Source organism: Clinocottus analis, unplaced genomic scaffold, assembly GCF_023055335.1.
Source record: "Clinocottus analis isolate CAN_PGR_092001 unplaced genomic scaffold, fCliAna1.0.p SCAF_16, whole genome shotgun sequence".
Taxonomy (NCBI): domain Eukaryota; kingdom Metazoa; phylum Chordata; class Actinopteri; order Perciformes; family Cottidae; genus Clinocottus; species Clinocottus analis.
Window position 1 is genome coordinate 13134478 of NW_027175887.1, and position 285517 is coordinate 13419994.

General features: G+C 44.9%; 15 protein-coding genes and 1 long non-coding RNA gene across 24 annotated transcripts in view; 5 read left to right on the plus strand and 11 right to left on the minus strand.

The window, feature by feature from the left end:
* Positions 1-2291: 2291 nt before the first annotated feature.
* Positions 2292-24669, minus strand: LOC137786826 (Na(+)/H(+) exchange regulatory cofactor NHE-RF1-like). 2 transcript variants are annotated; one of them, XM_068578935.1, is made up of 6 exons: positions 23718-24668; positions 9960-10133; positions 8074-8227; positions 5900-5943; positions 3816-3923; positions 2292-3708 (listed from the first exon to the last, which is right to left on the minus strand). In XM_068578935.1, the coding sequence occupies exons 1-6, from the start codon at positions 24270-24272 to the stop codon at positions 3571-3573; spliced, it is 1173 nt and encodes a 390-aa protein (XP_068435036.1). In that variant the 5' UTR covers positions 24273-24668; the 3' UTR covers positions 2292-3570. The 2 variants fall into 2 exon arrangements, with proteins under 2 accessions (XP_068435036.1, XP_068435037.1); XM_068578936.1 differs by lacking the exon at positions 9960-10133 and having other exon boundaries at positions 23718-24669.
* A 1237-nt stretch (positions 24670-25906) lies between these two features.
* On the minus strand, positions 25907-37357 carry LOC137786910 (ras-related protein Rab-37-like). The gene is made up of 9 exons (XM_068579052.1): positions 36425-37357; positions 35389-35499; positions 33366-33407; positions 31869-31935; positions 31648-31700; positions 31187-31252; positions 30364-30420; positions 30202-30278; positions 25907-28211 (listed from the first exon to the last, which is right to left on the minus strand). The coding sequence occupies exons 1-9, from the start codon at positions 36533-36535 to the stop codon at positions 28106-28108; spliced, it is 690 nt and encodes a 229-aa protein (XP_068435153.1). The 5' UTR covers positions 36536-37357; the 3' UTR covers positions 25907-28105.
* Positions 37358-43617: 6260 nt separating this feature from the next.
* Positions 43618-57686, minus strand: xylt2 (xylosyltransferase II). The gene is made up of 11 exons (XM_068578958.1): positions 57464-57686; positions 52770-53313; positions 51993-52168; positions 50260-50462; positions 49590-49670; positions 48851-49067; positions 48280-48456; positions 47899-48155; positions 47565-47760; positions 46915-47248; positions 43618-46344 (listed from the first exon to the last, which is right to left on the minus strand). The coding sequence occupies exons 1-11, from the start codon at positions 57593-57595 to the stop codon at positions 46022-46024; spliced, it is 2640 nt and encodes an 879-aa protein (XP_068435059.1). The 5' UTR covers positions 57596-57686; the 3' UTR covers positions 43618-46021.
* Positions 57687-58641: 955 nt separating this feature from the next.
* Positions 58642-65065, plus strand: si:ch73-364h19.1 (uncharacterized). 2 transcript variants are annotated; one of them, XM_068579069.1, is made up of 5 exons: positions 58642-59029; positions 59529-59638; positions 61825-61917; positions 62080-62253; positions 63649-65065. In XM_068579069.1, the coding sequence occupies exons 1-5, from the start codon at positions 58879-58881 to the stop codon at positions 63817-63819; spliced, it is 699 nt and encodes a 232-aa protein (XP_068435170.1). In that variant the 5' UTR covers positions 58642-58878; the 3' UTR covers positions 63820-65065. The 2 variants fall into 2 exon arrangements, with proteins under 2 accessions (XP_068435170.1, XP_068435171.1); XM_068579070.1 differs by having other exon boundaries at positions 62083-62253.
* Positions 65066-66446: 1381 nt separating this feature from the next.
* On the plus strand, positions 66447-71919 carry si:ch211-120g10.1 (butyrophilin subfamily 3 member A3). The gene is made up of 10 exons (XM_068577841.1): positions 66447-66611; positions 68143-68225; positions 68619-68717; positions 69303-69404; positions 69513-69647; positions 69824-69961; positions 70056-70107; positions 70196-70222; positions 70887-70913; positions 71000-71919. Exons 2-10 carry the CDS (start codon positions 68166-68168, stop codon positions 71557-71559), a joined length of 1200 nt encoding a protein of 399 aa, XP_068433942.1. The 5' UTR covers positions 66447-66611; positions 68143-68165; the 3' UTR covers positions 71560-71919.
* A 968-nt stretch (positions 71920-72887) lies between these two features.
* On the plus strand, positions 72888-85070 carry recql5 (RecQ helicase-like 5). The gene is made up of 19 exons (XM_068578752.1): positions 72888-73037; positions 73225-73346; positions 73451-73972; positions 74518-74614; positions 74714-74825; positions 74912-75074; positions 75168-75262; positions 79657-79875; positions 79958-80060; positions 81083-81119; positions 81200-81258; positions 81591-81661; positions 81766-81856; positions 81935-82099; positions 82208-82839; positions 82918-82963; positions 83060-83272; positions 83363-83435; positions 83522-85070. The coding sequence occupies exons 1-19, from the start codon at positions 72938-72940 to the stop codon at positions 83644-83646; spliced, it is 3045 nt and encodes a 1014-aa protein (XP_068434853.1). The 5' UTR covers positions 72888-72937; the 3' UTR covers positions 83647-85070.
* Positions 75300-78841, minus strand: LOC137786701 (uncharacterized). The gene is made up of 4 exons (XR_011077593.1): positions 78790-78841; positions 78408-78664; positions 76741-76859; positions 75300-76648 (listed from the first exon to the last, which is right to left on the minus strand). It is a non-coding gene; the product is annotated as an uncharacterized lncRNA (long non-coding RNA).
* A 595-nt stretch (positions 85071-85665) lies between the features above and the next one.
* cdr2l (cerebellar degeneration-related protein 2-like) lies at positions 85666-91668 on the plus strand. Its single transcript, XM_068579604.1, has 5 exons — positions 85666-85843; positions 88153-88265; positions 88692-88840; positions 89162-89326; positions 89994-91668. The coding sequence occupies exons 1-5, from the start codon at positions 85765-85767 to the stop codon at positions 90931-90933; spliced, it is 1446 nt and encodes a 481-aa protein (XP_068435705.1). The 5' UTR covers positions 85666-85764; the 3' UTR covers positions 90934-91668.
* Positions 91669-91976: 308 nt separating this feature from the next.
* arhgdia (Rho GDP dissociation inhibitor (GDI) alpha) lies at positions 91977-102294 on the minus strand. Its single transcript, XM_068579555.1, has 6 exons — positions 102189-102294; positions 95221-95413; positions 94484-94567; positions 93932-94008; positions 93747-93810; positions 91977-93403 (listed from the first exon to the last, which is right to left on the minus strand). The coding sequence occupies exons 2-6, from the start codon at positions 95408-95410 to the stop codon at positions 93201-93203; spliced, it is 618 nt and encodes a 205-aa protein (XP_068435656.1). The 5' UTR covers positions 95411-95413; positions 102189-102294; the 3' UTR covers positions 91977-93200.
* Positions 102295-103437: 1143 nt separating this feature from the next.
* alyref (Aly/REF export factor) lies at positions 103438-106502 on the minus strand. The gene is made up of 6 exons (XM_068579386.1): positions 106141-106502; positions 104623-104781; positions 104356-104503; positions 104118-104181; positions 103854-104040; positions 103438-103745 (listed from the first exon to the last, which is right to left on the minus strand). The coding sequence occupies exons 1-6, from the start codon at positions 106375-106377 to the stop codon at positions 103731-103733; spliced, it is 810 nt and encodes a 269-aa protein (XP_068435487.1). The 5' UTR covers positions 106378-106502; the 3' UTR covers positions 103438-103730.
* A 490-nt stretch (positions 106503-106992) lies between these two features.
* mcrip1 (MAPK regulated corepressor interacting protein 1) lies at positions 106993-110507 on the minus strand. 2 transcript variants are annotated; one of them, XM_068578904.1, is made up of 5 exons: positions 110399-110507; positions 109582-109675; positions 109269-109387; positions 107851-107955; positions 106993-107745 (listed from the first exon to the last, which is right to left on the minus strand). In XM_068578904.1, exons 2-5 carry the CDS (start codon positions 109587-109589, stop codon positions 107681-107683), a joined length of 297 nt encoding a protein of 98 aa, XP_068435005.1. In that variant the 5' UTR covers positions 109590-109675; positions 110399-110507; the 3' UTR covers positions 106993-107680. The 2 variants fall into 2 exon arrangements, with proteins under 2 accessions (XP_068435005.1, XP_068435006.1); XM_068578905.1 differs by having other exon boundaries at positions 109582-109622; positions 110399-110490.
* Positions 110508-110982: 475 nt separating this feature from the next.
* ppp1r27a (protein phosphatase 1, regulatory subunit 27a) lies at positions 110983-113351 on the minus strand. Its single transcript, XM_068577808.1, has 3 exons — positions 112577-113351; positions 112302-112452; positions 110983-111680 (listed from the first exon to the last, which is right to left on the minus strand). The coding sequence occupies exons 1-3, from the start codon at positions 113016-113018 to the stop codon at positions 111560-111562; spliced, it is 714 nt and encodes a 237-aa protein (XP_068433909.1). The 5' UTR covers positions 113019-113351; the 3' UTR covers positions 110983-111559.
* A 9539-nt stretch (positions 113352-122890) lies between these two features.
* pecam1a (platelet and endothelial cell adhesion molecule 1a) lies at positions 122891-130649 on the minus strand. 6 transcript variants are annotated; one of them, XM_068579397.1, is made up of 15 exons: positions 130546-130649; positions 130416-130439; positions 128600-128893; positions 127730-128026; positions 127380-127640; positions 126987-127271; positions 126554-126850; positions 126196-126471; positions 125560-125698; positions 125347-125414; positions 125154-125207; positions 124682-124774; positions 124538-124585; positions 123940-123962; positions 122891-123281 (listed from the first exon to the last, which is right to left on the minus strand). In XM_068579397.1, exons 1-15 carry the CDS (start codon positions 130601-130603, stop codon positions 123099-123101), a joined length of 2400 nt encoding a protein of 799 aa, XP_068435498.1. In that variant the 5' UTR covers positions 130604-130649; the 3' UTR covers positions 122891-123098. The 6 variants fall into 6 exon arrangements, 5 of the variants coding, with proteins under 5 accessions (XP_068435498.1, XP_068435497.1, XP_068435496.1 ...); XM_068579396.1 differs by having other exon boundaries at positions 122891-123284; XM_068579395.1 differs by having other exon boundaries at positions 122891-123302.
* A 78135-nt stretch (positions 130650-208784) lies between these two features.
* On the plus strand, positions 208785-213235 carry nptx1l (neuronal pentraxin 1 like). The gene is made up of 5 exons (XM_068579563.1): positions 208785-209366; positions 209734-209941; positions 210633-210877; positions 211006-211185; positions 211601-213235. The coding sequence occupies exons 1-5, from the start codon at positions 208923-208925 to the stop codon at positions 211820-211822; spliced, it is 1299 nt and encodes a 432-aa protein (XP_068435664.1). The 5' UTR covers positions 208785-208922; the 3' UTR covers positions 211823-213235.
* Positions 213236-244105: 30870 nt separating this feature from the next.
* Positions 244106-254298, minus strand: LOC137786960 (SEC14-like protein 1). Its single transcript, XM_068579111.1, has 16 exons — positions 254137-254298; positions 253690-253779; positions 249952-250101; positions 249660-249791; positions 249025-249153; positions 248651-248864; positions 247954-248063; positions 247505-247694; positions 247086-247174; positions 246921-246991; positions 246644-246815; positions 245728-245862; positions 245473-245607; positions 245020-245271; positions 244679-244857; positions 244106-244411 (listed from the first exon to the last, which is right to left on the minus strand). The coding sequence occupies exons 2-16, from the start codon at positions 253750-253752 to the stop codon at positions 244306-244308; spliced, it is 2127 nt and encodes a 708-aa protein (XP_068435212.1). The 5' UTR covers positions 253753-253779; positions 254137-254298; the 3' UTR covers positions 244106-244305.
* Positions 254299-271392: 17094 nt separating this feature from the next.
* The window catches only part of LOC137786691 (alpha-1,6-mannosylglycoprotein 6-beta-N-acetylglucosaminyltransferase B-like), a 49820-nt gene continuing 35695 nt past the window's right edge, over positions 271393-285517 (minus strand). The window contains exons 10-17 of the mRNA XM_068578743.1: positions 284548-284681; positions 283531-283667; positions 280134-280289; positions 279877-280023; positions 279624-279740; positions 277084-277158; positions 272831-273096; positions 271393-272120 (exon numbers count right to left, since the gene is read on the minus strand). Coding sequence (XP_068434844.1) covers positions 271922-272120; positions 272831-273096; positions 277084-277158; positions 279624-279740; positions 279877-280023; positions 280134-280289; positions 283531-283667; positions 284548-284681 — 1231 coding nt within the window. The 3' untranslated portion in view covers positions 271393-271921. The remainder of the gene's footprint in view (positions 272121-272830; positions 273097-277083; positions 277159-279623; positions 279741-279876; positions 280024-280133; positions 280290-283530; positions 283668-284547; positions 284682-285517) is intronic.

The window sequence follows — 285517 nt, forward strand, 5'->3', positions numbered from 1 at the left end:
CTCAGAGCACGTGATGTCATCGCGAGAGCACAAAGCAGCTTGAGACTATTGTGAAAAAAAAAAATGTATTCTACCATTAATTCTACGATTTTCACTCTACAGGCATTATTTATAGATCGAAATGTAGAAAATCTTGTGTTTTGTCGTAGACGTAGGTCGATGGAATCCACAGATTCACACATTTGACTGAAGCCGCCTGAACGTGAGAGGAAGTGCACGTCCCTGCTTTATAGAGCGCCATGTTCGTTCTGTTTCAAAAAGATCTCCCACAGACAATCGTACCTGATTTCTACATTGCCAATAAAGACACATTTTTTTTTACAGTATCTGTTTATCAAGTCATCTGTCCTCTCAAGGAATAACATCGAAGCAATAGGAGCTACGGATATCTGAGTTTAAGATAGTCCGATAGGTGTTCCTCAGCTTCAACTCCACATTAAGCCAAAGGGACTGTCCCTTTGAATTTATCACAACCTTGGAGGTTGGCAGCACACAGCTGATTGATATGACCTCACTAGTGTAGTTTTTCACACAGACACACACACAAGCAGGCAGACAGATACACACAGCTAGAGTGGAGAGCCAATTGCCGGAGTGAGAGGAAGCAACAGTGACTTGTTAAAACAATAATCTTAATTTTCTGCTCCATTTGACTAAATCGGAGCACAATTTTCCCTCATAAAGCAAATCAGAGCACTTTCTAAACCTCACAAACATTGAAGAACATGGAAATGTTCAGAAAAGTCACCTGATTCCGATATTTTCGCGACCTTAAAAAGGTAAAAAGCTCTCACTAGAGCTCACGGTTGGTTTGTCTCTTCTGGGCGACGAGGCCCACCTCTCTACAGCGTGTAGACATGAATCCTAAGCTAACGAGGACACACCAATTCTTAGTTAAAGCTGATTATACACTAATGAAATTATATATGAATGATATAATTCCACGTCTGCTAATGCAATCCCCAAAATGCTCCACGCTGGCCCTTTAATTCAATGATGGATGTCAGTTATTATTAACTCTCTCACCTTTGAACATCAGCCATACCGCTATAATCATAATCACAAGCATCTCTTAAGAGCCAATTATAACAACCATCATCATTATCTTTCCATGCCGAGTCACCATTTAGCCCTCATGTCGGTCAATGTCGTCAGGTTCAATTATGATAATTACCCCGCGGAGACGCAGAGTGTGACAGAGAGCCGTGATGGGGATGGCGTGGCCAGAAGGAGCGAGCAGGAGCAGAAAGGTCGAGGCCATTAGGAGGAGACAGCTGCTGGAGACGGAGTGCCGTGTTGGAGGGCAGACAATCAACCGCAGGCATGAGTCCGGTGAAAAAAAAAGAGACAGCCTGAAGGCATAAAATGTGACGGTTACACAAAATGTGTCAGTAAATTAATGGTCTGAATGCGTGGTTCAAACTACTTTAGTTAAAGGAGCTGTGTGAGGAGACGAATACAATATGAAATATTCAACATATTTTACTTTAATGGGGTCAGATTTGTGAAATGAGAACTTAATTAAATTGAGGTCTCCAATTATTGCTGGTTCCCGAGAGAACAAATTCAGCTTTAAACTCAAAGAATTTATTGTTGATTTTGGTCCTTCACTTTTAAAAAAAAAACAACCTTCAAAGAGCAGAAAATAGTGTTGTTGCCGAAACTGCAGCTGTGTTGTTTTCTATGCATCTTTGATCCTGGATTACTTTTGTTGTACTTTGACGGATGAGTCAAAAGGTCAACGTTGAGACTTTAAACCTGCAATAATGAAAATATTTGGCCACTTGGGGGCAGCGGAAAACAAGCCGTGAACACAACATTATGCGATTCTCTGGTTTCAGAAGTCATGTGATCTGTTGCTGACACATATTGAACCAGCTTTAATCTGCACAAACATGCAGACTTGTGGCTCTGGGCTTTTTTGTAAATGTTTGGATTAATGAAAGACAAAACGGTCCTGAAGCGATGTTATAACTGGAAATACACGATGCTGTGTGGTCATTAATAATTGATAAAAGAAGTTATGATATAAAAACATCAGGGTAAGATGAACTGTGTAGAACCGCGTTCATATGGATCATTCAGATTATCACCTTTTGAATTATTGAGTTAAAGTCGTTTATCTTTTCCGCATCAACCCTTTAGCGGGACGTCAAACAAACAAACACACACGCACACACACACACACACACACACACACACACACACACACGCATGTTGGCCTACGTTTCTGTAGAACACCAGAGATTTTGTATATTTCCTCACATAACTGAATAAAAAACAATCTCGTGTTGTGATGACGGATTTATTTCAGTAAAGAAATCGCTTACTTCTTACACAAGCTACAAAAAAAATAATTAAATCATTCATTTTGAAAAATCATCAGCATTCTCATTACAAACGACATGAACAAAAGCGTAAAATCTAGTGAAGCATGGACGTTCTTCTAGAAATACATCATCTCAAAGTTACATCATTATGGTTTTTTTAAGACATTGATAGAAATGTGTAAAAATCTAATTTCTCACGAGAGCAATAAAAATATTCCAGACGCTCAAAATGTGAACTGAACGTTCACAGAAGACATGACGGCAAAGAGAGGACGCTATAAGTTACTCAGAATAAACGGTAGTTCACATTTGATGAAAGAGGATATTGTGTATTCAGACATTTCACTATGGAGTAGAATTCATGTCAAAAACGTAAAATATGCACTACGTATTATATATACTGTATACATATAGATATATCTATGTGTATGGATATATACATACAGACAATATAAGAGAATTCTCTTTAAAACACAGTTCTTTCCAGTTTAAAGTTATCAGTTCATGTTAGGAATTCATATTTTATGAGGGAAGAAATTATGTTTACCTTTTTTTTTTTTTTTAATATATCACAAAAAAGGGTGTTAACATGTAAAATGTATTCTACTCAAATGAAACCTCTACTGTTCAGTCAGATGTCAACCCTACAAACTAACGAGGAGGTAAACTATCTTCATGAAAAACTGATTGTCGGGCTGCTTTAACTCCTGCTGATGTTTTAAAAGTTAGTAAAAACTTTTAAAAGACGGATAAGCAGACGGAGGAAGAGGAAGAAGAGGAAGAGGAGGTGGAGGAGGAAGAGGACGGTCATGACACAAAACATAACAATCAACTCCTCGTTGTGTTCACAGGCACCAGACTCTGGCCAGCAGGGACTGTCAGGGTCTACACACGCACACGCACGCGCACACGCACACGCACACACACACACACACACAGACACACACACACACACACACACACACACACACACTATGGTCCAGTTCTCTTTCATTGGCATTTGCATCTCTCATTGTTAGTATCACATTAAACATATTATTATATATATATTGAATATCTGGATTATATAATAGCATGAAGAGTAATAAGAAGAAGAATACTATATTTTACAGAACGCCTTGATTTGTCTGATGCCAAAAAGTTATAATCTGCTCTTTTAATGTCATGATGATGCAAAACAAATGTCTTTCTCTTTGTAAGAATCTCTATAAAATCTGTGTGTGAGTTGGGCGGAGTCGCCCTATAGGTTACTGAAGAGTTCATTTTTCTTGGTCCAGTCCATGGCCGGGGCTCTCTTGTTGGAGCGCTTCTGGTGGGCGAGCTCTTTGACCTGCTGCAGGGACAAGTTGAGCGCTGGGATGACGTCCGCGACAAAACCCTGAATGGATGCAACAAAACAGGGGGAAAGTAGATGTAAGACATTCGGTCCACTTCACATTAATCGTGAGAGGTGGTCGTGCTTTCGGGATATTTCCTGGGACGTACCTCAGGTGGGGTGTTCGTGGTCGTGAGCGAGGTGTTGGACGAGGCGTTGGAAGGAGAAGGGCTCACTGACAGCGTCGAGTCCCTCTCTTTGGCCCCTCGACCATTCACCTGGGAACACAAACACTCATCATCAACATCATTACCAACAAATCAGACGTTTATGGATATTATCGACATTTACATTTCAACAAGTGTGACTTGGAAACTGTTTCTCTTTTGTGTGGTGCAGTACCCGTCCTCGCCACAGGGAGGCAACCTTGTATTTGAGTTGTTTTCTTCTGCTGAGTGTAAGTTCATTAGAAGCAACTGAGGAGTCTTTAACATTTCTGCTAATTTTGTGATGAACAAGGGAATCTTTTGACTTTCCTTGGATTATATTCGGGGGGAAGGCAACACTTTAAATGTAGTTTTGTAAGAGTTGTGAGATTTGAGAAACTCTTCCTGCTTCTCTTCCTGGTTGAATTCCAGTGTATTTCCTGCCCTCCGTGTTTTGCAGCAGTTTGAATGAGCAGCAAAGCTTACAGGATGAGGCATTTACGTGTCTGCAGCCTCAGTATAATTATCAGCATGTCACACATTTTTGACCCACTCCAACCCCTTTAAAGACGCCGTCTTTTACCTCACAGACTACTTGTCCCTGACCTCTGACCCCACCCCTCCCTCTCCGACCTGCAACCCTATAACAAGTGTCTGTTATGCAACAATACGAGGAACAATTAACTTCACTGCAGCACTTCTGGTCCCTGAGTAACGGGAAGCCCGGCCCAGGCTTCCCTTCGCGAGCGGAAAGGCAGCCATGGGTCAGCACAGGAGCTTCTTTCAGTTTGTGTTCTGCGGTCTTCACACAAGTGTCTATCTTATCGACACTGATTCACGCACTAAGTCTAGTGTGTCCACCTGGGAACAAGACACTCTGGTAACCCGAGAGGTCGTCAAAAAAGCATTCTTGTGGGCTTAGAAAAGCAACCACACGCACAGAGTTTGGGTTTAATGGAATAGATACACGCTAAAAGCAAAAGTTTTTGACATTTTAGTAGAGTGCTTATTCTCTTTATGGTGGAGAATTGAATGAGACGGGTGTTATCACCTGTATATCTGCACTGTAAATAAGCTACTTAGCTTAGCTTAGCATTAAGACTGGAAACTGGGTAAAATCAGTTTTTTGTGCGGCTGTTTAAATTTAACAAAATCTCCTCTAAAATTCACTAATTAACTGAGAATAGGTTGTTTGTGGTACCGGCAAAAAAAACAAAGTACACAAAGAACAGTTTATGTTTTTAGAGACGGCGTTATGAACAACCAATTATTTTGTTTTGCCCCAAACAGCTACAGACGTTAGCTGTGACGTTAAGCTAGAAACGGATGACGGTGTGTTGTGTCGGCTATTTCCCTCTGCTCGTTCTGTTTTTATTTTCGCTCTTTATCTCGTCCCCATATGTTTCTGAATCATGACAATGAAGCTCCTGGATCGAGGTCAAAAGGTTTTTATATCGAGCAGACGCAGCCTGGCGTTAGTTCACATCATCTAACAGCGAGTTGAGCTACTGCTGAATTTTGCATTTTGTTCTGTCTGAACACACCGTTAAAGTTTTTTTTTTTCAATCCGTCCTTTCAAATAATTCAAAGTCAATGGCGTAGCTGGGTGGGGTTTACCGTCCAGAGAACGCCAGAACGTTTAGACAATCACAGGAAAGTCCGTTCAGGACACGTCTCTGTGATGAATAACTAACTTCAGCGGCGCCTCGGTTCTCTGATGTGGCAAAACCAAAATGCTGCGTGTCACTTTGAAGCCCTGACCGGCCTGCCGGACTGTCACAGAGCCGCAGATTATTCAAAGCACATCTGTTACTGTCAGGAAGGAGCGGCTCCATCGGGGAGGATGGGAAGGGGCCACAGTGGCAGACCGACAGCTCTTCGCACACTTCAAAGCTCAAATCCCACTTTTAGCTTCGCTCTAAAGTAAATCTCCAAAAAACCAGATGATAGCATTCAATCGTCATTCTGTCATTATATATATATATATATATATATATATATATATATATATATATATATATATATATATTTGCTGGTGTGAACTTTACCTTCTCATCCGTTCCTCCATTGATGACCGGCTCAGGCAGCGGACCTGCAGACATGAAAACGACACAAGAATCAGTCATCGCACTCCAAAAAACCCCACAACTTTTCTCCCGTCTGTCAGAGCTAACGCCGCTTCATGAGACCTGCACCGTCAGCCTCCGCGCCGCCAGGTCAAGAGTCTCTCTGCAGCTCACCTTTCATCCCACCAACACTTACTCTGTTACACGGGGCAGGTATGAGCTGATCATCTATTATTCACACAGGGTTCATCCGCTGTGAGGTGCTGCTCATCCTGGTCCTCTATGGCCCCCCCAACAGACCTTCTACATATCCTCTTTAAAATAGACCGCCGTGTCGCCATGTTGGAAATCAACCCTCCCTTTTGAGAGGCAGACGCGGTCACAGATGTCATACCTTCCATCCCTCTGATCCTCTGCCCGCGCGCCGTTATCGCTAATGATGGCGCTTCAGCGTTAATCTGAGATTGGAGTCCTGCTCGTTTTGTGACTCTGTGACGGGAGCCTCTCCGAGTCCCAATGCAGCTCTGGCTCCGGGGCTGAGAGGCCACTTGGAGCGAGCGCCTTGGAAACCAGACAAAGCTGCCAGCCGGCCGAGTGGAGAGTCGCTGGAGGCAGCAGGTGAAGTGCAGGCAGTTACCTGGGAAACACCTCACTGGGCGTCGCTATTTTTAATTCTGGACTGAAACGCCGGAGGGTTTAAGAGTCCAGGAAACACTCGTCCTCTCGTTCTGCCTCTTCATGAGGGTCATCGCACCAAAGTACACAGCACAGGGCAAAAGTCCCCGCCGTGCTTCAATATGTATCTAATGTATTACTCATCCACTGGGAACATTCATGAACCATTAACACACATAGAAAGTGAAATAAATCCATCTCCTCGGTCCAGAAAGCAGAGGGCGGCATCCTGAGCCCTCGCTCACAGTCGGTTGCCATGCCAACAGCTGGCAGCAGCATGTTTACACAGGGGGTCTCATGATGCACACACACACTTATGCACACACACACACACACACTTATGCACACACACACACACACTTATGCACACACACACACTTATGCACACACACGCACACACGCTTATGCACACACACACACGCACACACTCATGCACACTCTCTTACTCACATGCACGCACACACACACACACACACACACATACACACACACACTCTCTCTTACTCACTCACACACACTCACACACACATTCAGAGTCACACTGTCAGACTTACACACACACGCACACACACACACACTCCCTAACTTACAGTCACACACACACACACACACACACACACACACACGCACACACACACACACACACACACACACCGCCTGCCTGAGGGTCGGTGCTCGAACACAGAAACCCGTCACACACTGTACTGCGGCTCCCCCTGGGGGCCGTGGCAGGTACAGCAGGACCCGTGTCGAGTCGAGGTGCCTTTGAGCAAGGCACCGACTCTCCTTCTGCCCCTGGGATTGACCACATGTGACCTTTTAGTGGAGAAGAAGGTCACGAAAGGATTTAATCCCTTAAATCAGTCGTGTGTTCATTTATTGCCCTTTGAAATCGCAGTTTGACAAACCGGCCCGGACAAAGCTTCTCTTATTGGAACTTTTCTGGAGCTGTCGGCCGGATCCCGAGGCCTCGCAGGACAAGCTCCATCTGCTGATGAAGGCCACAGGATGCAGTCGAAAGATCCAGAAAACAAAAACAAAAACAAAAAAGTGTATTTTTGTTTGGAGTGTTGCAATGTGATTATTAAACTTCTGCGAGGAGAGAGATCTGCATTCAAGCCTTCACATCACACAAACAACACTGTCACCGTGTGACATCCCACTCTGATCTGTCTGATCGGATCTATTTGTGTCTGAAAGATTAACTTTCTCCTCAGGGCATCAACATGAGGGGGGGGCAGGAAGTGGCTCAGCGTCTCCGTCTCTTGGCAGAGAGAGAAAGAAAAGGAAGAAAAAAAAGCCACACAAGATAGAGCGAGACACAGAGGGACAGAAAGAATCAAAGGAGGAGAGAAGAGCCGACTTCTAATCTGTGGGAGAAGAGCGTGATGAACCTGGAGCGCCGCATCGCTCCGCCCTGCGGCTCAGCTCTCGCCGCCGCTTGGCGGTGTGGACGTTGTTGTGTGTGCGTGTCCTCTCACCAGAGAGGTGGTCCGGGCCGGGCGCCACTCGGCACCTCTTGAAGAAGGCGTCCGTGTCGGGGTCCACCACCAGCAGGCGGGCCTCTCTCCCGCCGGCTTTAATGGCGGCCACCACGTCTGAATGCGTCTTCCCTTCTACCGACAGACCGTTCACCTGAGGAGAGACACGTTTTTTTTAAAATATTTCTTTGGATAGAAATCCTTCAAACTTAAACAAAAAAAAAAATTGTTGTTCCTTTTTGTCTTTGTTCCCACAGACAAGTGAACAAACTGTTTTATCACTGTCAAGGATTTCTTTCTCAATATTATCACTTTGTCTGCCAGAGGCTCCGGGGCAGGAAATCCTGTGTGTCCACACACACACACGCACACACACACACACACACACACACACACACACACACACACACACACACACACACACACACACATTCCTTCAACTTACAAAACAGTCCCTCCAATGCTCAATAACAAAAATCCTGATTTATTTTCTTTGAATTTGTTCCTTAAATCCACTGCGCATCCTGCCGCTACTCGCCGGTGTGACACTTGAACGAGTACAGGAACGTGTCAGGGGGCTCAGTCCCACGTCAGCTGAGCGTTCTGGGATTAAATCACCATGGGAAAGCATGTGAGAAATGTCTCAGAGGGCGTATGTGTGTGTGTGTGTGTGTCTGTGTGTGTTTAGGTCACAGGGTGGACCTGCACGTCTAAGCCAGCCCCACAGAGGAAGCTGGACAATAGCTGCTTGGCCAGTAACAGCAGAAACAATGGCTGTCCGCTCCCCACAAAGCGCCGCTCCTCAGTGGGTGGTGAGGCCGTCTGGGGCCCTCTGGGGGACTGGAGACCACTCGCAAGACTCTCACACAGACCCCTCTAATCCCTCTGTCCTCCTTCTCCTCTGAATCTTCCTTCTCCTTTCCCTCTAGTTAGGAAGTGAAGGGCAGTGAACATGCCGCCGCTTTAATTTGGTGAGAATAAAGTGCGCCAGTGAATGAGTCACGTTGAGTCATGAGTGAGTCGTGTTGCTTGTGCTTCTTCTGTCTAAATATTAAGTGAAAGTACTGTTTGGTTGTATGATGTTACAAGCACAAGGTTTTATGGTTGAAATATATTTTAGAGCAAAGGTTCACAAACGTTTCCATGTCACGGTTCCCCAAAGAGCAGAAAGTTCATGACGGGGCTGTGAAGAGATCTGGATGCAGCATCGGAGCATCGGATCATTCTCATGAAAAGAAGTTTGGCTTCTGTGCCTGAAAGTCAGAGGAATTTAACAGGATCTGTGTGTGTGTGTCTGTGTTTTTGTGGTGGATGTAAAAATCAATCAGATTTGTTTTCTGTTTTAAAATAAAGCTTTTTGTACAGATGCACTTTTTTTTTATCTTCCATCTAAAATAGGTATGACATGTCCTATGACATAATCTATATTTTAAGACCTGATATTGTGCATCATCCATTAATGGCAAATATGCATCTCCAAAGAGTGTACATGTGTAAAAGGCAGCATTTGGGTACATTTTCACACTATTTAATCAATTAATTAGTGGAGCACTAGAAACAAATAATAAAATAATACTTTATGAGGTCAACAGGCTTCCCATCTCATAACTTTTTAATATGGCGGTGATGTCTGACTACACATTACACCCGTAAGTGTAAAGTGTAGTATTTTTGTGCAACTCTCTTTCGTTACTTCCTATAAAGATGACTCTGTTAAGGACACATTATTAAGGTAACTTACTTTAATCTGCCATGAACTTACATTAACGTGTCTCGAGTTTCTGAACAAGAAAATCTTGTAGAACGATAATAAAAATGTCTCATTGCCCCGTACGGCGTTCCTGCCCTGCGTGGGGTCACAGTGTTCGGCCTCAGCCCTAAAGTACCTGTACTATCCTGTCCTTGGACAGCAGGCCGGCCCTCTCTGCTGGAGAGTCTTCATCCACCGCTCTGATGTACTGGCCCGGCCGCGCCCGCTCGCTGTGCAGGTTGAAGCCATATCCGCTCGGCCCTCGCTGGATCACACAGAGACGAGGCCGCGGCCCAGTGCACAACACCTCCTGGGAGAGACCAGAGGAGAGGAAACAGAGGCCGCGTGCGTTAATACACCGGTGAGCGACACGCACCCACAGAGCAGAGCAGCAGCTTATTTAAAAAGCATAAATACCTCCACCGTGGGTTCAGGAAGAACAAGAGGCACAAAGATTACGGAGAGCTCCAGTGAGTCGTTAACCATGAATATAAAGCCGAGGTTGAACATACAGGTGGCCGCTGCTGTGTTGTGAAGTGTGTTTTTAACAATCTTAGTGCAAACTGAAGCCGCCGTTGGACTCCACGTGACTCCAGACGTAGGAAGGAAGAGGGCCTTGGAGGCAGGCGATTGGAGGCCCGCTGGGAAGGTTTGCGGGGAATTTGGGGAGGGGGGAGGCGCTGCTCTGGCCTTGAGGAAGGGACCGGCCCGCTCCCCGCTCGCTCCGGGCTCCGAGCAGGACAATGGGCGCCGGGCGCTGACCCCTGACCGCCGCCCCTCGCCCCGTCCCGTCCCACTCAGGGATGGCAGGAAGAAGTAAGAGCCATTTTGTCATCCAGGAAAAAACTCCGGCTCCACACTCCAGAACCTCCCTTCCGCTGAGTGGAAGGAGCCGGTTCTTTATTTAGAAAAGGGGTCTTTAATGGCTCGGCCATCAAAATAGGTCAAAATAAGAAATGATGGAAACGCAGCGCTGGTCAGGATAATCTCTGTCAGTGTGACCACATCTGACCTGACACTCCCTCCACATCAGAGCGGCCGTGAGCGCACGCCTTCTGTCAACTGTACACGCCAAGACAATGAAGTCCCAACTATAAATAAGTCTGACTCAATGTCTACAGAAAACTCTGGCAGAAGGTAGATTGATGAAAGACACTTTATAAATGAACTGCGGACATTATTACAACCGTCTCGACGTTTTCTCTTGTGTACAACTTGGCACGAGCGACGAGTGATTGTCACTTCTCTGCGTTATGTAAGACAATCGTTCCGAGCTAACGCCCAAAACCACCGGCCGCCAAGAATGAGCCGCTCTCTTTTTTGGGCTCAGTAAAACACCTTGAGAAGAAAAACATGCTTCGTAAACTTTGCGGCGGCTCCGAAAGAGAGTAAGTGGTGCTTTTGGGAACTGAGAACCTTCATCAAAAGTCATGTGATGTGACAACAGCGAGCGGCACACGCCACTCTCTCTGCAGCTTGTTTTGGCCTCATGTGTTCACTCTGCATCAGGGTTGGGTTGAACTTTCCCTCACAGGCTGCATTTTACTGAGAACGTGCAGCCTTCAAAGGACGGTTAGACATTTTGAGAACATTTTCTTGCCAAGAGTGAGATCAGAAGATGAGTCCATCAAACCTCTGTGCCTTTACTACAGGCTTTCCCATCACGTGTGAATGTCCGCAACAAAAACATCATGGGTAATACGACACACACAAACACACACACACACACGCTACACGCGACAAGAGTAACGAGACGGCCAGGCCCATTGTTGCTCGTACTTTGGGAAGATTGGATGGTAGAGGGTGAAAGGAAAAGAGCGCTGACAAAAGCTGGGTCGAGGTCAACTTGGATTTGTGGCGCGTCAGCGTCGGTTTCGAGCGCCATGTCACCTGCCTCCATTGAAACGCAAGCACAAAGTGTCCGTGCCCGTCACGAGCCTGCTGAGCGACATGTGCTGCTGATAAGAGCCCTGCAGCTTCATCATAATGGTCACTGATTAGACAGACATCTTTAGACATCTTCCTTTATGGCCCTTTAAATGTGAACGATGCAATCCAAAGTACAGACCGAACACTTTAGTTTAGCTTAATGATGTTTGTTTCTTATTACTGACCTTCGCTCTCGTGGAAGCCTACCATGACCCGTCTTCTACAACAGCGTGGAAGCAAACAACGGGATTCACGCGAGCCCTTCGAGAGCTCTCGACCCGTGCCACAGTGGAGCGCTCTCGGCGATCCACAATTATGTGTTGGACAAATGAAAGCAGATGAAACGCTGAGTGGCGTCAGCACACATCGGTTGCTCTGGCTGGCGCTGGGCGTCCATGTGCAGGAGGGGAGAGAGAGAGAGAGAGAGAGAGAGAGAGAGAGAGAGAGAGGCTCTGGCGGCGGCAACAGAGGAGAGTTTGTGTCGGAGCGAAGTGGAGGGACGAAGAATCTCCACGCGGATCAGAAATCTGTGGAATCTGCTGAACGCACACAAGCCAGGGCCACTTGTCAAAATGTGTGCTTGTGTGCGTGCGTTTCGTTTTGTTAACGACAGCGACAATGAGATGTCTCCGTGACGTTACGGTAGAAATCTGATGAACTCAGCTGAACATCGGGGAAACAGGCGCGGAGCGTTCAGGGGACGTTCTGTCGCCGAGATATCGTAAACCTCCTCCACGTGCTCTCATACTGTACAGCTCTTATCCGCTGTTGAATGACACACAAATCTGTGTCCTTTTACACATATTTCTCTCATACAGGCTAAGCTTCGGCCTGAGTTTGATTTGAATACTTCCTCTCGGGTTCTTTATTTTCTTTAGAGCGCTTCCTGTACCCTAACACATCTGCACAAACATGGAAAACGCAGATTAATTCATCTGCTTCTTGTGCTGCTTCCTCAGACTTAGTGTGGTTGTTGTTAACCCACAACAAGACTATAAAAGTCCTCATGTGATGTAATGGCTGACCGTCCACCTGGAAACATTTAGGGCATCATCATTAAAAGTCATGTTCACGCTTCAGGATCACAGAAATAATGTGTCTCCAAATAACGATAAAAGGTTTTCCGTCCATCCGTCAATATTTCGGCCTGTTTGCAGCACTTTAAAGATCAAAGACTTGTCATTTTCCGTTGTGTGAAATGTTGCTCTCGGCGCTCAAAAACAGCGTTTTGAGGTTGAACTCTCTCTCGGTGACACAAACTTTCCTTTGAGGAGGGAAGTGTTGAACAGGAACTGTTGACACATCTTCTCTCAATATGCTTCCCTCTGAGCCGACTCAACTTCCTGACATTCAAATACAAAACACACCCCGACATATATGCACAAACGTGCACCGCGTCCCGAGGGCAGAGAGTGAAGTAAGTGTGTTTGACGTCTAATAAAAGAAACGAGCCGCTCTGAAATACTGGTTCGCATGACTGCGAGGCGAATCTGACACAGATTAGCTGTTTCCTCCTGAGTCCAGCAGCGCCTGAGAGGAGCGGACGTGGTCACCATGATGTCACCCATCGGTTGGTGGACTGTCCTTTTAGTTCAGGAGCCTTGAGTTTTCGGCATTACGACGGTCGTAGTCACAACCGATTGCTGAATCAGACATTTACAGGAGACCATAATGATCCAAATAACTTCCATGAACTGTGGAAAGAGCCTGTCAATTACAAGGTGTCCCTGAAGTATACTCTGCTTTATGGCCTTGTTGACTCTAAATGGGAGCGTTGGTTATGAAGAAGACTTGAAACCTGCCACCTAGACCATAATCTTAAGTTTACAATCAATAAATCAAGTGAGAAATCGAGGCATTTTCTCATTTTTGCAAAACAACGTTTTCACCTCACCGACGTCTATGTTTTGTTTTTCTCTCCAGCGACACAGATTGTGATGTATTGCGTCGACGTTCATGTATACTTTGTCATAATGACACCATTGTTTCCTTGGATGATGTATTGTAATACGACTGCCGGCCTTAAAACACACGCATATCATTTCTGTAAACTGTTTGTTTTGAGCGGCTCATCGGCTGAGTTTTACAGCTGAGTTAATGCGACGTTGCTTAGCGTCCAGCGCAAACAGATGCAAACATCGAGGCGACTTTTAACGCGGGCTCGGACGCAAGCAAAGTTAAGTAACACTGGACAGCCCGAATGAAGGGAAATCTGTTCCTGTCATATAGAAAGTAGAATTGCGTCACATCTGAGACAAACGGCTGCCGTCATTGAGATCCACTCGGCCGACGTGTGAGTGTAGTTTCTATCGGCGCCGCTCGGGCTTTGAAAGGCTTTGGGGACTACAAATAAGCAGTCTCCTTGAATACCAATCACTCCAAAACAAAACAAGGGCCCGTGTTAATATTCTCAAAACGCGCTTCAGGGCCGTCTCACAACTCTCACTGCATCTGCTGCTCCGGCACAAAGTTTATCTGCGAGCGGTTGAGGGCTTACAGGCTGCCCGAGCAGACGTTGATGTGAACCTGTTTCAGACTCGTTTCTGGTTTTCCTCAGGAAGCTGCGATAGTTTATAGATAAGAGGCCGAGGCAAAGGTCAACCTGCAGGCCTGGTGAGGTGTGCAGGCCCCGTCCGGCACGTTTGGGGAGCTCTCATTGCTCCGAGTCTTAAAGGATTAAAAAAAAAAAAAAAAAAAAATGGAAATCTTTGCTCCCTGAAATGCAACAGCGAATATTTTAAATACAAATACAAGGTGTTTTTTTTACTCTTTTCTATCATGCACAATATTGTTTATGTTGTCGTGAATGAAAGACAAACCTCATACGTCAAGTATCAATCGATGAGATCACTTTGTATGTCAAGCTTGTGATATCTTCTTATTGATGTGAACCTTGTGCATCTTCAGTGTCTGAATATTTGCATTTGCACCAAGTTTCATTGCAATCCCTTCAATAAATTTCACTCGACCACGCCAGCATCCATGGCGTGCTACAGACATATCAAATGTCAGCATTTACATGCATACAGCCTCACAGGGAGCACAGAGTCCTCAATCCTTCCTGCCTTTGAGGAATCCACAGGTAAGTGAGTGCCTGACAGGCCAGATTGACTGATTTGCATCTTCTAAACCCTCTCAGGGAGTTATAAAAGGCAGCCTCCACATCATCCATCCATCATGTTTATCACCCTCCGACTCAGCCGCCGCAGATTTGCATCTGTCGGTCTCTCCTGCTGATTCTGCTCGACAGAGGAGCGACTGAGCCTCTGGCATGGAGCGAGTGAGCAGTGTGTGAAGGAGTGTGTGTGTGTGTGTGTGTGTGTGTGTGTATGATGCCAGAGGCTGCAGCTCTGCCACTTGCTTCATATTTTCCTCATGCTTAGCCAGCGGACTGATGTGTAACTACTGTACAAAAGCAGAACACATGTAGGACATCTGTGACTGTAGGCTTGCCGGTTCTCTGACTGCACTGCTCTTTTTGTTTCACATCGAGTAAAAAAAGGGGGGAGAAGAGAGGAAAATGTCACATGATACAAATGTGCTGTAATTACGTGTCACTTCACTGATGTAATTTAGCCGCCTGTCCGGCGTCTGCTAAACTCACGAGTCCTGCTGGAAGCTGTCACACTCAGCTGCTCTGTGCGTATGTGTCCTCTCAATCAGCCCCACTTTCATCTTTACCGATCGCCCTTTCCCCCCGATGCTTACTCCCCCCCCCCCCCCCCCCCCCGCATGTCGCTCTTATAAACGACCTCCCCCAAGACGTCAGCCTCTTTGATCAGCGTATATAATGAACCGCTGCAGTGACACGCCGCCTGGCACCGTGGTTCCTCTGTGACGGGACAAATCTTTGGCCTCCCGGCTCCCTGTGATTGTCACGTGACGGGTTTTTGTTTTTTTTACGACGCAGATAAACGGCCTCGAGGACAGACTCCTTAACGGTTTGATGTGAACCTGGTTCCCGTTTTTTTTTTTTTTTAAAAACACCAAAAGTTTTGAGCTCCTGAGTGAGCGGAGCGCACCACTCTCCCGGTCAGGACGGGGGTGTTGGATTTCAAGCTGGCCCGTCGAGCCAGCTGCGAGGCAGGCGGAGGGGGGAACAAAGCACCCTACTGTCCCCTCTGCCGTTAGTGGATGGGACAAACCCGCTCCACAAAAGACACCAAAGAAAGGTTCTGCTGAGGGTTCCCCTTACAATAGACTCTTTAGGGGAAAGAAAATGGAAATGTACCGTCAGTCATCGCAGCAGGGGTGCAAGCACTGATAAGACCGCATGGAGAGGCCGCGCTGTCGCTTTAAGAGCGTTGAGAATACAGCAAGCGGGGCCTTCATCTTTAGTTTGTCCACTCTGCAGCCTTTAAATAACATTAAAAAAAAGTCACTATTGTATTAGATCAGCTCGATGCAGACTGACAGTTCAGTCCTCTCACAGTCAACAAGTTTTATCTCCTCGGCCAGTCTTCCTGTCCCCGACCCTCCACCCTCCACCCTCCACCCTCGCAGACCTGAATGCAGCGTCGGCTCAGCAGCCTCGAACACACGTTTCTGTTTCTGAAAGGCATTTAGAGAAAGAGGGGAAGGCAAGATACAGAATGTAGATGTTGAGATATCTGAGAGCCCGCATTGTTACAGTCGAGCAGAAGTGACAACACGATGTGGTCACACGCAGCCGTACGTTTTCTCCTGTGACACGCGAGCAAACGGTAAACAACAGAGGTGCATTGCACAACCGGCGCTTCAGTCAGGGGCTGAATTTGTGTCTAATCGTAGATGTTACACTCTTTTAATTCAATAATGAGCCGTGAGGAAAAAGACACATTCCTCTTCTTCTGTGTGTTTTGACTTCAGTTCGATATTTTATCCGGCTGAAATGAAGGTGAAGGCGTAAGCGGGGGCTCGTGATTGAATGTTGGCTCTCAAAAAAGAGCCATGCCCTTTAATCAAAACGTGCCTTGTGGGTGTGCGGCATTATTGAGGCTGCTGTTAGTGGAAAAATGTCTATCTAATCTCTTTTCTTGTGTGATGGATTCTCCTGATGGGACTGTTGAAGGCAGTCGTTATTCTTTCCCGTGCTCTGAAAAGGAAAAACGATGAGTAGAAAAAGGCAAAAGGCAATAGAAAAACAATACTAACAACATGGCCGCAGCTCTGTGAGGCCTCGTCTGAGGCTTTATAAAATAACAAGGTGAAGCTCCGGCCGGCACCATCTTGCCAGTAAAATGCAAAAAAGGGGCCAGAGGTTGATTGTCGGTGGAGCAGAAGCAGCCCGGGTGATACAGCAGAGCTGACAGCTAGCAGCTAGCAGCTATCGACCTGAGACGACGTCACCTACCTGTCACTCAAAGCGGACGCAGTCTCGATGACGCCCCTTTAAGCCTCAATATCATTGAAGCGGCTGAGTTATACGACCTACAGTCATGAACGCCGACATGATGATGTTAAGCAGACACGTAGGTTTGTTATCCAGGTTCAGCATCCCACTTTAACGTGTTAGCATGCTAACATTTTGGAACCTATTTCCTATATTTCCTTAGTTTAAGTAAATATGGACACCCGCAATGTACATTCATTTGCTCTGTCTTGTTTTTTTATGGCATCTTGTACAGCGGGAAGGTGGGCGGTGGACGGCGAGGGGTGAGTCTATTTCAGGGCGAGCAGCCAGTCACTCCCCCCCCCCCCCCCGCACCCTCACTGACCCTCCGGCAGGGCGCGGCCCTCCGGCTCATTGTCCGGCCGGGGTGGTGAACCTTCAGCAGAATGGAGTGGGAACTGGAATGTGGCATTGTGGAGTCTGCATCCAGAATCCCATGAGACCCAATCACCAGAAACCCCACTCCACTCCACCCCTCACACACACACACACACACACACACGCACACACAGGGTGCAGGTTCCACCCCTGACCTGAGCCACAGGGGCCTCGGCTGCAGGAACGGGACAGTGGGGCTGTTGTGTGGACCGACGTCACCGAGCGCGCTACGAGACAACATATCATTGACGACGTGTCGCTCCCCTAATCAATAGAGCAATGTCCCGTTCTCCTGCGACGTTACTGGATCCTTCCTTGACTCAGGACGTTACGGTTGTGCCTTCCTACCGTGTATGACATTTAAAAAATTGTACTCGTGAACTCGCCCCGGTGGCCTCGGAGGGTTTAAGACCATGAAATGCCACCGTCTCCGTCCTCACCACTGTCCGCTTGTTTCCTGTCATCGCTCCTCTGTCCGCTGATAAAAAGGCCAAACGCTGCCTCCAAATAGCTACAAAAAGGTCCAATACAACAAGACCAAACACACTAATGGCGGTATGTTTTCATTGCAGAAACAGAAACACCGCTGAGACTTTCGTTCTCTTGGGTAAATATTGTGTCATGAGTTGCTCTGAGAATCCAGCCCATAAAACACACAAAAACAGCAGATACTGTGTGCTGGTGATCCTTAAAACACAGCTTTCAAAAGTATTAAATATGGGAGTGTGGTTGAGAATGTGGTTTTGGTATATGCATCTTTATCGTCACCCTATGATACACAGTTATAGCGCATGTATCTATAATCAGCTGCTGATAGATAAACATTATCAATGCTTTGTTTCTGTTTGTCAGTATGGCTCATGAGGGATGGGCCATGTTGATAACATATTTGGTTACAGTATTTGCATTTTTACATTATGATACCCTTAATACTGCAGTCCTGGTGGTTGATGAGCAAAAAGTCTACATGCATCTCCTTTCTATTGTCTCGTGGTATCTATCATGCTATCACCTCGTGCTTACGTGTGACATAACACAGTTGAGATGGGGCCTCTGCGTTATCATAAACAAATAGGGGACACTTGTAAAATAAACAAATCTCTGAGTTGAAACACAATGAAGCCCCGGAGCCTCAAACCTTCTCACACACACACACACACACACGCAGATACATTAACCTGAAGACAAACACACAAACACGCAAACCAGGACCGCGTGCGGCTTGTCCGAATGAATCATGGAGTATATCTGAGCAGACAAACGCGATGACGCGGCTCCTTCACTCAAACGCAGCCTGAACAATACCTGGCTTTGTCACAATGGCTTCAATGATACGCAAACCAACAAACACAGCTGGAGACACTGTTTACCTTCATGATTCAGTGTCTGCTGCTGGACCCGCGCGCTGTTCAACCAGTGTTGCATTTTTATTTATTGTGTATCCTGTTTGCATTGCAGGCGTAGAGCCGATACTTCTGCTCACACACTCAGAGAGACGAGTGGGATGTCGAACCTTGAAGCCGGAGTTTAACTTTCCAGCTTCGAGCTGCTGGTGGGAAGAAGAAGTCATTTGGATGAATTGGCAACCCCTTCTTGGCCTTTGGTTGCCACTGATGGCACACGATGTACAAAAAATACAGCAAACAGCAAAACAAGCACCTCTAAATGAATATATTTCGTAATATTTGTTACATTATTTGCTGTTAGACTCACAGAAGCAGACAAAGCTGAATGGCCGTTGGTGAGTTTACTCGCGTGTGCACAGGCCTCCGCTTTAGAGCCAATGGGGAAGCAAATTAGGATGTTTGACCGCAGAGTTAAAGCTTCAACGAAGCCCGTCAACGTCACAAACTAATGTGAAAACTGATTGGAAGCAGATTATCAATCCGAATGAGAGCCAAAAGGCACACATTGGTGCATTGACGTGTCTACATTTCACATGCGTGAACAGTAATTACTCACAATAAGAGGCCCAGCAGACACTTTTAAAGGTTAGTGTTGCGCCCGGAGCAGACACAGACGGGTCGAGAAGGGAGGGGGGGGGTTGTCTTCCACCAACAACAATGACAGGAAACCAGCTCAAACGTCCTGGGGTCTGTGCACAGGCCGAGAGTCCCACAGACAGCAGCAGGCAGCCGGAAGCGCCGCGCTGGCCGCCCCGCCTCAAACAGCTTCTATAGGTGTGGCCATTTGTGCCTCTGATGCGTGACAAACAAATGATCATCGAAAGCTGACGTGTACTCTTTTAACCGAACATTGTAACCTCGGGCGGTTCCTGAAGGCGCTACGTCAGATGTGATGTGGACAGTAAAGTCTGAAAACCCAGAAGGTCACATGGACGTGAGGTTACAGAGACAAAGGATGAAAGCTGAATAATCGCTTCCAAAAAGGTCCGCCGCTGTTTGAAAAGCCGGTTTAGAAAGACCATTGCCGACACATGGCCCTGAAGGCACCACAAATATAGACTGAATCCGCCCACACACCAGATTCAGCCTGATTTGTTTAGGGAAAACATGTTGGTGCACAGTTAAAGGACCAAGTATGTAAAGCCAGAATACAAAGCCAAGCATGTGTGGCGAAAGCAGGGAAGGCTTCACACTCTTTAATCAGGTTTTATATGAACGTGCAGATTAGAGGCTCAGATTAGAGGAGGGAAGTGACAACCAGCACAAGGACACAAAGACGCCTACGTGTCTGACTCCAATGTCCTTTCTGCAGATGCAATGTTACACACTTTCACACTCCTCCAGGATCTCATCAGGTTCATCCGACAGCAGCGCGCTTCCTCTCCTGTCATTAGTGTTTATAGACCAGAGTTACGTAAGAAGCCGGCGGCCAGTCAGGAAGACTCTCGAAAAACACTTCTCACCTTCACACTCTCTCTTGAATCTGAGTGAATCACTGAAGAAACGGCGGTGAGCCGCCTGGTGAAAAAATCACCGCTCCTGAGAAGATATATTTTCATAAATTTGACTGCAAAATGCTTCTTCACAGATAAATCGCTCATTTTATAGAGTTAACTCTTTAAATACAGTTGAAATATGTTGATTTTGTGTTGTTATGTCATCTTTAAGTGGACATCTTTGGGTTTTGGGACTGTTGATAGGACACATTAAGACATTTTAAGATTTCTAGTCTAACAACAGCAGGGCCGGTGCACATAGTAATGTGATCTTTCATTCCTCAAATTGTTTCTAACCATAAGAGGATCCGCTCATAACGTGCTCCCAATGTCAGTGGAGGACATAATTCCCATTGTTCATTCAGAAAGATACATGCCACAGTTTAATGCACTGCATAAGAATGGACGTCAGCCAACTTGTTTCCACAGGATTTCTGGGTAAGCGGATGGATCTAGATCTCTGTAATGCGAGCTCAGAGCGGCCACTGTTACTTCAACAATAGCAGAGTAAAGATTTTACTGCCTGGTAAACAAAACAACGACCTTTGGACCAGCAATGTGTTTTGGAGTTTTTGTGTGTGTGTGTGTGTGTGTGTGTGTGTGTGTGTTTTTGTTCGGCGATGACGACAGTGGCTGTTATGTTCTTCCCGGGACGCGCTTCATGTTTTGACCCTTCGTCACATTTTTTCACACCGCCCCGGCGCTGTGTCACTTTCGCCTACCTCCATCCTCACACGACACATACTCTGCACATGCGTTACACACACACACGCACACACACACACACACATAACATCACTGTAACCGTGGCAACCGTGCATAGGGTGGGAGGAGGGCAATTTTGGTTCCCAGAGGAAGCGTCGCTCTTCGAACCCTCTTTTGTGTCGCTTCAAACACTGCGGCCAGACGGGCGGAGTGCGGACGTCAGTGTGACTGTGTGTGTGTGTGTGTGTGCGTGTGTCGTCTTCTTCCCCGCAGCTGTACATTTGTGTGTATGAGTGTGTGTGTGTGTGTGTGAGTGTGTGTGATTGTGTGTGTGTGTCATTGGCCGGGCCACAGGGCTCGGGCACAGGAATGCCGGGCAGGATGTTGGGAGAAAATTCCAGAAAGAGAGTTGAGGCACCACCACCCCCCCGCCCTCCTTCCTCATCCCACACACACACACACACACACACACACACGCTGAGGTGGCTCCGACTGTAACATGGAGACACAGCACACTCCAAACGACATCCCTCGAGTCCAATTTACACACTGGCACACTCACACCACCGTGTCCTCCGTCCCCAGGTAACGTCTGCAGCTGTGAAATCTTGGTTTTAGTGCGTCTTCGCGCTACTTCCCTCTGTGTTGCATGCACTGTACTAACACAGCTCCACGAAGCCGTCTGTGGAGATCATCGAGAGCAAACACAGGAACAATCGCCAGATATTCTTTTGACCGGGTTGATCCAGCAGAGCTCCAGAGAAACAGGACTCCAGGAGGCCCCTGTTTACACTGTTATTATATATAAATATGCCGTATATAAAGAAATATGATGTAAGGAAGCAGTGAGTGGCCACCTATGAGTAATGACAATGTGGCTTTCCAGGCTGTGCTTGAGGAGAGTTTTCCGAACAGGAAACAGGACGATCAGCATCGGTTTTCCTTGTTAGCGCCGCTGAGTACAAACCGCCCCAACATTATTGTTCCAGCTATTAAAATGTAAATATTTGAGGATGCTGATATTTTAAGGCCTAACCAAACTATTTGTAACTTCATTAACAATAACACAAATGTATATAGAACCCTTTAATCAATTAGGGCAAAAAACTGTAACTGCAACAAATTAACTGTTGGAAGAATATTAATTCTTCTTTTAGTTTGTTTTATAAAAAATACTTATACATGCGAGTTCCAGATTTTCAGATGAAAAGTTAGGGTCCGTCATTTAAAATGTAATATCTTAACATTGAATCAAGACATCAAAGAGAGGCGACATTGGGTACTGTGATTTAATCATGTTTAATCCAACAAATGAAAACTTATCTTTGATGAAAACTTTTGGTTTCCGTCCCAACTTTTAAAAGATGCGGTAAACATTTTGGGAAAGATGCTTATCGGCGGTATTTTCTTTTCTTTTTTATTTAGCAGATAGTTATTTGAGATGTAAAACAGATCCATTAATACCAACTGAGACCAATATGCAAGTTGTATCCTCATATCACATTAACCAAAATACGACAGCTAGATTACGACAGATGTCACTTCCGTAATTCTCCCAAAGTGATTTAAAGAGTCATCATCTTTTTGACCTCTCTGACCTTCCTCATCTCGAGAGATCCTCAAAACCGAACACCCTGGTTATGATTCCACGAGAGAAAAAGCCTAATAATGTCATTACTGTATTAATAACCACACAGGTTATGCTATCTGCCATCAGAGCTGCACACTGTGGCCCTTCTCCCCCCCTCGCCTCCACCTACAGGAGAGAAACTACGGAGCAGGAGAGCTGGACACGGACAGAAACGCCTCGGGGGTAAACATCCTGGATGCAGCAGCGAGGGGCACAGATGTTCCAGACTAGAGGGGGACCTCTTCTCCTCCTCGAGTGCTTTTTAATGAACCACTACTGAGTTCACAGACAAACAAGGGCGCACGCACGCACGCACACACACACACAACCACACACACACACACACACACACACTCACACACACACACACACGCACACAACAAGTGGCCACTGCAGAGTGAGAATGAGCCCACAATGTTCACCAGCTAAAATGAATTTAGCTTGTGAAAAAAGGACTGTTTCCTGTTTGTTGTGTCGCTGTGCAGTGTCACATATGTGTTATGGTGGTTCTCTCTTTTTTTTTGTTGAAAGGCTCAGTGTCATTGATGCTGACTTAATGCTTAACCTTGTGGCGTAACAGACGACAACATTTTTCTGCAAGTGACTGCAGAAAAATGAGGGACATTATTTGAGAGGAGAAAGTTGAGCAACAGACTGGAGGGCGAGGGGGGGGGGGGGGGGGGGGGGGGTTAGAGGAGGGGTTCAGAGTTTAGTTTGGATCCCAAAGCTGAACCCAGGTGTTGTTGGTCCTCTCACCCACAGGAAACGTCCAGCCAGCTGACCTTGCACCCACATGCTGCCAGGCTGTGGGTGCTGCTGGTATCTGTGTTTTTGACACAGAGCACCTATTCTCTCCGTCAGTGATGCGTTCAGGGGCTTTTAATTGAAGTAATGTGTGTGCACTTTACATTTTAAAGTGTAGCACAGCAACAACAGTGCTGTTTTTATTTATTTTTTATTTTTTAAAACTTTGACTCACCTTCTCAGAGTTGATGCTCAGCTTCTTCTCGACGTGCACGTGGATTTCCCCCCCGTTCCTCTCCGGGACCGGCGTGGACTCCCTGGGTGTCCCGTCCTCCTGCAGCTCATCCCCGTTTACGGTCCCGTCCGCGTCCCGGTCCTCCCGTTGCTCCACCACCACCACCACCTTCTCCTCTTCCTCCTCCTCCTCCTCCTCCTCGTCGAAAGGTAACGGGATACCGTCGGTGACGTACTCCTTCAGACACTTCATGTTGTGTTTCTTCAGCAGCTGCTCGGTGTCCGGGTCCACCACCACGAGCACCAGCCGGCCCACGGTGGCTCGTATCCGGGACACGACCTGCTGGTGGCTCTCGTTCTCCACGTCCTCCCCGTTCACAAACACCAGGCGGTCTCCGGCGTGGAGCCCGGACGTCTCCGCCGGGCTGTCGGGCTCCACCAGCCGGATGAACTGGCCCGTCTTACCCTTCTCCCCGTGGAGGTGGAAGCCGTAGCCGTTGTCCCCCTTCTCCAGCGTGCACAGCCGCGGGCGCGGATGCTGGCTCTTGCTCGGCATGGTTCAACGTCTTGTTTAAAGTGGGAATGACGACACGACCAGTTCAGGATGCTGATGGGGAGTGGTGTGTGTGTGTGTGTGTGTGTGTGTGTGTGTGCGCGCGCGCGCGTGTATGTGTGTATGTATGTGTGAGAGAATGAGTGGTACCCCTTCAAGTTAAAAAAAACAAAAACTAAAAAAAACGCCCTCTTGGGGAGATTAGTCCGTGGGAAACGGTGCTGCTGTTTGTCCCACTCTCTGGTCCACTTCCACTCGCAGAGTCAGAGTCAGAGTCGGTCCTCACACTTAATAAATCCCCACTGAGACTCCTGCTATCAGACAGTTGAGGTCCTGACCCGAGGACTGATCCCGGGCTGCTGAGACTCTCTGCTCCCTCTCGGTGGGCGACAAAAGTAGAAAAGCCACTCAGGAAGAGGGAGGTGCGTTCAGGGACCGGCCCAGCTGGCAGGCTCGTGCAAAGCAGGGTGGACCTGGAGTGAACACAGAGCGAGGCTCTCCAGGAAAATAAAGATGATGATCAAAGGACCAGATAGTGCTGCCCCGACCCTCTTTTACGTGTGTTAAAAACTTTATTGACACCTATTTTCTTTTCATAGTTTTACTTTTAGTTAAAAAAAAAAAAAATAGTTTTCTTTAATGGATCATAGTTTTGTTCACCATATTTTAGATAGATAGATAGATAGATAGATAGATAGATAGATAGATAATATAAGCGTTTAGTTAATCCCTAAGTGAGCAACACTTTTCAATTTTTTTACTTACTGCTCTAAAAACGCCCCTTTTCTACTGTCTTTTCACTTTACAACCTTTCCTTAGAACCAGATTTTCACACTTGTGTGCTGCCTTCCTGTGTTTTCATTTAGCACAGTTAATAATATAATGCAGACTGTATTTATTCTCTTTAATTCCTGCTATTAAAAGCAATACATAATATAATTTATGGAGAATGTTCCACATGAATAATAAAGTATCAATCCATCGACCAGTTAATATTGGTTTTGCCAAAGGCACATACAGTATATTACATTATGTCAGTGATTATGTCGTGACTTTCACATTTGATTTATGTAATTTTCCCCGTGGCGTATAAAACAGATTTAATCTGAGTAATATTGTTTTAAATAGAGTACGCAACTGCAATTATAAAGGGCGTGAGCTGTGATAAGTAATATGTAAGCTTGATATATGGCCTTCAGACATGCCCGTCTACAGATAAGATGCAGTTTTAATGATGTTTTGCAGCCAGTCAGCCCAGAGCCCTCTGGGCCTTCAGAGATATGACTGACACGCTTGTAAAAATAGCGCCCGGCAGGAGGCTCCTGAAGTAAAAACCTCGGGGAGGATTTGACTTTTCAGCTGAGGACGCTTCCAGACCTGATAAGAGGGCAGAGACAGCATCGCTCAGCACAACCTGGGAATTTAATGCCACCGCAGCGTCAGCCTGAAAACTGCAGCATGTTTAAGGGCTGCCGTAAGTTAAGTTGATGGGAAGTCGGTTTTTTTTTCCTTCGCTCCTGGATGTGTCAGTGTGACTCGTGTGTAAGTGGGAGCGCTGCATTCGGGTGGACAGCCCAGGACAGTTAATTAGGACTTTTCTCCATACGACGTCCACTAACTTCACCTGACAGATTCTAAAATACAGAATCCACACGCGCTGAGCGCGTCTAATTGATAAAATCCTTGTTTTTAAAGTGCAACATATGAGAGAATAAACAGTGTAGCTGCTGCCACACAGTGGCTCATTAACCTCAGCACATCCTGTGACTTACAGTGCTTCCCTCCAAAAGCCCAACACACACTCACACAACAAACAGACAAGACTGACTTCAATAAAACAACACCACAAACATTACAAAATATACTTTTTTTTTTATATGAGTAATATGATAACAAAGCACTTTTTCATGGCACTTTGTGATCACCGTGACGCCTCAGAAGAGGGACAAATGGGACATCGAGCAGACATTCATGATGAGCATTGTACAAAGAAACGAGTTACACGAACACGCGTGAACAAATAAAGCTTTCGGAACAGTCTAAACAACAACATCCATCGTGAAAGGGGACACAACACTGTTTGATAATGCATGTGTGCATGTGTGTGTGTGTGTGAATGGTAAAAGGAAACTGGCATGCTGAGGAATCTCGAACCAAAGATGTGAGGATAATTATCTCTTTGTGTGAAGCCAGCAGTGGGACGATTCTCCAGCACATTTACATGTTCAGGACTTTGAATGAAGTCTGGCCGGCCCTGAATTGAATGTACAGACATACACACAGTGGGCGAGCGCCCTCAAAAAGTTGTCTTTATTCTATCTAACAGCAGTACAGATGGGAACAGACGGGATCATTTAGCTACAATCTGACTGTGAGACTGAAGTCCACTTCTCAAACACGCTGAGTCAGCGAATAATAATGATGAAGACTGTAAGGCCGAAAGGGATTCAGTTCATAGTCTGGTAAAACAGGGATGGACACAAACTAAGAGCTGCAGGGCAAAAATGCTATATCCACACCAACAGTCCTACTCATTGTTTAAACTGCAAACTAGAGGATGGGAAAGGTGACAGTTCTGAGATTAAATATGGACTTTGTTTTCAGTGTTTTTGGCTGGACCGAACAAAGGTCAAAGAGGTGAGCTGACTTTGGACACCATCGGGTTACTGATGCTCTGTTGGACAGCAACCAAACACAGTTTCATTACAAACAGGAAGTCAAGCTGAACTACAAACTAAAACACCTGCCACGTGCTCTTCACATATCACAAAGACTCTCGTTGGCATAACATGTTACAGCCCTGCCTCCTAAAATCTACGCCTCCAAACATTGAAACGTTGTGAAGTATGTTTCCAGGGAGATGTATTTTGTCGCAAATTACGTTTAGACGTATTTTGGTTCAATGTGTGAGTAATTTTGAGCCAACCATGATGTATTACGAGAGCGAACACACTGCAAGTAAAGATGATAATTTCAGCACGTACAAGGATTACTTCAACACTCAATGTCTACTGGGACTGCAGTCGACAATTAAAAAGGATGATGAAATGGGACAAGTTTGCTGTTAGCGAGCTAATGTTAGCGATGTGTTAGCAAGTTAATGTAATTAGCTAAGGCACGAGCAAACATAACACTGCATGACTCTCTGAGGCAAGTTGAATACTGTCAAAATACTTACGCTTAACTTATACAAATATTGTTAGCCCAAAAGGTCTTTTATTACAAATGTTGGCCCCTGCAAGACACGCTGACGTGAGCCGGATCTGTTTCAGTGGCAGTGAACACGACAGATGGGCCCGCTGAAAACTGAGCTGTTGTTGAATGTTTAGATATTTTCAAGAAGAATTTAACGGCGCAGTAAACCTTTAGTGCAACGCGTCTGACCGGGCAGACGCCTCCTCCCCCGAAATAAAACACTCGGATTAACACAAATCACAAGGGCCCCGTGTTTTTCATCCCCAACCAATAATTAGACGTTGGCAGCGATGCAGAATAAAAAATGATGAGCGTGTTTTCGGTTTGTCCCTGCAAATGGATATTGCATTTTCAGATTTGCAACTCCTGACTTGTAGTTTGATACAACTGTCACCACAAAGACCACAGACATTTCTACACATGACATTTAAATTCACATTTCAGATTAGGGATGGCGGCCAATCCAGATTCACTTTCCATTCAAGCTAAAACCTCAGCGGTGAAGACGAGGTCGTCTGCTCCTCAGGTTTTGTTGCTGGGATTAGCTTTTCGTAAGAGAGCAGACTCTTTTATTTCTTTTTCTTTTACCTCCCTCGCTCTCTTTCTCTGTGTGTCTCTCACTGCCTGGTGATCAGGATCAGCTACATGTTGCCACAGCAGCCAGACTTGTGCTTCTGAGACTCGATGTAGTCGTGTATCTGGAACTTGGGCTCATTCTGCTGCTGTGTCGCTCTGTGCTTCAGCTCCCTGACAGAGAGAGAGAGACACACACACACACAGGAAGTTGGAGACGGAGGGGGTGGATGTGTGGGATGGAGCACACAGGGTGAGCAAATCAAGAAAATGAGAAGGGAAGAGAAAAAATAAGAAGAAGAAGAAGAAAAAAAAGAGCAAGCCAGCGAGGGAGAGAAACATCTATCTGTACTGAGTTTTAATCAAAATGCCTTTGGCATGAGTCATTTAAATCTAACGTGCACTTAAAATACATATAAAGAAAGCAAATCACACAGTACTTTCTTCCACATCTCTGGGAACTTGCTGCGCAATCAGTCAGTTTTAGACTAAAAAACAATCCTGTTCATATTTCTGGCCTTCAACACTAAAGGTTTGTGCACAAGGAAGTGAATCAAAAGCAGAAATTACACAGTCCCCATCTGAGATCCACAGGAAACAATCCCATTATAAGCAGTCAACAGGAACAACGAATACATTAGCTCGGAAAAAAAAAAAAAACAGCATGGGAAAAAAAAGGTGTAAAGATTAGTTGAAGGAACCAGAGGGAAGCGTTAATGCTAAGTCAAAGGAAAGTATAAAAATACTCAGAGAAGACCAGAGTGAGTCTGCTGAGAGATGTCGGCTGTATGCATGAAGCGGATTAAAAAACAAACCTTTTATGTGAAACCTCAGAAGCATGACCCAAGCTAAACTGGGAATGATTTTCATTTTGTTTGGGCTTTTTTTTTTTACTACAAGAAGATGCGTTTTTTGTTGTAGAAGCATTAATTTCACACTTTAGAGGACTATTTAAAAGAAGACAAAGCCTCTGAAGCGTGACATATTTGTTTTGAAGAATACTCTTAGATGACCCTGGAAATGAGAAAAGTGCAAATAACTCCTTTGTATTATCCCCAAGTGTGTGTTTCTCTCTCTCTGTCTTCTTAATTCAGTCGTTTTCTCTCATTCATGTGGTTGGGTGGAGAGAAAAGTCTGCTTGACTACTGTTGCTTCCAGCATATTGGAACCACAACATGAACACAAACTTCTATGATTTAGGAGTCAGAATAAAAACACTGGACAGATTAACCAATCGAGTCTCTGTAAATAAAAACATCTCGACGACATAACTTGTATTTCATGGAATATCAGAATGAAATGACCTTTAAGGTCAAAAGTCCCCAGTCCCTGTTGTCTAAAATGTCTTGATATAAGGCAGCGTCTCTTAAATAGAACACACAAAATCTAATTTTATAATTCAAGTCAATGAATGAAGGCATCTTATCATAAACCCCTTAAGGGACCAGTGTGTAGGATTAAAAAGGATATTTCAGGCAGCACCCTCCCGGTTTGACACGTGAAGCCAATGCGGAAATACTTTAACCTTGCATTCCTCCTCGTGGCCTTCAGGGGGCGACTCCTCTAGCTACAGAAATAAGTCTGATTGTGTAAAAGTCTATGAGAAAATGACTTTACGTCTCACATTTATTACCTCGGTAAACATTGTAAACATGAGTTTATAGTCTAGTTTTCAAGTCTTCTTGAATACAGCATTTTGTTCATTTAGTAAATTATCATAAAGTAGGGTATGATTTAGGCCGTGGCTTCCCTGTGATTAACAAGTCGCTACCCCGGCGATGTCCAGTCTGAGAGTTCCAGTGTTTTCGTCTTATGAAGCACGTTTACAGTTAATTAAAGTTAATTAGAACATTTTTGCCACATAAGAATGTCTCTTCAGTATTTGGTAGTACTTAGCTCCACCCTCTCATGTCTCAACTAGTTTGCAAAAAACAAGATGGCGATGGCCAAAACGGCAAACTCAAGACCTAAAAATGGGAGACCTCAAAGCAAAGGTGCCCGTCAGGGTGACTACGTCCACTACTTATGTCCAGTCTTTGGGGGTAATGGATGGAAACTAAGAGCTTAAAGAAATCCGCTAATGGTTCTCTGAGCTACACCTTTCACATTGTAATTTCAGCCACTTCTGGTATAAAATATTAATCAGTGCAGCTCTAACTCTTACTTTGCTATAGCGAGAAAGGCCAGCTCCACATTGACTCCTGTCTTCGCACTGCTCTCCATAAATGGCACACCATATTCCTGCAATGGAAAAAAAAAAACATCAGAGGAGCCAGTGGAGAGTGTGTTGTAGAGAACATGACCGCATGGCGCCGTCATACATTACCTTCGCCAGCTTCTCTCCGTCCTCCGTCTTCACCACCCTCTCTGCAGCCATGTCTGCCTGCAAGACAGCAGCAGGGGAGAAACAACATGTCATCATATAGAGGAGGTGAAGGGTCAGAGATTCCCTGTGCCATTAGCTTCAGCGATGCGCCCTTGTGTCAGACTGCACATCCTCTTATCTGCCGCTAACTGCGGAGCCGGAGCCCCTTCAGACTGATGAGATGTCAGAAAATCAACCTCCAGCAGAAGAGCAGCACTCCCACAGACTGATGCCGCCAGTCCTGCTGCTCTCGCAGCAAACGATCTGAGCGGCCGCCGTGTGACATCTCCGACCCTGGAGAAGAGTGAGTCCTCTCTGAGCCGCCAGAGGGAGCTTAGAAATATATCAGCAGCGACTGCAAACTCATCACCAGCAGCATTGTAGATGAAATGGCTCCATGCGAGGGAGGCTTGGAGCTAGTGGTAAGTCACTTTTGTGGCAGGTTGTGATTGTCGTCCTTCCCAGTCACAATGATCTAATAACATTGGGTGACGGGGGCGGGGGAGGGTAAATCGAGTGTGTTGAACTTTATTTTCACGTAGGGAAATTCAAGGCGTAAATCACTGAAGACACACAAACGCAGCGGAGACAGCGTTTCACTTTGTACGCGTTAAGTGAGAGTTCGTATGTGCTGCTCAGAGGAGACGCTTACTGGCTTTCAAGCATCCTCGTGTCTGCCTGAGTGCGATAAGAGTGTTAAACGTGCGCTAAAAGAACAGCTATCCTCTTTATTTAATTTTTTTTTTTTTTTTAATGCAACGCAAAAATGGGAAGCTTTGCTCACCTTGTTGCCGAGCAACATGATGACCACATCCTTCTGGGCATACTCGTGTATTTCAGTCAGCCAAGCCTTTGAAAGTATAACAGACAGATACAGGAGCGGGGAAGAAAGAGGGATTGGTGTTTAAACAAAACAAATACCACCACTTAAAGTCTGCATTCTCACTCTCCTCCTGAGCTGTGTATCATTACCGTCCTCCAATCAATCCTGAGCCCGAGTCACTCTTATCCTTGAACACTTTTATTGCTTTTCATTACTGAAACTGGGGACTGTGTAGCGAAGCGAACGATAACATCATGTAATTTCCAAAGAGGGCTATGAGAAAAGGCTGGAGGTCCTCACAGTATTTTGCATGTAAACAGACAGAGTGAAGCGCTCAGCTCGAGAGGGAGAGAAAATGAAGAGCGAGAGAGAGAGAGAGAGAGAGAGAGAGGAGGGAGGGAAAAGTAATTTGATAGTCTCACCCTGGTATTGTCAAACGACAGCTTGCTGGTGATATCATAAAGCAGGAGTAACGCTGCAAAAGGAAACAGAACACCTTTATTCTTATGCAACGCACACATCAACACCTACTCACACTTTCTATGCACACTAATGAAAAGAAAAGTGCACATGGGTTCCACCCTTTCCCACACATGAAGACACACAGCGCACGACGAAGTGCAATATGAAAAGCAAAGGTTACCCTGGGCATCTCTGTAGTAGGCGTGCGTTACACTGCGGAATCTCTCTTGGCCAGCTGTGTCCCAGATCTGCGTAACAAACCACATAATTACACAACAACGTGGGAAAAGTGAACATCCTGAACTTGCAGCAAATTCTCCACAACCAATGACTTAGGCAGAAACAGACCGTACCGACCCACAAGGTCAAAATCCACTCACTATATATTTAGTCCAAAAGTAGTTCAGACCAGAATCTGACTTTCTTTTTTAACAGAGTTTGAAAAAACTATAACTTAAATTTAAAACGGCAAGGTAGAAAAATGTAGCCCGTTCAAGCTGGTCAGATAAGTTAGCCACAGCCAGCCGCTAAAGCTACTTTTAGTTTTGTACCCTCTGGTTGTTTACTGTTAATTAAATATGAACTAACATCTTTTTTAGTTTGTTCACCATATACAAGGACATACGTTATACGTGAATAAGGTAGCAAGTGTAGCCGGTCGTAGAGAATATAAACAGCTAGTGATGCTAAAAGTTAGGCTGACTAGCCTAGCTTAACAAAGTAGCAATAACGGTACGGTTTGTCCGGGATTGTCCCGTTCACAGGGCGTTTGCTATGATTATATCATAGTATACTTATTTAATCATGTTTTTTTTGTGTCTAATAGTATTACTAAACAGTTTCTAAATAAACGTCTATGTTTTGGTGGATTTTGGGAGACACAGCATATTTTTTTTGTCTACTGTCCGTATTGTGTTGAGCGGTAGGATCTAACTGCCAATGCAGCTTTTGACTCTCGTGAAGTTCACTTGTTGGTGTGGTTATGCTTTAATCCCGTATTTAAATGTATTTACTCTATGATATGAAGTTAATGGAAAGCGGAAGAAAAAGAAACGTTCTTATTGCCGTGACTGTTTTCCTCAAATTCCTTTGAGTTGGCTAAAGGCAGAGTGCAGTCTTCAGGTCCTATCAAATTAGTTTAAAAAGACATAAAATGACGATATTACATTAATCAATCTGCTCTATTGTTCATCCAGTCAGCCTAAAACAAACAACAGTTTTCTCTCACTTCAGCTTCATTTCTACCATATAGACTTAAACACATTGTGCTAATCCATTTTGGAAATAATAACAGGATTTCATCATGTTCAAGGACCCAGCAAGAAAAGAAAATCTAATGATTTACTCGAGATGGCAGGAGAATCTAATTTCGGCATCCCCCCACTCAGTGTTGAACGAGCAGGTTATGATGATAGACGCGTATGCGCCTCAGAGTAACAGCCTGCTGCTGGCACACTGCCGCCGCTCAGCCTTCTACATTATCATCGACTTGGATTGGCAACGCAAACAATGTCAGGGGAGTGTAAAGCATATTCAGGTCAAGTATTATTTTAGAATTACTGTTCAGATTATTTTTGATGCTTTACATAATTTACCAGATGAGGCTTTAAATGGGTCAATAGCTGCCAGACGGATGAGGTGATTTGTGAGTCTGGGGGAAAAAGGTGCACGTTCTCACCTGGAGTTTGACTTTCAGGTTGTCGATATCCACCACTTTATTCTGCAAACATGAGAGGAGCTGTGAGAGACTGACAGCCCGCCATGGGCTTTACAGACTGCAGTGCCGTGAAAAAGGCCCATAAATGAATGACGATCATCTCAGCGGAGTAAAAAAAAAAAAAGATAAGACACTCATGTGGTAAAAGAAACAAGACAACTAAAAGTGGCTTTGAATGCTGGCAGAGAAAGTAATTTGCAACACCCACTCAACAACAAGGTCCTGAGATTAGACTTAATTACACAACAGTGAGGAAGACGACTGACAGCATAACAACTGACTCCCCCGTTAATTTCCTGCGGCCCCCTGGGGGGGAGGGGGGGGGTCTGATTTCCTGGGAAGAAAACAATTGACTTAAAATAGTTGAGGCACCCCGCTAAAAAAAAGCTAAGTGTTGTGATCGATGACTGCGTGGAAACAATGGTTAAGATAGCATGCGGTATTTTGTCATCCGTGCGCCAACATGCAATAACAAAACACCGGTTTCACCATGCTCCGCTTCATCTGGGAGGGAGGGCGAGGAAGGAGGTTGTGTTACCACGACCTGCTACGGCAACAAGCCAGGTCACAACCGCATCTCAACCTCGCACAGCCAGAAAGACAAAAACAAAAGAGAGAAAGGAGGAAGTGCGACTACTAAATGTTCTGCAGCACTTCCTCAACCACTTCATCAGCGCTCAGCGGTGACAGGTCATCACAAACAGCTCCCCATGGGGAAAATGCTACGCGCTGACGAAAAAAGAAAAACCCTCGGCTGCTTGTGCGAGGCGAGCGCTGCCACCTGCTGAATCCTCTGCCTTGGCAGTATGGACATGGTTCAACCCCTGCATTAGTTGCCATGGGTTTCCATTTTTCCCTCTCAATTATGACGTGAGAGCCTGCATGCTGAGTAACTGCTACAAGGAAGCGTGCCGAAAATAGCCCGGCCATGTTACAAGCTGCCACAACAGCCTGCCTCCCCATCCATGCACAGAGGACAACCTCAGCATATTGACTCAACGGCTCCTCTCACACGACTCTGCTCCCGAAGCAGCTTTCAAAACACAGGACACGAAACGCTCCCTCCCTCCACGAAGAGACGATCTTCTGAATGAATAGAGTGACACCGAGTCCGCCGGTTCTTTTTTTCTTTTACAGCGCAAACCAGCGTCTGTTCCCTTGGTAAAGCTTTTCATGAATGGGTAGCGGCCGCAGGACTTGTTGCTTTCGCTTGAGTAGCGCCGAGATGTAATGCGGATGCTTCTGAATAGACAAGGTCCACATCGCTCCGGCCTGACATCCATTACGCCCCATAATGTCTTCCCCACCATCAAAGAAGACAGTGCATCACTCAGTCTAATGCAGCACACTTTCCTCCTCAAACCACCCTACTTGACTTGCCATTAGTGTGAGTGTTTTGCCTTGATTGGAGGGGAACTGGGGGTCGAGCTTATTTGCATGTTCATCCCTGCAGAGGGAGAAGTAGAAATCTGCAAGAAAATTCAGCAAAGCGCTGAATTTCAGTGCTGAATTTCACTGCTTGCGTTTGTGTGTGTTTGTTCGTGTATATATGTGTGCATATGTGACTGGGTAGCAGCTCGTCTGTCAGCACTCTGAGATTCCTCCAGGACCGAGTGGAGCTGCAGCCAATCTTTTCCAGGAGACAGAGACGTGGGCAGGCATCTGCCAAGACATTTACGCAGCCGTCCACAGAGCCTCGCAGCCCAAGTGGTCTGTGAACTTGACTGATTGGCGAGAGGATTTGTACATTTGGTGCTATCGTCGCAGGATGACGGAGTGTACCGCGAGGAAATAAGGTGATAATTGGGCCGCAGCGACTCAAACAAGTGGATCCCTTGTTGCCTTAATAAATATCATTAGGTTATTTTTCCAGGTGCTGAATGTGCCCCCTCCTCCCCCGTGGTAGTAACAAGAAAACATAGCATAAAAGGCAGAAATGATACACATTTTAATGAGGCGTTCTGTCCAGCAGCATCTCTCTCACCCTAAAGTCTATTCCAACGGTGGCTATAAAGTTGCCTCCCAGAAATGCCCCATCTTTAAAACGCACCAAGACGCACGTCTTCCCCACGGACGAGTCTCCCAGCAGCATCACCTGGAGCAAACCCCCCCACCAGAGAAGAGGGACAAAGGTTACAGCTGGCCAAAAACAACAACAACAAGTGTGACAGCTTAAACATGGCGGTATGATAAACAAATACAAAGCCCCCCCTGAAGAGGAAATGAAAGCGGAGGAGATTAATTTGCAACTGAGCGAGAAGAAATGTTTCACAAGCGGTATCATGATGCTTGAGTCAGGTGATCATGTTGTGCAAATGGTTTTTGGCCCGATTGTCAGTTCCCATCATAAGGGAAATGGAGGGTTTGTGATTCACCGTGCGTCTGAGCTGCCAATAACATGCCACGCTCTGGAGAGACGACTCAAGATGCTGGAGCCAACTCTCGGATTTCAACTCGGGTTGTTTTTAGCGTGCATCCAAAACTAAATCAATATAATTACAACAGGATGTGTGACTATACAATCCATCCAGCACACTGATGCCAAGCCGTACAAACACACAATGTTCCTAGAACTGCACAATTAAGCTTGAATGGAACTTTTCTTTTTGTCCCTCGGTCTTTATTGAACAGTAAATTACTCGTTAATTGTTAGTAAGTTGCCTCTGCTTTTATACATATTGTATGGGAGGGAGCAACAAGTACACCCTCAGCCAATATTTGCGCATATCATAAGGGCGGACAAAGCAACCTCGACTTGTTAGTAATCTAACCATCCGGTCGATGACTTGGTGTCAGTGAACGAGGCCTTTAAGAGCAGATGCATGAAGACAGACGCACTAATCCAGTGGCAGTTAAAGGTTTCCCTCATTATGCATAACGTGGAGAGCCAACATGATGCTGCTGCGGGTTTCTGTGTCCACCCCACAGTACGTTTAGACACCTGTTAGCGCCACGAAGAACAACAAACAAACAAAGAAACAAAGAAACAAAAACAAAAAAATCAAAACGGAAATACACACCTTGAACGCAACGTCATAATACTCGTTAACAGAAGCGCATCTCTCCAACACATATTTGGACGTGCCGTTTTTTGCCTGCTTGTCCGTCAACGACGTCTTTCTCGCGGACATCGCGACGCCGGGGGAAGAGGGAGCCGAGCGTCAGTTGTTCTCCGAGATGTGTCCAAGAAAGACGCGCACGGTGTCTGCGAGCTGTCCGCCGCTCAGTCCCGGTGTCCGCCAGCCTCCAGCCCCTCTGCAAACATTACTGCCTGTGGCCGCGGAATGATCACCAGGCGGAGGACAAGAATGAAGTAGAAGCAGAAGAAGCAGAAGAAGCAGCAGAAGAAGACAAATCACACCTCGCTATCGCGCTGTGAAAAGACGGAAGCGACGCTGTCAAAACTTGACAAACAATCCGCGCGTCTGCAGCCACCAGGCAGGGAGGCGGTGACGAGCAGGCGGAAACGTTCCTCTGCGTCCTGGCGTGGGCAGATGGTTAACTGAGCGCGTGAGGACGTCGGGAGGCTATACCAGCGCGGTTGTTTGCTTGTGAGTGAAAACATCCGTCATGCGTTTGCGGACTGACTCGGTCCCCTAATAACAGCTGTGCAGGGGTCAAGCGCGCCGACGGCTGACTCATCCGCCACAGGTGGCGCTCGATCCGGGAGCGGGTCAGAGAGGAGAGCGGAGACCCGGCAGGAGCACTGGCTGATCTGGGACCTGGTGGTGGAAACACCCCTGATGCATAAGCTCCTGCAGATACAAACTGTTCTCGGTGCGTAAAATGGCGCACAAACCTTGAACCATGTATGCATTGATGAACCATTTCCTTTTAAAATATCATTTCTGTTTCTCCATCAACCCATTGGCTTCTCGCCTCACGTGGTCAAACAGTCCAAAGTCTCTTCTTGTCAATCACACAGATGACTCTAAAAATATCCCATCAAATTAGCATGTCACACATGTCAAAGATGGTTTCGCTGAGCCCGAACACGAGCGCAGTCCCGCAGTGTTTGTCTCCACCCAGTGTTCAAGCCAAGTGCCGCTCCTCGGTGAGGTGACGGCAGGACTCGCGATGGACGGCCAGAGATCCTTCATGTTACGTAACTGACGTGCGACCCATCGTCCGGACACATGGAGGAGTCTCTCTGCGTCAGGGGACGCTGCAGGCAGCATCTCACCCCTCACACACGTGCACAGGAAGATGAAACCTTCCTTTGGATGAAGCTGATTGGGTGGTTGGATTAATTATGCAAAGTCTTAAGTTCTTATATCTGCCTGTTCGACTGGAACTCACTGCCTTATGAATAGTGGGATTATTAAGGAATCAGTGCATCTGAGAAAGCTTTAAATGGAGGTGAAAGGTCATAATAAAACTACATATATGCCTATATATGCGCGCGTGTGTGTGTGTGTGTGTGTGTGTGTGTGTGTGTGTGTGTGTGTGTGTGTGTGTGTTTCAAACAAAAAAGCACTTTATTTTGACCACCTGCATGAAGCTCTTTCTAAGTAAACAGAAAGATGATGTGAGTCTGTCTTACCCTACTTTAAATCCAGATGCATGCAGCTGCAGCAGAGTGACTTCTTTAGTTTCCCCCGGAGGCCTTTTTGAAGCTTGAATCACACACTAACCTCATGCTAATGCAAAATGGCAAAGCCAATTTTATACGTTTATACTTCTGCCTTCGTCTCCGTGCCGCTCTAATGGCAATGACGCGAAGCCAAAGTTATCACAGCCGAAGAATCATACATTAAATGAGCCCAACATCTTTCCTATTCACCCCCCCCCCCCCAACGCCCTCCCCCACCAACACACACACACACACACACACACACACCACAAAGCATAACATCATAAAACAGCTTTATTAAAACAGCAGCAAACAACCTGCCGCCATGACTTCCATTAGCAGTGCTGTGTCTTCACACTGACTTACTCATAGCAGTGGCATCATTAACCACAATAACACACACACACACACACACACACACACTTAATGCATGCAGTGAGAAGATGCATCGTCCCACACTGGAGGACACCACTGATTCATGCTGCACTTCACTGGCAGCCACAAAACGGAGAAGATTAGCTTCACTGTCACGTCACCGACTTCAGTACAAACAGCCCATCGCAGTGACATGTCCTTCTCATCAACTCGGGTGAAGTCAACAGCGTGAGGGGAGGGTGAGGAGGGGGTGGGCGGGGGGTGAGGGGATGGAGGGACATGCGAGAGAGGGAGGGTGCGTGGTGGAGGACAGGACGCGTGGACTCACTGTGAAACCAATGCCGACGGTGGCGGTGAAGGACCCCGGGAGGAACTTGCCCTGGTCGAACTGAACCAGCAGAGAGGTCTTGCCCACTCCGCTGTCTCCCACAAGGACCGTCTGCGGGGAGAGAGAGAGATGCGACATTATGTTTCCTCTGCTGCGTCCTCGCTTATCGCCCCAGGCCACAACTGTGTGTGTGCGTGTGTGTGTGTGTGTGTGTGTGTGTGTGTGGGCGGGTGCAAACAGTGTAGGTTACTGTACATGTTCATGTGTTGCTCAGCGCATGGCTCGGTGTCCTGTAATGCAATGTGACGGCTTGATGTGCAGTGGTTATCTGGGAAGTTACTGGAGGGCGTGTGTGTGTGTGTGTGTGTGTGTGTGTGTGTGTGTGGGCCTGAACTGGTGTCACTATGGCAGAGACAGCTGCTCACATCTCAGGGTGATGTTCTGCTTTTGTTCCTGCACCCACGAGGTGAACACCAACCACATGAATCCCTTTTTTTCCCTGACATCTTTTAAACACGTCCCATATCCACCAGCAGTACATTAAGTCGAGTACTATCCTACGCTGGGAACCAACGGATTAAACCGAGACCAAGTCATGACCAAGAGCACACACGTGCGAGTCCCACGCTGCAGAACAGACGTCAGATTAAATGTGGAACGTGCAAACCAAATGAAAACACCCACAGAAAACAAATGAGGATTCCTCTCCATCTCCTCTTTTATTGCCATATATATATATATATATATATATATATATATATATATATATATATATATATATATATATTCCCTCTATGTCTGTATTCATAACTGCACATGAGAAAGTATTGCAGAGGTGAAGTTCATGTGTCTGGATTTTCCAACCACCGTAACGTTGTGGAAAAATGAATCAGAACATATACAGTGATTTCCCGGGTCTTAAACTAAAACCCAGAATCCTCTTTCTCTTCCTCTGAGACCTTTCAGAAGTGCCTTTGAGCCTGAGACCGATCTGGAGTAGCACAGCAACAAACTACTGTCTACTGTGCCTAATTATATGACCGTCTGTACTTACACTCACTGTGATGATGCCGGACTTGTGTCTGTGTACTTAAACCACAGCACTGGACGTCGGCATCGATCGGCCTTGTCTCCATGGTTATCATGTCGTTTGGGGCAGCTGGGGGGCGTCCGGCCTGCAGGTACTCGGTTGCAGATGCTCGCCTCTTTTGTTGACATTTATCCTCCTTCTCCTCCTCCTCCTCCTCCTCCCCTTCCTCCTCCTTATCTGACGGTTCAAAGAGCCCACATGCTGCTCGGCGCTCTGCAGCTCGCAGAACGTTCCCTTTAATCAGTGACATCCACAAGTTCCGCACATCTGACTTTGCTCTCGCCGGTAGAAGCACAACATCGTGCCAGTTTGAGCGAGAAGTACAGAATGAAAATCAGAGACTATCCGGCGCTTGAGAGTGGAGGCTTGCAGAGCCCTCGTGGAAGACGCGGCCGTGGAAAACGCTGAAGCGAAGCGACTGTTTTCATGGTGAAAATACAGAGAAAAGCTCCGGAAATGCAACAAAAAGCAGAAGAGCTTTTCAAACAGCAGACAAATAGAATAGGATATTCCTTTTGTCACTTTTGAAAAACAGGCAACGAGATAAATTCTGCTTTTTCTCACTGAGTACGAGCATACCTCACATTTAAATACACTTTACACTTACATTTCACTTGTCTACATACTGTTATCTGTTGTGCACTTTATTTAAATTGTACACGTTATTCTATTGTACATTGTGCATGTTGTAAATGTCATGCTCCTGTTTCTCACACTGTGTTTACTGTTTAATGTTATGCAACGCCTGCCAAGACAAACGTGTACGTGAAAACATACGTGGCGTGAAACGGTTCCCATTCTGAAGTTCTCTCTCAAGTACAAGCGACGCGGACCGGCGGCGAGCTGCCGCGTCATCCTGACTCACGCTGCGTCGGCGCCGCGTTCAGCCGGCCGTGAAATCAACATATTACTATTTCATGTCGTCTTCATCAAGTTTTCATGCCGGCATGTAAAAGGTTTCTCAGGGCAAACGCTGCTGGAGAACAGAGCAGCAGCGAGGGGCAGTTTATCTGCAGGAAGCACATGTGGGGAATGGATGTATGGGAACAGAAGAAGAGGGAGGCGGGAGGGGGAAGAGATGCTGACGAGGTCTCCTTGGCAACACAAGATCTCTCAGAGTTGTTTGGGTTCATCGAGCCCCAGAGATGTTGCGTAATGACATCGTTACGCAGTGAAAGTGCCGAGTGGAGGCCCGGCTGTCTCACAGGCCGCATGCAGGAGGCCAATGAATCCAGTGGATGCTCATTTAGTCACAAGTATCTCATCTCAGGGATAATAACCATAATAATAACTTTATTTATATAGCACCTTTCAAAACAAAGTTCACTAAGTGCTCCACAGAGAAGCAAAGCAGAGTTATACATAACTTTAAATACCGATAAACAGAAAAGGACAATACCATAAAGGCAATGAATGTATAAAAAAAAACAATCAAATAACCAAAAACAGCAAATGGAAAAGAAAACAGATATATAAATAAAATAATATCAAATTACTTAGTTGTGTTTAGGGGTTGTACATGGAGATTATATACTATTGTAGTCAGGATTTTTATGTTTAATTCAATACCTAACATGATTTATTTTTTTTATTTATACCATGTTTTTTTTCTTAACTTTGTGACCTGATATAAAAGGGTCCCCATTTTTGGATGAAAGTTGATTTTAAATCTTTTTTTTTTTTTACCAGTATTTAACATTTCTGGTACTTTTTCTGATTCCTACTTTTAAAAGTCTGTGCCACCGTTTCTGACCCTCATTCCAATACTGCTTTTATTTTTTTTTAAATTTCTTTGCGAATGTAAATTCCTCTTGAATAACTAATAGTTTAAATAAGAGCATGCTTGTCTTTAAGTGCGGTGGATTCTCCCTGAGACGGAGAGGGAACAGGGAGTTTTCCTTACTTTCATGTTCCCCAACCATTCAGCAGATGTCTTTAAATGCCGATAACTTTACATTCAGCCTCCACATTAAGAACAATTACTGAACTAAAGAGAAAACCTCATTGTGTGCGAAGTCCCTTCTTATCTGACAAGGAGCAGTTCTGAGAAGATTTGGGGTTATACCTTTTTGCATATTACAGTGTAAACTCAAAGAAAGTAAGTTAAGTTTTAAAGTTTATTGAATGTTTTATGAACTGAGATCCAATTGGCCCGTTGGAGCCTGCAGAGAGTTGAGCCATCTGTCTTTAGCATGCTGTAGTTCCTGGCAGGCTGTGACTCGGCAAAACAACAAATGTGACCAGAAAAGTGCCGACTGAGCAGGCAGGAGTTTGTTTGTAGTCTCACACACACACACACACACACATACACATACAACGCTCTGTTTGTTTTCCACATATTGAACACTCGAGTTATTGAGGATCCGGAAGCTCATGAAGGAATCAGATCATCCAAATAGCTGCAGTTTTAAAGCAGTAAAAGGAATCTCAAAGACGGTAGAAACGTATTTGACGTAATGCGACACTACGGTGGCAATGTGAGCGACAGAAAAAAATATTTATGCTCTTTTTATTTGTGTTTTTCATTGCAATCATAATCTAGAAAACTAGAAATCAGGAATGAGCTCATACCAGCTTTACACCATGTTAGATAGGATACATCAGAGTGTGTGTGTGTGTGTGTGTGTGTGTGTGTGTGTGTGTGTGTGTGCGCGTGCGTACAAGTGTATCAGTGCATCCAGATGGAGTCGGTCACTGATTTGCTGCTTGCGATCATACAGAGGATTATATCTTACTCATGAATACCAATGATTTACTCTTTTCATCTGAAAGGTTACAGAGTGAAGCTGCAGAGGAGGATTTTATCCATGAGGGAGCTTCCAGAGAAACATATTTTAACTAACTTACAAACAAATCCCATGTGGAAAAGAAATACTTTTGAAAAAGCAAAAAATATCTATAGAAATGAAAAAAAAGGTACAAAAAAAAAGTTTGATGATAATAAGTAATCATATTTTGGGGTTCCGGTTTCATTTCTACGTTTTTCACAATTCATAATGTCTTTTTTAGTGTATTAAATATCACTATATACTGTATACTACTGTGCTGGAGTATGGTATCCATACACCTTTCATGAAGGATACTTTTATTAAGTTTAATGTTACAGCTCTCCTGAAGACCATTTTTTGAGAAGTTTGCTGTTAGAAGGGTTTTTATTTATGTGCAGAGGCAGCACACGTAATTACTGGACTTACAAAAAATTGAGACTATTGCTAGAAAAAACACCTTAATTGACACTAGTCTGGTTCAATTTTAATTTATACTCATGAAGTGAAGAATCACCTTGTGCGTCAGCTCTTCGTTGTAGGTGAAGGTGGTGGGAGTCTGTCCGTCCTCCGTGTCCACAGCAGAGGACTCGTACGCGCTGTCCGGGGAAGCCAGCCTCTCCTCCTGCCGCCGCCGCCGCCGCGAGTCACCGGCGTCTTCCATCACGACTGAAGCCTGAACGAGCTTCTGCAAACAAACTAAAAACCGTTCACGTTCCCTCTCCCTCAGCTCTGACCGCCGTTCATCACCTCCGGCCCTCCTCCTCTGCAGGATTATGTCCCAAATAAAGACACAAACCGGACTACATATTGATGAGAGCGTCACTGAGGTGTAGTTTACAGTATTTATGAAGTAAGAAACCATGTTGCTACGAGGAAGTGACAACAAGGAAGCGTTCAGCACCCTGGAGAGTGCCTCCTCTTCTGTAAACATGTCCTACTTCCTTCATTTAAAGAGGAAAAGCTTCTGAATATTCTGGAAATGGAGGCTTAATGTAGAAATATAAGAATTACCATTCAAATAGCAGTAGATTTAGTCAAAGATGAGATGTGTGGGAAGAGGAAAAAAAACACAAAACAGCTTTACGAAACCCTTAAAGTGTTCTTTATTGAGTCATCAGCCAGGATGCCGATGAGCTGTCCCAGAGGCAAACAGTGACAGGCGGAGGTTGTCTCCTCAGATCAGAGCTCAGCGTGACTCACCAAACGGACCGCTGCTGGTTATCACACCAGCCCGGACCTCAAGAGACCTGAACCGCCCTAAAATAACACATGGTCTGCTTCAAACGACACTGAGCAGGTGGGACTGTCAAATACAACATTATTAGACAGCAGTTATTAATAGTTATTGACAGAGCACTGGAGATGAACGGACAACACTCACACTTCCTCTCAAACTGTATAGAAAAATAACATCTGATCCGCCGACTCTTGTGTCAATACAACTGGGGCTTCACTGAAGCAACTGTACGGAGCAAAGTAAACAAGGTCACTTGAAAACTCAAATGATGGCCGACTATTATTTAAGAACATTTAAAATTAGGTTTAAAAAGAAGCCAACTGGGACGCAGACGGGTCATTCATTGCACGTCTCTGGAAGCTGTGATCCTGTCGTAAACAATTCATCTTTTCACTAAGTGAAGGCAGCTGAGATTCTCTTGATCACACACAAATAAAAAACACAAACATACAGTGTACAGTTTAACATGTTGGTTGGTGGAATTAAATTGAAATGCACCAGAGGAAACAAAAATGAGAATAATTCAGAGCACACGTACAACACTGCACATGAAGGGTACACAGAAAGTACAGCGTGTTGTGTCCCACCAAGTTTGCACTTTAAAAGTCTTGATTCTAAAAGAAAAGTTTGACATTTTTGGGAAATACACTTATTCGCCGTCTTGTGGAGTTAACGAGAAGACCGACAGCAAAATGATGGAACCAGCGAGCCGGCTCGAAGAGAAACCAAACTTATAAACACCGGATATGTTCTCTTTGTATAAAAAAAGTATAAAAACAACAAATCAAATTGTTATGGGGTCGGCGCATTAAGCCAAGAAATAGTCCACATCAGCTGTAAAACAGAAATTTGCCTTTTTTTACACTTTTTTTCCTGGTTTACAAACAGCTCAGCTTCAGATACTTCAGCTTCTGGTCGACTGATTTAGTCGCCTTCGGAAACCCGGCTCGCCGTTTCCCGGCTTCACGCTTGTCAAGTTACCCGGCTGCTGCCACCGCCTCGTATTTACAAAACACAAGAGGAGTATCAATCTTCTCATTTAACTCTGGACAAGAAAGCAACTAAAACTATTCCTTTAAAGTGTTATCTCTTGCAGTTGGCTTTAAATAAAAAGAATTCTGGAAGCCAAAAAAAAAAAAAAAAGCTCAACAATTAATTCCAGGAGATTTGACTCGGACAGTTCGATCTTGACCTCAAAGACAGCAGCTGACAAAACAACCTCAACTCAACATCTACCAATGCACGTGTCCTGAAGGTTTCCAATATTAACGGCCTTCATCAGGAGTGTGTTCATGTTTTCAGATGAGATGTTTCGTCGTGCGTTTCAAGGTCATTCTGAATGTAACCCGGCTATCTGCCGCCTTGCAGCTGTCTTCCTCTGACCAGAATACTATTTGTATTGTTGCACTAATGGACATCAAAGACAACGTTAACACTTTACCGCCAGTTCAGAAAACCAACAGACAAAAACAAATACATTAATAAACACAAGTTCAACGATATGTCACAGTAAACCCAACTAAAATTGACAAACTCTCTCTACACTCTCGTATCTGTTCGGTACCAAAGTATTTGGCGAGGTGTCTGTGCAGGTTTATATAGTATCCTGTAAAAAATGAAAGTGACGCGACCGTATCTATGACCCTTTAACTTCTGCTCCTCACACTGTGACCTCTGTTTAACATCATCGTCTGACAGTAAAGTGCACTTCATCCGTCGGCTTCCATAATAACAATGCTTCAAAATAAGCACAATAAAATCATTCTGAGGCTCCACTCTCCCTTGAAATGAAGAAGAGCCTGTCATTGAGTTTTGACAACTGCCTCCCGCTTCTTTAAAAAGCGGGAAGAAATTGAAAACCGTGCGCCCGAACAGAGTTCAAACATGCACAGAGGTTCTTGCTTCCTCCCCGCCCCCAGACACCGACCATGACTGGCAACCAGTGTGCCAGGAAAATAAAAATACATCCTCGTTCGGCAAACAATGACACGAGTCTTTTCGCTTGCAGACATCTATGTGCAAATTTCCAGCAGTCGCATCCTCCTCTCTTAAGTCTGTAACACCACTTCACTGAGAATGTCTCGACTCCTCAGTGCAGGAAGATCTGTTTGTTTATGTGCCCTTGAGCTCTGAGATGTCATCCGGTTGACACTGGTTCTCTTGAGGCTCTCCAGTGCAGCTCCAGCTCTCTCTCAAGTCTTCCTGTGTGTATGTGTTGAAGTCTACAGTGGCTCCTCTCTCGGAGGCTACCTGATCCGCCCATCGCTTTTGACCGGGCCCAGTTCCGACTTGGGGTCCGGCGACAGGGAGCTCCAGGAGGTCTTGGAGCACGGCCCCACGGCCGGGCAGGAGGACGACTCTGTGGCGCAAAGACCGCCCGTGACCCAGAAGCTCCCGACGCTGCCGTCCACCCAGGCTTCGAGGGGCCGACCGACGAGCTGGGCTTTACGCTGGGCCTCCTGCAGGGCCGGCTCCTGGGGAGGCAGCTTCAGCACGGAGCTCAGCTGCTGGAAGCTCTGCTCCAGGTACAGGTTCCCTGGAGGGCCCGCATGCAGCCAGCTGTCCTCGTCTGGAGCCGACATTCACACACACAAAGAGAAGTTGAAAAGGGGGGGAAATAAGTTTTTAAAGAACGAGACTTTCCAACTAAACTTTAAATCTTCAACTAGTGCAGTGATTCTACACTGCATCTTATCAAACAATCCCATGAAAAGACCAAAGCCTGTCGTTTATTTCTCTTTACATATAAAGCTCTGGTGTACTTAAAACCCACATGTTGAGGATCAATACCGTCAACACAGACAGCGCAGCTTATTGTGGGTCAATTCCACATAAACTACTCTGCAGCCGGAAATACTTAGAACATAATCCAGACACACACTACTGCATCTGTGATCATACTGCATTATGGACGCTTGGAGCTGTGAACGGAGGTCCTTTACCGAATTTTTAGACATATCTGTCAAGATGTATGTCTTCAGTTGGATTAAATGGGCAATCACACACAAAAGACGGACAAAAAAGTTGAGTAGTAGCACTATATCATGGGAATTGTTGACAATAAGAAGATATAGAATATCGCTGCTTCATCCTGTAGACTCAAATAATGACGATTACATGATCCGTGTCCATGTCTCACCTTTGCGTAGCGGCTCTTTGTCTTTGAAGGTTAACGGCATGACAAGGAAGCGAACTTCTGCCACGCGCTCCCACTGTTTTAACACCCGCACTGTCCAGGTGCCGGGCCGCAGGGGGCGCTGCAGCGACGGTTTGTACTGCGTGTACTCGGCATCCACATCCACGGAAATGTCATAAGACGCTGCCACTACCAGAGCCGGGTCGATCCAAACGATGGTGGCCGTGAGGTTGGGCCCGCGGGCCCACTTCTGGACCGCCAGCGGTTCGTGCAAAGGGCCGATCACGCCGCCGAAGTTGCGAAAGATTCTCTCTTTCGGATCCCAGTCTGTGCCGATCTGGGAGGAAGACAAAAGGAATCGTAGAGTCCTGAAGTAGCAAAGGATGATGTGACACAACGCGGCGATATAATGCCTCCTACGTCTTTGACTTCCATGTTTTATTGGAGGACAAAATTAATATATTTTTAAAAAGCTAATTAAGCTTCAAAGTTCAGTTTTGGTCAGATTAAGCCCTGATGAAAGCCAATTGTTCTATATCGGGAAAGAAAATCTTCCTGTGAAGCAGTTTTCTTAAGGTACGTTGATATTAAAGGTTTGCACAATGATGATGATGAAGAATCCTCATCGTCTTTAGACAAGAAGAGTTTCTTACTTCCAGGTTCTTGAGCCTTTCAAACTCCTTCAGGTTTGTCTCCAGCACCAGCATGGCCTGAGGCACCGCCCACATCTCCAGCGTCTCCCTGACCTTCGAACCCGCAGCCTGGACTTCCTGACGCACCAGATATCCTTGGAAACGGTCGTCATAAAAGTACACGTGTACCAATAGAGGGTAGCCAACTGGTTCGAACCTGCAGTAAGTGGAAAGAAAATGTATCAAAAATCACACATAAGAGATTATTATATTCAGCAAAGAAATAGATTGTTTTATCATTTACAGATCGGTCAAAAAAAAAAAAAAAAACTGTTAGTAAATTGTGTCTACGGACCTGCAGGCCTCCACGTTGCTCTGAGTAGTTGCCAGATTCTTGAGGCCAAGACGAACGAAAGCAGTGTAAGCGGTGAGCGCCGCGTCACTGAGCGAGCCCACGCCATCCAACTGGTCAAACAGACTTTCCCAGTACGCCTTAATGGCAACGATGCCCGGAGCGTACTGGCCATACAGGTGAGTGTCCAGGATGTCGATGGCCTCCTGGTTCACCGACGACTCAAACTTGCGTGCAAAGAATGTCGGACGGGTCAATTGCTGTGGAAAAAAACAATGAATAACATTTAAAAAAAGTATTTTAAACACGAACGACTGGGAAACTATGAACAAGGTTTAAAACAAAAATAAAAAATGTTTTTTCTGGCACTGCCCCCCCCCTCACCTGGATCCGGATGAGGTCTTGTGGTTTGAAATCATTGGGAGAGCAGCCACACCAGTCCACGATGTGCTTGTACTGGCATTTACAGCCCAGCTTACGGTTCCAGTTGGTGACGCGCAGGTTGTTGTCCACCAGGGTGTCGCACATGTGACTGTTACCGAGCACCGTGTGGAAGAAGGACTAGGGAGAAGCAGCGGAGAAGACACTCGTTATGCTGTGCAGTGCACCGAAGGCTGTGTTGTGCGAGAGTGAAGATACAGTAAACGGTCAAAGACGAGGATGAACAGTTTGTGTGCACTGGCTCTATAAAATGCAAAAGGTCACGCCTCTATGGCCCTGAACAACAGGGAACAAACCCCTGCACCTCCTGAGACTTTAAACCACACATTGAGATAAACTCACATGAACCGTTCTCTCGTCTGGCATGCTGCGCCCGAGAGCTTAAAGTATTACATTATCTCCGCTGCTGGGCTCTTCTGACTTGGCAGGGGAGGACAGGCCTGAGACACGCTTGTATATCCAACTGTCTGTCTCAACTACGGGAGATAAACCGACCGCCGGAGGCTGTACTTACCTCAGCGGGGAGCAGAGCGTAGGAATAGAACTGCTTCAGCCCCGACACCAGGTCATCCTGGGAGTTGATGACGTATTCCACGAAGCGGCGGGTGAGCGCAAACCAATCGGAGCCACCTGAGACCTCCAGGCCTTCGGGGATGCTGCGCTCGCCGAGACGCCACATGTGGTTGTCGCACTCGTGGAAGAGACGGTCGAGGCCCTGCTTCTTAATGAACCTTCAACAGAGACAGAGCACGATTCAGATACGGCGACGTTGTGGTGCTGAAACAAATCATCTCTGTCTGAAGAGTCAAATCACTACATTTCATTCAGCTGACGCTTTTATCCAAAGGCACTTACAATGAGTGCATTCAACCGTGAGTACAAGCTCAGAGCAACAAGTATCAAGAAAGTACAATTTCTTCCAGAAAGCCTAACTACAAAGTGCTATCAGTAAGAGACATGAAGGTACTACTTTCTATATTCAAGGTAAAGTTGAAAAGATGCGTTTTTATGTTGTTTCGGGAGATGTAGAGGCTTTCTGCTGTCCTGGTGTCAATGGGGAGCTTATTCCACCATTGCTTTCTTAATTAGTCTCGTTGGCTGCTGCCGACTCCCTGAAATATCTCTGCAGGCTCGCTATGTAGTGACAATTTGTGTCCAAAAATCGGATTCAAGCCAACAAGAACTTCCGGCAAATGTTGCTTTGTTTTTTTTTTATTTTTAGCCGGTCCGTTTCTTACACCTGGCAAACTCACCGGGCGTTCTCTCTCCCGTGGGACTTCAGGAAGTTCTTGTCCCTTTGCTGCGACAGGAACGTCACCAGTTCATCGTTGGTCCTGCAGGAAGACGGTGAGAATATGGTGAGAATTGAAAGAAAGAGCAGTTCGGTGAAGAAAGTAATAAAAAAAGAAAAAAAAGAAGAGAGTTCAATAAGGTTCTTTGGAAAATTCAACGCTGACTCTGGTATGGCGCCATCTGATAATACCCATGAGAGAGATGAGCTGCTTTAGACAGGATTTCTGTTGACGGAGAATTGTCTGTGTGCGTCCAACTAATCAAAGCAGCCACAGAAATCCAGCAAAAACTGATCAGCGAGAAAGATTACTATTTACTGCCAGCGCTGCGAGTCGGTGGAGACGGCAATCCATTTCATGCGGCTTCCACACTATTCTTTTCATGTGGCTGCTGCTAATTTTACAGTCAGGCGGTCAACAAAGGAATCAATCTCAACGCTCTATTGAAACATTAAACCACCAGTGAAAACGGGGCAATGATGAAATAATCAACACATGCTGGAAATGCTGTCATAGCTCTGATGCGCAACACCAGTATTTACACTGGGAAAAAAACGGTATTTAACACTTGGATGGAGATGGAGGAACCAAACAAAGAGGAAATGCATCACGGTGACGTTAATCTGCTGACCTGGTGGGGAAATCTGTGGCGCTGAGATTGATGAAAAAATCCCACTTCCAGTCCAGCATGGAGAGAAGGTCCTGCATGCTGCGTAGATAAGCCTTCAGGAGGCTGGCGCCACCCCAGATGGTGACCATCCGCCAGGGCGTGGCTCGGATGTTCGGGTACTGCTGGGCAATCTGCAGGACCTCGCGGTGCAAGTACCCGGACCGCTGGAGGGTTTCAAAAGCGAAAAAAAAAAAGGTTTCAAACCGGTAAATTAGTAATAATGGAGTTTCTGCATCGCAAGGGTAACGTGGTTCCCACAGATCTGCAGCTGCCGCTGAGCCCAGACAGCCACACAACGCTGGCTCGTGTTGAAAGAGAATTTGATCGCAGCAGAACAACAGCCACATGGTGCTTTGCATTGTGGGTCACCGCAATGATAGAGAAAAAAAAGAGAGAGCTTTTTTTGCCTTCTTTTTTTTTTCTCTGTTCTTCTCAGAGTGGCAATAGGTAAACAGAACTGAGATGAACTCAGCTTAAAGGATACTACTCTGTCAAACGTCAGGCAGGGGTGAAACTTGAGGGATTAAAGGACGAGATGGAGGAAGTCAAAGAGCCAAGCAGCTGTCAAACTTTATTCGGACATTCAAAGTGATGAGAGATGTAGCTACGAGTCTGATGATCGCAGGACGCCAAAGATCTGGAGGTCCACAACATCTTTTGTTCAATTTCCCTTTAATTAGATTAATTACCAACTCATTAACAAGCAGCCTGTTTGCAAATGAACACGGCTAATAAAAAGGTCCTGAAGCGATAAATGGGCAGTTTAACAGAAAAAGACACTTTGTTCAGGGCCATGAAGTCCAATTGTTTTGTTTAGTGAAGCACAAACGGAGTGCTACCGACTCCGTCCTGAGTAAAATAAACTGTGGACAAGTTTTAATTTGAGCCGGGACTTCTTCAGACATAACAAGCGCCTGTGGTAATCCTGGTGGTTGTCATTACGGAGAAAACAGCAACAGAAAGTCCGAAACTCACAGTCCTCCCGTGTAAACATCACACAGTGCAGAGGAGCTGGGAGACTGACTCGGGTACCACCTGACCTGTTTCACAGAAGAGGCTTTGGCCTCGGTGATAAATAGAGAGTCTGAGACGGTGTCTGTCAGTCCCAGCGACTAACTATTCATCACTGCCTCCAGTGAGCCACTCTGCCGTCCTTTGGCAGCAGAACAGAGCGACTCCCCGGGAATCAACAACCTTTCCAGGCAACACAGGTGCACTGACAGCGCAGAAGCCGGCGCCTGTCGGCACTGAACACACCTGAGGTCTGTGCCTCAGTATCGCCAGTCAGCCGTACATTTGTCTTCCTGTCTTCGAGCTGCACACGATAGCAGACTTTTCCTGCGCTAAATCCAGCCCCTAAGAATAACCACACGTCACTCTATCCGGGCTAATCCCCTTTACCACACCGAGAGACCCACGGGGTATATTTAACCTTCATAATGCAAGAAGACCTAACCGGTAAAAGCATTTGTCAGCTCAGTGAAGCTAGAACCGAGCAGAAAGCCAAGTACGCTATTCAATGTTCAGCATGGCCATAAATAAACAATAAGCTCGTATCACCAGCAGAACCGTCTTCAGGTTTAAAGTAGAAGAATAAATTCTCTCCTACGTGGATATTTCTATCACGCAGGATTGCGATGCCATGTACATGCTATAGAGATGGTTTGGTGGCCGAGGCACCTTTCAGGGCTTACCTTGTCCACGTGGATGTAGTAGTAGTGGTCACGGTGATATATGGCTTTGATGAGGCGCTTGAGTTGCCGCACGGCTCGGCCGTGGACCATCAGAACGAAAGCCACTCGGACGGGGGTCTCTGCTTTGGACAGGCTGTTGTCCAGCTCGCCAAACGCCTGCACCTGATTTGATATACCTGGTCAAAGAGGACAGACGCATACAAGACTGAATCAGTAGGGAAGAGTAGAGTTTTAAAGAATTAAAACTCGTAGGCTGGGTGTTAATAAAGACACCGTTCGATGGATAGAAAGTGATTTTAGCACGTTATATCATAGTTAATGTGTGAAATGTATAGGATTGCCTTGTCAACTTCTTCTTTTAGATTTATAGACAACAAATCTTCCCAAACACATGAACAGGAACTGTGTTCGCAAACGATTAACTGTTCGTGATGTCTAACCCGTACTTGGTGTTCAAAAGAAGCGGTGGGCGATCCTGGAACAAATCCTATTGACTTCAAACTGTTCTGTTCTCAAGTATGGAAACCACAAGATCTCTAAATGAACTAATTGTAAATATAATTGTATAAATGAAGCTAATTGTAATGAAGGATTTATAGAAAGAGGCGGTACGATAATATAAAGGACTGAGAAAACAAACCCCATCACAAATATAACGAACATTCAAGAACATTTGTTAATGAGAACTGTTTCAATTGGAAATCTGTCCGTGGGGAAAAATGACACATAAATGTTCAGCGGTCTCGTGACCACGCTTTTCTGTGCACGTGTTCTCACCGAGCTGTGGGCAGAACTGAGGGAGCGCATCTGGCATGAGCTTCCCGGCCTGATGCTGACACACGATGTTGGCGATCTCCTGTCTACACTGCTGCGACCCGGCGCGATGGAGGGCAGAGAGTGCGTCCTTGCCTCCGATGTCACATTTGGGCGCAAAGTCACTGCTGGGGCCCTGGTGCGCCCCGTCCACGCTGCCCGGCTCCCCCAGTACGGCGGCAGCCGGCAACTTGGCCGCCCCGTCGGCTCCCCCTCGGGTCTCGCTGAAGTTACGGCTGCTGGACAGGTCGTGGAGGACAACGCCGTCCAGTCCCGCTCCCGCCATGCCCCGCTCCTGGGGAGACTTCAGCCGGACGCCCGACTTTTCCCCTTTGCGACTGGTCCCTCTCCTCAGCGCGCTGGCTGCCGTGCCCCCCGTCCTCTCCGACCTGCCGCTCCATCTGCCTCTGTTCCTCCCCGACAAAGAGTTTTGTTTCTCCCAAACCGAGGCGTCTCTTTTGAGGTCCTGGCTGTTGTGGTCAGGCAGCTTAGACCGTCGTGTTTTCCTCTGGGGAGGGAGAGAGAGAGGGGAGATCGCAGGAAAGAGAAAGGGCGGAAGGGGGTCATGTTAAATCCAGAGTTATTACTCCGAACATCTTGGACAAATATTAGTGGGAGGAGACGTCGATTCACAATCCAGGAATAACAAGCAGTAAACTGAGACCACCACTAAGACAACGGATGAAAAAGCCCCAGAGGGAAGGATGTGTTTACTTGTATTGTCTTTTTTTCATTTCTCTGATCTCGGTTATTTTTAGCTCAGCCTCTGCCTTTTTGTGAAGCTAATCTGCGAAAAGCACAGTTTTGGATAGACACGCACACACACACATAGACTCAAAGACACATAATGAATCCAGTGATTCACTGTGGAGACCTCACCCAACCTTTGTCTGCACCCTCTGGCAGAAAAAAAATGCAGGAAGAATGCATACAAATGTCGTCACGTCTTGCAGACACGAACACGGAAACAGAGCATGAAACCTCAGACATTAAGGAGGTTGAACAGGGAGTCTATTCGGACAGCTTCTTTGTTTTTACTGCATGTGTACGCATGTTTGTGCAAAAAACATTAATGCACTTATATCAGAGGGGTAAATACTGGGAATATAGCACTCTACCAGAGGAAAACATCTTGTAAAACTCATTCTGCAGAAGGTCAAACATGTGACGTGAAATATTACTTCTTAAAGTTAAACAAGCTCTCATTTCAACGGATATGAAGTCAGATTCATTGTCACTGAAGACATATTACGCCCATGCTCTTTGCTTGAGGCTCAAACAGGATTTGACCCAGCTCGGTATCATTATTTTAGGTTTTTATAATTAATAAATCTTCATTTCATCATGGCTGCATCATTTTTCTATGAGATGTTCATCTCAAAATCTTCCTCGGAGACTTTCTAAACTCTAAAATATCAAGACATGATCTTCTTTCAGTATAGCCGCTTTAGTAAAAATTGTTAAAATGTCCTATAACTGGAAGTCTTGACAGGAACTAACATCCCCAAAGGAGGCATAAGGTTTAGAGAGCATTTGGCAAACAGTTCTGTTTTAGTGAAAACCAGCAATAAGGGAAAGATCAATTCAGAGGCATGTGTTGTGTTCCTACAATAGAATATAAGTTCAAACTATCATTTGTAAACATTTCAGTTCGGTGTCAGTGAGGCACTGTAAGAATGTAAGGACTCAGTCTGATACATTACAACCATCATTATATGGGTGTAATCCTTCAGTTTCAATATCCAAAGCATACAATTCCAATTCAAGTGTATGGAGAGAATAAGCCTCACTGGAGCACAAATAACACCTTCAAGAGGCTGGCTTTGAAGAAGAAAAAAAACAAGAAAAAAAAAACTGGACTTTAGCCATTTTTAAATCTTCTCGCCAAACAGCATCACAGCTTTGGCACACCAGATTACTGGATTCCACAAAAGGCCCTTCGAAATGTGCGGTGGGAGAAGAGGAAGAAGAACAGCGAGTGGGCCAAGAGCTTCCCGCCTCTGTCAGACGATATGGCAGAACGCGGCATGCCGAGCCTCCAGTCCGGAGACGATGGGAACAGGAGAGGGACTGGTGCTGCAATACGGTGCCAACCAACACAGCAGAGGCTGCTGCTGATAGCCAACTGCACTCTCAAACCATTACAGTACGAAGCATTGTGAAGCCTAGTCACATACCAGCCCAAGTTGCTGTGCAAGCCTCGTTCAGTAAGTTTACATGCACTTGAGGAACCTGGTTATTGTCAGCTTTCAGCAGAACCCTGCTGTGGTCCAGACGTCTCCTAAACCAGGAAGTTGGTTTCCTGCTTCATGCTAAAGAAACACATAAATGAGGGTAACATTTTTGGTTCTCAGCACCAAAGTCCCAAAATTGATTTCACATTCCCTCCAACAATGTCGGTGCATTTTCTTTCTGTGGTGGCTCATCGCCGATGTATTAATATGAAAACAATACCGTGAACATCATCTGCCGGCCGACACTGACGGATATTTCCGTCCTCCGGAGTAAAAATGTTCTCACGCAGAAGACGAGCGCGCAGCATGGGGCTAAGGTTTCAATTTTCCTTATCACTCGTTTTTCACAGCTTTTAATTAACACCACCGTGTCAAAAAATGTATTGATTCAAAGGCCTCTTTACTTTCCAATTAAAGTGGAGTGAAACCATATCGGCGTCGCCATCTGCTGAAGCGGAAAGCAGCAGCCAGCGCTGGGCTCTGTGGGAGAGCACAGGCAAGCAGAGGGTGACACGAGGATGGCAGTCCTCTTCTTCCTCTTCTGTCCTCAGTTCTTTCCCTCCTTTAGGGGCTTTAAATATATAAACGAACGTGGCGGTGTTCACACATGCACAGCCAGCCACCGATTAGAGCAGATGCGAGTTAGCGCAGAGGCCACAGAGGGCGGAGGAATCCAGCCACTCTCGTTCATGAGTCTCCCTGACTGAACATGAACCGTTCGGCTGCAGAGGGAAGATGAACATGCATTCTTCAGCATGAAATTTGATTCTGCATTTTTTTTTTTTCCCCAACAGCCAAACGCAGTGCGCTGACATGTGCATCGACGTCTGCCAACATAGTTTCATATCAGGTTGACGTGTGCACCGAGCAGCAGTGTCACATTACTGAAGTCAGAGTTCACGAAGACCCGAACAAGACCTGGTTTCTACTTTAAAATTGTTCAATTACGAGAGACATAGTGTGGAAACTGTCTTTCAGTTTGAGCTGAAGCGCTGGACAGCAAACCGAGTGCAGTTGTGATAGGATTTTGTGTGTGTATATAAGACGCTTGCTTTACAGTCAGAGGTCATCTCAAGTTAACCACAGACCTCGACAGATATTTCTCTGCATCTCTGCTGAAGCGTGTTGAAGCCTGAATGCACCTGATGAGGGAGCAGAAAGCCCAGAGGCTCATAATGCAAACACAGGTGACTTTTTCGATTTTGCGAATCCAAATTGAATATTGCTTCTGCAATGTGATGAAGGTCACGTCACACACTGTGTCACAATGTCACGTTTAAGTGAGTCCAAAGGAAATGGATTACTTCATCATATTGAATGAATAACCGTCAGGCACATACTAAGAGTTAGTTGATTGGTTTTAGGCTCAGGGCGCTGACAGCACTAACCATGATCTTTGTGTCAAACATCTTTTCTCTATTGAAGCATTACATCTGCTGCCAGCATCACCCTGCAGGCGCTGATCTGCACTTGGTCCATGTTGGGGGGGATATTGTACACACTTGTTATATGTCGTGATCGGGTTTCAGCACCGTTCCCAACTCAGGTTTCAGCTTGCATTCCGATAATGCTCAGCGTTGGTGTGCCTCAAAAGAAAAAATACGACTCCTGTACGAGCACAGTCCCATCTGTTAACAAACCCCCTTCACCTTCTTTAGTGGGAGACCGGGACCCGGGCGCTGCCTAGCGGCGGATCGCTCCAGGTGTGCGAAGGGACACACAGAGATAAGCTTCCCACGGTGGATTCTGCTCATGTTAAATGAATGGTTTCAGTGGCACTTGGCTCAACTTTCACCTTTATGCCTGGGCTGTGTGTGCTCCCTCTGCAAGATCCAGAGCTTAGTGAAGGTCACAGAGAAAGAGCAGCCCGCCCCACAGAGAAGCCTTCCTCTGGTGGGTCCAAACACAAACAGTGGAGCAGATGTTTGGAAATCTCAGCTCTGAGCCGTGCACAGTTTATAGTGGAGTTTATGAATCATAACTTCCACTTGTTCCTAAGGAAAAGGTTGTTTCACTCCATAGACGCCCTGTTACTCTCAGATGTGTAACACTGGTACTGTGTCTCCCCGTCTTATGACGCTAAAATAAACGTGACGTCAGTGACTGTCCCCAAAAAGTGAAGTTAACAACCATTTAACGAGTTCTATCAAATAACGGTAGTTGTATAGTTGTAAAGTAAACGGTACTAGTCTGGTGTCGTGGTCGGAGGCAGGCAGACAGGCAGACAGACAAGCAGGCAGGAAGACAGACAGGAAGACAGACAGGGCTGGTCCGGTTGTAACGTTACCGAAATGTTTCGGAGCGTCGCTAGCATCGGCTCGCGCTCCCGTATCACAACACTCAGCGAGCCGCGCGCTAACTTAGCGGTTAGCTCCACGGAAGAACACCGCCGCGTCACCGACGGTCGCGCGGACCGAGACTCACCTCTGCCTCGCCCTCCTCCAGACTCCGCAGGCTCCACACCACCAGCCCCTGGATCAGGAGGATAGTGAGCGCGGCGGCAATCGCTAGTTTGTATCGCCGGAGCAGCTTCTGTACTCGGTCGCTGGCCACCATTTTTTCGACTCCGGTTGACGAGGCGCGCGTGCCCGACGCATTCTGAACTGCGCGCGCTCGCGACGGAGCTCGCCATCCTCAGGTTGCTGAGAAGTTTGTAGCCTGTGTTTAAGGTTGTTTTTTTTAGGATTTAGCTTTTTTTCTTCTTGAGACACGACATGCATATTCACATATTTGAGTGATATAAACAGTAATGAAATCAATAAAGAAGAAAATGATCCACAATTGCAATATTGTATTACTGTATATATGTGTGACTGACCATACTTCTAACTATATCAACTATATTTCCAACCCTCATTTTGATGGAGCAGCCAACAGCTTCTCACCAGGCATATATATATATATATATATATATATATATATATATATATATATATATATATATATATATATATATATATATATATATATATATATATATATGTATTTATCATATCATATTGATCAAGTTCACAAAGGCTGCATGGATCAAAGTCAATATGTTAAAAAAAAACACTCAAGAGATTCATGCCCCCTGAAAAAGGATTTCATCTGCATTGAAAGCACGGACTGCATGAAGTGGGCCAGATAATCCTTAATAAATCCAGCTTGGTCACATGAGTGACCAATATATTTAATCTATTTGTGTATCCTAATTTAAAGTTATTGGTTTATAACGTTGATCTTCATCCTTCTTTTTTTATTTCAGTATTTTCTTTCTTCACTGTCATCATTTTTTTTTTTTAAATCAGTGCCTCCTGCGCAATCATTTGTCACAATTATTATAATATATACAAGTGAGAAAAGAAGTGTCCCCTCCATGAATAGTAACACCACATTTAGTCTCTTTGTCTGTTTAGAAATCATCTCGGGACGGGACCCCTGGCGTCTCCAAGGGAACTGGACTCCAGCTCAGGCATCCGGTGTGTTAATCTGGTCTGGATGCCAAGAAGCAGGCAGAGGAAGCCGCTGTTTTACTTTCTAAACATCCTTCTGACTGTTTGTGATCGGCTCGTGAGACGTGTGATGCGTTGCTGTGTTTTCCGGGAGCCGTCGTGATCAAATCTGGTGGCCGCTCGCGCGCGGAGCCAGAGCGACGTCACGCGGTGGGGAGAAGGGGCGTCGGTGCGCCCTTCACGCGCTTCACGAGCTTCACGCGCTTCACGCACGCTGTGCCATGTTTACCGAGGGGAGAGTTGCATCCCCTCTCGCGCATGTAGTCTGTCACACGCGCTGTCCGGGACCGAGCAGACGATGAAGAGGAGCTCGCAGAGCCGCTCTCCGGTTCCTTCTCTGGGAAGATGAGAGCCTTCGTGTTGAGCCTGATGAGTTCAGGAGGATTTCTCAATGGGACTTTAACAGTTTACACAGAAGAAATGTCCACAACTGCAAGTCCGACCATCCCCTCCTCACAGCTGACCTCGGATCAGCTCACAGTGGTCGCTGCATCCTGTAAGTTAAGTCTTAAAAATATTATGAAGTGGGCATATTTTGTGAGACAATGTATCTGTCTCTGGAAAGTGATTTTAAATTGTGTGCTTCCTGGATATTTGAACTTCATCTCGCCATGTTGCAGCATTGTGATAAGGGTTACTGGATCATTTCCTTGTGTAGATAACAGCTAATTTGATACATATATGGCTCTGTACTATAATTAATTACATATTTATTAGTCTATTATTTTCCAGCTGTCGTTTTTTATAGACAGCTCGAGCCAAAGAAGTGACATTATACTTTTAAGTTTTCAAACAGCAGAGACAGACTATCAGTCAAAACTCAAAGTGTTTCAGGTCGCAACATTTAACCAAATTCACAGATTGGAAGTGCTAATAAAAAGGACAAAACTGTTCTTTTAACAAGTTGTTTTCCCAGCCCGAAAACCAACAAAACAAAGTCTAATTTGTTTAACGGTGATGAACAAACACGTCCTTCTCTCCTGCTTTTCAAACAGTTTCCTCTCTGGTGTTCTTTGTGATTATTGTGGTGCTGCTGTCCATCATTTATCGGAAGGATCTTCAGTGCTGCAAACCTCGCTCCTATCAGGGGCCACATGCAGATATGGTGAGAAAAACTACTAAAACGGGGGAAAGTGCTCTTTTATTTTTTATTTTTGTTTTAAATTGGCTTGTTTGCTCAGTTTCTGATCTTGAGGTCACACTAAAGAGAGAGAGAGAGAGAGAGAGAGAGAGAGAGACTCAAAGACACTCAGTGTCGCACCAATGCAAAGTGTCAGATTCAATTTGCATGGCTGTGGGAAAAGCACTACAATAAACCTGATATGATCATTGTCAGGCGGTGGATTTGCCTCAGTTGAGTTAGCGGCCCTCCAGAAATATCTGCCACAGTAACTCTAATGGAATCGGACAGAATTAGCACTTACCCGCATATCGACACTACTCCAGCACCAGCGTAATCAAATCACTGCAAATCAGATTTAGTTGCTCACGTCGGCATAGCAGGTGATGTGAAACAACCTAATCTCTGAAGGTTTTTAAGGGAGTTTGCGGCATTCAATGTCATTGCAAATCTATTTTTTGACACCTCAAACATCCCAAATCTCTCAATCTAAAGAGAAGGAAGTGTCTGAATGAAACCGTGGAGGCATGGCTCAGTGTGAGGTGAAAGGGAAACGTAAACACTGAGGTAACTTTTCCTCGGAGGCCCATTCTCTCTGCTTCCTCTTTCTGACTTGTTTCTCACCTCCGAGAGTCCCGGGGGGGAAGTTTGCGTGTTATCTTTGGGCTGCAGAGACGCCCCTCATGCCTCCCTCTTCAACCGACAGGAAGCTCTGCCCAGTTGTGGATTTTAACAGAGTAGTCGTGTTGTCCCAATTGAGGAACTAACTGGTTTCACTGGTACACTGTGGCCCTAGTTACATGTACACAACGTAGCTGATAAAAAGCAGCCTTAACTTACGGTCAGTTCAAAATACACTTGACAGGCAGAGTCTTTGTTTAGAGTTAATATCATTTGCTGTGGGATAATGAATACACTCAAGAGTCAATCATATCCTGAAACTGAAAAAGGCTTTGTGTTGTTTTTATTAAAAGGAGACATAAAGTGAATGTTCGTCGTTCTGACAATGAGACACACACACACACACACACAACCACACACACACAAACACTTTCATTGTGCCCCTGTGGGACATTTCATGTCTTCAACTTCATCGTCACATACCTTTCCCTGCTTCAGTTTGCAGCATGAATAGTGGGCCGACCCCACTGTGGGTGTTGGGGACACAAGGGGGACAATGGATCTCCTTTAGGTTGCGGCGGTGGAAAAGGCACACATGCCGCTGGGGTCCTCCCCCGACTCCAACACTGATTTTACACGGTTGTGCTTTTTCACACTGGCTGAATAAATGGCAGGAGACAAAAGGACAAGTCTCCTTTTTTTTCTCTTCCTTGAGGACTTTTTTTTTTTGCTTCTTAAAAGTACAAACCAGTGAGGGGAAAGTGACCTTTGACATCACTTTTTTTTTGGGGTCCACTCCCTCTCTGAAACGAGGGGAGGATTATGGCAAAGGTCGTTAGTTTGTGTCACTCTAAGTGTGAGTGATGTCATTGTTTATATTGACTGGCCTGGGAAAATGATGAATTTGATGTTTCAATACTACTTTTTAGACTTGTGTTGCTTCTTAGTCAGAGGAAAGCTCCTCCGTGATACTATTAAAAGCGGTCCCACCGCCTCTCATCCTCACGCTGGATTTAAATCCAACTCAGGCGACAAATTGACTTTTGTTGTAATGCCGGCCCGAATGACATACGAGGCCATAATGTGCATTGGAGTGTGCTCGTTAGGAGGTACCTGCTGCAGTTACAAGGGGAAGAGAGACGCGCTGAAAAGACCACACGGTGTGGTTTGTTGCCGAGGGACCCCGATGCCACAGTGGGACATCACTTTGTTCTGCACACAAAAGAGACTCATTTAGACTCCAGGCAATTACAGAGTTTCTCCTTGCCGTCTTTTTTCTTCTTCAGGGTTGCACTTCATACAGTGAGACCCTGACAAGTCTCGTTTTAGAATGGGTGGGACTGGGAGGAGGCACGGAAATGGGAGGGTGGTCTTCGTATTGATTAGATAATTTATGACGTCGCTAAACCAGGCAGTGTCTACAGTGATTAAATTTGGCATGAACATGCTGAAAGCAGTGGGGTTTTTTTTTGACTAATTGCAGCAGGACAACTCTTAATGCTTTGCTTTCTGAGACACACTTGTTCCAGTTGTGACTGCTTGTTTTACAGGATGCCCTTCCTCAGTACTACAGCAGCAGGCAGACACTGGTGGGATCTCCCTGTCTGGAGCCGACTCAGATCCAGGGCGACAACAACACTCAGGTGAGCGAGCCAGCCGCTCGAAGCATCCCTCGTCCCTCCTGTGTTCACTGTCAACATCACTGGGGACAAACTGGGGCTTTAAAGTGGTACTTGAGAGCTTCTGTTTCCCGTCCGTCATGAGTGTCCCTCTTGTGTTTGGGCCTGTGTGTGTGTGTGTCTCAGCAGGCGGGTCAGCTGTTCTACGTGGGCCTGCCCTCCAGCTACAGCCTGCCCTCAATGGAGGCCCCCCTGCCGAGGCTCCCCTCCTACGAGAGCGTCCGAAAGAAGGACCGCCAGAGGCAGATCCACATGATGATCGCGGACCGCTTCGGCCTCAATGGACCCATTGTGACCGAGGTCAGCTAAATTAGGCAATCGGGACTGTGTCCCGGCGCTTGATACAGTCCCAAATGAGTTGACAATGAAGTCTGTTCAGGTGCTGTTGTTAAGCCTGGGAACAGGGACGATTTTTGAACTCCTATTACAGTTTTGAGGAACGCTAAATCTCATATAAACTGATTTTATTATGGAGGCCCCTCGCGTGCAGCCTCACAATGAACGAAGATAATGAGAAGCAGGCTCTTTCTATTATGACCACGCTGTCATACAATATTGTAACAAGAGCTTGTTCATAGATTAGAAGGCATTCAGAGTGCAGTAAACAGGATTCACTATCGGCTCATCTCAAGCTCGCTGCCGAATTGTGCTGCCGGCCGCGTTTCAAGGTTTTACCGAGTTGATCTTTCGCTGAGCTTTTGACTCCGGCAACGCTTGAGCAAACAAGGTAATGAGTACGATGCACATCAAACACAATTAAAGCCTGCATCCCGAGTGCAAACAGTGCACGAGAATGCAGCTCTGTGCTCCTGTCTTCTGCTTTTTTTTCTACTTTGACCTTTCCTTTTTTTCCTTAATTAAACAATCCTTAGCATGGCTGCCCATCTTTCACACACAAACACACACACACACACACACAAACACACACACAAACACACACACACATGCACAGATACGCAAACAAAGAAGGCACACACACGGTACTTTCCAGACAGCCCATCACCAGTCACTGAAAAGTATCCCTCCCCCTAACTAAAGTTGAACTGATAGCCCTTTAATATCGGTCCCTGTCTGTCCTGCGGACATGGTAGTAAAAATTATCAGCCTGATGTGTGTGTGTGTGTGTGTTTGTGTGTCACACAGAGGGCAGGGTTGTGGGGTTGCTCCTGTTGCCTGAGGGTCCCCAAGCAATTAAAAGATAAGAAGACCCAGTCGGTTAAAGGGAATCAGCCAGATGTGATCAGAAAGATAATGCACTGCACACAAAAAAAGTTCCAGGCGACTGACGTGGAGATTAATCGGGAGAGTAAATATCAACATGATCCACTTATTTTCAAGGATGGATATCAGACCTCAGGGTGTTTTCTAACACTTTCATCCTGCAGGAAAAACATTGTCTGTCTCCCCTGGATAATTTTGCAGTTATCACCTTTAGTGGTTACACTGTTTCTGGCTTGTGTAGATTATGTTAAGTTCATTCTGTCTTTGTCTGTAAATCACAGTAATAGTCTCAAATGGATAAGTAGCAAGGACAGTGTCCTCTAGCACAGTACAGATACCATGGCTTAATATTCAACTTTCACTGTGTTTGAACATCATTGATGTCCTGCTTCCCCGCTCAGGTGTACCAAACAAAGTGGTGTACTTTCAAACTCTTTCTCTAAAATTCATATTGTTCTTACTCATTTCCGACAGCCTCCTCCAACATATGAAGAGAGCATCCGCCACTCTGTGGATCTGCCGTACAACATCCTCTCATCCGGTCTGGACGCCTCCCCTCCTCACAGTATCTACACCAGCTCGAGGCCCGACACGCCGCCGCCTCCTATCAACTGTGACGCCAACAGCAATGTTCTACTTGTGTGACTGATTACTGCGCCAGCTTCCCAGTGATGAATGTGAAAGACATGTGAAAGCTTTAGAGGAAGTTACCAAAAAACAACAACACAAGACTTGTTCAAGACTGGATCCTTCACACGAGCTGATTCAGATACCTCAAGACTATAAGACAAGCGTTTTATGTTGAGAGACGGAGGACGAAGGAGCAACCAAAGAGGAGCTTCGGGAGAGGGCAGCTTTGGCTCGGCACATTTGAATGTTGAAAACACTTTCACACTGTCATGCTGAGAATCACTGGACATTGATGATTTCTGAGGTGGCTGGTACACCTTGAAGAAGAAAGTCGTGGACTACAACACACTAAATGAGAACCATTATTTACTTAGTTGATTTTACTGTCAGCGAACCCCTGTCTTCTCTTGTATTGTGCTGTTCCTGAGCCAGAGACTCATTGTCAGGTTTGTAATGTGGTCAGACACCTATTTGTTTCTGTGCCCTGCCGAGGCCGAGCCACACTGCCACGAAGCCCCTGGTGCAGCCTGTGAGAGGGAAGAAAAGCTGCTGATGAGAGTGCCTTCATGAACTTATAATAAGACAGATGGGTTCGGGTTTTTTCACAACTTTTTTTTCGTTGTTCTTTTAAGGCAGATGGGACTCTTGATGATTTCTCTCTTATTTATAGCTCATAGACATATTGATTTGTCCTGTTCTCCAGAAGGCTTGGAGCAGCAGAGGGAAGAGGAGGTTACCAAATGAAAACAACAACAAGTTCCTTGTAGGGGAAGCACCGATCCGGCTTTTTCAATCCCGACACCAACACTTTGGCTTCGGGTGTCATTCGATACCGAGTACGGATCTGATGCCAGCGTTTGATGAACACCTTGTATGTCTCACTGTGTGGAAGAAGTGGCTTGTAAATGTAAGGCAACATTAGGCTTTAGTTAAACATTGTTTTCCTAACTTGAAGCAGAATGTAACCAACAAATACATACATGTACTGAATTGGTATTAATTATAACGATGCTGTTTAATACCAGATGGTGCCAGAGAACAAGCTATTTGAGTATCGGACTGATATCAGCATCAGTGCATCTTTAGTTCCTTATTGACGCCTGCCTAGTTTTTCTTTATCACAGCGTATGTTTTTGCTACATGCACACACGCCAAATGTTTGTCCTGCACATTATCATGTTGTATTTATTGAAGAAAAAAAAGTGACTCCACGTTATTATTTCTGAAAGCAAATGTAATAAATCCTTTCTTTTTTTTGTTAGTTGATGCCAGACTATTCTTACACAGCAATCGCACATTATGAATATTTAATAAGAATATAAATATCTATAATTACAAACGGCTGCAGAGCCAAACACAGTGAGGCTGTCCTTCGCCAGTGCAGTTATATTTTCATGACTATGTGCTCGGCGTGACGGAAAGGAAACTTTTACTTTGCTTTCATTATTCCTAAATTAATCTGCAGAGAATTGCCTGCTCCTTGATTCACCCGGATTTTAATTGAAGCTCCGTGAATGTTTTTTTTTTTTTTTCACATTTTCCTTCAGCTCACAAGCTGCTAATAAGATTCAAAAACAAACTGCAGTAATTCAATAATGAAAGTGCATATTATCAGAAATATGTCTCATTAATAGAAAGGATCAGGAAATAAAAGAAACGTTTGAGAGTTGAACCCTGTAAAAAATCAAGAATGTGTATTTTGTTCTCAGTAAATCCAGAAAGGCCGGTTGTGGTCAGTATGTTCTGACGTCAATATATATTTATATCAACATTGGATCATATGACCGTGTTTAATGTTAACAGGCATTTCAGTGAAACTCAGTCGAGGTCAGAATAGTGTCACCAGTCATTCCCTTAAGCTGAAAAAGACAAAGCGACCTCTGTTTGTGAAACTCTAAAGTCACACTAATTAGACAAGAGTCTCAAAGTAGCCTATAAATTGTGTCTTTAAAAAAAAAACTCTGGTCAAATGATTCTTTATTTTGACTCAAAATCTCAAGACTTCTGATTGTTTCAATCTTAATCGGTATTGATATTTATGATATCTAGTCTATGGTCATTAGGTCAGAGCGGGACAGTAATCTAAGTGCACAGCATCGTGAACATGTATCAGGTTTGCATTTAAAATACCATCAATTCTCCCAGCAATTATTGGTAGTATTCTTATCAATTACGCAATTAAAGTAGAAATAAAACAGTGTTATATTCTACAAGCTAAAGTCCTGCATTGAAATTATTACTTTGAAATATTATCAACTAAATGTACTAAAGGTATTAAAAGCTAAAGTAGTTAGTATGTATGGTGCAGAATGTTATAATACTTTATTACAGTAATATTGTTACTTATGAATGAACATGTAAGAAGCATTTTAATATTGTATCTGACAGATTAAACTCATTTTAACACCTTTTTAAGCTGTTAGGCCGGTCATACTATTTATTGGACCATGTTGACTAAAATGCAATGGAGTACCTCAAGATTAAAAAATAAGTAGGCAATAGTAATAATATGACATATAACCGCGAAAAAAAACACGTTTTATCTAACCGCAAACCTACGTCAGTAGCAGCGTCATCAACGTTCACCTCAGAAACATGGCGGCGCGCTTTGTCCGCCGGAGAACCTCGTTCGTCACTGACGGAGAAACCCGAAGCTGCCCGAGCAGCCGAATGCCAGTCTGGCATGTAAACAAGGTCAGACACTGCAGCACACAGTCCGCACGCGCCCTCCTCCAGACACAGACGGCTGCTCGCGTTCAAGGGAAGACAGGAAGACAACCTGCTTTGCTAAACTTCTGAGGAGAAAGGTAGGCTCGTGCCTCACGCGCGCGGTATCGACCGTGTGCTATTTGTGTTGTTGTGCACGTCCGCACTGCAGTTGCGTTACATGACATTAGCAGCATGAATGTATGAATGATGTCGCTCTGTAGCTTGCACAGCTGCAGATAAGTATCTGATCCGCGTGCACGGGGAGTGTAACTGCAGCGATGATATAGATTTGCCGCAAAGTCACGCGGCAGGTGTGTTTACCTCATGCGCAGCATCAGCTGGCCTCGAACTGTCGCTCTCGCGCTGCAGAAACTGCAGCGTCATGTTTTCCCACGACATTGATAATCCTTTCTGAAGGAGCATTTCCATTTCAATCAGCCTGTAGCTTGACTTCAGTCTCTGCTAGTCCAAATATATTTCACTTATTTATATATTTTTTGAATCGAGTTCAATATTTCAGCTTACTATTACTTGCAACGACTGCATACATTGTATTGCAGCACATACGGGTACTGTATGTACTACATGAGTGCTGCACCTTTGTGGAGCTTCATGTGCTGCACACATTCATTCCTTTAATAATACACCTCCATAACTTAATTCATAAACTAACCAGCTGTGGATGAACATGTAAGAGCAACTGTTTCTTTATGCCAGTGAATTCACCCACATCGTCCTCAGTCTGGGTCGGCATGCAAACCAGTTTGAACTGGTCATCCCAGCAGCTTCGGTGCCAGCCAGACACAGAAGGAGCTGGTGCATTTCTCAGTTAATGATGGCGAGAAAGTGAGACAGGAGGACAGAAAAGAGCGAGACTCACAAGGACAGTCTCCCACTGGCAGCTGGGGAAGTGTGCAGGGCCTGTCACGTTTCAGAGCGCCTGCTCCTAGTGCTCGATGATTCATTGATGTGTTCCGGCCTCCGATACGAGGACATGACAGACTAATATTTGACTTTATTAACTTAACATGTTTAGTAGCAGCTGCTGGAGCCGACGACCTGGCATTCCTCTCTTTAGATAAGATGCTGTGATCACGAGAGAACTTCCTTCACGTGTTTAATGGTTTATGGCATACTGGTGTTTTTGATGGAAACATTCACTATGTTTACATCTTTCTTAAATCTCTGAGAAAAAAAACAAATGAAATGGTTTGTTAGTATCAAAAGTACTCATTATGCAGAACGGCTACATTCAAAGTGTTAATTATTATGGAACATTATATTATTTGTTTTTGTTACAATTAATGGAAGAGTATCTTAATGTTGTACTTCATCAACGTGCAGCCAGTTTTACTTGGTAGACAGGATACAGTATCTTATGAAACGCATCATGTGCTAAATATAGGTTTAAAACCTAAATGTAGGTTTTAAACAAATGAAGTGAAGTAGAAGAATAATAAATATCATTAAATAAATAGAGGTAAAAGTATGTCAAATTGTAAAAAGTACTGAGTTCCATCCACCACTGTTAATCTGAGCTATAACCTTGTAATGTGCATTGTCGTGTGTCAAAGTGTTTTTGATGGTAAATCATTTCTAAACTAACACACATTTGTGTTTATTCTGCAGGACTCTCACTGCAGCCAGCCAAGATGATGCAGTGTTTTCACTTCATGGTGGAGCCGGCCAAAAACTTTACGGCCAAGATAAAGGTAAGACACGCTCTGGTGCACTCTTAAAAAAAAAACAAAAAAACATTGTGTGTTTAATGTGCAAACCTGTTGTTTTGGGTCACCTTGATACTGATGCAGACAGTTGACATGACAACTGTTTTTGTTCCCACGTGACTGCGCAGCTTAATTCAACAAGAGAGCGTCTGTGAGAGTCTGGAAGGGAGCGGTGTCTTTTATTTTCTGCTGACAGGAACAGAGCCACCATGTGCATTTAGATCAGGCTGATCACCCCTCCCTACTCTGACTTCATTACTCTCTGGGGCTAAAGCAGCGCTAATGTCCTCCAAATGTCCTCATTACTGTGCTGAGAACTGCTCCCTTTCCAAACTCCTTTCTCATAAAACAATCCTTTAATTTTTAATCTTCCTGCAGGAATCACACAAGAGAGCAACGATTGACAAGAGGGAGCCTCTGGATGCGGATCAGCTGTTCGTTGTGGATCTGGCTAGAGATCTAAGCCGAGTATGCCAGGTAACAAATCCCTCAGGAAACTATAAATAGTTTGTCTGGCTTGGGAAAAGAGAAAGAGAAAGAGAGAGAGAGAGAGAGTGTGTGTGTGTCTGTGTATATGTATATATATATATCTATCTCAAATTACAATTACACTTGTGTGTGTGTGTGTGTTCATTCACTGTCCATCAGGTTGGAGCATGTTGATATTTGGCAGCGAGATATTAGATTAGATTAGATATTACTGTATTAGTCCCGCAGTGGGGAAATTTCAGGATTACAGCAGCAAACAGGGTAAAGTGAACCCCAAGAGACACAGTAAAATAATCTAAACAAATAATATGTATATAATAAGCGGTAAAAGAGAACTGTAAAAAAAAAAAAGAAATATATATACTGAATTAGATATATGCGTTGTGTCATTCTCCTAGAAGTATTTTTTTTATTTTGACAGGTCATTAAACTCTTTGAAATGTGCGATTACAGAGTTAAATTTGTTTAAATAAATGTTCCTCATTTCACTAAGTGTCTTACACGTGAGGAGGAAGTGCATCTCAGCCTCACCTGTCCAACAGTGACCACAGACTTGTCCCTCCGTCTCTGCAGAGGTCCGCAGTCCTGGAGCACATCTGGAACCTTGATGACACCTGGCCCAGCTCCCTCTGCAGGGCCTTCACCCTCCAGTGGGCCTCCATGTTGGAGAGCAAGGTCCTTACCTGAGAGAATGATCCATCTCCAGAGGGAGAGAACGGGACAATACTTACTGAAGGTGTGTGGAGGTTTTATCAGTCACGGTTTGGGTGATTCTGTGTGCAGAAGAGGCCCATGCAGACGGACGGCTGGCCAGAGGTGGAAGAGGTCAAACAGCCCGATATGATCAATGAGCAGGACCTGCTGGAGGCCCAAACCGTGATCCTCAACTGGATTAAGGACCTGAGAGCTCAGCCTGAGGTGATCCGTTCGATTATCCTATTTTCTATCTCTATCTTTGGGGATTTTATTATTTTATTGTTTTTGCTTCTCGTTCCCAACGTTGTAAATATCTCTGTTATTGATTTGTTGCTCTTGTGAAGCCCTTTGAGCTGCTCCATAAATAAATAAAGCGTATTATTATCGTTCCCCTGCAGCAAAGTGTGTGGCCCGGGGAGCCTGTGGCAAAGGTTCTGGAGGACCTGCAGTCAGCTTGGCGCTGGGGCCGCGCGCCCAATCTGCTGAGCGCCATGGAGCTGGTGTTTTGGACTTTATTGGTGCAGCGTCCCGATAAGGTAGTAGTCCACGTCGCAATTCACAGAGTCTGCTTCCCCGGTTGTGTTAATTGTGCGAGTGGTGACACAGAACTCCTTCGGTGCGTTCTTGCAGGACACCATACCGCAGCAGTGGCTCACGTGGAAGCAGAAGACGCAGACGATTGGTTTGTAAATCAAAACTGAATCAAGTTGAATTTTGTTATAAATCTGAAGACTTTCACTTCCTGATGAGTTGTTACTTTCTCCATCCAGGTGCCATATCGTACATTCCTCAACCAGGTGAGTGATATTCTCTATATCAGCATGCACTTAGAACCATTACAGACGACGGCTGTACTGCTTTCACGTTACACTCTGACTGCTCGGTGTTGTCGAGTATATTGCTAGAAATCTATTTCATTGTAGTTTTGCACCGAACAGGCAGACCAAAGAAAATGACAGCTCAGTCTGCAAATAAGAGATCATATGATACAAAACAACGCTCGTATATATCTGCTACGCACAGAAAAATGACATATTATAACCCAAATAGAAGGCATTTAGCTTATTAAGGTTATATGTGAAGTGTATTTATTTATTTTTTAAGAAAAAGAGAAAACCACAAATAATTTAGAGATTATATGGACTTTATGGACATGTTGGATGCTGTTTGAGCTGCAGAGCTTGCTTTATGACTTTATTATTATTATTATTTTATCTGTGCAAATAGTAATAAATAGTTTGGGGGTATCACCTTTTATTTGTAGTAAAAAAAAATGGAAATGTCCGGACAGAAAACCTCTTCTTTACTTTCGCATTTTCCTCATCATAATAACCACTTTGTTTTCCTTTCATACTGGTTTGACAGCCTGTATCTACTGAAAATAAAATAATTATCTGTTACATTTACACTGTTAAACAAACATCTCTTATGACTAAAGCCCTGTTTGTTTGTTTTTTACAGTGTGGGACTGGATCTCAGATGCAGCAGGTACAGCATTCATTTCAACATATATGTAGAGTATGATCTCTGGAGAACCTGTCTGCTGATGTAATCCTTGTCACTTCTCTCTCTAGTGGAGGTGACTCTGGACCTGGACACAGCCAACCCCGACCTGCTCATCTCCACCGACGAGAAGAGGATGCGCTGTGGCTTTGAGAGGAAGGACATCCCCAACTACCACCAACGCTTCGACGGCTGGTGGTGCGCTGTCGGGATGGAGGGCTTCGCCTCCGGCCGCCACTACTGGGAGGTGGAGGTGGGCGAGCGGGACTGGAGGCTGGGCGTGGCCAAAGAGTCGGCCCTGAGGAAAGGCTTCAAGTCCCTGAACACAGATAACGGTTACCTGAGCCTGCGGCTGGAGAGGGGCACCGAGCTGAAGGCCCTGACGGTGCCATACACCGCCCTGCCGCCCGGCCTCATCCCCCGCAAGGTGGGCGTCTACGTAGACTACGACCGCGGCCAGCTGTCCTTCTATGACGTGGACAAGCACTTCCATATTTACACCTACAATGAGAGCTTCGATGAGAAGCTGTTCCCCTTGTTCGGGACAGTGGAGATCATCAAGGATCTGGTGATCAAGTCCCCGGCGGCTAGGAGCCAATGTATCTGCCCGACGCCCTGCATCTGGGGTTGAGTCTTCTCCTGTCACCTCTTCCTTCACACGCCAGTAGATATTATATTAAAGTACAACACTATGGCTATGTGATAATCAATGGGAGAAATCAGAGATCCTGATGTAAAAGTCCATCATTGTGCTATTGGATAGCTCCACTATGTGCCCCCTCTCTATGCTGCTGCTGCTGCTGCTGCTTTAATGTGATTGTCGCAACCACTTCCTCACTATAGAGTTACAGCGCTCCTCTTTGCTCACACATATTGTATGTATTTTTGAAAAGGAATCTCTACTATTAATGTAATCTATTGTGCAATATTAACCCAGGAGTAAGAATGCATTTCTGTCTGTGAATGATAAATAAACCAAATCCAGGTCTTACTCTTTGGTCTGTTTATTAGTATAATAGACATAATGATTACATTGTATATGTCACAAAAACAGGAACAAAAGACAAAAATAAAAGAAAGGGGAACCTTGAAAGCTGAGTTGTGTTTGGTCTCAACATCCACAGCCACAGCCACAACCTGGCATTATCTTGGGTAAATAAACTTGTGGCGTCAGATATCAGATCTCACCATCTTCTCTTGTTTCTCTCTATTCTCCATTTCTCTTCTATCTCTGTTGTGGTTATTTTACACCACTAAATATTTTAAGCACACGTAAAGAGGCGACATGGAGGAGCAGAGTAGAATATAAACCGCACCAGTTGACCCAGTGATCTTTTGGACTCTTGTGTTTCCACCAGTGGCTCATCCAAGAATAAACTCTTAAACTTCTTGATGTTTCCAAACATGTTAAGCTAATATTGAGGAAAAAGAGTAAATAGTATTAACTGGTTTACAAGATGTCTAAAACATTTCAGTTTAATAATCATTCAGTTGCAATTAAAAGTTGAGACACATACACTGTGTGTCACTGTAAAATAGTGAGAAAAAGGTTTTACATGGAAAGCAATTTGAGAAGATTTTAACTTCATGAGATCACTATGTAACACAAGTCAAGACTGGACCATCAACCACACTGGTCTGAGGCCCCGGAGCTACAACGTTAATAGTTTGTGTGCTAAATAAATTGAAATGTGCGTTCAATAATTGCATGTTATAATTGTTGCAAGTTTGAATATATCATATTTAATTTAATAATGTTGTGCTTATGCTGGCAAGAACCTTTTTGAGGCCACTACTTCCAGAAACCAAAATAACATGTATACAAATAAAAAAAATAAAAAAAATAAAATGTTTGTATGAATAAATAATCTGGAATCACTAAGTACAGAATTTCAAAACAACTTTATTTTCTGTCGAAGACTTTCCGCGACTGTAATGATGTCATCGGTGTGCGACGACAGCAGCGACGGTTTACATGTTTACATGAGTTCTTTAAAGAGCGATGAACGATGGCAACAACAGCTATAAAACAAGCTTTAAAAACCCACTTTGGGTTTGACAACTTTCGCTCTAAAGTACAAGAAGATGTCGTTAAAGCCGTCGTTAAAGGTAAGCGAACACATATGCGTTAAGCTAGTTTATCTTTGTGCTAATTAGCCGCCGTTAGCTAAAACTAGCTCGCAGCAACAGCAACATAACTGACAATTTGTGTTCATACTTAGCGTTAGCTCGAGATGAGGCTCAATTTGAATGTCGTCTTCTGTCACAGAGAGTGACTGGTGTTGTCTCCCCGCAGGTGACGTGGATGTGTTTGTGTGCATGCCGACTGGAGCAGGGAAGTCCCTCTGTTACCAGCTGCCTGCTGTCATGGCTCAGGGCATTACTCTGGTTATATCCCCACTAATTGCTCTCATTCAGGTCAGTCTTCGTCTGTTGTTGGGCTCCTACAATGCAATGTATGATCTCAGTTCTGTGTTAATCCCTTACTGTGTGTGTGTGTGTGTGTGTGCGTCTCTGCACAGGACCAAGTGGACCACCTGAAGAGTCTGAACATCCCTGCCTGCTCCATCAACTCCAAGCTGGCAGCGGGCGAGCGCCATCTGATCCTGGCAGATTTAGGCAGCAGCAGCCCCAAGCTGAAGCTACTCTATATTACTCCCGAGATGGTGGCCTCACCCTCGTTCCAGCCATGCCTGACCGGCTTGGTCTCCCGCGGCCTGTTGTCTTACCTGGCTGTGGACGAGGCTCACTGTGTCTCCCAGTGGGGACACGACTTTCGGCCAGACTACCTCAAACTGGGAGCTCTGCGTGGACGCTTGCCGGGGGTTCCCTGTTTGGCCCTGACGGCAACGGCGACCAAGAATGTACAAGAGGACATTTCTCGGTCCCTGAGGCTGAACTCGCCACAGTCTTTTGTTACGCCTGTCTTCCGCAAAAACTTGCACTATGATGTGATCTTCAGGGAGCTGCTGCCAAACCCTTACGCCCACCTCTACGCCTTCATTCAGGAGGCACTGGCGCTGGACAGCGGCTCATATCAACAGGTTGGGATTGTTTGTGTAGGAGTTTCTCCTTTTTTTTTTATGAATGAATTTACATAGATTTAAAAAAAAATGCTATTTACAACACTGTTTATTTTTTTGAATCTGCTGCCTCAAAAGTTTGATTGGTTACAGTAAAATAACTGAGACGACTGATCTGAAATCCTGTTGGAGCAGTAGGCAGAGAACAACTAATTTGAAAGAATAGAAACTTGAACATCTGAATATAATAGTGGTGGTTAGCCATTTCTCTCTGGGTTCTAGAAAAGTTCCTTTTGAAGTTCGCAAATTTGAGCAATGCCTTAAAATGTGCCGAGGCTCACAGACCTCACAGGAAGAACCAAAAGAACCAAGCTTAAAGGATCTGTGTTGAATGTTTGTTTGTTTATGTTATGTGTACCGATGTATTGTTCTAAACTGTCAAATATCCACATCAGTACCTGTCCTGTAGGCTGTGATGACCCCAAAATTAGCTGATCATTTCCACTTGAACATGACAATAAGAACCTTGGTTTCTTTAACCTACTGTGTGTAATATGTATGAACAGGGTTGTGGGATTGTGTACTGTCGGACCAGGGAAAGCTGTGAAACAGTGGCTCACCAGCTGACCAAGCTTGGAGTCTTGTCCAAACCGTATCATGCAGGTTAGACTGTTTTTCCTCCATGAGGTTGTAGAATTACAAATCACAAATATTTTGTCTAGAAAAGCTCAATTTTTCTTCTTCTTTATTTTCGTCCTGTAGGTCTGAGAACAGGAGATCGCACAGAGGTCCAGAACGAGTGGATGCAGGGGGAGGTCCTGGTTATTGTCGCCACCATCAGCTTTGGTATGGGAGTCGACAAGGCCAATGTTAGGTGAGGCTATAAGGCTTCGATATAATATTTTGTTTTGGCTCCAGAATTTAAGTTTGCATGCACTGATGTTTTCGTTAACCCCACAGGTTTGTAGCTCACTGGAACCTCGCCAAGTCCCTGGCGAGTTACTACCAAGAGTCTGGGCGAGCGGGCAGAGACGGACTGCCGTCCTGCTGTCGCACATACTACTCCCCGAGAGATAAGGAGCAGATGAACTTCCTCATCCGCAAGGAGGTTGCCCGCAAACAGGTCAGCATAAGCATGACAACAAGGTGCTCAAAATGTAACCAGCTCATATCAAACTCTGGGTTTTTTGTGATCATTTTGTAAACTTGTCTGCAGGAAAAACGTGGCTCTAAAATGGAGACCAACGAAGCCGGCAACAAAGCGGCCATCAAGGACTTTGATGCCATGGTGTCGTTCTGTGCTCAAGAAGCGTAAGTAAAGCATTCAGTGCACACGTGCACGCCCGTCACCTTTTTGTTTAATGCGTTCAAAAGTGTAGTCAAAGCATCACATGATCACGTAATGTCTCCACCCGTCAATCACTCATAATATAACATGCAGTTTTATACATTGAAACATAACTGTTGTTAGATGCATGCTGTGCTTTTTAAAATGCAGCCAGTCCATTTCAGCTCGTGTACAGCAGAGGGCAGACTTGATCTGTGTTTTCAGCTTTGTTGTGAAGAGTGTCGAGGAACACTGAAGACAGTGTCTCCCTTAGAAAAACCAGCTCAAACTCTAAAGGGGCTTTCACACCTGTAGTTCGGTTCATTTGTCTGGAATTAGAGGGGTAAAAAACTATTAATTTTTGTATTTCAGTTCTGATCGAGAGGAGTAGATAAGACATTATTCAGACAGACGAGTAACTCATTGATTGGACCGCTTTGGCGTTTATCACTAAGATGCAGCGTTCTAAACACACTTTGATGGTCTTAAAGAACTGACAAAGTACACAGAGGTGGGTCATATTAATCTGCATACGTGGTACTGTTTTTACCAAAAGATTTGCTTTCACTGGTGATATACATGGCCCTAAACAGATCAATTGAAAGGACAGATTTCACCATTAGCAGATGGATTTATTAGTAGTTTAGCTTTTAAATTCACGCTAGAATCACGTACGTGCTTTCATAAAAGTTCCTCTGCTTTCACACCACAAACAAACCGCACCAGGGTCCACTTTGAAGCGGACCTGGGTTTGATTGACAGCTTTAACATCAGCCCATATTAACTGTACTAACCGGGCAAACTCTGATTTGTTTAAACCGAACGAACCAGGTTAGGTGTGACTCTGACTGCCAGTTCTCGTTCCATAAGTATGACACATTAATAAAACATTTAGTCTCACTCATTCGTATCTCACTGTATAAATCACCCAATACATTGTTATAGCTCATATTCCGTGTATTAGCCTGCATTATTGAAGCCACTGGGCTTCCTCGAGACAGAAGAGTTGTTGTTGCTCTGTTTAGCGCAGAGATGCTCCGAAGAAAGTAGATTCCCCTGAAACCCTGGGAGCCTCAGCGGCTGTGTTTGGCAGCCAGCCAGGACGTCCTTCAGTGTGTTTGTCAGGTGTTTTGTTGTTCGAGGGTTGGGCTCCTCCGCTAGTACCTCTGAAAGCTCTCGAATGTCTGTTGAGTATACACGACTCCAGCCGCAGTAAAAAAAGGTCATTTGTGTTTATTTGAAGACCATTTGCACCGCGTCCTGTTTTGCCTAAATGGTCAATCGCTTCATCTTTGCCTTGCGACCGCAGCAGCAGCAGCAGCAGCAGCAGCAGCTCATACAGGTCAGCACCGTCATGAGCAGGACCACCGCTGCAGGAGAGAGATAACAACGGCATCATGAGCGGCTCGCCCTTTAAAACAAAAACACAGGAATGGTTTAGCAATAGAGAGCGGAGACTCACAGATGAAGGTTAAGATGACAAAGAAAGCCCCCAGCTCCACAGGGCCGGCATTGGGAAGACCCTGCAGCTTGACCCATATGTTCCCCAGGATGCTCAGCGTCTCCTCTCTGGCATCCATCCTAACGAGGCGGAAGCATTTACAGCGTAAAGGTCACACTTGAATTTGGTTTACACAGTGTCTCATTTGTTTGCCTGCCTTCAGTCTTCAGGATGTGGCTCCTGTTGCTCATTACGTACCGCCCGAATGGGTGAGACCACGTTGCTGGTGTGTTGACACATGCACAACACTTTCAGCTTTTTATCTGCCATCACGGAGAAATTATGCTTAAAGGTTTCTCAATCTGTAGGTTCCTCTTTTTAAGAGAAAGTGGGAGGCGTTTTACGGGTAGTGCACTGATGTCGAGCATAGTTTTTAAGTGTACCAGTGTAGTGACAACAGCTGGGTGGGGGTTTAAGGTGTTCACAATAACGAACAGGTTAACCCCCGTCAGGCTCTCTGTCAAACGACATAACAAAGGAAGGATTCGTCTCTCTCTCTCGGCCTGTTTCATTGTGTGAAATGTGTTTGATGTGTTGTGTGGCGTTCCAAGCGTCAAGCGATACGTGATTTACATGCCTGTGTTATTGTGGTGTAAAGTAAATGAAAGGCCTCTGGGTGTGACGGCCTGTGGGCTCGGCTCTTTACTGGTTTTGCATGTCTTTGCTTTGGTATTGTATTACAAAAACATAATACCAACAAAGACTAAATAATACAAACACTGTGTGGAGGAATTTAGGACACTGTTGAGTGTTGACATACGCTTCATTAGTTCTTGTCGAGAATCAGATGAGAAGAGTCGTACCACTGTGCGTTATGTAGCTATATATCTACTTGGAGCCTGCAGCATGCTAGCTTAAATTAGCACAAAGACTGTAAACAAGGGAAGTCTGTCTCTGTCTGAAGGTAACAACGCCCCTCACAAAACCCACAGTACAACGCTGGATTGCAGTTGTTACGCTTCAGGTTGTGTACTGATTAAACACATGTGTATATTCACGTCATAATACATATTTCTGAGCTTGCTGGTAGGCAGGTCTTGTTACTTTTTGACAAACTTAGGCAAGCTGAAGCAATGCCTCTATAAAGCATGAACACAAACTTATCACATTCATGACGGGAATGTTGATTTTATACTGTTATACTGTTTTCATGTCATTTTATGCGGTGACAGCATCCTCTTTGTGCTAATTTTAGAACAGATGGTTTTGAGATTTAGGAACATGCAGATATCTAACCAGAGGCTATTATCTCTTTAGAGCGTTATGTAAATAGTTTGCTGGTGTTTTTAGGCGGCCCTCACCGATAAAGGACATTTCTGCACAGTCAACACTTTGTGGTTGTTCATTATAGATCCTGTTTGCGTCCAGTTTTGAATAATAAATTCCCTCTTGAAACAATTTGAATCTGTAGACAAAAATATATTAAACTTTGCCTTTCAATCTGACTTTTCTCTTCTAATTATCAAACAGACTTTTCCCCACTTTTAGCCTTACAGTTTGAAATGCCCGATGTATGTTTGCGCCTCACAAGTCTGCATTTCTGAACACATTCTTCACATTCTTCTCAACATGGACTTTTCCTCGGGTGCTCCGCTCAGACACAAACTCTCACATTGAAGAACACTTACCTGTGAACGTCTCCGTCGTCGTGTTCACACGCCCGGCGCAGCTCGGACTGACTTACAGAAGTGAGCAAACCAGTTGATGAGGAGGAGACCGTGATGAAGGTGACATGTCTCCTCTGAAGGAGTTACCTGCTGAGCGTTGTACTCGTCAGCGTGTTCGTTTGTTGTCGAAACGTTCGGTACGTCCTGAGCAGACGGAGATAATTGGTCGGGTTGAGATTACGGTGCGGAGGAGGAATTCCTCAGGAACTGATGAGACTCTGCATGTGGAGTGAAGAAGAAGTGAGATGACACATGTGAAACAAAAATGTTTCTCCTCTTTGGTCCTGCGGGCTTGTTATTCTCGGTGTCTGCGAGCAAAGTAGTGAACTGCTGTGCAGCTTACTTTATTTCTCTCTTCCCGAGAGGCTGTTTTCTCTTCGGCAGTCCTCCCTGGGAGTGACTGTTGCTTCAGACTCTTTGTTTGCCGCTCCACCTCCACCTCTCCACCTCTCCACCTCCTTTAGTGGAGCTGCTCCGCTCTCTTTCATAGCTGTGGAAGCAGCGTTCCTGTTTCCAGCCTGCTAGTTAGTATGTGGATGGCTGTTTCCACTCAGTGTGTGTGCGTGTCTGTGTGTGGGTGTGAATATTGGCTGTTACATAACACCTGATTTGACACAGAAGTATGAGGCCCTTTTCTAAAAAAACAACAACAACAAACTTTTCCCCTACTAATAATAACCGTATTGTGTCCAAAAGACTCTGAAATGTATTTATTTATATCACGATTTCTTGAATGTGTTCTTCTTCTCAGCACTGAAGTCAATACGAGAGCTTAGCTCTGTTATTGTTAGACAGTGGTATTTTTTTTAATTTCATGGCACGACGGAGCCCGTTTGACTCGTAGAAGAACAGAAATATTGATCACAGTAATGTGTGACGGTTACATAAAAGCTAATAGATCAATTATGCACTAGATGCTCGGCGAATAACCGGGAGATGTTTGCTGTGAGCTCCAAAACATCCTCCGGCTCGACCTTGTAAAGGCAGACTCAGATGTGTAACCAACTTCAGCCGGTGTGGATGGATTCAGGGCCTTCAGTTGCCCTAAGGGGCAACTACTTTAGAGAAACAGTGCAACAAATTAAGAAGTTTTCACGAACCCGTCAACGTTTGATCTGATAAAGAATCTGATGACACTGAACGAGGGGAGGTATCACTCGTCTCTTTGCATATGTTAAGTTTCAACAAGTGTCTCCCATCTTTCCACCAGTTGTCGCCATGCCACCATCTCCAAGTTCTTTGGGGACCAGACGCCGAACTGCGCCCGGTCCTGCGACTTCTGCCGAAACCCCAAAGCCGTGCGCGCCCAGCTGGAGCGGGCGTCGGCCCTCAGCACCACGACCGGCGCGCACAGCCAAGAGGCCGCCGGCCCGTTCGGCTTCCAGCGAGGCCTTTACGAAGGCGGGAGGAAGGGCTACGGCTTTGAAAGGCAGGACAAGCTCAGTGGATTTGCTTTTCTAGCGTAAAGTAGCGGTGAACCTTGAGATTGACACTGACGTCACGCGTTGCAGGTTTGACGAAGAGGGCGCCAGTAGTGGCGAAGAAGACGGCGGCAGCTCAATGAGGAAAAAGCAGTTTTCGAACCTCTTCAGGCAGCAGATGAGCATACGGAAGGTGGTGAATCATGGCGATTAACGCACAAACACGTTTTTAGAAAGCTATATTTCATATAGCTAGAAAAACAGCTCCACGCTGTGTTTGTTGTGTGTCTTTGTGCGTCTGTCGGCCAGCTGTTGGCAGCCGGAAGGCAGCGGCTGTTGAGCCCACTGAAAGTCAGGATTGTGGTAAATCGCTCCCACATGTTTTCGTGGAATTTGGCACAAAATTGAAGTAAAACTATTTGTCAGCAGGTCAAAGTGGAGCTCGTCCAGTTTACAAAACAACTTCAATAAAAGCAGGAATGTCACCGTTGTAAAATAGTAGAAGAAAACAACAAATATGGAATTAGAAGGTGTTTTTATGTGAAGGAGGCATCGTCACCCCGATTATTCAAACGTTAAACCCCTTCATGTAATTGAGATAAGCGGTTTATGTTCTATTCAACCCACAGAACATATTTTGGTAATTTAATACTAATCCCATATGAGCGTTGTAGAAGCCTGAAGCCAAACTACACTCTGTTTAGATCATCATACTGAGATTAGTTTGTAAAGGGAATGAAAAATAGTCAATGGAATATCCTTATTTAATGTTTAATTTCTTTATATAATACAGAAATAACACACCTAACAAACACAAACGAGAAATAATTATAACACATTAATAATAATAATAATAATAATTTAATATATATTATTAATGTATTATATTATACATATTTTTATAAATATCTAGCGTCAAAAGACTTTGCAATATTTTTTTTTTAGGAAACTAAGATTCATATTAGTTCTTGATTGAGTGCTAAATATAAATATTTTATTGGAATCCGCTGCTGTTCTCTCTTGAAAGTGTTTCAAGCTAACACCGTGTCAAAAAATACATTCATTTATTTACTTATTTGACAAATTGTGGGGCATTTTTGTGCTTATGTATTTGATATCAGAAAAGATTGCATTGACTCGAATGGAAGGAGGAGAGTTGCTTTGTTTTAGTGAATATCTGAGAATGAACTTCTGTCTCTGCTCGTGTTTCTTCAGACAACAGAGGGTCAGAGGAGCGACTTTGTTCCCCCAGGTAAATATACACACAGTAACAGTGCCGGTGTATCCAGGCTGGCCGGCAGGCTCATGTAACCGGTGTGTCTCACTGCGTAGACGCTGACTGCCCACTCCGAGAGGCCGGCAGCCAGAAGATCCCCAGACTCACCGTGAAGGTACTGAAACGCCGCGAAACGCATTCCTCATAGCAGCAGCGCTCGTTAGCGCGTCGGCATGAAGTCAGTGTGTCATGTGGCGTGAAGACGAGCGGCAGAGCCGACGTGTTCGCTGAGCAATATTAACACCGCTGATGTGCAAAAAGAAAAGAACGGGACAGTGACGGATGTATTGCAGAAAGTTTCCATCCTTCAAACTTTTCTGTCAAATGTGTCTTTTAACTAGATTTTTAAAAAAAAAACATAAATATGGATATATTATAAACATCAGTAGCTCGGTTCCTTTTTGACAGTTTTAGTTTGAATTTGATGAACCTAATATTCTATTTCAGGCCCGAGAGCACTGCCTATGCCTCCTGCAGGAAGCGCTCTATGGCCACCAGGGGGCAGAATACTCATTCAGGTAAGTCTGCAGACACACGCCTCAAACATCGTTCATAAACGTTGTGAACTTTCAAACCTTTCATTCCCCAGAGTCTCTCTACGTTGACTTTCATGTCTCTGCAGTGACACCCGGTCTCTAGGAGTCGATATTGAACACGAGGTCTTCAAGAGCACCAAGTCCTCCAACTTGTACAAAGCCGCGGTCCTGAAGAAGGTAGCTGCTCACCGCTCTGCCTGTCAAAGCATCCTCCGTAGCTATATGGAAGGTATAACGGCATATGTTCTTTTAAAGGTCTCGGAGTTGAAGAAAGCAGCACCTGGAGAAAAGAGAGACGGTGTCAAGACTGACAGCAGCAGTGAAAATGAGTCCAAACTCAAAGAGGAAACCGCCTCGTCTTCTTCCTGCTCCGTTTCGGAGGAGCTGCAGGGGTTCACATCTGCATCTGAGGTCTACTCTGTGAGTTTCACTTTACCTCACACTTCACCCAGCAGTTATTGTGGATTCTTATGGCTGCAAAGATGTCAGATATGAACTTTTGGTTCTTTTTTTACACTACCCCTCCAGCTGAAGCGTAAGAGAGTAGGAGCAGGCCAGAGAGGATCATCCGACCCCTTCCTGACGGCTAAGGAGCTGCTGAAGACCTCCACGTTGAACACTTTGTCCGACGAGTTGACGCAGAGCGGCAGGTTTTACAACGGGAGCTCCGGAGGCTCCGGAGAGACGAGCGCGGGTGCGTCTTCGGCGGTAACGTCGTCCGTCAGAGCCCGAGCAAACGCCATCGCCGCCTCCACGAACAGCCCGACGAAGGCCGGCCGACCCGTCAGCAAGAAGCAGCAGAAGCTAGCGGAGGCGGCAAAGAGCTACCACAACATTTCCCAGTATTTTGCAAAGAAAGAAATGGCAAAGAAAAGCCCCGAGGAGGCGGAGACGGGAAGTGAACTCGACGTAGCGTCATCTCATAGCGCGGCGGCGGCGGTTGCTGGAGAAAGCGACGAGCGACACTCGCCCGTCTCCGTGGAAGACATGGAGATGGATCCTGTGGAGACTCAGGACCTGAGCCGAGAGGGAAGTAAAATTGAAGTGATAGTTCTTGACGATGAGGACGAGGGCGAAGAAGAGGAAACGCGTAACATGGAGACGTTGGAGCTGGAGCGGCTTCCAGATAAATCTGAAGAGGATATCAAGTCCACTGCAGAGTAAGATGCCTGAAATGTACTATTTCAAGAAAAAGTTGATGGAAAAGTGTCTTAACATTTTTTTTACCGCTCACACAGACGAAACAAACCAACGAAAGAAGCTAAACCACCTCTCACAGAACGGGTAGGTAACCGTTTCCTAGCCTATCCTGTCATGGGTCGCCCTCTCAGGTACTGATGGTACTCATGTGTGTTTTTGTGTGTGTGTGTGTGTGTCCAGTTGACAGACGACATGAAAGCGGACAGAAGGTCGTCTCCTCCGGTGAAGCGCAGCCGGCCCGCAGACAGAAAAGTAACCTTCAACCCCGACGTGCAGGAGAGGCCCCTGCTGCCCGTCAGCGAGCTCCAAAAGCCCGTGACGCTGAAGGAAGCCGCTGATATCGTGGTCCGCTACCTGGACCCCTTTTACACGAAGGGAAAGTTCGCCAACAAGGTGAGGGAGGCAAATATCACTTTTCTGTTTGCGGGGATAAGAGAAAGCCAAGTGCGATGAAATCTCAGGTCTTGTTTTCTTGCGCCGCAGGAGTTGTTCAAGTCCTTCGCCCGCTACTTATCGCACGTTCTCGCGGAGGGGAGGAGTCGGGGGAAAGGTCCAGGTAAGCAGGGGATGAATGATGTGATGTGCATCCTGCGCTCTGCTGCATGCGGTGGACTCCTCTCTAACGCCGGTCTCTGTTTCCAGTTAAAGCTGAAGCCAAAGCGCTCATCAAGAAGTTCTTCAGCGGAGTGGAGCGCTGCGAGAGCGAGGCCGACTGGAAGCACCTTAAAAGATCGCACAGCTGTGACAGCACACGGAACAAGCAATGATGGGAAGTGGAAACGTAGTCTTTTCTAGGGTCAAAGTGCCTAAGCGTTACCACAGACGCCTGCCGACCAGGTTTATGCTTGATTTGCTCTGAGAGTTCTGCTTTTTCCAGGTTCATTGCTGCTGCAGCAACTTTTTATGTTAATAATGAAGCAATAACTTGTGGGCAGCGACAGCTGGAGAGAGCATCTCCAAGGCAAACCTGTATGCATACTAAGGAAGTAAGTGTTGTCCGTATGTTTCAGCTATTAACCGAAAATTGTGTAGTTTTCATTCTTTTTTTTTGGTTCACGACAGTATGTTTTTCTGCACTCTTTGTTCTTTAACTCAATCCGCACTTAAATCTTTAGTAAAAACCTGTTTCAAGTCTGTGGAAGTTGATTTGCGTGCGGAGCTGAAAAATGGGAACCACGGGCCTCTTGGGCTCGAGCCACGCGAGCAGAGCTGGATGCCAGCAGAGCTGGATGCTAGCAGAGCTGGATGCTAGCAGAGCTGGATGCTAGCAGAGCTGGATGCTAGCAGAGCTGGATGCTAACAGAGCTGGATGCTAGCAGAGTTGGTGCGAGATGAAAGGTCAGGAGGTCATAAACACGGTTCATCTGTTGCGGATCATCTAATATGAACCAAATGACAAGGCGAGCTCTCAAATGTTTGTGGAGATATTTCTGTCAAGGCCAAAGACGGACGGACCAACTGCCGTGTTGCTCCACAGAGGAAACGTTGAGGAGACGGCCGACCGTCATGTGAAGAACACATAATTTGAATTAATGGGACTGAAACATACAAGAACACTTATTTAACATTAAACAGACGATTCTGTTATAGGAGCTTGATGGATTTTTTTTTTTACTGCTGCTACTAATTTTGTCTTTGGCTGCTGGACTGCAAAACAAAGACCAAAGTAAATCTACAGATACTGTATGATGTGAAACTGTCCAGTTAGTGTGTGTGTTTTTTTTATGTTAAAGATGAGCTAGGAACATTTTATTTTCATGTATGTTTCTTGACGAAAGGATAATTTAGCAGATTGTTTTTTTATTTTATTTTTGCGACACAAATTCTCATGAGGGAAATGTTCCCTAGTCATAGTGCTTGTTGGAGCTGTGCGAGGCCACAGCCTCTGTCTCCACAGTCCAGAGGTAACACAAAGTGTACTGGGAGCACTGGTGGACACAGAGGCCTGGCTGTGTGGTCTGAACAGCCAGAGTCTAAGTACTCTTTGCCCCTAAATGTTTACAATAAATAATCCATGCTGAATAAGACTACCCGCAGTGTGAGAGCCGCACGACTGTGTTGTATTCATGAACACAAATGTCTTCAACTGGAGCCCAGAGGGGCTGCAGGGGGACCAGGGAGGAGACGTCCGTGCTGGGGTCGCTGTCAAATAGACGCTGACGTCACCTCCAATGGTGGTGCCTTCAAATGCCCCTTGTGATTTACGGCTCATTAAAGGATTTTCGCATCTAGAATTTGAAAAGGAAAGGTTGCAAATAGTAAAAGATGACTACATGGCAGTAGTGTTTCATTCAAAGGACAAACCCCCCTCCGTCCCCCAAAAAAATAAAAATAATCAGCAATACATATATTTCCTTTTACCTGAAATACTGTTCAGTCGAGATCGTCCGCCTTCTCTTTAATATAATGGGACTCTGTGGCATTATGCTCATGGTGATTTTTTTTAATTTGGAGATGAACTGTCCTGTAAGAGACGCATTTGAAGTAAAGAGTCGAAGTGCCCACAATAAAGCCAGCGTTTCCGACAGCACGTGAACGCAGCAGCAGCGCTCAGCCGATGCGCGTCTGCACCTCGCTGCACGTCAAACACAGAGGAGAAGCCGCCGCGGCTCTCTAACGGGAGCCGGGAGGAGGACCGTGTCGTTTCAGGTCTGCAGGTGTGAACGTGGTCACGTGGTTCGCTTCATCTCGACAGGCGGCTCCGGAAGCAGGTGCGCAGCTGTTCGCCTCTCAAGGCGTTCGCCTCAAAGGGTTACACACACTTGGGGGGGGGGGGGGGGGAGGCTGCTCGTTTGTTGTCACTTCCGCTCGAGCCGACCGTGAGTCCGCAGATCACATCGCAGGAGGAGAAGAAGAAGAGGAGGAGAGGAGGCTCTTCGGCTTCGATGCTCCGTGCCAGCAGGATGGAGGAGTTTATCACCGAGGAAGAGGAGCCGTGGTACGACCAGCGGGACCTGGAGCAAGGTGAGACACCGCTCCCCATGTCTCATGCTGCACAGGTGTAACAACGCCCCACACACAATGCACGCAGGAGAGCAGTCACTGTACAACACATTACACGCACGTGTAAACCCATGTCTCTGCATGTCTTGATATGTCTCTGCATGGCTCTGTCTGTGTTGTGTCTGTTATGTATCTACATGTGTATGATATGCCATTGCATGTCTCTGCATGTGCCTGTTATGTCTCTGCATCTCCTCTCATCCTCTGGCAATTATTTTGCTCTTGTCAGTGATGTTTCCCAGAATAGTCCTTCTGCCTGTCTGTCTGAGTGAATGTTTTTTTTTTCATCTCCCTTCTATAGCCGAGTCATTTCTTACATCGCACCACTCCTTTCTTCCTAGTTTTTTTTTTAATTTAATGTTGTATATACCAAACACTCTGTGTTCATCTTGCTGTGTGACATAGGGGAAGCACTGGTTATCTGTGGGGAGGAAGTGGTTTATGTATCATGCATGCAGAAAACCACCTGAACTGTGGAGTTGTGTGATCAGTGATTTTGATTCCATGACATTTTTTTCTCCGCGAAAACAGACCAGCATTAACCATCACTGGTCGTGACCTCAAATGAACAAAGCGAAGGCAGGAAATGAATCAGAAGGGCCTTTTTCGCTGATGTGTAAAGTGATGCAGCGAGTTGTCAGATCTCTCGGTAATGACGTAAAGTGACGCCCTTTCATTGGCGGTACGTTGCAGGAGAGATGTGCGCCTCACCCCCATCCCTGATTACCTGCTGACCCACAGCACTAAAGCAGCTTTGTGTCTCATTATTTCACTAGTCAGAGAGCAGACGGGTAGGTGTGTGTGTGTGTGTGTGTGTGTGTGTGTGTGTGTGTGTGTGTGTGTGTGTGTGTGTGTGTGTGTGTGTGTGTGTGTGTGTGTGTGTGTGTGTGTGTGTGTGTGTGTGCTGCCATACTGCCTGTATCTCCTCTCAGCATTGTCACAGTCAATAAGCCCCTGCTTGATCTGATTAGGGAGCCCCAGGCTAGACCTCCTTACTCAGGATCAGAGATTCCAGGCTTCGGGGTCGGATCAAGCTCACGTCATCCTGCATGGGCTCAAAGTCGGGCAATGCTTTCGCCCCAGAAATGCTGTTATGCAACTTCTCGGCTGCCAGCTCTGAGATTCGGTGACCCCCCCCCCCCCCAACCCCCAACCCTCCTCCATCTCTCTGGGTTCATTATGATCTGACAAGCGTATGAAGTGTGTCAGGGCAGATGGCGGTGTGGTGATGATGTCACGTTGGTCATCCGGGGAGCCTGCGATTGAACGCGAGGACGCGTCGCCGGCCCTCTGCGCGTCATCATCGGGTTTCAGGTGGTGATGGTTATTTCCTCGGCGCTGCTTCTTGCTCCTCTCATCCGCGCGCACAGTTCTGAAATTACATAACTATAAGACTGGGCACGTGTCGGCCCTCAGGAGCAGCGCTGGGACTCTCTCTCTCTCTCTCTCTCTCTCTCTCTCTCTCTCTCTCTCTCTCTCTCTCTCTCTCTCTCTCTCTCTCTCTCTCTCTCTCTCTCTCTCTCTCTCTCTCTCTCTCTCTCTCTCTCTCTCTCTCTCTCTCTCTCTCTCTCTCTCTCTCTCTCTCTCTCTCTCTCTCTCTCTCTCTCTCCTCACACACACTCACTCGGCTCATTATCACCACACACAACAGCGCTCTGTTATCGGTCCTGCCTCGTTGGCACAGGAAATGTCACCATCTCCCTCAGCTCGTAACAACGCAGGCGTGAGACGACACTTGCATATAAAGCAGAAGGATTCCAGCTGCGTACAGTACACCTACGTTGATGCACGTGTGTGTGTGTGTGTTTTTGTGTGTGTTCCTGTCATTGCGCAGGCCCCAAAACGCTGTTTCCATGTCCAGCAATGAGAGTGGATGGTCTCTCCGTTACCTTCCCGTCGCTCCACTCCTCCAGTGCTGTGTTGTTCAGGGTTCAAAGTATGCAGAGCCAGCGGGACTCTCCTCCTCCCACTCCATCCAGCGAGGCTTCCTTTCACCAGCCGAGCTGATGAATAATGTAACGCGTCAAGCTGTGTTGTAAAATACCAGCAACTGCGCGGTGCTTCTGTTGTGTTACCACTACTCAGACCCCCTCCCGGTGTGCAGATGGCCACCGGTTTGTATCGATATGATGATCTGTGCTCGAGCGTCGGAGTGTGGTTGCATCTACGAAGCTCTTCGTCGTTCTGCTTCAGTATGTCGTGCAAACTGGTCGGTGGACTCCTCGTCGCTGCCGGTTCACGTCATGTTCTCGTTTCTTGGTTCCCGTCAGACCTGCACCTGGCAGCCGAGCTCGGCAAAACTCTCCTGGAACGCAACAATGAGCTGGAGGACTCGCTCCAGCAGATGTACATCAACAACGAGGAGCAGGTGCAGGAGATAGAGGTGTGTATGCCACACGCACACACGCACACACACGCACACGTAGGATGTTGAAAGGTATAATTTGAACAATATCACAAAAAGTGGCGTAGCATGTACAGAAAAAAGAAGTGTTCAGCCAGCATATTGCAGGAGTGTAGAATGTCATAATACTGCAGTCCATAAAAAAAAGTATAGTCATGAAAACATAATTGTAATTAAAGCAATACAAAAGGCATAAACAATGTCACAGTATAATGCCATAAAATGGCGTCTTTAAAAATGTAGAAGGTGTAACAGGTGATTCATTACATGGAGATTTTTTTCTGTCTCAAATTTGAATTTCCATTTTCTTTACATGATCACCCCCCGGCCGACTCAGAGGTCCCTCCTCCGGCCTCCAAGCATCCCATAATAGACTCATTTGAATCTCCACTGTCTCCCTCGCAGTACCTGTCCAAGCAGCTGGAGATGCTGCGGGAGATGAACGAGCAGCACGCCAAGGTGTACGAGCAGCTGGACGTGACGGCCCGAGAGCTGGAGATCACCAACGAGAAGCTGGTGCTGGAGAGCAAGGCCTCGCACCAGAAGATAGACAGGTGACCGAGACGAGGCGGCGTGACGTCACAGCTCGGCCTCCTCGCCGCCGCACGCCGAGCGAGGGATAAACCAGCTGGAGGCCGGCACCTTCATACGACATCATAACTTTAGCATTGCCATAATCATAATCAGGGGGTCGAAGTTCTTCACAAATCACATCAGTGGGTTAATGCCAAAGAGTTGAATGGCGGCCTCTGTTCCTCCTTCACATTCTTTATGTTGCAACAGTGGCTCACTGTGGCTTTAGGGCAACGGCGTGCTCGGCAATGACGCAACAAGCGCTGAACAAACGTGTGTGTGTGTGTGTGTGTGTGTTCCAGATTGACGGGCACCATGGAGACCCTGCAGGGTCAGGTGGAGAGCCTGACGGCTCGGGTGGAGGAGCTGCGGACTCTGGAGGAGCTGAGGGTCCGCAGAGAGAAGACGGAGCGGCGCAAGACTGTGCACTCGTTCCCCTGCCTGAAGGAGCTGTGCACGGCGCCCAGGTCACTAACCACCCTTTGTGTTCAGTGTGTGTGTGTGTGTGTGTGTGTGTGTGTGTGTGTGTGTGTGTGTGTGTGTGTGTGTGTGTGTGTGTGTGTGTGTGTGTGTGTGTGTGTGTGTGGACACCTTCTGGGTTCATCAAAGTTCTTCTCCAACAGTCATCAGACTGCAGAGAAAAATGTAGTTATTACAGATTTGATCAAAATTGAGTTACATTTTCGTAACTTTCTGACATCGTATCTTCCTGTAGGAATTGTTATACGATCAAATGTATACTGGAAATTCATAACTACAACTATCATAGCAGAGTCTCTGTAGTCTCAAACTGTTGGGGAATGTGCGTGTTTTGACATTGCCTTCATGTATGTCCCCCGACATACTTTTTAAATGTATTTAATGAAAGCTGATTGGATTAAACTTGCTCATTAGATGAAAACTGAAGATTGTCCAAACAGAGCATCACTGTGATCCATCAAATACTTAATTATCAGCATAAAAAGTGTAAGATTTAGATTTGCATCATGTATTATCTGTTTAGTAACAGCCTTTAAACTTCAAAGCCAGTAATTAATAGGATTGATTCATCGTTTATGATGCCTCTTAAAGAACGCAGGACGGTGCACATGGCGGCACGAGTCGCGTCATTAAGTGAGTGAACGTCTCCATCAGGTATGAGGACGGTTTCCTGTTGGCCAACCCGGGGAGCGTGGACCTGGCGGAGCCGCGGCCGGTGGACGAGGAGAACGAGCGGCTGAGGGGCGTGGTGTCGTCGCTGCGCGGCGCGGTGGCCACGGAGCGGGACCAGCGCGAGGGCGCGGAGCGCGAGTGCGCCGCCGTGCTGCAGGAGTTCGAGCGCCTGGAGCAGCGGCTCTCGGGGGCCGAGGGCTGCCGGCTGCGGGTCCAGGAGCTGGAGGCGGAGCTCCAGGAGATGCAGCAGCTGAGGAAGTCCCGGCTGTGCCTGCTCGGGGGCCTGGAGGACGGCCTGGAGACGCTGCTCAGCAACGGCCCCGAGACCGACACCCCCGAGGAGGGCCTGGGCCCGGAGGAGGGAGGCGACGACGGCGCCGCCGGCGAGCCGGGGGCCGCGGGCCAGCAGGGGGGCCCCGTGAGGAAGAGCTGCAGCGACACGGCGCTCAACGCCATCTCGGCCCGCGACGCCTCCGGGAGGCGGCAGGGCAGCTACGCCATCCACGCCAACGGCGTGCGCAAGCGCGGCATGTCCATCCTGCGCGAGGTGGACGAGCAGTACCACGCGCTGCTGGAGAAGTACGAGGGGCTGCTGGGGAAGTGCCGGCGGCACGAGGAGAGCCTGTGCCACGCCGGGTCGCAGACCTCGCGGCCCGTCTCCAGGGACCCCTCCATGAAGGACTACATGGCGTACGCGGGGCCTTCGACGTCGGGGGCCACAGCGGCCGCCGCCGCTCCTCCCACCCCGCCTCAGACGCCCTCCACCCCAGAGGCCCTGGAGGGCATCAGCCGGCAGGTGGAGCAGGTGGACAAGCGGCTCAGCCAGAACACGCCCGAGTACAAGGCGCTGTTCAAAGAGATCTTCTCCCGCTTGCAGAAGACGAAGAGGGACATGAACTCCACCAAGAGCAAGAAGAAGTGACACCAGGGACGGACACAAAAATGATTTAATACACACCGTTTGGATGCCGGGTCATGGAGACGTGGGATTACCGCTTATTAATCTTAAACCGTCAACCGGTAATTTTCACTGGAAGATTCTGATGTGGATGAAATAGTTTTTTTCTTCTGTGTGTCCAGAGCTGATCCAGTAATTAGGATGGAGGGTCTTAGGGTCTATATAGCGTGTGATGTATTTAATTGAGGTTTACTGATGCAGAAGTTTAATTATTTTGTATTTATTGAAACCAATAATTAAGCCAAATAATTAATACAAAAAGAGAAAAAAAAGCAGCCATTGTTTTTTGAAACTATTTACGGCATTTGAAGCATGTATCCGACTGATAACCACTAAGTGCTCAAGACTTTAAAAGTTTAATTCACACAGGCGTTGGACAGCTCGAGCTTGCTTTATGATACTGATATTTGACTGCGTGTGTATTTAGAATTTCTTGGATAGTACAAATCCTTCAAGACAACTGCCAAAGTGTACCGTGTGTAAGTGTTTGATGATTCTTTGTTTACATAGTTTATTCTAAATGATGTGCTAAAGAAAACGAGAAGCTTTACAGCATGTTACGAGCCGCTGAATGATTCAGGGATTTGTTTGATCATTTCAGACACGACGATATAAATCAGTTGGACGCCATGTTGTCAAAGTTCTTCTTGTCGTCGGAACGTTTATGTTTTCTGTTGATTAAAATGAGAAACGTGTCAACCTCGTTATTTTATCTGTTAAATGCTCAGGGAGGCGACTCATCAGATCCTCCAGCAGGTGGAACTAGAACAATGCCTTGTGTTTGAAAGTCAAGAATTATCACAGTAACATGTTAACCAAGAAGACAAGTGTCAGAAGAATTAACATTTATATTTGACCCCCAGCTTGTTATCAGCTCATCATGGAGTCAACGAGGAGGAGAAATTCTCTCGGGCAGTCTCGAGATATTGCGTTCAAGACAGAGAATGGCACGTAATATTTAAATGTAGAAGTATTTTGACGTAATAAAGCAGCAGGACACATATGGACTCAGTCTGAACACTTTAATGTGAACACAGGAGCTCAGTAAACTGTAGGTCATACAAGTGGCTCACGTCAGTCAAACCCAACCACCGAGAAAAGCATTAGTCAGAGACAGCCGACGCCGAGCTCGTACTTTTGGAGTGTAATAAAAACAAAAGATAACACTTTGTATGTCGGGTTGAGGACTGACGTTTCACCTCACTGCTGAGTCAGCAGGAGCAGCGCGTGGTTGTAGAAACTGGAGGCACAGTCAGCATTAGTAATTTTTAACTTGATTAATACGAGGTGAGCGGTTCCACAGCCTTTGAGCACGATGGAATGTGACCTCGGGGAGGACACCGGGTGACTAAAGGCCATTATTAGCACAAGCAGGATATTTACAGTGGTAAATTATCTAAAACAAAAAGTTTAACTGATATTTAGAAAACTACAAATACTAGATGTTTGTAAATGACGCCATAATTGCTTTTACAAATCATCAAACCTGATTAAAAAAAAGTCCTTATTCCCTGTCCATGTTTACAAGTATTGTTAAAACCGCTCACATGATGTCTGGAAAATATAATCTGAAGGCGAATGTCTATCTCCTCCTGTGGGTTTTTTGCTAAGGCCACATGGCTGCTGCCAGGATGCCCTGCTCAGCAGAGGAACAGCCACACCCCTCAGCGAGGCGTCAGAGGTCATTTAGTTCACCCCTGTTCTCTCAGCAGACTTCTTAGGGTGCTAAATCATTTGAAAAGAGATGTGGCCTGATTTCTAAATACTTCACCAAGAGCCTGTTACAAATAATCTGCTCAAAGGCTTTAGGAGGGCCGTGTCCAGCGCCGGTTGCGCAATGATCCTACAGATGTGCATGCAGCACTACCGCTTCCTGTACCGAGCTCTCCAAGGCAGATCGCGGTAATTGTACAAAACAATTTCAAAATTAAAAGAATGAAAAGGGGGAAGAAGAGAAAGGGTTGGATTGTGCACATTGTTGCTTTCTCCAATTTTAAAGATTTGATACTCAAGGAGGGCGGGGTGCCGACGGACGAACGCCTTACGACGGGAGGAATGAACAAGTGATTGGAATTTAGAAAAAGAAGAAAGCTGGAAGAAAGGGTCGCCGATGGACGGAGAGCGAAAGCTTCAATCGATACATGATCCAGACAGGAATAATGGAAAGACAGCAAGAAGGAGAAAGGGGCACAAAGCCGAGGAAGACGCTGGTGGACGACGTCGAGGAGGGATCAGGTGGTCCAGTCCTTCTTGATGGTGAGGCTCCAGTCCCAGGAGAGATGGTCGTGCGCGTCGTCGTCGGTGAACTTGGACTTGATGTTGTAGGTGCCGCGGGCCAGCATCCCTTTGGGTGACTCCTCCATGGTGGTGAGGAACTCGTATTCTTCGTCTGGCCTGGGCCCGTAACTGCCGACCATGTAGTCCGACTTGTCGACTGGACAGTGAGAGATTTAGTCATTAGTAAGTGGCTCATTACTTCAGCGTTCTCCTTCCAAAGAAAGCCGGTTCATTTGGTCTTTTTCAACTCAAGGGTTTTAATAGTGCGTCACTTATATGAGAATATGCTAGGAGCTAAGCTAAGTAGTGTTTGACTATAGCTTTATATTTACTGTACACACGAATAGATATGAATCTTTTCATCCAAGTAAGAAGTTAGTCAGCACATTTCCCAAAATGTCAAGTAATTCCTTTACGGTAGAGAAGGCTTCTATACATGTCATTTCAAAACCAACTTAAAGAATTGCAGAGCTCAAAAGAGATAAATGAGGCAGCCTTACGTTTGATTCCTTTCCTGAATGTTTGCTGGGTGTACTTCAGGCCTGACACGATATCCTTGTTGACCTGCAAATGGCGACATGCATCACTTCCTGCTAAACAGCTTCCCATAACTAAGATCGCTCACTGACAGCATGAGCACTTCTACAGTCTGAGACCACAAAGAAGAACAAGACCAGACTCTCACCTTGAAGTTGATTTTTATTCGGTATTCAACTCCCTCCTTCAGCACAAACGGGTTCTTCCTTAAGTTCTCCAAGTCTCCTGGGAGGGAGAGCAACACATCTTGGATTACTTTGATCAGAGAACGAAGAAATACATTCTCAAAAGCAAAGGCAAGTTGTATGTAGATTCTTTTAAATTCCCCTGTAGTAGTTGCACTGCCCACCAGGGGGCGCAGTGAGCCCAACTCTGTTGTATCTCATTGTGACAGAGAGAGCCACCAGGAAATGGCTCATTAACCCACCAACACGACTCTTGTCTTTACTAACGAGGAGACTAATGACCGAGCGGGCCACTTAGTCCGTATTTGTAATGATTACTGTTCATAATGAATTACTATGAGCTCATTCTTCCAGTGCGTCTGCTGTGAGGAAGAGAGCTGCCGAAATGTGGGCGTCTGTGCATTCAGGTGAAAACAATATTTCCGTCGTCAACTATAAATCATTAGTTTACACTCCAAAATCGACGGTGTTGGGTTTTGTCCCCCATCCCAAACTGCCTTCTGTGCTGTACTCACCCTTCAGGTCCAGGACCAGAGGGTGCGGCGCCGTCTCACACATCAGAGACATTCGCGTCACCTCGACGTTTTTGGCGTTGGGATCTAAGAAAGAAAGCAGTCACAGGATCCACAATTATTATTAAATTATGACCATAAGACCAATTAATTCATAGCAGCATAGAGATAAATACTTAGAATACAACTGTTCACAAAGGGAAGTCGTATCTCTTCAAACACGCTTTTTCATTGAGATTTACACAGACGATACATCGAGACTTTGGTTGATTTATTATCTTTTTCCTCCAAACTATTGTTATTATATCAACCTTTAACAATACACTATTGGTCAACTTCTGCTGGAAAGTATAACTTTCCATACTATACCTGGACCTCGAAATGTACCTGTAATGTGAACACTAATCAAAGATTTTCAATATCAATATACAAAAACTGTACTCTAACATTACTTACAGCACAGTGCATGACACCAACCCCCTTTTGTGTTTTACCAGAGCCATATTTCATGAATGCATCAGTCTCGAAACAGATGCAAGTGAATAAATCCGTTTAATCATTTGGTGTAAATCAACTTAACTGTTTTCAATCCTTCGATGACAGAGATCAAACCTCTGTTTGTTGTGAAAACAGTTCACTGTGCCTATCAAAATACACTGTGCTTATAGATGAGCTATGGGATGATGTTAAAGTCACATTTGTTCTAGAAGACCTGAAGAGTTACTGAGCAGACCACTAACCTGCCACTGTGGCCACTTTGCCCAGCAGCGCCTCCTTGTACTTGCGCAGGCTTTCATCGTCTTCGTCCAGCTGCTGGATCTCCTGTAAGCTCTTCTGGGCGGGAGGTTTGTAGTTGATTGCGCTCTCGGCCTCTTTGTTGGCTGCTGCCAACTCTTCCAGCTGCTCTGGTGTCGGCTCCTGTTCTGCCATGGTCTGCTCACCGCAGCAAGAGAGAGAGAGAGAGATCGAGAGAGAGCAGAGGTTAGATAACGGGGAGATGGCGCAATAAGGACAGACAGCGGGGATCCACACGGAGCACCTCCTTTTTTAAACTTTACTTTGCTTTAATAAAATTGGATCTCCATGTGGAGCAAGGCAAGCACATGGTTGGACATCCGATTGTTACAGATTACTCATCCAGCGGAAAACCTCTGAACTTTGAGCTTGGGAGGTCCAGCAATGTGAAGCAGCATTTCCTGTAATAACAAACACCAGAGATCACATTGTTCCTCTTGTCGTCGAAGGAACAACGGGATCTCTATGGGTTTGCATCGTTATCATTGGCATGAACCAGAGTGTATGCTGACATGTAAGAGCACAAAATGTACACACTAGCACACGTTACGCTCTCGGGCTACTCGGCTCGGCTGTGGAGCCGGTTTAATCCCGGGGCGCTGGCATGAAGCTGATGATTATCGGCGCTCCCGGCTCTCTCAGAAAACAGCAGCGCTAACGTGGACATTGAACACCCGGCTGCACGGTTACACCCGCCACTCCTGATTAGAAGAGAGGAAGCTGATCCTCAGCAGGGAACGACACCACAACAACGCCAGATCATCTTCATCTTCATGAGAACAGAGGTGCTAAAAAAAAAAGAATCAAAATGTTGCTCATAAAAAGCAAAAGCAAAAAAAGTATTGTCTATTGATAACATCTGGTGCACAGATGCTGGGCGCAGAAATAAACAACGCTGATCAACTCCTGCAGAAGCCAAGAGGCAGCTGGAGGATTTTACTCTCATAACAGTTGTTTGGTGTGGTCTGTTCTCCTGCACGCAAAAAACACACATGTCTAATGACGCTTGAAGTTGTTTTCATAACAGCTGGCAAAATATGTGCTCGTCGATAAAGTTATGGTTTATATTTCCTAAGTTAGGCAGGCATGTTTTGTTTTTTTACGTTGTGTTGAAAGAACACAACTTCCTGTATTTAAGTGGTTCAGCCAACAGGAAATGGAGCTGACAAACTGTAGAAAGGGATTTATTGCTCTGTAGAAATGTCTTCTGAACTCGTGACTGAAGATACAAGATTGGGAGCATTTTGATTGCGTCTCAGCAGCTCTTTGCTTCTATTCTAATGCTCTCAATGTCAATGCTCCTTTAAGTTATGTTAAAGGCTTAAAAAGGCCCATGAAGAGCGATGCTGGAATGTCAATAATGTGATCAAATTTACAAAGAGAAAAAACAATTACTCTAAAAATGAGGTGATAAACAAACTGCTTCTCTATTTAAGTTGAATTAAAACTTAACTTCCTCTCAGTGTAAGTAATCCTTTAATGTGTTGGCTGGGTTTTGTTTGCTTCTGTAAATCAATGACAATATATGAGAGTTAAAAGCTCATCATAAACCAACACAGACAAGCCAACAAATCAGAAATAAATGCAAATGCAATCTTTGCATGGTGAGCAGAAATGATGCACCAACATACCATTTACCACAATAACCCACACGGCGACAAACAGACACTCCACGCACAGTAACTGGTTTTTCGCTCAGCCGGCCTGACGGCCCGCTCCGCTGTGTTGTGTCTGCTGCACGCTGTTGGCCTTTAGCCCAGCAGGAACTGAGAACACAGTGACGTTTCCCAAGCGGCTCCCATAAAAGCACCAATGACTTTGCTGCCAGTAGGTGGTTAGCTGTGTGCGAGTGTTTCTGGTAAGAGGGAAAAAGTGTGAGTGAGAGAAAGAGCAGACAACACAGCAATGGTGTCTTGTCATTCTTAAAGTATTCAACAGGTTGTTTTTTTTTCACTTCCTAATAAGTAAGTAAGTTGAACTCTGGTTTCAGTGTACCGAACTGTCACAGAGGAGAAAGTGATTGGTCCTTTTAGACACACCTTAGGCAGAGCGCTGACTTAGAGCACTAGAAGTCCCTCAGGACATAAAGAGGCGTCTGCTCCATGTTTAAGGCGATGGAGGTCCAAGATGAGGGACTTTAAATAGGGAACTATGGGGATTTCAACACATTTAAACTGTCAGAAAGAATGTTATAGATGCAATGCTAAATTGATACAATGTTCTTTTAGGATTTTTTGATTGTAGTGCTGAAATAGTCGTTCAACCAGTAACAAATATACTGATATTTACACATTTGGCCAAATCTCACACGTGTTGTCTTTATTACAACACCAAACTTATTCAAATATCCTCAGTGGTTGCAGAGATGAATTCATTTTAGCATTGGTATGTAAACCTTTGCAATTTTCACAAAAAAACATCACGGGCCTGAAAGGTTAATAGATTTTAGTAAATCAACAACACATATTTTGCACCCATTTTGATTGCTGATGAAGACATTAGATAAGTTAAAAAGGTTCAGACAAAAGCCACTCCAACTACATACTCTGAAAGCATATTGTGTTTATATATTGCTTAGTGTGCATGAACCTGTGCAGCTTCCCTACAGTTCACTGTTAGCAATCTATCCAACATAAGTAAACTAAAATGAATTGTTTATAAAGTGCGCTGTGTAATGTCTGCACGCAGACGAAGAAAGTACCCTATTGACAGTATGAGACAGTTGAATGAGCAACTTAAAGACACATGCTCTGAGTACCTGTATTTATTCAAACACCGATGACATCACCACCCTCATGATGATGCACATTCTTTCTGACTAACAATACGGGCTGTGGATAACCCGTTGTATACAAACATGAGAAGGCGATTGTTCAGCCGGCTGGGAAACAACACACAGGTCATGAGGTCATGCAAACAAACACTGGAGATGCCATCGACCCTCATCCCCTCGGTGTCCTCACCGTCACTGCTCTCTTCTCTACAGGAGCATAATCGCTTTGCTTGCTGAGATAAGCAGCACAGTTTCACAAATAAACCAGGCTTGGCACCAGCTGAGGCTTCAGATTAGGCCTGCTCCTTAGCCACACTGCCGAGCTGTGAGATTATAGAAAGTGGGATTACAGCTAATGAGGTATTCAGGGACATGAGAGGAAGTGGTTGGGAGGTGTCACTTGTGACATATCAAGAGGATTCTCTTTGACAGGAGGCATTAGTGTCATCAAACGTTACTGAAGATCAACAAGATCAATGAGGACCAGGGAATCCCTGTGGGATGTTACGGGCTTTATGTAGTGGGGGTGTGTGGGTGTGTGTTAGATATGTCGGGATTAACCTGCCATAACAGTTACACAACCGTAAGAACTGTAGAAGCTACGCAATCTGTGGTTTCCTCTTACCTGCATTGTTGCTCTGCCACTCAACTGTAGCACTCAGAAGCGCTTTATAAATGCCCAAAAGCACCTTAAATTGGAAGTCTGGGTGCATTTTGGAGACCCGAGTTGCAAAGCATGCCGTCAAAAAAAAAAAAAGACGCTTCAAATATGATCCAATGGATCACACTGTGAATGCTGCCGGTCCGGCTCTTCACAGAGAGGAAGAGGAACACCAATGTGGCTGCGGTGATAACGCAGCAGGCGTGTATGTGGCAGCCAGACATTAGAAAAACATGAAACCCAACAGGAGCTTTGTAGTTTGTGTGCAGCAGAGCCAGCTCTACAGATCATTTGGGAGGTTGAAGTCTTACAGAAGATGACTAATACTCTCATAAAATGTTGCTAGGAACGCAGCATATACATCAGAGAAAACAACGGGAAATGAATGTTTAATAAAAGCAACTGAGGATTGGCAACCTTTGTGAAGCGACCTTTCGCTTTTGACTTCACATCTCGATTGAAGATCACAGATCTACGGCTGCTTTGATCCGGTTTAGTCTCTATCATGCAATGTTCAAGTCTGCCAGAGACCTTTGCGTTTGTCTCTTTTGTTCCCCACACTTCAATGTATCCTCTTTACGATGCTTTAACAAAAACTGGTTAATTAAAAGCCCGATTTTAAAAAAATAAGAAAAGAAAAAACAATTTTGGCCCATTCAGCCTCCACAGGTCGTCGTCAGGGGTGGGGGAAAAAATAATTGAAAATGTTATCTTATTAGATGAAATATGTTGACAGTTTTCCTTTGGGGACAATATGCAGACGGAAAAAGGTAAAAATTTGCAAGGTATCGCAATACCCAATATGTTGCACTATTGTAATAGTATCTTATCGGGACCCAAGTATTGTGATCGTTTCGTAGGACCTCTGGCGATTCCCACCCTCAGTTGTTGTTAGTAACTGATTCTGCGCAGTTCTTATGCAACGGAGCTTTTGAAATAACGTCTTTCAGCAAAGTGTTGATGCACAAAATGCATCAACCCCGATGTCACCCCTTCAAAGCACTCCCCACTGACCATATTTCTGTCTTTAATGCATACAATAGAACAGAATTAGATGTATATCAGCTGATATGTGGTGTAGATTTTGATTTTCTTAGACAGGTAATAGTGGGTAACAAAGAGTGGAGCTGTGATAGGCGCATCTGGATGTCACTACGCTTCTAATCCCGATGAGGTAAGTTACCAAGTAGCAACAGTAGCTTTTTAGTTTATGCAAGCGCACCTTGCATGTCAGACTGCCAGCAGGCACGCCTGTTAAGAAATGACTGTCAACTTCACTTTTCAGGCGAGCTGACTGATTCATATCCGTTTAAGGGCAAAACCACATGGTTCATATCTGAAGCACAACTCCTCTATTGTATTTTTAAAGATGCTGTAATTATAGACATATGAAGAGAGGCACTGGCTACATGTTAACCAGCAGATCATGCAGGGTCCTATCCAGTTGAGGGTGCAGTGCAACAAATACCAAAGCTTTGAGGAAGTGTGACACCGAGAGCTGCAGCCAGAGCTATAGAGGAAATCAACCTCAACAGAAACCGAGAAGGGGGTGAGAGTAAAACAAATTGAAATAAGATAAGGAGCCGTGCAGAAAACGTGTTATGAGCTTGTAATTATTGAGTTAAAGTGAAAAGCTATTGGCCAAAGAGCCACTTTGCAACCAAGATAACATTTGCTGGATGTCTATGACAGAAATTGCTTAAATCAGAAAAGAAGACTGATCACTAAGATAATGAGCCAGAGAGAGAGAGAGAGAGAGAGAGAGAGAGAGAGAGAGAGAGAGAGAGAGAGAGAGAGAGAGAGAGAGAGAGAGAGAGAGAAAGAGAGAGAAAGAGAGAGAGAGAGAGAGAGAGAGAGAGAAAACATTACTCTATCACAGGAAGAACCAGAACAAATAGGAAGCTTTAAATAGCCGGTGAGAAATCCCTGAGTGCAGCAGCAGGAAGCTGCCAGTGAATGGGATGGCCAAGGTGCCAGCTGAAAGGTCAGGGCTTATTCCCAGATTGGGGTCTGCTTCCCTGGGCAACAGCCTTGGAGGAGGCGACGGCCGAAACATGATGAAGAACTACGTTGGCAGAAAGGTTTCCCTAAAGGACGGCCACAACCTCATATTACAGCTGGTATAAACCCACAAAGCCAGAACCCAAAAAAAATCAGGGGTGGAAAATGTGTCTTTTTAAAAATACCCCCAACATTTTACTGCAATATAGTCCACGGTTGAAATAATGTGCTTCGAAAAGTTGTTCAGACAAAATGGGAGCATTGTATTAGTTCCCACAATACTTTAAAGTGAGATCAAATAGACAAAACCAAATAAATGGGTTACTTAGTGAAGCTTTTAACATCTTATATTGAGTAACAGACAGGATGGACACACGGCTGTGTTCTAAACAATGCCAATATGTTACAATTCAGGTCTGAGGTTTTGACCCCGACACTGTTAGAACATGTTTGAAGCTGGTTATACTGCTCATGAAAAACGCCACAGAAGTTGATTATACCTCCTTGGGCTGACTCAAGATCAACCAGGTCAAACCAGACGAACAGTTCTGCAAAATGTGACATCCGGCCCCCGGCCGCAGAGTATCAGGTCGAGACAAAGCAAAGTAAAAGGCTGACAGAATTGTGTGATTGGATTATTATTATTTTTTTTAAAAGAGAGATCAAATCGGATAATCTAACATTTAAAAAAATGTCCAGGCTATTTAGTGCACACACAGAGGAAGGAAATGGAGGATACACCGTTTTGCGTGATCTCATTTAAAACAATCATCATTTAAAACAAATATCATTCATTCAGCATACACCCTCACACAAAAGTACACAAAGGGGACTGTGTGAAGCACAACTACTCTCAGCAGGTGTAATCTATGTGCATTTCACGATGAAAGCATATAAAAGCTGGTTCAAGGTGTGAGCCCTGCAGGCCAATTCAAATTTTAAAGACTAAGCATGAGTTTCAGGAAGTGGCAGAAAAATGTTCCTTTATGTGCCAAAGGACAGCAGAGGCGCGTGTATACGCGTCCAAGGCGGATTAAAATACCCCTCCGAGTGCACTTTGGGTCCACTAGTCAATGCATCCGCTCATTGTGTGGACATTAAACGCAAAAGAAATGACCGTTACCTAACGGCCAACTAAGGCAGCTCGGATCAGACTCAACACCCGGAAACGAACACACTGCCGCCGAATAACTAATAGTGACTTGGCAATTAGTGAACGGATTAAACGTTTGGTACTTTAAAACTACAACACAGTGCATGTAGAGTAACGGGCAAAGCCCGAACAACACAAAATCACGTACTTTTGTGGTCTTCTGGAAGAAGTTGCTACTAACGTTACTTCCCCATCAGGTGTCGAAAACCTCGCGGGCTAACGACACCAAAGCAACTCAGACACGCGCACTTGTCGTCTAAAGACTCACTCGCTCGGCTAAAACTAGTTAAAATAAGAGTTTGGTATGTGTTTAACAAACTCTTACCGTTATTTCCGCCGGTACACTGGGACAGTCTCCAGTCGATGGTGGCGCGAGGGAGTGAAGTGAAGCAGCGGAAGAAAATCTGAGCCAATGTCCCGCTCTTAGGAGAGACAACGTCCGGTGGACGGCCTTCAAAATAAAAGCATATTTTAAAGCGTTCTCGGCGTCAAGTCGTTTAATTTACTTGACTTAAAAAGTAAATAAATTATAACCTGTATTTTCAACGGTAGGATATTTACATTAAAGTATTTCTGCCGCTAAAGTAAAGAGCTTAATAATTTACAATGATAAACAGGGTTATCAGGTCTTCCGGCTATTGTGTCCACTCACACGTAGATGACATCACAATTTGATGTTGTGCAGACACAAAAAAAATCAAGTAAATAAACTAATACTTTCCGTGTCAAAAAATACAATTTAAAAAAGCTTTGTTTGATTCATTAAACTCGGAAACAGTACTCGTTTTAAACCTCGGCGTCTTGATGTCATCAGACAGCCCTCCGGAAAAGTTGCACTTAAGACACGTGTGGGCTTGCAGAGCTATGCTGCACGTACACTTTCATCTCAATGTTGGCCCACTCCTCGAGCTGACATTCACTCATGCAGTCTTTTGGCGACTGGAGAAGTTATTTAAGACACTAAATAGGATTCAGTTCATATAGGCGTGGCACACAGGGACTGCCTTGAGTGCATTTAAAAAAGCTGCAGGTTGAAACCGGTATTACGTTTGATAGAACATGCCATCTAGTGGCTGAGATGTAGAGCATTAAAGCAGTAACTCATGAGTTTTTATAAACACTTGCAGTTTAATAGGGACAATACTCAGCTGTTGGACAGTTACTGTTCTAGCAAAGTAGTATAGACCAAGAAACAAGCAGTTACGTTATTGCTTTGACAGGATTTCATTGAGTGCCTTTGGTAAAAAGCCAAGTCTTTAAGTTAAAAGTATATGTATTGTTGATTTGAAAATGTGATGCAAAAAAACATTACAAATGTTTATTCCAAAAGATTTGAATAAAAATAAATAAAATTAAAATAAAAAAAAAATCACTTGAGACAACAGCATCCTAATTTTCAAATTGAGGCACTGCTTGAGTTCCAATGAAAAGTCAGATTTCATGCACATAATTACCAATTTCAGTCACACAGACAATATCAACTGAGCAGACTGAACACCAGGAAAGACTAGGCATCATTTAAAAATCCCATTTACGCTAAATGGACACATATGAACATAGAAACAGAGACAGAATTTGGGTAATATGCACTGTAGGTTTTATTACAAGTGTCATTAACTACATGGTAGAAGAAAGAACCAGGATAACCCCAATTCACGAACCTACAGCCAAAACCATTTTAGTCAGGAAAAAGGGAAAACAAAAAATACTGGTAAAAAACACTTCGGACATTTAAAAAGAAGGAGGTTGGAACATAATTTCAATCACATCAGAAGACAACCATGTGTAAAATATTCTGCACATTTGTAACAACTACCCTTCTGTGCAGACAGGAAGGGATAACAAAACCAGAGTGTCCTTTTTTTTTTTAGCTGGTTTCCATCTAAGGGGGGGAAAAAGCAAAAAAACAAACAAGAATCAATTAAGACAGCTGAAAAAAAAATAGTTTTATTAAATTGATGACAGGCATTTTATTAACTGCTGAACCTACCCTGGCATTGTAGGCGTCTAACTGAGCATCAAGTTCTTCTGCTGACATCTGTTTGGCAGCCCCACCCCGGCCGCCCCGACCTCTTCCTCCAGCACTGCCTGCCCCACGTCCTCCACGGCCTCTCTGCATGCCTCTGAAGCCTGCCCCACGGGGTCTGTTCATGCCTCCGCCACCCCCTCTGTTCAGACTGAAAAAAGTATCAATCACACAGTGTCCACAATTTTGTACAGTCAAGTTGCTTGACCAACAGACAGTTGAACTCACCCCTGCATAGGTCGCCTCTGTGTGTCAATCTGTGATGTGACAAGCTGTATGTTCATAGGCCGCCCTGAAATAACAAAGACGCTATGAACCTCAAAATGTAGACAAGGCACTTGTGCTGAAACGGTAAGGTCAGTAATATAGTAAAACATTTTTCCCAGTTTAACAGTAGTTAAGTATTTGTGCAGCCATAATACAAAGCATGGGGCCCTAATGCATACGATTTGAGTTTGAGGCATACCATCAAGAGGGATGCCATTGTACTGTTTCATGGCCTTGTGGGCATCTGTCCTCCTTTCAAAGTGGACATCTGCTGTCCCCAGACTTCTCCCTGATCTGTCGTAATGAACTGCAGCTTTTTTGAGAGTTCCAAATTCAGCGAAGAGTTCCTGAAGAAAGAAAAGGGGAGGAGATCTCCTGAGTAGCCATTCCTTTGTCCCATCTGTTTAGAATGTGGCAAACATGCACCAGCAATAAATAAAACGTACACGGGCAAAACTCCAATTACCTGAATGTCTGCATCCGAGACGCCAAAATCCAGATTGGAGACAAGAAGTTTCCCTCCAGTCTCCACACCAGCTCCTCCGCCACCTCCAGCAGGGCCACTGAAGCCGCTGAAGCCGTTGTCATACATGTCATGCTGCCACTTATCTGGAAGCTGTTTAGGCTGCAACAGATGAAAGAGAACGCACCTGCTGACTTCAGGATCCCCTTGCCTCTGTCAATCACAGAGTCCACACGGCTGGGTGTTGGGGCAAGCAGGGGCTCCACTTCCAACAAGGCCAAGGTGCTCAGTCTCCCCCACACCCTCCAAGAGGATCCCCAAATGTTCCCTGCCCACCCCATCACTACAAGCAAGTGAATCAGTTCAGACAGAGGACAAACAACTAAACAATAAAAGCAAAGGGATATGTTGTACATCAGTTATATAATGTATACAATAAAAATAAAAAAGAGGTCTAGTGGCATTTGCCGAGACTGTATCATTTACTCAATGACCCACCCAAAATGTCTATACTAACCCCTAAACAGCTTGCCCGCCCCGGCTAGCTACCAATATTGCCCATTGTTCTCTTGCCATCTGCGCCTCCACCCAAGGCTCTCCAGATGTGATCCTCGGGTACACAGGAGGGGTCGCCATCTGAAGCAGTGTTGCCTCCAGCGTTGCACCGCGTTTCCAGGCACGACCAAAAGTTCTTTACCAAGCCACGAAAAGGGCAATCACGAACGGGGAAGTGTCCATAAGATGAAGGGGTGGTTTGCAAAAAAAAAAAAAAGACTAGATAAGGGCCTACTATCGTGGAGCGTGGATTATCTGTGCGTCCATTTTGAAACCACGCCATTTTGATTGGGGCTTTGTTGGTCTCGTCTAAACTCATTCACACTTAAGGAGTGAAGGATGTGCCGTACATGAACACTATCAGGGGGTAGAAGTCCACTGATCCATCCACAAGTAACCGCCACATTGGTTGAAAAGCCAACAACCCAGCCTTTGATGTGAAACCCACCAGCCACCTTCCAACAAAAGCCGCTGGTACAAGGACAAAAAAAAACTATGCTCCAAAAAATGGTGGGGGGAAAAAAACATTTGGAGGTGAATTTTCTCGATGAAGTAGTTTCCTTTCACCGTTGGAGTGGACGGCGGTTACAGACCCTGGACGACTAGACTAGATTAAGGGTGCCGGATTCGAAATGGCGCCGCCGAGGCCTTCCCGATCCAGCTTTAGCTAGCGAGCCAATATGGCGAACACGCTCGCTCTTCCAAAAGGGCCTCCTCTTGAAAAAAAAAATGATGCAACACATACGGGTGGTGGGAGAAGGAACACACTACTCATAAAACTTCCATTAATGCTTAACAGCAAACCATAGAGCATCCCCGAGGGAAACTCGGCGGTTACAGCGAACATTATGTTCGCGGGACTAGCGAGCTGGCTCGAGTGCTAGCTAGCAGGCCTACTGGAGAACAGAAGGACGATTTGCCGATGGGTTTCTCCTTTTTCTGCCAATTCCTCAAATTTTCTCATACCCTGCCGTAAGGCGTTGGTCTGCCTCTAGCGCGGCTCAGGTTCTGCCGGCTCCTCATGGGGCCGGATCCGCTGCCTCGGCCTCCAAATCCACCGCTGCTGACTCCCAGACGCCCGGGGCCTCCTCGTCCGCCGCCGGAGCCTCCGCGGCCTCGGCCTCTCCCGCCGCGGCCTCCACCTCTCTGCTGCCTGTTCTGCTTGATAATGTCGTCTAGAGACATATCCATTTTATCCGCCATTATGCTGCTCCGATAATGCTAAACTGTTGACGAAATTTAAAAAAAATACACCCTAGTCTGGTTCTGCTCCTCGTTCCTTCACAGCTCTCTGCTCCGACGACAATACACAATACAACCAGTGTCGTCTGTTTATAGACAAGCTGGTTCGGTACGTAGTGCACGTTAAGGTGACGTCATCGCGTAATACGCGTTTGGCCATCCATGGCTGAATGACAAGATCCCTTAAAAACTCACACAGACCAAATCATAGCTAATCCGATTGGCAGAAAATCAATCTGTAACTATTTTGTTCATTGATTAGTCGTGCAAGATTTTTTTCAAAGCACAAATCCTAAATGTGATATTTGGAGGTTTTCACAGCCCTCCATGATTTTTTACTGAATTCCTGTCAGACAAATCAAGCAAATTTAACGTTAAAAATGGTTTTAAGCATTGGTTTATTGTGTGATCAGTTAAGGATCAAATGATTTATCAATTAAACTAAATATGTTATAACCATGATATAGCATAATTGTTCGTCCTAATAATCTGTCTTTAAGAAATATCCTCCAGGAAGTTTAACTTAGATTCCTTTTTCCATGGTCAATATTTCTGTAGGATAAATACAAGCGGAAGTACTGTAAAAGTCTTTTATTCAACATTTTGTTTCAAGGCTTAGGGGGGTTAACCAAGGGCAGCATACTCGGGGAGGTCTCTACTTAGTAAAGTCCATTTGAGGGCAAGAAAATATATAATAAAAACATTGGCCTTCTACATTGCATTTGGCTTCCAAAACTTGCCCAAAGTGTTTACCCAATGTGACGATTTAATTACTTCTACAATTTACTGATCATACTATCTTCCAAAACAAAAAAAACAAAACAAAAAGAAGTCAGCCCTTTCACATTTTCCTCCAAAGTCTTATAAGTAGCAGTAGTAAAGAAAAGGTTTATATTTAAGACTGTAGTCTTTTGTGTCCCGTGGAGTGTTGACAGTTTGTACCTCAGCATCAGATGTCAGCAAATTTTGATGAAAGTCTGCATCAGTCCCATCCACATAAAGAATGTATATATGAAAATTGTGTGACTTGAAAAAACATGAACCAAGAGACGAGAGGTTTTGTGCTCCCTGGAGTCCTGGTTCTTTTCTTCGTTGTCAGTTGTAGCGGGTAAAGAAAGACACAGGCATTGCTATGGTCCAAAGTTGAGAAATGAGATTGGCATTCTGTGCTAGACTGGCCAACAGGGCTGACTTTCTGGCTGATGGAGGAAAAGTTCTCGAGGAAAATGGGTGTAAAGAAGCGACTGGACCATCATGAGAAAGACTAGGACTTCTTGGAGTCCTGTGTGTTGCGTTTCTTGAGGTCGCTTAGGTCCACTGGTGTGAAAGCTGCAAGAGCAGACAGAAACAAGTTGTTAACCGGCCTGCTTGATGAATACTAAATACACATACTAAATAAAATGCACTTCACTAGTAAGTTACACTGTTACTTACAATGTAGGTTAGGGTTTGGGTTCTTCTCCACGTACTCCTGTGGTCCACGGTCATTACGTTCACTATTTTGTGTTGATCTGATGTCTCGGAGAACACACTGCCAGGCTGAGTAAAAGTAAACACAGCAATGCATTTGTTACATTTAGGAAATCTTATCCTACTTTAGAGACATGTTAGCAATGACGTGACAAGACCGACTGAAGGTAAATAAGAAGATAACACAGGTTGGCTATTTTCAAAATGTTTACACTGTACATAAGTACTTGTAGTCAAAGCAGGGAATTAAGTTGTCTGATTCAGATAACGTAGCACTTAATCATGATGATTGAAGTCATTAGAAATAAATCTGAGGAATGGTCTGTAGTAATAAGCACTACGAGATCACCGCCCAACTGTCAGAACAGTTCTCAGGACTTCAAGGTTAGGGGTCTATAACCTCTAGTAACACTGTGACATGTTTTCATTCAGGTCCTCGTTTTGTTTATCTTGTGTGTGCAAGAGTGCACTGTTAGAAAAATTCCCTCGACCCCTCGGAGTAAAGTCATTAAAACAGGAACATTTATTCGTTGCAAGGAAGGAGCAGACTTGGATAGGCAATTTGTCTATCACGTTGTACTTCTGAGTCTGCTCCTTCCTTGCAACAAATAAATGTTCCTGTTTTAAAGATTTTACTCCAAACGGTCGAGTGAATTTTTCTAACAGCACAAATAATACATAGTCAAGCTAATGGTTTCACAATATTTGACAAACCAAGATACAAATTATTTTTAAAGGTAGGAAATACATTTGATACGTCCGTTAGACCTCAAGGATACACACAATAAGACTTGAAATCTCTTTGTAATGACACAATGAGTAAGTGATGTGATTTGGTGAGTAACATTCTCACTCTAGAAAACTTCACTGGGCAACTTTCACACATCCATACAATAAATAAGGTGTGGTTCCGTCTTCATCGTAAACAATACAAAGAGAGTAATCACTGAGTATCAGTGTTAAGGGCGAAAGCAAACATGTTGTAATGCCTTTGCATTTGCAAATAGCGTTTCAACATGAAACCGGGCACACAGCTTATTTCCACTGGTCGTCACTCTGATGAGCAATTAATCAGGTAACATCTTTTTGCACTACTTGCTCTATTACCACCTTTCTGCACTAATATCCCAAATGCATGTGCCAGCATGAACAAAATGGTAAACATTGTGTATACATGTTGCATATTAAGTGATCAGAATAAAGATATATGTCCTGAACAATATACTAATTGCAGAAACACACTTTATTATAAAGATATTACTCTTTTTTTGTTTTGGAACCCGAAAAGACAAGTCATCCGCAATGGCCGACATTAGTCAAATGAAATACTTGGGAGTATTTTAAAAGCAATTCAACACACCAATGTGAGAAGGTGTACTCACTATCATGGATAAAGCGCACATTTTCCTCATGTGCTGGGGTGAAAAGCTCCCCGCTGTTTGTTGGGGATCGGGGGCTTGAAGTCCGCTTGTAACTATTCACCATCCTGGGAGCAGATGAGCTTCACAAACATAAAAACAGCATAATACCATAAGTAGACATTAATTTCCTTTAAACTAAACTTCAACCGAAAAGTCTTCAGTTTCTCAAGCCCAAAGCATTAAATCAACTTGTATTACAAATTAATAAACACTATTAACGCTTGTCTAATTGTACTTGTGCATCAGCACTTCAGTTCCATAACTTGTCACAAACCTGGTCATTCTGTTTGCAGTCTGTACTCGCTCCTTGCTCCTCTATGGTGAGTGGATTTGAAGAATAAAAAGGTTCAGAAGTCCTCAGCTGAATTCTAACAATAAACAACAGTGGCAAGTACAGCATTTCTACATGATGTAATAACTTGATTTAAAAATCAAAGAACACTGATCTACATTGACATTAAAACTAACTCAGCAAACTAGTTAAACTGCTGGTTAGCTCACAGTGTTAAACATGCTAAAGTATAGACTACAGTGAAGTCACTTGACGTTAAAACACATTATATCCTCTGGAAACTTCTCATCAGTCAAGGAACGATGCATTCAAGTGTTGTTAACTCATATCTAATAACAGGATCTCATCTATATCAGCTATGAGACGGCGTGCGTGTGGAAACAAATACAAGACTGAAGATAGCGAACCGAGGGGCTTTTGTTTACGTTCTTGCTTCAGTAGCTCTTGTTAGCATCAGGCTACAGAGACGAACCCAGTGCTACTATTACTGCTTACAATTTCATGGACAGGGCCATGTATTGTCTCTAAAACCGGTTTTGCTTGTTGGGATTCGTGCCCCCCTCCAGCGACGTCCGGGGCAGATAACTGTAGATGTGCTGACACAATCGTTTTAGCTAACGCTAACTTTAGCCGGAACGCTAGCTAGCAGGACGCTTTACATTGTCTAACGTTAGCTTCAATGAGCTAATATGTTGCTGGGGTTACCCGTCCCAAAATATTTATTAGAAATGCACCTAACACACTTATGACATTTTCAACATGTACTGTAAAGGACGCCGTTTTAAAATAATCAACAAACCTTTTTTTTTTTTTACAACCCTTCCTTTCGGTTTCTTTATTCAGAGACTGTACGCCGTTAGACCTGGCTAAAACGTTGCCAATGCCAACCAATCATTTCCGGGAAACCAAAACGGAAGTGAAAGGGCTTTCTGAACGACGAGATAATAATATTATAATGTTATTATTAATATTCATAATAATACAATTAATAATACTAAACAAAAACAGTCCCCACTGTTATTATATACAACTTATTGCATAATGTGTATGTAATAAATTATGTTTGCTCTATTATCTTTCCATTTTCTTTTCACTTTAAATAAAGACAGTTATTTTTTTTTAATTGTTGTTAGTGTATTACTATTCTACATTCATTTTAGGATGTCACATCTGGAATATCAGCATATATTTTGTAATTATTTACAATTTTAAAGCAGCAGCAAAACCTTGTACTAAATATGAGTAAAGATGCTTCACACAAAGACGATGGTGGAAAAGCTAAAGCCTGAAGACTTCAAGGTGAAAATACTGATGTGTTCTCTCCAGCTCTTGTGAAACATGTAATGTTTTATTAGACAGGCACACAACGGCAAATCAACAATATTTATAAAAGGTTTCTTTATTTATGAAAAGGTACAAAAATAATTATTGAGGAGAACATTACAAGACTTTCCTTGCTGGCATTCGTATTTCTTCAAACAGCCTTAAACAGCATGAATCTAATTTTTTTTTAAATTTTAATATAACATTTTTTAATTTATGACCAAGGTATCAATTACTAATTTGGCTGATCCTCTTTCTGCCCAGCAGTGAGGATAGATAGTGAGGATATAAAACACAAACATAATAGTAGTTTGGAAAAGTACAGTCTGCAGGGCGCTATCAGCTACTTAAAATACCAAAATGCTCGTGAGGATATAGCTTAATCTTATTTCCTTTAGAAATCAGATATGTACATGAAAAATATGCAAAATAAAGTAAAATAAACCACCAGAAAGATAAATGTGTATTACCTTAAGCAATACATTGCATCTTAAAAAATAACTTTTGATATTTAGACACAGAACCACCATTGCCACGGCCTTAACCCTGGACTGTGTTCTTCCACCGTGTCACAAGTTTCTTTTGTATTGCACTGTCTCAGTGGCTGCTCAGCCTTTTGTCTCTGTCTCATGCTTCATCACACACAGCCCGTCTCGAACAGTTTGACCAGATCTTTGCAGTCCGGGTCGATGAGGTCTGCAGGCTTCTCCCCGCTTTCGTTCTGTGCCTCTGTGCTGGCGCCCATCGACAGCAGATAACTTAGTGAAGAACAAAGCACAGCGTTGTTAACCGGGAGTTCTCATATACATTAAAAAAAATATATACTCGTGTATTGTTACTGCAGCAGATTTTTTTTCAATGGCTCATAATAACTGCAACTGTCCAATTTTAGTGGTATTAGTATTGAAACTTCATGTTTTGAGGATCAGTTCCAAAATGTCTTCTTACGGATATAATTCAAACATCAAACATCCTCCCTTCTGTTTTGACATTTAAATGATCTCTAATGATTATCCTCTCTTTTAATTCATGTGCTTGCTTAATGCTGAATACCATTTTTTTGTATATTGTAATGAATTTTGTCACTTTTTCACTTTTTTTTAATTCCTGTTCAGAGCCAAGCTACGAGCGTTAAATCAAGATATACTTTGACTCAGTAAGGTAATTACGATCAGGTAATCTTTGAGGGACATTTGAAGCATTCCCATTTTATGTAATTTCAAATGCTGTTATCTGTTCAATATTACAATCAAAGACAATTCATTTTGCTTTCGAGAAATCAACAGCAGATGATAAAGTCGTCCATCTTTCATTCTGTGCGGTCAGCTTGCTGAAAAAGGGAAGCAAGATCCGTCAAGGCTCAAAGGTTAAAAGGTCACCTTGCAATTTCCGGGTAGCCGTCGCTGCAGGCCATGTGGAGTGGCGTCCAGCCGTCTTCGTCCCTCTGGTGAACATCAGCGCCGTATTTCACCAGCAACTTCACCGCCTCCAGGTTTCCTGTGAGCACGGCTTCATGAAGCGCTGCCATACCTGCACATGAGACTAAGTCAGTCCTCTGCGGCAGCAGTGCAGTCAGTTCCTTATCGGCGGTTATTCTTTCTAATGTCAAATGCAATTAAAAAAATTGCTCGACAACAAAGTTGTGGACACATACCTGAGTTGAAGAGTGCATCCACACGGACCTTCCTTGCCCTCATAAACCGACCGATTTGCTCCAAATCTCCTCGTCTAACAATATCCTGGAAGATGATGTCATTGGGGAAGTGCACAGTTCTCTTTGCAGGCGCGGCAGGTATTACAGGTGCAGGGTTTTCCTTTGCTTGTGTGCGTTGTGTCGAGCTGTACCGTGACCCTTTGCTGTACGAGGGGACGTATGTCGATGCAGACCTGTAGGTGGATGTGTACTGTGACGGGGTGTAGTGTGTCGTGCTGTACTGGGTCGGGGTGTACTTTGTTGGAGAGGTGTACGCGGATGTGTAGTGCGGCGTAGCCGCGGTGTAGTGCGAGGCCGTGTGATAGGTGGGTGTGTGGTATGTCGTCGTGTATTGAGAGCTGCGAGTGTACGTCGACACGGGCACATGGTAGTTGTACCTCATCCCAGCCGTGGTTGCGGCTCTGCCTCCCCCTGTGCTGTCAGCCCGGGAGGAGGGAAGAGAGAAACCAGAGAGAACACACCAATCCAAATAAAAGAGCAGTATCCTTTGCTCTGTGTCCTTTTTGTCCTCTCCTCGCTGGCTTCGTATCCCTTTGGTTCCCAGCTGGAGTATCTCCTGCTGTTTTCTGCAGAATACAAACACCTCAAATCCTTCGCTTCCCTGTTGATCCAATCCCCTTCTTTGGCTTGTACGGTCCTCTTTTTCTCGCCCGCTGTGAATTTCTCCTGTCTGAATTCGGATTGATCTTTTGCACAGCGGGTTTGCTGTTGCACAGAACTGTCGTCTGATGGGGAAAATGGGAGAGGACCCCTTTATACCCTCTGTAGGGCTATTTTAGGGCCTAATATCCAGTGACTTCAGCTTTGAAATGAGTGGCCACTTTCGGACTCCACCCATCGTACAGTCACATGCACACGGGCACGGCACCCACCCCTCATAAAACAGGTTGACAACCAAATTGTTCCCTTTGAGTCTTGCTTAAGATCTACATCTTCCCACATAAACAATCATGATTGACATCAGAGCTAAATCGACAGAAGAGGGAGACTATGACTCCAATACGCTGTTATTTACTTTTTAGGGTTAGTAGCTGTTATATATATATATATGCCAATTTACAGTGAATGACATTGTTTTGGTTTCATTAACGCCAGAGATGTTTTGCAGGACATGCAGCAAACAGCATTACCACATGGTTTAATTTTAGGCCTGTTGTTGATTTGTTTGCTTACATCCTCCCCGATGGTGCAATATAGTAGACCAGTCATCAGAAGTTGATTTGAAAAACACATTCTCTTTAACTGCTGGAACAAAGTGGAGCTCTTTGAGTAATAGTGCTCTATGTTTCTTCTCATGTTCTCCGTTGGCCCACAGGTCCACCATGCGACACTTAATGGCTGCTCTTTGCATCATAACCAGATACACCATAAAGTTTTTTTTTTTACTGAGGAGGTTATGTTTGGGAGTGTAGTCATGAAGCCCCTAAATGTACCCTCTCCCTTCAGATGCCGACGAGAAGTCACACGGTGGCCAGAAACGCAGCTATTTACAACGCTGAACTTTTGACTGCCTAAATAACATCGACGCACATTGAGCAGGGTATTTCCTCTGAGCCGGTTTGTAACGTCTCTTCAACAGAAATGGTATTGCTGTACTGATTTTGTAAATGTACCATTTAAAAAGCAGAATAACACAGTTTTTTTTACTCGTGAGTGGTGCTGTATAACGTTGTGCTGGTGGCACCAGCTGTCCCTTAACTGGGCAGACTTCTATGGCGGACTGAGCTGGTTTTAACTGGTTCCCTAATCCTTTGGAAGAGGTCTTGGGTATTTCACAGATGCTGCCAAAGTAACAGAGGAAATAGCTTCGCTGCCATCCTCAGCTTTGGGTTTCTGACCACAACTCCAACTACTTAAGATGGGACCTTGCTCCAGAAATGGATCCCAACTGTCGTAATTAGCAGCTACTTAAATGCTTTGCGGTATATTCCACATACATTTTATTCAAATGAATCATCACTTTAGGTTCTCTGCTCGCCTGGTTGACTGCAGAAAGCCTGCAGATAACTTTGTTTCAGAACTGAGAAGACGAGGGACTTTCACAACATTGTGCACATTTATATGAACACATCCAGACAGGGGAGATCACATGACTCAGATTATCCCAGCAGGAAATGTTCAATACAAGATATTATTATATTACAAGAATTGATCCCACTTCTAAATGCCAACACAGATTGTTATGCGTCACCTCCCTGCACATGCTGGCCTCTAAACAAAGGAAAGGCAAATTGAAGTGAGAGTATTTGAACGTTCACAGCTCCAGGAGAGACTTTTTGCAACAGCTATTAGGTTTCAAGGTCTCTTATATGGTGTTGTGGGGGTGCAGATACTCCCTCCAGCTTCACTCTCTACACAGAGGCGTTCTCACCAGGAGGAGAGAAAACCTCAGCATGTGAGCAAATGTTTGTTTGTTATGCCCGCTCTTGGACATGTGCCAGAGAAAGGTCTCTAGCGTTACAGTTTCTCGCTATACATAGTCCCAGGCTGCCCTTATGATCTGTCAAATTACCAAGAAGTCAGAGTTGAAAACATCCAGGTGTGCGGAGCATCGCCAAAGTCAATGTTAGCTCCAATAATCATTGACAGAACAGGGATGAAGTCACACGTCTACGTGGTGGCATCAGCTTTCTTAAAGTCAGTCAACAAGGTCCCGAGTCGGGATTTCAAGGACGCTTTAATGCAACAGTATTTTTGTGATAAGTGACTCAGGGAGGCAACGATCCCTCTCTATTCAGAAATCCATGGGCTGTTATTATGTTGCGGGTTGGTCCGGACACCAATGATAAAATGTGCATTTCTCAAATGTTTAATATGTTTAATCAGGTACCTGTTTAGTTATACTGTCTGTTTTATAACATCTAAGCATTCAGATTGTGTTGCTGAGCTCTCTTGAGACCGCGAGGACTCAAAGTTGCTCTATATTTCCCGTTGGCCTGACATAAATCAAATTTAAGTCCGCTGAGACCAGAAAGTGCAAGAATCAGCTCATAAAAAAAATCCACCATGTGTTAATTTTTATTGGCAGAGTGTAAACTCCCCACAGGCTTCCTGAGAATAAAGTGAAGAATAGAGAGGACATGACCTCATCGCCCTAAATGATAGATGCGGCCGTGTGTAAGTAGAAAACAATTGGATCACTCTTTAGACGCTTCATGCATGACCTCTTTGCTCCTTTCTTTAAAAAAAAGAAGCTTTTATCACGGTGGGATTTCTATTTCATTGCATTGTATTATTATTTTGAATGTATTTATCTATTCCTCCCTGTTTCTCATCCTCTTATGATGTGTATCCGATGATGTTTTTCTCTGGTCATTAACATACGTTGCCCTTTATTTGATAAAAAGTCTAAAATTAACTTCTTTTTTTTTTTAGATGGGACATATTTTCGCAATAAATGTTTCAATAGAATAAATACATGAGGACCTGTTGGTAATGTGGTACTTTGCTCCAACAGGAACATCAACAGCATAAATATTTCAACCACCTCAGATTGTCTGTGCAGCTCATCACCAGCAGCCATCAATGATGCATTCGCCCAACATGATACATTGGCACATCACTATTAAAATTGTGATATTATTAAGATTTGATGGCACCAGCTTCTTGATGTCTTGAATTTGGACACCAACAGTTTGAATTCATTCATTCAGAAAGTGTTTTAGTGCCTCTGAATCTTTTAGGTCAAAGACAGCCGGAGCTCAAACGCCATTCTCTGACTTATTATCAACAGAATTGGGGACACACACTATCACTCGGTGCCATCGTTGACCCATTTGCATCACTTTACGGCGGCTTCTCGGCCTCATGCGGCTAAGTATTCGGGAACAAACAGTTCAGGACACATGGGGCTGAAGCCAAAAGAATTACATTTTAATGGCAACCTAGTCACAGAGGCTTATTACTGGCCGATAATATGCTACAAACAAGCTCGCTACACATTCCTTAACACCCAACTGACTCACGTGATGCAGGTAGGAGGCAGGTTGGTGACTACATTTCCTAAAAATAAGAGCTGTAAATCATCCCGTCTGTGCCCAGCATGTCATGAATGCAGGCTGCCGTCCTCATGGACATTGTTGTCTAAAACGGTCAGTGTAACACTAGTCACACATTCGAATAATCATACGCATCAACAAACTGTAGCTTCACAGCTTTGTTAGGACTCTCAGCAGGAATGTTAAATAGAAGTATGGCACGGCCTAGTTTGAGCCTGGAGTTTGGGCATTTTGGTCGTCGCCATTTTGAATTCTGTCTGTCACCGAAACAGATCACATTTGGGAGAGAGGGAGGAGCAGAGAGGGAGGAGCAAGGCCTGAAACGAACCTGAAAAAAAATAACAACCAAGTCCTGAGTGTCTTTTAGGATAACCAAACAAATAAGACATTCGTTTCCCCTCACTGACAGCATGCTAGCGATTTGTCAATCACAAGATAGCTACGCCCTAAAGCGTACCCTGCTATATGATCTATTTCACTCTAACTGGGACCGTAATTCACTTAATGAACATCGTGCTGTATTGAAAAAGACTTGAAACTATTGTTTGAGAATGATATTAGAAAGAACGCAGGTCACAACCTTTAAAACTAGCATTGCTGTTAGACTAAACAATAATTTGATTTGTACCAGATCTTTTATAGAATATCTTGGATTGTGTCCATTCAACATGCCCGCCCTCATGGAAGAAATGGAAATATTATATATATATATATATATATATATATATATATATATATATATATATATATATATATATATATATATATATATATATATATATATATATATATATATATATTATAAGCATAGATGCAGCTGGAAGTTCTTTGTCATCATATTCTTAATGGCCTTTGTTTATTAGATGTGACGTCAGCACAATAAAGCTACGCTAGGCGACTTATATAGTTCAACTTCCACCTGATTCAACAGCAGCAAAATGAAAATATTCAGGTCACCGTATGAAATGTTTGGGCACAAATCAATGATAACGCTTCGTATACAAGAAGCATTACTTTTTTAATATTATCTTGGACGCCATGCAGGGACTCAAGACAGCGTGTTTGAGAAAAGCAAATAAATTCCTCTTTTAATATTTGAGTTGTCATCTAAATGAAAGAGCAACTGACGCAGCAAAAGCATTTTTATTAAGCAATATATGCTTCGTGGCTCTTTGTGTAGATTCACCAAAGGACGAGTCCCCCCACACAGAGCCATGCCAGCGCTTAGACAAGCCAACCAAAAATACATTGAACCATTTGCTGTTGAAACAGTCCAACTGCCTCCTGGTCCTAAAATACGCTCCCATGCCTCGAGACTCTTAACCTGTTGACCCCGGAGTCATGAGCACATACTTTCCATGGCAATTTCTCCATATTCATTACTAAACTTAATGAAAGGGTATTTTTTTAACGCCATGTTTGTCAAATCATACACATGTTCAAACCTGTTCTGGCCTTTGCTCCCAGATTGAGATTTAGCTTGAGTGGTTAAGACTTTAGCGACCCTTTAAAGCCTAAAGTCAGTTTTATTTAGGACACATTATTACCTGCGGGATCTGATGGATGGAAGTGGTTTCTTGTTCAGGGGGAAAGCGGCTTTACAGACTGGTTTCTGGTTTCTGAGAGCGGTTACAGTGGTACCACCAGACAGCAGCTGGATATGATTATATTCAATTCAATGGACATGATCTGAAATAAAACAACTACCTGAGTTCAATTCATCAAAGTCTCAAGTCAAATGTAGGTCGTGGAAATGATTTAAACGATGGATACCATAGCTGTCCCGTACATAACAGGTGCAGACTGGTGGGGTGAATGAACTCTGTTATCTGGCTGCCGGGTGTAAATTTGTTTTTTGCTCCAAGAGAAATATAACTGCTCAGGCCGTGCCGAAATGTTGGCGTACGAGAGGGCAGCGCGCTTGAATGCACGTGTCCCCTCATAAACACTTTACACTCTAACATTTTCCAGTGACCCTTGTAACCCGGAATTAAAAAAAGCCTTCCAGCACAGCTTTGAATAAACAGTCCCACGAGGAGGTTCAACGCTTTTATAGACCGTTAAGAATAATTATAAGCCATCCAGCGGACATGCGGGAAACATAGCGCCCTCCGTTGGGAGACACTGCCGCGGACTTCAGCCAAGCACGAAGACCGCTGGCCTGCAAAGAGGTAGAAGGCAGTAAACAGACGCGGCAGCTGTCCGGGACTCAGGGAGAGCGACGGGACTCAGACTTAGAGCACAGGGGAGTGGGAGCAGCACCAGCGCCGCCTGTTTGTGTGAGGATTGGGTTACCTCAGCCGAAACCCGCAAGGACGGAAAAGGAGGTCAGAGGTCAAAAGTTGTGCATACGTGCGCCTAATGTGTTGATGCTCGGTTGCACAATGAGGGCGCGTGTTTCGGCCAGCGGTCGGCGAAGAGGAGGACGTGAACCCCTCGCCGCTCCGAGCGGGTTGCACAAGGTTACGGCGAACTAATGTCCTGGATCTGAGCGGGCTTAAGCAATTAAAGACGGAGGACATCGAGCAGGTGGACTCACTAAATCTAACCTCTACTCAGCATACGAAGGACAAAAGAGTGTGTGACATGATGGCAAGCCTGAGCTGCCCTTGCCGTCTACAGCGAAGTGACGGGAGGCTTGTCAATCACGAGAATAAAAGATCTGACAAAGTGTCGGGACACCAGCGTCAAAGCTTTACTTATTTTGATCTTTATTCACAGCATTTTCTCACCAGAAGACTGTCGCATTATACAAACACCGGACTGATATAACGTGCATGAGTAATTACTGTTCTTCAGTTATATCAACGCACTTTTTAATAGGTTTCAAACACAGACTGTGGACCACTGCAGGCACTCATCTCTAACATCCCAGCACGACTCTTTAATGAGCCTCCTACCAGGCAGTGGTGTGCAGGAAGACAAATGAGTCATTAAATACCAGCCTTTTGATAAATATCTCTGCGGATTCCCAATTAATTTTATTGAAAGTTATTTGGAAGGCTTGACATTGAATGGAGGTCGTAGGTTTCATAACATGTCGAGCAATTCACAGTTTAAAGCAAATATTCTGGAATAAATTGTGAAGATTAGAAACAATGATTACCAGTTTGACTTCCAACCATTTATCACATCTACACATTGTACTAGCATTGGATATGAATACAAATGCCTGTAATAAAACTTTGAATTGAGCACGTCTCAACTCATTTGTCTCCATCATTTGTTCTTTTTCTGCCTTTAGAGTTATTAGGGAATAAAGGATTTATGCTGCACAGAGTTGAGTTGAAGCAGATATAGATTGTATTTCAATGTATTTGCTTTGAATCTATGTGTTGTAATTACAAACTGTCCTGTAAAGTTGGTTGAACATGATATGGCTAATCTTTATGAACACAGTCCGTACAGGATGTACTGCTGCTTTTACTCCTATTACAACTACTGTAACAGCTCGATTACGAGAACATATTCATACAGAAGTAGAAGAACATATGTGCAAAACACAACGCATGAGAGAAAAAATTATTTCAGGAATGAAATGAATGATGATGATGATGTGAAATATACAACTCTGGATAGTTACATCGTGGCTCAGAGCTCCTCTGTCACACAAGCGCTCCTCTGCAGGAGCAGGAGAGATGAGGTCTCCCCGATGACCTCATTGCTGCATCTGCAGACCACCAACAGCCTCTGGCCCCATAAGGCCAAGTCAAAGGCAGGATATTCCCAGAATGCATTTCCAAGGGGTCAATATGCTAATTTTAGCAGGGCAGCCAATGGCCGCGCAGGAGTTGTGCTCCAGATACGCGAGGAGCTGGATCAGGTTACGCGGCGGAGACACGGACCGGCGTACGTGCGGTGATAAAGAGGAGACGCTGGACTCTGCCGGGCCTCTCCACCCTTCTGTCGCTCTTATATGTGCAAAAACCAACGCCGCGTTCCTCCTTTACAACACAGAGTTACTCCAGCTGTGCCTGTCTGCTTGCAACAGGAACCTGAAAGGCGTGTCGGGGTCACGTGACCTCACTCATCGTATCGTTTGGGAGCAGCAGTAAATCCACCATCTTCCCTCCTGACAGTTACGACGTGAAGGCCGAGCAGCACCATCCTTGGGCAAAGTGTTCGGTGTCTGAGACGAGTGTGCCCTCAGAGCGCGCTCCAGCTCCCTGGCCTCACAGTAGCTGTTGCGAACACACTGGGCTGAAGCATATTAAGTGGTTAAAACAGGTGTCACACGGCTGCGTGCTTTTGTCTTTTGGTCAAACGCATCCGAAAAGGAAACCGACGCAAGCTGTTCTCTGCAATCTATGAAATTATACTCCACCAACTTTGATACGGTATAAGTTACACAGTATCAGTTCCTCTGGCCTCAGAATATGCCGTTCCCTCCCGTCAAGGCCGACGTGATGAATTAACCACGAGACGACTGAGACCCATTTCCTCCTAGAGCAGCCGCAGCCTCGTTTTTTTTCTTCTTCGTTTTGGCGCGGCTCTGAAGTCGTATCCATTCATAAATGCCTCTGAGGACAGCGTGGAGGCCGAGAGGCCCCCGTATCGTTGTGCCTGTGCGAGCCGAGTCGGGAGGCCCGAGGGAATGGTGCAAACCCCGGAAACGCGGCCCCACACCCTGCCGTCACATAGTGTGCACACACTCGTGAAGCACGACTGCAGCGGTGAACTAAGCCGAGAGGTGGGCGAGGAGGAGGATTCAGACAGTTCTGTGAATTGGAGCAACACGCACACACACACATTTGCACACACATAGAAGCATGTGGGAACTCCAGGCAGGCAGATAATGAAGATGAACAGTCCGTACGTTCGTCGGTGCTAAGAATGGAGATGAAAGCGTGAGAGCCGGTGGCAGGCTGTCGGTGTTAGCTCTGGTGTCAGGTGTTGCAGATTCCCACATGGATTTTCTCCGCTGTTCAGTGTTCCTATAAGAGCATCCTGTCAAAACGCAAATCCTCATAATCCAGAGTGTCGGCGGCAGATGCCGTGAACCGAGTGCACCCCAATGTCTGCCCCCGGAGTTCAGGTCCAGCAGCTTTGCCCCAGTTCACCTGCTGACAGGTGCAGAATGTCAAAGTGACACCCGCGTGTCTTTGAACAAGGTCAGGTACGTTTCTGACGCCATGAAAAAGAAGAATAACAATCGATTCAAAACTGATACTGAAATAGAACTTGGAGAGAGATTATTTAGATGCTTTGCATTCACTCACAAAATAACGCTGACATTGCAATAACGTGACGCCTGTGGAAAGGGATGGGCTCGACAAAATGTGTATTCATGAAGAGCTCACACTAAAGTAGAAGCTCTTGGTCGATCAATAGAAAATGAATCAGCAACAACGTAGCCTGAAAGTCAGGTTTAAAGCTAAAGCAAGACAGCATGAGAATTGAACATGTTGTCGGACAAATCAACAATTTGAAGAAATCCACCAGGGAATTAACAAACTATTTGCTATGTACTATTTTCAAACATTGTTTAGCCAGATGAATGAATGAATCTATAGCAGTGGTTCTCAACCTTTTTTCAGTGATGTACCTTCATTTGAAAAGCATTTTTGGGTTGAAAAAAAACAATTAATACACATGCTGTGCCACTAGTGTTTGATTTAATATAGAATATATACAATTCAGTTGAATAACCTACACATATATGATGAAATATTTATCAAATAACTATTTTTTTAAAAATCCCCTGGGGTACTAGTACCTCCATTTGAGAACCACTGATCTCAAGAAGTAATCAACAATTAAATTAAGTAACTAGTTGCGGTCGTATCCAGCACACTTTGACACACAACTCATTACGTCATGAGTTTATTAATGTGCTGCTCTATCCTCCTCGGCTGTGTTGGGTTGAACAACAGATTTGCTGAACATATCTGGTGTCTGGAGACCTTGAATAAGTTCATGTGATATCATTCAATTACATCTTAGATAATGGAACATGAAGCGGACATCTGTGATGAACCTCTCCTCGCAGTGAGGCGGCTCGCAGCCAGATGGCACTACGTCTCCACGCGGCTGCCTGAAGTCTGTCCTCTCGTGGCTTCGCCGCCGCCGCATGCAGTCAGAAACCTCGCCGCTAAAGCTGCAGCATCACCGCTGCGCTCGCTTCAAAAGACCTCTTTCTGTCTCGAAGCTGACACCCGTGGAAGGATACAGACGTGGATGCCTTTTCCTTTGTGGCTGCAGCACACATCCGCTGTGCGTCTGGGCAGAGAACCACCAGAGAAGGAAAAGGAAACACTTCACTTTACAACATCTTTATTTTATTATTGTTTATTTTGCCCTTCAAAGGCAAAGCAAGTGAATCCAAAGTGTGGGATGTTCGTTGCGAAGCGTTACAAAAAAATACAAAAAAGTACATAAAAGCTGAGAGCTGTTTTAAGGACAAAAGACTCCGGCGGCTTAAACGAGCCGGATAAATAAAAGGAATAAATATTCTTGTTGCTCAGTTAGCAGGCGGGCACGCCGTCCTGTTGCCCCTCCCCGTGGTCAGCGGCGTCGATGTGAACGCTGTCGATGTCGATCTCGTCTATGTAGTCATCCTGGATGCTGTGGTCGCCGTGGTTACCGTGGTCGCCGTGGTCACCGTGGTGATCCTTATCATGATTCAGCTGTGCGTACTCCACTGACCCCTGCTGAGCGGGAACGAAACACTGAAAGAAAGGCAGAAACTGACGCTGGCTGGAGGACGCCTGCACGACATTGTAGTGTCTGTAACACATGCAACGGGTGTGTGTTTGTGTGTTTGTCATTCGCCTGGAACAGAAATGTATAAAGTGTTGAGGATGTGCAGCACTTGGTGAGACAAAAAGCCAAAATGTCTACTCCAAAAACACTTTTTACTGTCCTAATAATAAGAAAACAGCTGTCTTCAGTCATGCTAGAGGCTCCATGAGACTGCACTTGAGCACGGTGGTTAAATATCAACGTGCTAACGTGCTCACAACATTGTGGTTGGAACGTGCTCATGTGTAGCAGGACAATAGTGGAGAAGGCTAGTTTCTGTAGACACATCTTTGAATGTTAAGTTAAGCTCCTGTGAACTGACTCCAATCGAGTTAACTGGAGTGAATTAATTGAAGTGAAACAACTGAACTTAATTGCGAAAAATTGCACTTTGTATGTTATTTTTAGTCAATTATCACTTATTTTTACCCGTCTACAAACAATAAAAACAGACTCTCCTGTGTTTCAATGTATCGCACCGTGTCTGTCCGTGTGTTTCTGCCTTTTTGTAGTGTGTGCATACACTGCGTGTGTGTTTGTGTGTGTGTGTGTTTTTCTACATACAGCATCGGCCTCCTCTGGAACACCTGCAAAAACAAAGTCAGAGGACAAGCTCAGGAAACAAAAGGAGCCTGACGGCTTGTATTGTCATCAGCGTCCATGACCGGCGCCCACATCCCAGGAAACTGTGAACTTATCACGTCGCACACATTTATGCTCTCATGTTTGTGGTAATAAAGTCTTTATCTCCAAGCAAGTCTCCTCTTAGAGCACAGAGAGCGAAACACGTGCCGGCCATGTCATATTGTGTTCCCCTTTCATGCGACTGCATCATTGTTTGTGTCACTACAGCTGACATTTAAACCTTTAGGAGTTATGAGGAGCCAATGACTGAACAATGTGTGAGAGTTTCCCCCACCAGCATGAAACAATGGAGTTTTGCTCACTTAGTCCTAACGGATGTTCATACTGTTTGGCTCTGATTGTTTGAACAGGAAGTTGTCTTTAGCGACAGCAGGAAGTGGACACCTGGCGACTGGGCCTTCTGTTTTAATGGGACATTCTTTCACTAACAATGCAGTTGTTTACAGTTGGAGCTGATCCTGTTTCCTGGCAATTTTCTTTTTGTAAACGTGGGATTTGAGCAGGACGTGAGTCGTACCTTGCTTGGAGTTCCGCACTTCGCCGTAGTTTTCCTTTTTCACCGGAGCTGTCAACGACAGAAGCGCACCAATTTACGACCGTGTTTTTCTTTTCTTTTTTTTAAAAAAATGATTAAGTTCATTAAATTCAGATGCGGTCACACCTCTGCTGGGATCTGCCGGTCTGGTCTGCACCTCAGCGTATTGAGGTTCTGGAGGCTTTTCTGGAGCGGTCACACTATTCTGGTCCTCAGACTCTGCAGCACAACACAGTAACAAGCGGAAGTTAAACCTCAAAGTGTTTCATGTTATTTAAAGTCAAAGTAGTTTATAATTAAACAATAAGGCTGGTGATATTCTATGTTTCTTTTACCAACAATAAGCCAAACACATTGCCCTGCTGCTGAAAATACTAGTGTACCAAATGTGTATTAATCCGCAGCTAAAAAATAGTCCCCCACAGAACATTAGTTACTCCTCCTTCAGCGATGTTTGCTTAACACTGCAGTCACCAGCTGTTGCATGCAGCAAATTGCTGATCCTTGAAGGAAAAGGTGTACTCTTTTTTTGAAGATCTTTAGTGGCAGAAATGATTGACACATTGTCAGTTTCAAAAAACAAAATGACACTACTCACCCGAGCCTGATACATGTTCACTCCAAACACTCTTTCCAATCATGCCCGGAGTGACTACACACAGAGAGGACACAAAGTAGCACCAGACTCGTTGCTGAATCAGTAAAATCTGCTCCACGACTTTCATTATAAAAACGAGTTTACCGACTCATATTTTGCAGCTCAGTATTTAAATCAGCACGAGAGACTTTACCGTTGGCAGCCTCGTTGACCTCCGCCTGGGTGAGGCTCAGCCGCTCCGTTTTGGTGCTGGCCGACTTCCTAAGAAGAAGGTGGGCACAAACACAATCAGCTTATTAAAACAGGAAACTGTACGGGCGTCAGCAGGCGACCTGCTCTTGCTGCTGAAATTGGCGTCACCTTTAAAGCACAGATTTTCGATAAGAACACGAGCAATGTTACTCACACTGACAGCTCGCCAGTTCTCTTCCTCTTGAATAGGAGGAGGCGTCTCTTTAAGGCCAGAATGAGGATCAATACCAGTATGAGCAGGATGCAGATGACAACCACAGCGATGAGACCTTTCTTCCAGCCGGCCAACTTCACTGCAGAATACATTTGAATGAAACGTACCAATTATGAATTATATTATATGAATTACGGGTATGAATTATATTATAATGTGATTATTAAACACAGTTTGTCTTTCACAGCCGGGTGTATGTCATGTAATCGAGTTTTTATTGACTATTCCATCCAATAATTTGTACGTAATAATCTCCACAAAGTCTATACTTCAAACTCATTATGGCTCAAATATTTATAGTTGGTCTGAAAGTATTCTTATAACCGCCGAGTCAAAACACAATCCGTGTCCCTTTTTGGTGTATCGGTTACACAATCAGATTGTTATTCTTCTTTTTCTAACCGCTTGATATTGCAAAGTCTTTGAGAAGCTCATCTTTCATGATTAAAAAAGAAATGAGAAACTCTCAAATTCAAACTCCACCACACAAACGTCCTCACTGTTTCAGAAAACATCCTCACTCTCTAAAACTCTCCTCGGCCCGGACAAAGACAGTCAACCGAAGATGAAGCGCACCTCCGATCGTGACGGTGAGGCTTCGCATGGTTGCGTTGGCCGGGTTGTTGCCCACACAGTAGTATTGCCCTGTGTGCTCTCCTCTGACGTTGCTGATGCTGTAGGATCCCTTCAGGTCCTTGGAGGTGTGGGAGAAGAGAGCGCCCTCCCTCTCAGCGTGGAACCAGGTGAAGCGGACGGGAGGAGTGCCTCTGGCCACCGAGCAGACGAGCGTCACGTCCTGCCCCTCGGAGACGTCCCCGGGCAGCACCATCAACACAGGTATCGAGACCGGCTCTGCGCGGAGTTAAATGCACGTTAGAGCAGCTGTTCAGCGCCTTAATATCAATTTGTGCGAATGGGCCTTCATCCGACGCACCTATAATGGTGGAGCGCAGCAGCTGTTGCCCTGTTCCTGTCATAGGAGGCTGGTTTTCGCCGTTTGTCGCGTGGCACAGAAAGTTGTTTAAGTCTGAAGTCTTGTGGATGGCTGAGGAGTTAAAGATGACCTCCTCGCCGGGGTTGCTCACCACGCCTCTCTGAGTCGGCCCTGCGGGGCTTCGCAGGGTGTAGGTGATGGGCAGCGTGCCACTGTCGCTGTGACAGAGCAGCTGGAAGCGCTTTCCCAACACCAGCGTACCTCCCACCACACTCAGCATGGGTTTGGAAACAGGGACTGGGGATAAGACAATTAGCCAGTTAGTCTTCGCGACAGAAAAAAACAAGACAAAGATAAATCGACGGCCATGCGAGCAGCTGTGCTTAGTGCTAACGTCGTCAGCGCGCCCAAATTCCTGCATTCGATGACTCGCCTTTTGCTTCGACAGCAACGGCTTGGCTTTCTTTCTCCACTGCGCAGTATGCGAGAGACGCCGCCGTGACTTTACAGGTGTAGTTGCCATTTCTAGAAGGTCGCGCCACAGTGTTGTACGCCGCGGTGTTGGCGAGTTTGACGTTATCTTTGTAGATGGAGAAGCGCACGCTTCCATTGCTGATCCTCTCAGGGACATAGATGGAGACGGAGCACGTCAGCTCGAAGCGATCCCCCTCAAACATGTCTGTGGGCGTCACAGTCAGACGTGGCTTTGAAAAGAGCTCTGTTGAAAGAGGGACAGCAGAAATCAAGTACTACACAATGAATATGTGGCGTACCCTTTAATTAGGAACATAGACGAGGCTTTAAGCTCGTGATATCAGACACTTGCCTTTGACTGTGATGGTTCGATATGTTTCTTTCTGCACGCTGCCCCACTCTGCCTTGCACACAAGCTCCCCAGAGTCGCCTTCTTGTGCAGTGAACCGATGGCTGAGGCTGACCCGGGCTTGCTTGAGGATCCTCCTGTCCCTCGTCAGGAATACGTCAATGTTCTTCAGCGGATTCTTCACTGTACAGACCACCTCCAGTACGTCACACTCAAAGACATCAAGCGAGGGCAGCACATTCATGATCGGGGATATGTAGAGTCCTGCAAGACACAACCCAGGAGGGTAAATCCCACAAGCCCCCTTTAAGCGAGCTTTTTCTGGGAGACGAATGAGCTCTTGAACTAAAAACCTTTGACGATCACTGTGATCTCGTTGCTGCGGTTGGAGCGTCTGGCTCCGGAAACCAAGTTGACCTCGTAGTCACAGTACAAGACGCTGTCTCCAACCCTCCTCAGGACGAGCGTGGTTTCCGAGGAGTTCCCGGTGGCCGCCGTCTGCTTTATCCTCTCAGGGTCTCCGGTCCTGAATCTCTGGTAAAACCTGAAGACGAGGGATCCTTTCTCCTGGGGAGCACTGCAGGCGGCCGTGAACTCCTCGCTCTCATAGGGGGAAGACTTGTTCAAGTACAGGATGGGGGCCTGCAGGCCTGAGGAGAGGGCGAACCAACGGAAAGTAACGTTATTACCGTTTGTTCAGTTGAGATTGTACACACAAATTATTATTTTGACTGCATCTTTGGTATGTTTGTGTGTTGTTTATCCTTTTCAGATGTCCCTTTCCTTGAACACAACACCAAGGGCACATTTTTAGTGTCGTCGCATAACTTTTTTCCGAAACAGCAACGCAGCCAGAATGTTCCCTGTGATTGATATTTAACTGAAGAAAGTCTGAAAATGATTTTCACATACTGCAGAAGGCAGAACGTCAGTCTGAAGTCTTCTGTCACGCTGTGGAAAATGTCTGACAGCATTGTGAATTATTCATCAATTGAAAAAAAGAAGAAAAAAAAGAAATACCACTGGTTTTGTCCAACGAGTTTATGTTGATTTTGCATCCCCAAATGTGCTGATGTATGAACAAATCTCAGCTATATTATCACATAGTTTCATGTTGTATTAACTTGTCAGACAAGAGCAATAACAACAAACACATGTAATCAGATAAAAACAAATAAACTCTGGTGTGAGAAATCGACTGTACCACCAATATGTAGCTCTACCTGTGACGTCCAGTTTGTTGCTGAAGCTGGCTTTGCTCTTGTCCTTGACTTTGACTCGGCACTCATAACTCCCAGAGTCGGCGGCCCTGGCCGGGTCAAGTTCGTATGTGATTGAGTCTTCTTCGGTGGTAGAGGAGTAAACGAGGACGTCGTCCTGCCGGAGCTGGAACTCGTGCTCCAGGTGAGGAAGGTTGTCATGACTGACTTTGACTTTGCAGTGTAGAGTCACTGCTGTCCCGCTCTGAACGGTGCTGCTGGGGAGGATCGTAAGGCCAACCACGTCTATAGTGTAAACTGTAGGTCCAAGCGTCACACACACATGTACAGACACACACACACACACACACATGCATTAGAAAGACATAATTGTCTTGCTTATGTGAAAGCAACATCAAGGACTAAGGAAATGACATCATCCACCAGTCAGAGTCTGTTATTCTCGCCATAATAAAGGTGAAGGCGTTCCCTGGCATCCAGTCTGCGGCTCAGAAAGCAGCAGGAAGGAAAAGGCTTCAACAAACAGCATCTGACCCTTTCCGCCCCCCTCTGGGAGAGCCGTGTTGATTTATCCCAGCGTCTGCTCTCCCTCTGCAGCAGCAGCAGCAGCAGCAGCAGCAGCCCGGTGTAACCCACCTCAACAGCCAGGGAACAATCACTTAGTCCACATCCTCAAAGTACTGCAGTTAGTCGAGGCTCAGCGACGGAGACTGACTGAGGCGGTAAATGGCTAACTGGCACGCTGTGGAAATACATATGTTCATTCAAAGCTCTGTAGACCTTGAACTGAAATGGTTTTGTCAAAGAAGTTGTTGCAATTTTAAAGGAATAGTTCAATATTTTGGTGCAACCCATACTGGTATTTGTTTCCTTGCGGAAAGCAAGAAGAGAATATTGATATTAAAAAGCTACAGACAGCTTTATTAGTGAGCTTCAGTTGCTAGGAGGCTAACGCGTGAGCTAGCCATGCGTACGGTACGGTTGCAGTTAAGTTAAAGTTTGGAATTAAAACAAAACCTGAAAAACTTCATGATTGAGCTTAAAAAAAACTATGCAAGCTAGGCAAGACGTCAAGAGTATAAGTACGAAAAACACGTCACAAACACTTTGGGACTTGAACGCCGGTCTCCTAGTTGTTAGTCTTGTGTTTGTTTGACCCATCAGCCTCCACTTCCTCCCAATGTTTTATTTTTTCGGTGTTTAAACATACATCATCACATGACCGGTGCGTCTCATGCAAACACTAACGGTTGCCTTGTGCGTCAGTAATCGGAGGCCGAGGGGCGGGACCAAGCGTCGGTATTTGACGCCCTGGAAATAAGGACCGGCTGAGGTAGCGGTTTCCCTCACTTTTTGAGGCTTCATGCTAAGCTAAGCTAATGGGCGGTTGGCTATTGTGGTTTATTGAGCACATTGGAGAGGTGCTCACATATTCATCTAACTCTCTGCAGGAAGTGTGCTTCCCAAAATGTCAAATAATTAACAAACAAAAACAAACAAGCTCTTTAATTCCAACACATGTTGTTTGAAAGCTACGCAGCATTTGGGAGGTTCATTCAAACGGATTTGAAAGATTACCCATCTTCACCTGTGCAACTAAAAATACCTTCAAAAGACTTTGAAATATCAAGGAGGCCGCGAGGAGAGCGTGATACAACGCCCATCTCGCAAAATATAACTGTGCGAGGTAAAAATAGCTTTCCTCTCCAATACAGCGAGGACTGGGTAACCTGAAACTGTCTCGACGCTGGAGAGGAACTAAAAGTGATTTGGACCGTTTGTTTAACAAGTCAAATATACATAATGCGGTTCTACTCACATGACTGTCCTCTGGCACACAGCCCTGTGTTTGGAGGGAAAGAGAGAGAAACACAAGTGAGAGTCTGGAGATTTGGTTGAACTGACGGAGCATCCTTTATCCTGGGAGCAGCGCCGCGGCGAGTCCTTACAGAAGTGCAGGAGGCAGGCGAGCAGCAGCAGCGGCAGGTTGGGGGGTCTGGAGTCCATCCTGTGTGACGATGGGCCACCGCTGTAAGATTCAAACACAGCTACAGGGCCGACGATACGGAGGCCAGAAAAACAGTCAGAAGGATGAGGGAGGGCCGTAGGAAGGGAGAGGTGGAGGAAGAGGGGCGGCGGGGGGGCCATCTTATCACACACACTCCTTGTGCTGCTTGACTGACCAGGAAATAGCTGTTACTTCCTTAGGAATTGAGCGTTTAGCGTGTTTTCATTCGTGTGCGAGCAGAGAAAACTCAACAGTAAAGCACAAGCTGCTCGCCTCTCCCTCTGGTTAGGACGTGTCTCACATAATTCAACAGTTTGATGTGAAACATTTCGAGCTCGCACTACATTTGGTAACATCAGAGACTGGACTGCCGAGCCGGATAAATAAAACAACAAACACATCAGGAATTATGCACGAACCTAAAGGCTCCACTCTCACCTCTTACATTGTTAATGTCCGCTGTTTCGTCTCTGAACCGCGGCGCTTCCTCCTGAGTCGTGGTCCAATCTCTAATTAGATATATCAAAAACATTCAGTGTTTTGACAACAGCAGCTCGCACCTTTACACCCCACACCTATCCGTCTCCTGCTCCGATGCCGAGTGAATCATTTATACAAACGAAGATCTTAACAACTGCAGAGCGTGCAGAGATGATTTATTCATGACCGAGTGTTTGGGCAATTTGGGGAGAAATTTCAGCATTTGTTATCACAAATGCACACATGTTTTAATAATAGAAATGTGGTTGCATTTGTATAAAAGTTGCAGATGTAAGCATGCAACTCTGCAGCATCCTGCAGTCCTTGACTGTGACCACTAAGAGCTGCTGAAGACCAACAGGAGATAAAAGTCTGCTCATATCCGCATACCTCGCAGTCCCATTCAGTTGTGCCACATTTTACAAACTAAATATGTCTTCAGGCTGTGCAGAAGTATATTTTACCGTCGACAGAGCTGCTGCAGAGGTGACCTTGATGGGAGACAGCCATGTTATTCCAACACAAACAGTCCTACCTGACTTACGCTGTTATCACTGCATGAATGATAGCAGGCAGCGGCGGTAAGGCGGCGGCTCTGGCTTTGGGATGTTCCACGGGATAGCTCGTCCTGCTGGCGATGGACGCCTGTTCATCAGAGTTCAATCAGCTTTCTGTTAAGCATTTTAAAAACACGAAGGTCTAAAATATGACGCGCTTGACGCACCGTGTATTTCAGGGTTGATGTTCATCCAAAGAGAGACAGCAAGGGGATGCTGCTTCCATTCAGACCTTTATTCAGTGTTTTGAGTCCTTTCAAAGGTCTGTATTAATATACACAACACTACTTTGATAACCTTCTCCCGCAATTGCTTAATAGTATTCATAAATGAACAAACCCAACAAGTCTCACTTTTGAAGTCGTGCGTGTTCACCATTGCAGGAAATGGCCAAACGTTTCAGCCCCTGAGACTAAGCTCACGATGGTTCGCCATGTTTCCACGGATTATGCATTCATTAGAGAGGCCGAGAGTTTAATTGTACATCAGTTAGATCCACACTCCGGGGTTGAGCAGAGAGGCTGGTTTGGAGGCGTTCGCACTGGACGGTGGTAATGATGTGATAAACCCGACGTTAAGACCTGCAATTATTATGTCTTCCTGACATATCAGCTGGGTTTCTCCTCCTTTCGAATTGCAGCCCACTTCTAAACGTGACTCATTCTGCTGCATGAGGTTCCCCGCATGCACTCCCTGCATTGTCAGGCCTGTAAGGAGGGTGTTGCATTGGAGGGGGGAGATTGATGGCGGCCATGGTGGTGCCATTGACACCGTCAGTTCTCGGTGGGTCCGGGGCGATGGTGTGATGGATGTCTTCGCCCTGGGCTCCGTCCTGCCAGCACTTCTCTCTCAGACTGCCAAACAGGCTCTGGCTCTGCTGCAGACTGTAATATGAACCCCAGCGTGCTGATTCAACCATCGCGATGATGCATATCAACACAAACAATCTCGCCTCTGACAGAGACAACAAGAGGAACGAGCTTCCTCAATCAAGGAGTGTTTGTGTGTCCTGACAAATCAAAAGGTTCAAATTGAACACAATGAACTGCGCTGATGTCTTTCTGAATGAAATGAAGACATCCTTCTGTAACACATGCCCGCAGACGGAGAGAAACATGTATTATAACATATTATGACATCTTTTAGGGAGCATGAAACAAACAGAAATTTGAAAAATGAATTTGTTACAATATGTTGATGCAATGTTTTAGGTTTGTTTAGCTTTAGGTACAGCAATGACTCGGTTAGGTTTAAACAGACATTGAGGTTTTGCTTATAATGAGGAATTATTTCAGCTTAGGGGAGCTTTGTCATTATAGTGACAATAAAAAAATAAACACAATTATTTTTTCGCCACAATGGCCATAGCAGTTTGAGGGCTTCCTCACTTGGATGACTGCCGCTCGTCTTGAGAGGACAGTCTTTTGGGATCTTATAACTCTCCAAAGTTTTTCCTAAGTGCAAACAAAGAAGGTGAATGGAAACCCACTTCATGGCACTTTAATGTATGGCAGACTTTCACCTTCAGAGTGTTTGCAGTCTGCGGATCTGTCGGACTGACTTCTGTTGACTTTATAAAGCCACTCTCCATCTCCTCCTCCCCGGCGCGGTGTGTTTTGACAGAGTGCAGCCAGTTGCGTCCCCGGAGACTCTCTCCTCCTCTCGTCGGGGCCGGGCGACTGGAAACATTGAGGATGAAGGACAACATGGAGATGTTTCTGCCTCTGGCACAACAGCCTGCAGGAGGCAGGGAGCGTGTTGCTACAAGGCAAAAGCTTTGAGGCTATGAGTGCAACACCACCTCACGGCCAACCTCAACTCCATCATTCCTTCACTAACTATCTGTTCAACATCACTGCTCTGTTTTACTAATTCAACTGAGGGATTCTACATTCCTCTCATCCTCCAAACTCTCTCGCTGCTGTATTTTTCTGTCTAAATAGGTCTCATGACTGACTTTTCTCTCGCTCTCTGTCTCTTCCTGTCCTCCTCGCTCCACCCACCTCCTATCTGCTGAATCAATAATAAATGATCTCTGAGGCTTGGCGGTGACAGGCTCTCTGCATCGACTCCCTCTGGATTACAGCGGGGACTCGGACGGCGCTCCAGGTCCTGGTACAGCAGCAGCTTTACAGTGGGACCACGAAGCAGAGGGGAAACACGGGGAGGAAAGTCATGCTCATTGTTCCGTACCGCGGGTCATTAACCGTGAGCTCTCACGGACGTGTGCTCCCAACCTCCTCGCCGCGTGTATCCGTGGTGTGCAGTATGTGGACAGCGCCATCTGAAACTCCGCGGGGGCGGGAGGGGGGGGGTTGACGGGGGGGGGTGGAGGGGTATTGCTCAGAGAAGCCTGCTGTGTGCACACTCCCCACACAAACCTGGATCCAAGGCCTCCTCTGTTCACACGCTGGTTTGAACATGAGCCTAATTCTTTTTCATTCGCCGCCGTCCTTTCGCTTGCAGACTCCTGTTGGAGACGCCCTGCTGAAGTGTCCTTGAGCCAAACACTCCAGGGGTTGCGGTGCTGCCGCGGAAACCCGGTGGGGGAAGATCACATCGGCGAGAGTCTCAAAAATCTATTATGCAGGCATCAAAGAGCATCAAATGGAATTGGCCGGTAACGCAATCACTTCTTCTGAAACAGCTCATCTTTTGCTCTCATTCGTGGGGCGACAGAAGAGGGCCGCAGAGGCTGCGATCTGAAGAACTACAGGCATGTTTCCAAATGCAAATGACCGGAAAATCTGCGCAAGAAAAATGCTAATTAATGTGCATTTCCATCCACACCTGTTGTACGAATATTGTGAGCTGTGTGTGCATGGAGATAAATAGCTTGTGGTGCTAATTCTCCAGTGCGGGACCATTAAATCATTAAATCATTGCAGAGGAAGAGGCTGCAACAAGATGCTGTAATTAAAAGAGCACCGCTCGAAGCTCAAGCAGTGGAAAAAACATGTGGATAATATGAAGATAACCCGCACTATGTGGACCACTGTTGACTGGTTTTCTGCTTTCTTAATGTCTTTTATATTTATCTTTTGTATATGTACGAAGAGCAAAGAAAATACCAGAGTCAAATTCAATGTACGTACAAATATACGAGGCCATGAAAGCTGATTCTGATATTTGTTTTTTCATTTGAAGTAGAGGACATGATTTATGAATACAGCCTGATGGAGGTAGGAGGTTGGGCTTCAGTCAATCTCAACTCACAACCACTGGCCCAAAACCAAAACCTTTGTGTTTTTGTTAGACTCACGCATGCAGGCAGACTCAGCCGACGAGGATCCTCAGCGCTGCGAGCGCTGGCAGAGGGAAAAGCTCTAAATAGCCTCCCCAGAACAGAGGCTCTCCAGAGAGGCAAGTCTTTCTTTGGGATCTCATACATCACGAGATGGAAGCTGGTTCATCTTCAAAGTAAAGTGCTGACACACTAAAGTCAAGAAGACTCTGCACAGCGACGAGGGGAAGCGAAGAGGAGCCCCATGATCCGTCATGCGGGCCTATTGTCAGCGCGCCACCCTCGGATGCTCACACAGGATCGTGTTGTTGCATCCGTCGTTGCAAAGAAACTTGTTTGGTATTGCAGCCCGGCAAACACCGAGCTCGTGTGCTACTCCCACCAGGCACCGCACAGTGAAGTTATCAACTCCCGAGAGAAAGCGGGGCTCAGTTAATCAGGATGCTTCTGATTAACGCCAGCGTTTAACCTCGGTGTTTAGCTCTGTTAACATCCTGGGGTCTCTTGTCAGTGCAAGGGCATCTGGCAGAACCCACGCACAATCAATACCAGCATTATTCATCGGCTTTGTGTGTGTGTGTGTGTGTGTGTGTGTGTGTGTGTGTGTGTGTGTGTGTGTGTGTGTGTGTGTGTGTGTGTGTACACGCTACTCCTGGCAGCTGGAACGCTGAAAGGTTTCAGGTTACACATGTGTAAAAAGATTTGATTAAATAAGGTGCAGCGTGTGAGATGTAGCCACGTTTTTCAAATAAAGACGAGGCAGCAATTTACATCTTAAGTGGGTCCATACACTCTAAATGCAGAGGCATTGAATATACATGAGAAAATGTATGAGTACTAAATAAAAGCAGAGCAAGAACTCGCCCAAGCACACTCTGATCTTAATAACATTGCTTTTTCTTCTAATCTTTACGTGTGTCTAAGTTTACGTGAACGATCTTTTTGTTGTTAGATAACTTGTTTATTGCATCAGATCCGTATCCATTCAATCGAGAACACGGCTGGCGTCGTCCTCCCCGCCGCCAGGAGGCTCCAGGGGAAAAACCTTCGGTTAGCGGCGCCGTGGCGTGACCCCTCGCCCCCGGGGGTCTGATGCTGGGGGCCGTCGCCCCGACTCCCCAACAGATCAGACAACTTTCTGGTAAACAAGTGAAACTCCCGGCGCTGAGTCGTTTCCTGGTGGCAGCGAGGATGAAAAGGAATGCACAAATGATGTTCTCGTTTCTGCCACTTTGGGTTGAATCCAATAAAGCGCACATGGACCCTCAACGTGACCGACATGCCGGACCGAGGACAGACTCACTTTCCCCTCTTGAGGTACACGTGACGTGACGGGACATGGGACGAGATATCAATGGAACGCAATACGCAGACGTCTTTGACACCACCGCTGTCACTTCCACGTCGCACCTTGACGCTTCCACTGTGGAAACATGAGACCACAGGCAGGAATCCGGCTGGAAGTACAAGGCTTGACATTTTTGCTTATTTCTCAGTAAATGTCAATAACAGCCCGTTTCCTTAAAAAAAGGAAAAAAAAGGGAAATACCAGCACACAGGAGAGAAGCAGTTGGAGAAAAGTGTCAAACTAAAAGGGACATGGGGTTAAGTCATTTAATTCATTAAGTATTGCATAACTCCCCGTCTTGGCTGGTGGTGGCCTTTATAGCAGAACAATGCGTCTCATTTGGGAGGAACACGACTTAGCTAAAAAAAAAGAAAAATTGGTGGAAAAGAAGTTAAACTGGATGTTCTGGAGGCGTGGAGTTGCCCTGTGCCACCTCTTGGCAAACGCTGAAGAAAATGACACCATGCTTTTCAAGCTTGTGTTTGTCTCAGTGGAGCAAAGATTAGAGAGGACTTAGTCTTTTAGTCGCGTCAGAAAAACAGGTCAATCGGCTGTCCTTGAAGATGGAGGAACAGGAAGAAGCAAAACGTCTAATTTACTGCCAAAAAGCTCCTGTCACGTGCACCCAGTGCTGCACTGAAGGATAAACTCTTAAGAATAGAAGTCCAGCTGTGTTTTGTTTAATGGGGTTTCCCAAAATGTTCCCGTTAGCAGAGGAAGGTTTATAGATCTCTCTGAACTTCCTTGAGTTGTTGGAGTTGTTAAATACATAATTTGTCTGGTGTTTGAGTGCTAAGGCGCCGTATAAAGAAAAAGACACTTCTTAAAGACCCTGTAAGCCTGAAAAGTGGTTGTCAAACATTTGTTGTTTGCTTCTTTGTGGCGGGCAGGTGTTCACTTTTCTTTATCTTTATTTGTACTCAGTCCTGCTGATGTAAGGCGTTACGTTAGCCAAATATCAAAGCTAGCGTTTGGTAATCTCGACAAACTAACTATTTAAAGTCATCCAGCCAAAAACCCAGCCCAGTGTCGGCGACTCTTTCCCAATACAAGTACCAGCACTCGCTCCAAAAGACAAAACATCTGCATGAAAAGTATCCAGGTCGGCTTGCTGACTTCAACCAAAACTATTGATCATGGACGTAAACAGCGGCCATTGTTGGTGACAGCTGTCGAGCTCGCGGCGCGTCGAAGGACGAATGAAACGGACGGACTTGTCACAGTAATGCAACAGAAACAGAAACAGGAATTGTAATCTGTAATATTTTTGTCAAATCATTTGATTCATTGATTGCTGGCAGGACGTAACGCAAATTTCAACAAAAATGGCCGAGAAGAAGATTACAAACCCCGGCTTTCAACAGCGCCCACTGTCACCGTCTCCACTCACCGTCTCCATTTAGGCAGGTTTTTCTTTTCTTGGCGAAGCTCTTTGTAGGAAAAAACGTTGCAGGAGAGACCGTCCATTAATAAAATGTGACTGAACACTCACCTTTTCTCTTTTTCTCTCTGGATACCTGTGTGGAGAATATTGTTACGTTTCATAATCTTTGCTTTTAATTTCATCACCCGCTTCAAAAAGCAACGTGGAAATGCTCAACTCAGGATGAGGAAGAAAGGCTCGTCAAGATACCGCTGCACACACACACACACACACACACACACACACACACACACACACACACACACACTCATAATTCAGTTATAAATGAATACTAATCCAATTCAAAATCCAATTAATGTGGCTGCGGAGTCGAGTTAAATGTAAATCGTCATTCTCGCTTGCGTGTTTCATTTCGGACCCTGCTCTTACTTATTTTTTTTTCTTCTTCTGCATACATTTCTACATTTTGCATCTGTATAATAATTGAATGCCCTGAACTCTAATGTGAAAATGATTCAAAAAAACGCCCATCCCTTGATACAAACCAGTACCGGAGAGGCTCACTAACTAGGAGCGAGGAGGAAACGGCGGAGGGAGGAAAGAAAGGACACAAGGTGAGAGGCAGAAGGAGAACACATGAACTGAACACTCGACTGTCTGTTCAGCCGGAGGAGACTGATTACGGTGTTAAGTGGAGGTGAATGTCTCTCAGCCCCGACATGGAAATGAGACCGAGCAGAGGAAGCAGACGGATCGGACCCACGAAGGAACAAGGAACGCTGGAAGAAGGCGGCGAAAAGGAAAAAACTTATATTTTTCACCTGACTGCCGACTTCCCAAACTATTCAAAACATCCAACAGCAGGAATCCTGCCAGCGTTGGGCAGCGCTGCTTTTCGGGCATGAAAGCTGTTATGCAATCTGTCGGTTATGAAACTTTATTCCAGCCACTCAGCGGCGACGACAAAGAGACGTCCCCTTCTTTTCATTTCCTCGTTTCCTCCGTCTGCGCCAGACAATGAAGCGCGAGCGCCGTGACCTTGGTGCTGCCGCCTTACGGCGCATATAGGGCGCGCAAAGTATTCCATGAATGTCAGAGATTTATGTTTAATAAGTATGATCAGACACAAAAGGCATCGCGGCGCCGGTAACAGCGAGGACGCCGTCAGGAGGTCTTTTGACCTTCGTGTGTGAGCAACGGGGAGATGAAAAGATGGAGGACAGCTCCTCGTATTCGCGGCTTTCATGAGACCCACAACAAAAGTGTATGTCAGAAAGAAACATTTTATCACACGTACAGTGTCTGGTAATCGCAGCCGATCACGTCAGATCCATAACGATGCGCCGATTGATGAGTGATGGGATTGAGAGCAGCTCAAACAAATGTGCTCTGCAGGGACGAGCACTGCAAATGCAGACATGTGGCGTCGCGCTTCTGTTTGAACTGAGATCAACTGAAACTCACAATGTCCCCCTCTCAAAGTGCACGGACACATTTGGAACCACACAACAAACACATTTATAGTCATAAATACCCTAATGGGTCGTGCTGGGTTTCACAGTGAAGAGCCAGGAAAGAAATGTGAAAAGGGGATTCTCTCCTCAGACATTCATGTACGTGAACACCCATGCTGCCCTCTTCCCCGGGGGTCTCCGGGGGAAAAGCCTTCACTCTCAGGGTCTTTTTTAAGCCGCAGCAAAAAGCACAGAAAGCTTCGCACGAGGCGGCCGGCTGTACCGGGAGACGGCACGCGAGGGAGGCAGAACAAGGCAGGGACATGCTGCGTCGGCTCCCAATTAACTTGAAAACATCTCATTGTTTGAAATCACTGACACTCCCTCCCCACACACACACACACACACACACACACGCTGCCCTAAAGCACCCCACACACACATTATGGTTTCATCTTGCTCTTTTTAAATCAAATACGTGTGTGTCACACTGGCATTATACTCTCTCTGCTCTCTTGGGAGGATTTGGAAATGATCCTGAAATGACAATATATGGATGAGGCTTTTCTCACTTTAATCCGGAGTCGTGTTCCGTTTACTTTACTTTAAAACGTCCGTGGTAATTAACTCTTATTTAGGACAGGAGTGGCTGTAAGTGGAGGTTGTAAACATGTAAATAGTTCAATGAAGGAGTCTCCATTTTTTTTTGGCACTTTAAATTGTTTTCCAGTTTTAGTAAAATGCAAGAACATTTTATAAGTTTACTTTTTATTCTCATGGTAACTGACCTTCTTTCAGTTCAGATCCTAGATTTCGACTGGAGAGACGCCGGAAAGTTCAGAGATCCGACCCGACGACGTAAATGCACAAGTACGACGTTAGAAAGCGCCTCGAAACCCCCGAACACCCATCTGCAGTCGCGGAGGTGCGGAGAGACCAAAGTGTGTGTAATCTCCTCTGCGCTGCGATTCAGGATGGATCTAAATTTAGCTTTTAAAGACCGACAAAAAGGCCTCGGCGCTTTTTAGTATGCAAGCAACCATATTCCAGTGTTGCAATGCACCAGTCCTGTCGTTCATGCTCATCATCGCCGGCGACTACACGAGACAGAGAAAGTATTTCCAGCGGAGTGCACAGGAACTCCTTTCAGCTCAAAGCGAACTCATCCTGGGCCGCGCCCGGCCACCCGGCTCCCCGGCAGTAAACACACCTGCTGGGTTGCTGGAGCAGCTGGAGGCGTGTGTGTGTGTGTGTGTGCGGTTGAAAGCTCCGGTGATGCGTTAGGAACCATCAGGAGTGGACTTCCTGCGCCTGCTTTAAACTTTTGCCGTGAAGGACGCTCCTGAAAACATTCACTTGAGCAAAGAAAACATCCACTGCTTCTAGCGCACCCGCTGGAGAGAGCTCTCCAACATGCATCGGCAGCCGCGAGCGCGCATGCTCGCACCCACACGCACATATGGAACGGAATAATGAGGAAGGAGTTATGGATCGTGAAGAAGGTCGCAATCAAAGTAATCAAAGCAAGAGGATGCATGCGGTGGCTGGTTTCCCATCACATTATGTTTCTTAAAGCTTGACGGAAAACAATCAGTATGCAGAGCTGAGAAACACACAACTTACTTTTATTTACTTGCCCTGTATCTGACCCGACAGGAACAATAAACAGCTGCATGTAGGCGTGTGTTTGTGTATGTTTGTGTGTGTGTGTGTGTGTGTGTGTGTGTGTGTGATCAGAGGGCACATCTGCCTCAGACAGTGGCAGAGCTGCTTTGTTGACTGCCAGCTGAAAAGGCTCTTCGGGCGTCGGGTGGAGAAAATGGCCTCCTGACTGGCGCGAGAACATAATAACCGGATAAAAACTGCCACGCACTCATCCGCACTCAATATCTTAAGTGGACTTCCGAGGCCGTTTTCCACCGAGCCTTATTATTTGGGAGACTGCGGCGCTTCGCAAAACGCAGATGAAAAACAGAAAAAGACATTGGGAGGAAAGAGTGAGGCAGATTGATCCGGCTGAGCGGAGACCAGCTGACGCGGGTATTTCTCGGGTGTTAAAGGAGGACAAACTGTCCGTGCGGCAGGTTGTTACAGGATGAGCTACCGTACGAGGCAGCGGGAGAGGGGCGACTTCAAGGCTTTGGCATTTGCCCACACTGCCGTCGCTGTGGCATTAGCGCGGCGCCACACTCGGCGTGTCGGGAAAGAGCAACGCGAGCGTCCTCACACGGGTGACGTGTAGCGGGCGCATGGTGATTAGAGCGGAGAACAAACACACAGAATCCCTCAGGCCTCAATTATGTGATTTAATTAGAGCAGCGGCTAAGCGCGCTGTACTCATGTCTGCAGCGCGGTGGTATCAAGACAAATGCATGTATGTCGAATGACTCAAGGGAACTAATATGCAAAGCAATACAGAGGCAGGAACAATAGGCCGGCGTCGGCGGTGCACAGAGTTCGGTCGTAGGCACGTTCGTGAACACGCTTCTTTAGGTTACGGTTGTCTCGGCGCCTTCGCTTCTCACAGCGGGCCTTGTTTCGTGATTTTACAGGTTGTTTCCGAAGTATTTGACAGTCTGGAGTCGTATGGGATTCGCTCACAGTGTTGATCTTTGCGTAGTGGTGGCTCAATATGAGTTAAACGTTAAATTGCTTATGTCGAGGGAAAAACATCGTGCCACTCGTCAAACACCGATGCTCGGCCGGAAGATCAGAACTTCCCCGCGAAGACGGGGAAGTTTAATAATTTACACAACACGTGTAAGGAGTGGAAACCGACACGGCGTCTCTGCCACAACCACAAGTGACGCTGGCGGGCCGCGTGTGGCGTTCAGGGCCACGGAACAAGCGTCTGGAGCGAATGCCGTTATGCACGACATCTCCAGCGCTGAGCGCGGCGTAATCTCACGGATGTGTTTAATTCATCGAGTCCACCACCACGTCCATTAGCGTTGTTTCTGTGGCGCGCGTTAACACAACCGATGAGCCGGTTGTGTTCCTTTTTTACGAATGTATGTGAGATCAGGCCGAATTTTCTCAAGCGGAAACTTTTGACAGAATAATTCATGATGTGCAGGCAACTCCATCCCGGCGGTCGCATGAATGATGGAGTCAAAACAATGTTCATGATTCGTACCGAGTCAGCATTTAGGGTTTGGCGCTCACTGATTTGGGGATCTGTTGTATATTATCCTGCTTTTATTGCCCTCAAAATACAAGTGCATATAAAAAAGATATTCTTTCTCAGGAAAGAAATAACAGAGGTGATCAAAGTTTTCACAAAAGATCTCATCGGAGAAGACGCAGGGAAAGAGAGACGGGTGGAGGTGGACATGGAGTCGCACACTTCAAGTTTCGTGCCACCTGTTGTGACTCTACACTTCATTGATGGTTGAGATGGTTTCGTCAACACAAACAACATCATCCGTATCCAATCAATTTGTGTTCCGGTAATCAGAAATTGGGTTCGTAAATAAAAGCTTAATTGCTTAATTTTTCTTCATAATAACAATCAGCCTTTAGTTTAATACGGGCCCATTTTTATGGCAAGGTTTCTTTCCCCTCTACAGTCGTCCTTGTGGCTCATGTAAATCCCATCTCTGCTGTTTAACAAAAATGTCGGTCGATCTACCATCAACCTGTCTTCTCATACTATTTGGGATATATTGTGTTCTTCACTCTGGACCCAGTGTCCCCATGTTTCATTTTGCATCTCTTTTATTCTGATGATTCTGAACGATTGAATGTGTGTGTGCAACGCTTTCTTTCAAGCCTGCTACTCGTGATCAACACAGCATCGCTTCCCTTGGTGAGCAGTCAAAAAGCTAAAAGAGATCAATGAGGTCCAGTATCGAGCGAGAACGCTGCATAAAGCTGCGACGAAATCGCTCGTGACAATTGAGACTGAAAGTGTCTGCCACTGGCTCAGGGTGTTATCTGATCCTAAAGACCCGTTCAGTGGGATTGAGAACATTTTAGAGAACAACACCAACTCTCCTCTCAGTGTCACATTGATCCCACCGTCGTCTTCCGGCAACAAGTTCCAAGAACAAACAGACCGGCTCAAGCGACGGGTAAGAAAACACATATTTTTGGTCTTTCAGGTCATTGATGTTATCAGACACTCGCAAGAAAAGAGCACTTTTAATGGATTAACACTGACGATGAGGGGAGAGATGCAACTTGTACAACAGGTCTGCCTCAGTTCATCTGCCGCCGGATAAAAAAAAAAGAAGAAGGAATCACTGAATGGATATAAAGAGTTGATCAGGGTTCACATAAAGTAAAGAGGACTCAAACATGTTGAAAAGAGTGGTGCACAAGAGCGTCAATGAAGGGACTGACACCTGCGAACACGTCGCCTGCTCCTCTTAACGGCGTTCCCTGATGCTGAGGCCGACTGAGAGGACAAAGCACTCCATCTGATAATGAAGTGGCTCCTGCGCTGAATTATTAATAATAAGTGCTTTTCTTCCCAAGAACAGCGATCAGCGGCCAGCAGGAGTTCCTCTGAGCGCCCAGAGCCCCAAAATATCATAACTGCACGACTTTGTTCAGCTGAAACTCTGATGTCTCGGTCTGGCTTTGTGATGCACCGTCAGCCAATGGAAGAGGATCCTTCCTCCAAGCGCTTCAAAAAGCTTCTCCTCCTCATCACCACGCCGTCATAATGCTTTGGGACAGATGTGCACGTGCAAGGCTTTCATCTGAATCTCGTGCACTACTGAGTCTCGTGCACTACGAACAGAGCAGACCTTCTGTTGATTTGAATAATTTCAGTAGCAACAGGTTTGTTCGCAGTATTTAGCATTAGCAAAGCATAAATAAACACTTAATTCATCATTTATAAAGCATGATTCCAACATGAATACTGATTAGTAACTTATTAGGATGCAATTCATGAACACAGTTATACATGTTTCATTCTTGAATAATAAGCTTTGGTTTTCATATTTTACAAATGATGGATTCCCCATTTGTAAAGGAAGAAATAAGGATTTACAGATGATTAATAAGATAATTTGTAAAGTGTTAGTAAATGATACATCTACTCATTAAGTTAAGTATGAGTAAAGGACGTTCTGTGACCTCATCTATTTCTGACGCACATGGTTTACATTTTTATTCTGATTCTACAATACAAGCGTCTGAACTACTGCATGGCTGAAGTTAGGGACATAATGTGGTTATGGAAAAATAAACTACGCTTAGAATATAATAAGCCGATCACACCGGTCCGTCCTGCACCGTGACCTCCGTGCGTCACGTTTTAAGTGCTCGTCAGGTGGTGGAATAGCTTCGTTAACTCTCGACACCTCTCCGACGCCAGAAATAGCAACTCTGTGTCTGACCATTTCTGTAACTTTTTTTCGAAACCGAGGATTGGACACTCACACCCACTTCATGATCGGATGTGGTGCGGAGGTGAGAAAAGTCAAGGTTTGAACTGCTCTCTCTCCCTTTCTCTCACTCTCCTTCTTCATCTTTGAGTCTTTATGCCACTCACCTCCATGACTGACGAGCTTTTCACTCACACGTCAGGTGTGTTGGACATTCATTTCCAGGTCGCTCCTGAACATTACTTCCTGTATTTGTACCAAGCATCATATGGCGGAATCGAGCAATGTGTTTGTTACTGCTGTGGATTCTGGACTGCTCATTTTGTGAAGGGGAAGTTTGGAAAGGTGGCTGTTTGTTTCCTGAGTCTCTTCATCGGTAGCAGACGGAACAGTTCACATGATTTTTGCTTGCTCGCTGTTTTTGCAGAACGAGCCTCGAACTGGCCACTTTCGACTCACATGAAAACCAAAAAGGCCTCCCTGCTTGAGCTCGCTGGAGTCCTAAGCCAGGGCAGCTGATTCTGAGTTGAACAACATCAAGAAGTTCACATCAGTCGCACACAATCCCAGTAAAAGAAGAAAGCGCAGCACTTGAAAGCTGCATCTTCAGTGCCGGCTTTGCTGCATTCTGTCTCTTGACGATTCATCTCATATCCTGTGTAATATACTGTATAATGTGCTCTCAAGCATGTATATTTCGACTGGCATTCATATAATCGTCGGTACCTTTCTGAAGAAAACGAGTTTACTGTGTTTCAACATTGTAGGCGCATTTGTTTCTTTTCAACCTGCAGGGATTTGAAGGATTGTTGAGAAGTTGCGGAAATGTAATAACTCCAATATTGTCGTGATCTCCTTGGAAAGTCTTCCAAACTCTCAAGTCCTTTGGCAGCTGCACTGACATTAGTTCTCACTTTTGTGCTCTGAACAGATTTATGAGCTGGTCCGAGCTGTCAGCGGTGATCCCCCTTTACTTTGAAGAGGAGGATTTGCTTAAGTATGTGAGCGAATTCAGTAAACAGCGCTGTGTTTCTCACCTCTCTGAACCACAACTTAACATGCACGTGGTGGAGTCAGTCAATGTGAAACAAGGATGGAGGTGGACTTTTTTTTAATATTATTCCCCCACCTCACCTGGAGTGCCAAGACTCCAGCCAGGAACAGGAAGGAGACGAGCGTTCCTGATACGACAGCAGCAACCCCCCCCCCCCTCCCCCCGCCGGCTCCGGCTCAGGTGTGATTTCAAAAGAGCGATCTGGCACGTACTGGAGACGGCTTTGGAAGGCACAGACCCTCCTTTTGTCAGTCCGGTGCAGGCAGGCGTGGAGCGAAGCCGAGGAAGAGTGGCAACACTCTGCCTCGTCCTGACGTGCACCTTTCCACTGGGAGACCCCGACGGGACTCCTATCAAACATGACGCTTCCAGTTCGCCAGCTTTGTTGTTCGTGTCTTTGTTCTCTTTTCTTATTTGACTGTCCTCCGCACAACAACAACACTTCTAGGAAAGGAGAGCTTTGCCTCTTCTCTTGCTTTAGATCAAAACAGTCAGTGACTGGTGATGGAAATGAAGCGCATAAACATCCTTTTTCATGCCAGAATTAAAAAAGAAAGAAATCTTTGCTGAAGCACATATCAAATCAACAAAACTTGGCTAACGTCCCGCAGGTCTCGCTTTGAACGCTGAGCAGCAACAACCAGCCCCGAGTGAGAGAGGCAGCTTCACCTCAGCACAGCTGACACAACCTCGTTTGCATAACCGCACCATTTCTCTTCCCTCGGTATCCCTTCTCGTGAACGGTTTAAAAAGCTGCCACTGATCTTCAGGTAATCTGAACTCTTCCCTCCTTTTCGTGCCATTTAAACTCGAAAGCGGCAGAGACCTCCCCATCCGTGCGATACGTTGTGGGATTTTTGTGTCTCTCGAGTTCAAACCCCGAGGAAACCCAATTCTCCCCTCCCACTCCTCGTCTCACACTCTCTGGAGTCATGTGTGAGGCAGCAGGCAGCAGGAAGCCCAGTGACAGACTCTTTCATTTCAAATCCACGAACTAGGAACTGATGAGTGCTCCAAGTTAATGCTCTTGAATTAGAACATTGGATCCTGTATTTACGGACTCTCCACAATCGGTCGGTCAAGCGGGACGATAAACCATCGCAGGAGTAAATGAAGCTTCTCTTGAATGTGAAAGGCTGTGAAGTTTAACACGTCCCACTCAGTGTGGCACAGGAACACTGGTGTGATATTGGAAGTCCATGCAGCTCTTTGCCTAAGGATAGGTGTGTGTGTGTGTGTGTGTGTGTGTGTGTGTGTGTGTGTGTGTGTGTGTGTGTGTGTGTGCGTGCTATGCTGCCAGCTCGGGAGCCAGTGAGGGCTTGTCTGAGGTTACATAAGGTCTACAGGGGTTTGGTGGGAACGGAGGACAGGTGAAAGACAACGAAAGAGGAAACAAAAAAGTGAAATAAAGAAACTTCAGGAGCCTAAAACTGTCACTCATGGGAGAAAATATAAGATCTAAGCCTTTGGATTGAATGGGAATTATTGTTGAACAGAAGAACAGTAACACTGGCTTCTGTTGATACGAAGCTACAGCGAGCAGATTAAATGGGCAGAGGACTGTACGGCATGTTGCTGATGGAAGTAAAGGGGTAAAGATGGAGTGTATTAACAGATTACAACTTCATTAAACATTTCATTAAATTGTATTTAGCCAGGGAAGACCCATCGAGACAGAGGTCTTATTTTCTCCGGTGCTCTGATTACATCATATTACATCCATTATCTGTGACCGCTGCAAAATAATTAAGTATAAACCAAAAGAAGCAGTTTTTTCCCCGGTCCGGTTCTACTAGCTCAGCGGTCCTGAGACGGTGTCCGCAAGCGATCAGAACACCGCGTAATGAGGGGTGTCCGCTGATGAGCTCACCTTTGTGAGATTGCTTTACGACCCCGCACGCTTCATTCTCCGAGCGGACAGCGGCGGCCAACCCCCGCTCGCCTGATGAAGATTACAATCGCGCATGATGGATGACGCCCACAGTTAAACATCTCACTCGGTTTACACACGAAACCACGTCGCAGACGGTTGACATTGCGTGGAGCCAGGAACACCATGAGTCATCGCTAGTCGCCGTTAGCGAACCCGCGCGATCGAGATCAACGATAAGCGCTGATTGGTTACCTCGGAGCGATGTGACGGCTGATAAAACGAAATTAAGAAATGATCAATGGACGCGATCGGCCGAAAGGGACAGCGGGGGTGTTTGTGTTGGAGAATATCTGGATTCTTCCTCCATGTCATCCGCCACTGCAGGCGTCTGTCACTTTGCATGGAGGCAGCTCCACGATTCCTCCAGGAATGCATTCGTTGCGTAACAAACGCAGGCGGTGCTGCCTGCAGAGGCCGATCCATGAAAGGATCAATAGCGCAGGAAACCCTCACGCTTTCTCCTTCCTGTTCTCAAGGCCAAAAGATGCAAATCCCAGGCTCCCGCTGCAGGCCTCTTTTCTTTTTTTTTTAAACAACTCATAAAAGCTGCACAGACAATCGACACAACACAGCAAAAACAACAAGCAACTCATGAATGTAGTCTGGATACAGTGCTTGAGCCCGTGGGAGTGCAGTCAGGGTTTTTGAGCATGGACATGTCCTTGGGATAGGAGATGACTCTGACTTATCATGACTCTCCACATCCAATAGTGCCGAGCCAGCAGAAACCCTCCGCTCTCTTCTGCTCCACAACTAAATACAGGGAAACCTCTGACGGCTCAATGCGTTTGTATCTTGAGGGCTGAATCCCATTTAGATCAAATTAAAAGTTGCTTTCAAGAGCTATTCATCTCCAAATCAACATGAATATCATCGTGAATAGAGGAAACTGCATTGTAGTTTGGAGTGAACGCAATGTGAATACTGTATTCAGCGTTTCATAAACTTTTTTCTTCTGAAGGACACTTTTTAAAAGTGACAAACCATCACAACCAAACTCGCATCAGGGCTTATCTGACGGTGAGAAGAGGGAATTTGTGCAAAATGAACCTTCCTGACAAGTTTTATTGCCATTTCCACAACACTGTTTATCTTGAATAGATAATCCAGACATTTCAACATCTGATGAATCACCTTTTTTTGGTTTTTGAAAACATAATTTATGTTTTGTATAATGTATGTATGAATGAGACCAAATAAATGCATTCAGGCCAAGATAACAGACGATCTCAATCTTCTCATCAGTTAATCAAACAGAATGAATGCTAGCCTTTCATATTACACTAACTGTTATAACAAGTAAGCTAAAATTATCATAATAATACAAACATTCACGCTTACTTGTGTGGTTGAAGAGTAAACGGAAAGATATACATGTTAAATAAAAGACTATGGAAGAAATGTTGCCAATGTGGGACTGACTGCTGTACATAGTGCAGCAACAGTAACATTTTACTCTATAATATATGTCGAATATTATCTTCACACCGAATCCTTTACATTGTCCTGGTTTAAAACAGACCCATTGGAGACTTGTGGGTGATAAGTCACAGCCTTTGAGCTCAGAATTGAACCGTTTTCAACTGTGGGTGCTACAGGCGTTTCCCCAGAAATTGCAAGGCATGCTGGGTGGATGAAAGGGAGGCGCCCGGAGCTCAGAGCAGCATACTAAATGGTCCGAAAAGATACAAAACAATTACAAAAAGGTGCTTCAAACTGCTAAGAATGCACTCTGTGTAATAACAGAAGTCATATTTTTCAGAGTCAGGAGGAACATCGCGGGGAAGAGGGCCGGCCAGCGGCCCAACCAGAGAGTGAAAGTGATGATTCAGTAGAAATACTTTCCCTCTTTTAGCTTGTGAAAGAAAGCAGAGTTGAAAGGAAGAGTAGAAATGGGCTTTCTCTTCGGTGTTCCACACTTATTATTTTCATTACATAAATTAGGACTTTAAATAAGTATTTTGCGTCATGTAATGTTTCGGTTGTTAACGATCTTAATTCATGCTAACATTTGCTAATTAGCACGTATTAAAGTATTAAATTAATTGAAATTTTGATTTGATGATGCGAGCATGAAAAACATGACAGTTCATCCTCTGAGGAACATCAATCTGTAGATTTAAAATGTGTTACTCCACTCCATTTTGTGTGATAAACAGTGTGAGGCCAACCTGTAACAGAGTTAATCACATTACAAAGTAAATGTAATGGGTTACATTTAATGAGAAGAAATGTCATTAAAATGAAAATGTTAGCGATTACAAAGGAGGTTACATCCAAAAATATTCTTTCCAGTAAAACTATTTTATTTAGAATAAAACTAAGAATCAATAATGATTCATTACTTTCTGTTTCAACCTATATTCAAATGTATGTTGGATGACATTGAACAACTGCCCCATTCAAAACCTCCGTTTTGAAAATAACCAAATACGTGACACAACTTTGATGACTTCATTATAAATTATTACATTACTTTTCACACTTTCATCTGCTATCTCCTGGGTTTCTGCGGTAACCTTTACAACACGACGCAGCAGCAGAGCTGAAGTAGATGTGAGTCCATGAGAAACTGCCTGGTAGCCGGAAAGAGTCATTAATGGTAATTGTGAGCAGAGCGCTGCAGGGAGTCATACTGGAAACACTTCCTGTGATGTCGAGGCCACGGGCTTGAGTTATTGTGTTAACTGCCTCACCGACTGAAGGGAAAGACCCTGCAGGCAATCCGGAGCAAGGGCGAGCTCTTGAACAATCAAACACATGCCGCACTAATATTTCCACGCATGCATAATGCAATAGTCAAATTTAATAACAAAAGAAACAGAATGGCGAGTACAGACCCAGCTTTATAAGGATATAACGGTCCACCGCTACTGGAAATAATGTCTTCACTGTTGACTGACCCCCATCACCTTCTCATAATCCAAACATCACTGTTACATAATCTGTCCAACAACAAAAAAAAGAAAATCCATGTCCACCCGTCCAGAACTAAAACACATCTCTCACGCTGACAATACCTGACAACACATTAACTTCACCTGCTCAGAATCTGTGTAGAAAAGACAATTTTATTTTCAGTCTGCACAGCAACTTTACGTTTTTTCTGTTGGTTGCAATATTATCCCTTTTTTTGCTTGATTTGTTTGCAGTTTGGTGGAATCCAATCTCTGCCTGCTTCAACACACGCCAGTGAAGTGTGATAAAAGTATACTAAATATTCAAAAATATCCACTTGGGTACAACAAACCACATTTGAGTCGAGCCCTCTCAGTTTAGGGCTCTGGGCTGTAGATGCTGCAACCCGATACTGGGGAAAGAAGATCAATACCACTCTCAAGTCTACGAGCGGTATCAATCTTCTCATCTCACTCGCAGCAAAAAAACAAACAAAGTGTATTTCCCTAAACATCAAACTCTGTCTTAACAATCCCAGCAGGCAGACTGTATATTTATGTGATGTGACATGTTCTGCAGCTGAATAAAGTTGCAAAGGGAAGAGGAAACTGTGGTAATTGCTGCCTGTTAGTGCCATTAGACGCAAAATGGTGTTTAAATGGTGTGAAGCAGAGGGAACGCGCTCTAATCGGACGCTACTGCAGGTACTAAAGTCCGACAGCTGCTGAGACAAATCTGAATGTGAGAAAATATTGAGGAGACCAGAGCAAAACAGAACTTAATGCAATTGACCTCAAAGTTGTCTTCCACAAATGACTCCCTAAATCATCCCGTTTGCTGACTGAGGCGATTACTGGATCCAATTTACACGCTGGGAAAAGCAGGAAAGATGAGACTTTCAGCCGCCAGAAAGCCATTACGCCGTATCCCCTGGACATTATGATTGCATCCACCACGGAGTCACATGGCGGGCCGAGGGGAGAACAACTTGCCATCACGTCCGAACACTGAGAATGCAGAAAAGTCACATTAAATATGAGCCTTTGTAATGTAATATCTGATAATAGATACTAATGTAATGCATGCTGCATATTGTTTGGTGATTGTTTGGAATAATAGATCATAATATTACAATGTCGCTCTGGTTTAATTCTTTCACTCATGATAAAACATATAAAACTGTGCAACGCCCCGTTATTACACAATAGGAGCAGGTTTACAGACCACAGCCTTCATTAGCATTGGTTCACATACCCAGACGGAGCTTTGTTGTCAGATCTGAAATGAAGAACTATTATTTTAAAGGAAGGAATGTCTGGATGAGCTCTGCGTGCTACATTTCAGTGGTCTGGTTTTCATCCTCTGTGCTGTGGGACTCGGATCAACGGTGCTGAAGCAAGACGGCTGCATCCTCGCTGCTCTGTGAAGCCGCTCTCACGGGCGCATGGCGCTCGGAGCTGAACATCGGCATGCTAACGGTACGACAGGAAGATGTCTAGAATGGTAACAACTGGAAGCAGACTATGAAAAGTTTAACGCTGTAATGTTTTCTAAATGCACTTTATGCTGTATTGAAGAAACTGAATGATTGAGGCCACAAACTCACGTTTACAATATTTACTGAGGTAATAAATCAAGTGGGGAGAAGTAGGGCCATTTCCTGATAGACTTCTATACAATCAGACTGCAACCACAGGAGTCGCCCCCTGCTGGCCAGCGAGAGAGAACGCCAGTTCAAGACAAGCTTCACTTCTCAGACGCGGAGGCTGCCGCCTGGTCATAAACCAAAAAATAATGCACAAATTAAAATGTCAAACTGATGATGGAGCCAGGTGAAAGGTCAGGGGATGAAAGTTCGTGCAGTTCATGAGTGTGGAACATGAACGTGTGCACAAACGTCATCGCAAAAACGAAAGGCATTTCAGAGGATCACCAGTCAGTGGAATTTGTCTTCTCTCGGCTCGCGTGGCTCCTGAAGGAGGAGACGCGTGTTTGGATAAGTAAACACATGGATTCATCTTGACATGAATCATTTTAACAGTTGAAGAAAAAACTTCAACGGTCTCGCAGGAGTTTTTCTGGTACTCGAGATAAGCGTCTGCATTAGATGATGTTTTTTAGTTTTAGTTTTTATAATCATATAGAGACTCAGATCTTTGCCAGCTTTGCTCTCAATAACGTAGAGCCACACTCATAATATTCACACTCCCTTACAGAAAACCTACTACACTGTTTTCATTGCATTTCTCAACGCCTAAAGGTGCGAGAATAAACGGCAATTCAGGAGAAATCAAATATACAGTTTTAAAGTAACCATACTTCTTAACTTAGCAGGGAGCTGTAATTCCTGAATAACTGTTACACAAGTCTCTCCCCCTCCCGCTTCAGAAGAAAAAGAAGCTAAAAAACCATCTGGTAGTTGACCCCGAGGCGATTAACCCTTTATTGGGCACTCATTGAAATATGTAGGAATTCAAAATTTCAACCATAGAGTGTTATTGGAGGACGTAACAATACTTTTTGCCACATGGACGCGGGTTTCCTCAAAGTGGCTCACATCTGGTTCCAGGGGGGGACACGATCACATGACCGTGCCGCCGTAGAGTTCCCGCAAACAACACAACGCGGTTACACAACCGGCCGCGTCAGCGTCTTCTTCACAGCACGCTCATCCAGATCCAAACGGAATCCGTTTTTTTTTTAACAAAACGCGACCTCAATCTCTCTGCCGCTCGCTCCTTGACATCGGCTGGCGAGCCACCTGTTCAGCTCCCTGCTAATTTGACACTCAGGGGAGATGATGGATGTGTGTTTGAGGGCCGCCTGACAAGAGACTCTTCAGAGGCTCACCCTGTGCTGTTGCGAGGCGAACCCCCCTCACGGCCTTTGGCGATGCTCGGAAACGTATTCACGCCGAGTTGCAGGTGGAGGCATTTGAATACAGTGGAGGGGACGGAAGAGCCAGCGGGGGTTTATTCTGTACGGGGGGAACATACCGATACGACGCGCCTCTCATCATAGCACGAGGGAACTAACAAGCTGGCAACATCCTGAATCTCACATCTGACTGAATCCACCAGGCTTCTGATCAGACGCCTTTGTCCTGCCGCAGAGTTGCCTTTGATCTGCGCACAATCCCAGCTCCCATCTCCTCCTCTTAGCCTCGCTTTTCCTCAGCTGCCACGGAGGGTCCGGGGGCAAGAAGGCGATCAGATCGCATTTCGCATGTCGGAGAGCCTTTTTCGAGTTGTCGTGAATCCATGAATTCTCTCAGCGGAGAGAATCTGAGCTCGGGAGGACGGATGCAGATCCCAGAGGAGCCGAGTTCAAAGCCATCGGCCGCGAACGTGTTTTTTGTGTGTCAGAGATGTTTCATGACACAGCGGACAGGTTGAATCATCAGGTGTAACCATGACGACCACAGAAACGACAGCGAGGAAAACACTGCAGGAGCTGATTTTAATGGATCTGCCTTCCCTCGAATGATACACCTCCTCAGCAACAGGAAAAAAACAGCAACGAGGATCAGCTTCTCCGTTCTGGAACGTTCGTTTTTGACGCTAGCTCCCCAAAAAACTTTCCATCTCAATCGTGAGCATATCGCGAACCCTTCCCTACCACGAGTATCGATGCACAGCATCCGCCTGTACAAACGGGTCAGATCGCAGGGAGCCACGAACCCAGATACACACGAAAAAAAAGAATGAGCACATTTTTTCAAAAGGTCAAACTATTCCTTTCAGGTTTTGTTCGGTCCGCCTTTGACTTCCGATTCGCTCGGTCGCAGGAGCTCCTCGTCGGGTCAGTCGTGTTTCTTCGATATCAGCCTCAAAACACAAAGCATCACAGGAAGGTGCAGATGAACCGAGGCGGGTCACACACACACACACACACACACACACAGTTGGGTGGCGCTACAGCCGAACACACACGGGGCTCTTTCACTGCTGAAAATATATCAGAGCTGATCGTAACTCTTTCTCCTCCGCCCGTCCTGCACTGGAGTAACATCTCATTTGGCGAAGTACATTTTCACACATTTATTACACCGATTGTAAGAAAGTTGAGTACACCTGGAGCAAAGAAAGAGAGAGAGAGCGCTCCAGACTGAGGTCGTCACCGTTCCTTCTGACATGCAGAGGAGGCGACGGGGCCTCGAGGTCAGCGGGCGGCAGCGTCTATCAGTATCATTACTGCAACTGCTGCTTTGATGATTACCCGCGAGCTCGGATTGCGGCCTTTTGTCCAGCCTCATTGCAGGCCGGGATGTGATATATATATATATATATATACGATTCCTCTTTAATTAGAGCCTATGCAGGAAATAATGAGCTACTTGGCTGGGTGCCCTATCAGCACTTCTCTCAGAGGGTTTGACATTTACTGAAGTCCCTCTACGTCGAGGTAAGTGTGCACGCTCCATCTTCCTCTCAGCGGGTTCACTGCGCCGCCCGAGCTCGGCTTCGAACGCCCCCCCACCGGTGCCAGACTGTTTCAGCCAATAATGTGGGCGGTGAAAATGAGAAAGACACAGAGAAACAAGTGGAGAAGGAGTGCGGGGCGGGGCAGCGGTGGTTGAGATTACAGATGACAGATGGTGATGAGCAGGGAGCAGGGATTAGAGTGGCAGGTTGAATGCAAGCAACCAGGAGGGAAAATTCAAAGTTAATCCCTCCGGAATCTGCACCTTTTAAGCCCGCGGACAAATCATAAATATATTCTATTCGGTTCTGTTTGAAACACGCCACTGAAAAATGTTACCTGATTTCTGATGTTCGTTCAGAGGATGATGACATTCTCTGAAATGTTAATAAAAAGGCTCAAGACAGCTCGGCTCCAATAATATTCAACAGTGAGATTCACACTGATGCCGGCACAAGTCAGACCGCTACGTGATGTGTTTTTAAACCGCCAGTTTGGCAGGAAGGTTTTTCCATATGTGGTTAACAAGCAGCCGGGTGTTGGAGCCTTATGTGGAAGGTGGTTCAGCAGTTGGTCCAAACAAACCCGCCAGTATTTAATTTGTCGGTGAAATGCTCCAATTTCGAACTTGAAATGCTGCGTTTGTAGCCAAATAAAATACAGATATATTACATTATGAGCATTTGCTTTCTTTTTTTTAGGACTTCTTGTAGCGGCTCCAACCAGGAAACCCAAACTCCATCTTCCAGAAACCAGCGTGCGAAATCACAGCTGCAACCCGCGCGCCTTCAGCCGGAGGTTGTCAGCGCGCTCTGAACCAGCCCTTCAGTGAGCGCCGCAGCTCCTTTTATTCTCGTGTACAAACCAATACATGTGTGAATTACTCTCCGCGCTGAGCTCCAACCTGTGCGCACAGGCCACATCTCACGCTGATGTGTATTTACTGTACGAGGGCCTGCGCTCGCGGTCACGCGCTGCGGCTGATGGACTGCACACTCGGCTCCGCTCTGTCTTCGGCTGCAGTAACTCACATTTAACAGCCGCGGGTGGGACGCGATTGCTCCGTCCACCTGCGTCTCCCTTCCTTCACATGTCATGATGGAAAGTCACAGACGCGCCGGCGCAAACGCTCCTCCTCCTCCTCCTCCTCCTCCTCCTCCATCCCCAGCTCTGATTTGTTCTTTTTCAATACTCGTCTCTCCGTCGCAGTGGGTTGCGGATCGTCTCCCTCCTGCTCACGCGCCGCTCTTACCAGGTCTTCATCCCTCTGGGTTTCATTCATTCGGTTTCTCCCCGACCGACGAATGAAATATTGAGCAAATAACCACGGTATCGACGATAAAAGATGATGAGGATGATGATTATGGGATAAAATAAACATAGTATCGGTGACTTCGTCAGGATTCCTTTCAGCCTGTCGCCATGCGCTCAACGGACATTTATGGGGCCTTGTTTTGTGAAATGCAGACATTTGGGTATGTGTCATGCTCTACTGGACAGTCGGCAGCAAGGACTGTTTATAAGAAGTTGACGTCTGACCGAGACGTGACCCATTGGTTTGTGGACTCCGGTTTTAAAGCCTCAAGTTCTCCTGTCACTTTTGTGAGATGAGTACAACCAAACACTGAAACCTACGACAACTAAACTCAGAGCTCTAGCTATGTTTGTACAAAATGGCACCAATCTTCCCAGGAAACTTCCAATACTTGTGAATTAACATATGCCATCTTTCAGTCAAGACTACAAGACAAAGTGTTGAACACATTGAGGAAGTAGAGTCAAATTCAACCAGATTCCACTGTAATTTGAACATATCAACCTGAATTAACCCCGCCAGAACTACCATCTGACCTCAAGGCAAAAGTCAAACGTCATACGCGTCAAACAAATGTGTGTCTGCATGAACTCTGTTCCTCTGGGTCCACACACACACACACACACACACACACACACACACACACGAGAGGAGCTAAATGGCAAACGTCCCAGATCTCAGAGCTCAGATCCGCCTCTGCCACCGCTGGGATTATCGTCTTGAATGATATTTGATGAGAGCCACCGAAGCAGAAATCCATGCAGCCGCATCACCAGACCCGAGCTGCACCTCTGCACTTTGTGACAAGCGTCATGTGTGATTTATGACTCGGTTATGAGAGAACACAGCGGTCAGCTGGATAAAGGTTACGGATCAAAATGAGTTGGCCGTCAGTCCTGTTGACACGGGGAGACACGGCTTCAGTTATTGCATCTGGTGACATCGACCGACATGTGAATGGAATTCATAACAAGTATGGGTTTTTTTTTCTCCCCCCCGTCCCTCTCCACTCTCGTCACGTGTGGATGTGCTGATGAATTTCACTTAAGGGAGCGACAGGGCGAAGACCTTCATTTATATTTTCATTGCCGTCTTCTTGGAGTTCGGCAGCTGTCGTCGACGGTTCGCGTTGTTTTTCACGTCTGAAACTCAACCTGGAGGGTTTTTAAAAAAGATGAAAATCACGTAACAAAATTAGCAACAAAGAATCTCTGGTGCATGATAAGCGGCTTACTGCATTTCCATTTCATCCCCTTTGAAATATTGACTTTCTACTACTGTAAAGCGTCTTCTAAACTTGCCGCGAGAAGACCTTTCAAGTCTAAGACGCAGTCAAATGTAGGTTCTTGCTTTTGCACTGGAACACAACAATCTTAAAGTATTTTAAAGTATCACATAAAAAAGAAAAGTGAAATCAGTATAAGCCCCACACAAACGTTAACTAGTATAATTTGATGGGTTTGGCCACATGGGGGAAGCCATTAAGCCAACATATTATCACTTTATGTCACAACACACGCCCAACAACTGGACACACAAAGCAACGTTTGTTTGGAGTCGTGCTTCTAACTCCTGAAGACCGTAAGTGCAGTATTCCCTCTCTTATTATCTCTAATCCCGTTCCACCCCTGAGGGAAATATCCTGCTCTTCAGCTGCTAAACGCTCCGTCTTCACCAGAAAGCTGCTTACTTTGTCTGCGTGCCATTTCGAATGCTGGACCGGACAGACAGGTCCAGTTGGGTTATGGCCGCTCTTTTCGTAGAAAACAGCTGCCTGCTGCGGCTGCAGACACGGCTGATGAGAGCAGCGAGAGTGATTCAAAGTGTTGTGCCGTTAAAAAAAACAACAAAAAAACCCCTCAAAATATTGAGCATTTGTGCATTTGGAAAAAGGAAAATAACGCGGCTCATTATTTTTTTTATGCCTTCCTCTAATGGGGCATTCTGCTCACGATGGCAGCTTCCCTCTCACTGGACTGTGGCTCCTCTTTATGGACTCGATGGCACTCTGACAAACACGACGTGCCTTGAAGGCACCGCGGACCAAAGTGAGAGGAGGCTTTCATGCACCAGCATTCACTGCAGTAACCTCGGGCCCAGAGAAATAACCAGGCTCACTCCTCTGGGTGTCACTCCTCTGGGTGTCACTCCTCTGGGTGTCACTCCTCTGGGTGTCACTCCTCTGGGTGTCACTCCTCTGGGTGTCACCCCTCTGGGTGTCTCATGACCCACCGCTAACAAGAGTCACACACTGGAGCTGTTGGGCCTCGAGTTTCACACACAGAAACAGAGATAGATGGGTGCTATCGATGATTAGGGCGAGGGCTCCTTTTTTTTTTCCGCGCGTGTGCGTGTTGTTCCCAGAAAGCCTTTTCCCAAGCAGTTTGCCACTGCGGAGTCTCAACTCATCGTCAACACAGCAGAGCAGCCAACGCAGCACACGTTTCCCTCTTGGCTGATTTATTTCTCTGCGTGAATCAAACGTCTCCTGGACGTGTGGTGCACGTGAGCGGAGGAGGAGTTGTCGAGCGGCGTGGCCCACAGGTCGGGGTCAACATGACTGAGGTGCTGCATGATGACTGGAGGCGTGGCATCATTCACGGTGACATAAAGACCCTGTTAGCGCGCGCTACTGCACAGTCAGCAGCGCTACAACTCAGCGCGGGCCACCCGGGGGCGATGGGGTTGCCAATAGACAATTAATCTCTCCTTAATGAACAATATCAATAATGTAGAAGATCGCTAAGTAATCAGACAACAATGTGCATCATGCAGCAGCAAAAAGTAAGTCAACTCAAGATGCACCAAACTTTCTCTGCGAGGAGGGGGGGGATTGTTTATTGTGAACTCCTCATAACGGCAGTTAAACTATCTCTAACTGGAGCGTATACAGGTCGTATGACGAAGACAATGCTGAGTGTGCATGAGCATACAAGTCATGTTTCTAATGTTAGTGAAAAGCCACTGCAGCAGCAGCAGCAGCAGCAGCAGCAGCAGCAGCAGCAGCAGCAGCAGCAGCAGCAGCAGCAGCAGCAGCAGCAGCAGCAGCAGCAGCAGCAGCAGCAGCAGCAGCAGCAGCAGCAGCAGCAGCAGCAGCAGCAGCAGCAGCAGCGTCCTAATTTCTGCTGATCTCTTAATCTCCCAAATATCAGACTGAGGGGAACATGGACTCGCAGCGTTTTGGCAGAGGAGCTGAATAAGGCATCGGGTCCCGGTAGAGCCAGCACAGACTCATTTATAAAAAATGTAAAAAAAAAAGAAAAAAAAAGTGGGGTGGGGAAAAAAGCCTCATAATTTCAGCTGCAGCTGCAACTACACTCAGTTGAGCTGGAATTAGACCAAGATCAGAGACAAAATAATTCATCAGACAGCACCGTATCTGGGTCAGACTACCTGCATCCCCGGCCAAGAGGAAAATCTCGACTGTGAAATAAATGGAATTTGAGAGGCATTTAGTTTTGGTGAGCCAAACAAGGCGCTAAATCATGAAAGCCTCCCGTTCACACTAACCTCTAATGCACAGCCTCAGCATCTAATCACCGGTGGATCATCGCTGTACATCGTTGTATACGAGCACAGGCCTGGATGTCTGAAAGTAATGACGGTGATCTTGTTAGTGGAGTGTCAGTCGATGCTGTAGTTCCCATGTTATCCCCTTGCCCACTTCATCATCCCCCCTCTCTCTCTCTCTCTCTCTCTCTCCCTCTCTCGGGACACACATCTCACAAGCAGAGAGCGCTGCGATTGTCCCGGCACCTTCACAACAGCAGGCAGTCTGAGAGTTTACATCTCAGCCCTCCACCCCCCCCCCCCCTCCCTCCCACCCCATCCCCTGCACCATTTCTGCTGCCTTGCATGTGGGAGCAGCTCCCATAAAGCACTGGTGAGCTGTGGGACAACTGGGAGGTGTGGCAGCTCATAAAAGCCTGAGGACCCGGTGATGACAATGTGCTCACCAACATGCCCGGTTTGTTTATGAGGCATCATGGGCAGCACTCACACACACCCACACACACACACACACACACACACACACACACACACACACACACACACACACACACGTACAGAAGATGCTCACAGGTGCTACGGCATGCAGCGCTAAAGACGTGTGTATTTTTTTGCAGATGCTAAGCGGCGCTCCAGAATGTTCTGGATCAATGGCAGTCGACAGGCCGCGCGTCACACATTTGCGCACACACACAAAAACACAAGAAAATGATCAGCACGATATAGCGTACGCATGCACACACACACACACACACACACGCACACACACGCACGCTTAAAGGTCAACGTTCAAACTTTGTGCTTATTATTTGCCGCAGGTGGAACATCCAATAATTTGTGTCGCTGCCAGGAAGCAGATCTATTATAAATCTGAGCATGCTACACACATTGGTAAAAGTATATGTCGCATTAGAGATTTTATGAGGGCGGCAGGTTTAAAATAACACCGTAAATGTTGCACTCTTGTCGAGAGAAAGGACCAGTTTCACATAGTTTTTTCCTCCATTCACCGAAATGTAATCCAGCCCAGTAACGCATCCTTATTGGGAATGAAGACGCACGTGTGTTTAATCACAGCAATACGGCCCCGCTCGCAGTTAAAATGAGTGACTGCATCTACATGTATTGAACGCTTTCTCTGCAGGAGATGAGTCATTACACTGTCTTCTCCCTGTGTCACCTCTTTAAGCACTGCAGCGTCGTGCCATCAACATGCTCAGAAGACGGCGCTCAAAGGCCGGCATTTGCATGTGCGACGTACACGCGACCAGCCGCATATCATCACCCCCCCTCCCCCCCCCCCGCGGTGGACCCCGCCCGTAATTAGGACCCAAATGGCTTTTCCAGTGACTAATTATTGATGCAGCCAATATGTGACAGCTGCTTATAAATACTGACGCAGGTTGGGTCCTGCAGACGAGCACTGCGTTAACGATCCACTAGAGGGGGGAAAGGCGAGGAAGAGAAAGACGATATGTCATGCGTCCGTGTATACAGTAGGACGTCTTCGTGGCCTGCAGATGACAGTGATAAATCGCCTCAATAATGCGGGCGAGCCTCGGGTAAAGGAGCAGGGAGAAGGAATATATTTATTTCAGGTGTCCTCGTAGTGTAAGTCGAAAAAACAAGTGTCAGATGAGATTGTGACCATCGGCTGTTTAAAAAGAAGGTTTTGCTGCTCTGAAGGGCTGTTGTCTATGTGATGTATGGCCCCACTGAGAGGCAAAAGTAAAACATGGTCGATAAAAGCAACAGCAATGATGCAAAAAGCTAAAACAATTGCAACAAACAGGAAAATTAGTTGCATTTTTATTCATTTTGCTTAAAGTGGCTTTTAAGTGCAGCACATTAAAGTGTAATTTCCATAAAGGTCAATCTGCGTTTTAATTGCTGGATGACAGAAAGGTTGTTTATTTATTATGTTTCACTAATGACTGCACTCTGTGATGTAGGAAGGACGAGGGAGCGGCAATCTGGGATTGTATTGCGGCACAAAAACTAAATCTGTTTGTAATGAAGATTAATAATTAATAAAGACATGTCAGAGTGGCTGTGCTGTAACTAAAGCAGCCCTGATGGATTAGCTAGCAGCGCCGCGGTTCTTGCTCCATATCCACAGCTCACGTTCAACCTCTGGTCACTTTTCCACCTTTTTTTTTTTTCCCCTCACTCTCCAGCTTTTGTGTAATCAACTTAATTCATTGTCTCCCGGCCCCCGGGAGCCTCATCAGTGCACATTTTCAGAATTGATATAGATTCACATAAAATGCAATGCTGACGCAATGAAAATTTAATTTCAGATAAAACATGCAGAAGCCTCGTTTTTTTTTTTTTTGTATTCCCCCAGCGGATGCCATATTCTAGTGTTTATGTAGTATTACACCATGCAGACATTTTTTCTTTTTCATTAAAAAGCAAACAACTTTTTGATTCTATCAGAGTCTACAGTTACCTCCTGTCACTCTCATTTATGGACTTCAGCCAATCATGCAGCGACCACCAACCCTCCCACAGCACGCTGCATTGTAGCTGTCGGACTCTGACCTTCTGCTGGAGGTCGCTGGAGACAGCGTCACCATGTGCACCCGTTATTTTAGTTTTGAATGCAGCATGTGCACCTTAGGACTGAAGAGGGCAGGTTGTAGTCCCCTGACCTTGACCTCGGGTCACACAAAAGATGAGGACGAATGTGCACACACTCTTTCCCAGAGTTACCAGACATGCTTGGGACACCCACATTGCTCCGCTGTGGGAATATTTAAGGGCACAAACTATTGAATCAATGTAACACAGACACCCAGAAATGTAGTTGAACGAGCCGAGATGAGTCATGGAGTCTGACTGAGTCATGTCATTTACACAGTAATCTATGAAAAGTTGCAGCAGAACCACAGAGCGCGTCGAGCTTTACATTCGCTATTTCAAACAAAAGGCTGCTTCAATGGAAAGAGTCCACGCTTCTATCACTTCCACTCATCCTGCGTTAAACACATCACGGAGCGATCACGTGGCGGTTCAAGGGCGGAGAGATGATTCAGCTCGGTTTGGCGTTGCGGTCGTGTCAACAGTGTCTCCGCGTATCCCTCGAGGGAGACACGCATGAGGATAATATGCATGAAGTCTTTAACACGAGGGAAGCTGCTCGCCCCCACGCCGCCGCACATGAAGTGAGTCACACCTTCACTGACGGAGGACTGGCGTTGCGACCCAGCGTGGCCTCTGGGCCTCTCAGACACCCGGAGGTGTTCCTCAGAAGTGGCGCCTTCATAACTCGGTGTATCAATACGATTCTCGCTGGGATCCACTCACAGGACTCAGCAGATGAAAATCTTCCGCCGTCCCAGAAAACAATATGTCCCTCAATAACGCTGTCAGGACTTATTCGTCGCTGCGAGCCCCGGTAGGCGACGAGCCTCCGATCTTTACTTATAGATCCGCTCGTTATTAAAAAACACATCCCGCGTCGGAGGAAGCGTCGCTCAGAGACGTCTCGGAGTATGAGAGAGGAAAGCAATTAGTCCCGCTGAATTAGTCTGAGCTTCTAAAGGCAGAAGAAAAAAAAAACAAATGAGATTGAGAACGACTGCTTGAGTTAAGACACCGGAAGCATTAAATATTTAGTGGGAATAATTGACATGGGCTCTGAAAGCTAACACACAAGTAGATTCTTTAATTTGAAGAGAAACAAAATACAAACACAATACTGGTTTTGCCGCAGAACTGTAATTTTGTCGTCTATTTTGTGGCACTAAAGCTCTCCACTGACAATAATTAAAGTGTTTGAGGATATAAAAGCTCTTAGTGAGGAAAACTGTTGAATACATTTCGAAGAAAAACAAATGCATGAGTGGAAAAAAAAAAAAAAGGCAGTGTGGCCGCTCGCACACATAAAGCAAATAATCTACCGGTGTCCAGGGATAACAATTATATTTGAAATCTCTATTTCTGGAACTGTCACAAGCTACGTGAGTGCACGAGTGACGGTAGTGGGTAGAGCTCTCGGGCTGCTTTATTCAGGAGGTCAAGTGGGTGGAAGATGAACGGCTCTAAAATGTGATCGCGAGGAGTAAAGCCGACCAGATGTCAGCTGAGAACGTCACTGCGGGGAACAAAACCACGTTGAGTGCAATATCATCTCTCAGCTATGCACGCAGAGCCCAGACAGCCCGGGCTTCCCAAACGGTTTAGGCAAACCATGGCTGACACATAAATATGTTTTATGGGACAAGGATTAATCTCTAAGTAGGTTATCGCTGTTGTATGTTGGAATGTTTGACGGCAGAGATCAGCAGGCGGGGAGCGGATTTGAAAGCCATCGGTCTCAGACGAGTCGAACACGCCGGATCCTCCCACCGAGCGGCGAGCTGCGATCGAGAGCGCGTCCGCGTCAGCTTTATGTTACCGGGCAGCTGATAAATAATCAGTGCGCTCTAGATGTCAACGTTCCTGAAAAGCACATTAGCAATCCCAAAGGTCATCCTGTCAGTAGGGTACATACAGTAGAGTTGGATTAGTTCAACGGGGCCCAATCTGTGATCATATATCATTAAAAAGAACAATAAATAGATGGAAATGAACAAAACTCTTGACTTGTTTTAAACGCTCACACTTTGGGGAAACCCCTTGCATAGGTTCTCCTTGTCCTTTGGGTAAAAAGAAATAGTTTGACCATCTGGAAAATATGCTCCAAGAGGAGATCAATACCACCTCAACATCTGTACGCTACACATACAGGGGCTTAGCTTAGCTTAGCATAAACACTGGAAACATGGGGGACTGGCTAACTTGACTGTCCAGCTGAGAGCAGCTGCTCCGCTGCTGACCCTGCACTCAGAACTCATCACATCTGCCAGACAATGTTCACATGAATTATTGTTATCCATTGTGAAAGGATAATGGACTTTTAGTGCGCTGCCATTACGGCCAGCCTTTGTATTTCGCATATCCGTTTTAAGTGTTGGCCTCGATAGTACTGCAATCATCACATTGCAAATGCAAGAGGTGGAGCCTTACGGTGCAGCATTGTGCAACACCTACTGCAGCGCTTTGCAGAGGGCCAGCAGTGTCTTTATTCACCATTCGCTAAGTTCCACCCCTTAAACTCAGACTGGCCAATCACAGTGGAGCATTGGACAGCTTTGACCAGGGTCCAACAACTAATTTTTCTGATTTTCTTAGAATTCAGGCTGGTTTTATGGATTTGAAACTAATGGTTTTACACGTTGTGTAGTAGTGATACTCGTTAGCAGAGTATGTTAGCATAATTTCTAGCATTTGTGATCTGTAGGCTTTACTGTCTATCTGTATATTTTTGAACTAACTGCTGAAGGCTTTTTAGATCAATTTAAAACAAGATTTTTTAAAAGTACATTGGTATTGATAGTAGTCGCAGACGTATCAATATACTATCGCAAAAAAAAATATTGCGATAGTAAGCTAAATGGGTATTTTTGCAAAGCCTTACAGTCAAGCAATCAGTCTCAGCAACACAACTCTACCTTGACATCAGGGGGCTGTTTTGGGCACTAAATGCATCTCTAACCATCCACAAGAATACAAACATTAATGTTTAATTTGAAACCACTGAAATGACTGCGCTGTGTGTCTCTTCAAACATAATGACTATAACTTGCTGGAGGCAAAAACAGTTGTCTAATTTGTTGCTTTAATTATATTATTTTAAGTAAAGTAGTTTTAATTTGATCTCTTTGAACATTACAAAACAATATTATCCCCACAGGGCAAACACATATTGTTCTGGATGTTCACGTCTTCAGGGGATTTATTTTCGACTAATGCAATCGCTGCCACTCCAGTTTTCCTCGTGACCTTGAATACTGCCTTCAATCATCCACAGATGTACTAAAGATGACTAAAGAGTTCGCTAATGAGATTTCCCTGCTTATTGTGAGCCATGTGCTTCTGTTTGAGCAACCTGAATAAAGAATAGTGTTTGCCTTCGCAGGCAGCATCCTGTATCGCAAACAGCCAGGATTCAAAGTGATAATTAAACTTTTCGATGTGTTTCTGTGATTTCACTCACAACATGGCCGCCTCTTCTTTTTACTGTGAATCAAGCACGCCTAGGAAAAAAAACGAATTATGCGTTGATGAAGGTAGTTCATGTGATTTATAGGATGTATAGGGCCTTCAGAGTCATTCATTGTCTTTGATTTACGTGATGTAAAAATACAGATAAAACAAAACATATATATTAAAGGGAAGACATGTTTATTCAGCTCAATAATATCTTTAACCGTTGAATGTTGAGATTTATTACTCCAGCGGCATGATCATTCACTTCACTTCAGTAAAAGTATCCAACACCATTACAGTATTAAAATGAACTGGAATTGATTCTGAACAAAGTACAATACTTTCCTGCTTCCAAAACAGTTGAATATGAGAACATTATATTAAAAATAAGTGTTTTGTTAATAAGTTGGAGGGAAGAGGTCTCGGATACGAATATTTGTTTTTACCTGACAAAATGGTTTCAAGTTGAAAAAATTGCTCTCTCTAAATTGTAAACTTTTCTGTGTCTAATAAAACCATTACTGTTTAGCTGGATGATGCTGCAGTTTTAGGATTACAGTTTATTTAGAGAAGGCTTTATGTGCTAAAAAGGGTTAGAAATAGCCTCAGGGCATCAGGGAGCATTTAATCCTTTACACAATTTTGAAGGATTTAAAAGCATCATTCACCTGAGATTGTGTATTCAAGTAATATTCTATTGTTTCTGTAAGTTTAAAGTCATTTTCTGAGCCTTTCCAATAAAGCTCCTGCAGTTTTCTGGACAGCAGCCTGTGGTGATAACGATCACAGTATTGATAATAATGCACGATAATAACAATATGCAATTTACCTCAACCCTCATTAAAGATTACTAACGGATCCAAATAATTTCCTTGCAGCCTGCCTCCGTCTTCAGATAACATTTGTCAGCTTCAACGGCGCCGACAGATGTGAGGCGATCTGAATACACTGCATCATATTAACAGCAGCATGGCAGTATCTGCTCACACCAGGTAAAAAAAAAAACAAGAGGGTTTCATGGCAGCGTCTCTGAAAGTATCCCTCAGGCAGGGAGGAGGATGCAGCAGTGACGGCGGCTCATAACAAAAGGACCGACGTCCCTGACCTTAGCAGCCACCGGCAGCATTAAGAGAGACCAGAAGAACAGCATCGGGACAAAAACACAGCAATAATAGCAAATACCAGAGTAAATAACAAAGTTCACTGAGGGTGTAAGCAGATGCAGGGCAGAGGAGATGGTGGGTGGTGGAACCCCAGAGGTTGCAGTTTATTTATATTTCCATATTTATGCATCTCCACTTCTCCATCCCCCGCCCTCTCCTCCTCTACTCTGCTCTCTTTCTCTCTCTCTCGAAGAAATAAAACCTGCGGCTTTCATGTGCAACATCAGCAGCCGGGTGAGCAGAGGTGCTTTCTGTCACTTTGACAGCAGTTACTATACAGTGGGAACATAGGAGGGCGATTATTCTGATACGCAGCACACACAACCCTACTGGAGAAGCAATCCCATACATGAACATATCCAGTAATCCAGGGGCATTTATTTCCATATGTAGAGGCGATAGAGGACCAGCGCTCGCATTCATCAGAGGAGGGTAGGAACGGGAAGAGGATAAATCTTCCCCGCTTCTCTTAAGGAAACCTGGCGTGAGCTGAGAAACACATTCATGTGCGCCTCCTTCCTTATGGCTGTTAATGCTCTCGCAGCAGGAGGCTGCTTGCCTTCTGTTATCTCGGTTGTTGTACTCACACTTAAACACGCTCATCTTTGTATCTGTACACGCACCAGATGCACGATGGGGGCATGCCGTATCGTGGTACATGCGAGTTAGCAAGCACACAACTTCTGAAAGTAGAGAAAGTTGCCCGCAGCGTCTTCTCCTAACCGCCCTCCCCTCAGGAATATTCTGCAGGTGTCTCATTGCTTTTTAACGCTCTCTCTTCTGTTGAGGATTTAGTGTCAAGAACATCTCCGGTGTAGGTTAAGTCGAGTTCTTCTCGATTGTGATAGTCTAAAATATCTCAAACTTTCACTTCCTTTGGAACTTTTTAAAACGTTGTTACCTCGTGCTGTCGTTGAAGTGAATGATCAATACTGTTTAACCCTTCAACATTTTACGTGGTTACGTCATTTCTATTGTGGTGCTTTTGTCCCGAGTTGTGTGGGTCCTTGTGTAGCTTCATGCTGCTCACAGACGTTATCCAAGGTAGGCGTGTCTCTCTACTTCAATCCCTGGCATGTGTTCGGGTAAAATGTACTATTAAATACTATACAATAGTACCATTGAAGAGAGACCTTGCCTTCGGCGGACTAGGCTCACATGTCCCAGGAACAAGTGGACCAAAGAACAAGTTCATAGCTCCATTACTTGTATTTTTAATCATGTTTTATTGACGATTCCCTAATTTTTCACCCTCCATGAAACCTGTTTTTCGTTTCATGAGAGGTTCTATAGGGTATAATAAAAGAAGCGTACTTAAATTTGCCTTGGATTGTTGTATTTTTTAATATATTTTGATGAGAAGTATTTTTAATCAGGTACTTTATATCGGGTGAAATATACCCGACGTTAGTGATGTCGTTACTATTTGTAACGTTGGTGTTCGAGGGTTGAACACGGTGATGCTGTTGTGCGATTGAATGGAAAACACCAGCCAGGACCGTCCAAGTCGAAGAGATTTGTTTGAATGACCACGTCGCTCAGCGCCGAAACAGGTGGCCGAACTTTACAAAAGTGTCCTGTTGGATGTGTGGCTCAGTGACCTCTGTGCGTGTCAACACTTATGTATTCGTGGCTTGAAACTCTCACACAATAACAGGCTCCCGTCTTCTTCTGCAGATCTTGACTCACATCCCCTAAGAGACGGAGGGATAAGAATATTCATACAGTCTCTTCCGACAAGAAAGATGGGTCAAATATCCGATTGGTGCAAACATTGATAGGAGCGACAAACTCTCCACAGCACCTCCCCGGCACTTTCCGCCATTACTGCCTTGTTGCTGAACAGATTCATTTGATAATAAATCATTTGTGCCTCACCGGCCCTTTTGCACAATCAATATGTGTGTGTGTGTGTGTGTGTGTGTTCACGCCGTGTTTGTATTAGCCTTTTCACAGTCCGGGTTATGCTTCCTGACACCGTTGTGGTGTGTGAGGAAACATCAGAAGAGACAACATGGAAAACTTTCACTATTTCTTTGGCTCCTCACAGGCTGAAAGATCAACTGCTGCTCTTTAAAACTTTTTCGTGTGAATTATTGAAGCAGTCCGTAGCAACGAAGGCCGATTTTCAAAAATACATACAAGAGGCGGGGGCAGGGTGAGGGGAGGCACTCGGAGGAAAGAGGTGGTGTATGGGCGGAGACAGGAAGGCAAACCTCATGCTATTAAAAATATATTCGATGCTCACTGCCCAAAGATTTAAAAAAGGTACATGGAATGAAAACCGGTCCGGTCGGTTTTTCCTCCAACCAAGATCACTTATTTATTTATTAATCTCTCTCTCTCTCTCTCTCTCTCTCTCTCTCTCTCTCTCTCCCCCACTTAATGCATTCAAGGCACGTATTGACAGCAAGGAACTACAGCAACTCATGGATCTCTGCACAGTTCAGCATAGCGCGGAGCGGGCTTTTGATGTTTTAATACGTGTGGGCTCCTCGTTTGTGAATAGGCAGGCGGCCTTGTGAAGGTCCTCACAGAATAAGAGAAAGAACCAAACCGCTCTTTAAAAAGACCTCACAGTTTAACCTCTGTTTTTCAAGGACTGCAAATGTTTCATTCTTTTTCAGCATTTCGGTGCTTACAGAGAAACGGTTATAGCTAGTGTGAGCACCTACACACACACACACACACACACGCACACACACACAGATATTAACACTGTTGAAGTCGCAACAAACCGTCACTGGCGGCTCCATGATGAAATGAAGACAATTAAAAGGAAATGATTCATTTATAAAAACACATGAATGTTATTCTCTAGAAAGGAAATCACGACTATGAATCATATATATATATATATATATATATATATATATATATATATATATATATATATATATATATATATATATATATATATGTGTGTGTGTGTGTGTGTTATATGTGTATACATTTTAACTTTGTTTCATACAGGACTTACCAGCAACTACATTCACCATTTGAATGTTGCACCCAAACCCAAATGAAGACCTCGACGAAGAAAAAACTACTTACAAAAAATAATGAGAGAAATAAACTATGAATTACTCGTTCCATTTCTTCATGACAAATAATACATAATTTCTATTCATCAAGGAAGAAAATGTGTTAATTATTTTAATTCTACAGTACTTTCACCCGGGTGAGCACATTCATCTTGCAGCAAGTTGAAAAAGCTACTGAATTTAGTAATAGCAAGACAGAAATGGGTGTTTTCCGTCTACGCAAGCCAGTTATACACCCATTAAAAAAAACCCATTAAAGTCTAATATCGCCTCGTAGAGCAGCCCTGCTTGATATTTGCAACATTGATCACAATAATAAAAACATTATGGTAAAGTCTCTGATGGTTACCAGTCTCTCATGATGCATGTATCCTGATGGATCTTAGCGACCTCGCCCCAAGCAAACAATGCCGCCCAAAGCCTCTTGATGTTGTGTGTATCCACGTGTGTGTAGATATCTATGAAGGAATCCACGGCATCAGCACCCACTGGTTGAATTGACATTGAACATTTCTATGTTTTATTGCAGCGCACAGGTGAGAATTAGGGAAGTAAACTAAGGTGAGCGCTGACGGAGCTCCTGTGTGAGCTTCGCCGTTATCGAGAAGCACGCGGAGCGAGGGGTATATTAAAACGTTCACTCTCTTGCGTGCCTTCGTGTGAGTGGCTGCTGGATCAATATCATCTCAGCAGAGCACGCGCTACCTGTCAGGGGTTTTATGAGCGTCATCACTTGACTGATAATTTGCCTGAGCTGAAGGAATCCCTCAGGGAGAGGAACCCCAAGATAATCCATGCAGAGATGAATATGAATCTGAGCCGTGGCAGATGAAAATATTTATCATTGAGACTTTCTGCTGAGTGTTGTGACTATAATAAACAGCATCACTGTTACACATGTTCGAAATAGCACATTTTAAGACTGCTCAAAGTTTAAATAGTAAGATCAGAAAATAGGCCATGATATAAATAACACCGACGTCAATATGTGGAGAAAAACAGTGACCTTTGAATTGGAAATCTGCCATGGCAAAGTAATGATAATGGATGATTAAAATGCACCTCGTTAGTGGAGGCTAGCAGAGGATTGTCTGAAATTAGGGCACGAAGAGCAGACTGAAAGTGCAGTGGATTACGGGAGCAGGTGGGAGCGTGCAGAGCGAGCGCACGGGTGGCGGTAAAAAAACGTGAACAGGTGCTAAAAAAGATAGACATTGTTCGGGAAAAGGTCGTTGTATACCTGCCACAACATCAATGTCTGTCAGAAAATGTCATCGTTTTAACCTGTAAGACATTTGTGTGAAATTGTCATCATGAGAATATAAATGTTTGTGCCAAGTTTAAAGAAATTTCCTGAAATATCGTGTACCGTAAAAGGTAAAACAACCCGTGACCTCACCAGTAACGTCGTCTGTCAGATAGTGCAGTGTTTATTTGTCCTGTTCGAAGCCGGCCAATACATTTAGCACCTTGAGAAAACTTTGCACAGCAGATGTTGGGAGTCGGCAGAAGAGCCAAGTGTTTCAGTTGCTCCGAGACGTCCATATGGTCCGGACTAATAACATCATGCATGGTCTAGTCTATAACCTGCTCAGGCCTTAACCCCCCTGATTGAAGTTTGTCTGTTGATCCAGATGGACCTCAAACTCCTGAGAGAGACTTGTTGATTATTCCAAGTAACTAAACCAACAAAGTGAGTACACAAAGAGCATCTGCTTTTGTCTGTGTCCGGCTAACGGTAACCGCCATGACGCGTCTCGACTTGCTGGAAATAATCTAGCTAAAGGAGAGCACGAGACGCGTACTGTGACGGACCGAGCGACGTGCAACGTTACCCCGCTACTGGAAGTCTTATTGTGTTTACAGGAAAGCGTTGTTCTAGACAGGAGTAATGATTATTGTATTTATTGAGTTCAATAGGCCAGTGAAGGTCTCATGTCCTGTGAAGCTGTCAAACCTGTCCATCATTCTCTCTACCTAATGAGGGTACCTGGGATTGGCAGAGAGTGAGATGAGGTGTTTTGTTGTTGTCCTGCGAGCCCGTGGAGAGTTGTTCTTGGGACGAGGAGCCGATAATCCGCTAAGAGAACGTTTAGCGGTGTTTAGCAGTAGCCTGTGTACAGGCATGATAACGTCTTGTAGCCTTCCTTGCCAAGGGTCGCTTCAACATGTTTAAGTAGACCCCAATTAGGTTTTTTTTTTTTTTAGTAGCAACAGTATGACCTTTTGGGAAATGTCTTTCTTACAGAAAGTTAGAGGAGGCGATCGATACCTCAATCATGCTTGTGCTGAAAATATGAGGACAGGTTGCTAGGTAGCAGCTGGAGAGCTTAGCTGAGCATAACGACGAGAAACAGGTAAAAAAAAAAAAAACTATCCTGGCTCTGTCCAGAGTTTAATGGCATGAGAGTTGCATCGATCTTCCCATATTACTCTCTCCAGGAGAGCAAAATTGTATTTCCCAAAACTGTTCCTTTAAGATAGATGAATGTCGTTTGATGCGAGTGCTTAAGTGTTGGCTGTAGTTTTAAAAACTTTCATCACACATTGGTGGAAAACCTCGACCCAGCACATTTGACGCATAGGATCTGATATTGCTGGATAATCCAGACAACAAATACTTCACTTTTGAACAAGAAATAGCTTGACTCTTCTGCATATTTGAAAACAAAAAATAAATCTGAAACTCTATAAAAACACAGAGCAGCTGGGAGGCAGCGAGGCGGCGTGGGAGATGAGATGGCAGAGGCGAGGTTGAGCGCCGCTCAGGAATTCCCTTTGACTCGAGTGGAGAGCTGGAGGAGGAGACGCCGGCTCACGTATCTAATGTTAAAAGAATCTGCAGCGTGACTGCTTCCCCCAGCAGGGTCAGGAGGCAGGAGGGGGAAGAAGGTGTCTCAGAGATACATAACGATCTGCTTCCACATAGCACTCAAATCAAATATTTACTTCTAATTTACATTACCACATCTCCATATGATTAATTCATGCTTACATTTTTTTTATTTTCCAATGTTGAAGTCATGCACGCCCACGTAAACGTATTCTGAAATCTCGATTGCAAACAAATATCATCCTCATGACTCACTTCTTCTCTACTTCATGCGTTCCCTCCACCTTCTTCTGCCTCTCGATTTCGTTCTCGAGTCACTTCCTTCACTCCCATGTAGAGCGCTTGACAACAGATTGCAATCCACCTGAAGAGGAATCTGCATCTCCTCCTCGCGGAGAGACACTTTGCCTCCTTCTCCACCAAATCAACCTTCAAAACAGAGAGGACATAGAAATCCTTGATGGAGGATAACCTGCAAACGGCTAAGTCCAAACAGCGTCTCAAAGCAGCTGCAGTCATGAGGAGAAGTGCTGTTGTTTCAACGTTCGACCTATAGGGGGAGTTCCTCCTGCACATCCTAATGCAGTGGGGCTGGAGGATGGCACTGCTGTAAAGGAGTCAGCGCATTCAGGCAGCAAAGAAGAGAGCAGAGCTGGCTGATTAAATTTGTATGTGCATGCAGCTGTACATAAAAGCAAAGGTACATCCAAATATAACCTACAGTTTAGTTCTGCTCGTGTTCTCTTCAGGGAGCGCGGAATAACTTTTCTTCTAAGGTCAGGTTTGTTTTTACATAATCACCTTGATAAGAAAAGCAATATGTGCGTCTCAAAACTGCAGAGATATTAAAAACAGGCTCAGTCACTCGTGAACACACCCAGAAAGCTGCTCTTCTTGGTCAGCGTTTCTCTCTTACATAACTGTCTGTCCCCTCCATCAAACATCATGGTGCGGTTTTAATCCACTGGCTTATCTCTGCTTAGTCTCAACCAGTGATGTGTGTGTGTGTGTGTGTGTGTGTGTGTGTATGAGTGTATTTGCAGACCCCCTACAGCTGCTAATAGATTCTCTATAATCTTTAAGAGTTTATAGCAAAGTTACACATGTAAATGAGCACGCAAACACACTGAGACAGGAAAACAAATGCTCTCTCTCACTCACACAGACACACACACACGCACGCACACACACACACACACACACACACACACACACACACACACACACACACACACACACACACACACACACACACACACAAACACACACTCCAGGAGAATTATGCATGTTTTCATGACAAAAAAAATCTCTTTTTTCTAAAATATGGGCCATTTAAATTCCTGAACTCTTCTGGAAACAGCAATCTGAGAAATGGGGTTAAATATGCCCGTCAATGACCTTCATCACAGTCCGAACCCGTCTGCATTTGGTGAGTCATGCCGAATGTAAAGCTTTACAGATATTTGGAATCATGTTGAGTCGGTTGCTGCTTTTTGTAATTCAGAGACAGTCTCACGGGATTTAGGCATCTTAGTCATTTCAAAGCAGTTTGTTTTGCTGCTGGAAATGTACTGATGATGACCTTCAACATTAATCTGCCAGAGGTCATGTCTTCCTCTGTCTCAGTCTGAATGGGCTCTTACCCTCTTATGTTACGGAGAGGGCCTAAAACCCTCGATCCTCTCATCTCTCCCCGATGATGGCGGCGCCCTCAGAGACGCAGACCATCAAAGACTCTGGAGAGGGAAGGCCCGGAAAGAGAGAGAACACTACTTGGCAGCCTAATTTGGTTTGCCGAGGCTCCTTTTAAATGTGTGTCTTTGTGTAGGGCAAATGCTAAAGAGGCCTTCATAATCCCTTCATTCCCATTCCCCACCACGCCTGACTGCACCAGCCTCCCTGGGAGCCCGCATGCTCCCAGTACGCGATGCAAGATGAAGTTACTGGAGACGGTCCCTGCTCCTGGAGCACGACCACTTTGCAGGTGATTAGTTACATTTGTGTTACTGGGAGTACACATATATACGTGTATATATATACATACTCGGATGGGATCCATCGGGTCAGTGGATGTGGTGGCATGAGCTGCAGTGATAAACAAAAGTTTCTTCAGGTATTAAGTGGATTGTGCGGCACACAGCAGAGGCAATGTGGTATTTACATTTCCCGAGTGTGTGTGTAGTGAGAGTCCACACGAACACACACAACAGGAGGTCAATACAAGTCCCTGGACATTATTCTAGTGAGTGACAGCAAGTTGTTAAAGAAATAGCTGCACCTCAGGTGAATTCCACACATTCATCACAGCAAAGTGGATCTTTAGATGACAGAGTTGAAATTCAGCAGCCTTGATAAAGAAAACTAATCCGGCAAATACACTGAATTTCTTTCAGACACATGACGAATAGATCATGAGACCTGAGTTGTTGCAGTAAAAGCGAGTTACGTAATAAGGTGGTTTCAATACTTACCGTCTGTGAGTCTCGACAAAGAATAAAGATATTTACAAAAGCCAGTAGATAATTGTTAATTATCTACTGAGAGGGAAAAAAAGAGAAATGAAGGCACAACAAGAAGATGGAAGTGAAGGACAATAAACAGCTGCAGTTGGACACAAATAGTTGTCAGGGATGAACAAGTTAAAACCTCTTTTCTGACTGCAGCACAGCTGACAAAACACGGCATGACGTGGGCGTGATTGTCAGTTTCAGAAAGGGACACACCATCCAGCAAGCACTTCTGATGGAGCACACAGGAGCTGTGCTAATTGACCTTTAATGAGCGAAGGTTTGGAGGAAGCAGAGAGGAGGCAGCCAAGAGACCTTAGCAGTCTGACTATGAGACACATGGAGCGGGGGGATGGATGTGCACACCTGTGCAAGGTTGACCACCGCAGAGGTTCCTTCAGAGAGCGACTCAGGATGCCAAAGTGTTCGACTGAACGACTGAGAAGTTTTTTGGTTAGATTTAGCATCTTTCCGGTGTCATGTGTCATATTGCATATGGCATTTTCTGGTGTTTGTTCCTTCTAATGTGTTTCTTTGTCAGTTGTAGTCTGTATGACTTTTGGTGACCAATGAGTTTCACCACTGGGGATTGATAAAGTTTTCTAATCGAAAGCCAAAGGCCCCCGTGAGCTCCGCCGAGCTCGCACGACTTCCCCCTGAGAGGTGGACTATGAGTGGATGACTGAAGTGGGAAGAACCAGGGAAGAAAAGTACACGTCTCCATCCCTGAATGTAGGTCTGGACCAATGAGACGCTGGCTTGCTTCTGCTGCAGGAACAAGGGAGACCGGCCAACCCCGGTTACTCCACCAGTTAATAAGGACTTGTGGAGGAACTGGGGAGCGTCTTGTGGGCGGGCTTTAGCCAGAGGAGCGGGTGGGCAGCTTGGATTGCAGGTCTGGGGTTTGCAATTAGAACAGAGACATTAATCAGATGAGCTGGAGCGAACCAGAGGAGGACGGCGGCGGTTTCATGAGCAGGATTTCAGCTCCGTGCTTAAAGTTTAGGTCGGGTTCATTCTGTGTTCGTGGGGTTTCCTGCCACTATCTGAAGACATCTAAGGTAACTGGGAATAGACTTCCTGTGTGGACGACCGTGTCGAGGGAGATTAAACCAAATAATTCTGGGATGTACCCGTGTCCCTCTGCGACTCAGAAGGAGCTGAAGACCAAATGTATATCTTTTGTTTCTTCATTCTTTACTCTGAGGCGCTCACGGCTCCCATTTTATTCTGCTCTCGCATTCTCTTCCCTCTTGACAGCCGGTTCCCCCGAACAACCTCTTCATCACCCATCCTCATCTATCTCAGTCTCTTTACGGCGAACACCTGCGGGCGTCGGTCAGTCAGGTTGTTGTGGCAGGTGTCGCGGTTGAGCTCACGGTTCAGCGGCGAAGGCGCCAAAGATTACATAAACCCCAAGCCGACTGCCAGAAAACTGCAAACAAGGGAGCGATGCAGACAAAGGCCCGCTTCATCAAAACAGATTACACCTACATAATGCATGTGTCTATGTGTGGAAGGGAGAGAGAGAGAGAGAGAGAGAGAGAGAGAGAGAGAGAGAGAGAGAGAGAGAGAGAGACAGGTGAGAAATGTTTTCTTTCAGAAAATGTCATTATAAACCACTTTAATCCAGTTCAGTCAGTGATGGTGATTTATCAAAATCCTTGAATCTCCACTTTTCAAAATGAGCTCTCGTCAAATAAGTGTGTACTTTGTGGACCGGATGACACACAACAGACAGACGCACCGGCCTGCCCTGAGAACAGTGCCATTGTGAGCAATTGTTTTATTTTATTTTTTTTCTGAATAGACTGCACTGTTGGCTACAGAATGAGCAGATTGCAGAACTAAAATACAAGTGCAAACTATTTAGTCACTCGGTTTGAATCACACCTTCCTGAGTCAGCGTGGAACCAAAACTAAAGAAACGAGTCGAATCAAAAGCTTTTGTTTGTCACTGTTAAGAAAGCAAATTATATAAATATATATCCAAGGCAAATTTGTAATTTGTGATTCGGGGCTTTACAAAATAAACTGAATTGAAATGTCATCATGAAACTAATAAATGAAAACAACGTACACATCGATCCGCAACCCTTTAAGCCCTCACCCTAAACCCTAATCCTATTTATTCTTTGAGTTATATTTAGAGGTTGTACATGAGGATTACATATTACTGTAGCCCTGATTTTTATGTTTAATTTGATACCTAACATATTTTTCTCTTTTTTTTTTGTTGATTTATGTATACCAGACAATGGACACACAATAGAATATAAATAATGTGGGATAATCACAGTAACTAAACCAAAACTAGACGATAATCTCAGGAACAAGAAGGGAGGGGGACACCGACACTACCCGGGTCCCGTAGTTTATTAACGCAGTTAAACGTGCACATCCTCTTGTACGTCTTCATTTAACAGCCCTGTTTACAAGGTGTTGCAGATAAATCAATGGGTTATTTAGCCATACGGGGACACTGAATCCTTCAGTTCATCTACAAAACTCACCTCCTATTTCACAATAAACGGAGACCAAAAGCCTCGTTTCCAGCATGCGTTCATGACACAGTTTACGAAGCCGTTTTGATCAGTCGGTGGCAGCGGTAGTGCGTTCGCACCCGGGCGTGGAAAAAAAAAAAAAGGCAGAATCGAGGTCTCGCAGGGAGCAGAAGACTCAAAGCAGAGGTCACACAGCATTAAAGCCGGGAAGAGGAGGACACCTACGCCGCCGCAGGAGAAGCAGATGGAAAATATCCCCAATGTGTGAACTCTGTAAACACGGTGGAGGCACGTACGACGGTGGGCCCTCAAGTCCCTCCAGTCCACCAAGCTGAAAATTTGAAAAAAAGCCCGAGCGGACACTGAACAATGCAGAAGATGTAGATAGTCATTAGTAGAGCAGTCCTGTTAATGCGACTGCGGGATCAGCGAGGGATTTTCTAAAAGCAGAACTTCACGAATAAAGTTGGACGGCGAAGGAGTTGATTCCCGCCAGCGGACTCATTACACAACGAACAGTTGGTCGCTGTTTGTTTTGTGAGATTTGGCGACGTCTCTGCCGAGTGGCTGAGGCGGGGCTGACGACGACCGAGTGCAGAAAACCTTCTGCAAACAAACTTCAGAGTTGCCGGATTGACTTTTCTTGCTATAATGAGTAATGGGAAATACGCAGAGTTTGCACTCGGAGAATAATCATCCTCTCTGTCGCTGGCAGGAAGAAACCAGGAAGGACGGCTTTCTTCCAACCTTGACCATGTGGTTTTTACTGTAACCATGGCTACAAAGCCCCCCGCCCCGCCCCCATCCTCCCCTAATCGTTCCCTAAACCTGAAAAAGAGCATAACACATTTAATAATTACACTAAGTTGCAGCATCAGATTCTAAAGTGTAGGTTTGAATGATAGTGGTGCAGTAATTTATAACAGAGGAAAATGTAATTAAAGGATCTCTCTCTCTCTCTCTCTCTCTCTCTCTCTCTCAACATCTGGAATTCACAGTACAATTTACAGCAAGTCACACAGAAATGATTATCATGCAACAGATGTGGGGCAATGTGTGTGTGTGTGTGTGTGTGTGTGTGTGTGTGTGTGTGTTTTGGCTCATTATGTTTCTGATGATGCAGCGGCTGTGACAGATAGCTGTTTGACAAGTACGCACACAGTAACTGTGAGCATCTGGGATTTACAGTGCCGATATTAATAATTTATGTTTCCACTCTGCACACAGTGCGCTGCCTCTCCTGTGTTTGGTTTATTTCACCGGGTATGAAAAGAGGTATGAAAGAAGTATGACGCTGAGGGAACCAAAAAAAAAAAAGACGACTCTTTCTTTTTCCCGGATTCCCATTCTCGGTGTGTCATATATGGATTTATATACGAAGCCGAAGCCGACGTCATCACAGGCAGTTTGTGAGTCAGCCCCGGGGAAAAAACTTCTTCTACTATACGGCTCTGACAGCAGTGATTCACTTCTCAGCTGGGTTTTGGTGAAATTCAGCACAATTTCACTGCAAAAACTAGTTTCAAACTAATCCAAAGCTTTCAACACTTTACAATTTAGCCTCTCACACACCTAGACACACACACACACACACACACACAAACACACTGAAGGTGGCTCCATTATTATCGGGAACACTTTGGGATGCAGCGTCATGCTCAAGGACACATCGACAGGAGAAGCCGGGGCTCAAACCACCAACTCTGTGGTTGATGGACAACCCAACTCCTCCACAGTCACAGTCAAGTCTACCACACGTGTTCCACATGAAATATGAAAACATTCAATCAGACAAACCTTTGTGGACTCGGTGTGGCGGACACACAGCGGACACAAAGTCTTGGGTTTGTAGACACAAAGCTTTAAAGGGCACGCGGAAATGTCAAAAGAGCCAGGAGGTGATTTGTATAATATGTGACGGAGCTTACGGGTCCTTCTCTTGACCTCGATGTCATCCACTTCCACAGATCAAATCTGATTAAAACCTCACGCTCTCACTCACTCCAATTAGTTTTCTCCTTTAAACCACAAAGGCTTTATTTTTTTCTTCTTAATCATGTCTGCATTATGAGACTCGTGAATCTCCGTTACCCGGGACCGTGATGCCAGCCTCTCTAAACTCTTGAGTTGTTCTTACCCACGTGGTAATGCACTTCGACGAATAGACCCCTCACTTCCAATGCAATCGTCTCCGTGACATGATGAAAATGAAGTCGGGGGATTATGTCGCGAATTGTCTCGCCCGCCGTCGGTGTGGGAGGGAAGCGGGCGGAGAGCGAGGTGAAGCAAAGGACAGAAGTCTGAGGGCCTGTGATCAGGAAGGAGCTGCAAACAGCTCTCTGGAGAGACAGAGAAGGCAGATAAGGAAGGATGAAAGGATGAAGAGAAATGATATCGGAAGAGATTACTGGTTGTGTTGTACATATTGTAGCAGCGTATTGCATTAAACTGTTAGATATGCAAAAATCTACATTTCTCCACTACTTTTGGAGGCTGTTTGTCCTCATGAGTTCTAATAAAAGTCAGCTGGGTGGAGTGTCCCTCCAAATCACCTGCTGGGTGATCCTGCAGCGGGCCGTCGCTGCTCATTACAGCTCCGCCGCTGAGCGCCTCATTTCCTCTCTCCCACTGTGGATACTCTGGAGAAACTTCTGCAGTACTCAGCCAGCTTATCCTGGCTGCAAGGAGACACCCTCATTTACATGACACACACACACACACACACACACACACACACACACACACACACATGCTGAGAAGGCAAGCGGTCATGCATGATGTACTCGGACAGCCGAAGGGGGTGAACCACCACAACCTCCCAGTTTTACTCAATTAATTCCATATATATATATATATATATATATATATATATATATATATATATATATATATATAGCTGGAAGTGCTGTGAGCACTGAGCTGGAACCATGATGATTGGTCGACCGTAACCTTTTCGCTGGCATTTACAGTACCGGCTTAACAGTGGAATAATACGACTGTATTCCATCTCTTGATTATTATACATCTCCCGATGACAGCTGGACGGTGAGGTGGAGGCAAGGTCAGTCCGACGCCGTGCATGATAGTCCACCGGCGGCGTACTGTAGTCTGAAGCTTAGCGGCGCTGGAGCGGCGTCACATTGGGGTGAGGACGTGGTCGACCGCCGCCGACCGGATCCCGCACCGTGTTCTCCGTGCAGCCTTCAGTTGTTGGAGAGTGAGAGAAAAGATTCAATCTCACTCGCCCTCACCCTGCTTGATTGAGCCTCTTCTTCAGTCATATTTGTCTCTGACCTCCTCTCCGCTTTCACACACACTCAAGCATTCATTACATTGCAGCGGCGTCTCGAGTGGAATGCACATCATTAGAGGAATTGAGCGCGCCGCTCTCCGAGGAGCCGTCCACAGCACTTTTACCATTGAACCTGGGACCACATTGTCAGCACTCTGCAGCGTGTGTGTGTGTGTGTGTGTGTGTGTGTGTGTGTGTGTGTGTGTGTTTGTGTGTGTGTGTGTTCTTATTCCAGTGTAAGCATGAGCAAACACATAAACAAACCTGTAGGTCAGAATGGAAAAAGGCAGATATTTACTGCATCAGGAGAGCTGAGAAGAAAACGAACGATTCAGAATAAAAAAAGAGGTGGAAACCACAGTTTGAACTCTGTGTTTGGACCCCTGCTGTGCCGGTGCTTCAGAGCATATTCTTTCACTTATAAAGGTTTTTATCTCCCTTTATGGTTTGTTTCGGATTCATTTGTTAATTATCCTCTAGATTAAAGGAGCCCTGTGGAGTTACGTGACTGTTACTCAGGCCTGGTGCTGGGAAACAATGAGCACCGGCTTGGTGGTCGTCGTCTTCTTCTCGGCCTCCCCTGACATTTTGCTGCACGTTTCTTGGTGCATTACCTCTGACTTCGGTCATGTGAAACCAATTGCCGCAGGGTGTATCGTGTGCATGCGAGTCCTCGTGCACGCACATGAAAACTAAACAAAAAAAATGCTCCATTGCACCAGAGGTCATAAACTCATCAGGGTGCCTATAATAAGAGGATTGTTGGGTCAACCTGATGCGCAAGTTATTGCTTCAATTCACAGTGATATTAAGCAGAGGAAGAAAAAAAAACAAAAAGAAAATCTCATCATGACCCTTTAACAAATATCTATTTGAGACAGAGTGTGATTCAATGTATTCATGGAGTTCATCCTGACACGGTGAAGATCTTATCTGTCTATGAATTGCCTTAAAACGTGGCAATCTACCTCGGGGCCCTGACAGTGTTTTGCCAACGTAGTTATATACTCCTCTCTGAGAGCCACAGAGGTCGAGTTAAACACACCTGGCTTTCATCCTGTAGAAGCTAAACTTGAAGCGAGAAATTGCAGCAATATGCAGTGTGTAGGGGCAGCTACACACAAACAAACACAACACACACACACACATGATAACGCTTCCCACGGGGCACATGCAGTTATAAAATTAGAGATAAAAGAAAAGGCCCTGCTGTCGACTCGTGCCATCTCGTTTGATCGCTCTCTGAAGCGCAGAAACACTCACACCACTGTTGTTCAATAATACACGAACAGAATAACTGAAATACATATTGTCAAACATATTGTATTTCATCTATAATGAGAAACGTTTTCATGTCCAGTACTATAGAGGCCTGGATCACCACTACCCGTATACAGTACAGTACAGTATCCCCCCATTAGTGCACATGAGGCCCCGGTGGGATTGCTCGTGGCTCAGTCCATTAGTGTGTAAAGTATGGGCGGGGAAGGGAGGGCTGCATCATTATGCTTTCAAAGAGCGGCGCGTGTGTGCACTCCGCACTAATCAAGGAGCCGTGATTGATGAGAGACCTGAGCTCCGTCTGAATCAAAGGCGACGGTCTCGTCTGTGCGGGTCGGATGAAAACGGAGCGATGCCGAGAGAGGGAGCGCCGCTGCAGAGAGGAGGAACAACAGACGCAGCTGGTCGGATTCAAAGTGCTTGATTTGCTGCATGATGGGACAAACGTAAATCACACTTTAGTATTTTGTTCACTGGATATTCTGACGGCTATACTTCCTATAATCTTGCTTAACACGGAGTGAAAATCAGCCACTTCAGAGATGACAAGCAACTAAAGGAAGCTTTCAAAAAGTCTTTTTAGTTGAAAAAATACATAATTATGTGGTGATGAAACGGTTTCTTGACAAGCTGCTGTTGACATGGAAATGCACGGGCCCAAACATCACTGACGTCAGAGTTAGGGATGTTATTTCCCACATAAACTGGTGTTTGTATGGTGTTTACCATCATGCATGCAGATTGTATATAATGTGATATATGTAATATATGATATAATAGAAAGATTTGATAAAAGACAGAATCTCACAATCTTTTTTTGTGCTTGAGACAAAATTCTCTCAAATCTTTTTTCTTCATTAAAGCAAAACTCACGTTTTTTGTGAACAGTGGCCTCAACTGTCATTTTCCCCTTTGTTTTCTCCTCATTTTTTTGGGGAGTTTTTGCTGAATCGACGTGAGGTCCCGTGAGAGAGGATGCTGTGTGTGTACAGATTTTAAAGAGGGGAAATTGTAATTTGTGACTTTGGGCTACACGAAATACACTTAATAATATTTGCTGAAAAAATGATGAACACTAAAATGTGCTGGAATAACACAAGAGAGTCATTAAGCCTGGTAATAAACTGTGACGCTGCAATACCTATCTAAAGTCTGACAACTTTAGTTAAAAGCGTTTAATTTCGTGTGAATTTAACTATTAATTAGAAAAAATGAAGGTGTTGTTTCTTTTCTCGTTTTAATCCTCTGTTCAGAATTATTTAATTTCATGCTTTATTGAGAAGCACTCGACTACTTCTTCTTTTTTTTTATTATTATTTTTTACATGATTTGACGAATGATGATGTCCAATAAGCTACTGCAAGTACCTGTGTGTGTCCACACAGAGCTGAACACATCTGGCATCAGGTTGGACCTTGAACTCTCTACAAATAGCGACACTTCTGGGCTTTTAAAACAATCCCACTGTCTAGAGGGATAATCTCTCCATTGGATGACCTCTGTTCATCTCTTCTGTGTCCACTAACAGTATTAATGTCAAAGGCCTCACACACTCGCACATACATCATCATGAACTCCGGCACAGTCTGAGCTCAGCTCTTCATTCTTGTGTTGTTAAACGCATCTGTGGTCTCAAAACATATAAACGCACCGAGCGTTATAGAATAATGAAAACTCAGCGGGTCCTCGTGACTGATGACGCCAATCAACTCGACACAATGAAAAACGAGTCCGCGCCCGCGAAACAGAGCGGCGGGATGAAAATATCACGCCGCGAAACGGACGGAAATGTGTCATCCTGTCATCCAAAAGTGGTGCATGGACGCCGTCCTCGCGGAGAGACGAGTCAATCAGATCCTGTTGAAAACGACAGGTGAGGGAGAGGTGGGGGGGAGGGGCGAATCAAATCACCAAGATGGAGGCATGTGGCAGACTGACGGCTACAGGAGGAAAAACAAATCACACAGATCACCACGCTACCGGGTGAAAAAGTCATTCGCAGGTACACAGACGGCGCAGGAGCCGACGGGGGACTGGGCACGGGCGGCTTGACGAACCAGACCAGGAGGACAGACGGGACGCGACCAGACGCCCGGTCGAAGGCAGTTAATGCGTCACCGTGCCGTCGGCAAAAGAGCCACCGTGACATCTGGGGAGAAAGTTGCTATTGGTCGGTGACATGTGCAGCTCTGGGTTAACTACCGGCAGTAATAATCGGCCTGGACAGACAGGCTTAATGAAGGGTAAGCCATGCTTACAGCTTCACCCAGAGGTCAGAGGTCAGTGGATTAGAGATGCGACACTGACACAAACAAACTCCAGACGCAGCATGGGACGCGCATGTCGTGAAATGTTGCGCTATTAGCATAGTTATTGCACGGGGATGGCTAAAAAAAAGTAAAGCGGCATGTTTCTTTCAAAAAAAGACAAAAAGAAAGAGGGGAATAATCGAGGGGATGGGGTGATGAGAGAGAAGAGAAAGGCAAACAACGGAAATGATGGGAGGAGAGATTTCCCGTCCCATCCAAGGGCATGGCAGTGCTCGTGTTCTCAGTCGGCACCATCTGCTCCAGGAGCACGTCAGCCTGCCAGCCAAGAGCACGGTACGACGAGCCGCCGCCAAATATGCCGTAACACCACCGACACCATAACAAACAAACAGACACACACACACACATACCGCAGAGCAGCACATGAATTCTGCTCCAGCAAGTGTCTGCAGCTATTAAAAAACCTGCTACCACTCTGGGCCTGCAGATGTCCGTGAGACAGCAAAACAGATTTTTCCAGGGGATAGTAACACGTTGATGTGAAATGATTACAGTACGCCAGGAGAAATAAATTAAGATGACACGGTCTTGTGAGCCGCATCCAGGTGCGGCGGCGAGGGGCTCGTCGGTGGCGGGGGGAGGGGGGGAGGGGCGGCTGGCTGAGTCAGGCCACTGGGTGACGATGCATAAGAGCACCCATGAGGGAGCGGCAACGCGGGGCCAATATGCTACAGTCAGCCCGACTGTCTGGCTCCTCTCAGGCCGTGTTCCTGCGTGCGCACCGAGGGTTTGTGTGTCCCCGCCGCCGGGTCTGTCTGCAGCCGGGAGGGGAGCGAGGTGCACCAGCCCAACACCGACTTGATTTGTTTGTTCCTAAACAAATACAAATCAACCACCAGGTAAGCTGCCGTGACGGATTATGGAGGAGTGAGATATCTCGTCATATATCTGCATCCACTCAGACACACCCAATTTGTCATGTAATTGTAAACACACGCACACACACGCACACGCACTTTGACCTACTTTCACTAATAAATACCGCAGTCGACCCTGATGTCAGCTGACTTTCATCTCTTCGTTGAGGACTGGAGGCATCTATCTATTACCAACAAGAACATCTAGAAAGCAGAGAAATGAATCGCTTGTCAACACGTCCGATAGATCGGAGCAGACGGACACTCCATCACTCTCCGGACCTTGTGGCTGAGTGCCTGTGAGAGGCTGACCTACGCCGATGCCCTTGCAGTTCTCAGCGATTGTTAAAAGCCTCCCGACGAGCAAAGACAAAGGGGAAGGACATGAAGGATCTCTGGAGAACAAACACACACAATTCAGTGTCAAACATCACGACCCATTAGGAGTCCTTTTCCTATCAGACCAACTCACCAAAATTACAACAGCAAGAAAGTTTTCTCAATCAACTCTACCGTTGAATTTGTCTTTCCAACACTTTGAGCTGCAGAAATGAGATTTTGATTAACGTTTGTTGTATTCAGAGTGCGAAGGCAGAAATGTCAGGGACAAATATCTCACAACGTGGACAAATAAAGCTAAAGGGCGAGCGGAGGCATGCCGGTACCTTCCTCGTATGACGTGTCGGCAGAAGTGTTTATAGCTGTTTTCCAAACTGCCGCACTCGAAGGCGAAGAGGACAGCCAGCTGTCATCGAGAGAGGAGACGCGGTGATCATTTAAATACGGGGGTGACGGAGCACACCATCACACTGGCATTCATTTTGTGTGTGTGTTGCACTTATTTTTTCAGAAAGAGTTGCATGAAAAGAAAGAATTTCCAACCCTGCTTACTTTCTCACTTTTGCATAGTTGTGGTAAAGTGGGTGGGAATGTCAGACACTCGGTTTCATTCCTAATTCTGGGGAATTTATACGGCACTTTTATCCTCCAATCTCTATCTGCATTGCTACAGGAAAGTCACATTTAGAGAGAGAAATAGCACGATTGTAAATGTGGAACATAACAGGGTTCATTATCAATTAATGATGCAATTATAGCCAACCTCATAATTATGCACACAACATCAGAGGAGTACACAATGTCATATTACGACAGTCTTTGTTGTGTTTCCATTTATTATGTTGAAGAGTCGTCTGTGTTGTTATAAAGCAGACGCATCTCTAAATATTTATCATCAGTCAGGGGACACAAAGCAGAGTTGAGAGGCACCAAAAGACAAGATACAAAAGATACGAATGTAGAGATGCTGCTTTATCATGTGCATCATGATCTGCTGACTGTACGTCTACCTGTAGGGCGGCTTCACCTCTTCCGTCAGCCATCACCCTGATCTCAGTGGAGATGGAGCGTATTTACTCTGTAAGGGCTTGAGGGAAGGAGCCGTGGCTGGCATCTACAGTCAGGAGGCTCCGCCCACTCCTCGTCAGGACAGCATTGAGATCAGCTGTGGGAAGAGACACACCTGATGCTGATCTGCTCGTCAGGGAGCTGAACAAAAGCGGGGGAGGGGACCGGCGCGGGGAGACGTGTGACAAGAGGAGAAGAGAGGCGTCTGTCTCCTCCTCATGAAGGATGATTAAGCAAATTGGCGGCCCGGCTGACGTAGTTTAGTTGGTGTCGTGAACTGACGTTTACAGCTATTTTGTGTTTGTTTAATTAACCCTTGTATGTTCAGGTCTGTGGGACCCGTTTTTATTTTTAATCAAAACAAAAATAATATGATTCATTGTTTTTTTCAAACTCAGACTTATTGGCTTTGGCTCATTGTCTGCGAAGAACATTTATCAGAAGACATTTTCGATACGAGCTAATAATAGCGTGAAAATTGTGTACCTGAATTCAGTTATTAACCATATTTGCTGTTTATGTTGCTTCTAATTGGGATGAAATAAACATTTGAGTACTTTAACAGAATATTGTTTGATTGTGTTGAATTAAAAACCCCAAAATACAGCGGTTCCAACAGACCCACAACATTGCTGAGTAACAAAAAAATGAACATACAAGGCTTAAAAACCTTTAAAACCTGCAGAAGTGACTCTGCCTGTGATCCCTGCGCTGCCCTAACATCTGTGTCCTCCGTACCGTCCTGTTACAACAATTTATCCCAAAGGAAAGCACAACGCTCACAAGAGCCGAACAAGGGTTTGCGGCTCAAAAAGAGATGCTGCTGTTGCACAGTGTGAGATAAAACGCCTCTCTGGCAATACCCAGAAGCCTCTGCGGCCGCGTCTAAGATTCAAATGATGTTGATTAATTACCGCCTTCACGCACATGGTCCTTTACTCTCTCACATGTTTTCATTTTGAGGCTCCAGAGTGGTCGGCGTTGCAGCATCGGTCACGTTGTCGGACACTCAACCTTCAACACGACGGAGCCGACGTCAGACAGATGTGCTCGTCATCTCCCCGCTGAGAAGACCCGGCTCAGTTTAGCTTTCGGGGAAGCTTTCAAATGACACAATACAAATAAAACAACATCTCTGTATTGCTGCGTTCCTGGAAGTGAGGGTCACAGACGGCATGAGGCATAACGGTTTCCATGACCACAGAGACACCGTCGACGCAGCGTCAAGACTTTATGACGAGAAAAAATAGGACGCCACTATGTCAAATATATGTAATTCAGCAGAGATATATCTCTATGTTGCCACAAAGAAAACCCACATTGATGCTCGGGAGTGTCAAAGAATGAATGAAAACATGAGTAAACACTTATTTATAAAGCATTGTTCTAACAAGAACACTCATGAGTAACTCATTAGTATGCAGTTCATGAACATGTTTTATTCTTGATTAATAAGCTTGACTATAATGTGTTCCATGATTGGGTTTTCATACTTTATAAGCGATGGATTCCCCATTTGTAAAAGAAGTAATATATATTGCAAATCAGTTATTAAGGACTCATGCTTTACTAATGACCATCCAGATTAAACTCTGCGTACTCTGAACCCTGCAAGCCTTTGAGATGGTCGACGGTCTCAAAGGCTGGCCTCCCATAAGCAGTCTCTTTATAGATTTGCCCCCCCCCCCCATCCGAAAGCCAGAGAAAAGTCCATAGTAATATACGTTTTTCCCTTCACATATCTATCCACTACAATCACCACCGATCGCCTTCTCCCCCTCGGGGCAGCAAATTATCGGGAAACGCCAACGACTAGCTGAGCTGTAATTTGTGAAGCAGCGGACCCTCATCCTCTTGACCTTCTCTCCATCACTGCATGTGAGACAGCCAGCCTCTCTCCCATCAATTCTTCTATTTCATTTTTTTTCTCTCTCTCCAACTAGTGAATGTCACCCCCTTTCTCTCTTTTATTCTCTCACTTTTCCCTCAACCTGACTTTTTCCTCTCTCTCTCTCTCTGCTCGCTCCCCTGTAATGATTTCCTCACTGCCTCCACAATAAGGAGTGAGGAGGAGAAGAAGAAGAAGAAGAAGAGAAAAAAAATGCCGACCTTAAATAACGACATACATTTTTTATCAGCCGTGAATTGATTGATTATTCAGAGGGAAGGGCCGACAGCTGTTGGGCTGCAGAAATAAAAGGACATACATGGAGGTGTGTGTGTGTGTGTGTGTGTGTGTGCGTGTCTCTGTCCAGTCACGCATCTGTCAAGGGGCTGAATCATCACCCAGCATGCATTGCTCTCCTGCAAAATCAGGTAAAAGAATGGAATTTTTTTTTAAAGACCAGGCGGCACAGGTTGCCGTCGCATGACTCAGAAGAGTGTAACATTAACGGAGGCAGATTACACCCTTGATATGCCAACCGCACGTGCACATACAACTTTGTCACAGCAGAGGAGGAGCGTGATAATGGGTGCGCAAGAAACAACACAAGCTCATCTTGTGAGTCAGTTGCAGTGCAGCAATCTTTTCATCAGCTATGTGGCTCCAGATAGGAGAAGGAGGAGGAGAGCGGTGTTATGAGAATGAGTCAAGTCGATGCACGCATTAGTGGGTGAGAGTGAGCATTTCTCTGTGACACCCACATCGTCCACATGAAGACCTGCAGTGGGCTCGCTGGCAGACAGCATTGATTGATCCGTCTCTTTAGAAACTGGGAATAGGCTACAGGATGAGAATAGCTACATCACAACTGAGCAGCACAACTCGACAGCTTTTGTTGCCTCAGTTTGAATCTCACATCAAATTGTCCCACAGTGGTGGAAACAGACAACATCAAATTGGCCTCGATGACACTTTTTGACCTTTTTCCGCCCCCCGACACACACACACACACACACACACACACACACACACACACACACACACACACACAAGAGACAAGACACAGCTAGTTAGGATGATTTGATTTGTTTTCCTCTGCCTCAGCAAGAAATGACAAGAAATACAGCCCTTAACCCAAGTTGTTAAAATCAACTTTCTATGTTTTTCATGGGCCCATCTAAAGTCAGGCGAGGTCTCCTTATCAAGAGCCAATGTCATCCTACATTAGCCACACACAACTCATTTAAATGCATATTTTTTGGTTCCCAGAAGTCTGTCCTCTCAAGCAAAACCACGGTCGTACTCAACTCCAACCTGAGCCACAGCTGTGAAAGCTCAGTTATACTTTTGAAGACAGCCGATGACGGCGTCCGAACACAAGAGTCAGTGGACCAAACAACCTATTTTGCAGCGTGTTTTGTAGTAATTTGAAGGATTTGTGCGTGTGTTTTTAAACACCCACAAGAGGTGAATGAAGCGCCTCGCTGGGCGATGTCACCTCTGATCTCTGCTACATTCGCAGGTTAATTGCCGGACCGCGTTAAGCCTTCCCATCTGACCAGCTGCTATGTAGAGCATTGATCCCTCCAGCTGGCCGCTGTCACGTGACACCGGCATCTGGGATCTGTGCTGTGGCAAAAGGTCACGGGCCTCCTGTCCTCTACCTCACGTCATCACTAACATCCTGCACACACACACACACACACACACACACACAGCTGGTGCTGCGTCAGACTGGAGGCTGAACACAGGGTTTCTGTCTGCCTTCTCTCTCAGAGATATGAAAGAAAACCAGCAAAGATGAGAAATCCTACAATTATCCCGAAATGTTTTGCCAATCAATCCATTTTCATTCATAACACATGTCTGTCACCACTTCCTATTTAACAATAACTCTGTATAACATAATAATTCATCATTAAACATGACCTGGACTTGAAAATGGATGGTTTTATGGGTTAACCAATCTAACGAAGGCCCACATGTGAAAGTCAGAGGTCTGGAACAATAGTATCAAAAACTTTCTAGTCAGTTTTTGCTGGTCAGAAGTTGCCTGTGTTTTCAATTTTGTCTACAAATGTCTTATTCAGCGTTCGATTGTACTTGGCTTCTCCCTCTCGTGTCACTTCTGGTTGCGGAAAACAAGATGACGATGAATCAATTATAAAACGGTTGGTTTCCCGGTGACTACGTCCACTCCTCACAGTGTCTGGTTGCTCAATAATTCCAAAAGAAAGAGAGATATTTGTTTTACTCTCTCAAGAAGCCGTGTGCTCGTGCGGGAATCAAAAGCGAAACACAACACCCGACCTGTGCATCATTACGCTGCTCAAACTGCATGGGTGACTTGAGCCGTGGGTGGATTCGAATCGTGGTGTCGAATTTGTCATCCGGCAACACATAGTGAGTCAAATGCCACATCGGCGCTTTTTCAGAAGTTTCCAAATAATGATATCACACAGGCTGGGAAGTTGTGCGCCTGTTTGTTGTGCCTCCAGCTGCATGTGAAGCGCGGGCTAAAGGTGACGGGGAGGCGTTTGCTCGACGGCGTCTCAGAGGATCAACGGTGCGCCGCCCACGCACAGCGCCGTCGACGAGGAGAGCCCTCGCCTAATAATACAGCGCCGTCCTCCACACTGGGATGGACACAACCTCGGGGGTGATAGAGAGAGCGAGAGGGAGAGAGAGGGAGGGAGGGAGGGGTAATATGTCAAATCTCACTATAAGCTAGAGTTTCCCTTTTGCGTGTGTGACTCTTCCCACTTCCTCTGGGAAAACTCTGGATGGATGGAAACATAAACTCACAAATGAACCGAGGGGATGGCACATTTCATTGTGAAAACACGCGGCTGGTGTAGACGTAGATGACGTTCTACGTGATTTAGAAGACACTCTGACAGTAAAGACCCGACAGAGACCGTGGGAGACCTCGGCGGTGCTCTGGTCCAGCGGCGGAGGAGATGTTCCCGAGGAGACTTTTTGATTCTGTTCCCGTTACAAGCACCGCAGTGGGGCTCCACAGGTTTTTATTGATGGCGCTCAGTCAATTGTTAATGGATCTGCTTGTATCAAATTTTGCTCACCAGGCACAAGGCATCATGTTGGATCAGCTCTGGGGTTTGTATCGATGTGTTCGGCCTACGAGGCCATTCCTTTATTCCTCTGAGTGGAAAGACACGTGGATTCTTGGAAGCTCTGTAAAGTTGCTGTTTAACCATTAAAATAACGCCTGTAACTTGATTACGTGTGCGAACAGCACTGGTGAGACGGTGTGAAGCAGCTGATGGGAACTGCTGGCAAAGCTGATGACTGCAAGCTTTCAGTATGCACACACGTGATGAAGCAACAGCTCCTTTTGCTTTAATGCCAATGGTTCCTCAAAAGCAACTTCCAGATTACATTCAAGGATACATTCAGTGTCCTTTCTCTCACAGATACATAAAATCTGTTTTACACATATCAATAACGAGCTACTGCAGATAATACATTTTGCAATCAATTTAACTTGAGTTGTGTTGCACCTTTCATACATATTAGTGCAGTTTTAAGTTATATCTAACATTCTAAGAAATAAGAGTAAATGGAAACCATATTCTGGTGTTCAATATTTACTTCTGGTCACATGACATCTATTGCTTCTGTCCATCCGAGGAGAGGGATCCTCGTCTGTTGCTCGCCCTCAGGTTTCTTCCCTTTCTTCCCCTGTTAAAGGGGTTTTTCCTGTCTTTATTTGGGGGAGTTTTTCCTGATCGGATGTGAGGTCCTGGGACGGGGACGTCATGTGTACAGATCGTAAAGCCCTCCAAGGCCAATCTTGTATTTGTGATTTTGGGCAATACAAAATAAACTGAATTGAAATTATGATTTTCATCAAACTGCAAGCTAACCACCGCTCACGAAAAGCCCTGTACATAATCATTAGCTCATTCAATCACTGGCTCTGCGGGTGCACTGCTTGCTTGTATCTCGTGGGAGAAGCGGCCCGGCTGCACAACAGAAAGACTGTTCCAGACTTATTAATGCCTTTGTTTTATCCGATGCAGGCAAAGTACGAGATTCCCACACGGAGAGAAACAACCGTACGGGAGCCCAGGTAGCCCGTCAGCGAGAACGAGGAGGCGTGTGAAGTCCAACCCCCGGTATTGATTTACCGAGCATCTGGGTCAACAACATGCATCTGGGGTGCCTCGCTTTGTGCCGAAGTTCCTCGTCTTCCAATCAGAGGCGCCACATTGTTTCTGTAATTCCAACAAAACTTTCCAGAGATGCCCTCGAAAACAATCAAGGAATCACCGGGTTTCAGCGGAAAAAAAAAAAGAAAAAAAACTTTTGCAGAACTACAAACTGTAAACAACGTTTTGAATGATTCCTGGCACCGAGCTGCATGACAGCCATGTTTTTATCGTTAGTTATTTGCACAACATTTGACAGCTGGTGGGACACATCGGGTATGAGCTCAGCCTCTGACGGAGCGCAACCAGACACTTTGGTTCTCTCTGTTATTTCTGTCCAGTTTGCTTTTATTGTTATTTCATGGGAGAGGATATGGACGGCGCAGAAGAAGGTAGACTCACTCGCACGTCGTGTGATTAATATGCCTCGACCTGGGTAATAAGTGCAGCATTGACGACCACATGAACATGAGGGCTGTTTTCTTTAATTAAGGGTATATGCTTTGGGCTACTTTGGGCCTTTCTGGAGCTCATTAGAGATGGAGTTAATTAGAGATGGAGCATATGTTTCAAGGACACTTTGCTCCGTGCTGCCATATGAGGTGCATAGGAACATGCTGCTTTTGACAGTCTGAAGTTCACTCCACAAAATCAGAAACATGTTCCGTCCGATAAGAAGAAAATGACCTTTAAAGACGAGGAAAGACAAGGTGAACAATACAAAAAAAACAACTACAACGCCCGATTATGCTAGCTCCAACAAACCAGGCCAGAGCTACGCCCTGAAGAAGCCAATAATCAATGAAGACGATAAAACACTGATAGCAATGGCTCATTATTTGAGGAAATAAACACTTCCTCGTGGAGACGAATGTGTTGCCGCGGGCGTCTTTTTTTTTTTTTTCGTAGCGAAATTGGTGGCCATGGAAGATTTGTCCATTTGAAAGGAGAGCAGGCAGCGGAGTGAAGTCTTCCTGATAGACTGGAGCCCAGCTCGGGTCAGACAAACAAAGCAGCGGGAACCGAACACCGATCGATAGGCCGAGCGAGGTCAGAAGATGGTGTGGACGGAGAAAGTCAGGTTAGGTCAGAGCAGTTAGTCCAGCAGGCTCTCTCTTTGGCCACCCATTCACTTTGCACAGCCGACGAAGGCTCACTCGAAAGTACCATTTTCCTCTGTGAGGAAAGATTTTGGTGCATTACAACTATGCTCCTATTCAAAAGAAACCCTTTTTTTTGTATTTTTTTTTTCTATAATAACCATCAAACAGGCAGATCCAGACAATGACGCTGTCTCACTTTCGGGAGGCGAGATGAAAGCGTCCTCCGGCAGGTGTTTCCGTCAGATGCATTAGCCGCCGATATGAAAGAGTGGGCTTTGTGCTCGGTGCCATTCGGTCTCCATTTCCTTCCACCGCACACGCTCCTCTATGTGGGAGGGTCATGACACTCAGCCAGAGCTACCGCTCCCACCAGAGATCAGACCGACACAGCGGGCCGTGCGCTGGGACCACGCCGCCTTGAATAGCGCTCTCAGATGCCCGCTCACACAGACACACAGTTAGTCACCATCGCTCCGAGCTGAAAGGCCGCTCAGGGTAGAGGGGGGAGAACAATATGTGTTCATAAGACTTTTAAAAAAACTTTTCTGGACCCCACACACTCGTCTTCTTCCTGCCAGCTGGTTTATTTGTATTTGAAGCGAACATGATTCATCAAAAACAAAACTTTAATGGAGGACGGAGGATAAAATGCTAATATGTGGAGTAAAATAACTCTACAGGAGCTGTGCGCTAATATCCTTCATTTAAAAAAATGAGTTATCCCTTTAAATCAAAGTAAAGCTTTTTGTTCTTAACTTAATGGAGACAACTTTTGAGCCCCAAACGCCCCCCTAGGAGTTGAAGAACTGGGCGGGGCAGGAAAAAGCCACCCGAGGTGTCAAATAAAGTATTTGAAAAAACAAATTCCACGACAGCGATCCATCACTTGAAAAAGGGCCGATGGCCGGCGGCTCGGAGCCGCTCCGTGGGTCCGGTCCCTCACGACAGAAACCACCGGCGTGCACGTGACTGAAGGTACATGACGAGTTCATTTTGCTGCCTCACTGCTTCTTGACCATCTCACACCAGCAACTGCATGCTTCAGTCACCCACACACACACAGACACACGCACACACACACACTGTACTGTACATACTGTACCTCCAACGTGCACTCCCGCTGCTGGGCTTTTAGTGCGAGCTCAGCCCTCTGACAATATTGAACCTTCAATAAGTTGAGAGACTGGTCAGTTTGACTTTGCAGAAATGTGCAGTATTGCATTTTGAATCCCGGGCAGGCGGTTTGCTTTCATCAATGCACAAAGGCTCGTAAGAGGCAGAGCGGAGCTGGCACCTGTGAGGCACATTGAGTTTGAATTGACAGCTGCTGAGCTCCGAGGTGCGTCTCTGGTGTCGGCAGGCAGCTGAGCCTTAGAGACCTTCTATATTCCTGCTGGCATACTCAAGTTCAATAGACGGCCTGTCTTACTCAAAGCCAATGTGACATCAATAGACCCTAGCAGTGTAAAAGGAAGTATTTGGTGCAGAGAGCTACATTGAATCAACCTCGCTGAAAATACAATTAAAAGAAGGTTTATTCTGCCGTATCACTTTGAAACGTAAAGTTAGAGCCTGAGTTCGGTAAAGTGTGAGAGTGCGTTGTAGTATAGAGAGTATATGTACTGTGGGTACACTGATATTCTAAAATGGCAAAGTACATTTCGTCCACTTTAAAGAAGCAGCTGGTCGACAGCTATTCCAAAAGCATCGTGAATGCTGCCAGGGCTTTTAAAAGGTAAATATAGAGGCAGTGTTTTATGTGCATGTAGAGTACCCGCAGGCCGTTTGTGAAGATGCACTACTGGAGAATACGGCAATGCCCTGTAAAATCCACCGGAAGAGCACAGCTCTTAGTATTTGTCTCAGCATAAACACCGAAGGACTTTCAGAGAAAAAACTCATCTTTTCTAGCTACAAACAAGTCAGCCAGCTTCCTTTTCAACTCCTGATGTAATTAAAGTTCCAGTTGAGCAAAATGTACCAAGCTAAGCCTCAAACAAGTCGGCGGCACAGCGATGCAATCGGCCTCTCCGGCGCGTTGGGACAGCGAAGGGACAAGAAGAAACATCGTGAACAATGTTCAACCCAACCCGGGTGAACGTGAGGTTAAAGAGGAAAGGGAGGAAGGAAGCTAGCAGAAAGAGAAGCGTCCTAAATTATTGAGCGGGGGCCCAGCGGTGAGAGCTCCGACTGACCCCGTGTGATACCTTGCTCGTCCTAAATCAGTGAAACATTACCTTTGACTCGGACATACACTGCTGGCTGCTCGGGTCGATCGCCACTGATCGCTCTCCTTGCTCGGCTGTTAAAGCCATTACCGCCGTTGTCTCCATCGATCACTGGAGGAACGCGGGCGTCCCGGTCCCAAGCTGACCATAGATGTCCTGAGCCGAAGGTCTGCTGTCTCGCACCTTCTTTGTGTCTCCTGACCATCTCCGGAGACAACCAGGGACACAGAGGGGACAACGAGGTGCAAAGGAGGCAGGATTCAGACCAAAAATACATTCAGAAACCAAATCATTGCTTTTCTTTTTGTTCCAGGACAGGAAGTGTCACATTCTCCTACACAAGAGTGTCACAAGCGGGAGGCGGGTGCTTGCTGAGATAGGACTTAGTTAGTTGGGCCTTTGACATTGTGGATATTAGTTTTGCCATTTTTAGATCCCTGTTCCTTCTTCCTGCCTCTTTGTCAGTCAAGTGATTTGTATTATTTGACTTCTACTTACAGTATGTAAAGAGTTAAATCCACACATGAAACAGTTCACATCCCGTATTCACTGAGCTGTGTAAACACATTAATTCATCTCGCTCTGTCTGTGCGTCTCTGCTCCAGAGCTCAGGAAGAAGTCGCTGTGCACGATGTCGCATGTTTACGACTGACTGCAGGAACAAAACTTTAAAGGCGATAGGATTGGAAGGCCGAGCGGGGGGGAAAGCAGGGCTCCGCCCCCTCGCCGCGGTAAAGCGAGTATCCACATTAGCATCAGTTCAGTTACTGTACGAACTGCTGTCAGTGAGTAGCTGTCAGAATGGGATGCGACTCTGACAGGAAATATAAATTGTGCGATTTAAAAAAAACTGTTCAAACTTTTTTCGCTCGCTAACAGGAAGATGTCTCCGAGGTTATCGAGAGAGAGAGAGAACAGAAAGCTTGAGTGAGAAATTCAGTCCTGTGAGAGCTGAGGGTTTTCATGCTGCGATTGATTTTAAAGTAGGTAGACGGCTACTGGATCCAGTCCTGCTGCAGAGCTCCCACTCGCATCACGGACCTGCACGTTGCATCAGCGATATTTATACTTCAGAAACTCTGCCTTGAAAAACTTTTTTTTTTCTTCAAAAGTATTAATAATCAAAGACCGTTTCACAGAACAAACAAACTTGGATATTTCTCATAAAGGCCGCAGCGCTTGAATTCAAGATCATGAAGTATTACACTGCAACGTTGTGCATTTTTATGTCCACTAATGGAGTTACACAACAACCAAATCTCACTGTGCACTTTGTGCCTCAGCCTCATTTGGGATGCAGCGAAGCGTTCCACTGTAAACATGACTCAAACCATATTGTTTAAGAAAACAACCTCCATCATCATTACAGTGAGCTGCTGTGATACGGTGGCCTTGAACAAACATCGCCGTAATCCTGCCTGCCAAAACTAATCTGCACACCTCATTACACTGTGGCTGTGGAAATATGTTTGCAAACATCTTAAGACAAGAACCTGGAATGATTTATGAGGCAAAGAGAAGCCGAACGGATCCGCTGCCTGCTATTGTTTGACGTTAATGTATCGGAGCAAAGGGCTAAAACAACGTGAAGGATGAGCGAGGAGCGCCCGAAACTGTGACGCCGCTAAAATAGTCAACATGCCGCTCCTCATCGGGTTGAAAAAGAAATTCAATATGTCACTGAAAATGTATTCTGTTGTTTTCTGTCCTGAAATATTTCTCTTTCCAGCTGTTTTGATGATACTATCAAGTGCTTTTGTAAACACGAAAGCTGCTTATTATATCGGATCCTGCAGAGATGAAAGGACGTATATTATATGATTGCGGCATCGCTCTGGAGCTACATGCGCTCCATTAGAACACTTTATATAATAGCAGCCAAGTCTCGGCAGAGCGCTCCTCTCCTGCAGTCTCAGGTGGGGTCAGAGGATTTTAAGCAGCCTGAACACAACATCAACCACTAAGCTAAAGACACACTCAGCAGCGGCTGAGAAGCACTCAACCGCCTCTGAAAAATCACTTCCCACGTAAGCGGTAACTTCTTTCGCGCTCGGCGGGAAGAGAATTGTTCACGAGCGACGCGTGATGCACGATTGACTGCGGTTGGAACGGATGAACTCGTCTCGGTGAGCGTTCCCCTTCTGCTTGAATGTCACGGATTAAAGCTCAAACACACTGATTATGGTGAAAGCTTCAGGAAGCGCCGCCGAACACAACGCCGGGACACCTCCTGTGTACTTTCACGACTTCTTCTGCGACTGCGCGATACGGGATTGAAGCGAGCCGGAGGCAAAAACTAAAACTGGGTTGTTTTTTTTTTTGGAGTGGTTTCTGAATCAAACTAAGATATTTAAATCCAGCAGGAAGATCAAATACAATATCTTGGTTAATAACATTCTAATTAGATTCAAGCGATCTAATTTCTCCGCCGTTATTGTCTTTCTACTCCAACTGTCCCACTGCTGCTCGGGTGTGGAATTTGTAATTTTGGAAGGATTTTAATGATATTTGCCAGTGACAAAATGCAATGAAAACAATATTAATATTCCGCAGCAATGCTGCTCTGAGGCTGGAGCTGGTGTTGACGCTTAAAGTTAAATGCTATTCAGTGTGCTAGCATGCTAACAGTGACCAACGATACAACAAAACTAACTGCGGCACAAAAGTAACTTTTTTTTAACATACTGGAGGAAATTTCGGGATCAATAATAAATAAATGGAAGAAGGTGTTTTGCTAACACAGAAAATCTCGGAGGCTCACAAAGGAGTGAAAGGACTGACTGCATCGACACACACACACACACACACACACACACACACACACGCTGCCGGGCCGGAGGGGGATGACCTGACGTGTAGACACGGTTCTGAAGAAATGGGGTTTGTGGGTTTTGGGGGAAGACAGGAAGCTTGATGGAAAGTAAGTGGGGAGGGAAGTGTCGACTCATCTGTTGACATCTCTCCTCATCACCTATTTAAAGACAATGAATAGAGAAAAGGGGAGTGAGATGGAGAGATAGAAGGGGCAAATGAAATATTAAACAAAAAAGGAGATCTATTTTTAGAAGCAAATGGTGGTGGTGGTGGAAGGGTGCTTCACTTGTATTATTGATGCTGCAGGGCAAGAGCGGGCTCTGGTCCTCTTCTGAGAGAAGCCTGTCAAAGGTGTGTGTCTGTCTGTGTGTGTGTGTGTGTGTGTGTGTAATGATGGTGGTCATTACATTACCAGGAAAGAGAGCAAGATACAAGAGAATGAAACCGTTCTTGGAGACGTTTAACAGTAAAGGCCGACCGTGGCTCGGTGGTGAGCGCGCTCATCTTTCCATCAGAGGATCGGGGCCTCTGCGAGTCCACTTATCACATTTAAATCTGTGCAGAGACCAGACCAGTGGACACACAAACAGGAGAGGTTGAGAAGAAGGAAATACATGGCTGCATTGTCTGAGTTCTGTTCCCCACAAAGAGCACTGTGGCACAGAACTATTTGCCTGCACTTCTTTATTATTCGACACAGATGCAAGGCATCTTCTCCGGCAGAGGCTCGGCTCGGGGAGTTTTTATGTAGAAGCACTGATCCTGCTCTTTTTTTAACTTACAAAAATATACACACACACACACACACACACACACACACACACACACACACACACACACACACACACACACACAAACACACCGCAAGCTTGCTGGGTAAAAGAGTTCACAGAGAAAAATGAAAGTTGTGCGAGTGTGTGAAGCACTGATTTATGCATCGCTTTGGGACTCGAGGCGATTCTTTTTACAGGATGGCGATCAGCATCATCTGCGATGATTAAGGAGTGATTCACTCGGATACTGACCTTTAGAGGCTTAAGGCTTTATCAACGACTTCATCATCTTGCTGCCCTTATTTTCTTTCTTGAAGAATCGTGCCGAGCCTTCTCTAACTGTGACTGCACGGAGCGTCAGAAGGAGACGCATGAGTTTGACTTGTGATTTCTACAGATCAGCAGCTACAGGCACTTTATCTCTTGAGGGTGGACTGTATCTTCCACACACACTGGCATCAATCCCTCCTTCACACACACACACAAAGAGGGAAAGACATAGCGGGAGGAAGTGACCTTGATGTACGGTAAAGATCAATACATCTTTACTTACATGGCCTCCGATTATCCTCTCCCACATTACATAACAGCTATATCCCCGTGCTTATGCTGTTATTCAATTGGTCAGAAGTCTATAAGCATGGCGTGCCTGCAGGGACATCACATACAGCCGGAAGCCTTTAATACTCACAATAATATGCTTATGGATATGGCTCGACGAGGAGTAATCACATGTAGCCGCTGAATGTGAGGCGGTGTGACCTGAGCGAGGACTTGAAGGGGATCTGGTGGCTTTACACGAGGGGAACTTTCAAGCTTCTTGTCCGCGTCACCAATCAGTGGAATACAAATATGGAAGTAACGGAGGTTTCTCTCGGATGCTGCAGCACGTGACCGAGTACAGCATGTGTCTGTTCCTTGGTTGCGTGCGGGCTTCTCGCAGCCTGCTCTCTGCCACGGTGAGACATATGTGGGCTATTTTAGTCCCGACTGAACCTGTTACCCTCAGATAATATATACATGTGGAAGGATCTGCATGAAGAAAAGACTTCCACCAGACAAGTTCCTGACATCAAAAGAACACTTTTATCTTCATCTTTTTGAGGGTACCTTGTGGGTATTTTTTTTTTTTTGTGTTTCAGAAAAAAAAAGAAAAGGAAAAATGACTTTTGAGGTGTGAGAAACACGAACACTATTCTTCATTCCCCATGAAACTATTTAAAAGGCATTCTTTAAAACCTTCAAAACGTTGCATTGTTTGCATGTGTACCAGGCGTGTCATTGTGGGTGTGGCCTAATGAGCCTAATGAGGCTAATGGGCCTGCTGGCCCGTCCGTAATGACTGGACGAACATATATCTTCTTGTCTGCATCGATCACAACAGGTCGTTGTGATAAATTACCCATAAACCGGTAAAGGCAGGTAGATAATCAGCTATCTCCACATTGAAAGTGTCCTAATCAATCACACACAATAGTCGCCTTCCACCGCATGATGTCAGTCATTTCCTGTTTGTTGAAGACAACCAGCTGGAAACCCTCAAAAGAAGACAACAGTATTAACTTTTTGCATCCAAAAGGCTCAACGCCAAAATATAACTCCTGGCGCCGTGCCTGATGGGTAACTGCCAGCGAGCTATTTCTGGACTTCCTTTCTTTTGCAACATTTCTTCATTACTGGATTTCTCGGCGCAGTGGAAAAGGTTTCTTCAATAAAATGGCGTGAAACCAATGCCAACATGCACGTCAGAGCGCGTCCTCGTCAACATTTCTAGCAAACTAACAAAGTTCAATGTTACTCACGAATACACCTTGTGTGTTTCCTTTACACTGCCTTCATTTCGCAAGATTTCCGCATTGTAAACGCTGTATTCGCGAATCGCCGCACTCGTCTTCGCACATCATCGCCACCAACTGTTGATGAGTGGAATAGCGTGCCATCAGTTCAGTGTATTGCGGCTCCTGCTCGTGAGAAATACAAAGTCCACACTCATGAACACAAATCTCTTGTTCTACTAATGGGCCAAAGCTCCCCCGGGCTACTTTTAACCAAGACGGCTCAGGACAGGTCACACGTTGAGCCAAATGTTTTGACGTAGAACTGCTAAAGGACGAATTAGCAGAATTGAACAGAACGTCATGCAGAAACAACTCCGGCTACTTTCAACAAAGAAGCATCTGGAACCACGTGAATCTGACTTTTTAAGTTTCGTAATTTCTGCTGATCAGTAACACAGTCAGGCGTCTTCCGTCTACCAACAGTGTGGGTGGGTTTGAATCTTAATCGGCGCAACTTTTTCTTCAGAAACCTTTACTTGTCTTCCTCGTCGTGATCCGGCAGGATGTCTTCAGTCTCTCTCGCGGAGAGAAGGCGCCTTGAGCGAGTCAGTCAGTTTTCCCTTCATGTTGTTCAGCAAGAGTACATCCCTTCATTAGACGGCATCTCTTGACAGCACGTCATGCTTCCACAGCTCCTCTGACAGCTGAGAGGTGCCCGAGCATGAGGCTCCCGCCCACACACACGGCTCACGCCTGACTAGCTGCTTAGTGTCGTGAACACACGGCTCAGACATATAGAATACACGCTTCCATACATCATCTACTGTGGTATCACATAATGCTGCTTTTAAAAAAGACAATGTCGGGAACTTAAAGCTACTTTCGTGTTGGTTCTGGCGGCCCCTGTGGACACACGTGGTAGTGTGTTTCCGAGCACCAGAGTCCCTTTAGAAAACGTTGTAAACGGCATCTATGTTATGGAAAGGAAAACCTTTTCCCTTCACCTTGATAGAAATGACTTTTTTTTCGAGATATATACAACCCTTTGAAGAGATTTAGTGGAATTATTAATGACCATGTAACGTTGCTCTCGCTGAGTCAGCCATATTGACCTCAACCACGCTCTCTCAAGTCCCCCTCCCCGTCAGATGTGTTATTTTTTTGTTGTTTTTTGTTGTCTAACCCTCACCCTAACCCTAACCGTATATGCCGGTGCGAATATATACTTGTCAACCGAAGCTACTGTCAAAAAAAAAAGAAGAAAACATCTCATTTTCCTGCAGCGGGGTCCGACAATCTGACAATCTCCGCAGTCTTGGTTTTCCCGCTCCCGACCTTCCCTCCAGCGGGCCCGGCCACACAGCCGGCGGCGTGGTACCGGTGAGGCGACGGTGAGGAGCAGAGGCTGCTGGGAACGCAGCTCTCCAGGGCGCAGCGCTGCAGAGATCCGGGTCTGTCCAGCTCCTCACAGCCACTGAGTAAAGAAGCAGACAATGAAGTGAGTTAGATATTGCTGAACCTTCACTTCTGTCACTTTGTATGCAAAACAGAAAGAAAAAAAAACAATTTTGGATCATTTGGAACATCTATAAATCATTTGCATAAGTCGTTTTGAAAAGGCTTTGCGAACTTGAATTTGGGGCGAGTTTAATATTAACTCACACGTTAAGGCTACGCGTGAAATTAAATGGTCACGCGATCTGTGACTCGAGATTTCCAGCAACAACAACTATTTTATTCAAAGCAGTACATGTGAGCGCGAGTGTTCGGCTCTTCAGCAGCGCTGATGGAATCTGAGCGATTGAAATCTAATCCACAAGGTCGTTTTCGACGCGATACTAAGAATATCTGATGCCTAATTCAAAATGTAACATCCCTTCAGGTGCTGTGCGGCTGCTGTGCGGCTTGTATTCATCCCTAAACAACAGTCAGAAACAATAGCAATGGCATTGAGGAGACAAGGAGGAATCAATGCGCTGAAGAAAACAAGTTTCCCTCGTTATTGATGGATGAGAGGAATACATCTCTCATTTCCGAGAGGCTTATTGCGATGCAGGGTTGTCTGAACAATGACAATGTACTTAAGGAAAAGGATTTTGTACTTATGAGAGAGGGCATTGAGTCTCAAATGCTACGGAAATGATCTAATACATCAAAGGATCCTGACGTTATGCCAAGACATGCCCAACACAGCATATGTTTTAAATGCATCTGCAAAGAGATGTCGACAGCACGCCGGCATCATCAGGTTATTGTTTCAGGCTCGACAAAGCTCCACAGAGAGACGTCGTTACAGAGCCGCCTTCGCGGGCAAAATAGAGAGCTCTCCTTGGAGATGATTGTGCAAAATTGCTGGAGTTCTCGTTTAATCTAATTCAGTTTGAATGTTATTTTGTCTATCGTCTTTGTTCCCCTGCCGTCTGTGAGTAAAAACAAGAGAGAGAATAACCAATGATATGGCTTGAAAAGTAAGGCGAGCACATGTCTGCTGTTGATTGCAGGTTGGGCATCTTTTATGATGATTTTATGAATTCATATGTAAAAAAAAAACCTAATAGACATTTGTGTGAAATTGTCATAACCAACCAAAAATGTCACAATTAACTTTCGATGGACAGAAAACACACTGAAAGGGTTAAAGTTGGAAGACGACAACAACACACTGAGTGGTACGTCGAGTCACTTTCTCATAGACTTCTACACGATCTTACTTTTGTAACCAGAGTCGCCCCCTGCTGGCCATTAGATGTAATGCAGGTGCAATGAACCTCTGCATTGGCTTCACTTCTCAAAAAGCCACGACTGAGGACACACTGTGCTCAAGAGCGGCCAGAAATATGAATTGGTGATTGAGTGAGATGCAGCTCATGTACAGGCGTTCATTTAAAGGATTATGTATCCAATCCAGACATATTCTGGGCAATGAGATTAAAAAGAAAAGCAGTCTTTTTCGTGGTTATAGATCTCCTCGTCTTCCTCAGCAGGAGGGCAGCTCTGTCACATCGCCGCAGACAATGATCCCAAAAGTCAGATGATGCATTGTATCAATTTCTTATGGGCGCTCGGCTCCGGCTAGAAGGAGAAAAAAATATTCAATCACACATTTTAATAAAACATAAGCACGGCGACGATGAAAAAGTCCATCTGGAGACCATGTGAGGAAACTCTCAAAGCAGGGAAGTGATGGGAAGTTATGAGTACAAATGTCTTTGTCTTAATTAGCCTCCCTGGACTGTTTTACTTTACACCGAGCTGGTAACTGCCTGACATTCTCCTCGCTCCAAACAGCCACAGCATACTAAAGTTCCAGTGACCCCAAAATGGCAGCTGCTTTCTACTCCGGTAGACTGAGGTGGCTTAATTAGGCTTTTGCTCACAGAAAAGATGAAATGCCTTCCATTGTTTTCCTGGAAACACGCGATGGTTACAAGCGTGTTGGTGACCTTTAGCTTGCTCCGGCAAACTGTTCATATATTTACATTGTAGGTGTGCACGTTATTCTCTAATTACTGAGATTTAATCAGTCGGGTTTCGCTGTTTAACGGCTCTCAGACGCATCAGAGGGACTGCTGGGAAATTTGACAAACAAGTATCCAAGTTGAACACACTCTGTATTCCCTTCTGCTTTTATGTGCAGTTACACGAAAATACTGACAGGAAACATGTGAAATTGGTCTGAGGGACGGAAAACAAACAGGTAAGAGACAGGAAGTAGACGAAGCCACCGTCATTAAAAATAAATAGGAATCCAAACGGCAATAAAATAGCTCTCTGGCAGCCGGATTCCCTTAAAATGGTACAATTATTTAACATTCATGTTTACCTTTGTGGTTTGAAATGCGTCATCACTGGTGCCAAAATATTCAGTACCAATACCAAACTGATACTTTTCCCCAAACCTCACATTGAGGGACGTTAAAAACATATTATTATTATTATTATTATTTACAAAAGAAACAAACAAGAACGGTGCCTGAAGAAAATCTAAAATTCACAAGAATGAAAGCAGAAAACAGAATGATAACAGGAGTGCTTTTCATTTACTGTCTGCCATTCAGTTCAGTGCTCAGTGTCAACTCTGCTTGTTTATTACAGGGAGTAGTGAACGAGGGAACGAGGGAACGAGGGAACGAGGGGCTGATTTTTGAACACAAGAATCATCTCTCACCACTTTACAACTCCTGATATTAAAAACTGCCCAAACGGCCCAAACATTCCTCAAAGCTCTCCTCGGTCTTGACGCCGCATCGGATGATTTAAAAGCAACAGCTGAAATGCACTGGATGTTTCCGCCCGGCGGCCGCCACCGCTCTGCGGCAGAAGGTGAGAGGGAGTAAGAAATCAGGGAGGAAAAAGCCAGTCGCGGCAGGTTGCCAACATGTGAAATTACAACTATTGATCTCCGGTGCTGGAGAAAGCATTTCCACTGTGTTTGGATGCATTATTGAGGAGATGCTGTTCGCCACAACAGGTGGACGGCGGCCCGTCAGCCGCTAACAGAGCCGAGGCGGTGTAGTGTGCAGGGTTGTGATAAGAGCTACTGGCAGCTGCTTGTATGAGATTAGTATCTCCAGTGTCACAGATTGCTGTAGCGTCAAGCACAATGACTTGGAACAACAAATAATCATTTCATCCAAACCCTATTATTATTTCATGCACACCACGGCTTACACCATTATAAATTCGACAGCTGGTACAATGTTTTTTTTGTTTTTTTATTTAAATCACATTCAAACTGAAGATGTTTCCAGGGTGAACTCGTGGCATCCAGAAGAAGATGTAAATGTTGAGAGACTGTAGCGGCGACAAAACAACAGTGTGATTTGAGTGTCTACTTGAGTTATTCGGGTTTTTTGGAGAGGAGAAGAGAGAAGAGGAGAAGACAGGAGAGGACAGGAGAGGAGAGGAGAGGAGAGGAGAGAGAGGATTGCAGGGAGTATTTGGGGTGATGGAAAGACGTGGCGTGCGTCTGCGAGGAGCGCAGAGGAGTGAAGGACTTTGTTCTTTGAGCATATGGCACTGAGACTTGTTGCCGCGAGCGGCACTGAGTTCAGGACGAGAGCTGGATGGACTTTGGACGCTTCGCAAAGCCACTGTGGTCCCAAAGGTAGAAGACGTCTCGGCTCAGATCAAATCCCACAACGTCCGCCATTGAAACGTCTTCTCATTCATAATGACACCACTCTGGAAGGTATACAAGCTGGAAAGAGATGGTGTGTGTGTGTGTCTGTCGTGTGTAGTTATATAACCAGCACACATCTTCCAGATGGTTGATGCGGTGCAGAGAAAAAGTTGTTTACTCACAATTCTTGCTTTGCAAGTTGGGACTCTGACGGGGCGAGAGTGCAGGGATCCGTGTTGCATAATAAAGTTTCATTTGTTCTTGTTCGATTATATTTCCCCCAAAGCAAATGCAGCTGAAGGCGGAGCGCTCACTGCACAGATTTGGGTTCCTGTGAGGGCTTTTGTTGGAGTTTCCCAAAGGTTGGTTGTGTTTGGGCAAAGAGTTTGACCTCTCTGACCTGTGCTGTCCTGTGTTGAACCATTTGTCTCTTTCCTCGAATTGCCGAGGTGACGAGCCCTCCATGAGCAACATGCTGTTCGTTTTTTGTTGCACAAATCCAGACAGTTACATCATCTTAAATTAAATTCTTCCCAGGACTTAAACCGCACTAAAAGGCTGAAAATAAATGAATTCCTCTTGCTCCTGTAAGCTTCATTTCTTTTTTATTAAACATGAAAAACAGTCCATCAACTCTGATTATGAACGGGGAGTAAAATCACTTTAAAAGTCCTCTTTTTTTTAAATTTTACTCCTCTTATTGCTGCATCACTAAAAGGTACCAAAATCCACACTTCAAGAGACTTATTAGAGATTGTAAGATGAATGATGTCCTGGAAAAATGGTACAGGAAATGTTTGAGAGCATGATGAAGTTAAAGTCCCTTAAATGCACCATTTAGCCACGGTCATCTTCAGCCGCTGTTACATTTGTAATTCAGCATAATTGACCCGGATCTCACGTAATGCTGTGAAACCACATTATTCCTCCTGACATCAGTGCAACGGGTCACTCAGTGTTAATATCCACTCGGTTAAAAGAACCTGCAGCTATAAACCGTTTGGCTTTTTCAAACCGATCACAGTAATTATGCCGTGACCTCTGACCTCCTCCATCAATATCATGTGGTCACATGTTGTGAGTCTGGTCTCTCTCTCCTCGGGTTCATCTTCCCAAAGAAATCAATTCCAACCCCAGAGCCGATATGTTTTCATCACTTATTCAAAATGTTTTCATTTTGTTTTCAATACTGACCGAATAGATAAGAGCAGACTGGGCAACGGGGAAAAAAAACAACAATAATAATACAATTGTCCCTCCTGAATAATAGATACATAGAATGAATTGCTCGGGGACAGATTATCCTTTGAGAAACTGAGAGAGATGATTATAGCAGTGAGATCCCCACAAGAGGGTCTGTGGCAATAAGGGACGTGTGTGTGCGTGTGTTGCGTGCGTGTATGTGTGTGTGTGTGTGTATGTGTGTGTGTGTGTGTGTAGTGGGGGATTAGTGAGTATAAATTAGCCTCTCTGAGTTTGAACCGAAAAAAAGAAAGCATCATCAAACGAACATGTCTGATCACAAACACGCTTTTGAATATGTTCTGCAGTCTCCGTGTTCCCACAAAGTGAATGTGTACATTTCCCTCAGTCGAGAAAGGAAAAGCCAGCAACAGAAAGCCACGTGCACGCGTCTGCAGACGCGCCTCGGCTCTGTGATAACGCGCCGCGGTTGGAGCTCTGCTTGGTGCTGAATCTGCGGGGACTCCGCCGACAACAAATTGCAGTAACTTCTGATCTCCATCCACCGACTGTGTGTGTGTGTGTGTGTGTGTGTGTGTGTGTGTGTGTGTGTGTGTGTGTGTGTCCGCGCGCGCGCGTGGGTCCGCGTATGTGTGTGTGACAGAGTTTCCCGTGTGCGCAAAAACACAACAAACACACCTCTCTCTGGCACCCCGCCACGCAAAGCAGCCCGCTGCCTCCAGTCGCGACTTTTCCAGATAAATAATACACCGCGAGAAATGACAAATAGTCGAAGTGATGAAAGATTTAACATGTGGGAGCCTGAAAGCAAAATGGGTTTCATCTCTCTGTGAATGTGACGCCGCTGCCGGAGCCGCTTTAAACAGGGACGGCGCGGTTCCCTCCCCTCCGGTCGTGATGCAGTGAACCTGGTCTGCGCAGAAACCAGCTCGCTGTATAAAACCGGCTGCGCTTCCACAGACCGAGTACAACAACAACGGGACACGAGCGCGTCAAGTCTCTGCGGCTCCTCCAGCGAAACCAACCACCAGCCGGCACCGACGCAGACATGCGGGCCACGAGGAGCGGGATCAGCTGGAGACTTTTTCTATTTTCCTGCCTGTTTTTGGGGAGTTCCTCTCAAGACTTTGGCGGGCAGACGCAGTTCATATGCACGTCCGTGCCCAAGGATATGGACATTTGCGCAGCCACTTTGCAGAACAGTGTGCCAGGAGAGGACTTGAAGACCACCGTCATGCAGCTGCGGGAGACGGTTTTGCAGCAGAAAGAGACGATCATGAACCAGAAAGAGACCATCAGGGAACTGACCTCAAAGTTGGCTCGATGCGAGAGCCAGAGCGGCGCCGAGCCCGGGGACGCGCGGCCCGGGGGCCGGAGGAAAGACACGGGGAGCAAAAACACCATGGGGGACGTGTCGAGGGGCCCCGCGGACACTTTGGCGCAACTATCACAGACTTTACAGTCACTGAAGCAGAGATTAGAAAACCTGGAGGTAGGCTGCTGCTGCTGCTGCTGCTGCTGCTGCTCCCGAGGACACTTCCATCACTTTGGGTGCCTCTGCGCAAAGCTCCCAATTACGACCGAGCACCTTTTTTTATTGACTAGTATAACAACAACGACACAAGAAACACCAATAATAACGACAACACGCTTTACTAATTACTCTATTTGTTGTAATAATAGGAGGAAGGAAACAAGGATAGGTGATTCGTGTCATTTTGACATCCTGTGAGCAAAACTATCATGTGTGTAATCTAGTTGTATACATCTATACTAGGAGGAACAAGTGATTGTGTATGATACCCACTCACACTCGTTGTGTACATTAAGCTGCGTGCTTATTTCCCCCCTCCTAACAGCAATTCAGCAGAAGTAACAACTCGGTGCAGGCGAACAGCCTCAAAGACCTGCTCCAAAGTAAAATCGACGACCTGGAAAAGCAGGTGTTGTCCCGCGTGAACAGCATCGAGGAGGGGAAGCCCGGACTGCGCAACGAGACGGAGCAGCGCGGGAGAGTGGAGTCCACCCTCACGTCCCTCCACCAGAGGATCACCGACCTGGAGAAAGGTACACAGCCCGGGAGAGCGCGCGCGCACAGTCGGTGAGGTGTGGGAGAGCAGAGATGAGCAGGATGGTTACTGTTCGAAATCATAAGGGAGATATCAGATGGCCGAAGAAATCTCTCTCTCTCTCTCTCTCTCTCTCTCTCTCTCTCTCTCTCTCTCTCTCTCTCTCTCTCTCTCTCTCTCTTTCTGCACATCCAGTTTCATATATTCAGCTTTTTTTTTTTATGAGTTGAGCTCTCGATGTGACGTTTTACTCATCCGCACAAATCTGGAGCATCCCGGTACATTCCGCAGTTTTCTGTTCTAGTTCATGCAGATTAAAGCATTTCACTTCGCAAGTTAAACCACGGAGCGCTCTCAGGACTGAGAGAGAGAGAGAGAGAGAGAGAGAGAGAGAGAGAGAGAGAGAGAGAGAGAGAACATACAAAATACTGTGGCAGTAACATAGAGAGGTGTGGCAGCAGGAGAAAAGCAGATGAAGGTTAACAACGTCATCCCTCCCGGTGGATTTATCATGCCAGATTAAAGCAGATCTGGAGATTGTGGATGTGTTGTGTAACATGTAATTCCTACAGTATGGTAATCCCCAGGCAGTGTGCACTCTGGATGATATATCCTTGTTTGACAAAATGGTTAAAAAAACAAACAACTAAAATGAATGAAATAAAACTGGCGTATTTCTCTCTGCTCAGGTCAAAGAGACAACCGGCCTCTGGATAAGTTCCAGCTCACGTTCCCTCTGAGAACCAACTACATGTACGCGAAAGTGAAGAAGAGTCTGCCAGAGATGTACGCCCTCACCGTGTGCATGTGGCTCAAGTCCAACGCGTCTCCGGGAGTGGGCACGCCTTTCTCCTATGCAGTTCCGGGTCAAGCCAACGAGCTGGTCCTCATAGAGTGGGGAAACAACCCGATGGAGATCCTCATTAATGACAAGGCACGTCTGGCACGCAGAGGGAAATGTTTCCATGTATTGATTTATTTATTTTTTCTTCCAAACCGCCAGAGCATTTTTGGCTCGCTGCAGCAGAGCGCTCACGTCGTCATCCGTCTCCTCCTCCGCAGGTCGCCAAGCTGCCTTTTCTCATCAACGACGGGAAGTGGCATCACATCTGCGTGACCTGGACCACTCGGGATGGCGTTTGGGAAGCTTTCCAAGATGGCGTCAAGAGAGGGAGCGGAGAGAACCTGGCCCCGTATCATCCCATCAAACCGCAGGGCCTGCTGATCCTCGGGCAGGAGCAGGTACACACACCTGGCACACACCTGGCACACACCTGGCACACACCTGGCACACACCTGGCACACACCTGTCTCGCCTCCATGGAAGCCACGCAGAGGGCATCATTACCGCTTTGCTCACGGTGACGGGAACGCACACACGGCTTGTGTGTGTGTGTGTGTGTGTGTGTGTGTGTGTGTGTGTGTGTCATGATGTGACTAAGTGTTTTTAACATTTCAATTTTAAAATCCGGCCCTGCTGTGAATGTGTATTCATAAAACGATTAGACCTTTAACTGGATCTCGTCAGAATCCCAGTGGATCGATGACGCCTAGATTCAATTTAGCCGGTCAAGATCATCTGGGTCTTTCCATAAAGCAGCGAGAGGGATATGAAAATCATATCCTCCTTGATTGAATCCATTCGTCTTTTCCTCAGGACACACTGGGAGGAGGATTTGACGCCACACAAGCTTTCGTCGGAGACCTGGCCAATTTCCACATCTGGGATCGTAAACTATCCGTCGGAGAGATTTACAACCTGGCGACGTGCAGCAGCAAAGCGCAAGTGGGCAACGTGTTTGCGTGGATGGAGACGAGCCTTGACATTTACGGAGGTGCCTCGAAGTGGACGTTTGAAGCTTGTCGCCAGCTCAACTGAACCCCGGCGAGGAGGAGATGGAGGCGTTTGTTAAAGCCACTCTGTTGTCACAGCCTTGGTAAAGTAATTTGAAACAAACAAACAAACAAAAAAAAAATCAGGATTATGTCAATGAATAGCATCTGGATTTGTTATAGATATGTGAAAACATCGTTTGTGGATACTTGATAGATGTTTTTTACCAAATGCTCATGTGGGACAGTTCACTTTGCAAATGGACACCTGGGCGCTTGAACGCACCACCGGGCCGAACCGGTGGTCTTGGAAAAAGCGGCCGCTGACTCTCCCAGGAGAGCAGGGGACGCTCTCGGGGATGGAAACGCCACGCCGGCGTCAGAAGTACAGCAGGAAGTTGTGTAGTTTTTAGCCAACAGATGTCACGCAATTCAGCGAAGCAACGGACTTCTGCAAACGTCTCGACTGCCAGTTTTTCACTGTGAAAAAGGACGAGGTGGACTTCTTTCAGAAGAACGAGCTCTTCAGGACGCCAGATAGACGACTTTGTTTCTCTCTCACCATTCTTTCTCTAACCACCACCTGCTTGACGTGATTTTGTGTAAAGAATTACATATTTATTGCCAACATTTGAGCCTGAGTGCCTTGGGCTGTTGAACAAAAAAAAAAGAAGAAGAAGAAGAAGAAGAATGATCTCAGCACATTCATTATGATTTGCAGAGTGTTTGTGTTTATTTTCTTGTAAATTCATTTGAAAAAGAGGCGTTTCTTGCAACACCCTGAATGGGGTCGGATAGGATTGTTTATTGAACAAAATGCAACTCATTGGTGATAATGACGCATTTTGCAGATGTTTGTACTTCAATGGGAATGTTCTCTGTACAGTAACAGCATGTCTTAACTTCTGTAAATGCTGCGTCAGCATCTATGATCTTTGCTTTTACGATATGACTTCTGGGTTGAGATTTTATACTGTATTGTTATATGCTTCAAGCATGGCGACACGGGCAGATGGGAAAAGTTCTAGTTTTTGTAATAAATTGTGATACTTGAATCATATACAGGTGTTAACATATTTGTTTGAGAAATGCGCACACACTTTTTGACACACACATCTAAAGGAATACGGTCTTAACTACGAGTAGAAGGCTTACATTTGACCTCCAGGATCCTGAACCTGTTCACATAAGTGCGCGTTGTAAACGATCCAATTGGACCATTAAATGTGGGCGCTGTAATTAAACCGAGTGTATTAACAACGGATCGTGGGAAAGGACTCGTTAAAGTAAATCACTAAAAACCTATAAAGACTTCCTGCTCGGCACCAAACGGCACACAGACAAAGTCAGGAGAAGTTGGAGCAGCTGGAGGATCAGATACGTTGAGTTGGTGGAGACCAAACACGGAGCGACGAGAGTGAATACTTTCTTACATCCATCCAGGAGTCCAGAAAACGACTCACCGGTAATGATCATGTTGCGTGAACAGGCGACTGTTTGTGTATGAATAAATGTGCCAGCATTAAAATGCGAAAGAAATATCCGACTGTGAGAATTTTCCATTACAGTGAAATCCCACCGGCAGCGATGCGACGGTCTGACGGTCGCGGCACTTTTTTCAGGAAAAAGGTTTTAATATTTCCGCTCAGTCGGAGGACCAACGTGATCTTCTGGGACTCGGGAATGAGGATCGGGGATCTCGAGGTGGACCACATGCTCTTCACAGAGGAGAGAGGGCGGTTACTTTAGAGATACGAGATCAAATAATCCTTTACTAGTCCCTCAGTGGGGAAATTACAGGATTACAGCAGCACTGCTCACAAGTAAATAAGATAAAAAAGAATCAATTAATATAAATAAACAGTAGAACGGTAATAAAACAGATTAAAAAATAGCAGTAAAAAAGAATATTAAAAATACAGATGGAATAAAAACATACAGACGGAATAAAGAAGTATGAAACGTACTTAAAGCTAGTGGATATTGCACCAGGACATGAATTAAAGTGAATTTCCGTTCACATGTAACACACATTCTCCTAAACATCTGGCTTCCCTGCACTTGGAGCAGCTGCTCGGCTAACGTCACTGCCTTTGTCCACAGGGGGGCGCCAAAAGACACAACATCAAAACGACTTGTTGCAACTTTAAGATAATAAAACATATTCATCACCTCGTAATCACCTGCAGCTACGGCAACGTCCGCGCTGCACTCACATGAACAAGTCAATGTGACACACACACACACAACTGCACATTACGCTTTTCTACAGGTGTGGAGCTACACGACTACTCAAGGACTGCAGGGCTGCCAGCCTGAACACGATCTCTCATGTTTCACTGCAGGCGGATCCTTTCCAGACATAACCTGTGAGCGAGGTTGTCAAGGTTGAACGGAGAAATAACGTGTGTGTTTTTTTTTTTTTTTTTTCTAGTTTTGGTTTCTGACTCACGCGCCTTCATGTCAGAAATCCTACTGTAATTCTTGAAAGTGTGAATGAAATTAGTTTCACATCACAGCTTTTCACACAATTCAGTGTGATATGGTTCAGGAGTCTCGATAACACTCGATAAGGAAATGTGTTGTCGGTGTATTTCCTCACCATACATTTGTGACAGCCTGTATTATTAATGTGAAATCCTATTATCCCATTTAAATTATGGCAATTAGAAAAAATCTTAAAAGCATAACATGTACAAATACGCTGTGAGTCACTTGACCATCTTTACAAACAGCTAACTTTCTTCAGTGACAATCTCAAGGTGGTGAAGATCACAGGAACTTGAGGTACAAGTACACTGTACACACCGGCGTCTTAAACATACAACACAATCACAAGGGCGTGCTGGGACACCGTCACGTGCGCACTGTAAGTACACATACACGTCACACTGTCAGTGTCAACAAAAGGTCGCCTTTGAGATCTTACATCTCAATCCTCTGCAGAGACTGAAGGCCTCCCCCCTCTCTTTAATGTTCACGAGGTCATTCTGTCCCACCACAGACGGGTCACATGTCCCGCAAATTGGTTTCTATCCTCCGGCTCTGAGCTACAGGGACGTCTCTACTTCAATAGCTTCCCCCCAGGCATCAGCAGAGCTTCAGCCCGTAGCCGTCGCACGGCCATTACAGACGGCTAGTGTGACACATCTGGGGTTGGATTTCACTGAAGATTTCCTTGGTTGAGAACCAGGAGTCACACACAAACACGCCGAGATATCCACACACACACACACACACACAGACATGTACAGACACACACACACACACAGTAGGATCTTGAGTGGCCACTGGAGGCCAGGGGGAAGAAATCGACTTGCACTCCCTCATCCACACCCAGCTGGTCGTATTGAGCTACAGACCACAATTGTCCAAATCAGGTCTTTCTTTCTCTTGACCTGAATCTTGCCCCACATCTCGTCAGGTATATTTTTGTCCCAGCCAGATAACAGCCAGCCTGTTGACCTATCCCCAGCTTTTCCTCGGCCCTAATTGGTTTGCGCCTTCATGCACTTCGATTCAAATTGGCTTGGAGAAAAGGTCAATTATGAGGTGATATTTGTCCACCGCACCTGCTCTTATTTCACTCTTTGTCTGAATAGCACATCAGATAAATCCACCACGGCTGACTGTTTAGAAACATCTCGTTTTATTCTACAGCATGAAACACGTCAGTAAACACCCCTCTTGTGAATTTTGAAGCTTTTTTCAGGTCATAAAAACGTAGGGAACGACGTCACGCCGAACACGAATCTGCCGCTAGCTACGGAGTTGTGACATGAAGCCATGCGACCGCGGTGTCGTAATTACAATTCAACTATGTCGAGTTTAAGAAAATGCCATAACAACATTACGATAATGTCTAACTCGCGCTACATTGTGCTAAACATTGAAGTAGCCTAACAGTTGACAATCAAATCAAATAAAGAAAGTTTAAATGATTTATATCCCAACAATATCAGGTTTTCAATTTAAACTGGAGAACTTTTAAATATTATGTAGTCCAACAATATATCAATGTTCATCTCTCATTTAAAGTACAATATGGGATGTATTTATGAATATAAAACAAAAAGCTTTTTAAAAATGCATCTCAAAATAAAATACACAGACATTTATATTTGACAAAAAAATGAAGGTTTGGGGAGTATTACCGCACAAGTACAAATTTGTATGAAGCATTTTGTGGCATTGTGTGGTGATATCTGTAACGTATTGACTTAAGTGATGTCACTTGAGTCAATGACAGTTGGGTCATCTTACCAGACCTCCTTCACCTCGTCATCTCCGCTCGAGGCTACATTAGCGGATGCTACCATGGCGCGCCTCGACCTACCTGCCGATCTGTCGGCGCTCGAGTGGCATTGTGGGCCTTGTAGGCACGAGGTTTTGACGAGGACGAACAACGTACGACAGCTGTCCAGCCATGTTGTTATAGAAGTGCAGCGCCAAACCGGTGGAAGACTATTTGAATGTGAAAAGCTTACTGTGTAAAAAAAAAAGGCAAAGATAAATGTCTCGTCACGTCGCTGATCAAAAATTCACGACAAGAGAAATAAAAAACACACAAGCACTCGAGGTGGGCGTGAGAGACCTGTAATTGTCCCACTGATGCTGGATAGGAGCTGTTTACTGCTGAAAGATGATGAAACTGGTGACATCGCGTTCGTTGATAACCGTTGTTCAGGGAAATGCAGTTTTAACGGCACAAAGATTATCCTGTGATTTGCGTAAATCAACAGTTTCCTTTTATTGGATCACATGGCGCTCGCTGCAAAAAAAAAACGCTGAGACGTGTTTTTTTTTTTTTTTAGCCGGATGATTTTTAGCCTTTCATTGTTCTCAGCGGAGAGTGAGAGGAACGAGATTTAATACATTCTGGTTTCTTGGACGCAAACCAACATCTCGTCTCTCACAAAATGTCTTTTGTTTCATCCGTTTGCGCCGACAACGTGTCCTTTTCTCCCCAATACAACTCTCACCTAACAGGTGCGGCGAGTCAAATATTGTAATGCTCTACTTAAATCTGATCATACTCGGGCTTTGGCCTCCAGTACTGCTATATACATCCTATTGGCGCGACATGGAGTCGTTGTTTGTTTAGAATGTGCTTTGAACGCTGCCAATGGAGGGACACAAAAAGACTTTGGCTTGCATGGTGAAGCAGAATATACATGAGAAACACATCCATCCATACTTGTCCTTAATCTCAGAGCTACTTCTGCAGCTGTCAGGGTGGAGCGCAACCCTCCATGCCACTGAATGAATAATTGATTTCCTCCTGACATGGGAAATTCCCCTTCCAGTGTATCACCCGATGAGCCTCAGCCCGAACATATGCCAAAAAAGTCCCTCCTCGAGGGAAATGCAAAGGCAAAACGCACAGCACTGTTTCTTATACTTCCTTGAGGTGTTTGCCAGATGAGTAGGTATCTAATTACTTCTCAAGGGGGGTGGGAGATTATTTGGGATTGTTTAAAAGTGCGAACACGGAAGTTGCTTCATTTTGTTTGTGCGTTACGCACATTATGAACTTTACAGTGTACACTTGGGATACGGAGAACACTTGAAGTGGTTTCCTTTTGTGATAGTTGCACTGCAACGCACGAGCGTTCATAAAACCAACATCCTGACAGTGATGATCAAACTGATCTGAGCAAACTTACCAAAGTTCACAAAGATCAGGCCCCCGCACACTTAAATATATGCGGAGAACACTGTATTATTAGCTTTTGATGAAAACAAAGCGTTTCTTTTGCTAGAGTTTCCTTCAGCCCCGCCTCCTTATCCTTATTAACTCTGGATTCAGCTGGTAGTGCATCTTACAACTTTTAGGACCTCATGATTGAAAAAAAATGTGTGTGATGTGATGTTTATTTCCTCATATAAGTCTATAAGAAAAGAAGAAGAAAAAATCACGCAGCGAACCCAGAAGCTGTAATCCTACAGTCTGCTCACTATCTGTCGCTTTTCCTGTCAATAAACACAAACACACACACACACACACACACACGTAAAGTCTCATTTCCTTGCTCAAATGAAGAGGGTGTCCGCTGTTCCCAGACCAGCGCGGGTCCGCCCGCGTCTGCCTGATCAGAACAGCGCGGCCGTGCAGCAGCACGTTGTTATTTCTTCAAAAGTACCGCTGTGGGAGTGCAGACGTGTGTGGCCAGTACATCTCCTTGGAGCACAGTTCCTCTTGTCTACGGGACGGCAGGGCAGATTAATGGTGCGTTCCAGCACATCCTGGCGGCCTTCCTCCCTCCCTCTGGCTCAGTGCCCCTCTCTGCAGCTCCTGACGTGTTGCCTCTGCACAGCGAAGGGGAGCGTTGCTTTTTATTTCCCCCCTCTCCAATGGTCGGACTGAATTTACATTACGGGCAGAGGAGAATATTCTCTTGTGAAGAGAATATTCTCCTCTGCCCATAATCGTGTTCAAGGGCAGTCGCTGCCACCATTGTGGACCCGAGCACTGGACGGCATTTCCATTTCTGACTGGATTATATTCCATCTCCGGCTTCAGTTTGCTAATCCTGAAATGATTAAACAATGCAACGACGGATGCAATGCATTGTTTGAGATGCAGCCAGCCCACAAGGTCGTGTCTAGATCCAGATGTGCAGTTCAATCCTATATAAGGCAGCAAAGGACATATTTAACATCATAAAACACCAAAACATACCACGGCCACCATTCTCAGGTGTTTGAATGGATTGTGTCGGTGTGAAAAGTCCTCAAACGACCAAAATGTTTTCACAGTTTGCCAATTTTGTTGATTCACTTCCACAGCGTGAGCTGCAACGTGTGGACTCTGCTTAAAGCATCCCACATAGCTGACTGTAATTACCACTAAGACGCCAACATCAATAATATTTACCATAAATCTGACGCGACATAAATGCCTCTTCCTCCTCCTCATCAATCTCCCTCCCTCCGTCCTTTTCCTTCTTTAAAAACGGTCCTCTCTGTCTCCCTCTCCCTCTTGGCAGTCTGCCATAGCCGGGCTCTGTCCACAGGCGTCTTGTGACAGAAGCCGGCGCTACAGGAATATTTTTCACGAAGATGCCACGAATCCTGCACCCTCTGGGAGCCGAGCCAGGGGCTGCTTTCCATAATCAGGTCAATCACAAACAGCCACCGCAGAGCCCTTCATCCCTTACCTCCACACACACACACATACAGACTACACACACTCCAGGTCGAGTGGCGCGGGAGGTATCCTCTGCGCGCGAGAGTAATCACTGGGAGCGTGGCAGCAGCGCTGAGGCAAGCAGTGACGGAGGAAACGCAGGTGTCCTAACCTGACCTGACAGCAGGTGCGCCATGAGGCAGCAAACGCTAATTCTACTGTCAACAGTCAACTTGTGCGTCGGACTACAAAAACCACGAGCACAGACAACAGAGAGCGATTTGGTGAGGGACATTGTTAGACTCGCAAACAACCTGTGAAGATGGGTTTGCGGACATATGAAGTGGTGTGTTACTCCACAGGAGCTAAGAACTTAAATGAATGAAGGTGTGCTGGAGGTTGCGGTGTACTTTTGTGCTCTGAAGTACAAGAAAAGATGGCCGTAAAGTTCAGAACAGTGTGAGTGAAGGACGGCGCACACGCACTTGGAGTAGATAACAGGTTTGATGTAAATCCAACCATTCCAGAGGCGCGGAGGTGCAGACCAAATTAATGTAGAATTGGCAGCAATACTAAGTAAACTGACGTCAATCTACACTTAATTGTTTCAGGATTAAATACATAAAAAAAGTAGGTTTATCCTGCCGAACAACTGGAGGTCATGTATTTTAGACACAAAAGCACTTAGACGGATATGTTGACAAAAGAGTGATGTTGAAGAGAGGTGAGCACACTCAAAGGATTTCACTCTCAGCACAAGAAAGGCAAGGATAAGTGAAGCCATGAAAAGGATCTAGTTATGAGAGATTAAAGAGGACACCCCCTCAACATACTGGAGGTGGCGGCGTCATCGGGGCTCGAGCCGTTGGCGGCATTGTGCCGCACAACAACAACACTGACATCCAAAGAAAAATAAACCCGTCGACTCAGAGTTGAAGGCGACTAAAAGCAATAACTAAGAGCACAAATAAAGCAGAGATGCAGGGAATGAAATCCAGTTGACCAACAGTGTAAAGCGAGTATCGTGTCGGGTTCAGGGTCACAGCTGAATGTGTCGCAGACTTCAGCAAACACATGAACATGGACGACTGAGACGATCATTGGCATGAACTATACCTCAGCTTGGACTTGCTTTGAGATACGTCTTGAAAGTGAAGACTGAAGAGGAGATGAGCAAGACCGGAAAGACGATGTGCACCCTTTAAACGTTTAAATTCAGAGAAGAAAATGAAGCAAATCACACACAAAAAAAATGAAGAAGTTTGGCACTAAGCTGACGGTAGTGAAGAGGAGAGGAGGGAGAAAATGAAAGGAGGGAGAAGGAACATCAGCAGGAGCGAGGAGACCTCGGACCTGCTCGCTGTCGAGGAAGAAGAGCGCGAAACCATTGATCACGGCGCTGGAAAGCTGGAGGAAGAACGGCCGAGGAGGAGAGCCACCCTCCAGATGTACTACAGCAAGTCTGCAAGTCCTCCTGTCACGAGGTCTCAATGGTCTCACGCGGCTGTTCCCCCTAACAGTCCGCCGGCAGGACGTTAACAAAAGCCGAGGACAAAAAGTCTATTTGTCAGGACGAGAGGAAGCACTAGAAGCCCCTCGACGGAGTCCATGAAGTCTCCTCTGACCTGCACATGTATGGGGAATATCAAAGAGGCCCTCGGCAGGAAGCTCGCGGGTTCCCAGAGGATCACCGTGACATCTGTGCAGACCAGCGACCGGCAGGTGAGCGCTCTCCAGATGTGAACTCCCGTCTCAGATCTAACAGGATGTGTGACTCCGACGACACAAAGACCTTGCCAAACAATATATTGCATGCAACTTTTTCAAAAGAAACTTGGGGAATAAAGATGCTTTGTACAGCCACACTTTTAAAACACATGTGAGCAGAGAAAGTATTTCCATTAAAATTCTTTCGTGGCTTCGCCGCTGACAAAACCTCCCGGTCGAGCTTTTTATTCGTTACTCAAGTCAGAGGTCCAGGAAATGTAGGACACGATAACGACCGTGACGACGGTTCATTGTGGACTGATTGATCCAAATGTTCCTTTAGAGGACAGAAGATGTCAGATCGGTGCCGTGATGGAGAAAGAAAAAAAAAAACTGTTATTGAAAAGGCAAGTAAAGTACACAGTACACAGAATCTTTCAAAAATCAAAGTATTCCTGCAGTCTCTCTGGCGACGAGTGACATAAACATGATATAATAAATGGAACATTGTATAAAGGTTTTTGGAGCTTTTGATTTTCAGAATATGATTTCATCGTGCAGGTTTTCTTTTTCAGAAGATTTAAAAAGTTCAGATTGCCTGTGTGTAAAATACTAATTATTACATTTGTCTTTAAGCTTGGGTGTTATTGAGAGTTATAATCATGGTCCAAAGTTATGTAAGATTGCAAAAAGGTTGAAGCAAAACAAACTTAAACTTTGTGTTGAGGGAAGAGTATCATATCTATTATTTCTTGAATATTTATTCTGCATAATCTCTTCGTCCCGTCATCCTGACTGAGACGCAGCTCCTAAAACATGAATGAATAACTCTGCAGGCATTCCTGCTCCAGGTATCCGATATTATAGTAGAAAGCGATATTATAGCTATAAACAACACTTTATCTCCGTTATGGCTTTACCGTGTAATGTTCCAGTTGGAATATTATCGGTGAATTATTGGCCGACTGTAGAAGACGTATTGCCCGAGAGCAATAACACAATCACAATTATGACCGACACAGAATAATGTGGGAAAGACATAAAGCGGCAAGAGAAGCAGCCTTGTGAAGCGCCCAGGGAGAGACTGGGTGAGGTCAGTGCCTTGCTCAAGGACACTTCAACATGCAAGCTGTGGGGCGACTGGGGATTGAACCGGCTACCTCGTGGCTTCAGAAAAACTATTCTCCCCGTGAGCTACAGACGTCCCACATGTATTCATGGACCTCACGTTTTCTACAATCTTCTGTCTCACTTTGTCAGACCTGATGAACGTCTGAGAGTTTGCGGTAATTGTTCTTTTAAAGAAAGTGCAGACAACGTGGCACAAACATCACTGGATCATTTCATCATTTCTCCCAAACGGACACAACAACAACAACAACAACAACAACAACAACATATACCACCTTCTCCCTCCTGCCACGGCCGCCTCTGACCTCTGTGGGACGGCTCAGGTTGTACATCATGAGTTGGGCGTCGGCTCTTCTGACCAATCACCACTGACACGTTGCAACAGCGTGTAACGCAACACGCCTGAAACGCACAATCACTATGACCAGACAGCACAGGAGGCTTACAGATGACGCGGCGTTTACGCGTCCCGAGCATCCGTGACTCGTGATTATTCTCGATTATGTGCTCCGAAAGCTTGACAGTTTTTTTGTTTTTTTTTTGGTGTTGTTGACCCGATGCAACCGGCCTTGTCACGCTCGCTGTGACACGACTCACAATGCGAGCGTCTTCTTCCTCGGTATCCCATGAATAATCCATGACCTCGGAGGCACCGGGCGCCGCTCTGGGTGCTCTGTGAGGTCTTCAATAAAAACGAACTGTCAAAACAAGACCCGGGTGTTTACGCACACTCGACAGCAGGTTGGAAAGGTACAAAACAGCAACACCCTTGGTTGTTTTGAACGTGTTTTTTATTGGTGGAGAGGGGTGTGGGGAGGGGGGATGGAGTGTGATTAGATTAGTTTCTACTGTATTTGTCTTCTTAACTCAGACAAATGAGTCAGTGTGTCCAAGGACATTCAGAAAGGTCCATTCTGATGCAACTATTTCATGCTTTATTTCACGGCAGACAATTATGTTTTGGGATCACAAAACACACCTCGGGGGAAATTCACATCGGGCCACTCCATGAAATACATTTCCTCTCGTGAAATTATGAAAAAGTATCTGGAAAGACACTATTACAACAGTATAATTAATTCTAACACAAACTGCTGCAGGAACGAGTCCCAAAAAACTCAGAAACGAGTCAGATCGTTTGCGTTTCCGGTTCCCCAATGAACGCCACTGAAGGCTTTAGTGGAAAGAAGAGTTCGCTCTTCTCCCGACTGGCTTCGGTAAGAGATTGATTGACAGATGGTTCATCGAATCACCTGTCAAGTGTATTTTTTAAAGTGCCTGCCTTTTTTTTTAAACAGTTTCTGACGCCGGCGTCTCAGATGGTTCTGTGTAACCAACCTTCAGGTTATTTATTTTCCACATCTAACGGAAACCCGAGGGCCGACCGAGACGTAATTCCTGCCGCACTCTTTTCTGCGTTGCCTTTCACAAAATTGATTTTAGAGTCAACAAGCTGGTCCTTTGTAGTAATAAATGTAAAGGACATCACCGTTACATACTCACACGGTCATGGAAAGTGACTCATGCTCCTCAGATACAATGAAACCTGCGCCCAAGGTTCATCTTATGGAAATAACCAGCAAAACTCAAACTGGTTAAATATATATCTGCACACTTACATCTATGCAGAGAACATTTACTTTGTACCTTTCGGTCTAAAAGGACCTTCATCAGAGGTTACATCAGCTCAGAAAAAAAGAAAGGAAATGAAAATGCGTCCCTGAAATGAAGCCTGAGATGTTAAACTCAAAACGAACGATAAGTTTCATTTACAATTAATCCACAAACTATTTTCATGATGAATCGTTTGTCTGTAAAATGAAGGTTACATCTGTGCTCCTACAATAGCTGCCACAGACTCCAGAGGATAAAACTAAAAACAAGCGCTGCACCTTCCTGACAGGGAGACTATAATAGCATCTGCATCACCTGGTGGAGAACATTCCTCTGGCATTACTGTCCCATCTTCCCTCCACATTCCACATTACTGCAGCGCCGGGGAGGTTCACACACCAACTCCTTATAGCTCACCTAATGAGCAACCTGCAGTGTGTGTGTGTGTGTGTGTGTGTGTGTGTGTGTGTACACGACTTGAACCTTTCCCTATTCATCTCCCCCTCCTACCCTTCATCATATTCTCTGGTTTGCTCACAGCCACGTTGTCGTCCCATGTGCAGAACATCTCTTCCTGTTCGGGTGTAACCAGGACGAAGATGGATCGCGTCGTCATGTCTGTACGGCAAATGAGGCCAGTAGCGGGTTAGCTTAGCTTAGCTCAGCATGAAGACCGGAAGCAGGGCCGAGTAGCTAGTTCGGCTTTGTCCAAAACTACAAGTAGATGAAAACTAACATAATGAAATGCTTTGGCTTACACACACTGTTTGTGTTCTTTGCCTTCATGTAGTCAAATAACATGAGTTGTTAAGAAGTGGAAGCTAGTTGTTGAATCTCAACACACAGCAGCAGCGCTATGCCTCCGCCCTTTCTCAATAAACACATATTATATCCTATCATAGTTTTTTACACAGACCACAGAGGGTGTGCTTTTGCCCCGCGTGATAGTAAATGGCCGACAAATAATACTAATAATAAGTTTAATTCATGTTAATAGCGCTACTAGCTACCGGCCCATAGCCGGTTGGTTCAGAGGCGTTAATACCGCCACCAGAGAACCATGAGAATGAGCCATGCAGCTGATTGATTATCAGATAATAAACATGACTAATTACAGCCAGCGTATTCATTATTATAGCAGCATACAGCGAGCAGGAAGCACTGGACACGCAGAAGAAGATGACTCTGGATTCTCTGAGTGAAGTTTACAACATTTTGGACATGATGATTTAAGTCAGGGTTTGTACTGGGGAATTGATTTAGCTCAAACAAAAACTAAAACAACAACAAAAATACATAAATCTCTTTTTTATGGCTGCAGACTCGTTGGTGTTTAAAGTGGCGGCAGCATAGGAGAGCAACATCTAGCGGCGGTTGTCTAAAAGGCATATTTTGTCTCTTTGTTTCTGTACTCTTTCATGTAGTGATGGAAAATGTATACCAAATTAAATACAGTAATACAAAATATATCAACACTTTATTAAAAAAAATACATTAAACGTCTTAAGAAGTACATTTTCAGTGACAAATACTCAAAACACTACAAAGTGATTAGTGTCTCTCGAGGCATAGTGGACGAGGAGTGTCTCCTCATTTGTCGAAGCGTTTGAGGATAATAAGTCTGATGGATCATCCTGTAAAAATGTACAACTTGCTCTCAATTACTGCTGGGCGTTAAGATGAAAAGATCCACTCATGCACAAATAGATGACGGGGATCATGTCGCGGTAATTAACACTGGAGACTACATGTCGGATCATCATTACACTAATGGACAGCAGTCACTACAGAGTCCCAAACATAATCTGTCTTCAATTAATTGCCGTTACAGAGAAGTGCAGAGACCTCACAGGTGAGCCGGGGTCGGCGCTCCCTGCGAGCGTCGCTGTGCTAATGACTGAGAGGCTGCTGTGACGTAAAGCCGGAGGTATTTTGGTCTCATCCTGAACGTGTGGAAGAACACATCATAAATGGGAAAAGGATGCAAATCAAAAAAAGATCATTAACGGTTACGGCTCACCACTTCACATGCTCAGCACGGCGTGGAGGAAAAGCGATGGATTTTGCTGGTGAGATTGCCGAGACAGGAAATGGAAAATAGGCAGGAAGTGTCACCACTAAGTTCATCCCCCAGAGACAAGTGACAGGAGGGGAGGACAGAGGAGGTTATGAACGCTCTCCATGGAGTAAAGATACGGCATGGGAAGGGTGCTCCGGGACTCCAGGATAACAGTCCCCTCCCCCCCCCCCCACCATTTACTTTGTCTAACCTTTAAGCACATTAAAATCTGCAGTATCCTTTAATAAAACTCATATACTCAGTTTTGACCTTTCCTGCTGTAACCTCTGTCTGGGTATTCCTTTCAGGGCAAGTGGCTTTGTCAAGAAAATGTTAATAAAGTTGGGTTTCGTGAGAGTCTGGCCTCGGGTTCGCCTGCGTGTGGAATATACAGTGGCTTGGTGGCTTTTGGACAGTGCAGATATCGGGCCAATTAGTTCCCCTCAGTGACAGGAGAGGAGACGGGGAAATAAACAGCGGGCTAATGATCCAGAAAAAAAGGCCTTTAGTGAGGCCCATTTGGACACATGTAGTATGTAGATCACACATAACCACACGGGTAGGTTGCACAGCTTCACTTTGCACAAGGTGACTTCAGGCTGCAGAGAGTCAGGCGTCATCACATCCCTCAGGAGGACCGCCGGCTCGTCAGGAGCCGACGACCGCACATCCCTCACGGGTATAGCTGCAGTCCAGTTACCCTGGAAGATAACCAGGAGGTCACCTGACCAGCTCACAGCGCCGAGAGGAACAGAGACAGGTAGAGCTGACACTGTTGGGTGAGGAATCAGTGACTTGATTGACAGATGAATGCTGACAGTTTAAATGAGTAAATTATACCGAAAAAACAGCCGAACATGTCTTGGTTCCAGCTTCTCAAAAGGGAATATTTGTGAAGAGTATTTTTTCTCGTCTTCTCTGATACTTGTTGGTCAGACAATACAAGAAAACTGAAGACCTCGTGCTTTGGATAGCTGTGATGGAGATGTCTAAATCAGTGATTTTCAACTGGTGTGCCGTGAGAGATCGTCAGGTGAGCCGAGGGAAAATGTCCAATGTCACTTATTCAGGCCCAAAAAATATTTAGTTGCTGCAAATCATACCATCAAACCATACATGCTGTATTGTGCCCCAATGTGACATTTTGTCACTTTTTTGGTTGTAGAAAATGTGCCCCGACTCAAAAAGGTTGACAAGCACTGATCTAAATTATCAATAAAAATAGATACAGCTTCGTCAGACAAATGCTAAAACATAAACGTAAAAAATAGCTGCAGTCCTTTGCTCAATTTATGTAAACTCTAATTTATGAAACGTGTGAGATTTGCCACCAGCTGTAGGATGTGTGTGCGTTCATCTACATTAGCACAGCTTGTATCTAATAGTGCCTGTAATAGATGCTGTGCATGTTTAACCCGTTTACACATCATTTTAAGCATATGCTAATGCTGGCTAATGCCTTCCCAGTCATTGTGTTTACTCTGGCTGTGACGCAGCAGAGTCTCTGCAAGCTTATATCAAAAAATAAATCAGCAGCAGTGTTCGTAAATGGAAGAAAAGAAGAGACACAAACCTTATCTTTCATAAAGCCTTTAGCTTTTTGCTTGGGCCCGGTCCACTGTGGTCCTCTGCGTGACCTTCACATCAGAGTGCAGAGGGAGTATTAACCAGAATGATCCAAATCTCTCCTCCGGCACACAGCTTGGAATCGAATAACAACAGGTATAATCCAAAAAAGTCACATGAAAAAGCCGGCCGCTCTACCGCTCTGGCCCACACTGCCGTGCGTTTATTCTGACATACCGTGATAAATAAATAAATCCCAACAGTGCTGGAGGTAGTTTGTTTAGCACAAAGAAATAACAGACTTATATAACCGGCCTCAGGACACAATCAGTCGCTCCTCTTAATAGAAACATGGGCTCCTCGTCTTCGGATCACAGATGAAGAAGCAGATGTATTAGGTTATTACTGTATATTGAGCTCAATCCTTCAGAAATGCTCACCTTTACTACCACCCGCCTCATTTACTGAAACACGTTTGGCTCTGAGCTCCTCTGGTTCCTAAAGCTACAGAAACTCGCATTCTTGGTTTCTTTCACTGCGACCATGGGATGTAAATTACAACAACAAAGTCTTGAGGAAGAGACACGAGATCCTCGTCGCGCTAAACGTTCAGGCTATCTCATCCGCACCGATATCACGCTGTCAGTATCTGCTGTTTCTCTTCCTATTTCTTTATGCTCGATGTGTCTCAATGAAAACAATCAAAATGTTTTTCCACATATGGTTATCAGATGGTGACTCATGCCTGCACACACACACACGCACACACACACGCACACACGGCAGTGTGTCCGCTCCATGCTGTGTTGGAAATGTAAATGTGTGTTTTGGAGCATCTGATAAGACAGCTGCTGAGGATATTGGATGTAATAAATGCTAAACAATAAGGTGCTGAGATGTGTTGTAATCGTAGCCTGATGAAGATGATGATGAGGGGGACAGATTGGGACTGAAAGCTTGACGTCGTGGTCAACGAAGCCTCGTAAAAGAAACTAAAGGACTGGTTGATGAAATGATTCGATACATCAAGTCAGTGTTACTGTACACATCTTATACGATAACTTGACTTTCTGGCTCCTGTGTGTGGTACTGGCCCAGCGGTTTACCATCATCCAGGACATCTAATCCATGGTCACTCCATCAGCCATGCCTGTTCATAATAGGTGATTAAAACCACTGGAACCAGAGTCTTGGTCACTCTGTGTGGTAGTAGACTGAAGCGCTGTATCACCAGAACAACAGAAAAGGGCCGCGGGGATACACTTAATCCATTTATTGCAAAGCTGATGAATAAAAAATAGAAACAAATCTTCCGAAAGATTTTCTGCGCGACTCAAACCACAAAGGGGGGCCCGAAGAAAGATCAAACAACTGTGTTTCAAAGAATAGACAGAGGAAACTGGGGGAATACGAACATAAAAAGACTTATAGTTATGGGGATACAAAAGCAGTGCCTGCAGAAGAAGAGCATCCACACCATCGTGCATTTCTTTAGGAGTTTGAGGGAAAGTTAATGGGATTATATTCCAGTCACATGAGTCGATGACACAATTATCCTTTATAATAACCTAAATACGCTGCAATGTGGTCATGAAGCCCAACTTTAGATACTTTATATAACATGCTTTAACAAGCATTTTGTGTAGACGGGATTACTGTCCTCTCTCTGCTCAAACAGCAACACACTCAGCTGGTAATGAGAGCACGCTACCGCCGTTAGCTCAGCTTTGATGTGTTTAATGCACAGTGCTAACAGGACTGCACCCCGCTCACCCCGGCTTCCTCGCAGTTTATTCCACACTAAATTGCTTTGTGGCCGACTCGGTTTCATCAATCACGTATTTATGAACAAACATGTCAACGACAGCCGCGTGATGTAAATGGACAGCGGCTCGCGGGGCGATTAGCATTTACAACAACAAGAGGCAAGGCAGCGCGACTTATATTGGATTTCTTTCCTGCCTCTGTTATGCGATGCAAATATATTTTCCCCGTCAAATCACTTGTTAATGTTCAGCTCTTATTGCAAATGTGCACTCAACAGTCAAAATGTCAAAGCCGACGACTCCTTCAGCCGACTCGTATACTATGGATGATATATATATATATATATATATATATATATATATATATATATATATATATATATATATATATATGATGCAAATATGACACGACCAAGGTCACGGATATCAAATAATTTACACAGTAAATTAAAATGATCTGGCAATTAGTGATTTATTCCTCAGAGCTTCTCTTACGATGAATGGATGAACGGATGAACGGATACCTTTTGTTTTCGACAGCACTAAACAGGCCACATGTTCAAGGTGCACTCGTGAAGGACACATCAAATAAATTGTACAGGACAAAAAGACTTTTTCATGAGAGAAAATCTAATTTGTATCGTTCACAAAATGATTTCAGGCCATCTGAATCCTCAACCAAAACAACCTGAGTGGACCGTATGGGCAAAAAAAGTGAGCACAAAAGAGAGAAAGGGGTTCATAAATAATAGAAACCCTCTTCTGTAACGTAAACCTCACAATTGTACAAAACACAACAGGACCAAACACTTCGCATCCAGACAAATGGGAGCCCAGGTCCAGGTCGCACACGTATTAAACAACCGTGTGAATAAACACTCCACTGGGTGCTTCATCAACTCAGACCATCCACAGTTGTGTTCCTTTATGCTGCACTCTCCAAAGAACAAATGGAAACTGAGCTTTAACAAATTAATCCGGTCTGCGGATGAGAGGGCGTTTGTACAAAGATGAATCACGCGGCCGCCCACAAAGGAGACACACACTAAAGTGTGCACGCAGTCACAGGAGGTTTTAGAAAACAAACACACAAAGAGCAATGGGTGGTGGTGGGGGGGGCGTCCTTGGGGGGCATCTCTCCTTCAATAGATGACGCCGTGCTCGTGAAACCACGGCCCCATACTTCATTTGTCCCCTAATAACTGAATTGTGTTATTGTGCCTTTGAGGGTTCGTCATCGGACACATGAGATCGGTGGCAGTGGTCGGTCTGCCCTGAGCGCTGTTGAGGTGACAGATAAATACGATTGTCTGACCTCTCGGAGGTTCGGTGTGCGTGCATGCGAGTGAGGCGTACACTGAAAACGGTCACAATAATCACCTTTTGATGAGTCATCCACCTTCAAACTGATAGAATGATGACAAAAGCCGTGAAGCTTAAACTTGCCAAAAGTGTGTCACGGACCGGATGAGACACGAGGCAGTACACCCAAAAGAAGTGGCATAGCTTGCGAGTGTGTGTGTGTGTGTTTGTGTGTGTGTAATCAGAAGCACGATGCTTCAATTAGTGGGAGGTGAACTGTTCTCCCATTACAAGACTCTCTCTGCATCACAGTCTGCGTGAGCAGCACGTTGTGATTGACACTTGAGACTTCCTGAAGACTCAACAGCTGAATGTTCGGTGGTGTCTGGAAGAATCTTATTCTCATTATTACATTATTTGTCACTCGCAACTGTCACTGAAATGTCTTTGAAATGCTCCCCACGTACGGCGGCATTCATTATTCAAAACTACAAAGCGTAAAGTCACAAACATAAATAGAGATATTGTTGTGGTGTTTCCTCTGGTGCATCTGTTGCGAATAGTCCGCCATGCAAAAGTTGTGTAGTGTAGAAAATCGAGCTGATTTGTGTATGGAGTCAGTGTGAGACTTGAGCGTTACACGTCCGTCGCATGGTGAGAACCTACAAGCCCGGATTTATAGAATAAATGATATAATCCGCTGTCTGCTTCATGTCTCATGCCTATACTTTGTCTTTAATCGGTTTCTGCTGCCACAACCGTCACCACTGGACCGATTTACCGACATACTGAGGGCAGCATACTAACATGAACTTGTTTTTTTTTTCATCTTCATTATTATGGTGGAGGTAGAGCTGAAATGCACCACCTTGCCTCGTTTCCAGGTGTCACTTCACACTAATGTCTTTTCAGACTGAAAACACACTGTTCTCCTGTCACAAAAGGCTCTGATGCAACAGCGTTCTCAAGGCTCCCTGAATGGAGAGGGTGGCGCTGACAGCTTTCATCTGTAAATCACTCGCAGGCTCAGTTCTCCTCGCTCACAAGAGCCGAAGACATCCGCGCTTCACTCGCTGGTTTTGCAGTGGGAAACATCAAATATGCATAAATGGGAAAACGAGAGGGGAAAAAAAAAACATTACTGACAACGTCTCCATCTCATTTGCGCTTTGATCAGCAACAAACAGCGGTTTCGCTTTAGTCTCTCGCAAATGTAGCACAATATGCAGAAAAAAACACACACACAAGAATGCACTTCAATGGTGAAAGGTAGTAACAAGATAAACCCTGCTGGTATACATACATCCCAATGCCTGTGTGGTCATCATATCCACGAGACCGTTCCTTGGAACGTGTACAAATACATTTTTATGACCGACATTTTTTGTCCCCGTTGTCCATCAAGCTACACAAACGTCACAACCACTCGTGCCATTTATAATCAGAGCATCCAGCTCTGACGTCAACAGCACGTCTGAGATCGAGAGAGCAGGACCAGCGGCTCCTTCACAACAGAAACTCTCCTCTTGCTTTCAACTCCTCATCCATTCCTCAAAACCCGTCATCTTCTGCGTGCCGCATACTTGCACCGGAGCTTCTTTTAATAACCGTCCTCTTCATCTCCGTCTCGTGTTTGTCCCCGCAGCCTCGCCGCCGCACGCATGACTTCACCCCTAATGACACATGCGACGTATAGAAATGTTGTATCCGGACCAATTATCTGAGCGGGGAGGTGGATGACAATGGGGCTTTGTGAGTAACAGGCCGGCTGGAGCTGCTCTGCCCACAAGGCCTTGTTAGCGATGCTATTGATCAGTGGAGCAGCTCGCTGGCATGAGCGGCACCGCGCAGTGTGAGGGAACACGAGCGGGTCAGCAACTCAATGAAGACATCAAGTTCACACTCTATGCTCCCTGCACCATTTGCACAATGCTTTATGGATGTGTCTTCAGCGCGGGGTCACGAGCGGACCGTTAAGACGTTAACTAAGCCACGGCTCACATTGTGATTAACACGTTTATAGGAAATCGATAAGGCAATGAACATAAAGGGGGTTAAAACTAAGCTGGGCGGTGGACTAACCAAACAGAAGAAAGGGCAAACCGGACCGAGCGTAGACACGCAGCAACCACCTAATGAAATGGGATTTGACAACGAGAGGAAGACGCATGTACGACAGGTCTGACTGACAGTTGTATTATGGGAAATCCCATCCAAACCTGTTCGGTGCGCTTAACAGGAGAGGGTTGAAGTCGGGATTGTCAATCAATGTTGCACCAACTCTGGTCGACAGTTTCTTCCCCTGCGCGGCCGCTCTGGTGTTCGTACACCGCATTGCCCGTCATTCAAAGAGCTGAGCTTCCCGGTCCCAGCCTCCACCCTGCTGACCCTCATTATAACGGCGCCCATGACCACCGCTGTGCATAATTGAACCCTGGGCCTGCTAATTTGTGCTGCAGGAGTGGAAACCCCCATAAATCACCTCTGCTCTGCTCTTTATATCGGAAAGTTCAATCCGCTGGCTCAGAGGCACAACGCAGTCTTCAGAGGGAGTTTGAGAAGGGGAAAAAGAGGAAGAGGATGTCAGGACCAATAGACCACTAACCGGATACTGGTAAGTGTAGATACAGTGGAAACAACAAGTCTACGGAGAACAACTGGACATTTTAGTCTGGAGTATTTTAGTAATACCGAGTCCCAGCAGGGTTCAATGCTGGGAAAGTATTTACAAAGATCATTAAAAGCCCTGACGCACCTTTTCGAGCCGTCGGTGAGCTTCGGTGCTCCCTACTTTTCATATCGTGTCCCACACCGTTGCAAAAAAAAACCCCTCTTGACCCCGACTGTTCCATTAACATCACAGTGGACGGGCAATTACAACACATTTCCTTTTCCTTATTCTGACAAAAAGTCTTTGGACAAACAATTTGCATTCGAGAAAACAAAAATTAGCTCTCAGTTTGAGTTAGAAAGGGGCAAAGCTGGGAGCTAAATGACCCATTAGAGCCTCCACAAGGCAAATTAAAAGCAACATTTTGTCTACTTTGTTCCAGCAAATTGCATTCTGCTGGTATAATTGCTTGAGGGCAACATTTCTTATCAAAGAAATTGTTTGCATTACTGTTTTCCTGCAATGCACCCAGATGTGTTTAGTCGTAGCGCCTGACGTCGCCTTCCCAACAAAACATGTCAGTAGCGGCACAATTGATTTGGTGCCGAGTACACGTGTACTGCAGAGATCCTCTGTTCCGGTTCACAGCAAACAACAGTTATGAAAGAGATATTATTTTCAACACCTGGCCGCGGTGATCTGAACAGGTTCAGTGCCGCAGCAATATTCGGCCCCGTGCTCATCAAACATGGCAGGTACAGAAGAAAACGCCGCCGTACAACCCACATAACGGAGAGATAATTGCGAAACACTCCGAGTCACCTTAGAGTCGCATCTTCCAGCATCAAGCAGGACCTCGCAGGCCTCTGGAAAACTATTCAAACTGAAATTATGTTGCAGCGGTGCAGCCCTCCTCCCCCTGGGAGCGTGAGAATGAAATTCTGCACATATCCAGTTCTCACCCAAGGCGAAAGACTGTAATGAATTTTTATTGCTGCACTGGCAATGAACGTCGAGTCGAGAGACGCGAGCAGTTAAAAATAATAAAAAAATAAAAACCCTAATGGATCATTTCCAAATGTGCCATAAAAATTGGGAAAGGTAAAAGAGGCAGCGATGATCACAGGATAGAAGCATCATGAAAGGATCACAGATCTCCGGCGCGACCGGGCCGCCCTGTCAAGTGATGCAACTTTGCAAGCACATAAAGGAGACGTAGACGTCTTGCATATGACATGACAGGCCTCCATTTCATGGGAAATTGCATTTTAACATGATAAAGTCTCCCTCTTTGACTCTAATTAGTCTGAGATAGAAAATCCCTCACTTGGCTAAAGTTCAAGGCCTCGAATCCTTTAGTTACACCTTTCCCAGCTGAATAATCCCGCCTCAGCCCCGGAACCTTTGATCCTCAGGAAGAGAGGGAATCTAAATGCGGATGAAAGACCTGCATTTGATCCTGACTGAGCGACTTCTTGATTGCAGCTGACACGACGCGCTGCCTGATCACAAGGAGGCAGGAGGTGGAACAGAGGCCTGACGCCACTTGACAACATATCGTACAAGTTGTGTTTTCCCCGGGAGTGTTGCGCAGACCCGAGATCCCGATCCTGAATATCATTATCGTCGCGCCAATGGAACGTCGCCAGAGTTTACAGGAGCCATGAACTACTCGTCCAGCTGTACAAAGTGAACGGACAGACTAAAGGTTATCCTCTCATCCTCCTCTTTCTCGCTCTCGCATGCACTTTAATTAATACAACGCAGCACACTTTATCAGTTCAAACTAAGGTTATCCAATTCCACTGCTCGAAATCAAAGAAATATTTTAAGCAAATGCTAAATATCTTCCGGCCTGTTGAATTACTAAAACAAGTTGAACTACCGGTTTGAATTACTTTCAAAGCTGTATTTTCAGCTGTTTAATGTAGCGTTCATGACCACTCGACGGTGTCTAATGCGGACATTTTCAAACTGGCACATCCGCAGTGTGGGAAATGTTCTTCATACACTGCCGTTAAGGAACGTAGATGCGGTTTTCAGATCGCGCCTGTCTTGTTTGACAGTGTGCCATGCAGTCACTTAAATCATGAACTGCGTGTTCACGGTTCCATCAGCGCCGGTTCTTCTGGAGACCAACAACAACAAGGTGAGACCCCTAGCCAGCACGTCTCCATCATCTTCGCAGTGATTCAAGGTTGGCAACACCAGGAAAGTACCGACCCTGCTTACTTCACACGAAGAAAAAAAATTGAATACATTTTACTATGTTTATAAGTCAAACGGTGCTTTGCACTTGAATGTAACCGAGTACTTAAAATCCAAAAAGGCAGAATTTTCGGCGCAACCTCTCTCCACAACCTTCTGTAATATTTACAGCATTAAAACATTTGCAAGGCAAAGGTCACAAAACACTTTGTGTCGTTCTACATAATGAACGAGACGCATCCAAAGAAATTCAGCCCACAGACATTTCCGCTCCATTTGATCGCTCCACTGCTCGGACCGCTGAATGAGACTCAAACATCAACAGATGCGAAACTCGGCAGGAGAGCTTGTTTAATCATACGACACGGGTCCAACGATACAGACACATGCACCTCCTCCACATATGGCGACTGCAACACACACACACACACACTGACACAACTGTGTCTGATAAGATTAGGGATCTGAGATGAGATGGTTGATTGTAAACACGCTGCCGGCAAGTCTACATCTTCTGCCCACTGCAAGACTCTCTGTTTACCGCAGGGCCTGAATAATATAATAACACACGGCATGGCATGCTCTCGATGCGTCTTTCAATCCGTCCATTCATTAATTTTCTCGCTGCTGGTTCACGTCTGTGTTGTTGTGGCAACAGAACAAAGCAGGCTTTTTTTTTTTGGTTTACAACGTCCAAGCATCCGAAGCGGATATGGCCGAGGGGTATCCGTAAACTCAACTAGTTATAAAACGCCACGGGGAGCAGATCCTGTTTTCGGAATACAAGGTTACACTTGTGAGATTTGAGTCTCATACTGTATACCCAGAGCCTTCATGTCTTGTGGAAAAGAAGGGAAAAAAAAGACAGAAAAATAGAGGCGCAAGACACAAGTTGAGAAGAACAAACACATTTTCTGGCACCGTGCTAAAATGTACCGTATCAGAATACTTGTATTTTATTTACAAGGTTGCCGCTCACGGCTTTTCGAAACACGGGATGTTTAAAAGCCCGATTTAATGCACTTTCATGCACTTATAAGCTCACTAGCTCTCCCTAACTTTACTGGGAAAAGAAGTTAAATTGACAGCTTCTTTATGAGGCTCTGGAGGTGGCCTCCACATTTAACTGCGTATTGCCTCACATGAAGAGGCCATAAATCGTGTGGCTGTACGAGGTATTAATGGGCTCCACTTCCTTTAATGAACATCAGGTTCAGGATATTTCAGTATTTCAATAACAGGTAGTTCATTTTTCTGGAAAAAAAAGAAGACATTGTTGAGTCACTGACTAAAGCAGGCCAGTCATCCGAGCAGCTGTCGAGGACTTCTGCCAAGTTTAGCCGGCAGGCTCCTGTTGGAAAAACTGTCCAAACGCACTTATCACCAGATTGTATCACAATGGATCATCAGGCTCCTACTTTCTGTCCTCCCCCCCCCTCCCAGAACTGCTCTCTAAATCATATGGTCTGCTTCTGTTGCTTTGCGTTGGCTTGCGAGTTGATGCCGAAAACACTTTCTACACAAGTCAAGTCATTAACTATCACTGAGGGAGAAAACACGTTGAGCCCACGGCCCACTCACGAAAGTAGTGTAATATTTAAGTATTTGTAGTATTACAAACTGGGAGAAGTTCATCCATTGCTGTATTGCAACAAGTTCATTGGCGAAACACAAGTCCAGAAATGAAGGAGTCACAGGAAATGCAATGTGCGACACGATTGTACGTCAAAAGTGCTTCTGCAAAACAAAGCGACGGTCAGGGAGCAGAGGAGCCGGAGGATGCCGAGCGGTTCGATGAAGAGCTGCAGGCGTCCGGCGGCGCACCGCGAACTTCACCCCAAAGGTATCTGTAATATTTGCATTTGTGTACTGACATATAATTGTCTAAGTAGAAACACTCGGTACTCGTTGGACCATATCAGGCGGCCATCTTTATCATTAACCTAGGAACTCTGCACCTGGATGACATCATCACAAAGTGACACTTCCTCACCCGGAAGTGAAGATATCACAGTATCCAACTACTTTCCCTCCCAATGTTCGCGGCGTAGCATCAAGCTCACAGAATGAGAATCAAAAGGAAAGCAGCCAATAAAAGTCAAGATGCATCCTGACAGCCAAGTTTCCATCCAACTGGTTTTAGTCGCTTTGCCCATTAAGACCATTGTCACAACCTGCTGGTTTCGACAATCAAAGACCTTTGAAGTCTTTGCATCGTCTACTCTGTTAATGATCCACAGAGCATAAGACGTGCGCTGTATCGTCACTGGATACAAGCGACGCCAAAGCAAATGGCACAAATTGGCTCTCACGCACGCTTTCATCCACACAGGATTGTGTGTCTTCACACAAACAAGTGTGTAATAGGCTTAACAGATCACAGCTGAAATATCCTCGGTCCTAAGCCTAAGCCAGTCTTGAAGGCAATTACAACCACAATGCCTTCACACCACAAAGAAGGAGCACAGACAGTCACACGATCCCCTCCCTGTCAGCTTCATGCGACTCCAGTGAGGGAAGATTGTTCATTTCAATATTCAAACAAGGAATTGAAAAAGCAACAATCACGGCGAACACATCCGCCTCTAGTCGTTTTGGCCCTGACAGGTGAGGAGTTTCCCTCCGGCACATACAATAGGCAGACCTGTCACGCTCCATATCTCATCTCTGCTGCCCGTCAAAGCCGGTCCCTCAACTACAGGCAGCAGAGTCAAAAACATTTTCTACAGCTGCAAACCTGTCCCTCTAGTTTAAAAATGTAAACCTGACATTTAGACTTGCTGCAGCACAGAATACAGGGACGATGAGGGAAAGGCTTATTTTTAGGAAATGCGCTTCTTTGCTTCCCTGCAGAGAGATGGATTGGAAGATGGACACAGCTCTTGTGTCTGTGCGGTACGCGGCTGGAGACCGCGGTGGGTTAGCTTAGCATAAGGACTCATTCTGGGCTCCGAGTAGTTGCCAGGCAACCAGCAGAGAGTCTAGACAGTTGCTGTTCTCGGCCAAGAAAAAGTCCAGTTCATACATCTCAGTAGAGCGGAGGAACTTTATTTACACTCAAGACTATGGTTAAACAAACCAAAATACAACATGTTATTATGTGATCTTTGATGGATTTCGTGCCATTTAAACGGAGCTTGTTTCCCCCTATTTCCATTCTTTATGCTAAGCTAAGCTAACCAGCTGCTAGCTGTTACATTTAAGTGGTATTTTTGATACACTGTATAAAAAATACATCTGTGTAATGTACTGTAAAGTACCGGCAGCTGTGGTTGCAAGACTATAGGCAACAAAGTGAATAAGTTTGTTCCCCAAAATGTCCGATGGGTGCTTTATCCCCGAATTCAAATTTGAATAACACATCGTACTCGTATCCGGTTTGAAAATGGCACGTATTAAGGCCTTAAATGATCTTTCTCTCCATAAACAACCAGAGCACCCTTTCCTTCATAACTTGAGCCACAGGGAGTTACAGCAGGAAGCGCCATCTTGGACCAATAAGCGTCTCCGTCCCCTCCGGCAGCTTTAATGTTCTGCAATCAGACTCAAAATGATAATTAGCTTACCGCCATCAGAGAATAGGTGTCCCTTTGTGCTGAGAATATTTTATTTTAATTTACCCAGCGCCATGAAGCAGGTAGTTCGAACAAGCCGGGGAGACAAATGTCAGAAGCGGACCGAGTGGTGCGGTGCCAGCGTGCGTCAAGGGATCGCTTATGGGCCTGGCTTACAGTAACTAGCTCATAATGTTAGAGAGAGGCGGAGAGGGGGAGCCGACACTGCTGCCAGAAAACATTTTCCACACACAGTTTGGCTGTGTTTCATCTGCTCTTGTTCTATGCTTCACTGCATCCGTAAAGCATCGTCCGAAACAACAAGAGGCCCAGGCTTGTTCTGGGTGTATCGTTGTGTCTCAGTCCCTCTGAAATGCAAGATACTTCTGCACTTTAACACTCACTCCAATGCAGTAGCTGAGGCCTTTGCAAAAGTTCATTTCAGAGATTTTTTTTTACATCAAAAACACCTCTGATGCTCTGTGCCGTAAAGAAAGGATTGGTCCAGTAAATGTCAGTAAATAATGCAAAAATGCTGGCGTAATTGAGTAAATCCTAGGGTTATTTCTACAGCTGAAGCAATAAGTCAAATAATCGATTCAAAATGTCTCGTTCTCGCTTCTCAATTTCACAGATTTGCTTTTTGTCCTCATCTTTTCTTTAGCATATTTATTATTAAGCTGAAAAGCTTCAGGTTATAAATGCAACTTTGGTAAAACAGGCAAGTTTGTGACCTTACATCGAGTCCTGAGGTCAATGTTTCATGACATCTCATGGGCTGAGTGATTAAAAGAGAAACTAATTAGCAGATTAATAGGAAAGGAAAGTGATTGTTAGATGCAGCCGTTGCGTTTTATTTAAATTACTTGTGCACTTCAGTTTCTAAAAATATGAAACGTATTAATATACAAGAAAGAAAAACAGCAAATATTCACATTAAGAAACTGGAACATGAGGATGTTTCACACTTTTGTATACAAATTAATTGTGAACGTTAACGGTAGCAGGTTGTATGGAGACAACACATCACAGACTACTCACTCCCCGAGTGAATGGATGAAAAGGGACTGGCAGACAAGATGGCAGCCGGTCCCACGAGAAGCTCATCTACATGTGCCTTGATCGTCCTCCATTCTTTATTCAGTAGACGGCCGCGGCATTGAAGTGTAGAGGGATCTTGCCAGCCAGCTCCTCTGCCTGCCAAAAAGGCAACCTGAGCTCGATGAGGGGTGTGGAGGCTCGGTCGGGAAGAGGAGCAAAGATGGATGCGTACGGGGACACTGTCCCCTAACAGAAACAGTAGTCCAAGTGATCGCGACAGACTTCCAACTATGTGTCATCATCATGGCCGTGATCACGTCTCACCAGAGCGAGATGGACAACAGGCGGCAGGGAGGTGCTGCTCATCCCTGACGACACTCGCTGTAAAGCCCAGTATGTCGCTTCACAGCAGTCTAAAATAAATAATGGGCCTTTTTCATGGCAGACACTAGACGTGATCATAGCAGGGAAACCATTGATAGCACTAATGGAGGCTCTGCTCCATCAATCAGTCAGCCAGCACTGAAACTGGTGAAGCTAAATGGATCGCAGGCCTCATTAACTTGATCATTTAGGCTCGTGCTTTTCCTGCTATGACGTGTAAAAAATCTCTGCCTGTAAAAATTGCACTGTGTGAGGATTTCATTCAAAAGCCAGCATTTTAGCTTTTAAGATTGGAGTAAAGTGGAAATCCTTACCAAGCAACCAGTGAGCTACGTAGCACTCTGCTGGTCACCAATAGTGACAGAAACATTTCACAACTAGTTATGGAGCCGAATACGACACTAACGCTTCACTTTGCACACGTTACACAGTGGTACTTTTTCATTTTCATGACAGTTACAGGTTTTTTTATTTAGCCCTTGTCGTGTAGTTAGCTAGCTGGTCTAGTGAGTAAAGTTAACTAGTTAGCTAGCTGGTCTGGTGAGTAAAGTTAACTAGTTAGCTAAGCTGGTCTGGTAAGTAAAGTTAACTAGATAGCTTAGCTGGTCTGGTGGGTAAAGTTAACTAGTTAGCTTAGATAATCTCTGTCAATCAATGAAGATCTTGAAATGGTTTTGAATGAAACGCTCCAACTTTGCTAGTTAGTCAAACTTTGTGTCTATATGTAGCCTCATCATAGTGTTCAATAGGTTTTAATTAACGTGAATTAATAAATTAACAGAGTCTCCGTCTGCACGTTTAGTTTTGACAACACTCACCTTTTAAAGAGAGTTCCAAATTTCTGAAAAACCCACTAACGTCTTCTTTTTTTTATTAGGCATCGCCAAAACGACAAAGAAAAACAATGTGCACGTTAATCTGTCTTTATATTCTTATTTATGAATTTAAACGTTTTTTTTTTAAATTTTTGACTAATTAGACCAATTGTTTATCAGGTGAATTCTGAGTGAAGAATATTTATTAGTGTAACCTTTCAAAAATGTAACTTTCTCCTGCCTGCTGGGTTTCATCGATTTACAAGCATTATATATTTGAGAACCCCTCTTCAAGTAATCAATATTGTGAGATTACCATAGATACACAAGTTTGGTACTCTGTCAAAACACGCCATAGATAAATGTCTGTTCCTCACTGTAACAATTAGGGAGGGCCGGCCCATACTGACCGGCACAGTTCAATGGCCGTTTAGAGTAAGAAGAATGGAAATGTCATCTATCGAAGTCAGGGAGCCAAAAAAAACAAACACCAGAGAAATACAGTGAAGCCGCTCTGATGTTCGGAAGCCAATAAAAATAACACATGGCTTGACAGTTCTTTGCAGATGAGGGCAATACTCAGAAATTGGCCTAAATTGAAGCGAGATAGATTGATGGTCTCTCTTGTAGTGGAGAAAATCAATATTAGAAGATATGAGAGCTATGAAGCGTCAGAGATAAATAGATGTGACTGTATCTATTTGTTTGTGGACATATTAATCAGGCCCAGCCCACTAGTATAGTAGCCTACATCAAGTCAGAAAATTAATTTCAACCCGGTCTATATGCGATTAGTTAAATAGACAGGTCCACAACTCAGATGGAGGAGGCATTAAACATTCACAGTTTTTCAGCGTGCACGCATCACAATAATACAAAGGATTCCAGCTCCACATTCACACAAACAATCCTGGACAGAGTTTCCCTTCAAAATGCATCTCGCCTCCTAAAAATAATCCAGCGCTCTCCTTTTTAATTAGCGGGCACAGACTTAGCTTTCGGTGAAGATCACTACACTGAGTGCGACACGACTTGTGATCAAATACAATCAGAAACTAGCCTCATCAGCCGTGGGTTTGATAGGCTGAGAAGTTTGGTGGGAGGTTTATATAGTTTGAGTTTGACCTTTTGTGGTTCAGGTGCTGTGATCATTCAACCAGAATGTTGGTATTTTTAAAGTGAGTAATTATTTTGGATGAAAAATTCAAAATAAAAAACAACCCCACTTAAAAGAAATCAGCCCCATGTTGACTATCCCTACGCCTGCCTCTGGTGTTTCTGAAAGATTCATTACCATGTGCATATTCCCAGTGAAGGATGTTTATATCTGTAACAAGAAGTCTGAGACTATTTCAGAAACACATTATCAGTGCAGTCCTCCCCATTTTGCCGGCTGTGCTCATCAAAGAATTAAGAGATTTAGTGTTCCTGGTTGCAGGATTATTCAACTTTTTTAATTGACTGCATCTCCAGGCTCCACCAGCACTTTATGGAGGCAGAATAGAGAAAGAGAGCAGTTTCTTACGGGCATTAAGTTGGGAGGGAATCTTTAGGCTTGTTTCTTCGGACACAAATTCAATATGATCTTGTCATAAGGTAAACCTTTAAACCCTTTAACTGACCCGTGCACCATCACCCAGTTTTCTATTTTCCTTGTAAAATATGCGTGAGGTAAAAATCATCCCGTGATGTCACAAAGATGGCCTCTCATTCCAGGATTGACGCGCATCCATGCAAGGTTACTGGTAAATGTGACACATGATTAATTATACCAGTACCAGTTTTGTACAAACATGTATCCATCCGGTTGGAGGGAGACAGTGAAAAACCTCCCTGTGAAAGGATATTTGATGGATTGCCATGTCATGTTGTAGGCATTGATGGTCCTCAGGGTAATGTGATCATGGTAATCCTGTCACTTTTTTCTCTCCAAATTTGACTGCCCCTTGATGTTGGAAACAAAGCACAACAAAAGGGCCCTCTTGAATGCCTCTTTTGTAGATAAAACGTGATGAAGAGCCCTATAGGAGGGGCTGAGAATGCAGAATGAATCATTCTCATGATGCCATAAAGGCTGCCCAACATGCTACATAACTTTATCTGTGCCGGTGCCTCAGCCAGAAAGACAAGTTTTAAGAAGATCAACAGTTTCTGTCGAGTGAGTTTTTTTCAGACCAATTCTCTGATCAATAACGCATAATGTAAGCATGAATCATTCCAACACTTGGTGGCCGGAGGTCAACTGCAGTCCTTCTTTCCCGAGGTTGTCAGGTCAATCACAGATGTGGATACAGTATAAAAATGATGCATTATTTAGGAGCATTTCATTGACTTACCAAATGTTGTTGTTGGCTCTATATCGTACGTTGTGTTTCAACCCAGTGAACGGCAGTAAAATAATTCAGCCTTAAATCACAGAACTGCTCGGGAAGAGAAGGTTTTAATAGCAAATTAAGTGCAACAGGAGAAAGAGGTGCTGCTGTTTATCTGGACAATGTGCGTCTTGGGAGGTCATTAGTGCGAGCTGGGTAGTTCAGTAAATAAGCTTCTGGCAAAGTCACTACGCTTCCTCTTTCTAACCGCTCTGTCATTACAAGCAGGAAGTCGGGCTCCGGTTCAATCAATCCCCCCCAAAAAAACTAAATCCACCTGACTTTGTGAATTGCGTTGGGATAAGCAGCAACACGACACAAGTTTGCGAATCAAAAAAAAAAACACTGGGAAATTCAATTAAGCTTTAGCTGGAAGCATCTGATAAGTTTATGGAAATTAAAGTTTTATGTAAATCAGTTGTCTGCCTGGCTCTGTGCCAGATCACAAGGGGCCGCACTATATTGCATTCAAATCAGCAGCCTCGGAAAACTCAGCATCTATGACAAACAAGTAAAAAAAACAAAAAAAACAACCTTACATGAAACCGAAAGAGTGCACTGCATATTTTAAAAAGACATTTGCCATCATCTGCTCGCTCTTAACGTCTCACCTATTGCTGTACAAATGATTAACAACCCCTCCTTAGAATTACTCAATGAATACCCCACTGCAGCGCCGCTACCGCAGTCATTGTTTTCTCAAATCCAGTATCGAGACACAAATGCACTCTGGAGGTTACATCAATATTAATGCTTGTGATAAATTATTTATTTAAACAATTATATTTTTGGATCTCTTTAAAAGACCAGACAACGTGTGCGAGTGTAAACATCTGTGCTGAGTACACTGCAGATCTGAGAGCAGTTGAGTCAGAGTACACTGACACCTTGTGGATGATAAAAGCAGCTTCTGGGAGAGAAGCTGTGTGCAACTACAACAAAAAAAAAAACAACAATATTCAACATTTGCGCCGTGCATTGAATTTGTTATGTTATGCACTATCAATGTTAAAAACAACAAAACAAACACATATCAGTCATCATATGGACAGGAACAGTTGAATACATAATTTAGAGGTCAATGAACTTTACTGATGCTGCTCAAGTAATAACACAAACACCAAATACTCTCCTCAGCTCCATTCGTCAGGTCATCTCATTAAACACTGTGAGGTTAAGGCTCCATCTCATTGGAGGCACGAGGCACAGTGGGAGTAAGATGTCAGAAATTGTCAGGTCACTGCTGTTTTAAACATCTGGTGGGCCGCTGCTACCTTGAGACGGTGGAGCTGGCGTGTGATTGGCTAGAGGAAGTAGTGGCGCCGCTGAGCTGGGAGAAGCCACTATGACTCGACTCCAGACTGGTCATGGACCCTCTGGAAGATAACAGGAAATAAAATGTTCAGGCCGGATTCTACCCAATACATTACTGTAAAAACTAAAAACAAGACAACGTATGAACAGTACAATAGGTATAAAAACACAAACACAAGGAAACTTCCAGAAATATTACAACATTGGGTGTTTTAAAAACCCACACAAGAGCGCTGAAGCCTGTGTGAAAGACAGCTTCAGTATTACAGCAAGAAAACAGGACACGACAAGAGAGAGGGCGAGAAGCTGAGTGGAATAAATAAACTGACCTGAAGTCATGGGAGGCCAGCACCTCGGTGTAGTACATGATCTTACACTTGTGGGAGGAGACCTGCAGCGATGCCAGCACATCATCCACTCCAGGCAGGCTGGAGGCGGAGCAGGCCGGGGAGCTGTGGAAGCGCCACTGGAGGATGTAGAAGCCGGGCCAGCGCGTTACGTGGGAGCCCTGTTTGAACAGAGGAGAGCAGCAGGATCAGTTTGAGTCTGTGCTGATGGATACTTTAATTTCCTTTGAATTTCCACAGTAAACAGAGACAAATCAAGTTGAGTTGAAACTGCAGAAGAAAAAAGAACAGAGTGCCGATAGACGAAGAATAATCCCTCTGACCTGCACACTCTCTCCCTCCCTGCAGGTGAGGGCTTTCTCCACCATGCTGTAGTCCTGGCCGAGCACCCAGTTCCTGTCTATCATCTGGGCGTTAACGGCCCCCGGGGACGTGATGCCGTGGGCTCCGAGAGTGTCTTTCTTAGGCGGCTGTGGGGCCCTCTTCGAATGGTAGATGTTGAAGATCACGTCTCCTTTCGACACATCAAAGTCCCAGGTGATGACGGCGGAGGCCTCGTTGATCTCTATCAGCATCTGCAGGACGACCGGCACAAAGAAGACCATGAATCAGATAGTTTGCTTCTGCTGCAGCATAGATTTCTACCAGCAGGTGGCACCCTCATCCAAGGAATATAATCCATACCCCTATGCGCTCATCGTCATGCACCATTAAGGCAGCACAGCTCTTTGCTGCATGTGCATTTGAGAGCCAATTTAAAAAGGCGGAGACTGTACCTCATAGGGGGCTCCTTTGAAAATACTGGCACTCTTATAGATGGAGTCAGTCAACAGGCGGTTTTCCTCACTCTCCAGCTCCTCTGCCGTCCTGTACAGAGATTTGGGGACCAAACCTCCTTCAGGGATGTCACACTGGAGAGGGCAGAAGAATACAGAAATTTAAAAAAACATGAATGTGTTGATGTTTGTAAATGCATTTGAAAACACTGAAAGTCCTGGTTCACATTGTTGTTGTTGTATCCTAAAACTCACCATGCAGTCACCTCCCAAGAAGTCAGGGAGGATTTCTTTGTCGATGTAGTCCACTAATCCTCCTGGCCCTTGGTAGTCGTTTCCAGCATAAACAAGAAACTTCTTGCGAGTGTTCTCATCAATCAGGGGGCTGACCTGGAAACAGAGCAACCATAATGTGAAAGCTAATGTGTAACTTTCACATTATGAAGTGGAGACGTGAACCCAAGAAGATTTGAATTATTCATGTTTAAGAAATGAACAGGTTGGCTGGTTTATTGAATGGCTAAGCAACGTAATGTGAACTTTGTATTGATTTTACATTATAACTGATACCATATTAGCATTTCTGATTTAATTTTCTGTTAGTCGATGAATAGTTCTAGCTTTCACATCTCCTGGTAGTTACAGCCCACATCTTAAATCTGCTTATTTAATGACTCAACTGCTTTTACATTTGGTTTAATGATTTCAAATGTTTGTGTATCACTAATTTTCTGTAGTTATGACATATTGCTGTAGAGTAGCAATGATCAAAGTCAATATTATTGTCAATTTCTCGACATGCACCAGAGGATTTAAATTTTTTTTTAAAAGTTTCTTTCTTAACATGAAGTGAATACAGATAAAATGCAAATGACTACATATACATACATATATATATACACACACACACACACACACACACACACACACACACACACACACACACACACACACACACACACACACACACACACACACACACACACACACACACACAAAGAAAAACTATCTTTCTGTATTCAGCAGCAGTCAGATCTCACATCTACACACTGCACTGTTTCCTCTCCATTTCTTCATTGTTTCTTCTACCGCTCTTCCACCATCAAATGATGAATTAAAACCACATTAACGCCTGCACATAAAGGAACAAGTTGTTCAGGATTATTCTCACCAGGGTCCAGAGCACTGGGAAAACTCTGGGCGCCCTCAGTATGAGCAGGCGGCCAAGAGTCTCAGGGTAGTTGCCCTCCACCACCTCGATGATTCTCAGCAGAGCCTTGACGCCTGGTCTCCACAGGTGACGCATGTTGAGACCCTCCAGGTCCACCAGGCAAGTCCAGCAGCTGACCAACACATCGGCAGAGACGTTACACGACTGGCTTTACAAGCAGGAGTACACGCGATTAGCCAATGAGATGCTGACAGAATCATATTTTTTAAAAAATCACCTAATGGGTCGACCAAAGACTCTGGTGTTTTCTTCACATCGCCTCAGTCCCTCCTCGTTGATGGACAGGACCTGGTTCACATTCAAGTTAGAAGTTTCCATATTTTTAATTAAAATTGTTCACGCGCATGTAAAGGCTTAAATCTTGTGCGTGTGTTCATGTCACCTGTCTCAGCAGCGCCTCTTCTCCTGAAGCTCGCACCAAGCCCTTAGTGTCCATTTGCCCCAGACGCAAGATATACAGAGGACGGCCATCTAAACCACACACACACAACACACACACTCACAGAGTCACAAGGGCACTTCTTGTGTTCTACTTAAACCCTGGTGGATCAGCTGAGCTGTTAAAAAGCAATGATGGGAGCTACAACAGATGGTCCTCAGACTTTACAGTGAATAATTAACAGGCAATTTCAGCGCTCGAGGCCTTTTTAAATATGGAGGGCTAAATATATAAACGATCACTGATAAGTGTCCCCTCGTCCGGACCAACTGCAGCACAACAACGGTGTGCAATACACGCGATGTAAATGTAGATGAGGTGAAGATTAAATTGGCAGGTAGCCCGGTTTATTCTCACGGTACCTCGGTCGTGGTGGTGCCAGCCTCCAGTGTAGTAGTCCTGCAGCAGTTGTGGGCGCTCCCATGTGTCCAACAGGAAATCTACCTGATGTTGCTTCCTCCAGGTCAGCGACTGGCACAAGAACTCTCTGGCCTTTTCCAGGTTGAAGTCTCTGGCCCTCAGGAAGCGTAGCACGTGCTGATCCTTTGGAATCTGTACAACAATAAGCAAGGGTCAAAACTCAGATGCACAGTGACAGTGATGTGACTAATAACTGCAAAGACAGTCCTTGACCTTTTTACACAAACTACTCTATTGAACTCGCTATAACAATTATATCTTAATAGATATTGTGTATGTGTGTATTATGCAAGAGCTGAGCAGAAGTCTGGCTTGTGTGAGTGTCCAAAAATAAATGTGTATTTTTCATAATTGCGCTCTTCAGGCAAACATGTGTTTGTGTTTATGTGACCTTGCCCTTGTGGGTTTCCTGGAGCCACTGGCGCAGCCGAATGAGACAGCTCTCTTGCAGAGGTGTTAAATCACCAAGGTAACGTCTGATGTAGTCAGCATCCAGCTTGTCTGTAGGCCAAAACACATGTGAAGTGTAAAGTTAGCACATACAGCATAGAACAGAGACACCGGGAGCTGTACAGTAGTCACTGAAGTAATGGAACGCACTTAAACCCAAGTCATGCAAGTAACAAACCAACTTATTTTCTCTTCTTAAACCTGACAAAGTGGTTTCAGTTTAAAAATCACAATTTTATCCACGTTTCACGACAAGCGTCTGTCGCTGCTACTCTGCAAAGGTTAGCCGTGTCGTTGTGGGAGTCTCTGGCAAAACAACCCATCCTGTCGTTGAGGTACGAGGACGTGTTGCATTTTCAACATGAAAAAAAAAAAATGAATCGGTTCAGTTGGTTCTGCAAGATTTGCCTTGTTTTCTATTTACTCAAGATTGTTCTTAAGTAAGGGAATAGTGTCAAGGAGAGTTAGTGCTGTGAGATTAAAAGCTTAGTACACATCAAATACATATCCTTTATATGCATGTCCTGTGTCGATGAGGAAGGAAGAGCATGAATTATACATATTTGAACTTTATCCCTTCTGTGTCGTGTGCTGGCTGCTACTTCATACTTAATTGTGCCCGGGGATTAAACACCGACCGTCGGGGGAGCCGGCCGCTAGCTCTGCGGGACAGCTCGGGTCTTTGCTGTCTGGTCCAGTCTTCACACCGCTGACTGGGATGGCTCTGGCAGTGGAGCGGGGCAGCAGCTGAAGCCTGGCAGGGCTGGACACAACAGGGGGAGTCCAGCGAGGTATGTAAGTCACTCCTTCCTCCTCCAGTTCTTTGAGGTAGTACTCAATCATTTCTTTACCCTACGACACAGGAAGCAGACTTCAGGTTCAAGTGACGTTATCATAAAAACATATAAAAGTAAGAACAGAAATACTCAACGGGTCACAGAACTCAAACACCGTGGGCATATTTCTGAAGATGTCCATTAATGCTAAAAGTTAAGGAATCGAAGAAGCAAACCTTTTTTATGCTGCTAGCGTACTGTTTCATCGCTATCTTCTCTGCCGTGCTCTCAAAGCCGAAAAAGGACTTAATGTCCAGACTCGCTGTCTGTTCGAAGCACGTCCAGCTCTCATTCTCTGGATGAACCTGTGGGAGAGGATGAAAGTGTGTGACGGGACACCGAAACCTCAACTAAATACATCTAAGTATATATTATAGTATATATCATTTCCCTTCTATGTCACAAAGTTCAAAAGCAAGTTCTATGTCACAAAGTTCAAAAGCGGCGATAAAATACTAAATAATGAATACATGTCACAGATGAAGTGATCACATGCAGCGGAAACAATATTGCTGGTGGGGGATGTGTGGTGGGAATTAATGAGATGTTTCAGCTGGGGAGGTATGATTTGAGTGAGTCACACAACATTGACTTTAAAGACCCCACCTGTTGACACAAGGGTTCAGTGCACTTGGCACACTATAAAAGGATCATGTAGAGCAATGATACACGCGCTGAATAGGAAAAAAACAACTGATGTTTACTGGTTTGCACATCTAACAGTGGGGGTCTTGACTTCTGTCGGCATTCTAAAAAAGGAAAATATATATTTTTTGGATTAAAGAAAAAGAAATGACAGTCTGGGGCTTACTGAGTAGCTGCAGCATTCACGGACTATGACCCTGTTGGAAAAGGTCTCGTTGTGGACCTCGATATGGAGCGTCCTGTCTCTGCGATTCAGTGTGTTCTTCTGCAGAAAGTACAGGAAGTCTACACCGGCAATCTGCATGCAGACACAAAGTCAGGGATGTGATGGTTTATAAAAACAAAATACAATAATAATTGTTCAATATCGTGCAGTCAAATGTCAACAGGTCCTCTTTTTTTGATCCTCTCAATGAATGATCTGATTAAATCAACTGTTGGGGATGTTTCAACAGTACCCGTTTAAGAAGCCGTGGAGCCTCAATGTCGATCACACATCGCCTCTCGGTGACCACCGTGACTCCATCCTTGCTTTGGCTCTCGCTGAGGACCTCACTGTCGACAAACACCGGGATCAGGGGCGACTTTGGGAACCTCCTCACATAGGCCTGAGCGGGGGGGAATGAGTCACATGTGAAAGAAATGTACGACAGAAATGTGCCGATTCTTTGTGCTTTCTTTTCAGAAGTATGTGCCCCGAAAGCTACGCCCCTTCTTTCAAGTATATGACGGGATGAAAGATGTATAAGAAAAAAAAATAAAAATGGGATATTGGATAGTAATAATGGTTTTAAAATGCAATACAGCCGTTTCAAGCGCGGCTTCCCCTCGAAGCGCTTTCTCTGTTCACATTTGTTTTCCGTCTCCATCACCGGCGGCCATGTTTGTAAAACAAGGTAGCCTGAGGAATAACCGGCGTCACTGCCGCATCTCTTTGCCTCTTTTTTTGGCTCTTCAAGGCTCACGGAGACAATGTTTTTCATCAAGAAAAACCTGCTGTGAAAGCAGACAAATTACAACGAAGCAAAAGAAATGTAAAAAATTAGAACTGTAATTCTTATTTTCGCCATTTGTTATCAATACAAAGATCCCACATAATGTCAGCAGAAGTACTATAAGCAAATGAAACAGTATTTGTAGAGGAACGATTCTTGGAGCCATATGCAGCTGATCCCTGTAACTGTGATCACAGTGAACTTTCTCCCACTCTACTTCTTTTTTCTTGGAAAGCACTAGTCCTCCTGGCTCTGTACATTCTGTTCCCAGTGAGGGTTTTGGTTTTTGTCCCGCCCACTTCAAGGCAGCTCTCCGATTGGACCGGAGAGCCGCTTTGAATGGACCTGTTATATGGTCACTTGTATTTGCCAGAGGATGAAACTGTTCTGTTGGCGACTGGAGACTCCAACATGTGATTTACAGCACAACATTTCTGTGGCTGGTTAGAAAGCATTTACTAGTTAGTGGCTTTAGCACTTTAAATAAACAAACTGCTGCTGTGGCAGCTTTTACAAGCTGCGAGTTGCGTTTTACTGCCCACAGCCCACTGAACGCCCATCTGTCCAAGCCACTGTGAGCGCAGCTCACCTGTAAATATTGATCGAGCTGCAGGGTGAAAGACATAGTTCTCAGTCTATGCAACTAGTAGCAGTGTGGTTTTTACTGACGAAATATTGACAAGTTACTGAAGGCAGGGAATAAAACGCCTCCATCCCAGTAAAGACAGCTGCCTGTTGATGTTTAGAGTAACAATAAAACTAGTGCTTCCAGTCTAAAGTGTGAACATGCATGAAGACCTACAACAGAGTGTAGTGTAAAAAATAAAATCAAACAGGGCTCCGAATTCACAAGTAAAGGGACGGTTCACCCGAAAACCAAAAATACATATTCTTCCACTTACCTGTAGTGCTATTTATCAATCTAATTTTTTTTCATGTGAGTGGCCTAGTTTGGGAGATATATGCCGTAGAGATGTCTGCCTTCTCGCCCCCCAAAAAAGGCACAAGATGACACTGCTTGTGGTGCTCCACATGGCAAAAAAATTAAATAAAAAAACTCAACAGCAAAGTCTCTTTCCAGGAATCGCAACCTGGTTTGAAGCCGCTCACAAGGTAACACGTTTTTGTGCGTGTCATTGTACAACAGGGTTGCACAACGAAATGCAGATTGTATTTTTTCTATCTATCTATCTATCTATCTATCTATCTATCTATCTATCTATCTATTCTAATATTCTGTGTATTATCTTTAGTAAAAAGGCAGATGTCTGCAAAACTAGACCACTCAAATCAAAACAATCTACATTGATAAATAACACTACAAGTAAGGGGAAAAATGTCTTTTTTGATTTGGGGGATGAACTGTCCCTTTAAGTGCTGGCATTTCAGCAACACACACACAAACATATGCATCCGGCTTGTATTGATATTGCACAGCATAGGAGATATCTAATCGATAAGATGACATTATCCACTCAACAAACAAGTGGAAAAGGTTGCCTTGGTAAATAAGCAGCATTGATGTGGCTTGTTGTGGAACATGTTTCACCGATCGCAGATAGATTTGAATGGACGTCCTTCCCATTTTTGTCAGAGCTTTGAGCATAAAAGCATAACCGGGGGACAAAATACAAAAGATGAGCAGAGTAGAACTAACAAGATTTCCTCCATACTGTCTGAAAACAACATGTTCCACCATTATATTTGACATTAGCTGTGCTGCAATGCTTGGTTTCCTTCGGGGATATTGATTAAAGTTCTATAGGCGTCACTCGCGCACAGGTAGCTTAGTTCATAGACTACATAACCCGGCAAAATTAGGCCGTGTCATGGACGAGACAGCGGTGATGTAACTGGTTAAACATTCAGCGCTCTCCAGGACACAGATTGTGATATCAGCCAGAGGACTAATGACAGCGTGCGGAGATAAATGGGAGCATAGGATGTGGATGACGATGCACTGGATTGTCTCCTTCAGGCTGTTGAGGCCTGGATCTTTTCACAGGAGTCGTTATGTACATTTCACAAAGGGCCCCATTATGAGATCCTTTTCAATAACATGCAGTGATGCAAGATGAATTTCAGACCTGGGATTTTCTGTGAGAGACGTTTCATTTGTAAATGAGGTTTGTGTGGGTGTAGGACTGTTTGTGAAAGAGATATAGTCTGCAGAGCTAAGTGTCATTGCAGCGCTGCCGTTTTTATTCAGCTCTGAGGATATTAAAAAAAAAAGTCTTTGGCTTAATGTGTAACTGCAGAGTGCCGACTGTGAAAGTGGGTAAAAAACAGAATCTTGGAAATGCAGATTTAATTTTGTCCTACTTTTGCTTCAAAATCATAAAAGGAGACATTTTCTCCTGTAGTTTATTATATGACAAATGAATATTGAAGAGAAAAAAAGAAAGTCAAAAAAAGTGGAAATGGGATCTCATCTCTACTTTAGTGCATTTCCCTGGAATGACTGAATAGATAAATACTGCCGCAGTAGACATTTTGACAGTTACATTAATAAAAGCTAGAAAAATCTGCTCGATAACTTAGCACAGCAATTCAAGGTATATCATATTCACAATAGCTACAAAATAAGGTTGTATTTAATTAAAACATTTATAAGAAGCACACCTTTCAATCTTATTTGTACCAGATATGTGCTCGTAAAATACTTAGAAATAAGTCCTTCAGCATAAAAAAAAACAACATAAAAATAACTCTACTAAAGAATTCTCAGTAGACCAATGGATCAAAACCGATTAGTTAACTGATCCACTGAGGGATATCCATCATCGAGACCAGAGAACTTTTAATGAGCAAGGTTCTCACAGACCTGCATATCATGTGTATTTACCAGGAACAAGTAGTGGATACAGGTAATTCTGTCAATCCAGTCAACTTAAAGCATCCACTGCAGGTAAGTTAATATAAAAAAGGGAGACCGGTGACCCTGGGAGGCAGACAGGCTTCTTCTGAAAGTGTCTGGTTTCCTATAAACTGACACAACTCAGACCTGGAATACAGTTTTTGCTTCTGTTTATATTTAGTTTGCAATCAGGGCAAACGTTGATGTGCAAAGGTCAACGCCACACCCTCACAGATGCTCCCAAATCTCCAGTTTAGTTATAAAGGATCCCGCATGATTATTGTATAATAATATATATTAATAGTAAATAGTGTCACTGGGTATTATATTAACACAGTACTCACCGCCATTATCAACTCAAACGGATGCTTGTAGACCCGGACGGGGGACTGGTATTCCTGCACCATGGTTGGAAAGGGTTTCACTGGGAGCCTCTGTTAGATAACCACAAACAACGGATCACGACACAGCGGACATATTATTGAAAAAAATGCATGGTGACAGCAGTTTCCATGAGTTATTGAGCCGTGCGCCGCCTTGTAAACAGATCAGCTGAGCGTGCAGAGACAGGAAGACTTCCACATGACTTCCGTCCGATGTTGTTGAGGTTAAATCGGGAGAAGAGGAACAAATACGAGCCACCAGATAGGTATCGTTACATAATATCAAGTGAAGTGAAGTCAGGCCGAGAGCAAACACTCCACACGCCCGTTACTGCGCATATTGTGTACTATTTAGTGACAAACGGGCCGAGCGGCGAAACAAAAAGGAAGCAGACGAACTTTACTTACAGCTGTTTTGAATGCCTGCCGCTAAAAGTGTGAAGCGTCACTGCAGTTGTCCAACTTTCTGTGTGTTCACCATGTTGGCAGCTCACTGGAGAAGTGTCGTTCCCCGCACAGTAAACCCGAAAAAAAGTAAAACTGTTAGCGTTCCGTCCGTTGGTCCGTTCACTCAGACGTTAGCTCCGCCTCTTCCGGTCTAACAGGAAGTCCGTGTGGGGAGTTGGAAGTTCAGCCGTTTTATTGTGAAAGGCCCACATACGTTTGTTACATTTCTAACCAATGGCCTTCCTTCAGTTAATGTAACATTTAATTTATTTAATGAATATTTAAATTCATGATGACATTACACGTCGTCCTGTAGAGTCAGTAACCCAGAGAGCATGCTATTACAATGCAAATGAGTACGTTTTTCTCAAATACTGTTGGTCTACTTAATTAAGTAACATATATTGTTTTAATAGCAAACATATATATATATATAAGCAGTTCCCCTTTTTTTGGTATCATAAAATATTTTCTGTAAATAATAGGATCGCTTATTACATGTTGAAAGGGTTATGGCACACTTTTCATTTGCAGCCCTCCTGACACTTAAATACGACATTTTAAACTAAAAGCAGCACTTTAGACTACCATAAAGGCTTCATACATGTATGATGGAAATAATTAAGACTTTAATGACATGGATGACTGACTTTAAACTCAAGGAGTGTAAATTTGGGTCAACCAAAGTGAAAGCCAAATTAATTTACACAGCAGCTTCAAACAGCTGCTCTCACAGCTGGCTCTGCACCTGCCATCTGTTCTTCACCTACAGGTGATAATAGGTGTCAATACATTTACTTGCTTTTTACTGTTTATTTGGCACAAAATAAGTATTTTCTAGGCCTTATTATGGCTTCATAATTCTCTGTTGTGGGAGTGGAATTATTAATTTGTAGTTATTTAGTTTCATAACAAATTTTCCTGCAAATGTTCAATGTTGATCACACGGTTCTGTCCTCGCTACAGTGCATAGACAGCTGACGTTTTTTCCAGGAACATTATCTTGTCGAGGTCAAAATGAACGTTGGTTCAGACTCACAACAATGATAAAATGATAAATCAATTATTTGCAAGTAGATTTGAGGTGTTGTTGATGTTATTAAAACATGCAAATGTAGTGTTTGAGTACAATTATGACAAACAAACTGTTTATTTTCAAATGATGATAAACAAGTTGTAAATTAGAGGCACAAAAACAAAGCCTTGTAAGACTATTTTGACACACATACACACACACACACAAAAACACACACACACACATTATGTGTATATATATATATATATATATATATATATATATATATATATATATATATATATATATATATATATATATATATATATATATAGATGCAGCTGGTCCCACATTGAGACTCCTGAAGCTTCTCTGTAGGGGGCGGGATTAAAGCTTTTGGATCTGGCAGCCGACAAAAGGTGCTGGAGTCCAGCAGGGGACATCCTGAGAGGGGGAAGTGGAGTTCAGATAAGCTCTTATTCCTAATCAGCCTCAGGCACAAAGAATAATGTTACCATGAAACAAGCTGCTCTCAGCACCCGTCTCGACTTTATTTGGAATAAATAATTGAGCCACCTCAGTGCAACACAGTTGCTCTGGTCTCTCTGAGAATACCACCAGTTGTGTAAATGAGCTGCAATGCGCCCCAGTGCACAAACACACACCCTCAAGTCCCTTGTCACATAATGACATTGGACTATATCAACATACATATTGCTGGTGGGTCTCATGCAGTGTTTGTACATGTACTTCGTAGATATCCCACAAAATCAATGAATCCATGTAATCAGGAGCCAGAAAGTGTAAACGCATTGAAGCCACACGAGGCTGGCGGCAGAGGAGGAAGCTCTGTCGAACAAAAGCTGATCTTCAGGAGACTAATGTTTGTCTCACGTTGATTTATTTGTCACATAACTTCAAGTACCGTAGTTGTAAGATATATAGGAACAGTTGCATGAGGATACGTTGCGTGTTTGTTTTGACTTTCTCAATTGAACTTTGATGGTCAAACAAAAGTTAATTCCTTTACAAAAACTGTTACAAAATACACTGCTGAATACATACCAGACTGCGACAGGACCGATCCTTCCTGCAGACCTCAAAACGTCTTCCTGTTTCTGGGTGATTTTGGATGTCTTCACCGAGGGTGTAAAAGTCATTTCCATTTGATACTCTAATTATGATCAAGGGCCATAAAAATAATTCTGACTCTATTATGACAACAGCTATTACTTTGAAATTCACGTCCTGCCACATCCCACCACCGAGTCAAAGCATATGACAAACACGAGGAATCATCTATTCCGTCTGAAATGAATATTCACCTACATTCGAAGTTGTTCGTGGTAATTATAGTCCAACAAAGTAAAATGTGAACGCTGAGGTTGACTGTCCGTCTCCTCTCGGCGTGGCGACACAGCGTCCTTATTTCGAATCCTCTTAGCGCTCTGGTTTAATTAACTCTAATAATGACTCCAGCATATTGCTTGTATTTCTCTCCAGACTTCACAATGACTAGACACAGCTCTGGAACTGATGAGCTGCAACCTCTGGCAATAACTTTTACTAGAGATTATGCAACCTCTTGCAAATCTTTTTATGCATGCATTGGTAATCCAGCATTCCAGCTGTTCAGATGCAGCAATGGAAGACAAATGTGTGCAGAAAGAAGGATCTGTTAATGACATTTCACATAACAAGCAAGTACAGATGCGATCTCCATCAGTGGTCATTAGAGAGCAGATATGCACAGATATGAGTCCAAATCAATCTACTCCAGCTGCATTATTATAAACGACCCTCAGTCCACACTATCTGAGCCCACCTCCTCCTCTATGCTGCTGCTGCCATGCATCAGCATCAGCATCACCATAACTGCTCTTCAGCATTCACCCCGGGGCTGCCACAGGGGGAAAATGTTTCATCATCAATCCCTATTATCTCGTGTAACCATATCTGCGGGGACGAACGTGGTCAGAGTCTCGACAGCACAACTTTTTTAAAAAGTAATAGACGTGTCTGACTGAAATATTGCACTTGTTTGTTTCCTCTTTGAATGCAACTCGAGCTCTTAATGAGTAAGATGACAGGTAGCGATGCTGATGAACCTCATCAGCATCGCTACTTGTGGCCGTCAGCTCCAGTGATTACTGTTTCATTCGGCTCCTGAAATCATTGTTGTTTTCCCTCCTCTGTTTCCCCGGAGAATGCACCTCAGAGAAGAAGTCAATTTGAATTCAAATGGAGACCATCTCAGAAAAAGATAGACCAGGGATCGAGCTGACGCATCGGACCAAATCCTTAACTAATGTCCCTCTAAAAGCTCAGCTTTGAGGAAGTTAAATGATTTTGAGACGAGGGGAGAATTTATCCAGAAGCTGTTTAGCGCTGTGAATTAGATCATTTAAAATGAATTAAAGTACCCTCTGACCCATTCCTAGCCAACGCTCAACACCCCGATGAAATGAAGTGTATCTATGTGTGTGTGCGTGTGTGTGTGTGTGTCCATGTGTGTGTGTGTCTGTCTGTGTCTGTGTGTGTCTGTGTGTGTTTGTCCATTCATTTTGAGAAGAATACTGATTCTAGGATTGATATCCCAGGAGAGAGAGAGAGAGAGAGAGAGAGAGAGAGAGAGAGAGAGAGAGAGAGAGAGAGAGAGAGAGAGAGAGAGAGAGAGAGAGAAATCATTAATTAACTACCAATAAGGTGTCAATTTTTCACTTTGCAGTGCAGAGTTGAGGAAGTTAGCTGAAAGTCATGAAGAAACTGTTGAAATATAATCAGCTACAAGTAATTACCAGTTGGGATACTCGGAATTATATGAATGCACGCTTGAAACCTCCAGCAATGAATGTAAAGTTGACTAAAGATTGATCAGTCAATCTGTTTGATCTGCTTATTAGAGAGCGAGCGCTGTTTCTTGGTATGAAATGAAACAGCATCACAATGCAACAGCAACATTCGCGAGAGAGTTCACTTCCCTTCATTTATTGAGATTTAATGAGTGCAATACCGTCAGTACTTTTTTCCCCCCTCTGTTTTCACGTTGCAGCGGTCTGTTTTCTGTTTCCTCATGAAAGCACTTATCCTCAATACAAATGTGTATAAAGATGGAAACAAATCTGCTGAATTCAACAGTTGATTTTAAGATTTGCCAGCTGGTTCGATGAGACACCAACACGCTGAGTGCGACAGTGTTCAGGTCAAACCATAAGGAGCGAGTGTGGAAAGCTCATTACTGCCGTACCCAGGGAGGGATTTGTCTTTTATTTCAGTGGGAAGGCTGCAGGTTAGACATCCGACGGCAGCAGCGATGTCACGGCAGGTGAACGCCGTCGACACGGTACGTAATGACGCAGCATTTTCTTTCACATTTCTCTCACAGTGGAACGTGATGTTCAACAACCGTCCACTTGAGGTCCTCAGTCAATTGCCAATAATTGGGAACATGAAAAGATGAAAAGAAATCAGCAGGATATTGAGTGTAATGTGTGTAATGTGTGTAAATAAACACCCAAGGATAGTCTTTATGCCTCATGTCTTTTGCAAGACCAAAACATCAACTATAAATGTTAATTTAAAAGCAACATTAGCTCCACCACACTGGTATCAGATTAATAGTACATAGTTGCATGTATTGTAAGATAAATATAATTTGTTTTTATTACCAAATGCTCTTATTCGGGTCCCCAGCAGGTACTGAAGGTCAAAAGAAACCACCTATTAATAATGATAATGAAATAATCATATGTATGCTGCATGTTTGAATGGATGCCCTGTTCGTTGTAAAGATGTTTTTTTTGTATGCATTAGCTTCCTGATTCTCAAGGATGTTTTTTTCTCTTGAGTATCTTATTGCAGTGAAAAGAAATCATGTTTTTATTTTTACTGGTGAAAAATAAACGCAAAGGCTGCGGTTTTTCTTTTTTTTTTTAAACAATAAAGTAATTTCTTCTCCCAGTCTCTTCCACCCACACACACTGACCCCCCGTGTGCGAGCACCTAGCTTTTCTCTCTGCACACTCATGAATCTAATCTTAAAGCAGGCTGCAGAGGAAAAACAAACCAACAAGAAGTGAATTTCTGGGCTTGGATGATTAAAAATAGATTATTCTTGGTTGTCCTAATTAAGACTGGCTGTAGATTCATTAGTGTACAGATAATTTGGTCATACTTAATTGGTATTTTACACAAGAACAGCAGAAAGAAGTTCAGTATGCATTAAGATGACAATTCTGTCGATGTTTCAGCTTGACATTTTGCAAAAATCCAAAAGGTATATGTCAGGAGTTACACTTTATATGTGTCTTGCAACATGCGGTGCACATGCAAAGGCTAATTAAATGTATCCGCTCCCTCCGCTGTACAACCCCACATCAAACCGTGGCAGCCTCCAGTTCACCCTCAAGGATTCAATTTGAAACAAGAGAAATGAGGTGTGATTTATGAAATCCCATTCCTCTCATCTAAGAGGGAAAGGAGATTTTTGAAGTGCGAATACTCGTTCGAAGAAACATCAAGCAGAGCAGGGAAGCTTAAAATTAGCCTTGCGAAGACAATTTGAGACAGAAAATCACATTATTGCCTGGGAGCGGGCTAAAATAATTACGTCTGAGAGCAATATTTAGGAGTGGCTGTAGCTTATAGCGATGAGTGGTCGGTTCGATACCTGGTGTACATTGACAGTCCTCGCTCTCTCTCCCTCCGAAATTGGACTCCATTGTCCTGATTTCCAAGCGATCTAGTTGGTTCCAGAGGTTTTCAAAGGTGCATTCTGGGTGCTTATGCGATTGATCAACGTCACACGCAGGCTTTAGCTTTGAATGATGTGTCTAATGCAGTTAGCCAAGGGTATAATAAAGCTATGCGCCTGCCACATATGTCCTATATCAACGTCCTGCTTTCAAAGTTCTATGAAGGAGAATTTATAAAGTCAAATGAATTATTGTCACTGAAATATAGAAGATATGACTTCAAACTGTGCAGCGGGAGGGATTCAAATCCTTTAACATAATTTAAGACATTGATATTGTGGTGTTGGACAACAGCATCAATAGACAATTTTATTTAAATGAATGGTGATAGCGCTTGGCAACATCAATATTAGCTTATAGTTGGAGGGTCTGACTATTTATGTAATTGTTTTGTCTCAGAGGAATTCAAATAAAATCTATCACCACAAGGTAGCCGGTTCGATCCCTGGTCTCCCCATAGTTCACATGTTGAAGTGTCCTTGAGCAAGACACTGCTGTTTAATTGAGGACGGGTTAAACGCAGAGAATAATTTCACCAAGAGGATCAATACAGGATACTTTGTGTTTTTTTTTTCTTCTTTGTAAAATATATGCCGACATCGGATTAAATCGGACACGGAGGGAAGAGACCCAGCGCTCAGTGAAACAAGAGGCAACCGGCAATCCCAAACAACCCAACACTGACCCGACAAAACTACAACAGATGCCACATTTGTGTGTCTTCCAGCTCAACGGGCATGTTAGCCCAGGAAGCGTATACACTTCCCCACAGAAGCTGGAACATGTTTGGGGAAAGGCTGCGGCTTTCAGAGCGTGCCGAAATGGTCACGGTTTGTCCGCACACAGAGCAGGATACGCTATCACGGCACATGCAGCGCTTCCAGGTTGGGCTGCATGGCTACCTTTGATTAAGCTGGCAGGAATAGTGTTGGACTGGAAATTTGGGCTGCTTTGGATTCTGGCTGGTTTTGAAAAAACATTGGAAACAATACCAGTAAACAAACCTTTGCTTGTGATAATGGAGGACCTACTTACCAGACGTCATCGTCGTTGACACTGAAACGGAGATATGTGGGGTTGTTAGCTATTTATTTAATACTTTATCTGTGCTTATTTGATGCAGATGAGAAGCTTTTTATGCTCATGTTTTCTCTGGCTCAAAGCATTGGTTTTAGGTTGTACACAGTTTCCTGGCCAGATAAGGATTTGGGCTGTTTGTTGTTGGACTGGTTTTAGGTTGTAATTGGGCTGCAAACTGTCAATCTGATCTGGCAACGCTAGGCACGTGGCTAGCAGAGCAATGCTAATGGGTGCTACGGTTGGCAAAATGCATTTGTTATCGATGGAGTTGGCAGCTGCAGCTCTCCTCCAGGTGTAATGATGATCTCTGAATTGCTACTTATAGTAGATCTATATGTCGGTCTTCTGATATGAAGACAGATTGCAATGCTCTGGACTCTGAGGCGCAACGTGACGAACGACTCTTTCCCCCAATCTGCCGGGAATCAATCATCATGATGTATGCTTCCAGTGCCCTTTCATATTCAAATGAGGAAGACGTCGGAGCGTTTGAAGGTGTGGAAAGAAGAACCCATTCAGGAGATTTAAAGGAGGGATCATTATCCAATACCAGTCATCTTGTCCTCGCCCTCATGCTTCATCCCAATTCTGGACCCCATTCATTTTTTTTATGCAGAGTTTTACACTTGTTAGAAAATACAAAGTTGGCTCAGGTGCTCATGGTCACTGGTTAGTATCACATGGTATGAATAATTGAAGCCATGTTTTATTAATCACACAGCATCACAGAGACATTTATTTATAGGTGTTTACCAACTTAGAACAATGTTAAGAGCCTTACTTTTTGATAAATATGGTTATTCACCATCTTGCAGAGAGTTAGACGAGAAAAACAATTCCCTCCTCTTTTCCGTTTCGTGTGAAGTATAACAGCCGGGAGACAGTTAGCGTAGCTTAGCATAAAGACTGGGAACAGGGGGAAACAGCTAGCCTGGCAACGTCTAAAAGTAACAAAATCTGCCTCCTGGCACCTCTAAAGCGCACTAATTTCCATGCTTTCTTGTGGCAGACGATTTCTTGGCTTCTTGTAATTCCTTTAGAGTATGGTCCTGAATTTAGGTTGCCAGGCAACCAGCAGAGACTCCAGAAAATCGCTGTGCCCAGTCATGAAACGGTCGAGCACATAAGTCCCCCGTAAAAGCTTTTTACTTAGTGTATATTTTCCCTGGATGCAGCAACTTGTCCCAAATGTCAAACTATTCATTTCTCACTAAATGGATCGTATTACATCTCCAGAGGGAAGTAATGTTGTGATTAACTGAGATTAACTTGTTTTGTGTCAACTGTGTAGCAACAGGAAGGCATCTAAAGACTTTATTCTCTATTCGTACGCTGTCATTTTCAGTAAAGATATCCCCATGCAGAATATTGCATAAGACACCCAGATATATTCTGTATCAACATTTATTCTTCCGTGTGAACAGACATCAGAGTGTGTGGGAGAAGATACAATGCGGTGTTCTGCTTTCGGCTGCTGAGTATCTCCTCACACGTCGCGCTTCACAGACGATGTTAAAAAAAAGAGGAGAGCCGAACAGAAACCCTCCGGCGCGAAGTCTAGGATTTTTATTCTCTTTTTTTGTGAGGCCGCACAATGTTGCCGGAGGTAAATCTGTGTCACATGACAGAAGTCGTAACGTGTGATTAGTGAGCCACGCAGCTCAAACTAGATCCATTAAGGCCAATCAAAGGAAGGGAGCATGGAGACGTGACAGAGACACCCCGCTGTGATTTATTTGTTCACCCTGATGCCATCCGAGCACCAAGCTCTGGTCACGCAGTTTGTAATCACACACTTCTACTCGCACAGCTGCTTCATTTTAGTGTCATGACGAAGATCCAACACCTCAGGAAACCATTCGCTCGTGCATGTGGCTTAAATGATTGGAATACGCATCTCCTGCAGCTCCATTTGTTCGGTTTCTCAACATAGCGGACGTGCCATGGAGATTGTTGCGTGCAGAGACAGCGAGCAAGACGATTGTGTCTCTTTTAAATAATTGCTGATAGAAAACAAAGTAACTGTCAGGAGAAACGATGAGGAAGGCCCAAAGTTCTCTGTGTTGCGACTGATTAATTTGGAGAGATCAATCAATCACACATAGGTTGGCTGACTCGCCAGCAAAGCGTCACTTTGCGTTACAAAACCCGCGAGCTGAGTCATGGTTTAATGCACAGCAACAAACAGGAAGTCAGGGGAATTGATCAACCAAGCGTTGAATCATTTATCAGACATCATAGCTGAGGCACTCGTCAGGAGCATTTCGGGGAGATAGAACATCTTTAATCATGGCTAAACAGCTCAATCACTCACCACACAGGATGTGTGTGTGTGTTTTTTTTTTGGCAGGAGGCCATTTTGCTGCTGAAGGGACGACATCTGTGATCTTGTGCTCGCAAAAAAAGGGCTAAAAATCATAGATTTCCAAATTCACAAATGCTCCAGATGAATGCAGAGGTACACGCGGGGGATGAATAAACCTTCATGTATACATTCACATTTAGAATTAGAGGTAAATGAGAGCTGAAACATTTCAATGAGGACACATGAGTCACTCAAGCTCTACGAAAACTACGTGAGTCAGTTAGTTATCCAGGAACGTTTCCAGAAAGGCCGATGAAAGCACTGCTGAATGAGGGATGGATGCCACTCATTTACGTCTTTGGCTGCGATGACAGAGGCTAAAGCTTTTCATTGACCAATAATATTTTCAACCGATGTGACCCTTTAACCTTTGTATGGTGTTCAGGTCTGTGGCACCCGTTTTCATTTTCTATCAAAGCAAAAATAAGATGATTCATTATTTTTCAAACTCCGACTCATTGGCCTTGGCTCATATTTTAGACAAAAAACACCATAACCCCCCCTCTACACATTTATGTGGGTCCAACAGACCCACAACACCTGCTGAGTAACAAAAAAATGGACACCATACGAGGGTTTAGTAGAAGCATTCGCACACTGTTACCCCATTATTCTAGCTGCAGGGACAAACTATGAGTTGTAATGCTGGTACAGCAGTTTCTTAACCCTGTGTTTCTCTGATCTGATTCGGCAGCCTTTACACCTCCTGCATCAGTCCACAGTTCACTGAATAACTCATAAGAACATGGAGCACGCTGGCTGTGAAGCTGCATGGTACTTTTGATCTTTCCAGAAACTTTTACATCAAGGTCGTAACAACCTCATTCAAGATCAACATGTTTTCCTATGATTCCCATTTGAGACCTCTTGCCTTTTACTGTATATCCTTCATATAACGTTTGTAGAAGACCACTTTGAAGTTGCCTGGAGATACCCTAATAAAAGCTGTCATATACACGCGCTGCCGCTTCCTTTTTCTGCCATCTCTTTCCAGACTTTTACAAAAACCAGCCATGAGCCTTAAATCCAGCTGCCTTCAATCTTCATCCCACTTTTCAATCATTTGTTTCTTCATCTTTTTCTCTGCAGGTAGATCTTTTTCCACTTCTTTCCTCCCGTGCACTCCACCCTCTCTATCACTCCTATTACAGCTTGACAGTCCACTCAGACAGTTGGGTCACAGGGCGGGTGGACCGTCTATAAGGGACGAGGATCTCTCGCCCCTCCCTCCCTCCCTTGACGCTCTCAGCCTCCCTTATTTGTCAGGACGAGAGCTATACGTGTGGTCACCGAGCCTCTGAGATACCCAGAAGCTGAGCCAACCCCCCTCGTGTGTCCCGAAGCCGCCACACAGGACTGTGGAGGATTAGTGCTGATATGTCTAGTGTGCCACGCACTCCGCTCTATAGATTCAGTAATGGAGTGGTCTTTGCAAGTGCACAGAGGCTGACAGTGAGACAGCTGTGACAGACGCAGTCTGGCTTTCTGTTGCTGGAGCTGCCAGCTGGCGGAGGGATCCATGACTCAGTGAGAGAGAATGACTGTGGAGTAGCCTTTTGACTTCTCATTGTGCTCCACACTGCCACTCAGGACATGCATTACTGAGGAAATGCATACAGATGTGTCTCGTGTGAAATGGGTCCTTTTTAATGAAAGAGGATGGAGTATCCAGCAGAATGAGACACTGCCCGGAGGCCATAACTCTGTCAGCAGGAACATGAACATTTCACAAATACGAACCTGAAGCCATATTAAAAAAGGATTTCCCAGGACTCTTCACTGTCCTGTGACTACAGCGCACCTGTGATTGAAGTGGAATAACCACAGAATGTATTTCCAGACTAACTTTACTTTACTCCTGCTGAAATTTAAGGGAATAATTTAAACTTTTTCAGAGTTTTTCTCCAAGTACATACTGGAGTTGCCCTCACAAAGTAAACACTGCATGCGTAAGGCGTTTATTTAGGACATACTTCTCCTGCATAACTTTTTACCTTGACCTTTGACCCTCATGCTCATTTTTCCGCGAGGAAGAGGATTGTGGGTCAGAACAGCCAGCAAATGATGAGCTCAGAAAGTTCTTTAAACACATCCAGCAGTTACAGAACAACATGATCATTACTTTGGAGTCGTGTTTCTGGCTGCTGTTTACTCTCCTTCGAGTGCATCCAGTCATGAATCAAGTACAGTGCGAGTGTCGAGTGTCGAGTGTATATTAGAAAACGTGAAGTTGTAAAGATCAACATTTGTGATCCCATATGTGTGCAACATAATTGTGCCGCCCCTTCAGTACAACTGAGCTGTGAAGCTGTGTTTCAGGGGAAAAGAAGCCGTGTTCACTGCGCTGGACCGGAGCGCCTCCTCAGGCAGCAGCAGAGCTGTCTGGAAGTGGACAGCAGTACAGTGTTACCTCAGCAGCCGCATACACATCCAATGCTGCAGAAACCTCGAGCAACTTTCACTTATTCATGTTGTGTAGAGTACACAAAATATTGACTGTCTGCCGCCAAACCTGGAGAATGCAGCAAAGACAAAGAGGAGGGAAAAACAAGATTAGAGAGAAAAACAGATGATCAGTGTCTTCTAATATTTGCTGATCCATCATATATTGTTTTCATAGACTGCACAGCTTTATTGTTAAACTCCAAAACACCATAATAACTAATACAACTACACAATATGTATCTGCACATCACTGACCTGCTGCACCGCAGTTTATATTGAACGGTCTTTCAATCTGACTAATATTTCTTCTACTCTGCAGCTCCTTGCTCATAACAGGTGCACTCCATTAAGTGTCAGCTTTTCAGAAACCTATTATTATGGAGAAAGGTCCCAGCATACAGGACACACACACATACACACACACACGCACACACACATCGGAGCAAAGAGTCATTATGTGCGACGCATTTATCTTTGTGGGCGGCAGCAGAGGGGCAACTATTCTCCACTCTGGAGAAGAGAAGTGAAAAGAAAGAAGTATCAAATACACAGAATTCATGTAAAAAAAAAAACAGATAAATAATATTAGTCTTGAGGACATGCGGTGAAAAAAAAAAAGAGCCGGGATAGATGGAGAGACGAGAAAAAGCGAGAGTAAGAAAGTAGGTAAGCGGATTGGGCTCAGGTGAGGAGGTGAGTGTGAGGCAGGAGGGATTGAGACGCCTGCTGTGTGTGTGAGAAAAGTGATTAATCGAGGCCTGTGTGACCTCTCTTTTCTGAAAAGGTGGCCGGCCACGCCATGAATCATACGGTGTCACGGCCACCGCCGAAACCACAAGTGAAAAAAGAACCTCTTCACTGTAAGAGCTGCTGTGTCGCAGCTCTGAAACAACCCGGACAATATGGACAATATATACAATGCATGCTGGGTAATTGCGTGAATACAAAATGAATCTTCTCCTTTTCCCTGTTACACGCTGGTTCTGTCCCACCATTTCTGAGAATTTGAGAAAATTAGTGCTAAAAAGGCTTTTTAACCGAATTAACAACATTTATAACTTCATAAAACGACTTTTCGGTGAACCCATAGACTGTGTGTAAGACGTGGACGTAGTCACAGTGATGTCACTCGTTGGTCGCGTTGAAGCCTCGACTTCTTTGTTTTGTCCGTCACCTTTTGCTATTGTGGATTTTATGTTCGCCAAGCTGAAGAAGACATTTTGGGCGCTCTCTATTGACAGTCATGAAGTAAACACATGTTGTAAAAGGGTTGAAGTGGTCAGACGAAAACACAGGAAAACTCCCAGACCAGACAACGCTGCGTTAGCGAGATAGCTTTATCAGCTAATTGACGACGAAATGAACATCATGCTGTATTGAAGAAGACTTGAAACAAGCAAGAACTGAGACCATAAACGTCTTAAATATTTACTGAGCTAATAAATCAACTGAGAAGAAGGTACACGTATAAACTGGTCTTTAATCTGTGGAGAATGTTTTCAAGAGCTCTGTGTATTTTACCGGTTGCTTTTATTTTCTCTCCCACATCCTTCTTATTACAGCTCAGAATGATCGGAAAACATGCAGCAGCACGTCTGAGGACGAAGTCAACAGGTCGTCGGGACAAAACACCTGCAGCAGGACATTTTATCTGCAGGATGTGGAACCGTCACTGTGGAGTTCCTGCGGTTTCTGGACTCACTAGAGGTCACTCTAGAGAAGAGACGAAGGGCCCAGTTAAAAACGATGGTTCCTTCTGAAAGCCATCTGCTGCACTGTGTTTTTTAAAGGACTCAGAAGTTCATTCAGGGAGCGATTCAGGACGCCAAAAGTATTCAACTGAGCGCCTGAGGAGGTCTTTTCGTCCCGGCAGTGAACACCTTAACTTGTGGTTTTGAGATTTAAATTCAGCATCTTTTTATGTTGGTTATGTGTCTTGTTGTCTTGTTTCATACGGCACGTTCTGCTGTTTGTTCTTGTAATGTGTTTTTTGTCTGTTGTGCACTGTGAACCTTGTCTGTTGTTGTCGGTTGTTGTCTATGGTGACATGTGAGTTTCCCCACTGGGAACTAATACAGTTTTCTATCTATCTATCTATCTATCTATCTATCTATCTATCTATCTATCTATCTATCTATCTATCTATCTATCTATCTATCTATCTATCTATCTATCTATCTATCTATCTATCCATCCATCCATGCATCCATCCATCCATCCATCCATCCATCTTTCTATCTAACAGTTTCTCATTGTGGCATTTTCTTGTTGCAGGTAACTTCTAGAAGTTCGAAAGTGGTGAAAAACAGATGCAGAGGTGAGTTTTTCCTCTCTCTGTCGCTGAGCAGCTAAACACTCAAATGCGGGGGGGGAAAAAAACAGCCTGACGTGGTGTATTTCTATTCTATTTCTTCTTAACTTTACAAAGTTTTTGTTCATCGCCTGAACAAGCCGTGAACGAGTCAAAGCCTCCCTGACTGCAGCGAGCACATATCTTCGTTTTCCTTCGGCGATTGAGAGGAAGTTCAATATTAGTTCAGAGATTATGAATTGCAGAGGCGAAATGGGCATATTGTGAAATGGGCCTTTCTATCAGTCAAAGAGACACTAGCGCCATCATTAGATGGACATCCTGACTGTCTTTTGAGGATGTCTCATTAAAATCCTCTTATCTTAGCGCAGGGTTTCAGCTCCAGTGGAGCAGCAGCTCCCACGATAACGACTTCAGTGACATTGTTTCTGTGGATATATATATATATATATATATATATATATATATATATATATATATATATATATATATATATATATATATATATAATAACGTCCATCTGTAAAGGTGGGCCAACACAAACACAACCAGAGAGGGGGTGTAGTCTTAAAGTGTCTGTGTTTATTGTGATGGCTCACCAGGAGTATGATTGGATGTATGAATATGAAATAACGTGAGAGTTGTAACTCATTATTTCACTGTCATGCAGAGTTTATTGTTCGAATGAGTTATCCATGTGATAAATCTTTGACATTCTTCCTCTTTTTGTTCGTCTTTGGAGCATTTATTATTTGGAAAGTCTGTTCGCTGAAGGTCCATTTATTGAAATCTCAGAAAATAATGACTGTACATTGTGAGTGGGCGACTGGAGCAACATTGAACTGTACCTGCTCGGGCAGCAACAGTAGTTTACTGACATCTTTGTGTAAGAGAAATATATCCAACGTTGTCTAATTAGGCCTATATATCTTTTTCATATCTGTGGTTCCAAATGTGTCTTTTACGTGGTGCCGCGCGGTGACTGGACCCCATGCTGCGGTTTGAAATGAGTCCTTTTGTTCTCTTTGCTGCTAAATCTACTGGACTAAATCCAACAGTCTTTAGTCATTAAAACCCTGCTGCAGTTTCCTGCAGGCCTCAGGTCACGTTCATCTTTTTTCCCCGCCTCGTCCTCAAAATACTTCTCTAACACTCCCGTTCCGATCCGTGTGTTGACACAGTTTGTATCTCTTCCTGAAAGCATCGTAGAGTAAAAGATGAGGGACGGATGCCAGTCTCTCTCTGGGCTGAGCATCACTGTGACGATCAGCTGAGGAGGAGTTACTGTGTTTCCTCTTTGTGTTACTGTGCATCCTCTTTGTGTTACTGTGTTTCCTCTTTGTGTTACTTTGCATCCTCTTTGTGTTACTGTGCATCCTCTTTGTGTTACTGTGTTTCCTCTTTGTGTTACTGTGCATCCTCTTTGTGTTACTGTGCATCCTCTTTGTGTTACTGTGCATCCTCTTTGTGTTACTGTGTTTCCTCTTTGTGTTACTGTGCATCCTCTTTGTGTTACTGTGTTTCCTCTTTGTGTTACAGTGTTTCTTCTTTGTGTGTTTCCTCTCCAGTGTAATCCAAACGGCTCTTTTTTAGCTTCAGCTCTGCTTTAAAATGTATTTGCACAGAATGAGGATTTTTGTGTCTACATGGCCGTGAATAACCTGTTAATGAGGATTATCCAGATTATTATCGCACAGGTTATGATGCCAACAGAGGAATCAGATGAGTCACATCCTGATGATAACTGACATGATGATACCAGTAACCCAGTGACCGATAACTGGGCTCCATGCGCTCAGGCGCTGGGACGCTTACGAGAACAAACCAGAGAGCAACGGGACATTTTCAACCACTCCGCTGTATTTATACCATTCGACAACTTCACCACTGATATCCTCTCCGCTCCGATTGCCAAAAGATCTCACACTAACTGAGCTATTCCTGGAAGAAGAACAGCTGCTTCTCTGATAACGCCGTCCTCCACGCCGCTGTCAGTCACGACAAACTAGGGATAACGGCTACACTGCCACTTACAGAGTGAAAGACTGATGATCTGAGTCAACACAAACACACAAAGTAAACACACAAGGGAAGGTGAAACTAATCAGGGCGGGGCAGACGATCAAAAAGGCTGGAAGACAGTAAGTACAACAAGAAAAGACACAAGAGGCGAAGCCTGTCAAACTAAAACAGGAAACAAACTGTATCAAACACCCGGGGGCCACGACACGTATGAGCGTGGGAACGTTGCAGATTTTCAACCTTATCTTTGTCCCAGTTTAATAAATAGTGTTAAAACACACATCTGCTGTTGTTCTCCCTGTTGTTGGGACGCAGCTGCAGAATCTGTTGTTCTTCCTGCCGCCAGCGCACCAATTTCACGTGACAGTGACATAGTTGCTGGTAGAAGGACCTACAGACTATTGTAGGAAGAAAAATACAAGAACGAAAGGCTGTGGATGGAGTGGCTACTGTCTTTTAGTATCCTTTGGGCTCTTCTAATATCACTAGAACGTTACCAGTGATGTTCTGGGTATATTATTTTAACATTCCCCGCTGTAAAGCCCTCCTGTTCTGGGTCGTACACACATCCCATAACAGTTTGAGATTTTCTTATAGTGCTCGTCTTTAAAAGTTAACAAGAACGGGCACAGAACCGTTTGCCTTCTTAAGCTTTGAAATACAGCTGTTTATGATTCAATGGTCGGCAAGACTTGACCAACCAGATTTGACGATGTGAATTCTTAGTCAGAGACCTCCATACATCTACACAGGATGGTAAGCGGATCAACACCAAAGCGCTGGACCGAGCAAGTGTTGCCGGTGTCAGCAGGGTAAGAACTGAAGCTCCGACGCCTCCCCCGGGCCATTCCTGCCGAGAGAGGAGATGACAGGTATGCTAACTTGGCAAGCAACATTCCTCTGTTTTCGCCCCTCTCCATGCACTACCAATCAAGTTAGAGCCTGCAAGCCTTGACAAAGGTGCAGGGATAGAGGACACCTTGAGGCAAAACAAGGCCTAATATAAACGGAGGCTCCGGCTGACACAGAGCTGTGAGAGATGAACCGGCGCCGCTGGAGACGAGGCGGTAGAAAGAGCCACAAGACCAAAAAAACCACTTGAGTGTTTCCTATGCAAGAAAGGAGCTGGGAGGAGTATGTAATGAACGATTAAGTAAATCTGCTGAGATTGAAGATCATCTTACACTTTAAAAGAACACATAATTACACATCATGTCCTCCCATGTTAGCTTCTCTTTGCCTGTATTTTATTAAACAACACTTATGTACAAATATATTCATTACAGGACATGTAAAATAGTACATCTCAACATGGTGTAAATGGCTTTGGGTGCATCTAGTACAAATATCCAAACTCCACGATGACGCTAGGTATTCACACAACATTGAGTAAACACACTTGTGAATTTTCAAGCATTTGCAATATTTTTTCTTTTTGAGTGAAAGCTTTCCGTTTGATTGCTCACGGTTTCTCTACTACTCTAACTGATCCATCAAATGAGACGTTTCAGCGTGACTTCAGTGAAGACTGTGGTCCTTAACGCGGCCATGAACACCTTTAAACTGAGGCTTGAAACCTCACCACATTCAAAGTACAATCATGCAGCTCCCTGAGAGGTTATACCAATCTCACAATGTTGGCAGCCAGTCCCTGGTCAGAGGTAAAGGAGTAGCGTTTATGTAGTAGACTCTCCTTTTCCAAGAGATCTCGCCGAGCGTTAGAAAAGAGTCTCCTCCTACAGATCCCCCTCTCGTCATAGGCAGTCTCTGCACAGGGCCACCTGTCCGATACGATAGTCTCTGCAGGGGCAGAGGCGCTGGTATTTGGCGCTGGAGCCGGCACAGCTGAACAGCAGCGGATCCTGCTGCAGGCCGCATTCGGCGTGCTCGGCCGAGAAGGCCGGGAAGAGGTGGTTCATCTCCAACTCCACTCCGTCACACTGGAGGTCCAGCCTGGGGACAAAGAGCCAGATTAGGATGCAACTGTGAAGACTGTTAAAGGTTAGCGTTATTATTCTACTACATCCCATTAAGACGATGAATATTAATGGTACAGTGCTGCCTTTAAAACCTGAAAGAATGAGGGGAGCTATGACAGGGAAAGGGTGAGCCGGTGTCTTCCTTTGTAGTTTTGTGCTACTGCATCATTTTTGAAACTCAAAGTGCCAATGAGCCACGGCACTGTGGAGAGGGAAAGCTACGGAGACACATTCATTATTTTGCAGAAGGAGCGGTTCAAGAAGTCCAGAATGAATCAAGAAGTAATCAATAGTGCGGATGGTGCATTGGGCAAGGACACAGTTCAAGATTAATTTTGCATTTGAAGAGGGTCAATGTACTTTATAGCACAATCACGGCGATGAAGTCACCCTCTCACCCATTCACACACTAACAGCAGAGTGCCATTATACAAACTGCCCATCAGCATATAGTCTATATGCTAAATTCACACACACACATACACACACACGCACACCTACACGCACACACTACCCGCTCAACCCCCCGAGAAACAGCCCTCCCATACCGCACATCCATTTTTTTTCATGTCATTTAAAAAAACTAACTTTTGTGGAAAAGTAAACGTTTTGAACTCCACATGCGTTAGCAGGAGCCAATGCAAAGATATCCCATAACAAATGGGGTCCTATTGTTCCTCTTACGCGCTGAAGGCCTCCTTAATGTTGATGAAACGGTACAAGGCAGGTTCGCAGACGAGCCCCGCCCTCTGGCACGCCTTCACACACGACTGGTCCTCCAGCGACGCCAAGAGGCGCAGTGCGCTGAGGGGGGGCCAGGACGCGTAGGAGCTGGCGTTGGCGGCCCAGGCGAGGACGCTGGAGTTGGGCAGCAGGAGGAAAGGACCGGGAGCGCCGCTCAGCCAGGACGAGTTCACCGGAGGAAACGGAGCTTCGGGGGAGCAAAAATCCTGCAGGTGAGGAGACAAAGTGCTCCAGATCAAAAGTATGTTCAGCGTTATAATGCAGACACTTCAACCTGTCGGGCGAAATCCAATCTACACTCTGACAAATTATGCATTCAGCGCTGGTACGCACAGGTCCGGACAGCTGATAGAGGGAATAATAAAAGAACCGTTATGATACGGAGGCGCTTATCAGAGCTGACAAGTCGTCAATCTTCCAGGAAATGATATGAATGCAGTTATGCCACCCAATAACAAATGATGTTTGGAGGCGGAATTAAGCCCCGGTGAGAGGGCTGATTAGATTCCCCCTCCAGCTGAGCTATTCATAAGACCCAGGTAATAACATTTCTCCGACATGTCCCACTGGCCTGCAGACCCGTTTATTAAAACGGGCTCCCGTTGCCCATAGGCAATAACTAGGCTTCCTATCTCTCCATCTCTGCTGCTCTTCCTCCTAAACACATAATGCATCCGTGACACACACACACACACACCCACACGCACACACACACACACACACACACACGCACACACACACACACACACACACACACACAGTTCATCAGGAGAGTAATGAGGCATGAGGAGGTGCGAGGTTAAGAGACAGGGATGGATAGCAGAGGCATGTGGAGATGCTACTATTTGTCATTATCTTTTTTTTATGATTCAAATAGTTTACTTTGTGAGAAGATCCAGACAATTCTGAGGTTTTATTTTGTCTGGTACCCACTGACAAGGTGTTTATGTGATATCCATTTTAGAATTATAGCGTATTAATACGACTATGAGTCATCAAAGTAAGACAATGTCCAATCCTCCAGGAACAATGAGCATCTGTCGCTTTATTTTTGCTCGTCGTGTTTCATGTCCAATCAGGTATCTCAGATCTCTCTATCTCCTGCTGTGAGGGTCGGAGGGTCATCGTCAAGCTGAACCACAACACAAAAATGGACCACGCCACGGCCTCTCACAACAAATTGTCCGCACTGATTGTTTTTCACCGACATCTCTCAATGTGTGTGTTTGACCTCCACCACCGTGTCTCTCCAGCGTAACGAGGAAAGTCGATCGAGTGATTTTTCTGTCGAAGCCTTCTCCTCAAGCGGCAGGGACACAACGCAGCAAATGTGCGCAATCATGTTGTCAACCAGACAATGTTTACACTGCGCTGTCGTACGAGTTGCTCGTATGAAGATCAGGCGAGGAGGACAGGTTCAGTCACGCGGTGGAAAAAAAAGAGGGGAAGAATTTGTAAGTGACTTGAGAAGTTAGAAATAAAACTTGAAAGGTTGACAAGGTTGGTGGAGAAGTTGAGGAAAAGTGTAAGAAAAGAGAGAGAAGAGAGTCCGCTGGGAGGATGGAAATGTACATGCCAGACGGGCAGTGTGTGTGTGTGTGTGTGTGTGTGTGTGTGTGTGTGTGTGTGTGTGTGTGTGTGTGTGTGTCTGACAGCCTGAGAAAAGACGGTGTCAGAGCAGAGGTCACGTTCCTTCAACTCGCCACGGCCGGACACTACAGCAACCATCACAGGATGGATGTACCAGAAGACCACAATATCTGTCAAAAGACAGTATAAAATGTGTGTGTCTGTGCATGTGTGCTTGTGTATAAATTAAGAGGTTATACAGACACACATTTAACTCGTTGATATATCATATTAGACAGTTTGTTTAAACCGAACCAAACAGGTTTCAGTGTAAAAGCTTTCAGTAAAACACACAATAACAAATAATGATTGGATTAATTCAACTTTTTCCTGTGTGTAAAAGGTTGGATCACGAGTCCACTTTTAAGCATGAGTACTATTTTTCTCTTTCATCGTCATCCTCGAGGACCATCGTTGCGAAAAAAAAATGAGTCACCGTGCTCGTCTATTGAACTCACAGCTGCTGCCTTCACAGAAATTAATAGCCGACAGGCAGTGTGGCCGAGGAATACATATTGTGGATTAGTAAACAAGAAATCCCTGGAAAATGAACTTCCTGAATAGAAGTTCAGTTTATTAGCTGAGTCCAATGCTTCGATGAAAGCTTTAATGAGAAGAGAACCTTGTGTAAACATCCTTGTGCTGTTTCTCTTCTGAAAGCTCGATCACTTATCCGTCCAACATTTCTTGGAACTTGTAGAAAAGTTTGCTCGGAGTCTGCCACGCACCCGCAGAAATGAATACGAAGACGATACATAATGAAAAGTGCCTCACAAACACTCAGAGAAAATGTATTGGTTACAAACACTCAGAGAAAATGTATTGGTTAAAGAACCAAAGAACATCTATTTGTGTCTTCAGTCAACACAATGGAGACTGACCCACTGAGCAGAGAATAGCGCATACACATTTTCATTGGTAGTGCTTCACTAGCCTCCTTCATACTCCGTCCGAGTCGTGTGTTTACCGCCATCAAGACACAGCTGTTGAAAATGGGACAATGAGACTGTGGATGTTTGGAAAAGATGACGGTTTGTGAGAAGCCTTGAAGTTCATTTTCAGGCCTGTTGAGATTCCAGAAAAGCACTCAAACCACCGTCAAGACGACTTAGAAGCCGAGATGCACGACTGACGATGCTGACAAAGCGACTTACAATAAGGGCATTCTGGTCACATGGCAGCTATTGCTTCTGTCCATCCTGGGAGAGGGATCCTCCTCAGTTGCTCTCCTTCAGGTTTTTTTCCTTATTTTTTCACCATAAAAGGGTTTTTTCTATTTTTTAGGGGATTTTTTTTCTGATCCGATGTGAGGTCCTGGGACAAGGATGTCGTATGTTCGTATGTGTACAGATTGTAAAGCCCTTTTTAGGGCTTTACAAAATAAACTGAAAACTGAACCGTGAGTACAAACTCAGAGCAACAAGAATCCAAAAAGTATACAATTCCTTCAAGAAAGCAAAACTACAAAGTGCTATCAGTCAGTGCCATTAAAGTGCTACTCTAAGGTATAGTCGGAAAAGATGTGTTTGTAGTTTGCGGCGGAAGATGTAGAGACTTTCTTCCTGAAGATTTGTACAGTGTGCATTTCCACCGCCATGAGAATCATGCGTTGCTCGTGTTGTTGCGACACTTTCTCTAAACCTCTTTTCATTGCCAGTGTGGTCCTCCCATCGACGGCCAGCTGAGGCCCGTTCACCGCTCTGCCGAGCCGAGCGGGTCTCTGAATCCCCGCTGCTGCTCTGCGCCCAGAGACACAGTGGGGGAAACTGTTTGCTCACTTTTTCTGCCGCCGCTCTGCAGGGTTTACTGCCGTTTCCTTTTTTTTCTGTTGACAATCAAACTGACCTTTTCCAAGTGCAGAAATGCTGGAAGTCTCGGTTTACGCCCGGGAGACCGAGCTGAGCCGCGAGCCTTCACGCAGAGAGAGCCGATGCAGACCTCTGCTTTGCCTACGAGACGACAGCGTATCGGTCGTGTGAGACGTGCGAATTAAAAAAACGTGTCCCGTACACTCGTGACGAGCAGTCAGTCGAGGTTTTCAAACATCACAGACACGGCCGGTGGAGATCTGCAGCCTCCTGAGTGCACCTTTCCACTTTGAAAAGTGCTGCATTGTATTTTCAAACTGCCAATGCAATTTCTTAAATATTGAAGTTGTCATTACTTTAGATCAGATTCTGCTTCTAGTGATCACTTTGACATATCACTATCAGCAGTTTTCACTGCATAAAAGATGTGAACTGTATAAAACACACATTAGACAAACTGCCTACTACTACTATTACTACTGCTGCTGCTGCTGCTAGTACTGCATGTTGCAATGATTACAATGGTAATTTAGTGACATTATTTATGAACTAAGCTGTTGTAGTTTCCCCAACACATCAATGCACTGCACTTCCTTTCCTCTATTACAATGAGCCACATTTCATCTGGTTTCTATCCGTGTTGTATTCGCACCATTAAACAAAACGGATGCAACAAAACGAAACACCTAAAACTAATTTCGATTGCAACGTTATGATTACCCAGCATGCTTTGCTGACTTGACTTTTCAGACCCACCTGGTTCTGAATGTAGGCGTGAACTCTCTCAAGCATCCCCTCACAGGTGTACTCATAGGGCAAGAAGGGCTCCACCTGCAAGCACAGATGTTCACACAGATGAAGAAACAGTGGGGCAGTGTGTGTGTGTGTGTGTCTGTGTGTGTGTGTGTGTCCATGTCCACAGAAATATGATATCATAATTATAGGAACATCTGATAGTTAATCAAAGCTGACATATTCATTAGCGTGATTGTGAGAGGCTTATATCATAGCACACATTAAAATCAATGACCTAATACATCACAGGTGACAGCTTTGAAAACTGATTTAATTATGTTTAGTGACGACTTCATCAATATGTCAAACAATGGATTAAACTGAAAGTCGAGCACAGGTCGTCCAGTACCGAGGGGGCGGGTGCTTTTGGTGCATTCTGGGTCCCTCGGGTGTCGTTTTCAGTGTCGCTGCTATGCCCTGCCACTCATTGTCGGACTCTTTGATGACAGGAGATATATGGTAACTCACCGAGACATCGATCAATGGTCGTATAGGGAACACAGCACAAGACAATGTGCTGGTGCTGGAGAGAAATTACTGCAGTTTAATGTCTTTGGATATAAGGAGGTTTATGATTTCAGTTATTATGAATATATCTGGATGCGTTCTGTCAGCAGTGTAGGAAGTGATTGCGCAATGAATGTCTCCCATGGCACCTAAAGTGAGATCTCATTGTTTACTATCACGCCACTGAAGCACTCAGGCTTTTAAACTGATAAATGGTTCCTTTTAGTGTTGTGTTCCTTTAGCGCTCTCTTATTACTTTATTTCATCTGAGTTTAATGAAATGTATCTGGCACTTCATCAGATATTCAGCAATGCAATTTGCCTTTTGGGCATATTTATATAATAGAATCTGAGCGAGAGAGACAGAGATGCTCCATCGAGGGCGATTTGAATTCAGCAGCGGAAAACTTTTTTTCCAAAATGACTGCCATTCTTATATCTAAGCTGATTGCATTGCTCTGCCACAAAAAATAAATAAATGTGAGCAACATCCATTATTTCTATTATTATCAGAAAACTTCCTGCTCGTTCCGGAGGGGGGGAGGGTTGTGCTTCGGAGCAGCCGCGTCCAGAAAAAGACACGTAAACCCAGCTGGAGGGTGAGATCAGGCAGGTGCCTCAGACAAATCAGTGCTTCTTCATCAGCTGCCTGTTGCCTCATCTCCATCATGCAGTGTTGCCATGGAGCCATCAGACTATGAGGCAACAGTGTGTCAGACATCAAGGTATCGAACATCAACGACGAGAACAAACCTCCCTGAAGATGTGCTGAATAAAGAACATTATGTGCTTTAAAATGCATCTCATTAAACATCCAACATGCTCAACTCCTATTATCCAAATGCAGAAGCTGAAGGAAAGCTTCGCTATTTTGGGGAAATCCTATTGAGCCCACTCTCATGTTTGTATTGTGAATACAACGCTAAAGCTAGCAGTCTGTTAGCTCAGCTCAGCTCAGCCCAACGAGTTGACACGAGTTGAGAAAAAGCTAGCTTGGTTCTGTCTGAAGGTAACAAATTAACACGTTATGTTTTGTTTGTTCAATTAGTACACAGACAGACGTGTAATCAAAGTTGCCAGGCAACCACTGGAGACAGGAAGTCACCGCTGAAAGCCAAGAAGCAGTCTGACACACTGCGTGACATGTTAATTAAAACATGATATTGGATGTGTATTCTATGCACGGAGCCAGCCAGCTGTTTGCGATCTCTGTGCTAAGCTAAGCTAAACCGAGCTAACCAGTTTCCAGTGACAAATCCATCTTCTTCTCCCAGTCGGAGGGTGAAAAAGCTGCTCTCTCAAAATGTCTTTTGAATGCTATTTTCATTGGTATCATATGAAAATTAACTGTGTCTGAGTCAAACACACACGTAGTGTGTAGTACGCCCTATCCATTGTAGTTTTTTTGTTCATTTAATCCTTTAAAAATGGGGGGAAATTGCAGCCAGTGTGATTAGTGTTGTTTTTCCTTTCACGAGGATCCACCTTTCGAGCCGGCGCCACAAGTGGTACTTCCTGTCACCTCGATCAAAAGGACACACGAGGTCTACTTCACACACCCGGCCGGTAGAGGCACACATGCATCTTGGCGGCTCGGTGTTGTTCTGGCGACAGATTGAGCACAGCGTGATTGATTATTATAATCTGCCGTGGACAATGCGCTCTGTCTGTCGCGCTGGCCTCTGGAAGGTTGCCACGTAAACCCAGGTGTGGGCGCATTTTACCTCTTGAGCCGCATAATATCTCAAGCAATTAGCAGCACGGAGAGCGGAGGGCAGGCCAGCGAAGCATTTTGCTGTAAAGCAGGAGCCGTGATGAAGAGGTCTATTAAAGGCTGAGGGCTTCAAAAGTGGGTCAAGCCAGACTTTAAAGCGCGCAAGAGCACATTATTGTTATCATTATGCAGCGGTGCACTGTGGTAGACGATAATATTATACGGTCAATATTTTGTTGAATGAGGAGTGCTGATGGTATACACCAACAAATGAACATACATTGATTCTCATGATCTCACGAATGGTCGCATCAAACTCTTCAGAGTTATTGAAGTCGATAGTGATGACATGCGGCCGGCCAATGTACTGCTCCGCATAAGGATGCTGAGAAGACACCTGGGGGGGGGGGGAATAAATGGGATATATTATTCACAATCACAATAAAACGCCAAGATGTGTACTCAATATTGATTTGCTTGTTTAAGTGCCTTCATCCTCATGGCCAAGATAAACAAAAAAAAAGAGCATCTACCTTCCTGGAGGTGGGCTTCCCTCTGAAGAAGTCGTGATTGAGAGAGCTGTGAGAAGGATTAAACTTGGGTTGTAGGAAGATGCAGCCATTGGCTATGGCCTCCAGAGGGGCGGGACCTTCGTAGGGGAAGCCAAACCCAATGAACAGCTTGACAGGAAAATAAAAAGGAGGAGGAGATCATGAGCCGAGCCGCTGAGCTGCTCATATCCAGGTCAACGCACACACGGAGATCGTGAAAGCTTGAGTGATGCTCCCACCTTGGCCTTCCTGAGGAGCTGCTGCAGCTCCTGCTGAGGCAGCAGACCGTGGTTCTTAACAAAGGCAGGCACCTCTGGAGGACGCTGCGTCTCATAATAGACCGTCCCGTGGATCTCCATGTAGCGATGCAGAATGGCCAGGAACTTTTCCTTTCCCTTGGAAACACAGAGGCGCGAAATTAGCTTGAAAACTTCAAAAAGCGGGCGCAGTGGAGTTCCTGCTTCATCATTGCAAACACTGCTACGGGGGCGGGACTATTTTTTTTTTTTTATCAGTGCACCAGATCTGTTGTGTAGTTTTTGCCGATCCATTGGCCACCTTGTGTTCTGATGCCAGTTAAGCTTCGCACTGTTGACACTACACACTGTGCAGTTCCCTCTTACTGCACTGACACCGCTACAACCGGTTAAATTAATTAAATAGATTCATTAGTATTACACACAACCGCTCCTGGAAGGGCAGAGGAGAAAAGCCCAAAGGTGTTGGGGAGGGCAACAGTATCACCGCAGCCAGAACAATATTGGTTAATGGAAATGAGGTGAGCAGATAAAATAAGCTGAGTCTGCTCTTGTTAGCTCCAACATCATCAATTTGGTAACTGCTAACTGTCCAGTACCTGCAAAGGTATGAGAGACTTAAATCAATGTATATCTTCTGTGTTGCCCCGTAGAAACAATTTGCTTGAATTATTTCACTGACGTAAAACTGAATTAGTTTCTCAAAAAAAAAAAGTGTTTCTGGGGGAATGTTATGAATTATTCACTAATGATGTGTCTTCAAGGCATAAATCATTTATAAATGTCATCTGAGTTTCATTCCTCGTTTTTCATTTTGAGACATTTTAATGTCTTCGAGCAACATGGAGATGAAATCACACTTTATTCTACTTCTGCTTTGGATTCACGTCAGTTTCAATTAATTACAATTATGACCAATGTTACAGTGAAAAGGAAAGTATGACAAACCTTCCAAGCTCATTCCTTTATTTATCTAAATCGGTTTGAAATAAAATAGTTTTATGCAGCTCCTCCGTGCTACATGACGGAAAACGCTCATGTTTTAGTAACAGAGCTCGACATCGGAAGATATTTTACACATTTTAAAACAGAACTGACATTCAAAAGTTAGCCTCTGATAAATTCATGGCAACACAGCTGAAGTGAAGTATATATTTTTTTGGCAACAAAAAGAAGAGAAAAAAATCATTTTTGTTGCTATTGAAAAAAAAAAAAAAATCAATATTGCCAGTGAAAAGCCGGTTTACTTACTTGAAGCTGTGGGAATCCATCAATGATGCATCATGGGATGATGAATGTAGAATAGTACACGGAGAAAAGAGAAGTATGAAGAGCAGGGCCGAGGCAGGTGGAGAGGAAAAGACAGAATATGACATCAAGTATTAGTCACTTTTCCTCTCATAGGACCTTCACACACCCCAAATCTCTTCTGTGAAACTCAAAGCCTCAAAAGGTGGAGGAAGAGACTGCTCTCGTCGAAGGATTTGGGGGGGGGAGGCGTCGTTGTCTGGAGAGACCCCGACGCTACTGGCTTCACGGGGCAATCTGTCGGATGCACGAATGTTCCACTGCAGCTCAAGTTGTTCAGAGAAACAGGGCATGTTGTGTTGGTGTAGGAACAAAGCTGCAGTCAGTGAAGTGAAGTGAACCAAACCTTGTGGGAGGCTGCAGCACACTTCAAAGTTGCAGCGAGAACGGGAAAAATCTTGCCAACAGCTCGGAGGTAAAATCTACTCTCGAAAAACAAAAAAGCGATTGTTCCTTTATGCCGTCGCACTTCAGGCCAGATTCCTAAAGGACAAACTTGTTTGGAGGAAATGTAACAACTGGTGGGTGTTGTGCAGGTTTGAATGGGAAAGAGTTTACATTTAACTTGATTTCTACGCGATACACAGAACCTCATGAATGCACCAAATATAGCATGCGTTAGATCTGCCAATGTCGCGTGGAGGGAAATAATAACTCAGAGTTTGACACTGTGTTCCCCGTCGGGACAACAGCGGACCTTTGGGAGCATCAACAGCAGTTATACTTTTACCTTTGGGACCCGAGTTGAGCTGAGGTTTTAACCTACATTTGTTTATAATTAAGCAAATTGGCAGAATGAAAAGTATGCCATATTAACAAATAGCAGTTCCTGTTTGCAACGTAACCCTCCATGAACAGACTTTCGGGGGAACACGGGATGATGCTCAGGAAGGTTAGCGTCATGCACAGTCTTTGCATCACGCTCCTCCTTCCCCGCCTCCCTCCAACTCTCCTGAGCCCCACTGCGGAGGCCCGGCTCACAGTTTGAAAACCTTTGCCCTGAATCATGTTTCTATTAATACTTTGCTGCTGTCGTCGCCCGACGAGTGCCCGAGAACGTCTATTACTGCACATTTAAGTGCATCTTCAAATGCATTTCGTTCAGTAGAAAGTCCTCTAATTGAAGCTTTAGGAATTTATTTCTAAGGAGGATGTAGAAAAAAACATAATCTGAACAAAAGTGTATTGAAACTTGTTTTGAATTGAGAATCTAAGAAGTCACATAATATGATGATTAATGTATTTTTACTCTTTTGGGCACATGGCGTCTAGCAAGAGGAATGATTCTTTTTTTTTTTTCTATTAAGACATCATCATCCAAAATGGCAACTGATAACTGATACTTCATCTCTGAGCACTATCAAACAAAGTCCACAAAACTTACTTGGAAGACATATTGTGACAGATGAGAGCCGCTTCGATTGGGATGGTGAAGCTGAGGATGTGTGAGCGATGATACGGGACTGATTGTGCTCCTGGCAGCGACGCAATTGCTTCATGCCATTAATTCAAGTATTAGCCCTGTGTGGGAATAGCGCTATCAATTGCACCCTCGAAGTACATTCAGCTTCGACTCATATTGTGAATTTTCACAATGCAAATGAGGCTATTAAAACACATCAGAGTCGGCGTGCCGGGTTTCTGTGCAAAGGCCTCGCCTCTGTTCTACTGAAAGGCGGTAGAAGGTCACCTTCACGAGAGTCATGGAAGTCAAAAGAAGCAGGAAGACATAATCAGACAGCAGTACAGCAACTAGTTTAAAAAATATATAGTTCATATAGTTTTCAGTCTCGTCATGAAGAGGAAAAGCGAGCGTTTGCCTGTGTGGACTCACAGTTACACAAGGCGGCATCACACTCAGCAGGATCCTGTAGAGTTCTTCATGTCGGTGCCCTTTAAATCTCTTTGTCATTTGTCATTGCAAAGACAGAGAGCAAACGTTTAAAAGTTACCGAATCACACAGCGCATGACAGATTAGAGATTCTCTTTGTAATTGTTCGTAACTGAACCGTCTCATCTCGCAAATTTAAAAAACATGCAGCGCAGGCAATAAAGCAGCCGTTGCGTGACACTGACCTTCCACATGCTGGCTTCTTTGCCGTACACGACCGCCATGTTGTTAACCTTGTTCCGCTGAATGTTCAGCCTCTCCGTCTCGTTCAGCTCCTCCGCCACAAAACCCATAAAGGAGTTATCTGGAGTGTGGGCTGCAAAGGATAAACAAAGCCATTCGCCACACAACTGTAAAAGTCCAATTTCACGTCTCAAAAAAAACGAATACGACGGAAGGAACAGGACCTCGAGATCCGGCCCGCAGAGCGCTCCGAGAATACAGAACAAAAGGAGAACAGCGGGGAAGCTGAGAAGCTGCAATTCAAAGTCTTTTATTATAAGTGTTTTCATTTATTTGCGTGGTAAAACAATGCCGCTGTTAGCTTTATCGCTAAAAAAATAAACAGTGTATTTGCATTCACATAAATTATCTGGTTGACTTTTGTTGCATCACCAGAATGTGATGAAACACCTTCGCGCAACACTTTCTTCTCCGTCATCTCTCGCTATAGTTTTAACCTTCAAAGACTTTTGGATTGCAGCTTTAAAGTGCCACGGCTTACAACTTTCGGTATACAAAACAACACGATGAATGGTAGCGCGCACAAAGGGAGCCTACTACAGCAGGGAGCTATCAAGTGGGAAGGAGAAAGAAACAGTATTTCCAGTCAATTCAAACCCGAGATGAAAGCTCTGGCGGTGTCGAGCTTTGTGATGAAAGTATTGTGGGAGCAGCGGGGCTGCCGATTGTCGCTGACTTAATCGGCGACGACACAAAACAGCTGAAGTTTCTCCTGTCACCAATTTCACCAAATGTTCCCTGAGTGCTTGTTTTTTTTTTTGTTTTTTTTTTTTCTCGCGCGCTCTGCTGCGTCTGACTGGAGGTGCTTGGCCTCGCCTGCGCCACTCTGAAGACGCTATAACCTCACACCATCGGCTGCGCACCTTTTCAAGCTTTTGATATATATCGTCTGTGAGAATTATGCAGATGAGCAAAAGAGACAATCTGCCTGAGAGGAATGAAAGCCCACGTACGGAACATGGTCATGTACTGCTGGCCGTGCAGGTTCCAGTAGCCCCAGTTGGTCCGGTAGCCGTGCAGCGTGGCGTACTCCTCGTGGTTGTAAGCCGGCTCCGTGCCGAAGGTGTCGATGACTCGGATGTGGCACCTGGGACGACATGAGAATCAGGCGGAGGCAAAAAACGGCATCACGGTTGTCTTTCAAATGAAACTAATTGCTCTGAGCTTGGTTTATTCCATCTAATTTGCACATAAACACACACAAGAGCATCGGTAATTGACGGATCTATTTGTTTCTGACCGTAGCTGACTCTTTGGGTGTGTGACACAACACAGCAGGTGTTTTGCTCAGGACCCAAAGAAGCGCAGTGCCGATTGTGACGGATTTTTTGGAGAAATCTGCAGGCAGCAATAGCACAGCCTGAGCCACCGGCCCTTTTTCTAATCTATACTATTGCACAGTTCGACAAGGAGAACAATTAACTTCATGCAAAACTTTTCTTGAGAAGAGAAATATGTTTGCTGTACCCCGAACTGGATTTGGCAAAAGTTTAATATTCCAACTGATAATGTATCATCTCTACTCACTGTAATATGCTGACATTTTCCTTTTCTCAGCCACTTTTCACGGCGTAATGTAACTAAAGTGCCACCTCCCGCGGGTCACATGTTGATAACTCGTTGAAGACGGCCCTTTGAAATCTAAAATGAGCCGAGAGGTTTCCAGACTTCTTCCTTTGTGAGATTTGGTCTGTCGATGTCACCCTACATAAACATTATGCAAAAAAAAGACTGTCAACAACATGACGACCATGAGAAACGCCGTCCTCATTTTGAGCTATGCGAGTTCCTTTCAGCACGATAACTGTCTCGTTGTCAGACTGCTGGTTTGTATAGAGCTGCCAGCGGCGATAGATCTCCACGTCCCCTGCCTCCCTTCCTCCCACTGAGCGGAGCTTACGGGCCTCAAGGTGAGACGTCTGC

What these genes read in the sequence shown, in the direction of transcription:
- LOC137786826 (XM_068578935.1), bottom strand. Translation starts at nt 24,272, where the DNA reads ATGCCGAGCAAGAGCCAGCATCCGCGCCCGCGGCTGTGCACGCTGGAG. An exon ending in CGGCCCGGACCACCTCTCTG is followed by an intron (nt 5,944 to 8,073) that starts GTGAGAGGACAC and finishes TCATGTCTGCAG; the next exon opens with GTCCGCTGCCTGAGCCGGTC. An exon ending in ATGGAGGAACGGATGAGAAG is followed by an intron (nt 3,924 to 5,899) that starts GTAAAGTTCACA and finishes TTGTGTTCCCAG; the next exon opens with GTGAATGGTCGAGGGGCCAA.
- LOC137786910 (XM_068579052.1), bottom strand. Translation starts at nt 36,535, where the DNA reads ATGTCCGCGAGAAAGACGTCGTTGACGGACAAGCAGGCAAAAAACGGC. An exon ending in ACCTGAAAGTCAAACTCCAG is followed by an intron (nt 31,936 to 33,365) that starts GTGAGAACGTGC and finishes TTTGTTACGCAG; the next exon opens with ATCTGGGACACAGCTGGCCA. An exon ending in TCATGTTGCTCGGCAACAAG is followed by an intron (nt 30,421 to 31,186) that starts GTGAGCAAAGCT and finishes GCTGTCTTGCAG; the next exon opens with GCAGACATGGCTGCAGAGAG.
- xylt2 (XM_068578958.1), bottom strand. Translation starts at nt 57,595, where the DNA reads ATGGTGGCCAGCGACCGAGTACAGAAGCTGCTCCGGCGATACAAACTA. An exon ending in AGCAACGTGGAGGCCTGCAG is followed by an intron (nt 47,761 to 47,898) that starts GTCCGTAGACAC and finishes CACTTACTGCAG; the next exon opens with GTTCGAACCAGTTGGCTACC. An exon ending in AAAGGCTCAAGAACCTGGAA is followed by an intron (nt 47,249 to 47,564) that starts GTAAGAAACTCT and finishes TCTTCCTCCCAG; the next exon opens with ATCGGCACAGACTGGGATCC.
- si:ch73-364h19.1 (XM_068579069.1), top strand. Translation starts at nt 58,879, where the DNA reads ATGAGAGCCTTCGTGTTGAGCCTGATGAGTTCAGGAGGATTTCTCAAT. An exon ending in AGGGCGACAACAACACTCAG is followed by an intron (nt 61,918 to 62,079) that starts GTGAGCGAGCCA and finishes TGTGTGTCTCAG; the next exon opens with CAGGCGGGTCAGCTGTTCTA. An exon ending in ATGGACCCATTGTGACCGAG is followed by an intron (nt 62,254 to 63,648) that starts GTCAGCTAAATT and finishes CATTTCCGACAG; the next exon opens with CCTCCTCCAACATATGAAGA.
- si:ch211-120g10.1 (XM_068577841.1), top strand. Translation starts at nt 68,166, where the DNA reads ATGATGCAGTGTTTTCACTTCATGGTGGAGCCGGCCAAAAACTTTACG. An exon ending in ATCTAAGCCGAGTATGCCAG is followed by an intron (nt 68,718 to 69,302) that starts GTAACAAATCCC and finishes CCGTCTCTGCAG; the next exon opens with AGGTCCGCAGTCCTGGAGCA. An exon ending in GCAGAAGACGCAGACGATTG is followed by an intron (nt 70,108 to 70,195) that starts GTTTGTAAATCA and finishes TTCTCCATCCAG; the next exon opens with GTGCCATATCGTACATTCCT.
- recql5 (XM_068578752.1), top strand. Translation starts at nt 72,938, where the DNA reads ATGGCAACAACAGCTATAAAACAAGCTTTAAAAACCCACTTTGGGTTT. An exon ending in TCGTTCTGTGCTCAAGAAGC is followed by an intron (nt 75,263 to 79,656) that starts GTAAGTAAAGCA and finishes TCTTTCCACCAG; the next exon opens with TTGTCGCCATGCCACCATCT. An exon ending in AAGCCGCGGTCCTGAAGAAG is followed by an intron (nt 81,857 to 81,934) that starts GTAGCTGCTCAC and finishes GTTCTTTTAAAG; the next exon opens with GTCTCGGAGTTGAAGAAAGC.
- cdr2l (XM_068579604.1), top strand. Translation starts at nt 85,765, where the DNA reads ATGCTCCGTGCCAGCAGGATGGAGGAGTTTATCACCGAGGAAGAGGAG. An exon ending in TCGCACCAGAAGATAGACAG is followed by an intron (nt 88,841 to 89,161) that starts GTGACCGAGACG and finishes TGTGTGTTCCAG; the next exon opens with ATTGACGGGCACCATGGAGA. An exon ending in GAGCTGTGCACGGCGCCCAG is followed by an intron (nt 89,327 to 89,993) that starts GTCACTAACCAC and finishes CGTCTCCATCAG; the next exon opens with GTATGAGGACGGTTTCCTGT.
- arhgdia (XM_068579555.1), bottom strand. Translation starts at nt 95,410, where the DNA reads ATGGCAGAACAGGAGCCGACACCAGAGCAGCTGGAAGAGTTGGCAGCA. An exon ending in CAAAGTGGCCACAGTGGCAG is followed by an intron (nt 94,568 to 95,220) that starts GTTAGTGGTCTG and finishes TTTCTTTCTTAG; the next exon opens with ATCCCAACGCCAAAAACGTC. An exon ending in GAATAAAAATCAACTTCAAG is followed by an intron (nt 93,811 to 93,931) that starts GTGAGAGTCTGG and finishes CGCCATTTGCAG; the next exon opens with GTCAACAAGGATATCGTGTC.
- alyref (XM_068579386.1), bottom strand. Translation starts at nt 106,377, where the DNA reads ATGGCGGATAAAATGGATATGTCTCTAGACGACATTATCAAGCAGAAC. An exon ending in CAATGGCATCCCTCTTGATG is followed by an intron (nt 104,182 to 104,355) that starts GTATGCCTCAAA and finishes TTGTTATTTCAG; the next exon opens with GGCGGCCTATGAACATACAG. An exon ending in CAGAGGCGACCTATGCAGGG is followed by an intron (nt 104,041 to 104,117) that starts GTGAGTTCAACT and finishes TACTTTTTTCAG; the next exon opens with TCTGAACAGAGGGGGTGGCG.
- mcrip1 (XM_068578904.1), bottom strand. An exon ending in TGTGCGCTTTATCCATGATA is followed by an intron (nt 107,956 to 109,268) that starts GTGAGTACACCT and finishes ACTTTTACTCAG; the next exon opens with CCTGGCAGTGTGTTCTCCGA. An exon ending in CCCAAACCCTAACCTACATT is followed by an intron (nt 107,746 to 107,850) that starts GTAAGTAACAGT and finishes CTGCTCTTGCAG; the next exon opens with CTTTCACACCAGTGGACCTA.
- ppp1r27a (XM_068577808.1), bottom strand. Translation starts at nt 113,018, where the DNA reads ATGAGGTACAACTACCATGTGCCCGTGTCGACGTACACTCGCAGCTCT. An exon ending in GGATGCACTCTTCAACTCAG is followed by an intron (nt 112,453 to 112,576) that starts GTATGTGTCCAC and finishes TCTCATGTGCAG; the next exon opens with GTATGGCAGCGCTTCATGAA. An exon ending in GGCTACCCGGAAATTGCAAG is followed by an intron (nt 111,681 to 112,301) that starts GTGACCTTTTAA and finishes TTCTTCACTAAG; the next exon opens with TTATCTGCTGTCGATGGGCG.
- pecam1a (XM_068579395.1), bottom strand. Translation starts at nt 130,603, where the DNA reads ATGGACTCCAGACCCCCCAACCTGCCGCTGCTGCTGCTCGCCTGCCTC. An exon ending in CGCCTGCCTCCTGCACTTCT is followed by an intron (nt 130,440 to 130,545) that starts GTAAGGACTCGC and finishes CTCCAAACACAG; the next exon opens with GGCTGTGTGCCAGAGGACAG. An exon ending in TCGAACCATCACAGTCAAAG is followed by an intron (nt 127,272 to 127,379) that starts GCAAGTGTCTGA and finishes CTCTTTCAACAG; the next exon opens with AGCTCTTTTCAAAGCCACGT.
- nptx1l (XM_068579563.1), top strand. Translation starts at nt 208,923, where the DNA reads ATGCGGGCCACGAGGAGCGGGATCAGCTGGAGACTTTTTCTATTTTCC. An exon ending in GATCACCGACCTGGAGAAAG is followed by an intron (nt 209,942 to 210,632) that starts GTACACAGCCCG and finishes CTCTCTGCTCAG; the next exon opens with GTCAAAGAGACAACCGGCCT. An exon ending in AGATCCTCATTAATGACAAG is followed by an intron (nt 210,878 to 211,005) that starts GCACGTCTGGCA and finishes CCTCCTCCGCAG; the next exon opens with GTCGCCAAGCTGCCTTTTCT.
- LOC137786960 (XM_068579111.1), bottom strand. Translation starts at nt 253,752, where the DNA reads ATGGTGCAGGAATACCAGTCCCCCGTCCGGGTCTACAAGCATCCGTTT. An exon ending in AAGAGGCGCTGCTGAGACAG is followed by an intron (nt 246,992 to 247,085) that starts GTGACATGAACA and finishes AATGTGAACCAG; the next exon opens with GTCCTGTCCATCAACGAGGA. An exon ending in GTCTTTGGTCGACCCATTAG is followed by an intron (nt 246,816 to 246,920) that starts GTGATTTTTTAA and finishes TGTGTTGGTCAG; the next exon opens with CTGCTGGACTTGCCTGGTGG.